Source organism: Odontesthes bonariensis, chromosome 4 (genome assembly GCF_027942865.1).
Source record: "Odontesthes bonariensis isolate fOdoBon6 chromosome 4, fOdoBon6.hap1, whole genome shotgun sequence".
NCBI classification, from domain to species: Eukaryota; Metazoa; Chordata; class Actinopteri; order Atheriniformes; family Atherinopsidae; genus Odontesthes; species Odontesthes bonariensis.
In genome coordinates, this window is record NC_134509.1 from 37,184,275 (window position 1) to 37,472,632 (window position 288,358).

Here is a 288,358-nt window from a genome sequence, read left to right on the forward strand (position 1 = left end):
GCCCTCAGTCCTCCCATTAAAAAAACATGTCGTCATTCTGCTAACATTTCGCCTAACATTAGCCTACTTCTTACCGGGCTGGCTATTCTGACATCCTCAATCTGTCCCTGGGTCACGTCTGTCTCCTCCTCCTCCTCCACCTCTGAATCCACCTCGATAGCTTCTTCCTCTTTGTTTGGCCTACACTGTTCTTCGGAGACACTCGTGCACTGGGGGCTGCTGATGATGTTGATGGCCCTGGCCCTGCACTTGATGGCCCTGCACCCGGTGCTGTGATCGAGGTGGAAGCACTTGCAAACATGTCAGAAAGCTTCGAACATTTTGCTGCTTGTAGGCTTTTTAGCCTTCTAACTCGCAGCTTCTGTTCACCACCCTTTCGTTTCTGTTGTTTATCCATTTCGGTTTTTGACTGTTCTCTCCTAGTCCGTTCAGCTCAAATGGTACGCTTGATGACCTAGGTAAACAGTGAGGGGAGGGGCGGGCCAAAGAGGTGCTGAGAGATTTCATTGGACTAATCCATTGTCCTTCGAGAAATTCTACCAATGGCCGCATTTTGTGTTGCAATTACCGTCACGGCCGATAAAATAATAATAATATATTTTTCAAAATAAAATTAGGACGGCCCCAGCTCAAAAATATGCATCGGCCCATGCCTGCCATGGAGTCCTTCAGACCAAATCTCTGTCACACCCTTCACACTCCAAAGCGAGAGAGGAGGGGCCCACAGTGACACCCATCCCGTGCTTCACTGGGAGTAAAGACAGAACATTTCGCCTCCAGAAGAACGAGAGCCGCGGAAAGCATGCATATGCTCCAAAAAGCTGATGGAGCATCTGGATGCCTCTGGAACAGCTGGATGCTTCTCCAGTTTGCCCGCATGTGGTGGTTGTAGGCCGTTGTGAGTGTGTGCGTGTGCGTGTGTGCGTGTGTGTGTGTGTGTGTGTGCACGCGTGTGTGTGCACGCGTGTGTAAGCTGTAACGACCCAGAATAAAATCAAAAACACACAATTGGCTTGTTTCCTCCTCTCTCTGTTAATCACTGGACCGCATGTCATGTCACTCAGGTGTGGGCTGGTGGTTGGTGGACCAGAGTGGGCGTGGGCCAGTCTGTGTACAGATTTGGTGCTCTCTACGGGTTGGTTGCAGAGCAGCGCTGAGAGTCACTCGTGTTCCTTGTTCAGCAATGATTGTACTGTACTGTAGTGTTGTGTGGTGTACAGCTTAATAAAAAAGCAATTCGGGGGCGTAGTGGGTTAAGCAGCCGCCCCATGTACAGAGGCTACAGTCCTCGCTGCAGCTGGCCCCGGTTCGACTCCCGCACCGAGCGGCCCTGTGCTGCGTGTCTTTCCCCTCTCTCTGCCCCCTGCTTCCTGTCTCTCTCCAACTGTCCTCTCATTAAAGGCATAAAAAGCCCAAGTGGACGTGTTTACGTGCACGTTAATGTGTGCTACAAATACCGCACCATTGATATTTACCAGCTCCTCAACAGACAAAAGCGGAAATAAAGAATGTTCCACATATTTCTACATCTCAGCTCAGATATTAATCTGAGCTTCAAACATCTCAGAGTGCGCAAAAGGCAATTAGCGTGTCTTTAGTAAGAATACACCCTCTTCTATGTCACACGTGCATTATTCTATGATGTGGATGAGAGAGCTGCAGAGATCTTTATTCCTGCCAAGGAGTTAACATTATTCTAGTTATTTCCAAGACTCAGCAGGTTAACTTAATACTTAAACCCGATCTCAGTTTTTCCCCTTTAAAACTAGCAGGTCCCACTAGTGAAGTGGAGGGCTCCTGTCCACAACACAAGCATGACTTGCGAGTGCGGAGCAGACGCTTCCAGCCATAGACTGTACGCATGGAAAGAGCCTGACTGCTGTCCTTGCAGCCGAGACTCAACGCCCATCTGCCATCAGCCTCTCAACCTGGTCCCTGAGGGAAGGGAGCCACAACCTCCCAACACAGAGCTGTTGATATCTGGGTCCTATTTACAAACTTTCGCCTCTGACGTTTAATGACGTGTTATGACGTATAAAACACTTGTTATGCACGTGTTATACATTGACGTATGTCGTTGAGGCATTATCATCACATATGTTGTGAGCTCTTTGTGTCGTATTAGAACCGAGGTTACCATGGAGTCCTTCAGACCAAATCTCTGTCACACCCTTCACACTCCAAAGTGAGAGAGGAGGGGCCCACAGTGACACCCATCCCGTGCTTCACTGGGAGTAAAGACAGAACATTTCTCCTCCCGGAGAACGAGAGCCGCGGAAAGCATGCAGATGCTTCAAAAAGCTGATGGTGCATCTGGATGCCTCTGGAACAGCTGTGTAACCAGCATGAAAAATCAGGTTACTAATCCTATATTTGTCATTTAGGCAGTTCTAGTAAATCCCCAGTAGAGGGAAGTTTTCCCCTGCTAGTGTTTACTTTCCTTTTGACCCCGAGGTCAGATATCGAGTGATGTCTGCACTTAGAGAAAACGCCATTTTTCCTCTCAGACTCGAGGTGGACAGCAGCAGAGCAGGCAGTGAGTCGGTAGCCAAAAAGTAAAGAAAACACGGAGAAAACCATTAGAAACAGCCGCGGATGAGACACAGAAGTCTGCAGGTAGATTCCGGTAGTCACAGGCGAGTCCAGGTTTCGTCCCGATAAGCTGTGAGCTGAGGAGAAAAAAAACCCTTCTGGGAGAGTAAAAGCACTGAGCCTCCGGTTGTTTTTTTTGTTCCTGCTAGTCTGATCTACTGTCCAAGAATAAAGATTGATTGAGATGGCGAGCCCAGCCCAGCGATTCTGAGAGAACGAGAGTTGGAGATGTGTGGCCAGCTGCATAACCTACCTTGATGACTCTGGATCATCTGAACGGATCATCTGAATCTCACACGCTGAGTACAGATAAGAAACACACACACACACACTTCTCACCTACTCTGGAGTAGTAGTGAAAGGAGTCAAAGAAGAAGAAACTGAAACATTGATACACTGAATACACACGCACCCCTTGGATCCTTCTTTTTTAACTAAACTCATCAGGACATCGAGCAGGAGAGCCCGGTTTCCCATTGGACTTTTCCTTTGAACTTTGTTTGTTATTTTATTTTATTATTTTCTTTAATTCTACGGCGCTGTATTTAAAAAATTAAGTGACAGCCCAGCTGTAAATGTTCATTATTTCTATTGCATTGATATTAAAATGTCACATGTTCAAACGCCAACACCTACTCATTCTTCTGAGTCCTTCTCTGGTGCAACTCCTACCGGACCTAGAGCGATGTGAGTATCTCTCCAAATCTCAAGTCGAGACTAAAGGTGCTACAGCTGGATGCTTCCCGAGTTTGCCCGCATGTGGTGGTTGTAGGCCGTTGTCAGTGTGTGTGCGTGTGTAAGTTGTAACGAGTCGTTCCACTGCAGAGGTCACAAGGAATATTTCCTGGTTTGTTGCTTTGAGCTGCTGCTTTTGTGCGTCCATTCTAACTGAGCTACCATATCCCTGATAGTTGATGTCTACCTCGGCTGTTATCCTGTATGCCTTTTTTACATGTGGGATACTTACTTCTGTTGTTACAATTCCAGTTTTCAATTATACAGTTTTCACTAAGGGTAATGACGATATAAGTTTAAGTTTAAAGACATATTTTACATTTTTCATTACTTTCTCTGCAGACCTTGTTACAATTTGTGAGAGTTACTGTGAAAAGAAAGAAAATATTAAAGGGAGAAGGAAAACAATCTCATTCTTAGTCCTCTTCATCTGTCCATAGTTCATCTTAGGCTCTAACTTCTCTAACTTCTTGCCCTTTGAATTGCTTTGTGTACGAATTGAGCTATATAAATAAACTTGCCTTGCCTTCTCAGAGTAAATTGTGAATTTGCATTGTTTTTTTCAAAAACCTCTCCCCTGATGTCTGTGCTTGTGTTGACCTCTGCTGGAAAGAAAGAGACACTTTTAATGTTCCAGTTTTAAAATAAAGGCTGTGACCAATGTAGGCTACACAAAGAATATAAACTCACTTATTACAGATGAATCTGCTAAGTCTGCTTTGAAAATGTCCCTCTTATATGTTTAACAGTGTCAGTACTAAGTGTATTAATCTTACAAACATTTGTAACAAAACACAAGAATTCTGTGTTGAATCTGCATTTGTTCCCTTTACATTTCTGGGTAATCACCGGGAACTCCAGCCACCTCCCACTGTCTAAATGACCACAGAAGAAAATGTGAGGATGTATGCTTATTTGCTTCTGTGTTGGCCCTGTGATGGAGTGGAGACTTGTCCAGGGTGTACCCCGCCTCTCGCCCAGCAGGAGCCTATCCCAGCAGCCATTGGGCAATAGGCAGGGTACACCATAGACATAATATACGTAGACGCCTCATAGATTGACGCTGCCTATTGGAGCTGATGTATCAGCACGGCCGCCATCTTGGATGAGTCTCCAATGCCCCCACATTGCATTTATTTCGACTGAGGACGGTGTATACATCCCCAACTACAATGATCATAACTCCCCAAATATTTACCTGATTTTCACACGGTTTGCTTTGCTACAAACGACAGATTTAGTTATGATACAGGATGCTGTCACACATTAAAAATATGTGCTTTCATGCTGAAAGACTTTGTATTACGCTCTTTAACAAAGACATATGGTAGGCTATGGCCAGGGCCGTTTCTAGCTTGTGGGGGCCCTAAGCAAGATACCTTTTGGGGGCCCCTAGTTTGTCAAACTACAATGAAGAGATTCCTAACCATTTAGATGGAACACTAAGATCTATTACACTTTATGAGCAAAACAGGCTAGAGTTTAAATTAAACATCTTAAGTTGAACCACTCAGGCAAGTTAAACTAATAAGAATATATAATACAAAGAAAACAATAAATAAAAGATTTTGAGTTTTTTTTTAAATATTAAACTGTAATGTAAAGCGTCCCTTTAAAGATTGTACCCAATTACAAAGTAGATAGATACTTTATTGATCCCGAAGGAAATTCAAACATCCAGTAGCAAGACATAAAGCAATAAAAAATGTTTATACAATTATAAACACTTTAAAAACAATCTAAGAATTTAAAAAACTATTTAAAAAAACAGTTTAAAAATCTAAAGTGACCAGTGAAATACAGAAGCGCCATCACTTAAAGCTGTTGTACATCCTGATGGCCAGAGGAACAAAAGAGTTTTTGAAGTTGTCACTTTTAAGAAGTTTCTGCATTTATCTACACATTGTACTAGTTAAAGTAATAAAACTAAGAATAATGATCCAACGCCACAATATTCTAAAATAATCAACAGGATGCCTAATATTTGTATATCACTTAAAAAACTAACAGTAGAACACTTCTAATTAGAGGCCTATAAATAACACACCAAACTTAGTAAATTAATCGTAAGTAATGCCAAAATCGTGTCAAATACCTGAGAGACAACTTCCACTGAGCAATGACAGAGCAGGACAACAACATGCCTCCCTCCCTGCTAGAATCTGAATAAACGGGTCTGGAGTCAGTCAGTCATTCCCGTGGCAGGACTGACTGTTCATTCACGTGTGACATACTCATCTTATATAAGCAAACTTTCATGAGGCAAACACTGAAGCCGAGTTTATAACGAACAAATCCCAGCCAGCTACATAACATTTATCCGAGGCTAGCTCGCAGGACAAATAAACACAAAAAACGTCCCACCTCCAGCTATCCAGCCCACATCACCCAACACATGCCTTACCTTTATTCTCGGGCCGTTTTTCTTCCTCCGTTTTTCCGCGCCACTAATATAACTTCTTTATGATGCCATTACGGCGTTTGTCTTGTTAACTTTTCTCGCTTTTTAGGGGAATGATAGGTAGATGTCAATCATTCCCGTCACACCTGTTGGCGGCCTGCTACGCCACTCAACGTGTGACAGTGCTGTACTTTACACAAACTCTACACACGGTCGCCAGCATTTAGATTTTGTTCATAACTACAAACTTTTCGTCAAATCCAATCGCTAACCAAGCCTAGGTTGCTGACGTTAGCTGGCAGCAATATCACTGAACGTTAGGTTAGCAAAACAATTACACCAAAAACACGAACTTACCAGCAAGGGATGCACGAGCGTCATCTCTCCGTTTTCTTTTCTTTATTTTGTCAGCGCCAGAATCATGTGGCCCTTTACTTGACATTCTAAATCTTCTTCACTGTTAACGGGCATAACTCGGAAAACGTCAGGTAGGAGGATGCTCCACCACCTCCGATGCGGTAAATTTGAAGACTGTACCATTCAGGAACCATTGTACCATTTCAGGAAGGGGGGGGTATAGATAAGGTAAACACATCTAATTTGCCCGAATCGAGTAATAGGGCACACAGTTAAGAAAAACGCTGGGCCTGTTCATGACTAATTTATATAATTTCTTTAATGTAATAATATAATAACTATCATGAAAATTTTTTAACAACCTTAATTTTGGGGGCCCCTGCCAGGTACTTGGGGCCCTACGCGCTCTGCGTACTCTGCTTATGCGGAGCGGCGGGCCTGGCTATGGCATATTGATAGATGTATGAATGAATTTAAATGTAAATTTGATATTTTAATAAAGAAACAAGTTTGATTGTTCATTTGAATTTATTTCTCTCTCTCACACACGACCCTTCTGTAAGACATATACATACAAGCTACCATATAGGATTCAAGGATTTTTTTAATTTATATTCCTACAGCAAAATTTTGTTGGTACTGTTAGATTCGGTTCTTTTAGCTGGAAGCTCAAGAACAGACCGGAGTAATTCAAGTGAAAATGAAGTCTTTATTTCTAGTCACACGTCAAAGCATATCAGCGCTGGGCTCAGTGGGAAAGAGCTCCCGCAGGAAGTCTGTCAGACTGTGCCTCGATTTCCGGGTATCATTTGTATTTATAGCCTCATAGGTTGGACTCACACTCGACCGAGTATGATTGGACATGAGTAGGTTCAACATGCTTCGTCATATTCTCTGGATCAGCCCAAAACAATGTGTGTGTGTGAATCTGCCCTTGCTTTCCCAGGCTTTCCTAATTGTTTTGTCTTTCTACTCCTGGATCACTTTAGGTCATAATGGAAAAGTACTGAGACTTATTTCATTCATAATGTCTAAGAACAAAGCCAATTTTAACAGTACCCAAGAACAACAGACAAAACAACAACAATGAAGAAAATAAAGTGTTGTGAATGAAAAAAAAAGTGTTGAGTATTAAAAACAGTTATAAATATATTAGAAAAAGATATATACAGTTCTAAAAATGGTGGAATTATAAATATGGTGGAAGTAAACATTGAATAAAATAGAATAGAATAGAAAAATACTTTATTCATCATTCATCTACATGACTTATTACTCATTTATTGACGCAGAATATGTAATATAATATTGCACATGTATACTGTACCAGCTCAGTACATTTTTTTTGTATGCTGCCAGTCTGTAACTCCAGGGTAGTTAATTTTTCTATTTGGTGCAGCCTTACTTTGTCAAATAGACACCACAAATGACACAAGCATCATCTCCAAGCCTGACAATCTCACCCGTCCTGTCAAAATCACCAGACTTAAAGTGCTCACTACAGAGCTTTGAAGACTCAGTCGCAACAAAACCCTCCCGTCTTATAAGCAACTTCCCATTGCCTCCTCAAGCCCGTACCACTGGGAAACCTTCAAAATATGAAGAAGAAACAAAAAACAGCAAGAGACTTTGAGAGAGTACCAGTCCCCGCTGTAATAGCGTTACACGTAAGTAACGTTAGTTAGGAGGACATAATATTATATATGGTAAAATAACCAAAGTTATTCTAATCCAATCCAATTTTATTTATAAAGCACTTTACAACAACCTCAGTTGACCAAAGTGCTGTAAAGAAAAATAAAAACAAAGAAATTAAAAGAATAAAATTCAAGAATAAATTAAAAGACATAAAACAGCTATATAATTTAAAACAATAATAATACTAAAATACATAAAAAAAATAGTAATTATTGTTCAATTGTACTTGTGAAAGGTAATCCCACGCGATTTGATATCAATACTGGGCCGGTTATTGCAACCGTTAACTGCACAAAATACGGGCATAGCTAGTTGCTCAATCTCCGTTGACTCCAGTTGATTCTGGTGCTAGCCTGGAGTGAGGAGACCCACACAATATGGCGGCGACGACGACGCTGTTACGTTCCAGCACGCCATGAGGCGTCTACGTATTTTATGTCTATGGGTACACCGGCTGCCAGCTTTTCCCACAACAGTTTCCTGTGAGGCGATAGTGCTAGCCACCACACTACCGCGCAGCCCTCACATGCTATAATGTCATTTTAAATACTTTTACATTATGACACGCAACAAAACACACCCGTCATAAGAAACTATACAATCACAAATAAAAGCAGTTTGACTGTGGTGTGAAATGATCACAAAAAGCCGAAAACACAACGAGGAGATGCAAAATAAACCAAAATATTATGACAATCGACATTAGTCTAAATTTAACAAGGAATTGAATATAAAATGTTAAAATTTACAGCAAGTGTCAAAAAACGATGAAATGCAAGCTTTTATGTGTCTGGTTTTGTGTGGGAGCCATGTGATTTTAGCGTTTTGACCACACTACTGCAGATGAGGCTACGCATCTTATTTTGAAATTTTAAACGGAAGAAAAACAGATTTCTGCTTTGTTAACTCGATATTGAATTGGTGGTGGGGATACACTTAGCTTTAAGTGTATCCTTTTTTTGTCGCTGACTTCATGTCTGTTTGGGAAGTTGGAAGTTAAAACACCCATGTGAGGGTTGTCGGACACGGGGCTGCTTCCTTCACCGACCTGCTCGTTTTATAACCACTGTTAGCATGCGGATGCTAATTTCAGCCAGCCTGGAGCTATAGTAAGCTAGCCACTAACTCTCCTCACAGACATACCAGACTGAAGTTTGGTAGCCCGTGTTTGTTTTCATTTTCCCATTGGTGCATCTTAAGCACAGTGAGTGATGTGGAAAGTAACTCTGCAAGCGTTCGGTGTTTTGCTGTTGGCCTGTTTCCTCGGGAACTTTGTTCTGGGTTGGTTTCAGCACAACAACGTAAGACCTCAAACGCAGCACAACGAGCACCCGAGCAGAGCCTCTGCCAGCCAGGACCAAAGCTGCCTCTGCCATGTAAGTAAGCACCACAGAGTATCCTGTTGTCACCTTGAACTTCTTGAACGATTCTATTCCGTTTTGTATTTAATAACAGTCTTTAACGTGGCAAAGTAATGGAAGAAGTTGTGATTGGGGAAGTCTTCTAGCACTTTCCACTGTCAGTGTTACTTTGACGTCACCGTGTCAGTGTGGCGCTAACCTGCAGCTCATCGTTGCTTACTATAGTATTTTACTTATTTTCTGCCAAACATGAACTGCCTATATATTTGTCTGTTTATTGAACTAAAATTTACCAACATAATCGGCATGATTAAATGCGAAGTCTGTCTTGCACTTTGTAGCTTACAGGTGACAGCCATTTAAAGTTTTCTAGCGGAACTAATCTATTGTACATATCACATTATTTGCACCATTAAATGAGTATTTATTTTTTTATAAGGTTACTCTCTATGGCTTTGTATTGTCTTTTCTCGATGTAAACATTTTCTTTTTTGTGGCTTCACATAAAAACGTGTGATTGCAACGAAGGGTGATTTAAAAGACGAGATTTCATCAAATAAATCTTCACGTTGAATTCAAAAAGGGACTTTCTGACAAACTGGTTTTACTGCCAGTAAGTTGAAAAGCGTGGTGTTTTCTAATTGGCTCCTGCATAGGTCCCACCGCATGTCATCTCATGGGATTTGTAGTTTATTGCGCCACATTTAAGTTACTCAACTGATGGCTTTTGTTCAAGCACAGAACTACAAACTGGGAGGTTCTGGTACTAGGCAGAGCTTAGTTTGACAGCTGTTTGTTTGGAGGAGGAGTCTGGGGCGGGTATGGGACTGGAGCTCAGCTTTGACAGCTCAGCCTACAGAAAGACAGAGCTGCTACTGTGACATATGGGAATCAAGTTTTGATAAGAGGGGAGTTAGAACAGAAAAAAGAAAAAACACCTAAAGCTGGAGCGAAGATGTTGAGGGAAGTGGGCCTTTTATTGTTTTTTCTGGTCTTCAGTGATCTCCTGTGCTTGGAGGTCAGCTGTGGTAACGTTTTAGTTATTTTATACCATATTCAGATTTACAGGTGTTTCTGAATGCTTGTGAGGAGCTGGAGTTATAAACATGTTTACTGTTAGAGTGAGAAATAGTTTTAAGGTTTTTGAAAATACCATATCAGTGTTTTGTAGGTTTAGTTCCTGTTCCTGTTCAGAAAAGCACTGGCTCAAGCACTAATTTCTGGCTCCATATGCTTGGTCCTATCCTGGTCTGATAATTTGACTTTTACATTTTTTGACTACTTAGTGAAACATATATTGAAACAGTGTGTTTGTCTATTAACCATCTTACATTTTTCTTTTTCTTTTTGTTCTGAATTGACCTGCTATCAACCGATAAGTGGGGAAAAGCATTGAAAAAAAAAAAGAAGAAAAGTGCTGCATATCAAATCCTATTTTTATTTTTTGGGGTACTTCTATGCAAATAGAGAATGAGGGGCCAGTGGGGGTGACGATGGTGTAGCAGAGTTCAGATACTGAAAAGCACCTAATGCATAAACTAGCGAACAGCCTTTGAGTTAATGCACTGTACACATGTTGGGGTCATGCATTTTTGGTGATACAGTTTCTGTGGTTTTTGCCTCTGTTTACTAAAGTATTAATACGTTTGTCGATCCTCATACAGTATGTTAGCTTTCCCAGTAACTTTTTAGCATCTGGAAATAGAGATGTGTATGATATGAATGTGTTGTGAGCTCTTAATTTTTAATCTGTGGTCAAAGTGTGCAAATGCCCACTTTAAAACAATTAAATGTACTGTCCAAATAAAATTGTATTCTACTTAAATAATATTTGTTGTTTATAGGCAGATTTTAGCATGCAAATCAAATTCAGTAAAAAAAACTTTGAGAAACTCTAGTTTCAATGTTTTCAGAACAATATTTTCAGATATCCCAGATGTGTTGTGAATTATTCACTAAAAATGTCAGGATACATTAATGGCATTGTTAAAACGATGAAAGATGTTTGAGAATACAATCATCAGTTAGTTAATCAGTGTTCACAGCTGATGGGCTAGCTCTGTTTTCCACTTCATTTAACCAGTTGTTTACAGAGTATCAAGACAACAGGTGATGATTAGTTACCCGGTGCTGTGACTGCAGGTGCGGTTACCTGTGAAAACAATCCAAAGCCGCAACTCTGGTGGTGTTTTACTGAACTAATTAGCGTTATCAAGTTTCCATATGTTTTGTGTCGTTGCTTCGTACAACATTTGAGCTGGTTAAACATGTCAGCTGCTGATAGCTGATCAGTTTGGTCCGTGCGGGTTCAGATGGCACACTGTGTGTCCTCTCTCAGCTGTGGTGGATGAATTGTGTATGAACATGATGGTAGGTGGTCATTTGCCGAACTGCTTACTTCCTGCTATGAAAGCAGGGCAACTGGAAAAGGTATAATCATGAATCAACATGTTCCTAACACAATAAACTGATAGATAGATATTGTATTCAACAATTCAAATTGTTCAGAAGGTCACAAATGTACATATTTACAAATATGCATATTGAACACTGTCCAAAAAAAAAAGGTAAAAGGAGGTATTACACGCCGCCCATTATGTGGATTTGCCTACAGTGTGTTGCAGATCAAAAGTTGCACAATATTGGTTATTCAGTGGCCAGGCTAGATTATTTAAAGACTGGGACAGCTCTATGTCAGATATATATTACTAGTGCTTCTTAATCTGGTTAAAATTGAGTAATTTATTGAGAGCTGCTGAATATAAATACAACTTTTGCAAAATTGTATCTGTATTGTCTCTGTTTGGTTAAGTATTTGTTGTCTCCACCTTTCCATTGTGCATTATTTTTAGCTGAAAAACTGTTTTTATTTATTTATTTATTTTTTAACGTATGATCAAAAACAATGTCCCACAGGAGTACCAGGGCTTCCTAAAATAAAATAAATCGCATAATAAGAATGTATTATTTTAATTTATGTATAAAAACAAAAGCTCATGAATTCAAATTGTTTAATGACTCTGGAACTCTGGGTTCTTTCTGCTCTGTTTCAGCTCACAGGAGTCCTGGATGATTGTTTTTGTGACGTCGAAAGCATTGACATCTTCAACAACATCAAGATTTACCCTCTTTTTAAGAAACTGACTGAAAGAGACTACTTCAGATACTACAGGGTAAGAGCTGCTGCTTTAAGGCAAATGCAACATGACTCAATGATAATTACATTTAGACCTCTGTACAATAAGATCTGGTGAAAACGAAAAAACAAGTTTGAATTTTAAATTTCCAAGTACATAATTGGACCAGAGTTTCCGGCCATTTGTTTCTAATAGGTGAACGCGGTATTCTTCATAAAGGGACATAGGAATGCAGGAACATGTCTTCAAACACAGAAAAATAGCATCTTGAACTTTAGAGCTGTCAAGTGACCAAACAAAAGTGACGTGAATTGCTTCAACATGGTCCAGAAAAGGGGGGGAAAAGCCTCAATGTTCTGACTGAGGGCTCACTGTTGCTGGAATTCATAATTACACCACGTACCTACTCTTAAAACCATTTTGTAAAATGACATCCTGTAAATCTCCTGCGAAGCAGCTGTAATTCAGTTCACCTTGACACGTGCTCCATAGTTCCGTTTACAGTGGCTGCTTTGGAAATAACTCTCCAGATTTTCAGGTTCATGATGATGTTAAACAACCCACTTTTGCTGGGGTTTTTATATGGCTGCTGTGTTTAGAGAGAGCAGACTTAATGTAGGTTTAGTATGAAAGCTCCTCGGTATGCAACAACTGCTTAAGACGAAAAATTCCGAACAAGCTATGATAGCATACTGCAACATTAAAGTTTCCCTTTGGGATTAATCAAGTATTTGTTCTAGGGCTGGGCGAGTTAACTCGTTATTATCGTGTTAACACGCTAGTTATTTAACGCCGATAAACATATATATATATATATATATATTATTTTAATATATTATTTTTTGGGGCTTTTGTGACTTTAATGGATAGGAAAGTTCAGAGAGACAGGAAGCAGGGGGCAGAGAGAGAGGGAACGACACGCAGCACAGGGCTGTCCGATGCGGGACTCAAACCGGGGCCAGCTGCAGCGAGGACTATAGCCTCTTGTACATGGGGCGCCTGCTCAACCCACTACGCCACGGACCACCCCTGTTTTATTACATATTTTATCATTTTAAAAGTCTGTTGCTCACAGGCTTTAATTTTGTAAAATTCTGTTGCTGACTGCTGCGGAACCGGAAAAGAATGTAATCAGCGGATCCACCAAACATGGAGAAGGGTACGGAACTTTTACTGGGCCATTTTCATTTTAAAGTTCTTCCAGACGGCGGAGTCGACAGAACCAAAGTCATCTCTAAACACTGCCAAGTTGAATTGTCTTATCACCGTTGTAGTTCCAGTCTAAAATATCACTTAAAGGCAAAACACAACTGATACTAGCAAGTCATTCAAGGAAACAGACAGTGGAGCGAGGCTTCTACATAAAAATGCTGATGTTAAAAGTGTCTTTGCACAACAAATGTTATGGCACTTTAATTCATACGGCAGTACATTTAAAATAAAACCAAATGCTAAAAGCTATATACTACTTTTGAATTTATTTTTGGATTTTGCGTACAAATGCGATTAATCGCGATTAATCAGGGAAATCATGTGATTAATCAGATTAAAAATTTAAATTGTTGCCCAGCCCTAATTTGTTCCTTTTTAATTTTTATATTTAAGTTTAGGGCACTAATACCTCCAGAGATTGCTTGGAGTAATATACCAGCTGGAAATGCACGAAAGTGTTGGTCTGAGATATTCACTGCTTTAGGGAAATGCAAGTCGTGGTTTTTAATTTTAATTCCTAACAGCTGAACTGTGAGGAGCTTGTTAAAATGCAAACCTGCCAAGATTAGATTATGTTTTGGTAATTGTCACATTGGCACAATGTGGCTTTTTAGCTTCATAGCTTTACAACACAGCATTCTCGAGGTTCACATTCAAGATTTTTGAGGTGATGAGCAAACAAATTTAAGAGCGAGAATCTGACAGCTAGCTTTCCTCTGTACACAGCTACTGCAGAGCTACCAGTCTGAAAAACCTGCTTCTCTGTTAGACTTTATCAATGATTGAAACGCACTAACTTTGTTACGTCAAAATGAAAAATAATAGCGTGAGGCGTTTCTGGTTGAGTGAATTGAGTTTTCATACAGCTAATTAATCAGCTAATCGTCTCTTATTTTTGGTTATAGAGATGTGGTCCCAATCAAGGTGCTTTTTGATTGATCAGTATCAGTGAGTCTGTTGTATGACATAAAAAATGGAAACACTTGGCTGAACACAAACTGAGCTAATTCTTTTTTTTTTTTTTTAAAGTTTGAAGCAGCAAGGAAATTTTATAGAGGTGAGATCAGTTTACAGAGAGGTGACTGATTTCAGCGCACCCCAATTAGATTAAGACTTTTTATGGTCATGTAGATACAGGACATACACGAAATTTTTCCTCTGCATTTAACCCATCCAGGTTGGCACCTGTTTAGCACGCACATGCACAGGGTCACACACTCATGGAGACAGATGCCATATACACAGCCATTCACAGCTCCCGGGGAGCAAGAGGGTACGGTGCCTTGCTCGAGGGCCACCTCGGCCGTGGCAAGGAGATGGACTGCCACCCCCTGCAGCTGTCAGTTCATCAATCTTTGAGTGGGAATCGAACCGCCAACCTTCTGGTTATTGGACGACCCACTGAGCCACGACTGCCCATTTAGTTGCTGTTTGAGACTTTTGGTGCCACAGTATGCTTTAAGGCTCTAACATGATTGCCACGTCTGCTAGCGCGAGCGGTGTTGATGACGTCACGATTTTGTGCCGGCTATATACGGTGGCACAAGTCGATGCGCCAGTAGTTGCAATTTTCTCCGTCACAGAGGTGTCGCTGCTACGTGAAGGTTACCGCTACTCTACAACCACGAAAGTTGAGAAGAAAACAATGCCCACTGTCAAGAGCAGGAACACTGCCATCAATGATACTGCTGCAGTATCTGGATAATTTTAATTTTTTAATTCGGTTAAAAGAGGTCTGAAGCCACTTCGAGTCTCTGCCCTATTCTTTGCCTTCATGCATCTGTCCCGTAGCTTCTTGCACACATTCTTACAGAACTCTCCCTCTTTCCCCAAAGTTCTGCCAATCTCTGTCCACGAGTTTTGGGAGTTTACGTGGTCCCTGTGCTGTTTCACTTCAGTTTCGTACAGGTGCCTGTACAAACGCACCTCCTGACTGAGCCTGGTCTCAAATTGGTCCATCCAGTTTCTCGTTCTCGGTGCAGCCAAGTTATAAAAATCGACTGGTGCACAACAAAGCGCTGCGCCGTCTTTTATAGGCAAGCGCCAGGCCTGAAAAGTCATTTTGACGTCACGGGCCGTCAGCGCCATGAGCGACGCGTCAACTGTAAATCCGCCTTTACTCTCTCAACACTACATATTTGACAGTGCTTCAAAAGCTGTAGAAAAGCTGTTCAGCACTCCAGAGGTTCACAGCTTGGGATGCTTTGCATATGGTTTAACAAGTTTGGTACGAGGGACTTTTCTCCCAGCACAGCATTATAAATACAGAGGCCAACACAAAGAAGATAGTTGGTTATTTGAAGCATTCACCACAAATTTATGCATGTTAGTTAAATATCCAGATTGAAGTTTGAATGTCTGCAGTTGTCAATATCTTTGCATTGCAGAACCACTGAGGTGTCAAGTGTATACAAAGCATTGATTTTAATAACTCTGCTGTACTTATTTTGTGCAGTTTGCCTCAGCGTGCTTTAGGAAAATGCAAGTGACAGATTGAAACTTGGCAGATATTCGATCTAATATGACTCTCATTGGTGCTGTTTCTTTCCCACTTGAACATAGCATGATTAGAACTAATTAGAACAGTTTGTGGTTTCTGCTTTGTCCAAAATCTGTCATTTGAGCTCTTACTCCGTCAGAGAAGTATGGTGTTAATTTTGTGTGCTTATTTGTGCATGCCATGAGGTTGTCGCACACTTCATTTTGTTCAGCTAAATACAACAAAAAAGCTACTCCTACTGCTGAGGTGTCAAACGTGTCCACTTATGCATATACTGCATTATACTTAGAAGTATTGTGTGTATAGAAATGGGATGTGAATTTGTGTCCAGTGACAGTTTATTTGGCATAGATAGTAAAATCAATAGTTCCCACCTTAACTTTAATTGATGGTCTGCATGACTAACAAATCCACAGCTCCTGCAAGTTAAAGTTCACTCTCCCAGTATGTGAAATGGAAATAAAAATGACTCCATCGCAGCCTAAAGATCGAAGTCTTAACCAGTTAAATGCTCTGCAATAAAATGTTATTCTATGTTTTTTGGGGATGCCACAAGGTCTACTGTCCCATCTTTTCACTGGCGTAACTAAGTACCTCTGAAACAATCCCTTCAATTGTATGTTCTGTTTATAGCTAACATGCTAACAATCACATGCTTAATCATCAGCATGTAAAATGTTGTCTGCTAGTTTGTAATACATGGTACTGTAATATTTACAATGCTGATTACGTTGCACGTGTCTTGATTTCACACATACTTTCACAAGTTTTGTGTTTGTTTATTACATTTATCCTAGTTTATAAAAGTCTTATTGTTGTCAGGTCCTGTAACATTGCCGTATATTGTTGCTTGACTTTTTTGGTTGCCTCTATTGGTGTCTTTGTCAGCCTCTTTTGCATGACAACAAATTCCCATGTTTGGCTGTTTCTCTGCTGCGCAGACAACGACTTGTTTTGATGACAGTGATGTTCAGTCATGGCATTAATGTCCTCTCCATGTGGCTTACAAAGAGAAATCCAATCGGTTGCATCAAAACAACCCTGTAAGGCTTCTTCAGCTTCATGTGACCACTTTCTAACAGTCCTTTTTGTGACAGGTAGTCTCTGGACAAGGGGTTTATATGCTGAACAGAGAAAAACAAGGTTGTGATCTGATTTACCCAGGGAAGGTCTTGATTTGGAAATGTATGAATCCTTGACATTTGTGTAAAACAAATCCAATGTCTTGTTTTCTCTGGTAGAGCAGCTGACAAACTGTTGAAAAGTTGGCAGTGTAGCAGAGAGTGAGGCATGATTAAAATCACCAGATATTGCCACAAAAGAATTGGGGTGTTGTGTCTGTATCTTAGCAACAACGGAACTGATGACATCACATGCAGTGTCGGCAACAGCTGAGGGTGGAATGTAAACAGCCACCAAAACAACACTGGTGAACTCTCTTGGCAAATAATATGGACGAAAATTTACTGCCAATAGTTCAATGTCAGGACTGCAGAGACGACTCTTCACAGTAACATGTCCTGGGTGACACCATCTGTTGTTGACAAGCACTGCCAATCCACCCCCTTTCCTTTTCCTGCTACTCTTTAAATCTCGATCTGCTCGTACAGTCAGGAAGCCCGGCAGAGAGACGCTGGAGTCGGGGATATGATCCTGTAGCCATGTCTCAGTAAAACACATAATGCTACATTCCAGATACTCTTGCTGAGTCCTTGTCAAGGCTAGAAGTTCAGCCAACTTGTTAGCTAATGATCTTACATTGCCCATGATGACGGATGGCAGAGATGGTTTGAACTTCTTCTTTCTTTCTCTCCTCTTTGCTCCTGCTCTGCATCCACAACGCCTCCTTTTCAATTCCAGTGGGATTTCTGGCTTCAGTTGTCGAATTATTTCTGCTTTTCCAATGTTAATCAGCTGCTCCCTGTTGTAAACCACCTTGTTGCTATGGTTATGCATCATAACAAAAGAGTAAAATATACAAAAGTATTGGGAAAAATTAATCCAGCTGCACAGCATCCAAGGCAGGAAGGAACAGTTGTCCAAAAAATGCAATTTCTTCCAAGAAATAACAGGAATGAAATTTAGAAAAAAGAAAAATCTCAATGTGAGGTGCAGAGCTACTCCAACGTGCTGCCACCCTCAGCAGTGCATTCTAGAACAAAGAAGAACAAAACAACAAAAGAAGACAAAGAACATTTTAACGTCTTTCACTTTTCACTCACCGTGTCTCATCAGAGCTCTTATGTGAGATATGGACCTGCTTTACTTGCCTTCTCGCTTTCTGCACCTGTACAAGCAGTTCTTGACATGACCTTGAATATAAGCTGAATGTGGCGATTTTTTATTTATTTTTATTTTTTTTTTTTATTATTTTTTTTTTTTTAAACACATTTAAAAAATGTCCTGTCAGTTTTTGTATGGAAGTACCTCCCACATCCATTGAGTGTAGTATAAACAAGAGCTAACCAAGATTTGAAAAATGTCTTACATCTCTTCTGAAATTATTGAATTGAATAGATTGTTCAGATTAAAATGAATATTTATGTGAACTTGGCTGGAGACACTGAAAGCTGTAGCAAACGTTTTTTAAAGGGTTAGTTCGCCATTTTGCACATTAAGCCCTGTTTTTAGGTAGTCTGGGGTGAATTATAGATGTTCTGATCACAATTTGGACATTTGGTGCTGAACGGAGCATTTAGGTATCCACTGCTGCAGCCCCCCCACCTTTGCATTGAGTCAATGACCACTCAAGCAAACAATCATAAAACGGCATTAAACTTTCGTTTGAAAAGACATGGAACTCACCGTGTGGTCAGTGGTGGACAGCGATAAATTGACCCGAAAATCGCAGCGAAATGTGCCTTGTAACAGTTGTTTTAGCATTTGGTGGACCTATTTTTCCGGACACCGTTGAATAGCAGCAGCAAGACATCCAGCGACATACAGCGCGCGGAGTAATACTAGTCAAACCAATACAAATCAATGAAGACGGACAATAATGGTAATATAACTTCTCTGGAAGCGTATTTTGCGGTGATTTTCGAGCCAACGTATCGCTGTCCACCACAGACCACACGGTGAGTTTCATGTCTCTGCAAACGAAAGTTTAATGCCGTTTTATGATTGTTTGCTTGAGTGGTCATTGACTCAATGCAAAGGTGGGGGGGCTGCAGCAGTGGATACCTAAATGCTCCGTTCAGCACCAAATGTCCAAATTGTGATCAGAACATCTCTAACTCATCCCAGAATACCCCCAAACAGGGCTTAATGTGCAAAATGGCGAACTAACACTTTAAGCTTTGCATTTTACAACCAACGGAGCCCTGGCCTACCTACTGCTTTTGGACACTCTTCACTACCTTGGGTAGTTTACAATCAAGATCTTTGTTCCTCCTATTTGATAATAGCGATTTATTAATGACCTATGGCTCCATATTTCTCTGTTTAATACAGTAGCGGCCTGGTCTGGAAAATAGGCGGGGGCAGATGATCTGCGTTATCAAAATGCAAGCTTTTATGGAGCATACGCAATAGGCCAATAGTCTATGCAACCATACGCAGGGGGAGATGTGCGCACTCGCATAAAAGTCTGCCATACAACAAACACAAAAGCCCCATGAAAATGAGCGAAGAGAAAGTTTGTGAAAGGAATTAATATTGCCTACATTTCAATTAGAGGGAAACTTGTCGCAAAGCATTACCTAGCATGGCTAATTTCATGGCACAATTCAGATGCGCCTTGCTGGACTCGTGTTTTTTTGCCTTTTCCGAAAAATGCTTCATGTCACACACACCGACAGTGCTCCACATATCCCCTTGTCCCCCCGTGCCAGGTGATTGGAAGAGCAAGCATGGGAAAACAGAACATTTTATTCCTATTGGAACAACCAGAGAGCCAGGGCTTTTTGTCATACCACGCACGGGAAAACGTCCGATTGAAAGACCTACCCTTATCCATTGTTTGCTGAACTATATTAATATCAGGTTTATGGGGGCCGAGGTTTTTAATAGCCAATTTTGTTCCCAAATCTAGTCTTTCAAATGAGTTCTCCAAGAGAAACTCAACGCCATTGAGTACAGGTTCGATGCTAGCAGCCATGGTTAAAACTTCACTCACTGTAGCCTACTATCAGACTGACTCGCTCCTGAGCTTAATTGTGCAGAGTAATATAGCAGTAGGCGGAACAGTGTGTAGCAACGTTTTTAGCTAGTCTTGGGGAAACCTAAGCTAGCAGACAAGTAACCTACTGTACATGTACGAAGCTGTCAACACATTGTTTACTGTCTCAACATTGCTTTGCTCATCAAGCTAAGATATTTCATTAAATCACTCCCAGTTTCCCATTTTGCAAAGACTTCGTTCACAATCACTTAAACTTTGTAAGATAGCAACTATAAAGTAAAATCTTTACCTACCACAAACGTGAATCCGGATTAAACAGCCAATATCCATCATCAAATTCGACATAGTTATCCGTTTTATCCAACAAGTTTGTAGGGGAATTTGGCAGCACTGAAGTTCCCACTGGCTAGATGGGCGGAGTAATATATTTCTTAAACCCTTTGAGTCCTTTCCATGTCCAGGGCAGATCATACACCTGCCCCAATAGCATCTATACAGGCGCGCTAAATGTAACATGATATTATGCTACGTAGGGGCCTACAGTGATTCTGATTGGTAGAATGTGCTCGAGAGTTTGGCGGGGCCGGGCTTAGCTGAGGGCAGACCAGGCATCTGCCCTGGCCAATGGCCATAGATCTAACGTTAAGCAGCCACAGTGGAGGTAGGCTATATTTCAGCGAAAATAAAAACAGATTCCACTCGCAAAGTCCGTCACAAGCCACAATATGGTGTAATACGATTACCACTGTGATTGAAGTTGAAATAAATATTTTATCTATAATTTATAATTATCTATATTTTATCTATAAAAGAAAGGTTGGGGGTGTGGAAGGCGGGGCTCTGCCCATCCTGCCCAAATACAGCGGCCGCGGCTGGTTTAATACATATTTTGTAAAATAGCTCTTTGTAACTGATTTCTCATTGGCGTTTAGTGTTCTTATGGCCTAGTTGGTTTGTGTGGGTTTTTAATGAAGTTTCAACATATTTTTTCCCCTTTCTTGTCCTGCTACAATTCAACAGTTACTTCAGTATGAACTCTATATTATTTCCCATTACAGTAACCAGAGTAAAGAGGCATTTGCTGATAAAGAAGATTATGGTTCAAACCTGCTTAGACATGGATAATTATGAAGGACAAAGCAGTTTTAACTTTGTTTAGGTGAAGGAATTAATTTTATAGCAAAAATCCGTATTTCTTCATATCTCCTCAACAGAAGCTTATTGCTGTAGCACAAGTGTGGATTTTCATATTTATCCATGTCTAAAGCAGACGTGGATTTTTTACGTGTTGACACCACCGAAGCTCTGACTTTGTTGAACCTAAGTCTAAATTCTACGCTCGGCTGCAGTGACAATATGGAAAAAAAAATGTTTTTCTCCAGGTGAACTTAAAACGACCGTGTCCTTTCTGGCCTGACGATGGACACTGCTCCATCAAAGACTGTCATGTGGAGCCCTGCCCAGAGGTCAGAGGTTGCCCACACTCACACTTACAGCCCAACATCTGGCTCTTCTCATTATGAGTTTTACTGTGTTTATCTTGAATCTAGGTTTTGCATGTCATTGAGTAATTTATTAAATAAAATGTTGTCTACTGTTTGTTTGTTTTTTACTGTATTTATGCTGTTATGTTGAAAATGTCCATCTGGTGTTTGTTGATCTTTGTGTCTTACAGAGTAAGGTCCCTGTGGGCATTAAGTCTGGGAACTACAACAAGGTAAGATGAGCAGACAAAGTTCAAATTAATTTAGGATCTGATGCGGTTTATTAAATTGTAGGGTTTAGCGGAAGGCCATCGCATGTACAAAAGAGAGACTACATCTTGTAATTCTAACTTTCTATAACAGTTTCTTTCTAACCAGTTACATAGTTACAATCTTATAACTGGTTTTGTCAGAAAACAAAAATATTTGAATACATTTTTTTTTTTTATTCAGGCTACCTGTATTATAAATGTTGGCTGTTCTCTCAGTGGAAGTATTTATGGTGAGGTCACGTATGACAGATTTGTACAGAAACCAAGTATAATACTTTTAGTTTTAAACTTTTCGTGGCCATATTTGTTTATGTTTTGGAGAAATGCACAAATTGAGTAATCTATTTAGAGCTTCTACATTGCTCTACTACTGGATGTTTTTATAATTTTATACGAAAGAAATCTTAAAAAAAAGCTTGTAAATTCTATGTTTCAATTCCTGCTTAATCCATCCCCACAAACCTGTGACTGGGTGGGAGCAAGGGTTACCATTATGAGGTTTAGTCCCCGTGGTCAAACCACCTTCTTGGTTCTCCCTACCCACCAGTGGACCCTGCGACCCCAAATAATTTCCAGTCCAAATTGAAAACTCCACGCAACATGTTCTGATGGTTCAACAATTATGATGTTGGTTTGCATGCTGAGCCATGTTAGGGGTCCCATTCCAATGCAGCCGGAACTTGTTGAGTGGCATATGCCATAAATTTTTTTTTTTTTTTTAAGGCACAGTGGTTTCATTATCTGGTTCTGTTTGAGTCTGGATCCTAATATCACAAACTAAACTACACCCACCGATCGAGATTCTCTCTAAGCAATCAGTTCTCTGCGATATTTTCACGTCACATTTTAAAATCAGTTAAGCTTGTTTGGAGCCTCTGCTGAGGTAGAAGAAAAAGTAGAGTTGAGCCAAACTATATGATGTGCTGAAAAAGGGACACAAGCTCCGCATTTCATGTTTCTATGATCGTTTCTCAGAATTCTGAGTAAGTAAGTTTTGATAGGATATATTTCTAGAATGTTTTTTATTTGAGTTGTTTTACTTAATTAATGTAAATTAAGTTTGCATCTGCGGACACCTCCACATGTTTTCATTCTCTCTAAAAGAGCCGCAGGGTTTTGTGAGATGATGTGCCACAGTCCAAATTCCCAGTAAGGCCGTTATCTTTTTGAAAAGGGCTTAATTTCCGAGGTCATGTTTTTACAACTTTACCTGGTTGAACTTTTTTTTTATAACTCGTGCTCATATGATACTAAAAATTCAAAGCTGAAAGGGCTGCTTAGCACAGTTTTTATCTAACAGACAGGTGTTAATAGTGATTGTGCTGCACTGTTTTCAGCAGGATGCTTAACGAGAATTTGCGGCAGCATGCATCTCATTCTTTAGATGTCATACCCACGGAATGACTTTAATGCAGCTGAAGACCAGCTGCATTTGTTCCAATGCTTCCCATTTCTATAGCTGATTCAGCACAGTCCACACACACACACACACACACACACACACACACACACGCACACACACACACACACACACACACACACAGAGGGTAAGCTGTCACACCACTCAGCTTATCTCCTTTGACAATTTCCAGATAAAGGTCATGGACTGAGTGCTTGCCAGCTCTTGTATTGGAACTTGATGTTTGTCTTTCATGATCCAGAAGGGATGCGTTTCACTGACCATCTGCTGGAAACACCCAACAGTTACCGTTAGAGTGAGATTTTAGTTATTGAGGCACTATGTAAGGAAAATATCTGATTACAAATATTCACAAATCCCAATCAATTTATCTAAAAACTGACAAGCTGAATGTGACAAAAAGTTGTGCATTTTAAAATTGTGACATGATAGTGACAAATGAGTGGACCTGTGTCTCAGATCTAAAGATGTTACAGTGAGGCTCTACTTGAAATCCACAAAAGCCGCTTTCGGACAGACAGTTCTAAGAAAGTAGTTATCAGAACTACCCTCCTCGAATTTCGTTCTGATAACTATCCTTCCCCAGCGGAACTGTTTCAGAACTGAGTCGGGACCTGATAGGGACTGATGCGCCGCGCGCAGCCGTCTGCTTCAGTGACGTGTTAGCCGTTAGCCATTTAGCGCTACATTCAAACACAAAACAAAACGGTAAAAGTAAGGAGAGTAGAAAAAACACCACCAAGGAGCAAATATGGAGAGCGGGGAGGCCACTGTGTTTATGGTCTGCATGATGGTGATATTAATCATGGACAATCACATCAGGCGTCTAATATCGAGGCTGGAAGAGCTCACAGAGAGAGTCAGGAGACGATACTTTTTTATTTCATGAAGGAAGAAAGGAGAGCAGAGCGCTGCAGACAAATGAGACCAGTGTAAGTTGACTTATTAAACACCCGCTGGTTGTGTCTGTGTCATATGAGGAGACATTTCAGCCGTGATAGAATTACATGGGGCGTAGCTACCGACCACCACACACCTCCCTTAGATTAGTTCTATAGAACCATGAAAAGACCCGACCTCGGAGAAGGAGCTAAATAGTTATAGGAACTGAGGGAGAAAGCCCTGAGTTGCTGTATGTCCGAACACGGGAGAAAACGGCCCCGCGGATTAAAAGGTTATTAGAACTGCCAAAGGTTCCTACAGTCCGAAAGCGGCTAAAGAGTCTGCTTGTGTGACCTTGTTCACTGACTGGAAAAGTTGATAATTTCCCCAATGATGGAGGCTTCAGTCAATTGAAATCACGGTTTTCATAATTTAATTCCAAATATTCCAAGAGGAGAAGAAAAAATGTTCTTTAAAAAAAAAAAAAATTCTTAAACCAGTCCTGCTACTTCGTCCATTCAAGTCACAGATGCTGTTTGGAAGAAATAAAACATATTAACACCTAAAACCTGAGGGTTTTTCTAGAAAACGTAACTGTCCAGTGGAATGTTTTATTTCTTAGACTCCAAAGAAAGGATAAATGTGAAATAAAAACTGTTTGAGAGCTTAAACTCACAGATTTTATAGGAATCGGAATCATTTGTGTCTCCTGAAAATGATTGTGCAATACTGTTCAGAGAGCTTTTCAGTTGGTCAGAGCTGCTTAGGACACTCATGTTAACTTGTCAGCTGTTGGCTAATATTCCTATTTTATTCCTTCTGTTATATTTGGTCAGACTTTGCCAGACCACACTAAACCATTTTAATGCTAAAAACTGATTTTAGTGGCTGCTGCCTGAGGTTTTACTGCTTGACTCATCAGAACTAACTTTTGCTTCGTTTGCTCCCTGCAACAGCAGCAAACTCAATGAAGCCTAGTTTTCATTTGTCGTGGACTGTAAAATTTTTCATGTTTCACACTGTTTGGCTTCTGCGATCAAACACTTCTCTTTCATCAAAATACCATTGTGAATCGATTTGAAGTGAGCATAAAGTGAACATTGGCTGAGTGTTAGACCTCAGCCATTTTTCTGTGCCGACTCCAACTGTGTTGGAGGTAGTGTGTAAAAGATGAAAGTGCAATAGATATTTTCTCTTATATTTTCTCTGCGTCTTATTTCTGACCTGGGCCTCTTCAAATCTAGGCTAAAAACCTGCTTATTTAGGATTGCTTTTAATACCCAGTAGTATGATGACACTTTTATCTTATTTTATCTTATTCGATTTTGTTGTATTTTATTGCTTTCACTGTTCTTTTATTGTTTTTATTTGTTTTTACTTATTCTTCTCTTTATTTATTACCTGCTGTAAAGCACTTTGGTACATCGTAATGATTGTTTGTAAAGGGCTGTATAAATAAAATACATTTACATATGCTCAAGTAAAGGGGAAGAATGAAGCTGAGTTACATATTCACAAGTAAGTGCAGTGTTGTTTTCATGTTTTTTTTCATTTGTTTAACATCAGAAGTGCATTTTAAAAGTTTTCCTTGTTAAGTAACCAGTACTCTTCAAAAGGAGGATTTGTATGGAAGAAAGCCTGTTTCGAGAAACGGCAGCTCTGTAGAGGCTGACAGAGTTAAAAATAGATTATTTACCTAACATAGTAACACTACAAACCTCCCTTTGTGTGTGTGTACAGTACTCCCAGGCAGCCAATACAATGTCAGACATGTCAGAGTGTCAGCAGGCCAAAGAGCTGGGCGCCATCAACGATACCCTGAGGTGAGACCACGATCCACCTTCTTTCCGTCTCCTGCAGATAAGTTTCTTTCTGTCAGCTGTGGAAGCCATATTGATAATTGCAAAGTGGTGTTGAAGGCAGGTAAAAGTAATTGGCTCAAACATTTACCAGCATGACACAGTCAGAACTTAAAGCTGCAGACTCACCATAACTGATCCTGTTCTTGCAAACACGGCGGTCGTCATCAAATGAGAGGAGATTGAAGCTGTGGTTCAGTCATATGATAAAAAGCTATTAAAACATGTTCATAGACTCCAGACACTTACTTTAGTGCTCTATATCTTGGCTAACATGAAATGCACAACATCAGCAGCATGTCCATCCATAACAGGTTATTTTATTAGCCATTGAAATCTAAGGGATAGCCTTGTTGTGTTTGTTTATTACATACAGTACATCATAGTATATCAGGTCCTGTAACATTAGCCTACATTGTTACATCTTCCAACTGTAGGGGGTGCCAGAGAGAACAATATTGCCAAATTCTCTGAAGTCTTTTAAAAAAAACCTGTTTATCTTGTTCAACTTGAAAATGTAAAGGTGAGCTCATTTATAACAACAACAAAAAAGAGGACAAAGAACATTTTGATGTTTTTCACTTTTCACTCACTGTGTCTCATCAAAACTCTTATGTGAAACATGGACCTGCTTCTTCTGTATGATTCTGTATGATGTATGAACTCTGTTTTATTCCCTATTACAGTAACCAGAGTAAGGAGGCATTTGCTGATTGGGCGAGACATGATGACGCTCAGGATCACTTCTGTGAGATCGACGGTGAGGATATTTTTATTTTGACTACATATCTGCCTTTAGTGGTGTTGCACCATATAACTATGTTGTCATTCTGGAAGGACTTGTGCTTGTAACTTTGGCAGTTTCTTACATCTGTTATGGTGCATTACTATGGCAATGGGAAATGAGTTAACTTGCTGGAGCAGCTAACTGAGCTTTCCAAAGCACAAGCAATGCCTGAAATAAGGCCCAAAATCAAAATGAGCTTGGACCTCTGATGAGGACACAGTAGGAATATCGGAAGGCAATCATTTTTTTTCCTTGAGACATGGCTGAAGGAACAACTCTCTGTATCACATCTCTGCTCAGCTTTAAGACTGTACGGCCAGAAGGGGTTCAGGCTTATGCAGAACAGCAGTGAGGACAGAGCATCTTGATGCAGTTGGCTTGGAATTTACCTCCAGGGTTGTCTTCCACTGTTTCATTGAGTTCCTGGTGAAGGCTCTTCGTGTCCTATTGATGTTGTAGAGTTCCAAGTATTCCAGTATCAGTAGCCCCTTTCACACTGAGGAAGAACCCACGTTTAATTCGTGAATTTAGTGTGTCCGCTGTTCCTTTCACACTGACGATCCGGGCTGGGGTGTCAACTCGATTCGCCATTCGACCCACGTCGGACCCTAGTCTTTTTGCCGAGCCGAATTTGATGTGAAAGCAATTGACGCGGGATGGACGTGGGCGTGGCGTGACGTGAGGAGTTTAAAAGACAGGATGGACAGCTGATCAGAACAACAGCGACAGGAGAGGACAAGTTTCATCAAGTTCTACTCTGCAAGTTCGAGACATTTTGCAAGATGGCCAACTGGGGAGACAAGGAGGTCCGCAAGCTCCTCAGCCTCCGAGCAGAGGATGTTATTTACCGCCACATGTCGGGGACGGTGAAAGATGGACCTCTGCTGGAAGGGCTGGCGAGAAAGATGACAGAGCGCGGTTTCCCACGCAGCAAGGCGTGTATTTAGGTGTATTTAGGCCTACCGCCGACGCATGGGTTGTGCCTACGTCATTGTACACGCCCAGCATTTTATGTGTTTCGTGTGACGCTCTGCCACTAGGCAACGTCCCCGGAACTCGGCTTCAGGCGGCACGGATCACCTAATACGCCAAGCTTTCACATTGCTCGACGCGGGATGAAGTGGCAATTTGGACCTGCGATGGTAGCGGATCTCAGTGTGAAACCAACTTATGTGTGCAGCACTGAGTCGTAGGCAGTCAATCCAGGCGGTGCACAGATTCGTATGTAGATAGTAAATGGACTGTACCTGTATAGCACTTTTCTTGTCCAGTTGACCACTCAAAGCACTATTACACTACTTACTACATTCATCCGTTCACACTCATACAGTCTATATAGGTTTTTTTAAAGGCTACTCAATGCTACACAGGGCTACACACTCATTCACTGATGGACACATAGGTGTTCGTGGGGTTCAGTGTCTTGCCCAAGGACCTTGGTCTTCCTTCTGAGCTACAGCCGCTCCACTGTGTCTGATCTTACAGTCTTGAGTGACAGTACTGTCCATCGATAGCTCGTGTTTAGCTCCTCAGGTGTTACCTAATTCCCCTCTGTGCCCTGTTCATGTATTGAGCCGTGTGCCCACTCATCTTATCCACTTTAATACCTGACAGAAGCAGGTTATGGGTTGGTAGTTGGATGGGATCTTTCATGATCAGGACTGTCCAACCTTGGGTTAACCAGTTCATTTGTGCTACTAGGCGTTCGTAGAGTCCTGTTAGTTTCTTTAGCCAGTAAATGTGTATCATGTCAGGGCCTTTTGCAGTCCAGCTCTTCATACTTGAGACTCTTTCTTGGACGTCTCCCACCATGATGACCAGTGATTCCTGTTCTGGGAGATTTCTGTGGTCATCTCTCAGATCCACTAGCTATGGATCCTTGGTAATATGTGATTCTTCTCTATCCCATATACTCTTCCAATATTGTATTGTATTGGGTCTATTCTCATCTCATTCCCCTGACACTGCACGTACACTTTGGATGGTTCAGTGGAGAACATCCTATTTATTCTCCTGGTTTCAGCTTCTCTAATGTACCCAATCAGGCAGGTAGCCAGTCGTTGTTTGGCAGTCTCCACTCCTCCATGTATGGAGAGTTTGTTGTGTTTCTTTGGAAGTTCTCTTTTCATTGTATCTTTGCTTTTTTTCTTGTAAATCGTCAACTGTTAATTTTCTGTGTGTTTGTTTGTATACTTCAGATGAGACTTCTCCAGATGCAGAGTATGTGGACCTGCTGCTGAATCCGGAACGATACACCGGTTATAAAGGTCCATCTGCCTGGAGAGTGTGGAACAGCATCTATGAGGAAAACTGCTTCAAGTGAGTGGCAATCACACGCGCACATACACATTAAGTGGTGCCGACCGGCAGCATTTAGTCTGAACTCTGGTTAGCTATGCATCTTTTGACTGAGAAGAACTATTCTGTAAAAAGTGCATTGTTACAAAATGATATTGACAATAAGTTTTCTTTAAAATGATTTCCATTAAGCCCTTCATGCTGGGAATCAAACTGAATCAAAGCTCACCTAATTAAGTTTGTATCTACGGTGGCTCTGAGTAGTCAGATGATTCTCAAGACATTTGAATGACACAAAAAAATGCATAGTTTTTACATCTGCTCTGAAAAGTTTTGTCAGATAAAAGTTTCAGAGACAGTATGTGGTCAGTATCTGTCAGACAGAGGCCTTTTTTTATAATACAAAAAAGTCGGGCAAAGGCTAACATAGGGCTGGACAAGTATTATCAGTGTTGGCACTTTGAGAGTGATGTCGGACATCTCCTCAGTAACAGTTATGCCAGGCAAATACATTTGAATACTAGCAGTAGCTGAAATGTTCTGTGTTTGTCCAAATATATCACATCACTTAAACCTAGATTTTAATGGTCAGATTTTATTGGTCATATCTGCCAGCCCTACTCTGAGAGCAAACCAAAAGCTGCTCGTGTTTTTCTGTCTATTACAATTTTGACTTTTTATTCTTTATATTGATGCAAACTACAGAAGAGTCAGTATTATTTTTCAGAAGTAATAGGAAAATAATCAACTGTGAACGTAAACCTGTGCTAATAACTGTGCTCGGTGCAAATATGTTTGCTTTTGCATTGGCAGGCCCAGATCAGTGTACCGACCTCTGAACCCTCTGGCTCCCAGCAGAGGTGAGTCTGAAGCATCAGCAACTGCAGAGTTTGTTTAAATTTCATAGCAATGTAAGACAAGAGGGAGGAGGGTGCGTAGATTCAGTTCTGGGAAGTTTACAAGTAATGAGGGTTGATGGAAAAGCAAACAAACAGGACAGCGCCTCCAGATGTAACAGAATAGTGTTGAGGTTGAAATAAATGTAATGGATGAACAGCTAAACGTATAAACTGTTTAATAGCTAGGTATTGAAAATGTAAAGAAATAACATAAGTTGATACTGTAATAAGTATATAAGGAAATATTCATGAAAAAGCTGCTTCTCAGGTTCATATCTTCATTCTGTATTCAAATGAACACCTATACATCCTGACTTCATTGCTCTAGTCTACTGCTGTTTAGAAAATTAGAATTTAAATGTACAGCATCACAAACTTTGATAAAATGCTTCAATCAAATATGTTCACGTTCTTATATGATTTGTGTTTGTTTCCTGATGGCAAAGACGCCAAGGCATATTAAGAATGGCTTCATTTTAAAATTAAACTTTCCCCTGCCTCTTGCCATATTTATGTCGACTTGTTCTGTCATCTTGCATTTTTTTCCATCGTTGTGCGTCTTTTAACAGAACAAAGATAACTTTTTCCTTTTTTCTCCTCTGTTGCTCTATATTCAGGTGATGATGATGGTGAGTAAGAAGCTGGCTTCACGTGAATTTATTGGAAGTTGTATCGAAAAATAACCGGCAAACTTCCTTTGTTTCATATTCATGTCCCTCACGTTGCAGGAGAGGGTTTCTACAACTGGCTTGAAGGTGAGTTCCAACTTATGTGGAAACTTATTCCTTCAACTTGTGCAAAAAGCTGCTGCCCGTCTTTCAACCAACACTAACAGAATAGTGAAAAAAAATATAATTTTTAAATTTTTTTTAATTTATTTAGTCATTTATTATTATTATTAGTTAGTAGTAGTATTTTTTTATTAGAATTGGTATTATTGTTGTTGTTGTTAATATACAATCATTGTAAATATTAATAATTTTTTGAGCTACTTGACTAATTTGAATTTCCCCCATTGGGGGATTTTTCTATTCTAATCTAACAGGTGTGTGTACATCACTCCTGTTCTTAACTCCCTCCATTGGCTTCCTGTCCTTTACCGAATTGATTTTAAACTTTTAATGTTTGTTTTTAAAGCTCTTAACGGCCTCGCCTCATCATATTTATCTGAGCTTTTAACAGTCCGCAATCTGAGCTTTGTCTAGACCTCAGGGCTGGAAGTGCCCAGGTCAAAATACAAACACTGGGGTGACCGAGCCTTTTCCGTCGCTGCCCCCAGGCTCTGGAATAAGCTCCCCGTCGAGCTGCGTCTTATTTCTGACCTGGGCCTCTTCAAATCTAGGCTAAAAACCTATTTATTTAGGATTGCTTTTAATACCCAGTAGCATGATGACACTTTTATCTTATTTTATTTTATTCGATTTTGTTATATTTTATTGCTTTCACTGTTCTTTTATTGTTTTTATTTGTTTTTACTTATTCTTCTCCTTATTTATTGCCTGCTGTAAAGCACTTTGGTACATCGTAATGATTGCCTATAAAGGGCTGTATAAATAAAGTACATTTACATTTAGTTTCTGATACATCTGTAAAACTTTGTATTCAATGTTACCTTAAAACCTGAAGAATTAACTTGAAGCAGAATAGAATGATTGTAAGAAACCAACAGCAGCTTTGACTCCCATCTCTGACCTTATTCCTTGTGTAAACCGAACTGTTGCATGGAAAACTGTGACCCCACTTTAACCATGGCTATCTGTCAACTTTCCTGCTGTCCTCAGCAGCCTCATTCTAGAGTTGAGCTGATTCAGGTCAAAAATAACTCCAAGGTTCCTCACTGTAGAACTAGAAGCCAAGGAAATACCATCTAGAGTAACTATATAGCTAGACAATTTCTCCCTGAAACGCTCGTCCAAAGATAACGACTTCAGTTTTGTCTGAATTTAGAAGCAGACAGTTCTGAGTCATCCAGGTCTTTATGTCTTTAAGACATGCTTGTAGTCTGACCAACCTATTGGGTTCATCTGGTTTTATAGATAAGTACAGCTGAGTATCATCAGCATAGCAATGGAAATTTATGCCATGCTGTCTAATAATGTTACCTAATGGAAGCATGTATAAAGTAAAAAGAATCGGTCCAAGCACAGAACCCTGGGGAACTCCATGACTTACTCTGGTGTGTGAGGAAGATTCTTCATTTACAAGAACAAACTGAAATCTATCAGATAAATATGACTTAAACCAGCCTAATGCAGTTCCTTTAATCCCAATAACATGTTCAAGTCTGTGTAATAAGATACTGTGATCGACCGTATCAAATGCAGCACTGAGATCCAACAGGACAAGCACAGACACAAGTCCGCTATCAGAGGCTAAGAGGAGATCATTGGTAACTTTCAGCAGTGCAGTTTCTGTGCTATGATGCACTCTGAATCCTGACTGAAACTCTTCAAACAGATTATTTCTGTGTAAGTGATCACAAAGCTGAGCTGCAACTATTTTTTCAAGAACTTTAGACATAAAAGGGAGATTGGATATAGGTCTATAATGAGCCAACACTTCTGAATCAAGAGTAGGTTTTTTAAGTAAAGGTTTAATTACAGCAACCTTAAAAGTCTGAGGTACATATCCTGTCAACAAAGACAGATTGATCAAATCCAATATGGAAGTGTCAATTAATGGGAAAACCTCCTTGAACAGTCTGGTTGGGATTGGGTCTAAAACACAAGTTGATGGTTTAGAAGAGACTATTGCTGTTGTTAGTTCAGAGAGATCAACTGGACAGAAGCCGTCTAAATACAAATCAGGTTCTAAAGATACTTCTAAAGCTGCTGTACTTGATGATACATCACTGATAATAGTGGGAAGGACTCCATCAATCTTCTCTCTGATAGAAACAATTTTATTAATAAAAAAGCTCATGAAATCATCACTGCTCAGAGTTAAAGGAATAACTGGCTCAGCAGAGCTCGGACTCTTAGTCAGAGTGGCTACAGTGCTGAAAAGAAACCTGGGATTATTCTTATTCTCTTCTATCAATGATGAATAATAAGCAGTTCTATCTTTACGAAGGGCTTTTTTATACATTGTTAAACTATCTTTCCAGACTAACTGAGACTCTTCTAAATTAGAGGAACGCCACTGTCTCTCCAGATTTCTTGCAGTCTGCTTTAAAGCACGCAGCTGTGAATTATACCAAGGAGCCAACCTCTTCTGACTGATTACCTTCCTTTTCAGAGGGGCAACATTGTCCAGTGCTGTACGCATTGAAACTATAGTATAGAGTCAAGTGCTGCTGGAGTAAAGTTTAGGTAGTCGTCCTCTGTCATATCTGCACATGGCAGTGAAGAAAAGGATGATGGAATTAATTCTTTAAATCTGGTTACAGCATCCTCTAATAGACACCTTCTATACGTAAATTTCTTCTCAGAAACTGTATAGTCAAGTAATGTAAACTCAAAGGTTATCAGAAAATGGTCAGATAAGACAGGGTTCTGAGGGAACACTGTTAACTGTTCACTCTCAATGCCATAAGTCAGCACAAGATCAAGGGTGTGATTAAGGCAGTGAGTCGGTCTGTGAACACTGAGAAAATCCAATAGAGTCCAATATAGAATTAAAGTTCATATTCAGGCTGTCATTTTCAACATCTACATGAATATTAAAGTCACCCACTACAATGACTTTATCTGTACTCAGCACTAACTGGGATAAAAACTCTGAGAATTCAGACAGAAACTCAGAATAATGGCCAGGTGGACGATACACAACAACAAACACAAGAGGTTTCTGGGATTTCCACTTTGTGTGGGAAAAACTGAGAATCAGAGATTCAAAAGAGCTCAAACTAATCTTGGGTCTGGGACTGATGAGTAACCCTGATCTGAAAATAGCTGCCACTCCTCCTCCTCTGCCTGTGGTTCGAGGAACGTGAACATTTAAACAGTCAGAGGGAGTTGCTTCATTAATGCTAACATGATCCTCCTGCTGCAGCCAGGTTTCTGTAAGACAAAATATATCAATATGATGATCACAAATCAACTCATTCACTAAGAGAGACTTCGAAAGGAGAGATCTGATATTCAGCAGACCACATTTAATAGTTTGATGTTTTTGTTCAGTTAAAGTTTTTGTTTTAATAATTTCTTTTTGCACAAGAGGATTTGCTCCTTTTGTGTTAATTGATTGGGTGGGTAGCAGCAGGTGGGAAGCTGCAGAGAAGTGTGTAAGACTACAACTCTGCATCCTGGTCTGAACCCTGGGTTGTCATGTTTTAGGGTGGCAAATAAATTCATTCATATTTCTAGAAATGAGAGCTGCTCCTTCCAAAGTGGGATGGATGCCGTCTCTCCTCATCAGACCAGGTTTTCTCCAGAAAGATTGCCAATTATCTATGTAGCCCACGTTGTTTGCTGGACACCATCTAGACAACCAGCGATTGTAGGACGACATGCGGCTAAACATGTCATCACTGGTCAGATTTGGCAGGGGTCCAGAGAAAACTACGGAGTCCGACATTGTTTTGGCAAAATTACACACCGATGCAACATTAATTTTAGTGACCTCCGATTGGCGTAACCGGGTGTCATTAACGCCGACGTGAATAACTATTTTACCATATTTACGTTTATCCTTAGCCAGCAGTTTTAAATAGGATTCTATGTCGCCCGCTCTGGCCCCTGGAATGCATTTGACTATGGCCGCTGGTGTCTCTAATGCCACGTTTCTGACTATGGAGCTGCCAATTACCAGGGTTTTGTCCTCAGCGGGTGTGTCGCTGAGTGGGGAAAATCTGTTTGAAGCGTGGACAGGTCGATGGTGAACAACGGGCTTGACTTTAGAGCTATGCCTCTTCCTGACAGTCACCCAGCCACGTTGTAATCCTGGCTGCTCAGGTTCTGCTAGGGGGAGGCTAATTGAGCTAGCTACGCTAGGTGGCTCCACACTGGCAAAAGGGACCTGGCTCGCTATCGGTTGATTTTCAACAGTGCAGAGCCGAGCTTCCAATTCAGATAACCTCGCCTCCAAAACTACAAAAAGACTACATTTGTTACATGTACCATTATCGCTAAAGGAGGCAGAGGAGTAACTAAACATCTGACACACGGAGCAGGTGAAAGCAGGAGAAGGAGGAAGAGAACCGGTAGCCATGCTACGCTAGAGAACCAGACACACCGTTAAAAAGTGAGAATAAAGATCTGTAGGAGTGTGTTAGAACAGAACGGTAAGCTATAGAGTTTAACTATGCAAAATTGTGTAAGTTATAGATCGAAATAAAGTGATTATCAGTACTCCAAGTGGAGCAAGAAATTCCACAGTGCACAAGCAAGGTAACAGGAAGTGATGCAACACGTCTTACCGCAAAGCGTCACAGCAGAACCTATAACTCTTGAAGTTTAGCAAAAGTTAACGCCAAACGTTTTTAGTGCATACACGGAGGGAATACAGAAGCATCGATAATCCATTTCTATCTGGCAGGCTTAGACTAATGATTAAGTTAGGACATTTTTTATTAATTTTCTTCCATATTGCTATAAAAATTTAGCCTAGAAATCTAGACGCCCCTAGCGGCCGCAAATGGAATTTGCTCCGGGGCTAGTCTAGTCACTTGTGGTCGTTTTGCGAGGTTCCAAATCAAAACTTAATCGAGCCAATCAAATCGTGAGGAGCGGGGTCAGAGGCCGGGCTACCTAGTGACGACAGAGGTGCGACGTTTCAGTGTGTAGTTCCAGAGAGAGGTAAAAAAAAAGTCCCAGAGAGAGGTAAACAATGGCTGCGCCCGGCGAACAGGCTTATATAACAGCTATATTGCCTTCCATTAGCTAGCTCTCTTTAGATTTATAGGGAAACGAAGTAAACTTACATCTGAGAGCAATCCTCAGTCAATTGCGAGCATGATGCACCGAAGACGGCGGGCCGAACGGCAAAACCGGAAGTGCATTGCTCACTGCGGCTAGCTTTAGTAGCGACAAATTTGTGGGAACAAAATTGTAAATAGCTGGTATTTTGTCAGATTTTCAACACCTTGGGGGTCTAAATGACTACTTTCTCGCCTGAAAATGTTTCAAATGTTGCTAAAGTTATATATTTACAGAGTTTATAGCTTAAGAGTAATCAGCTTTTCAGGCCATAGACTACAAACCACGATGTACATTCCGTCGCGTTGACTACATAAAACTTCTTCATCGCTCTGATTGGTTGTTGCACCATCCTATTGCGTGGCGTTAAACTTGACAGACAGCCGTTTATCCCGCCCACACTGCTATCCAGCGTCACTAGACCCCTGTACAGCTTTTTGCTGTACGGGTCTGGCTTGCTAGGCTAATAAAAATTCTCATTGCTTTAACTAACCTGGCATCTTCTTGTCTGTTCCACCTGTTCTCTTTCCATAAGTACAGTATTGAATTTGCGTGTATCATTTCAAAATTTATTTCAAATTCGGCATCATTTAATGGAAATGAATAATCAGATCAACATATATCAATGGGCAAAAGCATTGAATTGTAATTGGCTTGAATGGGACTGTATCTTTGAAGTACCTTGAAATGACATTTGTTCTGATTTGGCGTAATATGAATCAAACTTATCTGAATTGAACTTGATGACTGCAACAAAGATAGAACCGAGAGGTTTGACAGGTAGGCTACTGCATAGAATAGTAAGTGAGATTGTGTGGATACATTTATGGATGCATCCTTCTGTCAATTTTGGTTTTAGTTTGTAGTTACTGCTGCAAGACCAATATGTAATAATTTGAGTAATTGGAGTGAACTTTTGTAGATCTTGTGGCATCATTTCAGTGTCTATAGTTTGATGAGACGTGTTGAAATTCATTCTCTTTTCATGGCTCTCTCCGGCAAGGTTTGTGTTTGGAAAAAAGAGTTTTCTATCGACTCATCTCAGGCCTCCACAGCAGCATCAACATCCACCTGTGTGCAGAGTACCTGTTGGATGGTAAGAACGTAATGATTACAACTGTAACAACAGATTTAGTCTCAGTTGAAAGAAAGAATGCCGATTGTCAGCTTGAGCTATTGACCTTTTTTTCATATTAGTTCTGATTTGATCCATGAGCTACAGCACAGAGCCAGACTCAGGTTTTTCATGTTTGTAAATTAAGTTACATTTGTGTGTGCATCAGAAATAAATTTGTGAATCTTGTCCTGCGCATTTGTAAATCTTGTCCTGCGCATTTGTAAATCGACCTGCGCATTTGTGAATCGACCTGCGCATCTCTGAATCTTATCCTGCTCATTTGTAAATCATCTTGCGCATTTGTAAATCGTCCTGCGCATTTGTAAATCTTGACCTGCGCATTTGTAAATCGTCCTGCCCATTTGTAAATCGACCTGCGCATTTGTAAATTGTCCTGCGCATTTGTATATCGACCTGCGCATTTGTTAATCGACCTGCGCATTTGTGAATCTTATCCTGCGCATTTGTAAATTGTCCTGCGCATTTGTAAATTGTCCTGCGCATTTGTATATCGACCTGCGCATTTGTGAATCGACCTGCGCATCTGTGAATCTTGTCCTGCACATTTGTAAATCGACCTGCGCATTTGTAAATCGTCCTGCGCATTTGTAAATCGACCTGCGCATTTGTGAATCGCCCTACGAATCTGTGAATCTTATCCTGCGCATTTGTAAATCGTCCTGCGCATTTGTAAATCGTCCTGCCCATTTGTAAATCTTGTCCTGCGCATTTGTGACTCGTCCTGCGCATTTGTAAATCGACCTGCACATTTGTAAATCGTCCTGATTTGTGAATCGACCTGTGCATTTGTGAATCGACCTGCGCATCTGTGAATCTTATCCTGCGCGTTTGTAAATCGTTCTATGCATTTGTAAATCGACCTGCGCATTTGTGAATCGACCTGCGCATTTGTGAATCGACCTGCGCATCTCTGAATCTTATCCTGTGCATTTGTAAATCATCTTGCGCATTTGTAAATCTTGTCCTGCGCATTTGTAAATCGTCCTGCGCATTTGTAAATCTTGTCCTGCGCATTTGTAAATCGACCTGCGCATTTGTAAATCGACCTGCGCATTTGTAAATCGTCCTGCCCATTTGTAAATCGACCTGCGCGTTTGTAAATTGTCCTGCGCATTTGTATTGACCTGCGCATTTGTTAATCGACCTGCGCATTTGTGAATCTTATCCTGCGCATTTGTAAATCGTCCTGCGCATTTGTAAATTGTCCTGCGCATTTGTATATCGACCTGCGCATTTGTAAATTGTCCTGCGCATTTGTATATCGACCTGCGCATTTGTGAATCGACCTGCGCATCTGTGAATCTTGTCCTGCGCATCTGTGAATCTTGTCCTGCACATTTGTAAATCTTGTCATGCGCATTTGTAAATCGTCCTGCGCATTTGTAAATCGTCCTGTGCATTTGTAAATCGACCTGCGCATTTGTGAATCGCCCTACGCATCTCTGAATCTTATGCTGCGCATTTGTAAATCATCTTGCGCATTTGTAAATCGTCCTGCGCATTTGTAAATCGACCTGCGCATTTGTGAGTCGCCCTACGCATCTGTGAATCTTATCCTGCGCATTTGTAAATCGTCCTGCGCATTTCTAAATCGTTCTGCACATTTGTAAATCTTGTCCTGCGCATTTGTAAATCGTCCTGCGCATTTGTAAATCAACCTGCGCATTTGTAAATCAACCTGCGCATTTGTAAATCGTCCTGCGCATTTGTGAATCGTCCTGCGCATTTGTAAATCGACCTGCGCATTTGTAAATCGTCCTGCGCATTTGTGAATCTTGTCCTGCACATTTGTAAATTTTGTCCTGCGCATTTGTGAATCGTCCTGCGCATTTGTAAATCGACCTGCGCATTTGTGAATCGACCTGCGCATTTTTAAATCGTCCTGCGCATTTGTGAATCTTGTCCTGCGCATTTGTAAATAGTCCTGCGCATTTGTGAATATTGAAACTGATTTAGCTCCATAGAATTGTGGTTCTTGTGGTGAAGTGTTGTTGCTACCATTGGTAGAGGGCTGGAGCCAGTCAGTGTGGGGTCCAAACATCCAGGAGTTCCGGCAGCGCTTTGACACAGTGGAGACGAAGGGTGAGGGCACCCGACGGCTGAAGAACCTCTACTTCCTGTACCTGATAGAGCTGCGAGCTCTCTACAAGGTGGCGCCGTACTTTGAACGAGCCTTTGTCAACCTGTACACTGGAAACACTCAGGAGGACGGAGATACCAAGGACTTGTTGCTGCAGACCTTCAATGAGATCAAGTAAATGCTTCTAAGTCCTCAAAATTCAAATACAATGATGATGATCATTTTATCTTTTGCTGGAGAAAAACTATAATGTAGAGCAACATGAGATAATACCTGCAGATCTTTGTGGTTCACTGAAATATCTCAAACCTCTTGAAAATAGATGATTTGTTAGTTTTCTGTAGACTTCATCAATCATTTGACGATTTTGTCTGTCCTTTCTTCTCCTCAGAGCAGAAATATACTCTGCTTCTCAGCCTCACTTCAGGTGTCTTGTTGTTACGGCAACACACATGTAGCTGGAAGCAAGTGGTGAATCAGCCTGTGTCTGTTAGTACAGTAATTCTAAGACTCAACAGCTTTTCCTGTCTTTCAGAGCTTTCCCAATGCATTTTGATGAGAAGTCCATGTTTGCTGGTGACAAGATTGAAGCGAAAACATTAAAGGTAAAATCTACAGCTTGTTAGCAATGGCTTCTTATCATATACATTCTTACTTACATTGATGTACATCTTACATATACTGTGTATTTTCAGCACCAACAACCCTGATCCAAGAACTTTGGGACATGGTTTAGAATGTAGCGAATGTAGTTTAAGATCAGTGCTGACAGAAATTTCTCAGGTCTTTTTATTTTATTTTACTCAGTTATTTTAATCATGTGATATATGTGTACTTTTTTCTGTTTACTGTGTTTGTTTTCACCCCCCCTCCATGGTTTTGTGATTCGGAAGAATTGGATAAATGTAAATAGACTTGGCTGGTAAAATGATCAGTCAGTGCTCAGTTTGTTTGTTGAAGAGTCAAGCTTCCTGTACAACTGTTTTCACTCAGTGTTTATGAAACTGGCATCTTCCAAACTGTAGACAGCAGTGAGTTGTTTGTTTTTAGTTGTGATTCTGAGTGTGTAAACCTGGTCTTTGGTCTTTGATTCAGGAGGAATTCCGCCTCCATTTTAAGAACATCTCCCGGATCATGGACTGCGTTGGCTGCAGTAAATGTCGGCTGTGGGGAAAGCTACAGGTGAGTTTCTCCGTTCAGATGTTTGGAGAGCATTCTCATTCAGCTTTGTTTTATCCAGCCAGCTTGTATCAGGTGCTGATGTTTTTGCCTGTTAAGAGTTGCTTTAACTAAGGAACTGAACTAAAAACCAGGAGCTGCATTATCACTCCATCATACTATCTGTTCACCCTAGTATGGGGATTTCCTTTGAGTTAAAGCTCATAAAGTTTTACTCTGAACTTCAGCAGGTGATCACAGAGCAGGGAGGTAAACCGTGTTGTTTTTTTTAGTTTTCCATTCCAAGATTCTGTTCTGTAGAGATGTAGTGAACAGGTTTAAGATTGGGCACTGTCTCCAAGCCAGTAGTACAACTGCCTCTGAAAAAGTGAAGTCGAGCATAACTTTTCTAAAGGTATGCAGTGATGTTACACATCATACAAAAATATGTAGCAAAGGCAAAGAAGAAAAAATGTTCACGCTAGTAAATGTGGCTGTAGCATAAATACATAATTTATGATACTTAAAAAACTGTCTTTACAAGTTTTAAAGAGACAGAAAATGCACCTAGATGTTCTTTAAAGCTCATGTCGGACATTTTGCACGTTTCTGTTTTTTTTCTAGTTTTGTTTTCTAACAATAAATGGAAAAATAAGTTGATGAGAAAGACTTAATTAATAACTATTAACACCGATTAAAATCTAATGTCTGTAGGCACAGCTAGCAGAGGTCAAGCAGAGGGCTGCCATCTGTGTTTAAACTGATATGAATGTTTCCAACGCTGCTGAGTTCCAGCTCCAACATGTGCACTCACATTCAAATCTAACATAAGCTGTGACACTCTGGGAGTACCGCCATAAAAAAAAACAATGAAGAAGTGGAGTTTGCATTAAAGTTTTAGTTTGGTTTAGATTTCTTTCTCATTTTACTTTCCACCAGGCAAGCAGTCTGTCCCTCTCACCGCAGTGGCCAGACACTGTTGACAAGCTGTGGTAGCTGTGGTGGAGGCGGTTCAATCTGAGACAATTGAGAGCTCTCCAAAGTTTCATGCCAATACTCTGTGTTACGGGTGTTTAACTTTCTTTGTTGTTGAGAGTTCCCATCTCCTCAACCGCAACATCTTCTGTGAAAAGCAGAGTCTGGATAAGAACCTCACTGGCTTTTAAAGATGGGAGGCAATCTAGTTAAAATGATTCTAGAATGGCACCACATATATTGAAACATATTGCGTCACACTGTCTGTGACATTTGACATTTTCTCAATCAGCATTACTTATTTAACGCTGATAAATATTTTATCGCGCATTAATGCATGTTTTTTTTGTTGTTTTTAAATTAAAAAAATAAAATAAATTTTTTTTTTTTTTTTTTCTTTAGGGCTTTTGTGCCTTTTAATGGATAGGAAAGTTAAGAGAGACAGGAAGCAGGAGGCCTGCAGTGAGGACTATAGCCTCTTGTGTACATGGGGCGCCTGCTCAACCCACTATGCCACAAACCGCCCCTGTTTTATTATTTTTTTATTATTGTAAAAGTCTGTTGCTCACAGGCTTTTATTTTGTAAAAGTCTGTTGCTGTCTGCTGCGGAACCGGAAAAGAAAGTAATTGGGGGATCCACCAAACATGGAGAAGGGTACGGAACTTTTGCTCGGCCATTTTCATTTTAAAGTTCTTCCAGACGGCGGAGTAAAAAGCTTTGGAGAACCAAAGTCATCTGTAAACACTGCCAAGTTCAATTGTCTTATCACCGTAGTAGTTCCAGTCTAAAATATCACTTAAAGGGATAGTTCGCCTCTTTTGACATGAAGCTGTATGACATCCCATATTAGCAATATCATTTATGAACATTGACTTACCCCCCGCTGCGTCCTGTGAGCCGAGTTCTGGCCTTGTTTTGGTGTTGACGAAGGTAGTCCGGCTAGTTGGCTGGGGCTAAAAAAATAAAGCGTCTTGCTTCTCAAAACAATTTGCGTTCAAAAGGGTAATACATTTGTATCACAAAATCGTCGATACAGAAAAAGTCAGATCTCACGTCGCTTGGCGCTATTTCTATCTACCTTTGTATCACTACGGGCTATGTAAACTGTGCAAACCGAAGAGCAGACCGAGCACTCCCCTGCTTCCGAGCAGTAAACACCGTAACAGGTGCGGCTATCGCTAGGTGGCTGAACGCATTGATATCAAGGGAGGCAAAAATAGCGCCAAGCGATGTGATGTCTGACTTTTTCTGTATGGACGATTTTTAGATGCAAATGTATTACTCTTTTGAACGCATATTGTTTTGAGAAGCAAGACGCTTTATTTTTTTAAGCCCCAGCCAACTAGCCAGACTACTTACGTCAACGCCAAAACGAGGCTGGAACTCGGCTCACAGGACGCAGAAGTCAATGTTCATAAATGATATTGCTAATATGGGATGTCATACAGCTTCATGTCAAAAGAGGCGAACTATCCCTTTGATAAACTATTTTTCAGTTCAACTCAATAGAATTTTCACACTTCAAATCTTATTAAAAACACTAAATGCATTGAAAGGCATTCACACTACAGGCCCTTTTTAAAAGACGGATGACTTATTTCAGTTTTTAATGCTAATAGCTGTTTCCTTCATGATTACCTCAGAGGATCGAGTAGGACCATTTTAAAGGCCTGAACAGTGTCTTGGCATCCATTGGATTAAAACTAATGATTGAAACTGACTTTCAAACAAAGCTTTCTTTGGTTTTTTATCACAAATCTGTGTTTTTTTTGTTGTGTGCAGACCCAGGGATTGGGTACAGCTCTGAAGATCCTCTTCTCCGAGAAGGAGATCCAAAATCTGCCTGAACACAGCCCGTCCAAAGGCTTCCAGCTCACCCGACATGAAATCGTGGCCTTGATAAACGGCTTCGGCAGGTACAGTTTCACAGCTGCATGGAGAGCATCTCTAAAATAATCTGTGCACATAAAACCTGATAGCTGTGTGGAGGAAAGCTAAGCAGAACATAAAGCACAGTATGTTAATCAAACATTTTTTTTGTGCTGACTGATTCCGGAAAGACACTATCAATAGGCTGAATGCACTTACTCATCTAGTTCCAAAAAATGCAACACTCTAACAGGATTTTGTGTGATTATGTATGTCTCTTACCCTATCTACAATTGAATACTGTTTAAATCAAGTCAATCTCTTCTAGGTTGTCCACCAGTATACAACAGCTCCATAATTTCCGTCTAATGTTGAAGGAAAAGAGGTAACCGGAGGACACGCACCACGAGGCAGCACGGCCCCCAGAGAACTGCAACAGTCCAATTCTTGCCCAAAAGATGCAGTCGTCTATGGATATCAGGCTCAGCAGTAAACCTGACGGAATCCATTTCTCCCATTTTGATCCCATGAATCTCTTGTTTTTACCCTTTCTGCAGCATCCTCCTCCTGATGGATCATGAATGTTAATTCTTCCGCCTCCAACTGCCTTTGTCAAACTTTTGTCAGAAATTCCTTGAGGTTCTGAAAACTTAACCTGATGGGTTTTTCTCTGCTGTCAGAAATTCCTTGAGGTTCTGAAAACTTAACCTGATGGGTTTTTCTCTGCTGTCAAACCTTTTTGACAGTTACAAACTTTGGCCTTTTTCCAGTGTTTTTGTTCTCTTTTAAAGAAGTTAACCCTAAAAAAAAAAAGAGAAGCCAGTTGTGAAATTGATCACGCTGAAGGAAACGATGTAACAAACAGACCTAACCGTAAAAGACGAGTTGGACTTTTGATGCCTGGATGCAGATTTAGCTCAATCGGGGAGAAGTTTAACTTCTTTTTTTTTACAGGCTCCCCCACACTCTGTTAACCTCACATCTTGTAGAATTTTATACACTGAATCAGATTCACATTTTGGTGGTTCTGCTGTAAGCATATAAAACAAGCCTTGTTCTAATGAAGGACTCGTTCAGGGCCGTAGGTTAATCAGATGAAAGTGCATCCCAGCTGTCAGGACTGCGCTGACTGTTTTTCTTTTTCTTTTCCTTTTCCACTCTCATTACTTCTAGTTCTTTTAAAGCTTTGGATCAGTTTGCTCAAGTTTATTTTCTCTGGGCTTATTTATGTCACCTACTTGTGAAGTAGTGTCTACTTGTGTACGCATGCATGTAGGCAGACATAAAGTAGAAGTTACCACTAGCCAAATGGGTGATCTGTTGTCACAGCTGATGAGAACTTTCGCAGTCACTGTAACATGTAGCCAGACATTACATTACAGCTTAGCTAGCGTCCATTGCAGCCCTGTCATGTTCTGTGAGTGTAGACCTCAGTCACCATATAGTTATCCCTGCAGGGATCCACTCAGGCCCTCCACATGTGAAAGGTAGAACGAGTCACTTCTGCCTGGACAGTCATTAATGCATTGACATTCCATTTCGTCTTTTGACTTTTCACAGTTATTGATTATCAAATTGATTCGAGTTTGATGTGAAAGTGTTTGGGCTAAGCCAAACATCTGTCCATACAGCTTAAAGAGGACTTACCATGCTCCTTTCTCAGTCTGTATTTTTTTTGGCCTGGATTCCAGAGACGCGTCTTTCCACCGATGCTCCTTAAGTTTAGCTGCCGTCGGACAGCGAGCAGTTTGGCCCGGCTGTCTTTTGGACAGCCTTGTCCGTGAGCCTTCTGTGTTCTTATTGGCCAGTTTGCCAAAAACAGACAGATTCAAAACAGACATTTCCCTGTTCCTTACTCAAAATGCAAACAAATGAGGTTAAAACCTGTCGAAAACCTTAGCAACAGCTCTAACAACAAATGTTGTCAACAAATGTGCATTTGTTAGCTTCTCGAAACAATCTGAAAGTAGAGGTAAGACTGTTAGTGCGGCATTTTTAAGGTAGGACAAAGCCTTTTTTAGCAAAGGGAACTTCATGTTGTCTGACTGTGTCTAATGCTTTTGTACATAATGTCAGAAAATCCATTTTTTACTTCATTGATGTTCATTTATACCAAGTCTAATATTGTCATTTTCAAAAAGAATCATGTCTTCTGACATCTGGACTTTTTATGATTGAGATGTTGTCATGAAATATATGAGAGGTGCACATCCCTCTAAAATGACTGGAGGTGAAAAACAGGGCAGCAAAGAAATGGTGACTGCTGAAAGTTTGTCATCAGAGTGACAGAGACGCTTGTTACATCTCGCTTGGAGGTCAGCATATTGATAACGGGTCAGGTGGTGTAAAAGGCTGCGGATTGTCGGCAATAATATGTCTGTGATGTGCTGAAGCTACTGCACGTCACACGTTCTGAACATTTTGGATATTCAGATTCAGAATATTTGATTTCTTTAGACAATCTGATCTTTGGAATAATGTCTGGTTTGTTTGAATGTTTTCTGATTTTTTTTTTTTTTTTTTTTTTTTTTTTTTTTTTTTTTTTTTTTTTTTTTTTTTTGCCATGCCTGCAGCACGTAGTGTTTGTGGGAGAGATGGAAATACTGAAATAAATAGATAATTAGCAACTCTGTTTAAAGATAGAAAATGGCATAAAATGGGCACCACTATGGAAATACTGCCATATGGAGAAAAATAGGTACAATCTGACATACAATAAGTACACGAGGAGCCTATAGTTCATGTTTATCGTAGGAACCAAACACAGCACATGTATTTAAGGTCTGTATGTGCAGAGTAAGAATTGCAGCTATACAATTATGGACTGTAACTTGATTCTCTAGTGAATAACCATAAATTTGATAGTAGTAGCAGATTTTTGCTGTTTTGTGATAGAACAGTACCTCTTTTTGTGTTTGGACGAATGAGCTGTGTTGGTCTACTTGCTGCCGTGGATTCTACCGTGTAGTTTTTTTTTTGTTTTTTTTTTCATCTGCCTTAACTTAAAGCTCACCAAGAAAGATTTATTTAAACAGGAAAACAACAGTTTTCGGTTGAATTAGTGCTTCAGTATTTAATTGTCTGTAAATGTTTCCTCCAGAGTGAGATATCTTATAATGAGATTTAGTTTGTTCTAAAGTGAAACTGATGTGGTCGTCACATATCAGTTGAAGCTGCCTGCTCAATGCTGACTACTCTACACTGCTTAGGAAGGAAAATGTGGAGATATTACTTTTTTTTCTATTTGTTGACAAGTATATAGAATATCATCCCACTTGTACTTGAACAAGACTTAATTCTGATATTTCATGTCAATATAAATAATTTAATGTGCACATTATGTGTAGGCAACATCTGACAAGCAAATCCCACGGTGTGTTTTATTGTTAAATTCCCAGAGTTTTGATGCAGCTGAAGAGGAGCGCTTTGCTCTGTTGAACCGACTGAGTGGTAGGTTGAGACACCTGTCAGTCAAAGGAAAGAATAACTGCCCAGGATGGGACAATAATTTCCAAAATAATGGCAAGAGTGAAGTGAAATTAGCTTTTTACACCCTTGATGCTTTGTAATAGGATTATGGCCATTTTATTTAAGGGAAAATGTTGGAACTTGATATTTGGCATGCTTTACTCCTCAACTATGATGACTGAAGCTTTGTTGCATCAGGAAAAAATGAACAAACAACAAGCATACTGGTCTTTGCGGTTGTTTTACTGGTAAAGGCCCCTTCAGATAGGATTACTGGGGGTTCGCAACAAGATATTCTCTGTGGTTCTGGTTATTTTACTCATTTTTCTGGACATGTTCTGTCTGACACACCAGAGCAGAAAACAAGTGAAACTTTGGGATGTGGGAAGTTGCCACCTCAATTTCTCCCTAAGTTTCACTCACTATTAAACCCTGGGTGAATGGGATTGTGTGATTTTAGGTTTCAGCTGTCATTCCACTTATTAGTAATTTGTTTGTTTTACTTAGCAGTGCAACTACAAAGTGGGCCAAAGAATTTTAAGTTGCCTTTATTGTCATTTTGTGATGTGTTTTATTGTTTGTTTAATTGATTTTTTTTTTTTTTTTTTTTTGATCACCTCAGCTGTGTACTGCTTGGAGACGTAATGTTACCATTGGCTGTTACACATATAAGCAATTTTAAGTAAAAGGTTTAGGAATTGTAAAATAAATTATTTGATTAAATAACTGCATATGAAGTACAACTGCAGCGCCTGTAACACAGTACCCCTTGCTATCTTACTGATGATGCTGTGTCTCTGGCTTTTTGTTGAAAATAAAGTAAGTTAAAGTAAAGATGGATCTATAAAGTCCTGCAGCAGCTTTAATCAAGAATGATGTGCGTGTTCCCTCAGAAACTCACCTCTGTCTTCAGATCCTCCTTCATGGCTTCTGCCAAATCATAATCCTGATATAAAGGTTATGATCAGAAGACATTGTTTACACCCTGACAGTCTATACAGAGGGAAAAAGACTATCGTGTCAGAAGGAATTCAGGTGTAAAAAACTAAAAACACAACAAATCTAAATGTAATAGCACTAAATACCTTTTAAACAGGTATATGTTCATGTCTGTGTGTTAACCTGTTTCTGACTGCTGGTCTGTGGAAGGAATAAAGAAAACACAGTGTAGGATATAATGATGAGGAAAGTACTGGTCGTACAACCGCTGGCCTAATTCTTCGGTCAGAAAGAATGCAGCTGTTCTAGAGGTTGCGTCTTGTCATTTATTAATTGAACAGTTGTGAAGTAGGGAAGTTGTGACATTGTGGTTTTCTAAAACAAAGACAGAAATAAAAGGAAAAACAGGACAATGCCAAGTTATTCACATTACAAACGTCCTATCTACAGAATCTCTTCGAGGATAATAATTACTGGGAATGTACTGAACACACAGTAGTAATAATATGGTGATAAACAGTACACAAATGTCATACATAAAACATTAAAACAGCACAGGAAATCGTACTGCCTTATCTCTAATAAGTGCTAACACGATATTGCTGAGTCACGGAACATTCTAGACATTTCCAAATACACAGAAAGATTGTCTAGCTTAAATACAAACTTGCAAAGGACTGTAGAAACGAAATAAATGGCTGTACAAACCATATAACACCTAACAAGGAAAATAAGAGCACTTACATTTGCAATCACGCACAACAGCACCAAGAGACTTCCAAACGAGGTATCAGAGTCCGGTAATGCAACTGCATGAGAGAGAATGTCCGAGCATGTTTCATATCACGCAGCTAAACATGCATTCAAAGCGTCAGCGCCGCATTTCTTAAAGGCAAAATATTTTGCATAGGCAAGAAGGAAATATGCACTTAAAGAAGCAAAGGCATTTTAGATATATGAAGGCAGGGAATTTACACGCATGAAAGCAGGGAATTTTGTACACACAGTCTGTGCTGTCAAAGCAGCAATTACAGAATGAGCAAAAGGGTCAAACAAGTAGTGGGAAGGGAAGTGGCTGCTGATTCGCCCCAATGTTTCAGAGAGCAGTACACTGAATGGAAGGCTGGGTAATACTAAGAGAGAATAATCCAATCACAACCCTTTTCTGGTTAAATGATGCAGATATTTTTTCTGCAGCTTGTCTTTTGGCTTTTAGAAGGGTTTTTTTTATCTCATTCAATTTTCTTTACATTTAATTCTTAAAACTCAGTTTTTTACCTTTTTATTTGAATTATTTGTATTACTTTTGAAAACCACAGTAGAATATTGTACAATTATTCCAACACTGAATCGATTTGTAATTTGTAAGATTTGCAAATTTAAAAAACCTTTGGAAAAAAATATTTAACACACTTTATCCACTTTAAAGTGGTAATATGATCTCTAACAATTAATGTCCACAATGAGAAATGTCTTTTAATGTTGCACATGAATTCAAGTATACAGTAGAAAACGGATTATTAACTGCTCAACATCCTAAAAGGCTTTCCTGCTTTCAGTAATGATTAATTGGGGCAATTACTTCACCCTGTGTGTGTGTGTGTGTGTGTGTGTGTGTGTGTGTGTGTGTGTGTGTGTGTGTGTGTGTGTGTGAGCCGTGCATGCCGCCCCAACAGCTGCTAATCTTCTATGATGCACTCGCCAGCCTTTAAACTGAATTGGTAAAACAAACTTCTGATCATCACGCTCTTCTTGAACCCAGACCCGTAGTTTGTAGAAGAGAGCATTTGTTAAAGTTTTCTTTGTTTTGCTTTATGATCTCTATGGATACCTGTATACATATATAGTTGCCCCATGTTTATTTGTGCACCTGCTGAGTATATTTATTAGAAAAGACAAATAAATATTGAAATATTTCTTGATATTATGATCATCTCTGTTTACTTATAATCTGAGAGAAAAACTTTAAGTGAGACACCACTGGGGGGAAATAAAACTAGTCTGATTTTTATCCTTAGAAATATTAGAAACTGATTTATTGTTCCCGCCCCAAAAAATCAGATGCTCCCTTATTGGCAGTCTGTAACTTAACTGTTTTTATTGTTTGCATACTGTCAACACATCACAAAAACACAAACATGAGAAGCTCATCAACAAAATACATCACTGTACATTACAAAACCTGTTAGAAATATAGAGTCTAAGCTTTTTTTCAGAAGCATCATTACAGACATATCAAAACAAAACCTTAATGATGAGTCATCTGGATTTTTCTGCTGAATTAACACATTTGTGAGTTTAACAATTCTAACAAATGATTTCAAATGAATTGACATTTACACAAGATTTTATGTTTTCTCACCATGAATTGAGGTGAAGACTCACCTGTCATTGGAAATACCGCACAGGAAGTGATCAGCTCTCTGGTTGTTGATATTTACAGGTTACTCATAATTTTCTTTCAAGTCTCGGTGCTCTTGTGGGACTTTTTAAGGGTTGACAAAGAATGTCTGAATAGAAATGACCTGAGGAGGTTTCCAGGGATTATTAAGTGCAATTAATGACACAGTTTATGATACAAATGGATTTTATGACCCGTCATGATTTTTTTCTTGAAGCATAGCAATGTTCAGCAGCACATCTGGATATATGAATATCTCCTATAACAAATGATCACTGTCTCCAAAAACACTTTGATTTATTTATACGTAAGACTATCAGTAAATATTCCTCCGAGTATCAACATTTTAGCACAGATGCTAAAGCACCTTTTATTATGTTGATCATGCTAAGTTGATGTGCACATTTTTGCTAAGTGTCACGTGGGCCAAATCACTGATCCAGATCTCTGGAAAAGTTCAGATTTAGACCAGTTTTAAATGTGATTCAGGTGAAAGTTGGTTTAATGTCCATTGAATATGACGCATTTGGTGGCATACAGGGAAAGGAAAACTCCAGCAGATCCTGTCATCTGCCTCGACCACTTTGGTTGACTTACGTTCCACTCATACTCATTATCGCAGAGAAGACTAAAAGGAAACATAATCTCAAAACAAAGAAATACTTGAAAGTGCCTGAACTATCTCCCTAATAGAAATGGAACTGATGTAAGCGCAATGGCACAAAAGATGGAAATTCAGTAATCCTTATTGAAATTCTCCAAAAATGATTAAGAAATATTCTCTAAAACATCCATCACAACATCAGCTACATACAGAGTTAAAAAGTAGTGGCATTCTCTGAAGTAGGGTTTCCACAGTCTTTTGACTCTGCAGTTGTCGGGTGTATCAGAGATGGACAAGAAGCTGAGTACAGAGAGCTGGTGGACCGCTTTGTGGCATGGTGTGGGAACAATCATCTCATCTTGAATGTTAACAAAACAAAGGAGATGATTGTAGATTTCAGGAGAAACAGGGTCAGATCAAACCCTGTTTCCATCATGGGAGAAGAAGTGGAGGTGGTTGAGGAATATAAATACCTTGGTGTTCATCTGGACAACAGACTGGACTGGAGACACAACAGTGAAGCAATCTACAAGAAAGGACAGAGCAGACTGTACTTCTTGAGGAAGCTAAGGTCCTTCAAGGTTTGCAGCAAGATGTTGCAGATCTTCTACAAGTCTGTTGTTGAGAGCGTCATTTCCTCTGGCGTCATCTCTTGGGGCAGCAGCATCAGAACCAGGGACCTAAAAAGACTCAACAACCGATAAGGAAGGCTGGTTCTGTTCTGGGGACGACTGTGGAACCTCTGGAGACAATAATGCAAAGAAGGATTTTGCATAAAATCAAGAGAATTATGGACAACCCTGTACATCCTCTCCATGAGACTGTTATCGGAAAACAGAGTCTCTTCAGTCAAAGGCTTCTTGAGTTTGGATGCAAAACGGACCGCTACAGGAAATCTTTCCTGCCCACAGCCATCAGCATCTATAATAACTCCTTGATTTAATTGAATTACATCAACATTTAATTTCCCTCTGGGATAAATAAAGTATTTTTGAATTTGAATTTGAATTTGAATTTTAGTCTGTCCAATGGTTCGGTTTTGGGTTCACATTTTTGTCATCAGAAAACGGGGATTACAAGCATTTTATAAATCTTCTGTAAAACACCTCCAACATCATTGTATCATTAAGAGGAAAACATTTTGAATTAATGGGCAGACTGAGGTAACCGGTAGGTTGTCGGTAGGTTGTCAGCAGGATGATCAGCACTAATGTTGGTGGTCCTCTGATCTTTGATTGAACACCGTCATGGGGGGATTTCTTTGCTTTATGGCCCAAATTGAATAAGTAAGGAAAAATGCATTGGGTGTTTTCTTGATATTTGAAAACACCCAATGTTACATTTTTTTCATTCTTGGTGCCAAAAATGACATTTTGGCGATGCTATGTTGAATTTAAATGATTTAAAAAAAATCTGTTCCTGGAATTTCGTAAAAATGTGGGGCTGCATCTTTTCGTGTTGCTCTCTTCTAAATTCCAGAGGAACTCTTAGAATTTTTCAATAAACATGCCGGAACACTTTTAAACAATCAAGTCTCTATTTTAACTATTGCACTGTGATTCTACAAAGCTCTACATCAGTGACGTCCAAACACAATAACTGATGAGTGTCAAAGTGCAGAGTGGTGCTGTACAGTGAACAGGGAGTCACGGATAAGGGTGCAGCTCTCCGGCACTGGTTGTCAGCTGCTGCTCGTCGCTGTTGGTGTGCACAGTGAAGCTGCTGTGGCGGCTGCCCCAGTCGGAGGAAAGGCTGCCAGAGAGACAGAAGTGTCAAATACCCCCTGGTCCGATGAATCAGCTTCACCTCTTATATGAATCAATAAGAATCAGACTCTATTTTTCATAAAGTGGAAGAGTCTGTCGAAGTGTAATAGTTAGATTTAAGTTTTGTATGTCATATGCATTTCATGAGTACCAAATGTATCAACATTACGGTGATGCTTTATGGATACAGCGTTTACTGTAGCTAATCTAGCACTTTGTCTATTACTCTTAGATATTCGTTTAAATGTTTTAAGAAGCTGAGTCCAGCTTTTCCTGATGAGAAAACATCAGACCTACAGTTAGTTATTTGATTTGTAATTCATATCATGAATAGATGATCCAGAGATCATTAGGGCTGTTTGTTGAAATTACTAATGTTGCTACCTTGCTGATGCATTCTGGGGAGGAATGCTCCACGCCAGGTCATCATCGCTGTCATAGCGACGGGGGTTGTCAAAGAAATATCCTCTGGAGGAGAGAACATGGTTTGGTAACCCAGTGGTGCTCTGTGGATGAAGATAAAACAATCCATTATCTGCCTCACCTTAAAATACAGTGATGGTAGTGCCATCGTGACCTATCAGAGAATTCTGCTAATTCAATCGTAACACAACACTGTGACAGTTAGTCACTAACTACATAATCACAACTGAAGATAGAATAATCACTTTGATTATGATCACTGCTGTAGACATTTTTCCACAGCTACTGTTAATGGATTTCATTTAGAATTTATTGTTTTTTATATAAAAAGCTCTCTCGTAGGGGGACTGACCCTGTCCTGAGACGGCCGCCTAACCCTGAAGAAGAAGACAACCAGGGAAGTGGGCAGCAGCTCCCAGACAAAGAGAATCACCCCAAACACGATGTAACCGGCGTCTCCCAGTGATGACCGCAAGTCTGCCTGGAAATGCACAAAGAATCAGAATCAGTTTAATTGTCAAGTAGATTTTCACTAAGGACTTTGTTTTGGTGGTAGGTGCAAAGAGTTGTAGAGAAGAAAAAAAAAACAGACTCTTTCGAAAATAAATGGAGGAATAAGTTTCAAATTAAAATAAAGGTAAGTATAAGTAAAGTAAAACAAATATTTACAGTAAGTCAGATTTACAGGGATTATATAAAATAATGAGTAATAATTGTAATAATGATAATAACAATAATAATAATAATGAATCGGGTTGGATCACAGAATCAGAGTTTCACCTGTCTCTGGTGACGCTTTGTGGTAAGATGTATTGCATCACTTCCTGTTACCTTGTTTGTGTACTGTGGAATTTCTTGCTTCTCTTGGACTACTAATCAGTCCCTCCACGATTTCGCGATTTTTTTTTTGTGATTTTTTTTTTTGCAATCAAAATCACTGATTTTCACTACTTTAGAAATATTTGTAAGGAATTTTGCAATTTTTTTCCTCATTAAACCGCTTCCAAAATCTACATATAGAAGAAAAAAAATGAGAGAAAAAAACAAAACAAAACAAGCAGATAGACACACAAACATTTTTATTCTTCAAAGAACTTCTGTCTTCTCTTGCTGGTTGAGGCGGATGGCCAGCCTTCCTGAGTCTGGTTCTGCCAGAGGTTTCTTCCTGTTAAAAGGGAGTCGTTCCTTTCCACAGTCGCCTCAGGCACACTCAGGATGGGAGATTGGACAGAAGACAAGTTTCGGTGCAATCTGTTGTTTTCCTTAGCTAGGAAGTTGTTTTTGAATTGGCTCTATATCAATTAATTGGATTATTTTTAAATTAAGTATGATTACAATGAATTGAGCTCCAATTGGCTTGAATTGGACTACATTATTTGAGTGCCTTGAGATGACATTTGTTGTAATTTGGATGCGGATGATACACTGCAGCCTCGGGGGAGCTCCAAGATGGCGCTGTAATCGGTCGCAGCCACGAGAACAGCTATCGGACAATTTTAATTTAATATGTAAGAACCTGTCTTATTGACTGAATTCCGGCCTATCTGACTAACACAGAGACCATCTTCAATTGAAACAAACTTTTTGACGTTATTAAGGGAAGTTTACGTTTGTTATGGCGAATTCCAGTGTCAAGAGAAAGCCTCCGCGCAAAATGGACACTGGAGCTAACATTCTCCTTGATGTTGAAGACTTTCACAACTATGCTAACGGCAAAGGCGCGATTGAACTGATGAGTGAGGACTTTCCCTCTGAGCCTATAATGCCGGAGAAACCTCCAGTTAAAAGGGGAAAAAATGAAATGGCTGCTGAAGATATAATTGGCACTTTGTCACAGTTGATAAACTCGAGATCGGACAAATTGAAGAGAATAGTGGAAGATAACACTGCTCACATAACTAGCCTGAGGGGAGATGTGGAAGCGATTTGCCAGCAAATGGGTGAAGTGAAGAACAAAGTAGACCAACTAGATGCTGCTTTTGAGGGGGAAAAGGAACGTGTTGGCAAGCTGGAGTCACGTATCACAGAGCTGGAAAGGTACTCAAGACGGTGGAATCTGAAGCTACACGGGGTAACCGAACAACTGGTAGACAAAAATGTGCGTCAAGAAGTCATCCGTATCTGCCAGAAGGTGGCACCAGACGAAGGCGAACGTCTCCCTCATACCATTGATTCCGTGCATCGCCTTGGACAGAAGAAGGAGAATGGCCGCAGAAGCATCATCCTGCAATTCTGCTCACGAGTGGCGAGAGATGCTGTGTGGGTAGCAGCAAAGGGGTGTGCCTTCCTTCAAGAAAACAACCTGCGCTTCGCGGAGGATCTCTGCAAAGCTGACAGGGAGTCGAGGAAAGCGTTGTGGCCGTTCGTGGAAAAAGCCAGGAAGAAGGGGAAAAAAGCCTACTTTGTAGGCGGCCGTGCCTTCATTGAAAAAAAGGAAATTACTCTGCAGGGAGGTATCATGCCATAATGCTGTCTCCAACAGGTGATTGTTCACTGACTGAACGTTAACTGTTTACACAAAGTTTTGCGGGCCTATATGTTGGCGCCTTTATGGTTCTTACTTTAAAAAAAAAAAAAAAGAAGGGTTGATACGATGCTGTTCTCAGGGCATCTCACCAAGTTACTAGTTCCAACTTTGAAGCTGTACTTACCAGTTTATTTTTTTGTTCTGCATTTACTATTTCTCTTTCTATAGTCTCTCTCAACGCCAGGGGTTTAAGAGACAATTTGAAGCGCAAAGCGTTATTTTTATTTGCAAAACAATGCAACACGGATTTTTGTTTTTTTCAGGAAACACATTCTGTAGGTGATGACGTGCCTTTTTGGAAATCACAGTGGGGCAATGAAGCATACTTTTCACATGCATCCACACGTTCTGCAGGTGTCTGCACCCTCAAAAATAAATTCATGCAAAGTGTACTGCATACAGATACAGATAAAAATGGTCACTATGTATGCACAGTCATTAACATTCATAACGTTTTTCTCATAATAATTAACATATATGGTTACAACACAGTAAATGGTAACAACAATCTTCTTACTGAGGTAGAAAGTAGGATACTTCACTGGCTGTCTAAATTTCCTAATGCTCATCTACTTTTAGGCGGTGACTTTAATATTACTATGGACAACACAGTTGACAGATGGCTACCAGGTTCCCAGACCAATTCCAGTGCAGCATTAAGATCTCTAATGCAAAAGTTTGATTTAATAGATATATGGCGAGAACATTTTCCTACTGACATATTGTTTACATGGAGTAATGCATCCAAATCTAGACAATCACGAATTGATTTTTGGTTAATATCTAGTATTCTCAAAAGCAGCACAAAAACAGAGATTCTCCCGTCCCCTCTCACTGATCATAAGGGCATTAAGATTCACATTTCTCTTCTCCCAAGTTCAAACAGCCCAAGAAGCTCATATTGGAAAATGAATAGCTCTGTTCTGAGTCACATATGTGTTAAGGCAAGGGTTAAGGAACTTATCCATATCTTTTGGAATGAGGCTGTAGTAGAAGGAAGGTATGGAATGAAATGGGAACTGTTTAAATTTGAGGTTGGGCAGTTTTTCAGAAGTTACTGTAGTTCTCTAGCTAAAACAAAAAGAATTGAAGAAGAAAATATAATAGGAAAAATTACCACCTTATCCTCTATATGCCCTGATAAACTTACTCCTGAAGACAAAGAGACTTTGTTTGAATACCAAGGTAAAATTGATAATCTATATAAAACTAAAGCTGAAGGGGCTTTTGTAAGATCTAGAAGGCACTGGTTGGAGGAAGGGGAGCAAAATTCAGCATATTTTTTCAGGTTAGAAAAATCTCAGTCTGTTTACAACACTATACATCAACTTAGAATAAGGGATACAGTCTGCGATGATGCGAAACAGATAGCAAACTTTTGCTCTAACTTCTATAAAAATTTATACAGTTCTCAATATTGTGAAGAAAGTGCCAACTCATTCCTGAATTCATTAGATGTTAACCCAAAAAGCAAGACTTACAAAGAACTTTGTGATTGTCCTATTACTATTAAGGAAATTATTGATTCAATAAAAAGCCTAAGAATTAACAAATCACCTGGTGTAGACGGTGTCACCTCTGAGTTTTATAAAGCCTTTTGTAAAGAATTAGCCCCCTTTCTATTACAAGTGTTTAAAGAAAGTATCTCTGAGGGCACTCTCCCACCAACCTTAACACAAGGCTTAATTACTCTATTACCAAAACCAAAAAAAGACCATTTAATGATAGAAAATTGGCGCCCTATTAGCCTACTGAACACTGATTACAAAATCCTAGCCATTATGTTAGCCAAAAGGATAAAATTCACATTGCTTGACATTATAGACGAAACTCAATCAGGTTTTATGGAAAGTAGGCACATCTCTAATAATATTCGATTAGTACTTGATATACTCGATTATCCAGATTATATTCAAAATGACAGTTTTATACTATTTTTGGATTTTTACAAGGCCTTTGACTCAGTTGAACACAAATTTATTTTTAAAACACTTCAGAAATTTGGTTTTGGTGACTTTTTTTGTAACGCAATAAGAACCTTATATTGTAATGGTAATAGTTCAATTAAATTAAAGAATGGCTCATCCCCCAGGTTTGAACAAAAATGTGGCATTCGGCAGGGGTGCCCGATTTCCCCTTACTTATTTTTGCTATGTACCCAATTATTGGCTAATCATATAAAGAACAGTGGTCTAAAGGGAATGTCTGTGCTAGATAGAGAGATCATTATAAGTCAACTGGCTGATGACACTACACTGTTTTTAAATGACTCATCACAGGTCTCTGTTGCATTAGACATTATTCAGGTTTTTTCTTTAGCATCAGGTCTACATTTGAATGTGAACAAATGTGAACTGATGGCAGTCAAAGGTTGTAATATTGCTTCTATTTCCAATATACCAGTAAAAGAGCAAGTTACCTACTTGGCCGTGATCGTATAGTGGTTAGTACTCTGCGTTGTGGCCGCAGCAACCCCGGTTTGAATCCGGGTCACGGCACCATTTATTAGATACGGTTCTTTTACTAGGAGGCTCAAGAACGGACCGAAGTAATTCAAGTGAAAATGAAGTGTTTATTTGTAGTCACACATCAAAGAATATCAGCGCTGGGCTCAGTGGAACAGAGCTCCCGCAGGAAGTCTGTCAGACTGGCCCTGATTTCATATCATCTGTACTTATTGCATAGGTTGGACTCACATTCGACCGAGTATGATTGGACATGTGTAGGTTCAACATGCTTCGTCATATTCTCTGGATCAGCCCAAAACAATGTGTGTAACCCTGGATCACTTTAGGTCATATGGAAAAGTACTGAGCCCTATTTCATTCATAATGTCTAAGAACAAAGCCAATTTTAACAATATAGTTATAACTAAGGATCAGAATCTCAGGTGTTGCCTCAACTTTAACCCTGTAATTGATAAAACAAAAAAAAAGTTTAATATGTGGCTCCAAAGAGATTTGTCAGTGAAGGGTAGGACTCTACTTTCAAAAGCTGAAGGCATATCCAGATTGACATATGCTGCAATAGCATTGGGTGTGGATACAAAAATGTGTAAAAGCATTGACCAGTTACTATTGAATTTTATTTGGAAAAACAGAACACATTATGTTAAAAAATCTGTTATGATGAATGACTACAACAAGGGTGGGCTCAAATTTATTGACTTCAGTACGCTAAATAACACTTTTAAAGTTAACTGGATTAAAAACCATTTAAAAGAACCTGCTTCAATATGGAATTGTATCTCTAGTCATGTGTTTTCTCAGTTGGGTGGTTTAAAGTTTATTCTGCTTTGTAATTATAATATTGACAGGCTTCCTGTTTCTCTTTCAAACTTTCATAAGCAAGCTCTTTTGTCTTGGTCTCTTCTTTACAAGCACAATTTTTCTCCAAATACTTACTTTATCTGGAATAAATGGGATATATGTTACAAAACGAAATCTATATTTTTTGATAACTGGTTTAGGAATGGTATTGTTTCAGTAATTCAACTTCTTAATGAACAGGGTAACCTTTTCAGTTACCAAGAATTTCTTCAGCGTGTAAAAATACCTGTTACTCCTAAGCAATTTGCCATTGTTTTTGATGCAATTCCACTGGGAGTGATCATGCTCCTGAAAGGTTGTTCTGATGATACTCCTCAGCTTGATCCTCTTCTGACACATGTTGGTAGAACATGCTTGATGTCCACTACCCGTAATAATAACCGGACTGTGCGCAATCTATTTCTAAAGGACATTATTTCTGTACCTTGTGCAATCTCAGCTTGGAGTGGATATGCCAACGATATATGCTGGACCAAGGCTTGGACACTACCCAACAGATTCTTACTGGTCAATAAAGTAAAAGAAGTGTCCTTTAAAATCATTCACCGTTTTTACCCAGTTAAATCCTTTTTAGCTAAATTCAGTAAAGGTATTGATACTAATTGTACTCTTTGTAATACACATCCAGAATCACTTATTCATCATTTTTGGTTTTGTGAGTTTTCAAGAGACTTGTGGCGGAAGATTTGTCGTTTTATAATTGACCTTATTTGTGAAACTTTTGAGTTACGTTTGCAAGATGTTTTATTTGGTTTTACCAATTTTAGTAAGGAGCTGGATGAGGAATATTTTCTTTGTAATTTAATTGTTCTTGTGGCAAAATTCCATATACATAAGTGTAAAGTACTTAAAATGAGGCCTTCTTTTGTTTATTTTCGTAGGGACGTGAACATTTATCTCAAAAACATTTATGCCGCAAAGAACAAAAAAGCAATGAAAACTGTGAATTTATGTACAAAATTTAATATTGTTTTATAGATGTGTGTCTGCTTTGTTTGTGTCTGCATTATCTAACCCCTGGCGTATAGTTATTGTATCTGTCTTTGTTTCTGTACTTGTCTGTTTTATATTTAATAAAAAAAAAAATACACTGCAGCCTACCCAGTACGGTGGCCGACACGTGCAAACGCGCTGCAAACGGCGAAACAAATCCAACAATAAAACGCTGCAAGAGAAAAATGCGGCAATCACAAAAACGATCGGAGCACACGCGCTGCAAACCCCAAAACACATGCAAGAAAAAAACGCGCAGCAAACATCAAAACACGTGCAAGAGAGAAACGCGCTGCATACTTCAAAACACAACGGAAGTTCGCCAGGCCACTAGGCGGTCTCGACCTGTGGGATAGGGGATTGACTATGGATCTACCATATTAATGAAAAAGAAGAAAGTCAAAAGGTATGTTGTCATTTATGTCTTTTTTAAACACTTGGCCGTAATCTTTTACCTTATTATAGCGACATAACTCCGCTCCTCTTCTAAGAGGGACTTTCATGCCGTGGCTGGACTGCCAATCATAATTGGAGCACGAGACACACATACGCATCAAAGCCCCCGTGCCTTTGTGCAGCGCACTGAGCTGAAGGCCAGGTGGGTGTGTCTCGATACAGCGGGGGCAAACTGCTTTATAGCCCAGAGAAGGCATGTCAGATTTGCCCAATATTGCCATGAACAAGGGTCTCCTACAACCTGAACCAGCCCAGGCAGACCAGAAGGTGTGGTGCCAGAAGACCCCCTCATGGACCACCCCATCAAAGTGCCATCATGATGAGGCAACAACTGATTGCATGGCTTTACGGTAGCCGTCCACTATTCCGGCACGTCAATTTAACTCGCCGGATTGGATGCCTAGTCTCGCCGTGTTGCTACTGCAGTGGGCGTGTACAGAGGGGCTTTTTATACGAAGTTGTAGATAGAACATACGGGCTCCGGGGGAAAGTAAATAACTTGGGATTTTAACCAACCGAAGTTTCTCCCTCTAAAAATTTGAGTTTTGGAGGGAAATGAATGTGTATAAATCGTCAGCAATGGAACATTATTTCGTATTTCACCATGGTTGTGCAGGGCTGGACTGGCTATCTGGCCGTTCGGGCATATCCCGAACGGCCCTCCCGGGATTTGGGCCCTCTGGGCCCTCCGAGGGCCGTAAATAAAATATACATATATATATTATATTTTTTATTGACTGCGACGTTAAAAAATGACACGTCGGGGCCCATTGGATGTTTCTCCTGACGCACAGAGCTCTAGTCCAATGAGAATGCCTAACGTTGTCAAAGGCCCGCCCCTCCCTACAGGCCCACTTGACCCAAGTCATCATCATCATTATAACCCCAAGTTTAGCTGACTTCACCTGGCTATATTCGGCTAAAGCTCTGGTGGAAAGAGGACGCGAAATGGAGAAACAAAAGAGTGGCCATGACAAACGTAAAGAAAAGAGAAAAGAAAAACTAAGAGACGACGCAGTAAAATGCGTTAAAATCACCGATAAGTTTTTTAAAAGCACAAGCTCGAGCTCAGGTTCGGTTAGTGGGGCCGTGGGAGATGCAGAACCTGGCTGCTCGACCTCAGGTTGGGGCAGCAGTGGGGCCGCCGCCGGTACATCATCATCGAGCGCACAGGTGGTGGAGAATGAACAGGAGGAGGCGGAGGAGATGGTTCCAGCTGGGGAACCAGAGGAGGAGGAGACGGAGATAGGAGACGTGACCCAGCAGGGAGAGATTGAGGTTAGAATTCATCTCAACACACCCGCTACCCAATGCAGTGTAGCTATTGGGCGCTTCAGCGTTTCGTTTCCCATTGCCTGAAAGTTTGAAACCGAGACCAAGTTGTCATCCTGACTTCATCAAATCAGTCACAAAAATACCCATTTGGTATAATTTTTTGGTTTTGCTGTAGTGAAAAAAATGACATGTCCGAGAAAAAATACACAGACATAAGCACTATCTTAGGCTCTTTTGATCAGTCTCAAGCTGCATCACAGTTTATGCCTGGGGGGCGGGGGTTAACATTCCATTCAGTAAGCTCACTGACAGTATCTGTGGACTGGAGCAATTTTGAGCAATAAATAAAATAATTGAACCCAGGAAATTATTACTACATGTTTAATTTGATTCAGTAAGACTTAGAACATACAATAGTGTGTGTGTGTTGCTGGTGCTCCTTTTCTATGCAGTGTTGTGTGTGCTGGTGAAATATTGCTTTGCTTATCCCTGGCTTGGGTCTGTGGGACCCATTTTCAGGTTTTGCTGAAGGAAAATGGTATGAATACTTTTTTCACAATGAGATTCACTGGCCAGGGCTCATCATCTGGAAAATAAAGTTAGTTATCCTCCTCTCTCTATCTCTTATCCTCAAAAACAAAGATACTCAGAACTTCACAAGCAGGATGAAGGGAACATGAGGGTGCACAGCAGCTTTTTTCCCCTCCTTTAGTCCCAGGTCCACTGGGCCAGAATATCTTCTATGTAACAAAAACATGAACACCTTACAAGGATTAAATGGAGGATTAATGATAATTAGACAGAAGTGTGTGTATATATAAATATACATATATGCGCGCTGGGCCTTCAGTGATCAAAAAGTGCCCGGGCCCTTTTCAGATGCCAGTCCAGCCCTGTGGTTGTGGATCTGCGAGCGAGGAGAGCTGCTGTGCTGCTGCTGCTGCTGCTGCTGCTGCGACACAGGAGATCACATGATCTACTTTCATTGGATAACGCACTCAGTCTGCCGTGGCAAATTTGCATAAAGTTCGGCCGAGCCCAACTTTTTGACGTGCCGCAGGTCCGCCGCTCGCCGTGCCGGAATCCCAGCATGCTTTGCGAGCACGGCGACAACGATCGGCCGGATTTCATTGAAAATGAATTGAATGCGTTGGATACGGCTTGACGTGCCGGAATAGTGGACGCCTACCGTTAGTTGCAGTCATCCAGGGCCTGGCCATGGTGGTGAGACAGGTTTTTTTTTAAGCCATTTTCATATCAAACCATTTATTTTTTTTATTTATTTCGGTAACATTACGAACTACAGGTGACATGGAATTAACAGCACTCGTAATTGCTTCCCATTTCTTCGCTTTAGCAGGTCCCGTAATTCCACTGCTGACACTACTAAAAATGACAGATTTTCATTTTTGGATCTCTGAAAGCAGAACTTCAATCTCAGAGCCCCTAAAGTTGTTCTTTTTGCGCCTTGATGCCATTCTCATGACTCAACACTCAACACTTCCTGGCACAGGAGAGAGGAAGTACAGCTCCTTATAAGGTATAATTTTAGGCGTGAAGTATGCAAATTTACTATCCTCATGCACGTGCCCCTTAAATACACACGAGTGGTTTTCATCATTTACGCAGGTCGTTTACACACTTTTTCCGAAGTTAAGAGCGTTTGTTGAATCTGACGTGGTGTGTTTGTACGAGACCTTCTTACGAAAAAAGTGAGAGAAATTTAGAATAAAAATACGAAAATGTTCTTGCATGAGGTCCATTGTCCTTGGCAGGTTGAACTTCTTCAGGTTTTTCAGGAAGTACATCCTCTGCTCGACTTTCTTGATGAGGAAGCTGATGTTCAGCTCACACTGGAGGTCCTGTGTAGTTGACATTCACAGGAAGCAAAAGTTCTCCACAGTGTCCAAGAGGGAGTCCCACAGGGTGATGGGGTGGGTGGTGCTGCACTCTTTCTGAGGTCCACTGTCATCTCCACTTTCTTTAGAGAGTTGAGCTCTTGGTTGTTCTGCCTGCACCAGGTCACCAGATGGTCGATCTCCCACCTGTAGGCAGACACTTCCCCGTCAGAGATGAGTTCAATGAAGGTGGTGTCATCTGCAAACCTCAGGAGCTTAACAGACTCATGGCTGGAGGTGCAGGAGTTTGTATACAGGGAGAACAGGATAGGGGAAAGAACACAGCCTTGAGGGGATCCAGTGCTGATAGTCCAGGAGTCAGAGACCTGCTTTCCTATCTTCACATGCTGCCTCCTGTCAGACAGGAAGTCAGTGATCCACCTGCAAGTGGAGTCAGCTGGGAGAGCTTGTCCTGCATAAGAGATGACAGGATCCTGGTGTAGGTCCCTGAGGAGGGAAGAGGGAAGAGCCATGTTGACGGTGTCATCTACAGACCGGTTAGCTCTGTAGGCAAACTGCAGGGGTCTAGGAGTTGGTCAGTGATGGATTTGAGGTGAGACGGCACAAGGCGCTCAAATGACCTAATTACCCAGAGGTCAGGGTGAACAGGTCTGTAGTCATTATATCCTGTGAGCCTTTGTTTTTTGGGAATAGGGATGATGGTGAAGGATTTCGGGCGGCCGTGGCTCAGTGGTTAGAGTCGGTCATCCAATAACCGTAAGGTTGGCAGTTCAATTCCCACTCTCACCATTCAAAGATTGGTGGAACTGATAGCTGGAGGGGTGTCAGTCCACCTCCTTGTCACAGCTGAGGTGCCCTTGAGCAAGGCACCACACCCCCCATGCTCCCCGGGTGCTTCATGGCTGCCCACCGCTCCAGGTTGGCATCTGTCTCTGGGTGTGTGACCCTGTGCATGTGCATGTGTGTGTCAACAGGTACCAACCTGGATGGGTTAAAAGCGGAGGACAAATTTCGTATGTATGCATGACCAATAAATCAGATCTTAATCTTAATCTTAATTTGAAGCAGGCTGGCACATAGCATGTCTCCAGTGAGGTGTTGAATATGTTTGTGAACACGGGACAGCTTGTCAGCATAGTTCTTCAGGGCAGATGGAGAGATGGAGTCAGGTCCTGCTGCTCTGCGTGGGTTTTGTTTTTTTAAAAGGCCTGTTCACATCTCTCTCCGGGATAGAGAGTGCCATTCTTTTGATGAGGAGGGAGATTCTGATGTGGACAGATGTGGAAGTGCCAGAGCCCCTGCTGAGGTGGAGAGGAGAAGTTGGTGGTCTGGAGATGGTGGCTGTACTCACAGGGGATGGTGTCAGGAGTTTCCCATTGTCTTTCAAAGCAGTAGTAGAACTCGTTCAGTTCGTTGGCCAGGCATAAGTCGTGAATGGAGTGGGCGGCTTTAGGTCTGTAGTGTGTAATCTGTCTTTCAATTCAATTTCAATTAATTTTTATTTATATAGCGCCAAATACAACAAATGTCATCTCAAGGCACTTAGATAATAAAGTCCAATTCAAGCCAATTGGAATTCAATTAATTGTAATCATAATTATTCATAAAATAATCCAATTCGTTCATATAGAGCCAATTCAAAAACAATTTCCTAGCTAAGGAAACCAACAGATTGCACTGAAACTTTTTTTTTTTTTTTTTTTTTTCTTTTTCTACACATAAGCGGAGTCGTTGGTTGAGAACTGGTGTTGGATTTTATTTTTAAATACAGTCACTTTGGTTCTCTCCCTGCCTTGCTAAACCTGTACTTGAAAAAACAGAGAAAAGTCTCTGAAGTTTGTCCAGTTTGTTGGGCAGTATGTAGACGTTAGAGAAAAATAGGCACAGGCGCGCCCGCACGTTTTCCTCACCTTCAACACTTCACTATAGCCGCATTTGGACAGAGCAGTTCTAGGAACGCAGTTCTAAGAACGGTCCACCTCGAATTTCGTTCTGTTTCATTTTGCATTAGCACATAGTCGGGACCTTGATAGGGACTGATGTGACGCAACCGTCTGCGACAGTGATGTGTTACTTTAGCGCCACACTCAACAACAAAACAAAACAAAACCCACGAAAAGTAAGGAGAGAAGAAAAAAACACCACCAAGAAGTTAATATGGAGAGCGGGGAGGCCACCGTGTTCATGGTCTGCATGATGGTAATCTTAATCATGGACGATCACGTCGGGCGTCTAACATCAAGGCTGGAAGAGCACACAGAGAGTCAGGATCGAGGGCAGGCGATACTTTTTCGTTTCATGAAGGAAGGAAGGAGAGCAGATCGGCGCAAACAAAGGAGACGACATGTAAGTTTAACTTATTAAACACGTGCCGGTTGTATCCGTGTCGTATGAGTAAACATTTCAGTCGTTATTCTACTGTTTACGTTGAGCAGATTAGGAACATGAAGAAGCGGAAATCTGACATGGGGCGTAGCTACCGACCACCAAACACCTACGTCATATGTGTTCCTATAGAACCCAGAAAAGACCCAGCCTCGGAGAAGGAGCTAAAATGGTTATAGGAACTGAGGGCTGTGGTCCCTAGTTCCTGTATGTCCGAATACAGGAAAAAACGGCCCCGTTCCTGAAAAGGTTATAGGAACTGCAAAAGGTTCCTACAGTGGGAATGTGCCTTATATGAGCAAAGGTTGGGGGAACCTTTGACCAGGTTGTCCAATAATTCCACAGATGAGGCAAGAAAGTTAGGAAATAAATGCTTTGGAGATGTTGCCCTGATGTTAATGAACTCTTCTCTGGTGAAAGAGCTCCGGGAACCAAGGCAGAAAACTGAATGTTAACTTCGCTGTTTGTCGCACTGTATTACTTGCATATTTATTAGATAGGTGATTAAATGCAGGTCACCTTTTAAACGAACTTCCGGGTTATACATGACTAAATGTCACGTTTCCCTGGTGGAGGTGAGGAAAGAGGACCCAAGTGCAGACTCGTAACAGGCAGGAGTTAAAGGAAAACTAAACTCTGTTTATTCAGAAAATGTAACAAAAAGCACAGCCAAGCCAGAACACCACAAACTTAAACTTGTGTAAAACCTAAGACAAAACAAAACCTGACTGTAACACTTCGCATGAACAGGAACAGGAACAAGAACAAGAACAAGAACTAACAGGGAAAACCATGAGTTGACAACGGCGAGGGTCAGATCCTCGCCAGGTAAACTAAACAGGTAGACTAAATACTGTGGGGAGGATGATTGGTGAGTGAGTGCAGCTGAGGATGAGTGAAACAAGGTGAAGGGAATGGAGCTGAAGACTGGCAGGAGGGAACTGGGGAAAAAAGTGAGGAAATGACAGATCTGAGCCCAGACGAAAAAAACACAGAAGACACAGATCAAGACACTAAACAAGTTGGGAATGGTTTTTGTGAGTATGTGCCTGGTCCATCCTTGAATTGGTCTTTCTTTTTTTTTTTTTTGATATGCCAGCATGGATGTTAAACCAAAGATAAAAAATGGCCTGTTGTATGAAAAATGTCTCAATCAAATCAACTTGTCAATGAATGAATAAATAAAGCCAAGATGCAGTTTACAGGCTGAATACCAGGTCCACAACCATCCTCACCTGGTCTGAGACGTTGTACCAGTCATAGTCAAAAGAGTTAATACTCTCAATGTTGGTGAGCGCAAGTACCACCAAATTGTAACAGGCTCGAGACGAGTACAGCAGCACCACCATGATACCGATCAGAGTCACCTGGCACACTGACGTTCCCTGCGCACAAAGATGCATTTATTTATTGTTTGTCTTTGGTTTATTTACAGTATTTTTTTTAGTTGTCTGTTTGTTTGTTTTTTAATCCACAATGTAAGCAGTGTCCTTATCATCTGGACCTCACCTTTGACTCCAAGTAGATGCTGGCCAGTGACATCTTGGCGACTTTGTAAAGGCAGACAGACAGTGAGACAGCACAGAGGACGAACAGGCTGTCGTTGATGGTCACCCTCACCAGGACGACTGTCTTGACGTCAGCAGTGGTCATCTTGATCAGCAGGGCACACACCAGATTAACCAGCAGGAAGATAAGACTAACACCCAGGAAGACCAGGTACAGAGGCAGTCTGTAGGAGGGAAGACACAAGATATCAGATCTGCATTCTGAATGATCTCTAAATGTGCTATCTACAGTCACTACATTTGAATCACAGACAAAAGTTTACTTTCAAGTTTGGTCACATTTATGGAAAAATAGTTGAGCTGAAGTTACCTGTACTTCAGCAGAGCAGGTGTGTACTTGGACTTTGCCTTAAAGTAAACCTGTAAGAAAAAGACAGACTTAGATGTAGTCAATTTGATCATACTCTTCAGACTCTCCTGCAGAATTTATTAATGGCTTCCTTCATGGCATGATTTTTCAACTACTGACAATGTTACTTGTAGTAGAAAATCATCGTATTTTTATTTTCGGACACTTTTTTCTAACTACAAATAGAACTTAGACTTAAGTAAACTCTGAGGACTTGAGGGAAGACTAGCCCATCACCTTGACAGAGGTTGCCGAGGTAGTTTAAAGCTTCCTGGCGGTAGGATGGTGGGGATGGACGAGATTCGCCCTGAGATACTAAAGACTCTGAACATTGTGGGGCTGTCGTGGCTGACATGCCTTTTTAATGTCACATGGTGGTCAGGGACAACACCTGTGGACGATGGCGGTGGTGGCCATCTTTAAGAAAAGGGACCTCCCTTGAAAAGTTTACTTCAGGGTGTTGGAAAGGAGGCTCTGACCATACTGTTGAACCTCAGATACAGGAGGAGCAGGGATTTATTGAGGGGTCATGGGAGTTTGACCATCCAGTCTACAGTCTACTGTTTTGTTAATTAAGAGAAGGCTTACGACCATGTACCCCGAGGGATTCTGTGGGGGTCGCTGTGGAAGTACATGGTACCAGAGTCACTTTTGGAGGCTACTCCTTCCCTGTATAACCAAAGCGAGAGCTGTGTTCACATTCTTGACACAAAGGTCTATGCCAATGTCTGTTCCTTGTCAGTGATCCTGTTCATGGTTTTAATGGACAAGATCTCTAGGCGTAGTTGGAAAGAGGAGGGTGTTTAGTTTGGTTACACCTCTGCTTTTTACAGATGATGTAGTTCTGTTGGCAGACTAGTCTAAACAACAGATGTGCTAGTATTTATATCAGGATAATATTTCACTGAGTCCTGTGAACAATAACTGGAACTGATGTTTCTTATCATATCCTCTAATTCAACATATAGACAATGTACATTAAAAGATAATTAACATGGAAAACCTATATAGTTATGATGAAAATGATTTCTGCACTTAGTGCCTTTATGGTTAAACCTGTTAGTTTGTTTGAATCTGTATTTAATAAACACAAGGACAAAGGAACATTGTCAGTGAAGACATTACTTTCAATGTCTTCACTGACCAAATTCATTATCTTTAGAAAATGTGATCAAATCCATAAATAAATGCAGCAAAGAAAGAAAAGAAGTTGGGAGAGGCAAAGAGAAACAGAAATGTTAAGAGAATATAAAGTAACAGTGTTCTGGATAATTCTACAATCTTCCACATCAATGCTCTTGGGACGTAAAAGACAGAGCATGAAACTACTGTTGGATAATCATGGCCTCTGAGCCCTCTGGCAACACTGCATCAGATACTGTTACCACCTTGATTAATAAATCCACATGGGCCCTGGAGTACCTTGAAAAAAAACCTGTGTAAATTCTCAATAATCCATGTCACGGTAATCCTAAATGCTTGTAGAGGATACTATTCTTTTGCTCTAAAAGATGTTTCATCTCTCATCTGAAATGCTTCTAAAGTTTTAACTGACTGGAGGGACTTGCAGGCTTATGCCTTGTGTACACCAAGAGCGACCTACGCTAACTGAGCGCCGGAAATCATTATTTCTCTATGGAGGGTGAGCGAACTGGGCGACCAGAGCGAATTCGCCAGGGGCGAAGCGAATTGAGCGAACAGAGCAAATTCCAGTGATTAAACTCAAGCTAATATTATGGTAATGAGCTATGACGCGGTTCGGTGAAAACCAATGACAATCCACAGACTGTAGGGGTCCGACAATCCGCGGGGTTCGCGGAAACAGACGTGTAAACTTTGGTTCCTTGTTCCTACGTCCTTTAAACATGGCTACTGAAAAATTAATCGCTGCAGTGTCCCCCCACCAGATATTGTACAACCCCACAACATTTGCATATCGGGATAATAACAAAAAACACGACGCATGGTTGAGAGTTAGTGAGGTGGTTGGAGAGTGGAGTGGTGAGTTTGTTGCTATTGCCGTGTCGAGTGCTTCAATACAATAGTGTAGTAACCCCACGCATACCTTTCTCACTGCAATTAAGTTTTATTTATTTTATTTTATATTTTTCACAGCTGCCTCTGCTATTCCTGCTCTTCTCAGGCGTACCTAATGTAGTTTTACGTAATTTGTAACGTGATGTATATCTTGTATAACAAATTGTAAATAACAACACCTTTATTCGTGTCCCTGCCCTCTCTTTCCTCCTTTGTTCTTTTTCACGGGGGTGCTGCACAGCCGCGGGGCCTTTAAAAATTGAACATTCTAAATGTGACGTCACGAGCGAACAAAGCTACCAAAGCGAATTCTCAAGTGAAGCTTCTCCAGCTACCTCCGCTACCAGGCAGCGTAGGTCGCCCTTGGTGTACACGCAGCATTATAAGCTGTTGCTGGGACATTCACACTTTGAGAGCATGCCAGTTCTATCTGTCATATTCACCTGTGAGTTTTTTACCTGCCTGACCAACATGATTGGACATTGTAATGTCACTTGCACAGTGACCAATGTGTGTGAGTATAACTGCAACTTAGGCCAGAGGGAAAAGAAAATGAATTGTAATACATCAAGAAATCCTTTAAAAACTGTGGTTATCTAAACTGAGCCTCTGTCAAATCTGCTAAGAGAGCTGAAAAAAGCAACACAGAATTAAACGGAGAAAAAGAAGAACGGGCACAACAATATTCTTGTTCTTTATGTGGCAGGAGTGTCTGAAAACTTCGAAGGATCTTCTCCAAACAAAGCATGTGTCCTCAATGACTCAAAGTATGAATGTCCCAGCAACAGCTTCTAAGCCTGAAACTCCCACTAGTCACTTTGAAAAAGCCTTTTGGATGGCTTTTTAAATGCCTTAAAAAACTAAATTTTCCTTCTATTTGTGGTCTTTGGATCAGCTTTGAAAATGTTCTTTTTTTACCTAATCCAGTCTGCTGTTGCATCTAGAGATGTAACCTGAAACTGTATTACACAAGGTGGAAGCCATAGATCAACTGAAGAAATACGGCTGACTTCGCTGAACACAAGCTCATCTCAGATGGACACAAAGACAGTGGACACGTATTCTGTGGTCACATGAGTCCACATTTCAGCTGCTTTTGGGAGAAACTGATGTCTGCTTCTACATGTGAAAATGAGTAAAAAAAAAAGTTATTTGAGAAAGATGCAAAAAACAGCTTGTGTGATGTTATGTGGGTGCATCAGTGACCATGGCATGGATGACTTCACGTGTGAAGGTACCATTGATGCAGAGGTGGATGTTGGAATTTTTTTTTTTTTGTAATTTACTTTTTATTGGGTTTTTTTCACAAATACATGAAACAAAGACAAACATTGAACATCCACAAGTGAACGGGGAGGACTACAGGCAGATACTGACTAACAAAGCTATACACTGTACTGTGTGTATGTATATATATATATATATATATATATATATATATATATATATATATATATACATATATAAATGAGTGTAGCTATACACATTTGTACACCACTGAATGCTACATAAAAAGAGAAAAGGAAAGAAAGAAAACAGAAAAAAGTAAGACCACTTGTTTACTGTAGAATGTCCATATAAGGCCCCCAAATTTTCACATAGACATCCTCCTTATCTATCATTCTATAGCACAACCTCTCATAAGAGGCAATCTTGGACATCTCATTAAACCATTCCACCATGGATATAGCTACTTGTGTTTTCCAATGGCGTAATATTATCCTGCATCCAGTTATTAGAGCTGTTCGGCACCATGAGGATTGGTGGGCATTTAACCCGCTCCCCTGTGGTACCATACCCAAGAGACAGAGTAAAGGTTGGCGTACCAGAGCAGTGGTCAGTAAGTTGTTGATAAAAGATACTATCTCCGACCATAAGGGATCTATTATGGGACACGAGTATAACATATGTAAGAGAGTGCCACACTCAGTGTTGCATCTCCAACACACATCTGAGTTTCTAAGCCCCAACCGTGCCATTTTTGATGGGGTCCAATAAATCCTATTGATAATTTTGTAGCACATCAATCGTGTCTGCATTTCTCTTGAAACTTTGTACCATGACTTGATTATTTTTCCCCATGTTTCATCTGATATACTTTCTCCCATATCCCTCTCCCAGCATCTTTTTAAGCCCCCGGATGTTGGAATTTTGAAGAGACTCATACTACCCTATTCAGGTATACAGGTGACGTCTTCCCAGGAGGTCTGTGGTTATTTCGGAAGGACGATGCCAGACCTCCTTCTGCACGACTTCCAACAGTGTGGTTTCATACACACAGAATGTGTGTGTTTGACTGGCCTACCTGCAGTACACATCTGTCTACTAGGGCTGGGCGGTATACCGTTAAAAAACCGTGATCTCGGTTCACACCTACACAAGGTTCGCTTTTTGATGAGAGACGGTTTTGTTCTCTTTTTTTTTTTTTTTTTTTTCATAACGAGCCGCGTAACACTTCAATTTGTGATGCTCCCACAAAGTCCACTGTTGTTGCTTTCCCTTTCAACCAATCATAAATGCACACCTAATCATGTGATTGCACGTGGCAACAGCCTTTCTCCCTAAAACCAATGAATGAATGGACCTGCACGTCACGTGATTCAGCGGCAAGCGAGGCAAAAGGAGATCCTTGTATTTTCGAAACACACCAGCATGAGTGAGTGAAGAGATAGCCTATGTGAAGGGAAATGGAGAACGATGAAACCCCAGGTGTTAGTGAAGAGAGCCAGGCAAGTCGTACAACACAGTTTGTTCCTAAGAAAGGTTTGCATTCTATAGTGTGGCAATACTTCGAGTTTAAACCAGACGACGACGAGCAATGTCATGATGTACACTGCTGCATATGCTCTGCCCCAGTATCAGCAAAGCTTGGCAATACGTCCAATCTGTTTAGCCACCTCAAACGCCACCACAAAGTGCAGTATGAAGAAAGTGTACGGAATAAGACCCCTGAAAATGCATGTCCAAAACAGACCTCTATAACGGACTTGTTGGTAATAATTCAGTCAATGGGTCTTCTCTGTTTTTATTACAGTGTTCTGGATAACACAGTGTGTGTAAATGCCTGTTGTAGGTGAACTTCATATAGTTCATTGCAGTTCATTTTAGAAGTAAATGGGTCTTCTGTGCTTTTTTATTTTTTATTTTATAGGTGTTCTGGCTAACAGAATGTGTGAATATCTGTTCTAGGTAAACTTCATGGAGGTTATAGCCATGGACATTGTGCACATTGCACATTACCAAAACAGCCTTGGCCGTATTAGTCATGCTGTATTTTATGTTAAATAATATTTAACAATATTATTAATATAATATTAATATTTAAAATATTTAATAAATATTTTTGTTAAGCAAACTGAATAATAGCAGAAATTGACTTTGGATTTGAGTTAAATAAAGATTTAAATTTGTTTAAAAAAAAACGTGCAGAAAACCGTGATATAATTTTTTATCAAAAAAAACGTGATACTCATTTTTTCCAGAACCGCCCAGCCCTACTGTCTACTATTGAAAATGTCTTTGTGGAGCATCATGAAGAGGATAATCAGACAACAACAACAACCACGGACTGTTTAGCAGCTGAAATATTGTATTCAGCAAGAATGGACAGATTCTGCTGAAAAACTGCGACAGTTAGTATCATCGGTTCCCACGATATTAAAAAGGAAATGGACTGTACTTGTATGGCGCTTTTCTAATCTAGCTGACCACTCAAAGTGCTTTTAACACTACATGCCACATTCACTCACACAAGGCACATCTTAGTCTATACAGTTATGTGCTTCCTACCACATTCACTCATATTCATTCACCGAATGAATGTGGATGCTTTGACAAGTGACCCGGGGAAGCAGGAGTCGAACCACTGCTCTTCCGATTGGTGGGCGACTGCTCTTCCTCCTGAGCTACAGTTGCCCAGTATCGATAAAAGGAAGCTGATGGAACACAGTGTTAATATTGACTCTACAACAACTTTTACCGAGTGTGTTGCTGCATCGAATTCTCATTTATTCTCTCCCACAAGTGAAGACACTGAAAATAATTTCCTTTGTTCTTGTCTATGTTAAGGGTTCAAACAAGTTACATGTTTCTGTTAAATAAATGTGCTATATATACAGTATTTTAAAATATAATTGAATAAATTAAAGACACAGTCACTGGGCAGCATTCAGAAAGTAACAAATACAATTAGCCAATATCGATCAAGCTGCATATTTTTCTTATGTGTCAATTTGAAATTGCTTCAGAGACCTCTGTCATTAAATGATTTCTGCTGTTACTGTCTGTGACCACAGATGGCACTAAATGACAAATGCCAAACAAATGAGAATCAGAATTTTTGTGAATTAATACATGTCTGGCTTTGTAGGTGTAGGACTGTCAGAGTCACAACTCTGTCAGCTATCCCCAGGGTCACCTGTCTCTACTCCATCAATAAAGATGGCAGCTTCCCCCTTACCTGTGCACAGTAGAGGTTCATGAGACTCAATGTGAAGAACTGGAGGCAGACAGGGAAGCAATACAGCAGCCAAAACGTAAAGGGTCCAAGTGTGTTGGCAGTCACGCAGTCTCTGAAGTAGAAGGAGAAGAGGAGGGCGCGCAGGGCAGCCCATAACAGACACAGGAACAGAAATGCTGTCTGGTAGCTGAAACGCTTATGTCGATACCTTAGAACCAGCCAAAGCTGAGCATACACAAAGGCAAAGAGCAGTGAGTAAAATATGGTGTAGACTATAGTCAAACCCAGCTTCACAGAAGGTGGGATGGCTGGAGTGATGGTGGGAGGAGGAGGAGGAAGGTAGGAGCTGTTGCCGGCATGCTGCTGCTGCTCGCGAGCAGCATTCCCCTCCATCACCTCCCCATTCATTCCTTCCAAGTTCCCTAGAAGGGTGGGAGGATGGAAGGAGATGGCGTTAAGAAGTAGCAGCAGGATCCCCGCTCAGGTTGAAGAAGAAGGGAAGATTTATTATTTGATGGATCGTCTCTCTCTCTCTCAGACACGTTGTCTGACTCATGAAGAAAAGAAGGATGAGGAGAAGAGACAACTCCCCTCTTTTTGCCGGTGCCTGGTGTAGAACTATTGGTGGCAGGTGGTCACATGATGCTACTCTCCAGCAAGCAATTGGCCACTTACGAGGGGAGATGCTGCAGAAGAGGAGAGGAAAGAGGAACGATGGATCTGGAAGGAGGGAGGGGTAGTCTGGGATATGTGGTTCTACCACACACACATACATACACACGTACTATGTCACAGCAGCATCATCACCCTTTGACTGACAATGGTTTTCAGTGTCACACAGTGGTGGATTCAGTTTATTACATTTGCTCTTTCACAGCACACAGAACATTTGTCTAAAAGATGACTTTAAATGTGGACAAATAACACTTTGGAATGAAAAGTCAATAGGGATTTACAAACCAATAAATTAGTATATGAATAAATTGATGAACAAACAAATTAATACATGAGTAAAGGTGAATAGCTGGATGACTAAAGAATTAACTTATAAACGAAGTTCACAAGTAAGTTGCTTTGGATAAAAGCATCTGCCAAATGCATTAAAAAAAGATTCACAATAGGGACAAATTAAACAATAAAATAACAATAGAATGAAAATACATTTCTGTTAAAATTTATAAATTTTTTATTTTATATGTTCTTGCAAATTTTAGACCTATCTCTAAATTGCCTTTTATTGCAAAAATCCTCGAGAAGATAGTTTGCAACCGATTAATGTTTTTTCTGGAAGAGCAGAAAATTCTTGAGGTCTTCCAATCTGGTTTTAAAACCTTGCACAGCACAGAATCAGCTCTTTTAAGAGTTTTTAATGATATCTTTTTAGCTACTGACTCCGGTGACTGTGTTATTCTGGTGCTTTTAAATTTAACTGCTGCATTTGACACAGTGGACCATGAACTTTTAGTTTCCCGTTTGAAACAGTGGGTGGGCATCAGTGGTGTAGCATTGGAGTGGTTCAGGTCATACTTGGCCGATCGAACATTCTGTGTCAGCATTGGAGACACTGGCCCTCATTTATCAAACTTGCGTAAGACGAAAAACGTGCGTAGGTCGTGTGTACGTTCTTTTCTGCGCAAAGGTTGGCATTTATCAAATCCATCGTGAACGCAGGAAAGATGAAATCGCCACGACAGGTCTGAGGCCGTGTACGCACTTTTCCATTTTGACTTGCGGTGACTGCAATACAGCAGCGTCACTAGTGCGTGCTCAGGAGTCGCAACAAATCTCTAGGTTAAAATTACAGACTTATCACTTTAAAGAAGGCCCATGTTTTATTTGACTTCAACATAAATATAAACATAAACGCAAATTAAATAAATTAAACAAGTACAACTCCGTAATTGGAAGAGTGATGGCTCATTATTCAACCGTGCACCCTCACACCGAACAGGAGAGGCGCTTTAACACTGCGCATACGCGCACGCGTGCCACTGTGGAGAGGTGTATAGGGCTCCTAAAGCTGGATCTGTCTCTCGGCTGCGGGGGGAACCCTATACGCCCGAAAAGGTATGCAATATTATTATTGCATGCAGGGATCTCCATAACATTGCCCAAAAAAATGGAGTGCCATTTCCAGATGTACATCCAGAGGACCCCGTACCCAGAGATCCCTTCCACCAGCCTGCACAGCCAAGAGCGCTCAGGAGGAGAGAGGAACTGATTCAGCGATTCTGACTTTTGGTAAGCATTCTGTTATTCAAGGAAAAAAGAAAGGAGAACAACGATTTCTTTCAGCATTTATTCTGTGACTTCAGTGTTTCATTTATGTCTTTCAATGTACTGTCGATAGATTGCATGGTGTGTGTTAAAGCCATCATCCACTTCACGATCTCTGTTTGTCTTTCTAGGACCTCTGTGGTCAACACGGCTGGCCGGTGTGACGCTGCAGACCGGGGGGGCAGAGGCAGAGGCTTCGATGTTGACGGGCCGCGTATTCGTTGCGCGGGTCAGGTTGCCCGGATGCCACTTCGGATTCATCTGTGAATGAAAAATATTAGTTTGATTAGGAACCTCATTTGTGTTGAAAATTAAAGCAACTGTTTTATTTAAACGTCTTGGGTGTGCAGTCATTCTTACCATTCTCGAGCTCTAGCATGGGCGCATCAGTGTCAAGTTTCCCTGGCACGCCCGATGAGGACGTAGCTCCGATCAGGCCAGCCATCCTCTCCTCCAAGGCACTCAAATCCAAACCTGGATTCCCCCCCCCCCCCCCCCCCAGTTTGTGACATGCTGCGTCGGAGAGCTGCGACCTTCTTTTTTGGCCAATTTCATATCGGACCACTTCTTCCTGATCTTACTGGAGAAAAAGTAAAACATCGTTCAATTTTAGATTTAATTTAATCTGGAGTTTATCACATTTTATTGACCATCACAAAAAAATACATAACTCGTCCGGTCTGCGATTTACATCGCCAACGCTGTTGACAGCCGTCCCAGCTGTCAACAGCATTAGCCGCTTTCGGACAGACCGTTCTAAGAAAGTAGTTATCAGAACTACCCTCCTCGAATTTCGTTCTGATAACTATCCTTCCCCAGCGGAACTGTTTCAGTCTGCATTCGCATATGAGTCGGGACCTGATAGGGACTGATGCGCCGCGCGCAGCCGTCTGCTTCAGTGACGTGTTAGCCGTTAGCCGTTTAGCGCTACATTCAAACACAAAACAAAACGGTAAAAGTAAGGAGAGTAGAAAAAACATCACCAAGAAGCTAATATGGAGAGCGGGGAGGCCACCGTGTTCATGGTCTGCATGATGGTGATATTAATCATGGACAATCACATCAGGCGTCTAATATCGAGGCTGGAAAAGCTCACAGAGAGTTTTTCATTTCATGAAGGAAGAAAGGAGAGCAGAGCACTGCAGACAAATGAGACCAGTGTAAGTTTAACTTATTAAACACGCACCGGTTGTGTCTGTGTCATATGAGGAGACATTTCAGCCGTGATGGAATTACATGGGGCTACCGACCACCACACACCTCCCTTAGATTAGTTCTATAGAACCATGAAAAGACCCGACCTCGGAGAAGGAGCTAAATAGTTATAGGAACTAAGGGAGAAAGCCCCGAGTTCCTGTATGTCCGAACACGGGAGAAAACGGCCCCGCGGATTAAAAGGTTATTAGAACTGCCAAAGGTTCCTACAGTCCGAAAGCGGCTATTGACAGCGTTTCTTTGCCGCCTTTCGTCTATCCATGTCGCAAATTCTAGAGGTGCGGCCTCTCAGCCCCCTTTTGTAGAAGGCGTGGTTAGGATCATTACATGGATTTCAGCCACCGGATTTATCAACAGCCGCTCGGTTTTACGATGGGATTGGTGTGGTACGCATGTTCTGTAAATCTCACTTGAGCCTCTGCGTACGACGAGTTCTCCGCTCATATCTACGATGCTTTCTACCACGGCTTGATAAATAAGGGCCTCTGTGTCCTCCTCTGCTCATCTCTCATGTGGGGTCCCCCAGGGCTCAGTTTTAGGCCCTCTTCTCTTCTCTCTTTACCTGCTACCACTTGGTTCCATTCTAAGAAAGCATGGTATGTCCTTCCACTGTTATGCGGATGACAGCCAGATTTATGTCCCACTGAAAAAGAAAGACGCTTATTCTGTCAAACCACTACTCAGGTGTCTGGACGACATAAAGGCCTGGATGAGTATAAACTTTTTAAATTTTAATGAGAAGAAGACAGAGGTGATGGTTTTTGGTGGCACTACTGGGGCCCCCTTTGTAGATCTGGGCTCCTTGTCCCAGTTCATTAAGCCAACTGTCACTAACCTTGGGGTGAAAGTTGATACCGATCTCAAGCTCGACTGTCAGGTAAAGTCGTTAAATCAAGTTTCTTCCACTTGAGGCAGCTTGCCAAAATAAAACCCATTCTTTCTAAGCAACACTTTGAAACAGTAATCCACTAGGCTAGATTACTGTGATGCTCTTTATGTGGGGGTTAGTGGGTCCTCCATCGCCCATCTTCAGATGGTGCAAAATGCTGCCGCACGTCTTTTAACTGGCACACGTAAATATGAGCATATTTCCCCCATTTTAGCTTCACTTCACTGGCTGCCCATACATTTTAGGATCAGTTTTAAAATACTTTTATTTACTTTTAAATCCCTCAATGGACTCGCACCAGCCTACCTCTCTGAGCTGCTACAGCCCTATAAACCCTCCCGCTCTGTCAGGTCAGCTGATCAGCTGCTCCTGAGTATACCAAAAACCAAGCGGAAGCTCAGAGGTGACCGTGCCTTTGCTGTGGCGGCTCCTAAACTGTGGAACAATCTGCCTCTCCACGTCAGACAGGCTTCCTCTCTGTCTGTTTTTAAATCTCATCTTAAAACACATCTCTTCTCCCTGGCTTTTGACACGATGTGAGATGTTGAAATGTGAAATTGATATTTTTAGTATTATTATTGTTTTAAATTATATAGCTGTTTTGTGCCTTTTAATTTATTCTTGTATTTTATTCTTTTAAATTTCTTTGTTTTTATTTTTTCTACAGCACTTTGGTCAACTGAGGTTATTGTAAAGTGCTTTATAAATAAAACTGGATTGGATTGGATTGGATTTTTAATTTATTCACGGAATATAATCCTACTACCTGTAACAGAGATTAAATCTGAAGTGTGGGCAATTATGATTTTAGTATGGAAATTTACCTAAAATGAGATGTAACCAAACTCCTGAATGCTTCAATGACAGTCTGAGACTGAAACCTTTTTCTTGCAATGTGTCTATGTGTTATTAATCACAGGCTCAGTAGGGTCTTTTAAAAGATTTCATCAACACCCGCTTTCACAAAAATCAGCATTTGAAACAACGTTTAGGCCACTGCTCATGAAATTAACATGAATCGTTCATTCAGTGATAAAGTCCAGTATCAAATCCCTCTTACCAGGTGCCCATGTGGTAGGTATTGGCTCTGGTATCATTCTAGCCTTAATAGATACGTCCTCCACCTCCTCTGCAGTTTTTCTTCTTTGTTCTTACATAACAGGCAGGCTGTGAAGCTCATTTCACCTCACCACATTGACAAATAAAGATTATCCTGCAGCTTTTATCTTCTGTTGTGAGATGTCAAGATGTAAAACTATCTATCTATCTATCTATCTATCTATCTATCTATCTATCTATCTATCTATCTATCTATCTATCTATCTATACAACCTTTGATGAACAACCACATCAAAAGAGCAGTTTTTAATTTCTTTGAACAGGTTGCAAATGCTTTGGTACATCCATGCAAATGATTATGTACAAGTCTATGCTGTTTCCTACATTATCAATTGCTTATGTCATGTTGATCAAAATGTTTTATAATGGGTCTCTGTTGAATAGTTTCACCCCCACAGCATAAGTCTTTACACAGTGTTGTCATGATATCTCAAGCATATATCCATACATTTCCATTAGAGTTTTTTTCTAAATCTGTCCTGAATTCCTGTCCCAACAGACAGGAGCGTCAGGAGGAGTAGGAAGACTGCACTGTAATTCCTACAGCACTGCATCTACAGTTTTCCCTAAGGAGATGGTCCTATGTTCACATTTCTACTTTTCTTTCTTTCTTTGTGCTATGCAGTGCTGTCTTTTCCTTTCTGTATTGCAATGATATGGTCTGTCAACAAATGACAGTACAAACAGTAAATGTGAATCTTGTCCAGTCTCTTGCAATCAATCTCCCACAATTACAATTTGCAATAATTGTCATCAAAACTTTAGTCATAGTTTACATCAGAACATCCCTCCAGAGTACACTGTTATATTGACAACATGACTAAGCAATTTGACAGTCTTATCCATACACAATGTCACAAGGACATGTTCATTGATACAACTATTTACTTTTGAGAGATGAACTAAGGATTTTGAGCAAGAGACTGGCTTTTTCAGGCAATCCATGATGTTTTGCTATTTGTACGAATTGTTTTGAGAAAGGCACTTGCTGTTTTGCAAATGTCGAGGATGATTCGAGAGATGTACCAAAGCGACTGAAAAACCTGTAAGGTCCCACCACAGCATTTCAATCAGGTCGAGATCAGGACTTTGACTGGACCATCGCAACACCTTGATTCGTTTCTTTTTCAGACATTCTGTTGTAGATCTGCTGCTGTGTTTGGGATCATTGTCCTGTTGATGAACCAGTTTCAGCCAAGCTTCAGCTGTCGGACAGATGGCCTCACATTTGACTCTAGAATGTGTTTGTGCTGATATGCTGTGTTTGGTTTTCTCCAAATGTGCTGCTGTGCATTACGATCAAACATCTCTAGTTTTGTCTAATCGTTTTTTTTTGTGTGTTTTTTTACAATTTCTCTGAGCATTGCCATCCCAACATCCATTCCTGGGAAGATTGGTAACTGTTTTGAATATTTTCCACTTGTGAATGATCTTTCTCACTGCAGAATGATGGTCTCAACTTAGTTTTCAAATACTCTTATAACCCTTCTCATATTGATGGGTAGCAACAATTGCTTCTCTAAGATCTTTTCTAATGTCTTTCCTTCTTTGCATCGTGCTAACACACACCTGAATGCTCCAGACCAGCAAACTGACATAAGTTATGTTTTTATACATAACTTTTATACATAAGAGTTTGAAAGAAGGGTTGCTTTATTTTTTTCACGACTGCACTTACATACACAAATCTAATATTACCAGCAACAAAAATATGTGAAATCCTGAAAAGTATATGAAGTGATCATGCATAATCCCCTTTATGACTGACCTCAGGTCAGCAGAAGACTTGTTTCAGACAACTGGACCACAGAAAGTTGAAAGCTACCTCAGTGGGCTTCTAGATCTAATGCTGGTAACAGCTAAAAGGCCTGTGTCTGATTAGGTTAAAGAACCATATAGGCTAAATATTTGACACCCAAGATCATTAATTTGTCCTGTTGTGGCAATGGTAGTATGCATGACTGAATACAGATGATTTAGAACTTTATATCAATCTTAACATCAATTACAATTGATATTTCCATATATTGGCAAGTATATATATCAAGAAAGATTATGAAAATTAGTAGTTTAACTTAAGTCCACAGGAAATTGAATATTCTTAAAGATTAAAAATCCTGTTCACACAAGCACCATTCAAAAGAAAATACCTGTCCATGGAAGCAAGCTCATGCCCATACAGTAGGCGGTTTCTTCATTTCCTTTTGAAAAAGTCAATACACTGAAATATAAATACCCAAGAATATGTGAACAAGCCAATCGTCTCTGAAAGTCGTGTTTTTTTTTTTTTTACATATTCATGTGTTATGTCTCAGAAAACTAATATAAACATGACTGTGCAATTATTCAAACCATGACGAAGCATTCCATGTTGGGGCAGATGTTCATCAGTTAGTCTTCAAATCACAGAATCAAATAGTAAATCTTGATATGTATAAAACCTATGAAACCAGTTCTGAGCTAGTTTGAAAAAAGTTTAAAGGATAAAAGAGGCCAGAAAAGAGGTTTTATGCAGCTTATTAGAAAAGTGGATGGAAACAGGACTCAATGAGTAGAGGTAAGACACAGCTATGTATTTACTGACTGTGGCCAGGAGATGGTGATGATGTTCTAATGTTGGAAAGACTCGGTTATCATGTTGCAATCAGATGAAGTTAAAGATGAAATACAACATAAAACCTTGATATCTACTTTGCATTTAAACAAATCTATCATAAATCAGTAGAACTTTAGTCATTCCCACAGGTTCATTGTTTTCAAGAATGAAATTCAGCAGAAAAAGTGAACATATAACTTGATGGTTACATGTACAAAGGAGCTACATGTGAAGCCTTTAGTTTTACAATCTCTGGTTACTCATGAATCTCTAACAAAGCAGAACACTTTGTCATGCGTAGGAGATGTTGGCCATGGTGAGGAGTTTAGGTTACATCTTCCTCAGGGCCGGTTCTAGCCCATTGGCTGCCCTAGGCGAGATTGAGATGTTGCGCCCCCCCCCCCCTACATTTTGCAATTTTTCTTTTGAGCAGCAATCCCACCCCCCACCCTTAAAGGGATAAGCCAACAAAACACACAAACGTAAAAGTACAATTATGAAAATGAAAAAGGGAAAGAGCAAAAGAGAAAATACATGTAATCATTCTGATATAGGTACACTATGTTATATGTATTATGCTGTACATTTATATTTGATACATGAACTACAAGCAAGGTAATAGTCTCAGAACATTTTTATTTTTAGAAACTTTGGAACTTTTACAACCAACTGCTCACAATGAAACACGCCTAGCCTTCCTAATCGCAAATTCATCAATGGTGTCATCGAATGATATCTGGCTTGACACGTCTTGGTTTACACTTATAAGAGCAAGCCCATTGAGACGTTCTTGGCTCATTGTTGACCTCAGAAATGTTTTTATCAACTTTAACTTGGAAAAGCTTCTCTCTGCAGAAGCTACTGTTACTGGAAGGGTAGCAGCAACTCTGAGGGCGACCCACATGTTTGGAAAGATTTCTCCTAATTTCTTCTCGTATAAGAAAGTTAGAAGATCCATAGTGGTCATGCCAGCTTTTGACAAATCAGGGAATTAGTTTTACAATGACTGGAAGTGTGAGTTCATATTTTGACTGTATTAACATTAGCCTGGGCGAAAGCCGACTGTGTTGACTCTGTCAAACAGTCTGGGAAAACCCAAGAGGAATCCGTTTCCATGGAGGGCGGGACCTTACCCAGCAACTTAAATTCATTGGAGTAACGGAGTTCCCTTAACCAATCATAATGTTTAGAAATGACGTTGGTTATGCGCCGAGGTTCATGCTTACTCTCGCGAGGCTCTAGCTCGCGAATCACGCTTCCCACATCCGCTTTCATTATACCGGTACCATTTGATAAATCAAACTGTTCCCAAAGCCAGTTGGAAGGAGAGCTTCGACATCCTTGCCACTAACAATATTGAAGAGGCATTTCTCTTGCTCTTGTTTTAATTGTGTAATGCTCTCCAGAGTTGAGACAACTTCATGGATAGCTTCTAGCGTTCTTCCGTCGCCATGTTTATTTCCGCTGCGGTTGAACTACAATTATATGGACTACAATGGACTCCGCGCGTGAGTTCTGCGTCACCACTCGCAACTGTTTGCTGATTGGCAAAACACTGAGCGAACCGAGGTAGGGGGATTTGGCCAGACTATGTGCGGAGCCAAAATCTTTGGGCGGAAGTACGTAGGATGGCGTCGCCAGGCTATATTAACATACTCCTATAATAGATGATTATAGCTTTATTATGTATAGCCCACTACTACTAAAACGAATGCTATTATTACCAAAAACTATAATAAATAAACTTACAAGATTCAGAGAGAGGTGAACCTGGGAGATCAGCTGAGCTTTCTTCAGGTGAGGGTCTCTGCAAAAATCTCTGGAGTGCACCTAGACATTTTAAAATATAAAATAATATGAGCATAACACACCACTCACCAACACAATCACATTTATTACAATTGTGTATTCACATGTATCTACTATTTACATGACCGTAGCAGATTCTACATAAGCCATTTTTTCCATAAGATTTCCAAGCAAATTAAATCATTTCTCTGATTACTTTGAATGTTTACCTAGCTGGAAGGCTCGACAAATGTTAAATGATAAAACAAAAGAAAACTAGCTAGGGTATTTCTTAAAGTAGTTTGGCTTACAAGACTAACTCTAGGTTTTTAGTTTCCTTTAAAAAAACGATTTTGTTGCCTGTGAAATACAGCTTGTGGATTAAGCTAGCAGGCTAAACGATAGCCCACAAGCTTTCTAGAAATAGCTAATGCTAGCGGAGTAACGTTATGCAGTGATAGCTAGCTTCTACAATGAAACGTCAACCATGAACAGTGACAGAAAACACAATTTTGATTAAACTTTAGAACTAATGTCTGAGATGAAAATACATACCTCTATACTGGGCTTTCTTCTCCTCCTCATCTTTTTTTCGTTTTCGCCCCTCTGCACCAGACAGTTTGGTCCTTTTCATGTCGCTAGTTGACCTTCTACGACCGTTAGCGTGATCCAGTTCTAGTGTGGCTGTGACTTGCAACTGCATCGTCATGACGACACCCATGCACATATTTTATGTAATATAATATTACATTTTCATTCGAAATATGGGTTGAGGCATGTTAATTTAATTCAATGAGGGTTTTATTGCCCATACTTTTTAAAAAATGTTTCGTTAATGAATGTTGTTAAAACAAAGATGTATGGGGCGGTCGGTGGCGTAGTGGGTTAAGCAGCCGCCCCATGTACAGAGGCTACAGTCCTCGCTGCAGCTGGCCCCGGTTCGACAGCCGCACCGAGCGACCCTGTGCTGTCTTCCACCCCCCCCACCAAAAAAAAAAAGGGGTGCCCCCTGCCAATTTGGCGCCCTAGGCAGCCGTCTTGGTGGCCTGTAGGAAGAACCGGCCCTGATCTTCCTCTCCGTTACATTTTGTGGATTTTCCAGATCCACCACTGCAGTCCACCCTGCCTCAGCAGACCCCAGAATTGGAATAAAATTAATATATAGATAATTGCAGCATGGTGTCAGAGATGTTTTAGGAATATAGTCTCAGCAGGGAAGGAGCCAACTCTGGCCCATCCTTTGCGTCCAGCATCAAGGTGTCCAAGATGTACCTGATATCCAAAGTCAACAACAAAAACAAAGATGTTGAAGCCATAGCTTTAAGGCCCTGTCACACTGTTGCGTATGAGAGAAGCGTATGAGTTGCGTATGAAAATTAGGCCTAATAATATAATTTTCATACGCACGAAAAGTCCTTGAAAATAAAGAATGACTAGCGTATGAGTAGCATATGAACTGCGCATGCCCAGCGTACGTTTCAACGCGCCTATATCAGCAGCCTTTCCACATTGCTCCATTATTGCAGTAGACGACGCGCTATCAACATCTCTCGAGACATTCATCTCGATCATGCCTCCCAAGAAGCAATCGTCGTTTGCCCGGGCCCTGGGCCGAGGAAAAGGCAAAAAAAACACAAGAATCATTCTCACCCAAACCTGCTGAAATGCCTGATGCACCTGCGGCTGATGAGTTACATGCTTCTGAGCGATCAAGATCCCCAACTCCTCCTCCTGACCGCTCCCGTGAATCGTCGGTTGCCTGCCGCCTCCATCTCCGCCCGTCTGGCGGAGATGGAGGCGGCAGACGGGCGGAGGCTATAAATACGCTAGCTGTACGGTACACCTTCATGCCAACATATGGCAATTTATGTCCAGCGTTCTCGACCTATCAGTAACGTACCTATATCGTACCTCTAGCGTATTCAGCGTATGCTTAGCGTATGCTTAGCGTATTAACCATACGCACAAAAGTTTTGAGCATGTTCAAAAATTTATTTCTGCCTCAGCGTATGTCAACGTATGCCAACGTATGCCAGCGTGCTTGAAACGTATACAACCTATGCCTAACGTTCCCCTGGCGTATGTCAGCGTATACCAGCGTATGAGTGATAATTTTCATACGCAACTCATATGCTTCTCTCATACGCAACAGTGTGACAGGGCCTTTAACAAGCTTTTAGAAATGTGTGAGTTTATGTTGTCAAAGTTAGTTTGTTATATTCATGGTTTAAAGTCAACTTTTTTTTAGTCATATTAACTTGAACTGTCATGGGATTCTGAAAGGAGAATATTAAGTAGGCTGTTTAGGAAAAATCCCGAATTCTGTACTAGCTCCCTCTGAAGCCTGTAATCGTGCTTGCAAAAATCGAGCGCTCCCGGCTGTTTTTAACCAAGGTTAGGTTTATTGATCTATTATCTGAGCAGAACAGTCACCAACCACGTCTTCCATGCTGAGCGTGAGTCTGCCCCCAGCTTGTGTGCGCGCACACTGGTGTGAACTCAGGTGGACATGAAAGTTGTATCAGTTCGAATTTTCCGACTTTAGACTCTGAATTTTGAAAACCTGCCGACGGCAGCTTTAAAGTGTGGTTACTGTTGGTGACATCTTGTCTTGGCCAACTGAAGAAGATGGATTTTTGTTTTATGACAGAATCAAACACATCAACCTCTGGATCTCAAACTGTGTGGTAAGATTGAACAAACAATCAATCAACAAGATGCATTGTGCTCGTGCGACTTATGTGTGAAGGCGGAAGTTAATACTTGTATCTGTTCCTTGTTTTATATGCAATAAAGCTCTTTACCTTTACTTTGAAAGCAGCTACCGGAAGTTAACAGGTTGTTAACCCACGCGGTTCTTCCATTCATTCATTCATACATCCCCGCGACCTCTCCAATCCCATCCATCCGCTGCTCTTCGCCGCTGCATCGGGTATCCGTGTTGCTGCTTCTCTCCCCGGCTTGCTTCACCGGGGATCACCGCTGGTCTGACTCAGTCTGTGGAGCTTCAGGGTTAATCATGGGTCCTGGGTTCCGGAGCTGTTCGTGGTTCTGGCCGTACTTGCTGAGCCTGACTGTTCTGACCCGGGCTCTGGAGCTAGATGAGCTGTTTGAGTTTGGAGAAGAAGCTGGAGACCAGCTGCTGCTGCCCGGCTCCGACTCCTCCGCCGCGCTGCCTCTGAAACGGTCCATGTTGTTCTTCAAGGGAACTTACGACAAAGTTTATGTGAGTTATCATTGTTTTACGACTGAGGAGAACTTTTTAAATGTGAAGTTCATTCATGAAAGTCGTACAGAAAATGGGTTTAAATCGAACATAAATGAAGAAGTTTAAAATAATGTGGGTCTGGAAGCTAAAAAAAATCCTGTAACAAATCGCACCAAAATGACTGAAATTCAAATGACATTCCGACTGTCTGCATGTTTTCTGCACAGCTGATGTGATAAAGTTATACTGGATAACATCTAGACTTTTCAAATCTCATTTTTAATCATAACACAACAAATGAATAAAATAGGAATTTAAAGGATTAAAAAAAATCTTTTATATTCAACATGATGAAACTCATAACTTACAGAAATATAATTTCTATGTTTTAACCCTTCAATTGCCACTAAACTGTGCAAGAGATAACAAGTTATAGTTTATATCAGCTGTGGCTCATTATTTTCAGAACGCTTGTGTTAGGGGAAAATCAATTTGCTTAACAGATTTTGGCATTGATATATCACAGATATAAGGGCTTACTTAACAGAAGAGGAAAACAGAAGGACAGCACAGGGAAGAAGAAGAACAACAACAAATATGATAAAAGGAGCTTCTAAAGAGGACAGGGAGATGGTGGAGGCAGGGAACATCTAGTTACATTAGCCTGGAATATATCAAAATCAGCTCTGTTATGGGGAGCTAATCCAGGCTTGTGCTTAAAACGCCCCAAATCAATCACAAATGATTCAGATGGAAGTAATTGAGTGATTTATGTGATTGTTTTCAGTCTAATCTGTGAGTGTTTGGGCTTGATCAAGTTCACTATTCACCCTGTGTAATCTCTCGTTATCCCTTCACGAGTTCTCATTCTCTGATCAGTTCCACACTTTAAAAAAAAAATAAGAATCTTTTCATTGGGCTTTGGTCAGCAGCCGTAGCTTCCATTCCCGCTGGTGTCTGAATGGCTGATTTTGTGATGACTGTGTTTGATGTTCAGTATTCACCAAGGATGATGAGGTGTGAACGGACAGGTGAGGGATGTGTGTGTCAAATCAAAGAGAGACAGACAGAGGTGTTGAATTCTCTGTAAACATGTGAACAGAGGCTGGAATGTGAGTCAATTAAGAGTCAACACAGATAATGCTTTCATCAGTCGAACACACACACATCCACACAGAGTGGATGCATTCCTCAGATCATGCAACACATCAGCTGTTCTTTCTAACTTGTTAATGCCTCTGACTGCCATGGTTTGACTGCAACTACAACAAATCCACTCAAAGTCACTGGAGTCCATTTTCATTTTGGTTAAAACCACAATGTGCCCACAGCGGCGCCGCAGTGTTTGGGTTTTGAAAACTTTGAAACTGAATGACTGTCATCGAAAAGCTGTGGTCAAATATTAGTAGTTAATCATGTCAAGGTAAACAGTTGGTTCTACTTATTCCCCACTTATATGACTAAACCACTCCAGACAATAAGGACGCAAGAAGATGACATGATTTAAAGAGGAAGAAGTTAAACTGTGGAGAACAACGTGTAGCTATATTGTGGAGGAATTATGGCATAACTTTTAGATTCATTTATCTGTTTTTCTATACATGAAAAGAGATGACTTTGAGGACTGTGCAAAATATTCAACAGTCGGAATAATCATTGTTTTTATTAGATAAACCCTCTGCTCCCAGGAGCAAACTTCCCCACCCACAAGGTGAAAGGATTGGTTAGTTACATGTGAAACCGTGGCTGTTTGAATCATGTTTGGAAAACTGACTGGTGAACTGGAGTTCTGTGGTGCCGGCAGAGTTTTTACTTATATTGTGTTTTTTAACACCTCATGAACATGTTAGAAAGGATAAAAATCTTGTCTCCGTGTGGCCCTGTGATGGACTGGCAACCTGTCCAGGGTGTACCACGCCTCTCACCCAATGACAGCCGGGATAGGCTCCAGCCGCCCCCCCCCCCCGCAACCCTTTTATTTTTTTTGTTGATATGTACACAGTTAATTTTCTCTTTCTCTCTCTCTTTATTGATCGGTTTAGTCAGTGCTCAGGTTATAACTAGAGCTCCTACAAGAATTAAGACCAATTTCTTCCTCCCTTTTGTCTTGTTTGCTCATAATTTGCACAAGCTGCTGATGCTTCTTGACAGCTTGATGCATGCTTGTCACAAGTGGTTTTTTTTCTTTAATTTTCCCTGCTTCAGCCGCTTCACCATTTGTTTTCATCCCCCTGTTAAAACAAAAGTCATCAGCCCACACAGATGTCTCCCTCACTCTACAGGAAGTTGACAGGACACTGTGAGGGTCCCACCCCCATCGCCTTTGTGTTTCACTTTATTTCAGACACCGAGGGCCAGACTTGTTTAGTTTTGAGCAGAATGTAATCAAGATTGTTTTGGGTGGTAGAATCAGTTAAAAGTAGTGATCATGGGTTTAATTTACATACAGAACCGAACATGTATGGATATTGGGTGTTCTGTAGGTTGTCTATTGGTATTGTTAGACATTTTCTTGCCATTGCTGATATAGGTTTGAGCACCATTATAGAAACGATTGCAAAATTAGATCACAATGAAATTTACGTTCGGTGATCAGCATGCGCCATTTTTAGTTGATCCATCTACAGAGCCAGTTGCATACCCGTCAGAACACTCCAGTCCACTAACTGGCAGTAATGTGCCTATAAGCTGAAAGCCTATAAAATTTCACACCTTCATTTGGTTTGGTTCACTTTCACACTGCACTTCTGAAAGCAGAACAAAACGTCATGCAGTTGGAGGAGCTGCTGACCAGGAAAGAAAACAGCATCACAGCGAAGAAAACCCCACTCATCTATTGGCCAGGGTCAAAAACGGAAAAACCATCCGCTTTAAGGCTGATTGAGACGCTCTCCGTTGCTTGCATTCGTCGGTCAAAATTCCTATCTATCCGTCGAGGCGACGGAGACCGCAAGGGTTGTGATTGGTCGGCTAACAACATAATTTCCGGAATAACTTTTCCGGTTTAGCTCCTTCCTCTCAGAACAACAACACCGCCATTTTTGAAAAAGTTTACTGTGTGACGGTCAACATTTGGTCAAAATTATTTGCATTTCAATACCTTTTCCAGTCCATTCCTTTATATGTTCCAGCCTCCTTTTTCTCCTCTTCGGATAAAACCTTCACTAGATTTATATGGAATAATAAGCGCCCCAGACTACGCCTCTCTCTCCTTTATCTACCCTATGATCGAGGGGGGGTTAGAATGCCGAATATTAAACTCTACTACTGGGCAGCTCAGCTTTGTTCTGCTACCGGTTATTTTTCTACTAATAACACACCATCTTGGATACAAATAGAGAATAACTCATTATCATTACCTCTAAAATTCTACCTTTACTCAGCTGAACCTAGATAATTATTAAAAAAAACAAAAAACCCTCTTCTTAAGAATACGATATCAGTCTGGCATCATTCTCATAAAGTTTTAAATGAGGTGTTTAAGATCTCACGCCTGTCACCGATTTGGAGAAATGATAGATTCAAACCAGGAAGAGCAGACAGAGGATTCAAATTATGGATGGATAAAGTTTTAATATCCTTTGAACAATTGGCAAGTAAATATAGTCTGTCCCAAAAGCACTTTTTTAAGTACTTACAGATTAGAAATTTTGTGAATACCTTGCAGATATCTACTGCCGAACCACCACTCTCTACCATAGAGTATATAGTCATCCACCATAATCAGAGTAGAGGCCTACTCTCCAAATTTTATAATATCTTACTCTTATCTTTGAAAGATAGTAGTCTCTCCTATTTACAAACATGGAGAACTGACCTACAAGCAGAAATTTCTGAGGACGAATGGAGTAACTCATGCCTACTGGCACAAACACAAACTATCAACACAAGGTTTAGATTATTACAATATAAATGGTTATTACCTCCGCCAAGGAGGTTATGTGATCGCCCGAGTTTGTCTGGATGTTCGTCTGGATGTTCGTCTGTTCGTCTGTTCGTGCTGCAATCTTGCGACCTGCCACAAGGTGGCGCGACCTCAAGGTGCCAAAGCCAAACAGAGCCAAAGCCAGACAGAATGCATAGTGCGCGGATTGAATGCATATTGCGCGGATTTGCTGTAATTAGCACAACAAAAGATTGCAACGGCAAGCCAGTGTGCATAACTGCATATAGCGTAATAATAACGGCGAACACTGCTTCCCTACGTGGATTTGCTTGCACGGCAACCCAGTGTGCACGGCGAACACTGCTGTTCAATAATGAATAGGGAGAAGGGAATGCCTCTTCTGCTGACAGCGCCAAAGAACAAGTAGCCCACATCAGGAACGTATGTCCATACATGACTCGCTATCCACAGGTAGGCCACACCTTCGCAGCCATCTGTGATTGTTTCAGACCATTCACTACAATATATGGGTGGATAAAAAAAATGCGCTTATAAAACAAAGCTTCCTTGGCGGAGGTCTGCACTCTCTGAGTGCATTTCTAGTTTAGAACATATATCACTCCTGTAAAATTGAACCGTTTCATTCCAAATACCCCTGATACTTGTGTTAAATGCAATACAGATAGAGGTACTCTGTTCCATTGTATGTGGCAATGTACAGAACTTCAAATTTTTTGGAAAGAGGTCACTGGGCTTATCTCTCGCTTGATTGAACAAGACGTACCAATGGACAGTGGACTCTGCTTGCTGCATATTTTTCCAGATGACTTAAAGGGTTCAACAAAGAGGAAATTAGTGAGTTTTTGCCTTTTACAAGCTAAACATCTGATTGCGCTGAAGTGGAAGAACATAGAAAGACCAAAGATAAATGAGTGGATTAAAGCACTGAGCAACAACCTGGTAATGGAAAAACTGACGTACATAGTGAAAGGGAAGCTTGAAGACTTTAAAGATATGTGGTCACCCTTCCTATATTTTGTCAATAATAACATGTAAACATAAATTTTTATTTTTATTTTATTCTTTGTTTGTCTGATCTGACAGAGTGAGCTCTAGGTGTTCGGGGTGGGGGAAGGGTTATAAGATGTTTATGTTTTCTGTTTAATTTCTTTATTTTATTTTTGTTGTTTGTTTATATAATTGGAAAATTTCAATAAAAATATTTTGAAAAAAATAAAAATAATTTGCATTTCAAAATCAATAAACTCCAACTCCAACAACAGTCTTTCTCTCTCGGTCGCCATTGTTCACTGTGAGGAGTGGAACGGAGCCAGAAGGTAAACAATCAATCAACGACTTTCACGATAGACGTAGCGAAATTGGGTCGTTTAACGTAGCGATGCCTACTGTTTGGGAGGTGAATTGCCTTGCGTATCTGACAGCCCGATGGAGAACTTCGAAAAAACGGAGAACCTCTCCATGACTACGAAGATGGATTGACGGATAGCGACAGAGAAGCATACTTTAGGCCTTTTCATAACACTAAAACAAAACAATGGAGCAACACCAAATTTATGCAGTCTTGGGTTTTCTGTTTTTACTTTGGTGTCTAAATCTAATTGCTTTTTCACAAGAAGCTGCCCAGTATGAGCAGCAGGCGAGCTATCCAGCATGTTTTGCCCATGGGACAAATGCAGCACTACCGAAAAAGAGCGGAGAGGGAGTGACTTATTTAATTTGTGAGTAGGCGGAGTGAGTAGACACTCTCTACCGAAGTCTGCCCAAAAGCTCGTAAAACGCGGTGTAAACCTGACTATATGATCACTAGCACGAATAGTTCCTTCAAAGACAACAGACACAACAGTTACAACAGAGTGCCGAACCAGATGGGAGCGAAAAGAGGGTTGGAAACGTCCAGGCTCACATTGGAGACTGCTAATGAGGCTAATGCTACCACCGGCAACGTGTTTTTCGATAACTGCCACAACTACGCTGCTGCTCCTTTAACACTGGCATTGAATGAAGAGGAAATTGACTTGGAACTTTCCTGCCAAACCTGTTACACCTATGAAATTGCCAGCTCCGTAGAAGGTGATGTGTGAACGTAGCGACCTTGACACATTTGCCACAAATGAGATAATATCCAGCCTGTCTGCACTAATAAACTCCAGATCTGATAACCTCGAGAGCATGGTAAAAGAGAATACGCTAAAGATTGAAGATCTCAAAAAGACTATTGACTTTATATGCGCTGAAATGAAAGAAGTGAAGGGGAAAGTGAGTGACCTGGGAAAAAAATTTAACAAGAGAGGAAGGTCGGGTGAACAACTACCAGCAGAGGTTGGCTGAGTTGGAAAGATACTCCAGGAGGTAGAATCTCAGACTACAAGGTGCCGAGGAGACAGAGAAAGAATAAAATAAACACAAGCTGCCTGATGCCATCGATATCGTGCACCGACTTGGAACCAAACATCCAGGAAGCACCAAACCTAGAGGGATCATCATTTAGTTCACCTCCAGAGTCCTAGAGATGCTACATAGAAAGCAGCCAAGACATCATACCTGAGGGACAACCGACAAAGATTCACTGAGGATTTGTCCAAGGAAGACAGAGAATGACGCAATAAACTGTGGCCCATGATAGACAAAGCCCGCAAGGAGGGTAAGCATCTTACTTCGTTGGAGGCCGTGGATTTATCAGCGGAATAGAAGTCTTCCCTCCTTTATAAACACCCACCTAAACTTTAAAAATGATCATTTATGAATTAATTTACATGATGAACCTGGTCTATACTTTGACTACGCTTTTAGTTCCCTTTTAACAATTTATATTCACCCCTTGTTAAAGGCATGGTTGGTAATCCTGTTCAGAAACACATTTTGTAATACTGGGTGAAATGGTCCGTCTGTCCTGAGAGAAATCTATACAAGATGTATTTAGAAAAAGGGACGAAAATAATCAGACCTCTGTGGCAGCTGCAGGACTGAGAAAAAGCTGACCAATCCGAGATCAGCGTCCGCTGATCTCGGATTGGAGCGCCTACAAAAACCAATCAGATGCCTCTGCTTTCTGCCTACGCCCCCCTCTGTCGGCTCCCTGCTCCGTGTGCGCATGCGGTTCTACCGGCTTTGGATGACGCACTGACGGAATGGGGAGGGGGGGGTGGAGCTTAGAGGAGGGGACACTTTCGAATCTTGCTAGCTCTCTTGCTAGCTCTCTAGGATTACCTACCATAGCTTTAATATATTATTTTGGTATGAAAACTTACCTTGTTCTTTTTGTAAGTTTAAAATACTATTGTTAAACCAAAACAGATAGCTAAGTGATATATTTTTGGTTGTTATTTAGTGAGGTTACTTACTGCTCTACTACTAAAAGCGGGCAGCACTCGGTCCCCTTTCTTTGTGAACACACTCTTAGCTTTAAAGGTTTATAACTTGTTCTCTTTTTTAATCTTTTCCAGTAACTTTGTCTTTTTCATTAGTTTCTCAACACCAGGAGTTTAAGACAAGCCTGTAAATGCAAAGCGTTATTCTTATTTGCCAAACAACTTAAAACTGATTTTTCTTTCTTTCAAGAGAGTCATTCCACATCTGCTGACACTAATTTCTAGAAATCCCAATGGGGAAATGAAATCTGGTTATCTCACAAATCTGAGCAATTCACTGGTGTTGCCACACTTAAAAATAATTTCTCTGGAACTATATTGCACTTTGACTGCGACACCTTAGGTCACTACATCTGCTCAGTAATTGGATGCCATAACAATACCTTTATTACAGTTACAGTTACGGTTACAATAATAAAACTGAAAATGACAAACTATTTGAGTCTTTAGAAGAAAGAATTACTTTATGGTTTTCTAAATACCCAGACTCATTCCTCTTAATTGGTGAGCACTTTAACATTGCCTTAGATAATACGATCGATAGATGGCCTCCAGGGCGGCAGACCTCATACAGTGGCAACTTAAAAATTGTTATGGAGAAATTTAATAAATTTTAGAAAAATTTCCAGATTACAAAATCTTTTACATGGCGCAATAAAACCAGCGAGCGTGGAGAAGTGTGCAGGTGTGTGTGTGTATGTGTGGGGGGGGGGTTATGCGGTCCAATCACCTATGGCAATCTCTTCTAATAATAATAATAATAATAATAATAATAAATCAAATTTGTAACGCACTTTTCATTAGCAAAAATCTCAGTGCTACAAAGTTCAACTAAAATCAATCACTTCTGTGTGGTGTTGAAACTGGACGCCTTATATAAACACAAGGCTGAAGGCGCCTTCATCAGATCCAGGAAACGATGGCTGGAAGAGGGAGAGGCTTTTTCAGGCTTGAAAAATATAGATCAAAAACAAACTCTATCAACTAAACATCAATGACCCTATCTCCAACAATCCTAGACAAATTGCAACATTTTGTGCCATATTTTACTCTAATTTATACAGCTCAAAATATAATGAAGAGATTTCAGTATCATTTCTCAACAATATTCAAAATTCAAAAACTATTGACGTAGAAGATAGAAACTACTGTGACAGCCTATTTACAGTGGAGTAAATTTCTAAATACATTAATGCACAGAAGACCAATAAATCTCCCGGCACAGACGGTTTATCTGCTGAGTTTTATCAATCATTCTCTAATCATATAACTCCATTTCTCTTACAGGTATTTCTAGAAAGTTTAGAGAATAACACTCTTCCTCCTACCCTAACTCAAGGTCTAATAACACTCATTTCGAAACCAAACAAAGACCCACTTTTTATTGATAATTGGAGACCTATATGTCTACTCAATAATGATTATAAGATTATGGCTTTAATACTTGCTAACAGAATTAAAGAGGTCTTGGACACAATTATTGATGAGACACAGTCAGGCTTTATGATTAACAGACACATCTCTAACAACATTAGACTAGTTCTAATGCTCTAGATGCTCCTCTAATTTCACACCAATTATACAGAAAACAAAAAAATAAACTAAACCAGTGGCTGCAGAGGGACTTATCTCTAAAAGGTAGAATATGAATTACTAAAGCTGAAGGATTATTCCGACTGACATATGCTGGTTTCCCCTTACATTTAGACAACAAAATTAGTGAAGATATTGACCATCCATCCATCCATTTTCTATACCGCTGAATCCGTCGGTCGGGTCGCGGGGGGGCTGGAGCCTATCCCAGCGGTCAATGGGCGAGAGGCAGGGTACACCCTGGACAGCCTGCCAGTGATATTGACCATATGCTTCTTAATTTTGTATGGAAAAATCGTACACACTATATTAGAAAAACTTTTATTATGAATAATTATGAATCAGGTGGACTTAACTTTTTGGATTTCTCTACCCTAAATAACACATTCAAAATTAATTGGGCTAAACACTTTATTAAGAATCCAACTTCTATCTGGAACCTTATACCTTATCAGGTTTTCTTGCGCTTTGGCGGCTTTAACTTCATGTTAAACTGTAATTACAATGTTGAGAAACTTCCTGTAAAACGCTCATCTTTCCATAAGCAGGTGCTCTTAGCGTGGATGCTCATTTATAAACATAACTTCTCACCTCACAAATACCTTATCTGGAACAACAGGGATATTTTATTTAAAATAGGTCACTCTTCCTTGAGACTTGGGTTCAAAATGGTGTCCTACTGGTGGCTCAGCTGGTTAATAAAGCCTCGATTCCACTGTCAGTACTGTTCGGGTCACTTCGTATCGGTACGGTACAGGTTGGGTCGCTTTGGGGTCAGCTTTGCATTCCCACTGTACAAAGGGGACCCTCAGGGGTGGGCGGAGTGTGTTCCTGCATATATATATATATATATATATATATATATATATATATACACACGTATAAATACATACGCAAGACAGATCTTATACAAGAATTTATCAATTTTATTCTAATTTGAACCTAATTCAAAATAAAATTTATTTAGACTAACTTTAAATATGATTTCCAGTGAACTTTTTGTTACTGTACAAATGAAAATAATCATCATTATAAAAAAAAATAAAACATTTAAATTACTGTTCTGACTTATTTTGACTGTTCTGTTTCTCAAAGCCACTAATTATTTGCTTTAAAGGGGCACTAGGTAGCATTTTCACCTAAAATTATAGCCTTCAGGAGTTTACCAAAGGTTAAACAAGTCAATGGTAAGCGAATGAAGCCTGTCTCGCTCCCAACAGGGGTCTGTATGCTGAAAATCCCATATGTAACTTCGGCAGGAGCGACCCGCTTCTGAAGTGTCGTGATGCGCGAGAAGAGTCGTTTGTGTTTACGGCACTTAGCTAGGTACTGTATGCTAGTTGTAGTTGTAGGCTATGTGTTCGCTTGCGTTGAAGAGCCAACACCAAGCGTTTCATATTCTGCCTTTCACAGACTGAATATGAAACGTTCGATGTTGGCACTTCCCATCTTTGTGAAATTTCTCCAAGCGTGATCTTGTTCATCTACCATAGTGATCTGCGTTTTAGATCGTAAAGAGACAGGTGATGATGGTGCTCTAATTCCTCCTGAGTTCGAGACGTAGCCTAGCTTCAGAAATACACGGACTGACCTGATTAGAATAAGAATAGCGTTTTGATCCGAACAAGAATTGTTATCTACACATGAAAATGGATTCATTTGTTCGGATTATGATTGTAATCGGAATAGTGTAGAGCTAGTCTGCGTTTATTGCGGCGTGTATGTTGGTAGTGCCTGCGCGCATCTTTCTAAGATGTAACTTTTGTAAGTGTCTGCTAATACAAAGGAATCACTCCACGAATACACCATGATGAGGGAAGAATCCCATTCAAGATCAGCAACAGTCCATCCATACATCCATTATCTGCCGCTTGTCCGGGGGTCGGGTCGCGGGGACAGCAGCCTGAGCAGAGAAACCCAGACGTCCCCGGCCACTTCCTCCAGCAACAGTATTATAGCATATTATCTTGAGTTCTCTCTTCAGAAAATCTCTGATTATAGTATCTTACGTGGGCAGTCTACACTTGTGAATCAGATGACCTAACTGCACTGACTAAATAACACAACGGCAGCATTCGCCACGATGTTTAGTTAGTGGATGTGTATAATACAAAGGTGGGCATTTTTACGACAGTGTAGAATTTCAGGTTGACCAATAGAGATCGCTATTCTGCCGCTAAACTACCTTGTATCCCTTTAAGTCCAGCTCTAAATTCTAAAATATAGGTACCTAAGCTTTACCATACTTCCTTTCCACTCTTTACCTTACTTCATTTACCTGCCTGCATTAAAAAAGATATAAGAAATGTACGGAGCTAATGAAATATTTTTCAGTGGTGTGTTTACTATTAAATCCTAAAAGTTGAAAAAAATGTTTTTCCTTTCATGGGGTGAAAACTTTTTGTGTGAGTGTTCATATGTTGTTAGAGGGAGAGACTACGACGTGCTGCTGTGGTTACGCAGACACCCAGCAGGGTACGTCACTTCCTCTTTTGGGTCTTTGGGTCGGATAGTCAGTTTGCATCTCCCAATGTAACTTAACTTTCTCACCTGCCCAAACAAGCAAACTATCCAAGGAAATGAACTCTCGTCCATTTAAAGAGGACCAAACAGCTCCGGTGTGAAAGCGCCCTTCGGAGAGAATGAGTATAGCCGAAGAGTAGCCTACCATGAAAGTGGGGGGGGGTGAGACTGAATCTGAACTCACGTTAACTTCCCCGCCGACTGAAAAGATCCCACTACGTCAGTGTAGCGTTATTGGGCATTTATATATGCATCAAATTTAAGGATTTATAAGACGTTCTCACTGTCTCAAATAAACCTTAAACCTCGAATTTAGGGCACCACCTTCCTTTATTTTAACTTGTTTTAAGTTACAGTCAGGGAGGAAAACTGTTAAAATCTTACGATCCTGGTATGTTAAATTAATAATCAATTTAATAATCAATTAATAATCAGTCTCATATCTCGCTACTTTTGTGAAAGTTCTCGTTTGGTTGGACAGACATTACGTAAAGAAAGCATACGACACAATCTGTGATTATAACATATATATAGATATATGAACTGTTTATTAAAATGATATGATCTTAGACATGAACCTTTAAACAAACAGGAGATGCATTGAATATGGGTGATTATATAAAACACTTAGTGAATGGAAAATAAAATATGGGAATGGAGGGATACTGGATTGAAATAGGTTGGCTGACTATTTGACGCTAAATACTGACATTTCGGATTAATTTATCATTCTGTGAAAGCCTCGAGACATCCATCAAACCCACTTTAAGGTGAAAACGGGTCAGTCTTACTGTGCTGAAGTTCTGCTTAGTTAGCTCGGAACACGGCAGCGGCCACGCGGGGTCCGAGGGGATTTCTCTTCCGCTCTCTGGGCCTTCCTGGTTGTGGTGGCTGACTTAAGCGGACTTCTCAGTTGCTTCTTTTCACCGGGAAACGGGAACGATGGTGCCGAGGGCTGTGGTTAGATGATCAAATCCTCCGAGTGTCAGAGTTGGTCCGTTGCTTCTCTGATGAAGTGAACTTAAGTTCACAGAAGATTAATAAAAGGTTGCTTGAGTTGGCTTTCTTGGTAGGAAAACTTAATTCTGTTCTTATCTTTGTTCGGGTCTTTCTTTCTCGTCTCCGGGGCCTCCCTTGGTTATGGAGGGCTTCATCCTCTCGATTTTCCGCTCTCTCCTGAGATTATGGGAAACTCCCAAAACTCTGGTGAGCTCTTCTTTTCTTCTCAAGTCATCTCCAACTCTCTCTTCTCTTCCTTCTTCTTTTTTCTGATCTCCGTTCTTCTTGATCTTCTCTGAGTCTGGTTTCGCGGGTTCCGTGGTTTGACTCTGAGGCGGGGCATGTCGTAAGCTTACACTACTCTTTCAGCCAATGATATGCCTGAACTGTGGTGAACGTCTGCCTGGGTGTCTGTGTAAGATGATCTACTCAGCCTTTTATGTGGGGATTTCGGGCTGAAACAAAGAAACTCTTATTTCTCCATTACTCTGTCTCATAGAACATTTGTTTTGGTGATTCTGAAAACACCACATCTTGTTAAGATATGCAGATTAAAGATATAACATAGACTTGCAATATAAAGACATCAAATAACACAACATGAAACAGACGATTAGTCTCAAAATTCAGATGAGTATCTATAAAGTCGTGACATATGGATAGCGAACCACACAATGTTAATTTTCTGTGTTAACAATGGGGATACCAAACAAATACCAAATAGATACTGAAGGGACATCGTTAAAAGTAAAATTGTTGCATATATCTTGTCCATTTTACTGAGTCCTCTGGGATTTAAATGTTCAACTAATCAACACTGCAGACCACTAGGGGGCAATGTGGTTCCATCAGGCAGGTTGGGCATTTTCCACCAAGATCAGTTCTTTGTCAATATTTAAGCCAGAATCGTACAAATTGTCTCTATATGCGTCTTGTGATCAAGCTGGAAACCTGAAAGAAATTGTATACGGTTATCAAACACATTTAATATAGTTTTAAGGTTCGACTAAAAGTGAGTCTTAGTGAAGTCTTCTCAGTTCGTGTGTAGCCATCTGGTCGGTTCTCTGGTGGGAAAGGGTGTTAAAGTGTCAACTTCGATTTATGGTGAAGATAAGATATTGAGGTCTCCCACTTTTCCAACAGAAAGATCCTTTGTACATTTTAGTTTATCCCAATCTTATGGCAAGCATCTGTTGAAAAACTTTCAAAGGGCCGAAGGTTGTTGTAAATTAGGCAGTTTCTGTCTCTTTTTCCTTTGTGGAAAGAAAATGGAGATCTGTTTTTTATCCACATACGTAAACATCCCCCACAGGAATGTTGGTTTTATCAAAGTTTGAAAAACTCTTAATCCACACGGCACTGTGACTGCTACATCAGTGACATGGAAATGTTTTGGGTTAAGTAAAAATGATTACTGAATGATGAAGAACAGGTTGATAAAACATGCAATCTTTGTTGTTGGCATGGGCGGCGGGTAATGAAGGCTATAGTAGGCTGTGCCTTTCTAGATGTTATACTGGGAATTTTGCAAATTATATATAATGCACAAGCTATATAGGCTATTATATTGTGTGTGGGTGTTGCGCAGCCCCCTGGTGAAAATCAGGTCAGGTTATAATACATCAATGTCGTCACCGACCTGGCCCAAGGTGGTATGGGTAATGGGCTGGCATTGTAAACATTGGCTTTTTTCGAACCGCGCTGCCACGCTATTTTGGAAAAAGCATAAAACGGATATACAAACTTTTTTCAAGGCAAAGGAAAAACAAAGAAGTAATTCAGAAGCTGTCAGCAGCATCAGTGACACCACACCTGCTGCTGCAGCGTCAGCAACAACGAGCCCCGGGCACGCTAAAACCTCTAGCATGGTTGCCGCATTGGCGAGCGCGAGTGGTGTTGGTGACGTCACGATTTTGTGCCGGCCATTTATAGTGGCGCAAGTCGATGCGCCAGTAGTTGCAATCTTCTCCGTCACAGAGGTGTCACTGCTACGTGAAGGTTACCGCTACTCTACAACGACGAAAGTCGAGAAGAAAACAATGCCACTGTCAAGAGCAGGAACACTGTCATCAATGATGCTGCTGCAGTATCTGGAAGATGGAATGCTTAGTGTGTTTCTGTGTTTCACAAAGTTCGTGAGCAAAGACAATTCAGTCAATAGAGGTGAAGGTCTGAAGCCCCCGGCATCACCACTTCGAGTCTCTGCCCTCTTCTTTGCCTTCACGTATCTGTCCCGTAGCTTCTTCCACAGATTCTTACAGAACTTTCCCTCCTTCCCCAAAGTTCTGCCAAACTCTGTCCACGAGTTTTGGGAGTTTACGTGGTCCCTGTGCTGTTTCACTGCAGTTTCGTACAGGTGTCTGTACAAACGCACCTCCTGACTGAGCCTGGTCCCAAATTAGTCCATCCGGTTTGTCGTTCTCGGCGCAGCCAAGTTCCAAAAATCGACTGGTGCACAACAAGGCGCTGCACCGTCTTTTCAAGGCAAGCACCAGGCCTGAAACCTCATTTTGACGTCACGGGCCGCCAGTGCCGTGAGCGACGCGTCAACTGTAAACTACGTGTCAACTGTAAATCCAGCTTTACGCTGGATGCACCAGTCGTGCACCAGTCGATTTTTGGAACTTGGCTGCGCTACAGAAAGTGTGCTGTGGAAATCACTCAGTGGAGTTACATGGCACTGAAAGGATCAGATAATTAGCTAAATTACAATAAGATTGAGTTATTAAGTGCATATAGACACCTTAATCTGACAAGAGATTGGATCGAATCGAGTTACTCGCGATCGGATTAAGACCCCGAGATAACTCGGTTGAAAGTCACACTAAACGTGCATGTAGACGGTGAAGCACGTGGTGAATTAGACTTTGCGTTCTGCCCATGCGAGCGAGATTAGTGATTTTTTTCCCGGGGTCGGGAACCGGAAGTCGGAAGAGATAATATTACTGTTTTAGTCGCCGTCGGAAAGAAAAACACTGCGATTGAGAGTGCGCCGTTGTGCATCGCATTTGTGCAATAAGCAGCTCATCAGAAACAAAATATAGAGGGACGTACCTTTATCTTGCTCTTCATTCGCCATTTTCTCGAATGCCTGAGTTTTGTGTTGAAGGGGTCAACCGGAAGTGGCTCTATTAGCAATAGTTGAAATGGGTACAGCGCCACCTATCGTATCGGAGTATGACATGCTTTGTGCCTCTGATCAGATTCATTCGCCGCCATATATCCAAGGATAATTACCCTTGCTCAACTCATTCTTGTTGTAATTTAGCCAATTATCTGATCCTTTCAGTGCCATGTAACCGCACTGACTGTGCTTTTGTTTTGACCTCAATATGTTTGGAATATTGCAGTATTGTTAAGTGAAGCAACATGCACCACAAATTAGTATGAAATGGCAACAGCATGCTCATGCATTCACAGTAAATACTCCAGAGGACTATTCACAAATGGCTTCCTTCAATCCTTCTCCAGACTTCTTACAAATTAGCTGGCTAAGCAATCTCTGGAAGAAGTCAGAAGCTAATATTGCATTCATATGTGTTTCCACACACAACACTTCTGGAACATGCAACTAAAGTTTCAAGGTCCTAGTTCATGTGTGAAACAGCTATAAATGCCTTTAGCTTCTTACCAGGGGAAGACTGTCATGTTCATCAGTTTCTAGGAGCATCTTAACTTCTGCTCTGGTGCTTCTGTGGAATTAAACCCTGAGCACATTTGGCTGATATTCTCTAACCTAACCAGCACATTATGTTGAAACTTTATGGATTTATTGCCATTCTGGTTGGATAATGACGTCGTACAACTTAATGTGTTTCTAATTTCCATTGTGTGTGTATCCAAAGCCTGATTTGTGGTATGTTTTTTCTATAATCTTATAAGTTTAGATGAATAAAACTACTTGGACTAAAGGAAGGAGCATTTTCATGTCAGCCAAAGTAAGAAACCTTTTATTCCGTTCGATAGGTATCAGTTTACTTTTCCTATTTTCATAGATAGGTTCGTTATACTATCCCTTCTGAGGAGAGCTATTTTTGTGCTTTGTCCTGCATGCCTCATTGTGTGTGATAAAGGTAAGACTTGAACTTAAAGGCGACTTTTGGCTGGTAGTCGTAGGTTTAATAGCTTCACTGTTACTGATATATTTAATATCTAATGTATCATTGTATACTTGTACTGTTCAGCCTAAAATACTTTGTACTTTTGTTGACTTTCTGACATGCTCAAATATTTAAAGTAATGTTGTTCTTATTAATGCTCTTTTTAACCAGTATGAAGTTGGATATATGTAGTATCGGAGTTACAGCTGCCAGTTGTTACTGCTCAGCTTCTTCTGCTGTATTTTCCCACAGTGTCAAGTCTTAATTGGTTACTGTGGGTCTACGGTCCATACATGACCCATCCCTCTTTTAAGTGTGCCCAAATAACCCTCATAATAAGTGACATCTTGTTGCTCTGTACTTCCTTTGTAATGATCAGGCCTACAGTGACACTTTTCAAGAGTCATACATATTACATATATATGTAAATTACATATACACTCTCCTGGCTCAGCTCCAGGTTTTGTTGCGCTGGATGTTTTCCAGTCGTAGGCTTGGTCCCACACAGGAAGCGGTGCCTCTGTGTAGAGTGGGCACATCTGGAATGAGTAGACACTAGACATCTGTCCTCCAAAACCAGATGGCAGACTTTCAAGTGTTTCCTCCCTCACACTGATAATGATGATCTCAGTGGTCGGACATGAGTGATGTCAGGGACGTCCTGGCAAGTTTCCCTGAAGGACTACATGTGGTCCCACTGCTGCAAGTCCACAAACAGTACAGGCATTATTACATGTTGAGTCGGGCCATTAACAGCTGGAAGTGTCAAAAATATGCAGCAAAAAAGCTTCACACGGTGCAGTCCAACAACAAGCTAAGCTAGATTTCCCATAGTTCTTCCCACAACACCAACTTTACACTCTTCTCCAAAAGTATTGGAACCGTGAGGCCTGTTCCTTTATATTTGCTGTTGCCCAAAAAACATTTGGGTTTGACATCAAAAGATGAATATGAGACAAGAGATCAACATTCTAGCTTTTATTTCCAGGTATTTACATCTGGATCTCATACACAATTTAGAAGATAGCACCTCTTGTTTGAACGTACCCATTTTTCATGTAAGCAAAAGTATTGGAAATGTGACTGACAGGTGTGTCTTATTTCATTGATTATTCAAACAATAAATAGCGCTGATTGTCTAACCTCAGGTTCAGAATTGGGCATCGCTTGTGCAGACTGCGTTTATAGTTAGAGGTGCAACCAACATTAAAACCAGGTCCACTGTCTATGGGTGAAAAACAAGCAATTGTGAAGCTGAGAGAAGATAGAAAATCCATCAGAGCCATTGCACAAATATTGGCCACGGCCAGTACAACCATTTGGAATTTGGAAGGAGAAGGAAACCACTGGTGTGCTGACTAACAGATGTCAAATGGGTAGACTACGGTGGCCCTGAAGTGCAAATCACAACGGCAACAGAGAAATGACAACGGCAAAAAAGAAAACACAACGGCAAATAAAAAAACACAACAGCAAAAGAGAAAACACAACGGCAAATCAAAAAACACAACAGCAAAAGAGAAAACACAACGGCAAATAAAAAAACACAACAGCAAAAAAGAAAACACAACGGCAAATAAAAAAACACAACAGCAAAAGAGAAAACACAACGGCAAATCAAGAAACACAACGGCAAAAGAGAAAACACAACGACATTAACCAAAACGGAAAAGGTAGGTAACCTCGGGCAAAATGAATCGTCGCTGATTGGACTGGTGGTGATTGAACTTCATACTAAATGTTATTTTCTCTTAATTAGAAAGCCTAAATTTCTTTTTACTTTGTAATTCAAATGTTGATAAAATCCCCTCAAAACTATCCTTCTTTCATAAACAGCTTCTTTCCCCACATAGATACTACATATGGAACAATATTGGAATGAAGTTCCAAATTGAAGATGGGTTCTTGATACATTGTTTAAACCAATTTATTTTTAAAGTATTATTTAAAGTGTAAAAGTAAAAAATGTTAAGGCCACGATTAACATATGAGTTCATTATTACAGATTTTTTAATATAGTGGTTTTTGTCCCACCATATAAAGTTTAATAACATCTTGTCAATATCTTTTGAGATCTTTTTGTTAACATCGAGAGATAAAGCAGCATGTAAGACGGGATATTTACATCAAAATATTCTTTACAGTTTTTCTCGATTGCTTAAACACAATTTTGAGCGTTGTGTTTTTTTTTGCAAAACCTACCCACAATTATCACAACCACAAACCCAATTCGCAAAACACCTTGGATCCTTTGCAAAATGAAACACTCTTGTAAAAACTATACGCTCATTTATCAAAACCATATTTTGTTTGTTGCATATGTATTTGTAACAGTTACACACTGCTGTTGAAAACCTTAAACACTTTTGGCTAATTCTGCTTCTGAGTGAATAGAGTAGGATAGGTGAAGTACACAGTGAATTTGCAAAACCTCGCCCAGATTTGCACAACGATAAACACAATGTCGGCTCACACTTTTTGCAAAACAATACACACAGTGAACACTAAACACACTTGTATGCATTAGACACGACACAAGAACAATGCTGCAGACTGATGAAAATGTAATTTATTTCTCCATATACTGAATTTAGTCAACAGAGACATAAAAAACAAAACAAAAAACATGCCCCATTTTCCATGCTTCTGACAAACATAAAATTGTATCCTGTACAAAAAAAATAACCAAACACAGTACAGAAATCACTACTGGTCATCTCTTCGCCTCGCTGGATCCAGCCAGAGAATTTCATCAACATCACATGCAATATTATCATTTCGAAGACAGCGTGGAAAGAATCGTCTTGAATGCCGAATCCATCCCTGTATGGCTGTGGCGTCAATCAGGTCACAGGCCTCCTCCATGGCCTGAATGAGGGGTATGCGAGCCTGGGGGTGCAGATCATAAACCCTCCACCGCCATGCCGAGAAAAACTCCTCAATTGGGTTCAAAAAAGGAGAATACGGTGGCAGGAATAGGACCGTGAACTGTTGATGTTGCTGAAACCAGTTCTGAACCAGAGCAGAGCGGTGGAATGAAACATTGTCCCAGGTGACAATGTAATGCATCTGTTGCAGTTGTGCGGCTATGAGGTTGTGTAATATGTCCAGAAATGTGAGGATGTGGGGTGTTTTGTAGGGACCCATGTTGGCATAACGGTGGAAGACCCCATTCTGGGTAATTGCAGCACACAGGGTGATGTTACCCCCTCGTTGCCCCGGCACACTGATAATTGCCCTCTGGCCAATTATATTTCTTCCTCTCCTTCTCACCTTTGAGAGGTTGAACCCTGCCTCGTCAATATAGATGAACTCATGTGGAATTGGCTCAACATCCATTTGTAAAACTCTCTAAAATACAGTGAAAGACAAGATTGTGTAGTTCAGCATAGATTTAGTGTACGGTACATTTACATGTAAAAAGGTTATGTGTGCAGTATGTAACATCAGAGTGCTAAAGTGAACAATACATACCTCCACATACTCATGCCAAAGTTGTTTAACCCTCTCCGAGTTCCTTTCAAAAGGCACTCGATAGATCTGCTTCATTTGAACCTGATGTGTCTTATGTAAGGATGCGTGCTATAGTGGACAGAGAGACCTGATTCACGTTCTGAAAGATGGTTTGGTCTCCAAGAATGTTGGCCTGGATTTCACGAAGCCTGATGGCATTATTTGCCAAAACCATGCTCACAATCTCTCTCTCCTGCAGTGGTGTAAAAATGGGAGCCCTTCTTCCTTGTTGCACTTGCCCCTCAATCCTATGTAGAGCAAAATACATGTAACCTACTGTAAAATGTCACACCAAACATATCAAAAGTGCTGATATGGTGCATACAATAACAGCTGTAAACCGGTTATTTCTTACCTGTTTTCTTGTCTGAAAGCCCTTATGACAGATGCCACGGTGTATCTACTGAGATTTGGCTGGACTCTCAGTCCAGCCTCCCTCATCGTCAAACCATGATTTACAACATGGTCCACAAGAGTTGCGCGAATTTCATTGGTTAAATTTCGTCCTCTTCTTCTTTCCGCTTCACCTCCCCCTCCTCTTCCTCTTCCACGACCTCCACCTCCGCCTCTACCTCTACCTCTGGCACGGCCTCTGCCTCCTTCTCCTACTGCGATTCCTCCTCTCACCCTCACTCTTCCTCTTCCTTCCATTCTGGTTAAAGATAGGTGAACTCACTTGCTGCATATTTATAGTGCTTAAACCTGATTGGTGTGACTACAATTAAGCAATCTTGTGTTTGCACACCTGATGGCTGTGTTTAACCAATTGGCACATAGGTGTGGTCATTTGACAGTCAGTGCTTTAGAATTGCAAGGAAGTGACATCTTGATATACTTCTGTGTCTAAATGCATACAAGTGTGTTTAGTGTTTTGCAAATCATTGTGTGTATTGTTTTGCAAAAAGTGTCAACTGACTTTGTGCTTATAGTGGTGCAAATCTGGGCCGAGTTTTGCTCGTTGAGTGTAAGCTTTTGATAATTGTGTAATACTTTTGATTCTAGTGTTTATTCAATCGTAAAAAACTGTAATAGCAGTATACGTTGTCACTAGCAGCACTTTTATTTTGAAAAAAATGTAAACCATAGTCTTTCCAGTTTAAAGCACAGACCACCACCAGTCCAATCAGCAACGACTCATGTCGCCGAAGGTACCTACCTTTTCCGTTTTGGTTAATATCGTTGTGTTTTCTCTTTTGCCGTTGTGTTTTCTCTTTTGCTGTTGTGTTTTCTCTTTTGCCGTTGTGTTTTCTCTTTTGCTGTTGTGTTCTCTCTTTTGCCGTTGTGATTTGCACTTCAGGGCCACCGTAGTAGACCAAGGAAAACATCAGCAGGTGATGACAGAAACATTGTAAAAGCTGTTAAGAAAGACCCTAAAACAACTGTTAGTGATATCAGCAACAACCTCCAGAGGGCAGGAGGGAAGGTATCACAGTGTACTATTTGCAGTAGACTTCAAGAACAAAAGTACAGAAGCTACACCAGAAGATGCAAACCATTCATTAGCAAGAGAAATAGGAAGGTCAGGCTGGAAATTGGGACAATCTAGGACAAAGTTTTATTGACTGATGAGACAAAGACGAACTTTTATCAAAGTGATGGCAAGGCTAATGTTTGGAGAAAGATAGAATCTGCTCATGATCCCAAACATACAAGCTCATCTATGAAGCATAGTGGAGGTAATGCCATGGCTTGGGCTTGCATGGCTTTTTCTGTGCTCGTTAATCTTCATTGATGATGTAACACATGATGACAGCATCAAAATTAACTCTGAAATGGACAGAAACATTTTGTCTGAAAGATGCAACCAAACTGATTGGGAAATCCTTCATTGTGCAGGAAGATAATGACCCAAAGCACATTGCCAAAACAACAAAGGAGTTCATCAGGGGCAAAAAGTGGAAGGTTTTACATTGGCCAAGTTAATCTCCAGACTTAATCCCTGTATAGAGCATGCATTTTAGCTGCTAAAGAGGAGACTGAAAGGAGTCCCCAAAACAAACAAGGGCTGAAAGAGGCTGCGGTGAAAGCCTGAAAGCCACAAAAGAAGAATGCAAAAGTTTGGTGATGTCAATGGGTCTCAGACTTGATGCAGTCATTGTAAGCAAATGATTTGCAAATAAATATTAAGTCTTATATACTTTACTCCATTCTAAGTCTGTCTGTTCCAAAACCTTTGCTCGCCTAAAAATCTGGTATTCCATTACTAATGATGCTATCTTGTGTATCAGATGCAGATGTAAGTACCTGGAAATAAAAGCTGAAATGTCGATCTCTTGTCTCATATTCATCTTTTGATGTAAAACCCAAATGTTCTCAGTCCATAGCAAAAATAAAGTAACTGGTGTTTTTAGACAGATCCTTATCTCTCTAGCCATCATTAGCCATCTTTTCATCCAGATGTAGCAGAAGCTTTTATCACATTGCAAAAGGTTTTCATCCACCAACATCATGCAAATATTAATTAAGTGCAGGTACTAAATAAACAGTTTTGTTGTCAAAATCCACTTCCAGAGACATTAAGACTTTCAGCGTCTTTTGAGTGTTTTACATTCTTTTTTTTATTTATACGAAACAAAAAGCCAAAGTCTCTAAAACCTCTGGCCTCTTTAAAAATGTGCCTGACTGCAGTCAGAGAGATACTATTTTTCACCTTACATCGAGTCAAAGCTCCTACTTGAACATGTCATTATGCTCTGTCCTTTGGCTCAGCCTGACAGCTTATGAAATGTTTGAGAATGAGTTAAGCTGCTAGCCTTTTCTGCACAGACAAAAGATCTGCCGTGTGCTCAGTGATGAAGATCAAGCTTCTTCATCTTAGCAGGTCTCTTCTTCAAAGTCAGATACTGCCTGGGAGAGCCCAGCCTTTCATCTACGTGCTCCTGTCATTCATGCGTTTATTCATTTATTCACTTGAGGAAGTCTGTGGGAGGTGAAAGGGTTGAGGTGGGGGAGGGATGATGGGGGTGAAAAGTTCCCCCTGAAGACATGTCTCTGCTGAGACACTCCAAGCTTTACAGAGGCATTCGAGCAGGGCTGCTTTCCTCTTTGTCTCAGATTTCCTGTTCTCTCACATCTTCCAGCATCGTCTCCGGAACAGATACTTTTCTCTTTCTTGTCTTCAGAATCTCTGAACTTTGAACATTTTGCTGCTGGCTGCTTGATTTATGATGTAGCTGCTCCTCTGCTGCTCTGATGGAGACATCCGAGCCACATCATTGTGTATTTTGTCTGCCAGGTAGCAGCGCTGTGAGGCAGGTTTCTCAGATATTTTCCATCATCGTGCACGACAGGTGTCATTCAAATCAAGTTTGTATTTTCTTATAATCACAAGTTTGGCTGTGAGAGCACACAAAGAAAATCACAAAGTGACAATGCAAATGAACGTTTTTAGTATTTCACTATGTTTTGATGTTGTTCTAGATCAGACATTTGATATAAGGGATGACCCTTTTTTGATTGTAATCAGCAAAAAAAAAAGAAGCTGGCCAAAATCTGATCCTTGCTTCACTGAACTGCAGTGTGTGTTATAACAAATGTTGGCATTTTAATTTTCTGTAAACCACCATCGAATCTCAGTGTTTGCTAAATGAGGCCTGCCTCACTCGTCACATTCTGACCTATGTGCTGAAGTTTGAAAGACTCTATTTTAGGATGGACCGTGATATTTTATGTACCTAAAGCAAGTTGTTTTGGTGTCTAAACCAAACTACAACAAACCAAGATGTCCTAGCAGCTTTGCAACAGGTTAAAATTAAACTTGGCTGCTGTGTGGTTATACTGCACTCTGCATTCTGTGCCTCTCTGCAAAAGATAGTTTATTTTTAAGATCAGTTTTGGATAGTTTGTCTTCATTAAAGAAACAACAGAGGTCAAAGAAGAAGCCGGCTGATGCCGGCTTTTTTAAAAAGGTTGACACTGTGTAAAATGTAAAAAAAAAAAAAGAAAAGAAAAAAAAGAAAGCAATGACTTGCAGATCTCACAAACCTACACTTTATTCACATAAAAACATGCCCAGAACATTAAAAACATCAGACTTACAACATTAAGATTGGGACTTGGTGCTGTACTGAACTTTATTGCACTTTTATTACATGTTCATTTCCCTTTTTACAACTCCCTGCTAAGACATTTTTGCACACATCACCATCACTTTATTATTTGTACATATTTACAGTGTGTTCATAATATGTCTTTTGATATATATATATATATATATATATTTTTTTTTAATTCAAATATTTATTAGTGTTTTAGTTGGTACAAGACAAATACAGTATCACAGACCACATGTTTACATTCTGAAGATGAAAAGCAAAAGTCAGTTGGAACCGGGGCTGCCACATGAAAAACCAAGTGCATGCATGTTCCAAAAAACAAAAAACCATCAAAAAACAAAAAAAAACAAAAAAAGCATACATCATTAGATGCACCTCTCAGGTACCAGTAACAAAATATTCAACACATATTTAACATTTTGTTAGGCTTATTTTCCAATCTAATAACTATTTATTGTGATATATGACCAGAAATGATCCCACACTGATTTTTCAGATCCATAGGTAAATAATCTAAGAAGGGAGTCCAAACTTTTAAAAATAATTCGTCCTTACCCTTCACAACAGCTTGTAACCTTTCATGAGGGAGGATATTAAAGATCTCCCTGTACCAAAGGGTAACACTAGGTGGAAGAGTTTTGATCCAGTTTTGCAGTATACACTTTCGAGCAGCTAAAAGTAGTTTTTCAAGTAGCTTATAATGTAATGTGGAGAGATGTAAGTCTCTAGAGGGAAGGCCTAGGAGGAAAACCCCAGGGTCTTTCTCAATTTTTATTCTAAATATTGCACTAATCACTTTTGAAATAAGCGACCAAAATCTGGAAATATGTTTACATTCCCGAAAATAATGGAAATATGTCCCTCTTTCTAAGTTGCATTTGGTACACAGAGGGGAAATTGAGTGATCGATCTTATTTAGAATAACAGGAGTAATATGCAGCCTATGAAGTATCTTGTACTGAGTTTCTCTCAATCGGTTACATGTAGATGCAGATCTGATCAAACGTATAGATGCCTGCCAATCATCCTCAATATATTCGTTATTCAAATCTTTTTCCCATCTATGAGAAATGTCTGGTAAATAATATGTGGTAGAAGAGCCAAGAAGTGAGTAGAATGCCGCAATAAAATGTTTTCTGTTTTTGCGCTTTAGAAGAAAATTTTCAACCTCACTGTAAGAGGTATTAGCAGAGAGAGAGGTGGTGTGTGAGGACACAAAATGCCTAACCTGTAAATACCCAAAAAAGTGGTTGGGAATATTAAATGCTTCCTGTAGCTGCTGAAAGGATAGCAAGACATTATCTCTAACAAAATCGCCAAATATATGAATGCCCATGTCCCTCCAAGAGAGGAAAGTGTGTGAGCTGACACCTGCAGGAAAATCAGGATTTTGGGTTATGGGAGACAGTAGAGACTTCACATTTCTTCTTCCCACGTATTTGGATATATCATGCCATATCATGATGCTGTTGTAGATGAGAAGATTGCACTTTACTTCTGGATTTATCTTCTTTGCCTCACACATGATTAAGCTCCATGGGGAATAAGGGTGACAGGCCCAAGAGTCAATACAGGTCTCTCTGCTAAGATATGAATGTAACCAAAGCCAGAGATGGCGTGCATGACAGGCCCAGTTGTAAAACAATATATAGGCATAGAAAGACCGCCAGCGTCCATAGGTAATTGTAATGTCTTAAGCCTCTGCCTAGGTTTTCTGCCTTGCCAAATAAATCTGGAAAATGCCTTCTCTAAGTCTAGGATGGTTTTCTTTGTTAGATATAAAGGGAGCATTTGCAGAGGGTATAAAAGTCGAGGGAGCACATTCATCTTAATTAGACTAATTCGGCCAAACAAGGAAAGGGGCAAGTTTTGCCATCGCTCCAGGTCTCTCTTAACTGAAGCACAGATTGGGGCAAAATTTAATTTTCGCAGATCTCTCAAGTCTGAGGACACTTTTATCCCTAAATAAGTAAAGCCAGATCTCGACCATCTAAAAGGAAAACTCTCCCGAACATCCGTAGAATTTAGGGTTCCCAGTGGCATAGCTTCAGACTTATCAAAATTTATTTTATAGCCCGATATGTTACTAAACTTATTAAAAATATCCATAATTGCAGCAATTGATAACTGAGGGGAGGACAGAAAGATAAGGATATCGTCCGCATACAGGGCAATTTTATGTTCCTTATGTCCTATTATTATTCCCTTTACATCGGTATGCAGTCTAACAGTTTCAGCCAACGGCTCCAATGCTAAAGCAAAGAGAAGCGGACTAAGGGGGCATCCCTGGCGGACACCTCTTGCTATTGGGAAGGGTTCAGAACGTCGTCCATTAGTTATAACAACAGCTATAGGTGAATTATACATGGTTTGGATCCATTTAAGGAAATCCCCCCCAAACCAAATCTCCCCAGAACATCAAATAAATAGCCCCATTCAACCCTATCGAAGGCCTTCTCCGCATCTAGAGAGACGGCCAGTGCTTTCTGTTTGCATTGTGAAGTAAACTGTATAATATTCAAGAGCCTTCTCACATTGCTGGTTGAATAGCGTCCATAAACAAAGCCAGTTTGATCTGAATTTATAAGTGTGGGGAGTAATTTCCCCAGGCGCCCAGCCAGGAGTTTCGATAGCAGTTTGCTATCCACAGAAATGAGTCTATAGGAACCACACATATCAGGAGGTTTGTCCCTCTTCAAAATGACCGAGATATTAGCAGTGCATAAAGTATGGGGGAGAGAACCCCTATTAAAGGAGTCTAAATACATATCTGTGAGAGGACCGACTAGTTCATGACTGAAAATTTTATAAAATTCAGGGCCAAAACCGTCCGGTCCTGGGGCCCTACCCCCCTTAAGAGTGCGTATGACTTGTAAGACTTCTTCGTTGCTAATTGGCTTACATAAATCTGCTTTCTGTGAATCTGAAAGAGCCGGTAGTTTCACCTTGTCAAGAAATTTTGCTCTGGTCTCGGGAAGAGCCTGTGCATTCAGAGCTATAGAGGTCCATATAAAACAGTTTCATTACCTTGTTTATATCAGATGAAGTGAGGCACATCAATCCATCTCTGTCTATGAGAGAAGGGATCACATTGGATTCAGTTCTACCACGAGCGAGGCGAGCTAGTAACCGTCCTGGTTTATTGCCCGATTCAAATAGTCTATGCTTAGCAAAAAAAAGCTGTCTCCCTGCTTTCCTGGTTAGGAGCTGATTTAAAGCTGAGCGAGCTGCATCCAGCTGTTTTGCTAAAGATCTGCTGTGAGACTTCTTGAATTGAGCTTCTAGATTATTTATTGTCTTCTCTAAATCCAATTGTCTTTTAAGAGCCTCTTTCCTCTGTGCTGACGTATAGGATATAATAGCCCCACGTAAATACGCTTTACCAGTTTCCCACAGTAAAGAAGGACTAACATCTGGGCTTTTATTTACAGAAATAAATTGCTGCCACTCAGATTTAATATATTCAGTAAATGAATGGTTACTTAACACATTGACTCCCAAGTCACGTAAAACTACGTTTTTACTGCCCATGCGTTGGTTCCCAAATGGTAAAAATACGTTTTTACGTTTTTTTTATGGATTCTGAATGCTAATGCACATTCTGTGTGATTTTTGTAATTATGTGATGAACAGAACTGACATAGATGGCAGTCAAAAACTGGTGTCATCATCTGGACATTTTGATCATTACACCAATGGCTTTGCGTCAACTCAAGAACAATTTTGATAACGCTGCATTGATTGTTGTGCATTTCCGCATTTTGTCCAATCGCAAGTGTCGGTTTCCATTGGGTGACGGTAAAGTAACATAAACAAACAACAAGAAGGAGAAGAAGACACGCGACAAGTCTAAGGAGGCGGTCTTATGAACAGGTTAGCTTTGCCACATGCGACACGACGCAAATCCTCTGACCCGGATATGTATCTAAAGTGCCACAGGCTGAAAGAGCGCACCTTTCACAAAAGCCCCGATCTCAGTTTGTTGTTGATTTTGGTGGATACCCGCCTTGGTTTAGCTAAGGATAGCTCGCTAATGGCGGCACCTAGAGACACGCAGTTTTGACCCACAAAGAGTTTAAAGTCTCAGCTTTCAAACGAGCCATAACATGTTTCAGTGGCCCTATCACATAATATGCTGTGACTGTACAAAAAACGTCAAAAAAATGGTTTAGAACGCTGGGAGTCTACGACATAATTCTGTAAAAACCGCTGGTAGTCAATGTGTTAATAGAGTAGGATCAAACCTCCAATGCCTGCAGTCTGGATCTCTGTAAGGGGGAGAGACAGTTACACTGATAGGGGAATGATCAGAAAGAAACTTGGTACCAATTGTACAATTCAATATCCTGCCCAAAACTGTCCTCGAGGACAAGAAGTAGTCTATTCTGGAAAACACCTGGTGAGGAATTGAGAAGAACGTGTAGTCTTTATCCAGGGGATGTAGTACCCTCCATGCATCATATAAGTCTAAGTCTTTACAAAATTCACCCATTTTTGCACCTTTCTTGGAGAGAGTAGACTGGGGCGGGGGGTGTATATCAATATTTGGGTCAGATATACAATTAAAGTCACCTCCTAGAAGTAAGAATGGAGAAGAGAATACTGCCAAATCTGAAATAAGCTGTGGGACACAAGAGGCTTCATATACTGTTGGGGCATATATACAACCAACAACGACATGTTCTCCATAAAGATAGCCAGACAGAAGTACATAACGTCCCTCCTTATCTGATATTGTTTTATTGAAGGTGAAAGGCAGGGAGCGGTGTAGGAGAATTGCAACGCCTCTACTTTTTGTTGAATTATAAGTAAAATACCTGGCCCACCCAGCTTCTTCTCAATTTTATATGTTCTAGGTCTAAAAGGTGAGTTTCTTGAAGAAAGGCAATTTGGCATCTCTCTTTTTTAAGGAAGGACAGGATTTTCTGGCGTTTGATGACATGGTTAATGCCCTTCACATTGAGTGAAACAACCTTAATGTCACCCATGTCTGATAATCAATAAAGGACTGGAGCCAAACATACACCATATAAACAGAAATAACAACATAAGTAAGGCTGTCTGTGAAATCCCCTCCCCAAACGGCGGCTCTAACCCCTGAACAAAATAGAGCCCCCCAAACGAGAAATCAAGAACAGCCTTATAAAGGCGTTAAAAGTTTTAGGGTAGGCGATGCAGAGAGGTATCCTCCCACCTATGAGAGAAAGAACCACACCAGCCGCAGGAATAATCTGCATCCAGCCGCCGATGTTCGCTCTCCGCAGACCCCCCGCCCCCCAGCCAAACAATTGACGTGGCAAACAATAGATTCAAAGTAATTAAACATCATCGAGAAAACAAAACATAGGCACATTACCTGAGAGTGTGTCTATCACAGAAACAAGTGAGCAAGTAATAAAATAAAATAAAATAAAAATGTTTTAAAAAATTTAAAAAAAGAAAAAACCTGTTGTAGGTGCTAAACAGAGTACCAGAATATTAATAAACCTGAAATCTGAATCTGAAAAAGAAATAAGATTAGGAGAAAAACTAAACATGTAAACGTGAGTAATTGACAGGTACCTGTGCTCTGTGTCACACAGCTCTGAACGTAAACTTCCAACAGGTGAGGCTTGAATGATCCATATAAATGGTCAGGAGTATCAAACCAGTTATATTATGAAACATATTCGTCCAGTGCGTATCTCCCGCGATGAAGTCCTCGTTTCAGACACAGACTGCAGTTATCTATTAACCATCTTCCATTCGGCAAAAGTCCAGTCATCGTCTGCTGTGAAAACCGTGCAGGTAAACAAGACAAAAGTTATCCTTATTCCGCGCTCAAGATTAATCATTCTTGTCCAGAAAGTCCTCCGCTTCTTTTGGGCTCTTAAAGGAGCGTTCCTCCCCGTTGAAGGTGAAGCTTAGGCTGGCCGGGTAGCGCATCTGGAATCGTAATCCTCTCTGGATGAGACGCTCACACACCCCGTTGAACTGACGCCGTGCATTCCTCCTGGGCTGACAGGTCCTGTCGGATGTAAATCTTGTCGCCTTGGTAGGTGACCTCGCCTTTCTCTCGGACAGCGGCGAGGATCCGTTGTTTGTCACCGAAGTTGTGCAGCTTAATAATAACAGGTCGATTATAATTTTTCTTCGGCGGCCCTAAAGGCTGAGTTATACTTCTTTTAACTGCCCTTGCGCTTGTGTTAATGGCTCAAAACGTTTATGCTTCATTTTGCTTTGTCGGCGGTTGCGTGTGCTGCGTGGCGATTCACCGCCAGGACAGTAGGTGGAGTAGCGGGTTTTTTCAATGACAAGCCTACTACGATGAAAGGAAATTCACCGCCAGGACCTCTTCGGCAAGTCTCTCTTCGACTGGATTCATGCTTCTTCTTCTTCTTGTAAATAGCCGGTATTTTGTCAGATTTTCAACACCTTGGGGGTCTAAACGACTACTTTCTCGCCTGAAAATGTTTCTAATGTTGCTAAAGTTATATATTTACAGAGTTTATAGCTTAAGGGAAATCAGCTTTTCAGGCCGGCTGATTTCGGCTCGGGCAGGAGTGAAGTGCACTGTGTGTAAACGCTCTGCATACTGTCAGATCGATGAGTATGCCGTTTTCAAGTAGTAGGTTTCGAACACAGCCAGTGGCTTGCGTTGCGTCTTGCGTGAAGTTTAGAAAATTGAGGTGACACAAGCAAACACGCAAGGGGGGGCTTGCGTTGCGTCTGATGGCCTGATTCCCCTCTGCACCTTCCTTGAGGCCGATGATTCGTATGTTGTCTCTGCGGCTCCTGTTCTCGCCGTCCTCGGCCCGGTCGGTTAAGATCTTCACTCTCTGTTCAAGTTCAGCTTGCTTGTTTTCCAAGGTAGTAATGCGGTCCTCGCCATCAGAGATGCGGTTCTCGGCCTCAGTAATCTGCTTTGTGTTGTCTTCAATGCGGCTGCTTAGTTTGTCTAATGCAGAGTGTAGCTTGGTGAACTTCAGCTCCATGAGAGCGCCGATCTTTTCAGTAACAGTTTTGGAAACCGTGTTAGCCACACTCTCCTCAAACGCCATGCTATCATCGTCTTCCATGTTAGCCGCGAATGATTTTTTTGTTTCGGGACGAGCTCTACGCGTTGTCTCTCGAGGATTAGTATTCCCTTTAGTGCCGGACATGTTCATCAGCAAGGATAGCCAAAATAATTGAGGTTTAGTCCGTCAAAAATATGATTTATTGGCTGAGGAAGCGGGAGGTCGGCAAAAGCGATCCTCTCGACCCGAATGCATCACGTGACCCCTTTTTTCCAGGTTTCTTAAGTTTGTTATGAAGGAAACCCTGGTGTCTGTTTTTAAGACTGTTTGCAGACTGCTTGCAGACTGCACCTGCAAGATGAGATCCTCACTATCTAAAGAATGAGATTTAAGAATGTGAGCTCCACAGGAGGGGGTCTTTAAAGGAAACATTGTCTTTTAGGATGGTTATGTTTTGGAAAAGCAGGACTTATTAGTAAATAAATTAAGTTTTAAGAGTGTAAAGGTAAACTGTTTATAGAGCAGCCATTTTGTCTTCTTTCAGGCTAAAAGGATAATATACATAGATAATATAGAAGATAGAGGGAATACTCAGACATACAGGTCATGTTTGTGGCATATGACGCATCCATGGTCTCAGTCAAACATCAGCTCACACTGGGTGGAGAATAACCTCCCATCAGCCACAGCTGTTCCTGCTCACTACTCTGAAAACAACTTCCATTATAACCAATATATATATATAAAATAAAACAATCTTTATTAAATGTATCTGCCAAAGTACCCTCTTCAAAATACCAAGACTAAGACCATTCCATCTAAAATATAGGATATATAAATAACCTAATAAGATTGATTAGTTGATGCACATTTCCCCTTGTTGACCTGTTTAATAAATTCTATGTAATGAAATAAACATTATTCACTTCATCTGTGAGTATTGAGATAAAGAAAGCTTTTAATCCCGTCGATGTTTCCTCAGGGTCGCCTCATCAACGTCTGCCAGCATAGCATGATGGCTGATGGCAAGACAAAAATAAAAAAATCTGCTGATGGCCGGGGTGATTCATATAGCTCGGAGGTTTGTCCTCTGTTTGTTGGCTTGTTTGAAGTGACAAGCTCCCTAATCTACAGTAACACAATATTATTATGTGGACATTTTAGGAAACAGTTCTATAATCCTGAAGTAAATACTTTCAGGAGTCTGGACAATGTCATCTGTTCAGAGTAAATAAGTTGACTGACTGATCAACAGTCAGTCAGAACATTAATGGCTCTTATGTTTTGTTCCACTATAGAGGTTTGTTAAAACTAGGGCTGGGCGACTTAACTCGTTATTATCGCGTTAACGCATTAATGATTTAACGCCGATAGATATTTTATCGTGCATTAACGCATGTTTTTTTTGTTTTTTTAAATGAAAAAAATAAAAAATTTCGCAGCACAGGGCCGTCCGATGCAGAACTCGAACCTGGGCCAGTTGCAGCGAGAACTATAGCCTCTTGTACATGGGGCGCCTGCTCAACCCACTATGCCACAAACCACCCCTGTTTTATTATTTATTTTATTATTGTAAAAGTCTGTTGCTCACAGGCTTTTATTTTGTAAAAGTCTGTTGCTGTCTGCTGTGTAACGGGAAAAGAAAGTAATCGGCAGATCCACCAAACATGGAGAAGGGTACGGAACTTTTACGCTGCCATTTTCATTTTAAAGTTCTTCCAGACGGTCGACAGTCGACAGAACCAAAGTCATCTGTAAACACAGCCAAGTTGAATTGTCTTCTCGCCGTAGTAGTTCCAGTCTAAAATATCACTTAAAGGCAAAACACACAATTGATACCAGCAAGTCATTCAAGGAAACAGACAGTGGAGCGAGGCTTCTACATAAAAACTACATAAAAATGCTGACGTTAAAAGTGTGTTTGCACAACAAATGTTATGGCACTTTCATTTATATGGCAGCACATTTGAAATAAAACTAAATGCTAAAAGCTATACACTACTTTTGAATTCATTTTTGGATTTTGCGTACAAATGCGATTGATCGTGATTAATCAGGGAAATCATGTGATTAATTAGATAAAAAATTTTAATCGTTGCCCAGCCCTAGTTAAAACAGAAATCTGATCAGTCATTGTGTGAGATGACATATGTGGTGTATCTACAGCCATTTTAAAGGTATTTAAAGATACAAGGCGGTGTAAATGGGGAGGTTTGGCAGCTTTTTAGCTTGAGCTCATAAATAGGAATGATTATTATTAAAATCATTGCACAATTTTAAAGAAAATCTGTCGAAATTTGTATATAGATATTGTGTTAAGTTTACTTGTTCAAGCACTTGATGAACAACTGGCCTACATTACGGACTGGCAGAACTACTCAACATTGGATGCGGATGCCAGGATTACAACCCTGAAGCCTGCATTCTATTCCCCTGAATATTCTGTGTCCTCGACAGCCCAGCAGAACAATAGCACCGATCATCCTGCTCGTGTGGCCCGGAGGCAGTACAGGGAAAGCAGTGCGAGGCTAAAGGCTAACTTCCACAAACTATCTCTACTGAGTCTCTTCCTCACCAACTCCCAGTCTCCTTGAGGTTCAGATAAGGGAATATCTGGCTCTAACATGGATCTCTGCTTTTTGTGGAAGATGTGGTTCTGTTGGCTTCTTCAAGCCAATAACAAACAACTTTAGGAACAGCATAAACAAAGGTTGCTTTCCTTGGTGTCAAACATACAAGAAGCAATGATTTTAATAACTTTAAGTTTACAATGTGTAGTTTTGCACTGTGTGGTTCATTAGCAGATGCTCAACCCAACATTTATATCCAAAATGAATAACTTATTTAACACCTTATAAAACTTGTTCATCCCAATTACATGATAATTATCCAAAACTTTGATGTAGTTTGAAACATAGATAGCATTTAGTCATGAATATAGAATTCTGCCTTATTGTTTTAGGACTTCTTGTAATTATGGAGTACTAACTCATAAATATGAGAAAAGTACATGCTAAATCATGAAATTAAATCTTGTAGAAATGATTTTGTTAGAAACTTGTTGGTGAAGTTTGAGAAATGTCAAACTGTTACATACTTTCTCAACCTGAAAAAATAATGAAAAAAAATACAGTAGTTGTTGTAGATGGCATCAATGACCTACAAGCAGATGACTTGCTGTCGACAGTGATCCTGTTTGACAAATGCACCTAATTCTTCTTCTGTTCCAGATCAACACCAATGGGTTTGTGGCTGTTGAGAACCCTCCAGCTGAGAAGGAGTACCTGGGGAAGATGCCTGGCAGTTTCAAAATGATAGCAGCTCTGCTGGGAGACCTGGACAACAGTGATGGACAGGGGCAAGTCTACTTCAGGGAGGACGACAGCCTGGAAGTACTAAGTCGAGCTGCTGAGCACTTCAGGAAAGCTTTCCCTCGAGACAAGGGATTGGAGCTCACCCACACCCTCATTGTCACCTGGGAAAACATGGCTGCCCAAGGGACATCTTTACGAGGTGATGGACTGGATGCTAAGGTGAGATATTGTATTTAATTTGTACCATTATTGTCTATTGTTTTTAGTTGAACCTAATTATAAGCCTATTGGACAGCCAGTAAAAGGGTTGTCACACCTGTTTTAGGCTGACTACCCTGATTCTGCGTTCGCTTTAACTCTGATGAAGTCATAGCAAAAAGAATCAGTGAGCTCCAGCTTTGGAGGTTTGTTGCCCCTCAGCTGAGAGGCACCAGATTCAGACACATACTGCTGGAAGATGTGCAGAGATTTGTTTTAAAAGAGGTTTCTTTACCCCAAAACGTCAGTGATGTTGTTGAACTGTGGTTATCTGAGATGTGCGTAGAGGTGGCAACAATTCTAGTTTTTCAAACTAGTAAGGAATCCCTCCCTGTATGTAAGGCCCTCTGATAGGCTGAAGGAATATAAGATGTATACTAGGCTCTCTGATGAAAACTTTCTTTCATGTCAGCAGCTTTGAGCTTAAAATTTATAACATCACTGCAGTTTTTGTGTGGTCTTAAGAAATGACCGATAGGAAGATTCCAAATGAGCTGTTTTGGATGGTTACTATCAGCTCTTAAGAGTGTGTTTCTGATAAGATTTATAGTAGATAGTAGTGTGAAATGGTATTACCATTTCTCTTGTGGAGTGTAAGGTCTAAAAAATGGACAAATGTTTCATGTTGTTCCATTTTAAAAGAGAGCTAACTTTTTGTAGAATTTATGTCAGACAATTCTTCTTTGTTGTGCCCCCATATACAGAAAAATGATTAATGTATCTTATAAGGACCGCTTTCAAATATGCACATTATTCTTGAAACAATTTTGATTGTATGTATGAACAAATTACAAACGAGACAAACAAAAAACAAACAGGCCCCGCTAGAACAGGAATAGTTCTATGGTAAAAGGCTGAATAAACTGCTTGCATATAGTATCTTTTTAGTTTTGGTACTATAGGGCTGCTGTAGCTCAGGAGGAAGAGCTGTTTGCCAGAGTGAAGGTGTGGGGTTCGATGGACCACATGTCAAAGTGTCCTTGGGCAAGACACTGAACCCCATGTTGCCTATCGATGTGTCCATCGGCACTGTAGTCTGTGACATTGTGTAGACTAAGTCATATTGTATGAGTGTGTGTGTGAATGGGTGAATGTGGTGTAAAATGGATTTTGAGTGGTAAACTAGACTAGAAAAGCGCTATATAAGTACAGTCGATTTACCATTTTGTTGACTGCTCAAAGTGCTTTCTCTTTTATTAATATTTATGCAGTGCTTTCTCTCTGTTATACACACCTCACACACAGATGACCGCATTGAGCGCAATGTGAGGTTCAGTGTTCATATGAATTGGGGAAGCATGGAATGGATTCACCAGCCTTCTGATTGGAAGATGATTGCTCTACTTCTTGAGCAACAGCAACCCTATTTAAAGTTACACTAGAAAATTACCGGTAGCTTTTTGGCTCCCCATACGGTTGTTTTGTCATGTTGAAGAGGCCAACAAGACGCTTTGGAAAGCCCACAAAATTCTCAAGCAACTGTAAATGGTGTGGTGTGGGTCTGACAAATAAAGTCATGAACTGTGGTATCTCAGCCCCCTGCTGCTCTAGGGCAGTTTCAGGCTCGGGAATGTGCATTGCAAAATAAGTCATAGTTCGCCTCTTTTGACATGAAGCTGTATGACATCCCATATTAGCAATATCATTTATGAACATTGACTTACCCCCCGCTGCGTCCTGTGAGCCGAGTTCCAGCCTCGTTTTGGCGTTGACGAAGGTAGTCCGGCTAGTTGCCTGGGGTTTAAAAAATAAAGTGTTTTGCTTCTCAAAACAATCTGCGTTCAGAAGGGTAATACATTTGCATCACAAAATCGTCCATCCAGAAAAAGTCAGACCTCACATCACTTGGCGCTATTTCTCTCTACCTTTGTATCACTACGGGCTGTGTAAACTGTGCAGACCGAAGAGCAGACCGAGCAGTCCCCTGCTTCCGAGCAGTAAACACCGTAACAGGTGCGGCTATCGCTAGGTGGCTGAACGCATTGATATGAAGGGAGGCAAAAATAGCGCCAAGCGACTGTGAGGTCTGACTTTTTCTGGATGGACGATTTTGTGATGTAAATGTATTACTCTTTTGAGAACGCATATTGTTTTGAGAAGCAAGACGCTTTATTTTTTAAGCCCCAGCCAACTAGCCGGACTACTTACGTCAACGCCAAAACTCGGCTGGAACTCGGCTCACAGGACGCAGCGGGGGGTAAGTCAATGTTCATAAATGATATTGCTAATATGGGATGTCATACAGCTTCATGTCAAAAGAGGCAAACTATCCCTTTAAGGTTCACAAACTTGCTTTGAATAATCTCAAAATAAAAAAAAGAATACTACACAACTTGTATTTCTTAAAAGACTTAAAGGTATAGTAAGGTTACATTTTTGATTAGTATTTTCAAACTCACTGAGTCACATTTCAACTCAGTTATTTCTTCCCTCAATAAGCGCAAGAGAGGAGCAACAGCAACGTTGTTCAAATGAAGTTTAAAATAACTGAATGTAAATGGAAGGCTGTGCTATTTGCATGACAAAGCAGGGAAAGTAAACTTTATGAACCAATTGTTTCACAATTTTTACATTTTGATGTACAGATAAAGATGCCCACACCGCTGTACAGTTCTATGGGGAGGTGTCACATTATTTATCTTATGAAATTGCTGAAATCGCCAACTTTTTTCCAGTTGGTTTGAAGGGTTGACTGTTTGGTGTGCCAGGTTACCTCCCAGCTGGATTCCATGTGAGAACTCCCTGTTGTGTTGACTCAGTGTATATGTAAGTGGTTCACTGCTCACCCACCCCTGATCGGAAACACTGACCTACAGCTCTCTTGCTCACTCTGTGGGGCTTTGCCCTGTCACATGCTATGTTGAGAGGATTTGCAGTTGGTCACTAGACTACTCCAAACGATTTATGCAAAATGTGTTTATTTATTTTTCAAATGTATCTTTTAAAAATGCTGATTTTGGCGACCTCATAGCGTGGATGCGTGGTCAGCTAAAATAAAGCTGAAGACATAATTTAACCATTCCCATTTACAAATATCTCATTTGTTTTTAGAGAAACACCTTCCAGTTGGTTATAGCCTTCACTGAGTCGCTGTCCGTCGCCATCCTGTTGTACCCCAGAAATGGCCTGCAGTTCTTCTCCACGTTAGTAGGGGAAGAGAGTAAGCTGATCGAGGCTGGCTTCAATGAAGGCACAGTGTCTGGCTGGCTCTGGAACACTAAACAGGGGACATACTTCCGCATCACTGCTAATGAAGAGACCTCCATCAGGGAACTGACAACGTATGAAACTGTCACTCATTAACTGAATATGTTTTTTTTGTACTGAAATTGAAAATATCAGATACTTAATGTATGCTAAATTGAAGTCTTATTAGTCCTTAGAAGTATTTATTTTTCTTAAATGCATTTTTTAGAGGTTACAATGCTACAAACATTAAATATGAGATCGTACCTCATGAATATGTGTTGGATCAGTTGGAAAGAACATCAAATTAGCATTTTTGGGCTATGTCTCTTTTTCCATAGGTTTTTTTATTGTAAAGACTGTAGTTGCGGGTGGAATTGAGTCTCGACTGACCACTTTGAAAAGATATGAAAGTGACTAGTTGTTCTTTCAATGACACAGATTTTGATTTCTTCCTATATCCAACCAGAAAGACAAACTCAGCAAGAAATGGAGTTTGGGTGTACAAGATTGGCCCTTCATCAACATTTGTTGACATCACTCCAGGGAGGGCCACTAGTTCCCCCGAGGATGCCACCGATCCTCCCGTGACCATGTTGCCAAGGCAAATTGATGAAACACGAGATTTGGATTTCACAACCTATGCATCCCAGATTACAAAGTATCCAACTGAGATCCCCAGACCTTATGGAGCACCTGACGAGTTTGACCAAGAATACCCAGATTCAGAGACTGTTACAGCAACATCCATCACCACTGACAATGTTCAACAACAGTACCCAGATGAATCTGGGTCGAGACACCATGGTCCTGAGACTTTGCAACCAAGATACACGATTCCTGAATCCACCAACCCACGATATGCCAACCGTGAACCTGTACAACCTGCGCCACCTCATTCACGTCCCCAACTTCCTCAGATCGTTGTGGTGGATGAAGATGAAGATCTGAATGTGGATGGTAAATAACCTAAACTAAAATGATCTGTCTTTTTTTCTTTCATTTGTCTTTTTGTCTGCTTGTCAAGAGATTCATTCAGTTTTACTACTGCTGACGGATGTTTTTTACTTCTATTCTCAGTATTTGCGTACAATTTGGAGACATGTGCCCACAACAGGCACAAATGCTCTGCTTACGCTGACTGTCGAGATCACAGCAATGGATACTGCTGCCACTGTAAGCCCGGTTTCTATGGAAACGGATATGACTGTGTTGCAGAAGGTAAGAAACACTTTTGATGTTACTTCAGTAGTTTAAAGAATTTTAGCTTATCAATCTATTTTTATTTTATGAGTTACTAATTGAAAATGTTATTATCTACAATGGCGAAGCAAGTTGAGTCATGTTATCCCATTATGGATTCCACTAACTCATCAGACGCTTTCTTTTTAAAACAAGCTGAAGCTTGCCTTAGTCCACTGTGGAACTATAGCACTTATGATCAACTTGTTTTTGTCGTTATCCAGGCAAACCCCAGAGAATGAACGGAAAGGTAAATGGTCGAGTGTTTGTGGGGAACTCACCGTCACCAGTTGAGCTTGACAGCAAAGATTTGCACTCCTACATGGTAGCTAATGATGGGCGAGCGTACGTCGCCATCAGCAGCATCCCAGACAGTGTGGGCCCCTCCCTGCAACCACTGTCCTCCCTCGGGGGAATCATTGGATGGGCCTTTGCACTGCAGCAGCCTGGATATCAGAATGGCTTCAGTCTCATTGGTGATGTGATAAGTTGTTGTTTATTATGGTGTAAAGTGCAGTTTTGTGCTTCATGATAGATAATTGATTATTATTTTGAATGCACAGCCCTACATACATTGATGAACATCAATATTGTGTGCACCTCTGTCTGATATACTGTTGGTCTTTAATGAGATGCCAAAACATCTCTGAATTGCTGATGCTTAGAACCAGTAAACCTCTAAAGATATCATGACTTCTTGTTGTATACATTTCCAAATCAAGACCTCCCCTGGGTAAATCAGATCACAACCTTGTTTTTCTCTGTTCAGCATATAAACCCCTTGTCCAGAGACTACCTGTCACAAAAAGGACTGTTAGAAAGTGGTCACAGGAAGCTGAAGAAGCCTTACAGGGTTGTTTTGATGCAACTGATTGGATTTCTCTTTGTAAGCCACATGGAGAGGACATTAATGCCATGACTGAGTGTGTTACTGACTATATAAACTTCTGTGTGGACAACACCATCTCCACCAGAACAGTGAGATGCTTCCCTAATAACAAACCCTGGATCACCAGTGAGCTAAAGGAACTATTGAACAAGAAAAAAAGAGCCTTTAGGGAGCGAGACAGGGAGTTACTGAGGAGTATACAGAAGCAACTCAAAGTCAAGATCAGAGAGAGCAAGGAGGTGTATAGAAAGAAGCTTGAGAGTAAACTGCAGAGGAACAATATCAGAGATGTGTGGTCAGGAATGAAGAAGATCACAGGCCTCAAGCAGAGGGAGGATCGGATGGATGGAAGTCTGGACAGAGCAAATGAGCTGAACACATTCTTCAACAGGTTCAGTTCAGGAACAAGCTCACCATCCTCCCCTCCTGTTCCCAGCCAAAGAGACATCCCACCCTCCTCTGACCCACAGCTTTCCTGTAACATCTCCACCTCCACCTCAGTCATGGATTCTTCTGCTTCCACTAGTTTGTCTTCAACCAAATCAGGAGATGCTGCTGTCCCCTTTGCCTCCCCCTCCCACTTTTCTGTTTCTAGAAGTCAGGTGAAGAGGCAGTTGGAGAGACTGAACCGGAACAAGGCTGCAGGTCCAGATGGTGTCAGCCCCCGAGTCCTGAAGGCCTGTGCAGAGCAGCTCTGTGGGATTCTGCAACACCTTTTCAACCTTAGCTTGACCCAAGAAAAGGTACCACTGTTGTGGAAGACATCCTGTCTGGTTCCGGTACCAAAGAAAACCCACTCTTCAGTCATCAATGACTACAGACCTGTTGCCCTGAAATCCCACATCACGAAGGTCCTGGAGAGACTCCTGTTGACCCACCTGTGTAAGCAAACCAGCACATATCAGGACCCCCTGCAGTTTGCTTATCGCCATGGAGTTGGAGTTGAAGACGCTATCATACACCTGCTTCAACAAACCCACTGTCATCTGGACAAAGCAGGCAGCACTGTGAGGATCATGTTCTTTGATTTCTCCAGTGCATTTAACACAATTCAGCCTGATCTGCTTCGTCTGAAACTCCAGAAGACTCAGGTGGAGGCCTCAACAATCACCTGGATTAATGACTACCTGACAAACAGACCACAGTTTGTCAGACTGAAGAATTGTGTGTCTAACCAGGTGATCAGCAGCACTGGAGCACCACAGGGGACTGTACTCTCACCATTCCTTTTCACTCTGTACACTTCAGACTTCCAGTACAAGTCAGACTCTTGTCATCTACAGAAATATTCAGATGACTCTGCAGTTGTCGGGTGTATCAGAGATGGACAAGAAGCTGAGTACAGAGAGCTGGTGGACCGCTTTGTGGCATGGTGTGGGAACAATCATCTCATCTTGAATGTTAACAAAACAAAGGAGATGATTGTAGATTTCAGGAGAAACAGGGTCAGATCAAACCCTGTTTCCATCATGGGAGAGGAAGTGGAGGTGGTTGAGGAATATAAATACCTTGGTGTTCATCTGGACAACAGACTGGACTGGAGACACAACAGTGAAGCCATCTACAAGAAAAGACAGAGCAGACTGTACTTCTTGAGGAAGCTAAGGTCCTTCAAGGTTTGCAGCAAGATGTTGCAGATCTTCAACAAGTCTGTTGTTGAGAGCGTCATTTCCTCTTGCGTCATCTGTTGGGGCAGCAGCCTCAGAACCAGGGACCTAAAAAGACTCAACAACCTGATAAGGAAGGCTGGTTCTGTTCTGGGGACGACTGTGGAACCTTTGGAGACAATAATGCAAAGAAGGATTTTGCATAAAATCAAGAGAATTATGGACAACCCTGAACATCCTCTCCATGAGACTGTTATCGGAAAACAGAGTCTCTTCAGTCAAAAGCCTCTTTCACACTGCGACCCGCTACCTTAGCGGGTCCAAATTGCACCTTCGACCCGCGTCGATTAATGTGAACGCTTGGCGTGTCAGGGTGACCCGTGTCGCCTGAAGCCGAGTTCAGGGGGAGTTGCCTAGTGGCAGAGCGTCACACGAAACACATAAAATGCTGGGCGTGTACAATGACGTAGTCACAAGCCATGCGCCGGAGGTAGGGTTAAATACACCTGTCTGCATCAAATTTTTCGAACAAACGATGGCAGGACACCTTGAGAACTCGTTTTTGCAATGCAGTTCATGGAGATGTTACTTTACGGTGCGTCTTGCTGCGTGGGAAACCGAGCTCTCCCATCTTTCTCGCCAGCCCTTCCAGCAGATGTCCATCCTTCACCGTCCCCGACATGTGGCGGTAAATAACGTCCTCTGCTCGGGGGCTGAGGAGCTCGCGGACCTCCTTGTCTCCCCAGTTGGCCATATTAAAAAATGTCTCGAACTTGATGTAGGCTAAAACAGAGTAAAACTTGTCCTCACCTGTCGCTGTTGTTCTCAATCAGCTGTCCATTCTGTCTTTTAAACTCCTCACGTCACGCCCACGTCCGACCCGCGTCGATTGTGTTCACATCAAACTCGGCTCGGCAAAAAGACTAGGGTCCGACGCGGGTCGAAAGGCGAGTCGAGTTGACGCGGCAGCCCGGGTCGGCAGTGTGAACACAACAGCGGACACGCTAAATTCGCGAATTAAACGCGGGTTATTCGGCAGTGTGAAAGGGGCTAAAGGCTTCTTCAGTTTGGATGTAAAACGGACCGCTACAGGAAATCTTTCTTGCCCACAGCCATCAGCATCTATAATAACTCCTTGATTTAATTGAGTTACATCAACATTTAATTTCCCTCTGGGATAAATAAAGTATTTTTGAATTGAATTGAATTGAATTGAATTGAATTGAATGTTTACATGCTGTGGTTATTTGAGCTACAGTCAGAGTCCGACTTGGCTATTTCATTAAGCCACTGTCCTGGTCACAGTATACATGAATGTGAGGGGAATTTAGTTATTGACTGAAGTATGCCTTACAGCTAGAATGGGATAGGCCCACACTGGCTTGTTAGACCTGGGCTTCTTCCAGTCACTTGACCGCATACATGCGGGAGTCATTCAATTTCAAACTGTTTCAGTTTGACTTTGAAAACTTAGATTTTCTACAATCTCAGTTGGACAAACATCTTTGTTTGTATTTTATAACCCTGGTTCTGATCTGACTAATACAATTCTAAGTATTATTTTGTTTTGTTTTGTTTTTTCAAGAGTCATATAAACATGCTGACTGTAATGTTAGCATTAGGTTAAATGAGGTCATCCGAAGACTGTTGGTAGGTTCTGAGCCTGTTGACAGGGAAGCACCCCTTATGGCCATAGAGATTTGTTTCATGTCAAAGTGCCTTCTTTCTCTTGTCTGTAATCTTGCTATATTTGTCCTTCATTCCTGATATCAGGTTTCTCCATGTGTGTATAGTTTAAGAATATTTCAAATTGTATAAGAACCATACATATGCATAGCTTTCTAAAGCTAGCAGAAATAATGTGTATGCAGACTTTTGTGCACACACATAGTTTTGGTCATAAAACCACACAGAGTTTTATTAATTTGGCCGGTGGACTTGCAGTGATTGGAGTTGGAGTTATACATTGTTATACATACAATGTAAATTAATGTCTTTTACCTAAAGCTCCTTCTCAGTTTTGTACAACAAAACTTGACAGATGTTTACTCAATGATTGGGTGACCATAATTATTAGTACTTCTCATGTCCATGCATTTTCCTAAACTGGACTTAACTGTTTATGTTTTCTTCCACATCAATTCAGGTGGAGTGTTTTTTCGGCAGGCTGAAGTGATCTTTCAGCCTGGTAATGAACGACTTACTATCAAGCAGCAGTTCAAAGGAATCAACGACCACGAACACCTTTTGGTGAGCACAGAGCTCGAAGGACATTTGCCTGCCATCCCACTGGGGTACTCTGTCCAGATCAACCCGTACAAGGAGATCTACCAGTTTGACAGAAACTGTAAGAATAACTACTTATACACTTTCAAAGCACAATGTAAGCTGTGTCTGAAGCTAAGGCCATTGACATTACCAGGCTAGAGTTAGCATGAACTTGTTAATGTCTGTATAATGGACAGTTTGCAAGCAATGCTTCACATTTGCAATATCATTTTGCTAATGTCGACATTTCTAGAAGAATACAGGTGACATTTGCAGCAGTATAATTAAAAAGATAACATTTAATTACAAACTAAATTGAGTCTCTTTAACCCTCATACCTGATTTAAAACACAACTTAATTTCTGAAAGGGGACATTTTTGTCCCCTTTTAAAACAACTTAAAAACATCATATGTTAATATTTTTTTCCGCTTTTTTTTCATAGATCTTTTATTCCACTTCAGTTCTGATCATAACTACCAAGTTTTCAATTATTTTCAAAAATGTAACCCTTTAAATACTGATTTATATGATGTAAATGCCAATTTCTGTAAAAAAAAATACCCCACAAAAACTGCCATATTTTCAATATATAGAATACAAAGTGGAATTGTTGAGCGGGGATAATTATGGTCTGGGAAATATCAATGATCAGCAACAACATTGATTTTTAGGGATTTTTAATTTTTTTGCTATGTCTGATTTAAAAAAAAAAAAAAAAATCCTTAATTTCTGAAAAGGGACATTTTTTTCCCCTTTTAAAACGACCTAAAAACATCACATATTAATATTATTTTCCAGAAATCTTTTATTCCACTTGAGTTCTGATCATAACTACCAAGTTTTCAATTATTTTCAAAAAATTAACCCTTTAGTTGCCAATTTGAACTTTTTAGCCCGGTGCCAGTATTTTCAAAATATGGAATGCAAAGTGGAATTATTGAGTAGGGATAATTATGGTCTAGGGTTAGCCACTTGTACATTCTGAAACTGTTTCTTCTCCCAGTGATCACTTCCTCCTCCAGTCGGGACTATACCATCATCGCCCCTGATGGCAAAATTCAGACCAGAAGCTACCAGTGGCGTCAGACCATCACCTTTCAGAGCTGCCCACATGATGAGACAACGAGTGCGGCACAATCCACCCAGCAGCTCAGTGTTGACCAGATATTTGTAATGTTTGATCCTCAAAACCATCTGATCCGCTACGCCATGAGCAACAAGATCGGCTCGGTCCACAGTGAGTTCCAACACCTCCACAAACACCCAGAAAAGCTTTAGATACATCAAATATAACCCTAATGGCTTTTATAGATGTAAATGTAAATGTGCTTTATTTATACAGCCCTTTACAGACAATCCTTTCGGTCCAATAAAAGAACAGTGAAAGCAATGAAATACAACAAAATCGAACAAGATAAAATAAGATAAAAGTGTCATCATACTGCTGGGTATTAAAAGCAATCCTAAATAAGTAGGTTTTTAGCCTAGATTTGAAGAGTCCCAGGTCAGAAATAAGACGCAGATGTACTCAGTAGATGTACCACTACAGGTCATGTCTTATTTTTGATTGTCTTAAAATTCCATTTCTTTTGTTACATTTTATAGATTGTAAGTTGATTTTTTTCTACTCAATGATATTTTTGAGGGTTGAAAGCTAGAACTGGAAAGAAAAGCTACCCTTCTACAGATGATTCCTGTACTTGTCTTTAAACTCTTCACACAGACCCCAGTGCCCAATAATAGAAGCAACTATGGAGGTTTGTGTGTTGCTTAAAAGGAAAGAGAGTATAAAAAACAGAATGTCTGTAGACCTAAGCAATTATTTGTCTTTTTCTCTTCAATATAACAATTTGTTGCAATCTGTCAAAAAGTTGTTTTTTTCTCATGTCAAACTAAATATCTTTGTATTTCATACTGTTGGATAAAACTACACTTTTAAGGAGTATTTTTTATCATGCTATTCCTGACACTTAATAGAGCGTGCATGTAAACAAAGGACTTTACAATTTTTATCCAGAATTGAACATTTCTGATCAGTCTTTAACCTTAAAGGGACATGTTTGCATAGTACAAACAGGAATAATGAGGCTTACTGCAATAAATGTTAGCAACAGATGAGATCAACTTTTCTAATGTGACAAGACAGAAGAGTTTTTGTTTAGTTACAGATAAATGTTGTGTAGGCTGATAATGTGGACAGACTCCAGATGAAAGTTGTCACATTGTTCAGGTCCCGGCCTCCGAGACGCCTGTTAGGGACAGTCAGAGTTGAGTGTGGTGTTATTACCCAGAGGAATGCTCTGAAATGCATCTCCAGCAGTTAGGAGTCTCTCTGGTGTTTGCAGTGGAACATCAGAGGAAGATAAACAGTAATCTGAGCCTGGCTGTATTTCCTCAGCTGCAATCTGAGAGATCGTGAAAGCATTGCTAAAGGTCAGCTGCTGTGGTCAATGAGATACCAACCACATATTTTTTTCTTTCTAAATTAAAGAAGGGTTAAAGGTAAAAGACCAGGTGGTGCTTGTTGATGGGGCTTTAGAGGGTCTTCCTGTTACACAAGCAAACACTAGCCCACTCAGCTGGGGTTTGCTGGCAGAAAGTGGAACATCTGGATCATGTTTCCTGTGAGAAAGAAATTTCAAATATGGAGCCTCAATGTTCAGCTGCATGATGGGAACAAGAAGATTTAGTAGGGTTTTTTTTTTAACTTATTTTTCCCTTCTGCAGGTGCTGCACATAAACAAGGGAAACAAGGGAAACAAGGGACACAACTAATGTTGGAAAATTGTTTTTAAAAAAAAGGATAAGATGTTGAAGCTGGGCACTTTTGGTGGATTTTACTGCTCTCAAACCTGTCTATACTTCTTTGCATTCAGTGTGCTTTAATGCACTCCTTTACAAACTGATGCTGCTTTTTAAACTGATAGTAAGCAGAGGCATTATTTTTAACCTTACCCACTTAGTAGGCTGATTACATGCCAATGCATGTCACGATGAGTGGTAAAATGAAGACCCAAATGTGGACACGTATGAAGACAGGAGGTTGTAGAAGAACAAAAACTCGATTTATTTTGAGACGGTAACAAAAGTGCTGACAAGTCAGATCACCAAAAACCTAAACTGGTAAAACAAAGCTTATTGGTGAGCGAAAGCAGCTGAGGATAATAGACGGGTGACAGGTGAGACAGTGGAGCTAATGACCAGAACAGAAGGAAATTGAGGAAATAGTGATTTAAAAGGGAGAAACAAGAACAAAACAGAACAGAGACAAGACCAGGCTGGTATTCCACGAAGCTGGCTTAGCGGAAAGCCTGGCTTTTCTCGCTACTTCTGGCTAAACTTAGAGAGAGTTCCATTCCACGAACGTGGCTTATTTGAATGCCCGCTGAGTAACCATGGTAACTTATGGCGCTGAACTAGCCTGGTCCCGGGCAGACTAAAGTTGAAGCTTAGCTTAGCTGCATCTCAAAGAATGTCCGACCGGCTGAAACAGACTCCCGAAAGAAATGTTCACCTAGAATTCTGCGCTCCTAACTCATGTCTTGTCTAAAAAACTAAACAAAAACTGTGGTTATCATATCACCACCTTCACTATCTCAAAAAATCAGTCGGTGCCAGTGCAACTAAAGAAACGCAACTATACACACGTATTGAACATGAAATTAAATGAGAGAGAACATGGTATTCATTAAAGCTGCCGTCGGCAGGTTTTCAAAATTCCGAGTCTAAAGTCGGAAAATTCGAACTGATACAACTTTCAGGTCCATCCCCAAACCCCTCCCCCTCTGTGGACGAGGTTGTGCACGTGAGTTCACACCAGTGTGCGCGCACACAAGCTGGGGGCAGACTCACGCTCAGCATGGAATACGTGGTTGGTGACTGTTCTGCTCAGATAATAGATAAATAATAAACCTAACGTGATTGGTTAAAACAGAGGGAGAGTGTCAGTATTGCAAATGTCGGGGGGGCAAGACCTCTGTCCTTTCAGGCTGCTGCTCCACATTTACAGTAGCCGATAATGTAAAACAACCTACTGTCTGAAGTATTTGCATTAAAGGATAAGACCGTTTTTTTGACATTGGGCCCTTGATTTCACATTATAGCATGATGTTCTACTCACCCCTGCTTGTTGTTGAACATTTGGAGCTGTTCCGAAGATATTCGAGAGGCGTCTGGCTGCTCTCTTGAGATATTCGGCCATGAAACGGTTTCCTATGGGCAAGCTTATACAGGCACAAACTATGCTGTTTATAATTTATTAATTACTGTACATTAGCACTGATAACGTGGAGGTGCGTCGCTTACTTAAAAAAATCCGGGTTATTGTAATTTTGATTTTTTTGTCGTAAAGTGGGTGTTACTGACGTCCTCGTCGTGCTACTGCCACAGACAGCCCACAGACCTGCTGCCTATTCATTCATTCGGCTAAAATTCAAAATTAGTAACCCGGATTTTTTTAAGTAAGCGACGCACCTCCACGTTATCAGTGCTAGTGTAGAGTAATTAATGAATTATAAACAGCATAGTTTGTGCCTGTATAAGCTTGCCCATAGGAAACCGTTTCATGGCCGAATATCTCATGAGAGCAGCCAGACGCCTCGCGAATATCTTCGGAACAGCTCCAAATGACCAACAACAAGCAGGGGTGAGTAGAACATCATGTTATAATGTGAAATCAAGGGCCCAATGTCAAAAAACCGGTCTTATCCTTTAAAGTGATACTCCGGAGTAGATTCAACCTGGGGTCATTTGAACCGTGACATCCAGCCAAGTAGCCCACCCGCAGTTTTTTCGATATTGGCTGAACATCAGCTGAGTTACTGAGTTATCCCGAATAGCTTCATACAAGGGTTAATGGATCCTGGCAGTATCTCCAAAATTACCACACTAAAATCACATGCCATGACACCAAACTTCTACAGTAGTACAAATATGGTCTGTACTCACAAAACGATGCATTTGGAAGTTTGAAAATAGTCCAGGAGTTTATTATTATCAACACAAGCCTGATAGCTTCTCTGCTGCTTAGGCTGCGTCGACGTCACTTCTGGGAGCTGGGAGCTTCAAAGTAAGATGAGGGTTGATCTACTACTGTAGACAACAAAGCAAGGCTGCTCAATTTCTCCATTGATAAAATAATTTCACAACTCTACAACATAAAAATTCATAAAAAAACATGTAGAATATAGCATATACTTTGTTGTCTACAGTAGTAGATCAACCCTCATCTTACTTTGAAGCTCCCAGCTCCCAGAAGTGACGTCGACGCAGCTTTAGCAGCAGAAAAGCTATCAGGCTTGTGTTGATAATAATACACTCCTGGACTATTTTCAAACTTCCAAATGCATCGTTTTGTGAGTACAGACCATATTTGTACTACTGTAGAAGTTTGGTGTCATGGCATGTGATTTTAGTGTGGTAATTTTGGAGATACTGCCAGGATCCATTAACCCTTGTACGAAGCTATTCGGGATAACTCAGTAACTCAGCTGATGTTCAGCCAATATCGAAAAAACTGCGGGTGGGCTACTTGGCTGGATATCACGGTTCAAATGACCCCAGGTTGAATCTACTCCGGAGTATCGCTTTAAGTTCATCATCTCCCTCAGGCTTCCCCAATGTTATCGGTGCACTACACTGTACCCATGTACGCATCCAAGGCAAGGCAATTTGTAGAGCACAATTCGTACACAAGGCAATTCAAAGTGCTTTACAGCTACATAAAATCACAAGAAGGCAATAAAATCATTCCAAAAAACAAAAAAAATCATTAATTAATTAATTTAAAAGTGAAGATTGCAGATAAAATACTTTCAGGTGTCATATGCACATCTAAATAGAACTGTTTTCAGTCTGGATTTAAACATTGTCACATTGTCCAGGCCCCTGCTGGACCCGTGGAGGCTGACTATGTAAACCGAAAATTTTTCCATATCCTAAATGTACAGGTACACTTGAGGATAATTGTCCATAGACTCTGAACTGGATTTCTCATTTTGAAAAATACCACATCAACCCCTTTGAGTAATGCTGAGCAATGTTACATTTATGCCCTGTGAAACCTCATCATTGACTCCTATCCTCCGTGCATACAGATGATCTGTGATGGAGGTCATTTCATTTCCAACATTGAGGCTAAATGGCCGGGATCAGTTCATGATTCTAGGATCTTCCGAGCATCCTCACTGGCACAGAGGGATACAGGTCGTTTAGGCCATTGGCGTTTAGGCCGCAGTCGTTTAGGCCCCCCTGCAGTCGTTTAGGCCGACAGAGGAGTCGTTTAGGCCACAGGGAGCAGTCGTTTAGGCCAGGCTACCTGAGCAGCTGAAATCTTTATTATTGTACATTCGTTATTATAAGATATGTCAGCTCTACTGGTCTGTCTGGGTAGCCTACATATCTATGGTAAATTATTTAATAACCAACTTTAGTGTGGAAACGTTTTTTTTATTTAATAAATGGTGATTCATAAAATTGTGGAAATAATCATCCGCATTGCCACATTCGTTGGACAATAATGCTGTAATTATTTAGAAACCTGTTAGATTCGCGCGGTTTGTGAGAATTAAAATAGTGATTTATAAGATAAGCATGCATTGTCATCGAAAGGGTGACTGATATGAAACACCACATTCGTTGGACAATAATTATTAATACCTAATAATTTGTTATTCAGAAGCCAGTTTGATTCGTGGTTTGTGAGAATATTTTTGGAATCCTGATCACATAATTTCCGCAGTAACTGGGGCGTGTACAATTGCTTCCCTGGTTTATCTATTTTTAGAGAGAGCGCGCGAAAATATACAGATGGCTGGTTGGCATGTGTTTCATTGATCTGCGCGGATAGTAATCGCTCTGCATACAGAGCTGCAAGTGGCTTTGATGGGTTAACATTCCATACCCTCGCCTCGTTCACAGCTGGCACATTTAATTGGTCTACGCCAGCACTAATCGCCCGGCATACCAACACCTACCTCTAGTCAGGTGAGAGTGGTTTCGATGGCTTGGATGGCTAGACTATATAGATATGTAGGCTACCCAGACAGACCAGTAGAGCTGACTTATATCTTATAATAACGAATGTACAATAATAAAGATTTCAGCTGCTCAGGTAGCCTGGCCTAAACGACTGCAGGGGGGCCTAAACGACTGCTCCCTGTGGCCTAAACGACTCCTCTGTTGGCCTAAACGACTGCAGGGGGGCCTAAACGACTGCGGCCTAAACGCCAATGGCCTAAATGACCTGCTCCCGCACAGAGGTTTGCACAAGGCGCAAGAATTTTACTTACTTAGGAGTGTACTTTTGAAGTAAGGCATAGGCAGAAATTTGGTAATCTAATGAGAGGTCAGGTGTAGAGGTCATCTTAAGGAATTTAAAGTGCTCGTCATACTTTATTATAGATAGCCATATAAGGCACATATTGCATCAAATTGCCAAGTCTTAACACATGTATATCCATCCAACATTTCTCTTATTCTGCAGGAGAGTTCAATGGTGTCCTGCTTGGGGACAGAGGCTATGCATGCTGGCCGTACCTCCTCACGCCATATCCTGATCCAGGAACAAGGGCATGCACATGCACATGCACATGCTGAAACAAGGGCACGGATAGAAATGACCTTTTGCCAAATTAAATACAGGTTCATTGCTTAAAGTTCTCAGGCACCATGGCTGACTTCTGACAGAGCCATCTTAAATTAATAGCATACTTCATATTTTATACATTTTGTCTTGTGGACAACTTTTCAGGCTCAAGTCTTTTCTTCGTTGAGTCCCTGCAGGTTCTAGTGCCTGAAAGGACTCAGTTTCTCCTGACACAGTGAGGGACCTATACAGGGACACATATTTCCTTTGATCCTTATTGTTGTGACCTTTGAGTTAGAACTTCTTTTCATAATTTAGCATTGACATAGTAGCAGTTTAAGTTGGAGCAAGTTTAAAAAGGCTAAATGGACAGAGATGATTTATAACTTTCCACACGTTTAGGTCATGGCACCCCACTGTGAATATAAATGTAAAAAACACAATTCTAACACGTTGCATGAACCGTACAATAATGACAAGTTTGAGTTCAAGTTGTGTTGAATTGTTTAATTATTATTACATGTTTCTCAAGCTGTGAGAAGAATGAAATACAGTTCACAACACGAAATTCTCCTTTATCTGAATTTATACTAACATCCCTCTCCAGTTTCATAATCTCTAGCTTGATCTTTTTTATTTTTAGTTTCTTGTGTTCCATATCTAGTTTGGTGCTCTCTTTATTGGACAAACACATTTCTTCAAAGGCTACTTACCACTCTGAAATATTTTCCTGTACTTTACCTTCACCTGCTGCCAGGTACGCTTTTGGCTGTTAAGATTGCTCCTGTTGAGATGTAACAGTGAAATATTAATATGTGGGTCACACACTCACGATAATTTAGTCACAAAGTATGATGATGCGTGTTGATTATTGGGTTATTAATAAAGTGAGCAGGGCCAGTATATTTGTGCAGTACATCTCATACAGAGACAAATCAGCATGCTTTATGTAAACAAATAATAACACAAAGAGGAGAGCATAAATACATGAGGACAGTAAAATAAATGTCTAACAATTGACAATGGTATGAAACTTTCATAACTTACGTGTTTAGTCTGTCTGCAGTTGTTAGCCATGCCGTTTTCTTCGCGTTTTTGATCGCAGCATTTCTGGTAATGACACTTTTTAAGGCCTACAGAAAGCTGACACTACACCCAATACATAATGATAATACATACACAGAGGAACAATAATGATCATTGGACCCTACACCAAAACATTTCATAAACGCATGAAATTTGCGATTTTGAATTTGCCGCTTGGAAATCCTTCCTGGAATTCCAGACTGGGGGCGGGGCTTCCGTGTGACGTCACAAGTGCCATGGTTTTTCCTGGCTGCCGCTATTGTAGTATGCTTGTTGAGTGGTGAAGGCAATAAAACGTTGGGTTCAGTGCAGTTTTTATTGCGAGTAGATGTACGAAGTGCTGTGGGTGCGTGTGTTGCCCTCAGCACCAGCAGCTCACACCACCGGGGACAGAGGAAGCAGAGAGACCTGCGGTCGGAACTTGTGTCTGTGTCTCCCTGTTCGCCTGCCTCCTCTCTGGTGAAATCAGCCGGAGCGCATCCCGCCGTGTTCAGCTCCCTGCGGTGCGGACACTCAGGGGGAATCCACCTGGCGGAGAGCGGACACACCTCGGGATGGATGCCCTGAAATCAGCCGGAGCGCATCCCGCCGTGTTCAGCTCCCTGCGGTGCAGACACTCAGGGGGAATCCACCTGGCGGAGAGCGGACACACCTCGGGATGGATGCCCTGAAATCAGCTGGCAGAGCGATCATCAAGAGTTCCCCATGCGTCCCGCGGCACACATGGGGAACTTCCAAGCACGAAAGTGAGTGGGAGTATACTTGTGTTTGGACAAGGTTTTAGTGCCGCAAATGTAGCAACAGTGGTGTTATCTATCAGAGATGGAGAGGAGGGCGTTATTGGATTCTGTCTCTTTGTTGCAGCCTAATGGACTGTTATGTTTTATTATCGGTGACCTTTTTTTGTTCCTCCTGCTTTGGTGCCAAACAGTCCAGCTGTGTATACAGCGGTGGAAATAGCTGCACAATTACACGCTGCTTTTGTGACTCGTGGCCTAGACCAAACACAGTGTATGCTCACCAATCGGCATTCTGAAGACGACCAAAATCACCATCATCACCAATATCGTCCCCACTGCTCTCGGACTCGGACTCCGACCCACTGTCACTGGCAATGGCGGGCTGGAACCTGTATGGTTCTAGCCCCAATCCCTCCTCGGTTTCTTCTTCAGGCTCTTCATTGTCTTCTTCATTGTCATCAACAATATTCGGATCGAAATTTGCCGTGAAGAAGCAAACTGCTGGCTTCGCTACTAGAACTACTAGTATCAGACATGTTGATTGTTGGGGGTTGTTGCAGCAGCTGGCACTCGTGACGTCACGCACCTGTCGTCTGCTACTTTCGGTTTGCCAAATGGCGGGCTATTCGAGTCAAATGTGGTGATAGTTTATTGGGCCTAATCAGGACTATCCAGGGGCCTAAAATTATTTTAAAATCATAAAAAAATTCCATGGTATATAAGGAATCGATCTGCTATTTCAGTTTTGTGCAAAAAAATCACCTTTCTGTAGGCCTTTAAAATCCTCATACAGCTCCATAAGCATTATTTGTTCAGCTGCCGAAAAAATAACAGCTCTTGTCTTGCTCTCCTTTTCTGCCATCTCCGTTTTTCCACCATCCACTCGTCAGGGCTTCTTACATTCCTCGTGCACTCGCACTTAGCCAGGCTATGTAAGCCTCGCTTGGATTAGCCTCACCGAGATGCAGCTAAAATGTCTTTGTGGAACGACTTGAGGCTTAATTGGGAGATGGCGCTAGTTCAAGCGACGCTTTCCGGCTGTAGCCTGCTTTCTTTAGCTACTTTCATGGAATAACCCCCTGAATAATCTGACTCAAAGTAAAAAAACAAAACAGCAAAGACAAAACAGTGGAGTAACTACAAACAACTAAAGACTAGACTAATACAAGAACAGAGAGGGACCAAGGAGAAAATGAAAGATATACAAACAGAATAATTCCTAGTGACAACATGACAGACAAGAAAACTAAATAGAAACAAAACACAGAAAAACTAAGACATGAAAAACAAAAACAAACTCCACAAATCATGATAATACACTAGTGATGGGATTTTCGGCTCTTTTTCGAGATGCAGCTCTAATGGCTCTTCTTACTGTGGAGAGCCGGGTCTTTCGGCTCCCAAATATATATATTTTTTACATTATTAATGAATTAATAGCTTAAACCTAATTTTATAACATTTTGTTTCATTATTGACATTGTTAAGCACTTATGATGAGTAAAAATGCTGCATAACAATGCTTTATAAATAAAAATTTTATTATAACCAATTAAATTATCACAAAATAGCACCACTTCCACAAAAATAACTTAAAATAAATTAAACAATTATAAATACAAACACCCACCACATTACGAAAAAGTATCAAAGCAGCTTCATAACAAAAAAGATGCCACAATACAAATATCAAATACAGTGCTATTAAATTAAAGTATAAAACTATGAAGGATAAAAAACATGTGGACGACACAAGTTTTGAACCACTAGAGATGAAGAACTCACTGTATTAAATCACTCAAAGACTTAAGCCTGATTTAAGCCTGGTTTATAGTCGGTAACGCAAGACGCAACACAAGCCCTTGCGCGGTTGCAAGCCCCCCCTTGCGTGCTTGCGTGTGTCACCTCAATTTTCTAAACTTCACGCAAGACGCAAGACCCGAGCAGAGCTATAGAGTAGCCACTCTGGACGCGAGCAGAAGCCACTATCTAGTCCAGCCGGCTAGCTGCTAGCATGGCCCTATTCCAGCCACGTGATTGGTTCAACTCTCATTCTCATTGGCTGTTCGTGTTGTCTGTCAAAAGATGGACGAATGGAATCTATGGAAAAGTATATCGACCATGTTTCATATCTCTATCGAGGAAAAGTTATTTATCGATAGCTATCGTTATCGTTTTATCTCCCAGCCCTATCTGCACATGTACAGATATACAGTTATTCATTCTATGAAAATACTATCTGTAATAAACGTTCAAAAAAAAAAAAAAAAAAAAAGCCACTATCTACATCACATCCGGCGGCGTGTTGATCTTCCGGTTTCATCCCCTAATAAAAGACCGCTGTTTTCAAACGCCAAGGTAGAAAGCGAAGAAGAAGAAGAAGAAGCATGAATCCCATAGACATAATATATTATATATATTATGTCTATGATGAATCCACTCGAAGAGAGACTTGCCGAAGAGGTCCTGGCGGTGAATTTCCTTTCATTGTAGTAAGCTTGTCATTGAAAAAACCCGCTACTCCACCTACTGTCCTGGCGGTGAATCGCCACACAGCACACGCAAGCGCCGGCAAAGCTAAATGAAGCATAAACGTCTCGAGCCATTAACACAAGCGTAAGACGCAAGCGCAAGGGCAGTTAAAAGAAGTATAACTCAGCCTTTGCAAGACGCAACGCAAGCCCTTGCGCAGTTGCAAGCCCCCCCTTGCGTGCTTGCGAGTGTCACCTCAATTTTCTAAACTTCACGCAAGACGCAAGCGCAAGCCACTGGCTGTGTTCGAAACCGCCTACTACTACATACTTGAAAACGGCATACTCATCGATCAGACAGTATGCAGAGCGTTTACACACAGTGCACTTCACTCCTGCCCGAGCCGAAATCAGCCGGCCTGAAAAGCTGATTTCGCTTAAGCTATAAACTCTGTAAATATATAACTTTAGCAACATTTGAAACATTTTCAGGCGAGAAAGTAGTCGTTTAGACCCCCAAGGTGTTGAAAGTCTGACAAAATACCGGCTATTTACAAGAAGAAGAAGAAGCATGAATCCAGTCGAAGAGAGACTTGCCGAAGAGGTCCTGGCGGTGAATTTCCTTTCATCGTAGTAGGCTGTAGCAGTCACAGTGCCGTGTGGATTAAGAGTTTTTCAAACTTTGACAAAACCAACATTCCTGTGGGGGATGTTTACGTATGTGGATATAAACCAGATCTTCATTTTCTTTCCACAAAGGAAAAAGAGACAGAAACTGCCTAATTTACGTTAACCTTCTACCCTCTTAAGAGCTTTTGGGAGTGAAAAATAAGCAACAGACACTTGCCATAAAAATTGGAAAACTCGATGAACAAAGGACCTTTCTGTTGGAGATGTTGGAGACCTTACTATCTTATCTTCACCATGAATCGAATTGACATGTTAACACCCTCTTCCCCCAGAGAAAGAGACCAGATGGCTACACACGAACTGAGAAGACTTCACTAAGATTCACTTTTAGTCGAATCTTAAAACTATATTAAATGTGTTTGATAACCGTATACAATTTCTTTCAGGTTTCCAGCTTGATCACAAGACGCATATAGAGACAATTTGTACGATTCTGGCTTAAATATTGACAAAGAACTGATCTTGGTTGAAAATGCCCAACCTGCCTGATGGAACCACATTGCCCCCTAGTGGTCTGCAGTGTTGATTAGTTGAACATTTAAATCCCAGAGGACAAATGGACAAGATATATGCAACTATTGACCTCTAACGATGTCCCTTCGGTATCTATTTGGTATTTGTTTGGTATCCCCATTGTTAACACAGAAAATTAACATTGTGTGGTTCACTATTCATATGTCACGATTTCATAGATATTCATCTGAATTTTGAAAGTCATAATCATCAATTACGTTGTGTGTTATTTTGATGTCTTTATATTGCAAGTCTATGTTATATCTTTAATCTGCATATCTTAACAAGATGTGGTGTTTTCAGAATCACCGAGACAAATGTTCTATGAGACGGAGTAATGGAGAAATAAGAGTTTTCTTTGTTCTATCCAGAAATCCCCATATAGCACAGATCACCTTACACAGACACCCAGGCAGACATGCACACAGTTCAAGCATATCATTGGCTGAAAGAGTAGTGTAAGCTTACGTCATGCCCCGCCTCCGAGAGTCAAAACCCGGAGCCCGCGAAAAACACGGCCCTCTTGCTCTCTCTCTCGCTCTCGTTTTCTGGCTCTCGCTTCAGGCGTCTTGTTTCTGGCTTCATGCCACTTGTTCCAGAAGAGTTCCAACCCAGAGTTTCAGAAGGAGATTTGAGCAGAGAACAGCTGCTCAGAGAGTTTTGGAGATGGTTTGAGCAGAAGAGAAGAGCTCACCAGAGTTTGGGAGTTTTCCCATAATCTCAGGAGAGAGCGGAAGGACGTGAGGATAAGGACGTGAGGATAACGATGCAGCGGACGACCGGAGGAAACCCTCCAGAACCCAGTGAGACCCCGGAGACGAGAAAGAAAGACCCGAACAAAGACAAGAACAGAGTTAAGTTTTCCTACCCAGAAAGCCAACTCCAAGCAACCTTTTATTAATCTTCTGTGAACTTAAGTTCACTTCATCAGAGAAGCAACGGACCCACTGACACTCAGAAGATTCGATCATCTAACCACAGCCCTCGGCACCATCGTTCCCGTTTCCCAGTGAAAGAAGCAACTGAGAAGTCCGCTAAAGTCAGCCACCACAACCAGGAAGGCCCAGAGAGCGGAAGAGAAATCCCCTTGGACCCTGCGTGGCCGCTGCCGTGTTCCGAGCTGACTAAGCAGAACTTCAGCACAGTAAGACCGACCCGTTTTCACCTTAAAGTGGGTTTGATGGATGTCTCGAGGCTTTCACAGAATGATACATTAATCCGAAATGTCAGTATTTAGCGTCAAATAGTCAGCCAACCTCAACTATTTGAATACATCCAGTATCTCCCCATTCCCCATATTTTATTTTCCATTCACTAAGTGTTTTATATAATCACCCATATTCAATGCATCTCCTGTTTGTTTTAAAGGTTCATGTTTTGGTCATATCATTTTAATAAACAGTTCATATATCTATATATATATATATGTTATAATCACAGATTGTGTCATATGCTTTCTTTACGTAATGTCTGTCCAACCAAACGAGAACTTCACGAAAGTAGCGAGATATGAGACTGATTATTAATTGATTATTAACTGATTATTAATTTAACATACCAGGATCGTAAGATTTTAACAGTTTCCTACCTGACTGTAACGTAAAGTTAAAATATAGGTAGGTGGTGCCCTAAATTCGAGGTTTAAGATAAATCCTTATATTTGATAACCAATAACGCTACAAGGCTTGTCATTGAAAAAACCCGCTACTCCACCTACTGTCCTGGCGGTGAATCGCCACGCAGCACACGCAACCGCCGACAAAGCAAAGTGATAGAGCCGGATCGTTCGCGACCGACACATCACTATAATGCACGGGAAGCTTCGGCACAACTGACCCAAAAGTTATTGTGTATAGGACCGCATACATATCAGTTGGATTGCATTCTTTTGCTAACTTTGTAAACTTTTTTTGAAGAACATGTAGCGGGGGTTAAATAAAAATGAGCATATGTCTTTTTGAAAAACTTGCTCATGCTACATCTTGTCTGACAGACAAACTCTTAATACAAAATTTTTAGAGCGCTTTACATAAAGACATCAGCCCTCAATTTCATACCTTAGAAGATGAAAGCATTGATTAAAACAAAATGAGAATAGATATCTGAGATTGGGTATTTTTATAAACCAGTGGAGTGATCTTTTCTATGAACAACAAATTAAATTAAGATTTAATTGTGTATGTAATATTTTATCATTTCCAACCCATAACAGTTCTTATCAGTGATGTGTGAAAAATATGTTCTTTTTATATGGCCAGCTGAGAAGATGTGACTTTTAACGCCCAATCTGTCACTTTCTGATGCAACCGTATGTTATCCACATCAGTGAGTCTGCCAGATCAAGTGGCTCCGACTATTCCTTTAAATCTGTAGGATGCTTGTCTTCTTTTTTTCTGACAGATGATCTTCCAGAGCAAAATCCATGTTTCACTGGCCAACATGGCTGTGACATCAACGCTGTGTGCCGGCCCAGTGATGGCCTCCAGTTCAGCTGTGTATGTACAACTGGTTTCACTGGAGATGGACGTTATTGCGTCGGTAAGACAACCTCAATGTGATGGTTTTTAAATGAAGACCTAATTACGCACCTTTCAGGGAAAAGTCACCAAGTACTTAAGAAGAACAGACAGAAGATAGGAAACTGCTGTATTCCCCTCTGGATAGATTATAATACCTTTGTTAGTTTTCTGACTTCAAATGTATAGCCATCTTTAAGTGTAGTTGTATGAAATTACCTGCGCCTGTATAGCACCTTCTCATCCATTGCCAAGTTCTACAAACCACTTTACAGGTTATTACTTATTCAGCCATTGAGACAGGCACCCAAACAGCCCTTCTTACTTTGTTCATTAAACACTTTTTCTCTATCTTACACACCAATGAGCTAATCAGGAAGTGCTAAAACTCTGCATATGAAACATAGCTTACAGCACAGTGTCTTGGGGCTGTTATTTTTATTGATACAGTTTTTTTTTACAGTTTTAACTGTACTGTAGGAGCACCCAATTATAGTTTTTAGGTTATATTGTCTCCATATTGAATAATCTTTTGGTGTGTTCTCTGCAGATATTGATGAGTGTCAGGAAACTCCTCAGGTGTGTGGACTCAATGCTGTCTGCAGTAATCAGCCTGGAACTTTCCGCTGTGAGTGCTCCGCTGGCTTTGTGCTCGCCAGCGATGGAAAGACCTGCACTGGTATGTTTGAACTGTTTTTGTTTGTACTGACAGCTGTGTGGGTATGCGGACAGTGTGTCATTTCTATGTTTGTGTGGCTATGTTTGAGGAGTCCTATGTTTCATGTACATATGTTCCAGAAGCTGCAAACATACATAAACAACAGAGGTTTTTTCTGCCTGTTAAGCCGTGTTTCCACTGTGCACTCCGGTACGGGTCGGGTCGGAACGGTTCGCTTATTTCAGTGTTTCCATTACCACGAAAGCGTACCTGTCCCATGGTTCCCGTTACCATTTTTGTAACCCTTCTGCTTGGGGTACCGAGCACACAGGACCGGTTCCAGGCTCTGCTCTCCGTTGTTGGTGAGGAGGCTGTGCAGCGGGAGCTCGATGGCACTGTGCGAAACAAAAAAGTTTTCCAGCTGATTGCCGCAAAAATGGCAGAGAGTGGTTTCAACTGGACCGCGAGCCAGTGTGGCATTAAGCTGAAGAAGCTTGGAGGTGGTTCGAAATTATGGATGTTATTTGTTATCTGCTGTTATTTGCTATTTACGCTTCGGCACGCACTCCGCCCACCCCTGAGGGTCCCCTTTGTACAGTGAGAACGCAAGCTGACCCCAAAGCGACCCGACACATACCGTACCGTTCTGAACCGACCCGTACCGGACTACATAGTTTATGGCTTTAATGGGACTCATTCTAGCACCCACTTTAGGCACATTCCCACCATTTTTTCCTGCATTCGGACATACAGGAACTCGGGACCACGGCCCTCAGTTCCTAGAACCATTTTAGCTCCTTCCCCGAGGCTGGGTCTTTTCTGGGTTCTATAGGAACACATATGACGTAGGTGTTTGGTGGTTGGTAGCTACGCCCCATTCTCAGATTTCCGCCTCTTCATTTCCGCTTCAGTTCCGGCTAGATATAGTCGGACTCACCTCGACGCATGGCTTGGGCTCCGGAACCAGCCTCCTCGAGAGGGGTTGGACTCTCTTCCACTCTGGAGTTGCCCGCGGTGAGAGGCGTAAAGCAGGTGTGGGCATACTTATCGCCCCCCAGCTGTGCGCCTGTACATTGGGGTTTACCCCGGTAGACGAGAGGGTAGCCTCCCTCCGCCTTAGGGTGGGGGGACGGGTCCTGACTGTTGTTTGTGCTTATGCACCGAACGGCAGTTCAGAGTACCCACCCTTTTTGGAGTCCCTGGAGGAGGCACTAGAGAGTGCTCCTCCGGGAGACTCCCTCGTCCTGCTGGGGGACTTCAATGCTCACGTGGGCAATGACAGTGAGACCTGGAGGGGCGTGATTGGGAGGAACGGCCCCCCCGATCTGAATCAGAGTGGTGTTTTGTTGTTGGACTTCTGTGCTCGTCACGGATTGTCCATAACGAACACCATGTTCAGGCATAAGGGTGTCCATATGTGCACTTGGCACCAGGACACCCTAGGCCGCAGCTCGATGATCGACTTTGTAGTCGTATCATCGGACTTGCGGCCGTATGTCCTGGACACTCGGGTGAAGAGAGGGGCGGAGCTGTCAACTGATCACCACCTGGTGGTGAGTTGGCTCCGCTGGTGGGGGAGGAAGCCGGTCAGACCTGGCAGGCCCAAACGTATTGTGAGGGTCTGCTGGGAACGGCTGGCGGAATCCCCTGTAAGGAGGAGTTTCAACTCCCACCTCCGGCAGAGCTTCAACCATGTCCCGGGGGAGGTGGGGGACATTGAGCCCGAATGGGCCATGTTCCGTGCCTCCATTGTTGAGGCGGCCGACCGGAGCTGTGGCCACAAGGTGGTCGGTGCCTGTCGTGGCGGCAATCCCCGAACCCGCTGGTGGACCCCAGTGGTGAGGGAGGCCGTCAAGCTGAAGAAGGAGTCCTATCGGGCCTTTTTGGCCAGTGGGACTCTGGAAGCAGCTGATGGGTACCGACAGGCCAAGCGGAACGCAGCCTCGGCGGTTGCTGAGGCAAAAACTCGGGCTTGGGAGGAGTTCGGGGAGGCCATTGAGAACGATTTCCGGACGGCCTCGAGGAGATTCTGGTCCACCATCCGGCGGCTCAGGGGGGGGAAGCGGTGCATCGTCAACACCGTGTATGGTGAGGGCGGGGCTCTGCTGACTTCAACTAGGGACGTCGTGAGTCGGTGGGGGGAGTACTTCGAGGGCCTCCTCAATCCTACCGACACGCCTTCCGATGAGGAAGCAGAGTTGGGGAGCTCGGACGTGGGACCTCCCATTTCTGGGGCTGAGGTTGCCGAGGTGGTCAAAAAACTCCTCGGTGGCAAGGCCCCGGGGGTGGATGAGGTCCGTCCTGAGTTCCTCAAGGCTCTGGATGTTGTGGGGCTGTCTTGGTTGACACGCCTCTGCAGCATCGCGTGGACATCGGGGGCAGTGCCTCTGGACTGGCAGATCGGGGTGGTGGTCCCCCTCTTTAAAAAGGGGGACCGGAGGGTGTGTTCCAACTATAAGGGGATCACACTCCTCAGCCTCCCTGGTAAGGTCTTTTCGGGGGTACTGGAGAGGAGGATCCGCCGGATAGTCGAATCTCGGATTCAGGAGGTGCAGTGTGGTTTTCGTCCTGGCCGTGGAACAGTGGACCAGCTCTATACCCTCCGCAGGATCCTGGAGGGTGCATCGGAGTTCGCCCAACCGGTCTACATGTGTTTTGTGGACTTGGAGAAGGCGTTCGACCGTGTCCCTCGGGGACTCTTGTGGGGGGTGCTCCGGGAGTATGGAGTGCCGGACTCCTTGATATGGGCTGTTCGGTCTCTGTATGACCGGTGTCAGAGTTTGGTCCGCATTGCCGGCAGTAAGTCGGACATGTTTCCTGTGAGGGTTGGACTCCGTCAGGGCTGCCCTTTGTCACCGATTCTGTTCATAATTTTTATGGACAGAATTTCTAGGCGCAGCCAGGGCGTTGAGGGGGTCCGGTTTGGCGACCTCAGAATCGGGTCTCTGCTTTTTGCGGACGATTTGGTTCTGTTGGCGTCGTCAGGCCGTGACCTTCAGCTCTCACTGGAGCGGTTCGCAGCCGAGTGTGAAGCGGCTGGGATGACCATCAGCACCTCCAAATCTGAGACCATGGTCTTCAGCCGGAAAAGGGTGGAATGCTCTCTTCGGGTCGGGAATGAGATCCTTCCCCAAGTGGAGGAGTTCAAGTATCTCGGGGTCTTGTTCACGAGTGAGGGACGAATGGAACAGGAGATTGACAGACGGATTGGTGCGGCGTCTGCAGTGATGCGGGCTCTGCACCGGCCCGTCGTGGTGAAGAAGGAGCTGAGCCAGAAGGCGAAGCTCTCGATTTACCGGTCAATCTATGTTCCTACCCTCACCTATGGTCACGAGCTGTGGGTAGTGACCGAAAGAACGAGATCGCGAATACAAGCGGCCGAAATGAGTTTCCTCCGCAGGGTGTCTGGGCTCTCCCTTAGAGATAGGGTGAGAAGCTCGGTCATCCGGGAGGGGCTCGGAGTAGAACCGCTGCTCCTCCGCATCGAGAGGAGTCAGATGAGGTGGCTCGGGCATCTGGTGAGAATGCCTCCTGGACGCCTCCCCGGTGAGGTGTTCCGGGCCCGTCCCACTGGGAGGAGGCCCCGGGGAAGACCCAGGACACGTTGGAGAGACTATGTCTCTCGGCTGGCCTGGGAACGCCTCGGGGTCCCCCCAGAAGAGCTGGAGGAAGTGGCCGGGGACAGGGACGTCTGGGTCTCTTTGCTCAAGCTGCTGCCCCCGCGACCCGATCCCCGGACCAGCGGAAGATAATGGATGGATGGATGGATGGATATTCTGCAGGGAGAAATATGCAAATCGCTTCCCACTTTTTTTAGGGACATTTTTTTAAACAGTTCAATGATTTTCTCACACATTTGTTGACAATCTAGAAATCATCTCCCCATCTTTGCCTCTCAAAAACTTTTCAGGGATGCTTCCTTTGGACCTAATCAAGATTACAATCACCTGTTTAAAACAACAACATTATCTTTTGTGACTCATTTACTAATTCTAAACTGCTCCATTCCAACTTTTTTGGAATGGTTTGCACACTTGGAATGCAAAAATAGTTATATATTAACAAACGAAAGAAATGTTGAGAGATTTTCTATTCTGCCTCCACATTTTTCTGATTTTGCCTTGTACTGCTTAGCTGCTCAAAACAGCTGATTCTAAGAACGTTCATGGGACAACTTTGTCTTGTCATCTACCAATGATTCAGTCTGGCTCTGTAGCTGCTCTGACATGTTGTCTCCCTGGTTTTACAGAGGAGAACCGCCCAGTTGATCACTGCCAGAGAGGAAGTCATAACTGTGATGTTCCAGAGAGAGCGCGATGCAGCTACAATGGAGGCTCAGCCTACATATGTTCCTGCCTGCTTGGGTATGAGGGTGATGGCCGTGTGTGTCGTGGTGAGTTCACAGCTGTGCGTTAGCTGAGTTCACAGCTGATCCTCAGTATTTTAACTTGTACCAGCACCAGCTTTAAAATAATCAATGATACAGTCTGTGTTGAAGGTCACAGATTAGCAAGGGCTACATCTGAGCTCTAAATTTATATTTACCCTTGTATTAATTAAAACCTATGTCTAACGTATAAATCCTAATCAAATGACAGGAGAAGAGGAAATAGAATAAATCTAGGTTTAGTATTTCATATCAGCATGTGTACACAAACACACAGAAATGCACTCAACCCAGCACCCTTCAAACTACAACCAGTCGAAGGGAATAACACAGTCGTGTTACAATACAGTATCTTTCTGTCAAAACTTGTGTCTTTGCATTTCTGTGGGTGTCACTTTGCCACATATCTCCCACTTTAACATTGTTTCAGTACAGTACGTTCTGCCACAACACCATCAGTAATGGATGAATCCGTGTTTGCTGCTCAAGTGCACATGTTTATGGCAGCTGATGGTATGTGTGGGACTATATGGCTATCAAATGCAGTTCCTTTGCCTGCTCCAAAAAGGCACAAGGAACACAACAGTGTCAATATCAATTTTATACTTTTTGAGAATCTGGTCATCTTTTATCAGCTTATCTTTTATCTTTTATCAACAGGGAAGTATAAAAAAGTAAAACAAGAAATTGAGCTAAAAATGAACAATATTGCTGTGACTGATTCAGATCTACTGACAAATGAATTTAATAATTATTTTCTCAATTCTGTGAGGGAAATAAGTGAGTTATTTCCATCTCCTGATCTCAAACCAAGGTCCATTGATCTCACACAGCCTGTTTTTAATTTACGTGAAATAACAGGGCTGGAAGTGTCCAAAATTATTGGTTCACTAAAAAATTCGAAAGCTACAGACATTCATGGACTAGACACTCATCTCCTAAAATTATGCAAAGAGTCCCTTATTGCACCAATAACACACATGGTTAATTTATCACTTAAACAGAGAGTTGTCCCATCGTCCTGGAAGTTGGCCACAGTCACCCCAATCTTTAAATCTGGTGAAAGGTCAAATATATCCAATTATCGACCAATCTGTATACTTCCAGTCGTTTCCAAGGTTGTTGAGAGATGGGTAGCAAATATTATAAATGAACATTTAAATAATAGTTCCTTTAGTTTACATGCAATGCAATTTGGTTTTAGAGCAAATCACTCCACTGAATCAGCAAACAGCTTCTTTATAGAAAAGGTGAAAAGTAAATTGGATATATATCACTGTGTTGATGCAGTGTTCCTTGACCTTAAAAAGGCTTTCGACACTGTTAACCATGAAATTCTCCTCACAAAATTAACAGACTTCAATTTCTCGCCAGAGGCAGTTCAGTGGCTTAAATCATACTTATCCTCAAGAAAACAATGTGTACAAATTGACAGTGTAAAATCATCGGTCTTGGATGTCTCTGTCGGTGTGCCGCAAGGATCAATACTAGGTCCTCTGTTATTCTCCCTGTACATAAATGATCTTCCCAAAACATGTAATAATGTGAATTTCCAAATGTATGCAGATGATGCTGTAATTTATACTCATGCAAGGAGCGTTAAAGAGGCAGCTTTTATTCTGACCTCAGCCATGGAGCAAGTAAATGACTGCCTTTTCAAATCATGTTTGCTTCTCAATTCCAAAAAAACAGTCTGTTTGATGTTCTCAAAGCAATCAAAAGAAATACAAAGTTCCGGAGTATTCTTGAGAGGAGAAGAATTACAACTTGTCACAGAATTCAAGTACCTCGGCGTGATACTTGATTCCACTTTGACCTTCAAAAATCATATTAAAAAACTGGCCAATACTGTCAAATTTAACCTTGAAAATTTTAAACAAATCAGGTCTTTTTTAACACTTGGTGCTGCCAGAATGTTTCTCCATTCAATGATTTTAACTCACATTGAATACTGCATCACAAGTTGGTCTCTCACCACAGCTAGCAATTTGAAATTAATTGAATCACTGTACAAAAAATCTCTTAAAGTTTTTGACTGAAAACCCAATTCTTTTCATGTATGTAATGTTTTAAACAAGTACAATCTTTTAAATTTTGAAAATTTTATTAATTTTAAGTATGCATGCTTCATTTATAAAGCGCTACATGGACTAGCCCCACCTCCAGTGTTTACCTTGTTCAAACCTAGAAATTCAAGTGGCCCGAGAACAAGGGCCTCCTCCAGAGGAGACTATGAGGTCCCCCACAGGAAAACAACTTTTGGACAGAACACTCTCTCTGTGAGGGCCACGAACATCTGGAACATACGGGAGAGCCCCACACTGATCAGCTTTAGAGCTCAGCTCAAACTATGGCTGAAAGCAAACCAGTCATGTGACCATTAGACGCTAAACATTCCCTGTGATGCTTCTATTGTATATTATATATTTTTTATTTATTTTATATTTTTTTAATGTATTTTCTTTCTTGTGTATTTGCCTGCCTAGGGACTATGGATGAAAACTAGCCTTGTAGCTATAATCCGGCATATTTACATTTGTTTTTATACTGATGTTCATTAATGTGCATTGCATTCAAATAAATAAATTAAATTAAACAGAAAGATATGAAGGAAACACCAATGTGAGCAGCAGATGAAGAATTTCTCCTCTGAGATGGCCAGATCGTAGATGTTGTATGTACAGGGTAGACAATGATGTGTAGATTTAAGCTGTGTCAGACCTTCTGTGATTTTCATAGCAAGACTTTTCATGCCATCTGTTGCCGGACTCCTTGTTCTGACGGAAATTATTTATGACTCGATGCGGAGGCTCACTCTTGTGCTGCACAGTGGATTTGCAAATGGTCTCACTCCTGCATTGTTCTTTTGGCTGTCCTTGGCTCACTTCAGTGAGCTGTAAACTGAGGAATATTTCTAGATCTTAAATGTATCAAGAGTGGGTGTGAACAGAGAACAGCAATAATGGAGGATGAAATGAAATGCACGGCATCTGAATATTATGACGTACCTCATAGCTTTTTTCTCAGACATTTAGCAGAGGTTTCAATAAAGGAGAAGACATCAAGCGCGGTACTTGTCTGTGATTCTCAATCAGTGATTTTCTGTTTATCGAGGCCTAGTGAAGACCCTGAAATTTTTTTCCTGTTGGGCAACTTGTGATGCTAAGACTGCTCATGTTGATGGCAGCATCCACTCACATATTTTGAACCTGGCTTGTGAGAAATTGGCTGCTTAAGCAAAAATAACCAAGTAAAAGAAAATGATTTGAGGATGAGCCATTAGTGTCCACGAATGGGAATACAAGCCTAGAAAGTCCACGATTTGTCCCTTTATTGTCTACTAAATCTTTTGACCCTTGAGGGTCCCATCCTTAAGTGGGGGACTCTTGACATGGAAAACGGATCATTTCTGCTAGTGTAATCCATCTTAAATGGTTGGTTCTGATGCCCTCATTATTTCCAGATGTTTTAACCAGTCTGCTGACAAAAGCCCTTTTTGAATCAAAGTGTTGTTGTGGCAGAAGTGAGTTTTGATGATCCTCAAGGTGATGTTGTAAAATATGAAATAAAATATAGACAAACACAGTCTGTTAAATCTCAATGGATGATGGTTGTGTGATTTATTCTTTTTCCTCAGGTGAATCAGTAGCCGGTTTTTCATCCTTTTTTAAACATTTATTCCACCTGTACAGATGTGGACGAGTGTCAGCAAGATCGATGCCACAGTGATGCCCTCTGCACCAACACACAGGGCTCCTTCCGTTGCCAGTGCCGTCCAGGGTTCCAGGGAGACGGCTTCCAGTGCAGCCCGGAAACCTCTGGTAGGTAACAGCCACGTCTGACAACTACCTGAGGAAGGTTGTTGGTTTAAATCTCCAGTCTAGTTACAAATTTCAGTGATGAATTTGCAAGACTGCACAGACAAAGAATAATTCTTAAAAAGAATAGTAATAATGAGAAAAAACACAGTATTATTATTCATTATGGTTAGAGATTATTATTGTCATTACATGAACTGTCCAACATGTACCTTTCTCACTGGCAGGGGGACGACTGCGTCAGTTTAATTCAAAAATATTATTTTTATTTTATTTTTAATTATTTTTGTTATTTTTTTGCATCCCTCTTTACATTTCTGTTATGTTTTATGTGAGTCAGCTTGAGCAAGGGTAATGTAAACCTTCCTTGTTATGGTTCAGTTGTGTAAGTGCTGCACAGACTGAATGGGGGTTTACAGACAGACAAAGAGAAGCTGTCTAAACTCTATGGAGACATTTGTCTCGAAAAAAACATTCTTGCCATGGTTGTGTAGGAGTAGGTACACAGAGACAGGGTGGCATGGGGGTGAAAGATGTTAGTGAAGTGAACATAATGTTAATACGCTTAATGTTAGACTCAAACACTGGATGACGTGCTCCTGATGTTGCCAATAGAACAACGAATGTACTGTATAGAAAAAATGTGTCAATGGCCCTGGTCTGTCTTCGTCCTCAATGCCAAAGATCTCAATTGTTCTCAAAACTCTAAAAAATCCTTCAGTGAGCCACAAGGAACTGCATTTGATAGCAACATAGTCCCACACATACCAGTTAGCTGCCATAAACATGTACGTATGCACTTGAGCACCAAACATGGATTCATCCATTACTGAATACATCCAACTGATGTAGACTGCCCCCACATACAGATAAAAACCAAGCATACGCCTTTTCCTGCTCTATAAACTGGTATTTATAAAGGAAAAATGCCTAGTAAGAGTAAATGCACAAGTTCATAGACCTAAAACGCTGTTATAGAGCTTAATTTCTGCCACAAGAACTTTCCAAGGATCATGGTTCTTTTGGAAATTGTTTATCTCTAATTGTATGACAGTAATGATGTTTTAAGGCACAAATAAAAACAACCACAACCCCTCAGCAACATGCAACATAATATGTGGATGTGGCATGATAATTTCCAGTCATCTCACTTGTTATCTACGGTACATCTGGATTAGCTTTGCTCACTTCCTAATTTGAAAGTTTGTGATTAGTAAAGCAAAAGGAAGAGCTTTGTCTTTGGGGCAAGTCTCATTAAAATTAGAGGATCTGGCTTAAAGGCTCTAGCATGGTTGCTGCGTCTGCTCGCGCGAGCGGTGTTGATGACGTCACGAGTTCGTGCCCGCCATATATAGTGGCGCAAGTCGTTGCGCCAGTAGTTGCAATTTTCTCCGTCACAGAGGTGGCGCTGCTACGTGAAGGTTACCGCTACAACCACGAAAGTGGAGAAGAAAACAATGAAGAGCAGGAACACTGTCATTAATGATACTGCTGCAGTATTCGGATAATTTTATTTTTTTAATTCAGTTAAAAGAGGTGATGGTCTGAAGCCCCCGGCATCACCACTTTTTGAGTCTCTGCCCTCTTCTTTCCTTCACGTATCTGTCCCGTAGCTTCTTCCACACATTCTTACAGAACTCTCCCTCTTTCCCCAAAGTTCTGCCCATCTCTGTGCACCAGTTTTGGGAGTTTATGTGTTCCCTGTGCTGTTTCATTGCAGTTTCGTACAGGTGCCTGTACAAATGCACCTCCTCACTGAGACTGGTCTCACAACCGTCCATCCGGTTTTTCGTTGGTGGTGCCGCCAAGTTACAAAAATCGACTGGTGCACGACACCGCGCTGCGCCGTCTTTTCAAGGGAAGCGCCAGGCCTGATACGTCATTTTGACGTCACGGTCCGCCACCGCCGTGACAGACGCGTCAACCAAGCTAGCGTCTGGAGAGGTAGACTGTAAGAATGTGTGGAAGAAGCTACGGGACAGATACGTGAAGGCAAAGAAGAGGGCAGAGACTCAAAAAGTGGTGATGCCGGGGGCTTCAGACCATCACCTCTTTTAACTGAATTAAAAAATTAAAATTATCCGAATACTGCAGCAGTATAATTAATGACAGTATTCCTGCTCTTCATTGTTTTCTTCTCCACTTTCGTGGTTGTAGAGTAGCGGTAACCTTCACGTAGCAGCGCCACCTCTGTGACGGAGAAAATTGCAGCTACTGGCGCAACGACTTGCGCCACTATATATGGCGGGCACGAACTAGTGACGTCATCAACACCGCTCGCGCGAGCAGACGCAGCAACCATGCTAGAGCCTTAAGACTGCTGGGCCTTTGAGGAAAACACATTTCCTTGAAAATATCTCTGTGCTCCAAACACAACCAGTCAGCTTCAACAGAAGCCACTTTAAAAGAAAACTTTTACAAAATTAAAAGGTTTGACTTCTGGAGTGTAACAAGAGCTGTAATCTTTACTTTTAGAACAGCTGCTTTAGTCATGAAGGATGAACAAATGTATCTAAAATGTTGCAGTTTGCGAACAAAAAAACCTGTTGAAAGACTTTGATAGATTAATACCTGTTGATAGATTATTTCCTTTTTTTGCTTAAAATTTTAAAAACTTCTTTCTCTCCTCCATTTGATTTAATTAGCTTTTTTTTGGTGGGTGTGTTACCTCTTCCCTTCTTCTTCTTTTTAACTTTGTATTTCATTCCCTGGTTTTGCACTCAGTTTGCTTGTCAGTTCCTTGCCTGTCTCTAATCCTGTACTTTTGTCATTCTTCCTAATCTAGGGCTATCTATGCATGGCTGATCTGAAGGGATGCAGGTCACTGTTGATCATGACAAACAGTAAAATCCTAAATATGTGTTCCAGTCAGCAAAGTTATAAAACTCTGTGAGTCTACGGCAGTGATATATATATGAATTTTTTCCTTGTGGATTAGATGAGTCATATTTAGCTTGCAGACAGCTGATTGTCTGACAGCAGGTCTGGTTGTCAGTTTTTCTCTTCCTGGTTTGTTGTTATTGTCTCTTGGAGGTTTGTTCTTGACCCAAAGTTGCAAACTCGTTCAGTGATTCCAGGTGTCAGATGCTGCAAGCTAATTATAGCTTTACTCCTCTGTACCAAAGTTTTCTCATATTTTCATCCACTTTATGACATTCTTGGCTGCTGAGAGGCATCATTTAGTGTCCCCTGTCAAAACTTGTCACCACATATCTTACTGTAAGCAGCACACAACAGTTGGTCTTTGATCTTCACCCTGTTAGGGGTCCTCTCTCTTGTGTGATTGTCTGGGAGCAGACAAGGCACTGTGAGTACACCCTGCTGTCTGTCGGGTGGGACTGTTTGGGCTGGCGTATGGTTTGTCTTGCAGATAAAAAACCTTTGAGGATCTGAGTGTGAAGAGACTAGAGGCTCTCCCAGATGTCAGTGTGGCCTTTGGTTTTGACCGCAGAGATAAAGAGCTCCTGCTTGTCTTTAATCTTCAGTTCTTTCCATATCTCACACACATTCGTCTGCTGCTGCCACGTACCAAAACGTTTCAGTTCAGGAGCAGATATGTCCCAAACAAACCTTTAACCAAAGCTAAGTTCAGTTTTCAGTGTTGTCGGATTGTTGATATTGCGCTTGCTACATGACATGCTTTTCTTGTGATCAATAGTGTTAAACACGTAATGTCAAGCCTTATTATCAAGCTTTATTTAATTATTTGAATGGGTGAGTGAATACTTTTGGCAATATTGTGTATATATATCATTGGACTGCACAGTGGTGTGGTGGATAGCACTGTTGCCTCACAGCAAGAGGGTTACTGGTTCAAATCCCAACCTTTCTGTGTGGAGTTTGCATGTTCTCCCTGTTTATGCAAGAGTTCTCTACGGGTACTCTGGTTTCTTCCCATCATCCCAAAACATGCATGTTAGGTTAATTGGTATTTCTAAACTGACCCAAGGTGCATGTAGTGTCTCTATGTGACCCTGTGATTGACAGGAGTACCCTGCCTCTCGCCCAATGACAGTTGGGACAGTTGCGACTCTGAATTGGATTAAGCGGGTATAGAAAATGGATGTGTATATATATTACAGTATATATAAATATTAGGGCTGGACGCGTTAACTCTTTAGTATCGCGTTAACTCACTAATTATTTAACGCGGATAAATATTTTATCGCGCATTAACGCAGTTTTTTTTGGGGGGAGGCTTTTGTGCCTTAAATGGATAGGAAAGTTCAGAAAGACAGGAAGCAGGGGGCAGAGAGAGGGGGAACAACACGCAGCACTGAGCCATCCGATATGGGACTCGAACCGGGGCCAGCTGCAGCAAGGACTATAGCCTCTTGTACACGGGGCGCCTGCTCAACCCACTATGCCACGGACCACCCCTGTTTTATTACTTATTTTATTATTCTAAAAGTCTGTTGCTCACAGGCTTTTATTTTGTAAAAGTATGTTGCTGTCTCCTGCGGAACTGGAAAAGAAAGTAATTGGCAGATCCACCAAACATGGAAAAGGGTACAGAACTTTTACTCGGCCATTTTCAATTTAAAGTTCTTCCAGAAGGCGGAGCCGACAGAACCAAAGTCATCTGTAAACACTGCCAAGTTTAAATGTCTCATCACTGCAGTAGTTCCAGTCTAAAATATCACTTAAAGGCAAAACACACAACTGATACCAGCAAGTCATTCAAGGAAACAGACAGTGGAGAGAGGCTTCTACATAAAAACTACATAAAAATGCTGATGTTAAAAGTGTGTTTGCACAACAAATGTTATGCCACTTTCATTCATATGGCAGCACATTTAAAATAAAACTAAATGTATATATATATATATACTCCTGTTTCAGGGTATCTGGTTGCTTGAAAGAAAGCGGCGATGAAAACGCCTAGAAAAAAAAGGGTGGACACCAGTCCTCAGGTGTTTTTTGCAGAAGTTGGATCTGGCTCAAACATATTTGTCACCAGCATTCTTTGTTTTTTGTGATAAGTCTGTAATGTCCCATATTTTGTCTCTTTTCATGTTCGAGACAAAAAAAACAAGATTTCACCCGATGGGAGTTTTTGACACCTCTCAAAGTGTTTGTCTGCCCTAAATGACAGCATTGTAGACATGTGTTTGCAAAGCCACATCACAGAGAGCCTGCAGAAGTATATTTGGGCCACAATAGATAGACACATGTCTCATTCAATGCTTGAGCATGGAGGAGCCCTCACAAGTGGCAATGGGTACTGATTACATTCAAATAACTGATTAATTATTTGGTTAAAAAAATGTTTGAAACTACAGCATATCTTAACCTGATTTATATAAGGTTAATGTCAATTGTTAATAACCTGTTGAATGCATTATATTACACATGTATAATTTCCTCAGAGGACAGGCGACTTAAGATTTAAGTATCAAGAGAATTTTTAAACCTCTTAAACTGCTTGGATTTTAAACAGCATGTCACACAGCAGAGGACACACCCTGGACCTGGCCTGTCCGTGGGTGTGTCCTCTGTTGTGGACCTGGCTGTGTCTGACCACTACTGTGTGTTTTTTAACGTCACCAGTTGTAATCAGCGGGAGGCCCCGGTGAGAACGGTGAGGAAATGCAACCTAACTTCTGAAGTGGCTGCAAATTTTGTCCAGATTTTACAGAGCACTCCTGCAGAGATTTTACCAGCACCTTGTGATTTTATCGTTGACAATTTTAACATCACTCTTAAGTCAATGCTGGACTCAGTGGCTCCTCTTTTAACCAAAACAGTTGAGACAAAACCTACACCCCGTAGAGAAATGATTAAATGAAGAAATGAAGAAACTGCAGGAGTGCTGAAAGGAGATGGAGAAAATCAAAACTAACAGTTCACTACCAAATTTTACGCCAACAACTCAAAACCTACAATAATGCAATCAAAATGGCAAGAATTTCCCATTTCAAAAAACTAATCTCTGACCATAAAAACAATCCCAAATTCCTCTTCTCCACCATTAACTAACAGAAGTTTTAGCAGATCCCACAAAATAACATCAGATACTCTCTGTGAGGACTTTGCCGACCACTTCAGAAGTAAAATTGATGACATCAGATCCAGTCTTTGATCTCAACAGTTTTTAGCTGTCACCACACCTGGATCATTGCTTTTACCTGAGGAAACACTGGAGAATTTTGCCCTGGTTCATGCGAGGACACTTGGTTGAGTTTTCTCCCAGGTGAACCCTACAACCTGCCTTATAGACCCAATTCCTGCACCGTTTTTTAAAACATTTTATGTATTCTTTGAGGAGCAGCTTTAAAACATTGTGAATTGCTCTCTCAGACACTTTTCTTCTCCACCTCCATTAAAACAGCGGTGGTGAAGCCCCTTCTGAAAAAGAGCAATTTAGACCCAAACATTCTTAAGAATTTTTAAGTAAAATATTAGAAAAACTGTTTTTTAACCAAGTAAATGATTTTAGAAAGATGAACAACATTTTAGAGAAGTATCAGTCTGGTTTTATGTCGAACCACAGTACTGAGAAAGCCCTTTTAAAGATTTTAAATGATACCAGGTGCAACTTAGATAACCATAAACTCACAGTCCTGGTACTACTAGATCTTACCGCCGCCTTCGATACAGTAGACCATCACATTTTATTAAACAGACTGAGGAACCTATGAGACCAAGTGTGGGGTTCCCCAGGGGTCCTATTCTTTTTAATCTTTACATGCTTCCCCTCTGGGATGTTGTCGTGTCTCCCGATGAAACAGGGTCACTCGATGCCCTTTTTAACTGCATTTTAGATATTGAGTCATGGATGGCAGCAGATTTCCTACAGCTCAACCAGGACTAAACTGATGTTTTAGTCATTGGTCCTGAAGGCCAGAGAGAGAAACTTTTAACAAATTTACAAGATCTTAAACCATCAAAAACTGTAAAAAAGAATCTGGGCATGATTTTTGACTCTGAGCTTAGTTTTATTCCACATATCAAAAACATGACAAAGATAGGTTTTTACCATCTTAAGAATATAGCCAGAGTCCGCCCGTTTCTCTCTCAGGCCAGCACGGAGGTGCTGATGCATGCTTTGATCTCTTGTTGTTTAGATTACTGTAATGCCCTGCTCTCTGGTCTTCCAAAAAAGAGTATCTCTAATCTTCTGCATTTTATGACAGAGATCGTCACATTTATGTCATGTCTTTTGTTGATGTCTCACTCTGACTGTTTTTCTGTATCCTCAGAGCGTGAGATGACACCGTGTGAGTTACACCGAGAGAGAGTTCAGGCCACCAGTTCCCCCAGGTCTGGTTTCTTCTCCTTTTTTCTTTCACGGCCCACCAATGTACAGTACATCCCCCAATGTGACGAACACGGAGCCTACGAGCCAACGCAGTGCCACACGAACATTGGGCAGTGTTGGTGCGTGGATGCCAATGGCCAGGAGATCCCCAACACTCGCACTGGGCCTGGCACTACCCCTCTATGTGAGTCCTCTGCTTAAAACGGTATTTCTCAATAGAGTGGTACCAGCAGCAGAGCTGGACAGTGATGAAAAGTATGCATTTATCTTTTCTCAGGCCAAATAGAAGCAGTTGATATCGTTTATATTCTGTTTCATGAATGTTAAATGATACACTAAATATGATAGAATGTGTTTTGAAGTATTGTATATCCAAGACATGATACATATACCTTTGGACACTTTTTTTTTTCTTTTTTAGCTGTAACAAATGTCTGGACTTTCCAGACGTTGTCTATTAATCATGTCTTTGCGAAAATAAATGTCATCTCCATGACTTGATTGCAAGCATCCAAATCTAGAATCTGTACACATCCACTTAAAACTCTTCCCATGTACAGGTATCAACCAGGCTGTGACTCCCACTGCGGTGGGTCCTACCCCACGGCCCGATGTTCACCCCATCGCTTCTGGAACACATCTGCTGTTTGCTCAAAGCGGAAAGATCGAACACATTCCACTGGACGGATTCAGGATGAAGAAAGAGGAAGCCAAACCGCTGCTTCACATCCCTGTAAGAACAAACTTCACTGCTTACAGTCTTCTACAAAAATCACTGGAATTCTCCCCCGGTCTCTGGGTTTATGGAAACAGTTTGTCACCTTTATAGCAGGAAACAGAGCAGAAAAATCAAATATTAAAAAAAAGAGAAAAAAGGAGAAGAAATTTGTTAACTATGGCATCTAATTAAAGGAGTTTGACAGTAATTTTTTTTTCATCACAAGATGTAGTCAGATCTATTACCACTCTGAAAGAAACAGCTGCCACAGTAAACAAAATACATTATCACAGGTGAAATGATTACATGAATATTCATAAAAAAAGTTCAGTTAGTGTGAAAAATTAAAATATGAAAAAGAAATGAGATTCAGTCTATTAACGTGTGCCTTTAGCTATCTTTAAACTGTTACCAGAAAATTGTGAGTCAAAAAAGGTTGAAAATGGAAATTACATTAAAAAAACATGCAGTACTTTTTATATTTATTTTGACTTTCCATACTGTCTGCTTTGCTATGAGACTGTGATGACATAACTCTAAAGAGTTTTGGTCTATGAATTGTGAATCAATTAACACCTAAAACTTGTGAAAAATTTTTCGCTGTTAGGAATGATGAACAAAACCAGAAAAACACAACCAGAATCTTTCTTAAAAAAAGGAGTAGATAAAAAAAAAAAACGAAGCTTGAGCACAAATCTTCATTAGATCCCTGTAAATGGTGGCAAGTAGCCAAATTATCTTTTTAAAGGGTTTTTTTTGGTGACATTTGGTCCTCGAGTGTTAAATTGCTCAGAGATGCTTTTTGTTAAGAATTTAGTTTGACCACTTGTCACCATTCCTATTTCTGCTGAAAAACTTCTCTAATTGTCTCCTCTCTTTCATGAAGTCTGCATGTTATCTGTTGCAAAACAGCCTCTATGTGCTGCAAATGAACACAAGACTGCCTGCGCGTCTTCCAGCCAGTTGCCTCAGACAAAAGACTCTTTGAAAAAATGTCTCCAGATGAATTAAACTGTGTTTTCTCTCAGGACCGAGTGGTAATCGGCGTGGCCTATGACTGTGTGGACAGGATGATCTACTGGACAGACATAACTGGACCAGCAATCAGCAAGGCCAGTCTGGATGGAGGTGACATTATTCCAGTCATCAGTAAAGGTACAGCATCCACATCAGCCTCCAGTTTAATACCAGTGCATGAACATAACCAATAAGGAGGAGGGCTAACATATAATCTTTGCATCTCACAAACCTGTAAATATGTTTTACCTATTTTTTTTCAGGACTAATTTAGCTAAGTAGTCAAAGGTGAACCTCTTCTTTATTTTGCCTTCTTGAGGGACCAAGACAGTCCCTTAAATTTTTTAATGTTAAATTTAATGTTTCACATCTGTATCAAAAATGGCTGTGTTCCACAAAATAAGTCAAATCCTGTCTGCTGTCCGGTGCTTTTTGAGGTCTTCAATTCAAATGTTGAATTCACACTTTGTCTTATTCACAATAACAAGTCCTAAAGACATTTTAGCATGTGAACAACTCCTCTATTGTCTCTTGAAATGTGAAAACATTCTAAATCTTTACTGAACTACCAGGTGTGTTATTGCAGAAAGCACTACGTCCAATGGTAGGATTCAGGTTATCATGACCTTTACATCTTGTCAAACATTTCAGTTTAGATCAGCTTAATTTATTTAAGTTGAGATTAAATTAGTTTTATTGATATAGCACCAAATCCCAACAAATGTCCTCTCTAGGCACTTCAAAGATAGAGCCAAATTCAAGCCAATTACAATCCAGTCCATTGTAATACAATCAAATCCAATTAATTCAATTCTAAATTAGTCCAATTTATACAAAACCAATTTTTAAAAATGGCCGAGTAAATCAAGTTCTCATTAATCACAATCCCCCAAGTGCGCACGAAAAAAATGCTGCTGTGAGCCATTTGGATGGCTCCCTTATTGTGACGTCACAATAAGGGAATTTGCATATACCTGTCGTGTCCCCACCCACTCCCCACCCTCTACATTAGTTGAAGATCCGCCATCTTGTATCGAGCATACGAGCGCAATGCCTACGAAAGGAAAATCACACATGAAGTGTTGTGTTGTTGGCTGCACCTGTGGTGTGTTTCTGGAGACACAGGTGTCCAGCAGCAGATTCTGAACGTGAAAGGACGCGGGAATAAATACAGATGGCGACAGCGATACAAATAACAACCCCAGACTCTTTTGACTTTTCAAGCCCAGAAGAGTGGCTGCGGTGGATCCGCAGATTTGAGAGATTTCGCATTGCAACGGAGCTTGATGAAAAGCCAGAAGAATACCAGGGGCCTCATGTACAAATGGTGCGTACGCACAAAATAGTGGCGTACGCACCTTTTCACGTCAACGATCAGATGTATCAAGAACGAAAAGACCGTGGAAATGTGCGGTGCCTCACGGCAGCTTCAGGGCTGGCGTACGCACGTTTCTACAGCTGTTGATTCTTTGGCGACACCTAAGGTGATGTTGGGAAACTGTTCTAATAAATAAATGTGAAAACAATTAGTCCTCAGACAGTGATGTGCACATTTGAGATAGATGAACAATCAATACTGATAAACAATTAATACACCCATGTGTCTCCATTTACACGAGTGGATATAAAAGCAGCGCAAAGTGGTGCAATGCACACCATTAAAAACAATGGCTGCTTTAGCAGTATTAGAAGACTTTGCAAATGGTGCAATTCGAAGAGAGCGTGTGTTCACTACAACAGAGAGGATTTGCTGGCATATGATGGCGACTGACTCATTAGCCATTTTGAGGGAAATCCTCCTAGAACTGTGCGCAGAGCTGCGGCCGGCGTTGGAGCGCAACACAGCGAGGAGCCATCCGCTGCCTGTGCTCACAGGTGATGTGCACACTGGGGTTCCTATAGCAACCGGGGCATCCCAGAGGGAGCTGGCCAACCGATAGGGACTGTGCCAGTCTACCCTGAGCCGAGCCATGCCAGCCGCGTGGGGCAGAATTATCCGCATCTCAGCCATGTATATCAAATTCCCACAATGCAGTTGAACAGGCCAACATTAAAGCTCAATTTGAAGCGAGAGCCGGTTTTGTAATCGGAGCTATCGACTGCGCACACATTGCTATAAAAGCGCCATCACGATGAATTTGTATGTTAACAGGGAACATTTTCATTCGATCGATGTAAGATCATGATGCGTAAATGCAATTAACCAACATTGTGGCGAGGTGCCCTGGTTCAACACACGATTCATACATTCTGAGTAACAGCATCGTTGGGAACAGACATACAGGGTGGCACTGTGCTCGATCGGTGGCTTCTTGGTGAGTAACTTCATTCTTGTAATTGTCCTAATATTATTCCCCGTGACGCGCATTGAGTATGTGCGCCCCCAGTTTCTATCCCGTCTTCATAGCATCATAGTCGGTGGTTAACGTTAGTTTCTTGCTGTTTTTTGCTGGTTAAACTTCAGTTTAAGATCTTTCTAACAAGCCCCTGATCGTCTTTGTGGGCAAATGTTAATAGCCCCGTGCGTAAAGTGTGAAATGTCTCAATCAGCCTCACCTTTTCCCCGGCGCACTTCTGCACGTTACTGTATGAACACGTTGTTGTGAGTTACACAAAAATATCGGTATTTAGGTTGGGGGTAATCAGAGTCACCCACATGAGCTCCCACCACCCCAGAGAGAGCAGTGTCATCCATTGTTGCGCCGACTCTCTGTTCAAACAGTCGGTCACCCCCCCACCCGCCTGTTTTGGCCACACTGTGGCGGTGGGCAGCCAGTCTCCGCTTCACATCCACAGCACTTCGTACATCTACTCGCAATAAAAAAAATCACCATGATCACCATCATCGTCCCCACTGCTCTCGGACTCGGACTCCGACCCACTTTCACTGGCAATGGCTGGCTCGAACCTGTATGGTTCTAGCCCCAATCCCTCCTCGGTTTCTTCCTCAGGCTCTTCATTGTCTTCTTCATTGTCATCAACAATATTAGGCTCGAAATTTGCCGTGAAGAAGCTGTCCAGGTCTGGCAAACTGCTGGCTTCGCTACTAGAACTACTAGTATCAGACATGGTGATTGTTCCAGCAGTTGGCACGCGTGACGTCACGCACCTGTCGTCGGTTTGCCAAAATTCGAGTCAAATGTGGTGATAGTTTATTGGGCCTAATCAGGACTATCCAGGGGCCTAAAATTATTTTAAAATCATAAAAAAATTCCATGGTATATAAGGAATCGATCTGCTATTTCAGTTTTGTGCAAAAAATCACCTTTCTGTAGGCCTTTAAGAACAGATGTGCTACAGCGACTGCATGAAGGACATCAGGGGATCTCAAAATGCAGAGCCAGAGCAAGAGAATCAGTCTGGTGGCCTGGCATTTCCACCCAGATAGGTCAAATGGTGGAAAGGTGTGAACAGTGTCAAAAACACAGAACACAGCTCAAAGAACCACTGCTGTCCACTCCACTTCCAGACCGCCCGTGGCAGAAAGTGGGTATGGATCTATTTGAGTGGTCCAAGAGAGATTATCTGTTGATTATAGAGACCATTTCTCAAGATACATTGAGATAGCAGAGCTCAAAAGCACTTCGGCTGAGGTGACGGTTAAAGCTATTAAAGAGGTCTTCGCCAGGCATGGGACTGCAGAGTTTGTCATATCAGACAACGGGCCGCAGTTTTCATCAGCGGTGTTCAGGGAATTCGCAAAAGAGAACAATTTCATACATAACACAAGCAGCACCCGCTACCTTCAAGCGAATCACAGCAGAGCACTGCTGGCTTACAGGTCCACCCCACTAGTGCACAGACTCACCAGCTGAACTGCTGATGGGGAGAAATCTGCGCACATCTCTGCCCCAATCAACAACCAAGCTGTATCCTAAGTGGCCAGACCTGCAGGCTTTTCGCAAGGAGGAAGAGAAGGGAAGGTGTAGGCAGGTCACAAACTACAACCTGAGACATCGCTCAAGACCTCTCCCAGAACTGTCTGCTGGTCAAAAGGTCTGGGTCACCACGGAGAGAACTACAGGAGCAGTTGTCAGATCAGCCAACACTCCAAGGTCATATATGGTGACTGATAGAGGTCTCCTGAGGAGAAACAGAAGTCACCTCCGACCTATAGGGACTGTTACGAGAGTTGGTCGGGTGACAAAGCCGCCTGATAGGCTACGCCTGTGAATAAAATGGAAGGTTATGTTCACAGAAAGAGAAAAGTGATTTGGGATGTTATAATCCATAAGTCTATGTTACAGTTCTGGAGTTAAACACAAAAGTATGCTAAAGTTAAATGTGATAAAAGGATACTGTGTTACAGTTTTGTTTCATTGTTAGTTCACAAAGAAAGCACAGAGAAGATGCACAACAGGTTATTTGAATGTGGGAAGACTTAGCTATAAGGGGGAGGTGTAGTAGTAGTAGGACTACAGGTCCCAGCATGCCTTGCTCGCAGGATGTTATATGTGTGTAATGTGCGCTACAGGTTAGATAGTAAACGGACTGTTGAAAGATACACCAGTGTCCTGCGTGATTACTATACAGTTTTCACAGCCACGAACAGGTCAGCCTGTGTGAGCTGCTCCACCGGCCGAGGGGGAGCGCTCCTCCGCGCCAGGCCGCTCACCGCTCTCCTCTCCCGGGCCAGCCACCTGAAATAAGTTGAGAAAACACTTCTTTTCTGGCCATGAGCGAAGTGGTGAACCCATCCACGCAGTGAACATGTGGAAGCCTGCCGGGGGACTGAGGCTCGCCTTCAACTCAGCGGGACCTCGCGCTGCTGTCGCCGCGATCACCTGTCTGCTGGTGGCCGGGATGCTCGTGCTCACTGGCGGACACCAGAAGGAGCTGCCGGCTGCAGGGGGCGCGGATGTTTTCTCAACTTATTTCAGGCGGCTGGCCCGGTAGAGGAGAGCGTTGAGCGGCCCGCCACGGAGGAGCGCTCCCCCTCGGCCGGTGGAGCAGCTCACACAGGCTGACCTGTTCGTGGCTGTGAAAACCACCGGGAGGTATCACCGGCAGAGACTGGAGCTGCTGCTGGACACCTGGGTCTCCAGAAACGCACCACAGGTGAGTCTGGCTGGAGACTGCAGAAGCTCTGCACTGAAAACAAATGAACCCTTAATTCATAGGGATAGATAGATAGATAGATAGACAGATAGATAGATACTTTATTGATCCCGGAGACCTTGGCGGTCTGATCCTCGGCTACTGAAGCTGGCTCTTAGGACGTGGAACTTCACCTCTCTGCTGGGGAAGGAGCCTGAGCTGGTGCGCGAGGCTGAGCGGTTCTGGCTAGATATAGTCGGACTAACCTCGACGCATGGCTTGGGCTCCGGAACCAGCCTCCTCGAGAGGGGTTGGACTCTCTTCCACTCTGGAGTTGCCCGCGGTGAGAGGCGTAGAGCAGATGTGGGCATACTTATTGCCCCCCGGCTGTGCGCCTGTACATCGGGGTTTACCCCGGTGAGCGAGAGGGTAGCCTCCCTCCGCCTTAGGGTGGGGAGATGGGTCCTGACTGTTGTTTGTGCTTATGCACCGAACGGCAGTTCAGAGTACCCACCCTTTTTTGAGTCCCTGGAGGAGGCACTGGAGAGTGCTCCTCCGGGAGACTCCCTCGCCCTGCTGGGGGACTTCAACGCTCACGTGGGCAATGACAGTGAGACCTGGAGGGGCGTGATTGGGAGGAACGGCCCCCCCGATCTGAATCAGAGTGGTGTTTTGTTGTTGTACTTCTGTGCTCGTCACGGACTGTCCATAACGAACACCATGTTCAGGCATAAGGGTGTCTATATGTGCACTTGGCACCAGGACACCCTGGCAAGGCCCCAGGGGTGGATGAGGTCCGTCCTGAGTTCCTCAAGGCTCTGGATGTTGTGGGGCTGTCTTGGTTGACACGCCTCTGCAGCATCGCATGGACATCGGGGGCAGTGCCTCTGGACTGGCAGATCGGGGTGGTGGTCCCCCTCTTTAAAAAGGGGGACCGGAGGGTACATCAGGAACATCCCGTCTCAGAGTGATGCAGAAAAACTAGTCCATGCATTTGTTACTTCAAGATTGGACTACTGTAATTCTTTATTTATGGGCTGTCCCACATATTCTCTGAAAAGCCTCCAGTTGATCCAAAATGCTGCAGCCAGAGTTTTGATGAGAACTAACAGGAGAGATCATATTTCTCCAGTTTTAGCTTCTCTTCATTGGCTCCCTGTTAAATTCAGAATAGAATTTAAGATTCTTCTCCTAACATATAAAGCTAGTAAGTAATTTTTATTTATAGAGCACGTTTAAAACAGTTTCCACTGACCAAAGTGCTGTACATATGATATGGCTAAAAAAAAAAAAAAAAAAAAAAAAAAAAAAAAGCAAATCAGAACAAGCAAAATATAAAAGCAAACACAAAGAGAGTAAGAAAGACAAATACAGAAATGCAATTGACAAATAGACAGCACTAACAAATAAATAGCAACAGAACAGAAGACACTTGAATATAAAGAGAGGAGAGAGATGGAAAGCTAGGAAGCAGGGAAGGCCAGGGAGTATAGGTGGGTCTTGAGCCTTGATTTAAAGGTGGTCACAGAGGGAGACAGTCTAACATCTGGGGGAAGACAATTCCACAGACGTGGGGCTGCTACTGCAAAAGCTCTATCGCCTTTTTGCTTGAGGCGGGTGCGGGCCACAGAGAGAAGACCCTTGTCGGCAGATCTAAGGGACCTAGATGCTGAGAGGGGATGGAGGAGGCCTGAGATATATGAGGGAGCCAACCCATGCAGTGCCTTATATACAATCAGCAGGACTTTAAAGTGGATCCTAAAGCTAATGGGGAGCCAGTGTAAGGAGGCCAATACAGGGGTGATGTGTTGATATTTTTTGGTGCCAGTTAGCAGCCTTGCAGCTGTATTCTGTACCAATTGCAGACGAGAAAGTTGGGACTGGGGGAGACCAAGATAGAGGGAGTTGCAATAATCTAACCGGGATGTAACAAATGCATGAATTACTGTTTCTAAGTCCTTGGGAGACAGGGAGGGTTTGAGATGGGAAATAATTCTCAGCTGATGGAAGCTACTCTTGATAACAGAGCTAATCTGCCTTTTAAAACAGAGCTCTGAGTCAATGGTGACACCTAGATTTTTGGCATGTGGCTTGACAAAAGGGGAGAGGTGGGCTAATTGTCCTTCGATCAGGGGCCTAGCTTTAGGAGGGCCAAAAATGATGACCTCTGTCTTACCATCATTTAGCTGAAGGAAGTTACTACTCATCCAGCGCTTAATATCCTGGAGACAATCCAGAAGAGGCTGAATGGAGTTATCAGATTTTAGGGGCAGGTATAGCTGGGTGTCATCGGCATAAAAGTGAAAAGAGATGTCATAACGCCGGATGATGTCGCCAAGGGGGAGCATGTATAAACAAAACAGCAAAGGGCCCAAAATGGAGCCTTGCGGGACCCCATAAGAAACAGGAGCTGAGGAGGAAGAGGAGCAACCAAGGGATACAGAGAAGGTTCTGTGTCTGAGGTAGGAGCTGAACCAGAGTAATGCTGTCCCCTTTATGCCTACCCAGTCCTCAAGACGGGATAGGAGGGTGTTGTGGTCCACAGTATCAAACGCTGCACTGAGGTCCAAAAGAACCAGGATCGCATTTTGACCTGAATCTAAAGTGAGAAGCAGATCATTGGTGACTTTTAGCAGAGCCGATTCAGTACTGTGGAGTGTTCTAAAACCTGACTGGAAGGGCTCAAGGATGTTATGCTCAGTCAGGAAGGGAAGCAACTGGGCCAGCACTACTTTCTCCAGTACCTTGGAAAGGAAAGGAAGTTTAGAGATGGGACGGTAATTATTTAAAGAATTTGCATCCAGGTTGGGCTTTTTAAGCAGGGGTTGGACCACTGCATGCTTAAAGCAGGCAGGGACAGCGCCAGATGTCAGACAGGAGTTGACAACTAACTGTATGGAAGGGCCCAGCACATCAAAAGCATCTTTAAAAATAAAAGAGGGGACAACATCACCAGGGGAAGATGTGGGTTTCATACAGAGGACTATGTCCTTGAGATCTGCCAGCGATACATCAGCAAAGTGACTAAAAGTAAATAAAGGGCCTGAAGACACCTTAACTGCGGGGGAAGGCAGAGGAGGGGGAGAGAACAGTGCTCTGATGTTTTCAATTTTATCAATGAAAAATGTCTTAAATTTCTCACAAGCATCAGCATTTGTGAAGGGAGCCGGTGAGAGTGGAGGGTTGGTGATTTGATTAATAGTGTGAAACAGGATTTTGGGTCTGTTAGCATGTTGATTGATAATATCAGAGAAGTATTTAGCTCTGGCTGCTTTGGCAGCTGCCTGGAAGGATGCTAAAGTAAATTTAAAAATGTCATGGGAGATTGTAAGACGGTCTTTTAGCCATTTCCTTTCAGCTCTCCGGCAGGCCTGCCTGAGTGAGCGGGAGGCATCATCTAACCAGACTTGAGATCTAAATTTTGGGCGCTTGTGACAAAGAGGAGCTACCATATCCAGAATGGCTAGGCAGGAGGAGTGGAAGAGAGCAACAATATCATCTGGGCTGGATGAGACAGAAGAGGCTGAGGACATGGTAGTAGCAATGGACTCTTTGACAAAAAAGTCAGAGAACTGAGCTATTGACTGAGAATTTATACAGCGAGAGTAGCGGCCAGTAGCTTTAGCAGCCTGCACAGGGTTAGAGATGACAAAGTTAAATAAAACAGGTAGATGGTCAGAGAAGGACGTTTCCTCAACCATAATATTGTCTACAGAAAAACCATAAGATAAAACAAGATCAAGGGTATGACCTAATATGTGGGTGGCTTGATCAATATGTTGACTGAGACCAAATGCATTCATAGCATCACAGAACTCTTTTACCATTGGCTTATCTGGGCAGCATACATGAATATTAAAATCACCCAGTACTAGTAACCGGTCATGCAATGACACAAAATGAGAGAGGAAACCTGAAAATTCAGCAATAAAATCTTTATCTGGTTTAGGAGGTCTATAAATCAACACACACACCAGCGAGTTCGTTTTAGATTCCACTGTCATGCATTGAAGTTCGAAGGTACTGTAAATCTCTGTTGGAAGCGACCGGATTTTCACGGCATTTTTGTATACAAGAGCTACGCCACCACCTCTTCCAACACGTCTCGGGGTACTAACAAATGAATAGTTTGTGGGACACAGTTCACCGAAGGCAGCAGACTCACCAACTCCGGCAACAATCCAGGTCTCCGTTAGAAACAATAAGTCCAGGTCATGACGGCAGAGAAAGTCGTTCAATATGAAAGTCTTATTTAGCACCGACCTGCAGTTGACAAGAGCTGCATTAGCCACAAAGTGAGCTGCGGCTTGATGACATGGCGAGTAGTCCAATGAACGAATGTTTCGGGGGAAGCTCTTAATGACCGAGCTCCATCATATCTTAAAGATCTCATTGTAAGATATTTTCCTAACAGAGCACTTCGTTCCCAAACTGCAGGTTTACTTGAGGTTCCCAGAGTTTCTAAAAGTAGAATGGGAGGCAGAGCCTTCAGTTATCAGGCCCCTCTCTTGTGGAATAAGCTGCCAGTAAATGTCCGGGAAGCAGACACCCTTTCCACTTTTAAGACCAGGCTTAAAACTTTCCTTTTTTATAAAGCTTATAGTTAGGGATGGCTCAGGTGATCCTGAAACATCCCATAGTTAAGCTGCTATAGGCCTAGACTGCTCCAAGGTTCCCCACTGTAGTACGAGAAGCCAAGGAAAATCCTGTTCAAGGTCCCAGGGGAACTATAATCTTCCCCAGCTGTTACAGGGCAGGAGGTGGGATCAGACTGGACAGGTCCTCTGTGGGCTAATACAGACACAAACAAGACTATCATACACACTTACACTTACACTCACATCTTTGGTCATCAATTGCACCCAATTTTCAGTTAAATTCAGCCCACTGTTAGATTAGATTAGATTGTACTTTATTTATCCCACAACGGGGAAATTCACTTGTCACAGCAGCAACAACAGACATGAAACAAGAAATTAAAAAAAGATATTTAAAAAAACAAACGATATTTTCGTTAAAAAAGACATTTTTTTTAAAGAGAAAAAGCAAGTACTAAAAAGTAGAAAAAAAAAACAAAAAACATGCCCTAATATACTACTCAAAGTTATAGATTAACATTTGTGATCTTTCAAAAACTTTTTTGACACATATGACCATCTGTCTTCATCCATGGAATCTATGAATTTCCTGAGCTTTTCATAATTAGACTTTTGAGAAGAATCCAGTAGGATTTAACTCTTTAACACCTGCTGTACCATATGGGTATTACTTTGGCCAAGTCAAATCTGGAGGACAAAACGCATAGAAAGGCCAGGACATTATGTCATCTTGGAGGCCTCTGCTGGCCAGCCATTAGCCAAGCAGTGGCAATGAGCCAAATGTTGCAGACATTGTAATCCCCGGCGTTCAAGGCAGATGGCCACCTTTCCTGGTTCTGGTTATGATGGAGGTCTCTTCCTGTTAAAATTGAATCACCTCATGGACGCTTAGGATGGAAAATTGAATTGAAGAGAACTCAATGTAGTCTGTTGGTCTCCTTAGCGAGGCAATTATTTTTAATTGGCATTGTATGAATTGGACTAATTTGGAATTTAATGAATTGGATTTGATTGGATTATAATGAATTGACTGTATTTTTACTTCCATGACTACAGCTTTGGCAATGTGTAGCAAAGCCAGGTGTCAATGCAGGCGACAGATAATGGTTCAGTTATGTCAGGGATTGTGAGGATGGAGGACACGGATGTGGACTTAAAAAGCAAAACTGGGTTTATTTACAAAAAAAATAACAAAGGACAAACAAAAAGCGCTGCTAAGCCGGATTCAAAAAACCAAACTGTGACGAAATAAACAAAGGACTTGGCATGGCATAGATAAATAAATACTTAACTTGGAACAACGGGAAGCAAGGCAGGCAGGTCAGGTCAGGTAGGTAAGGTAAGGAAACATGAATGGCAGGGTAAGCAAACAAAGGCAAAGATCCGACCAACTGAGAGGGGAGACTGGAAACTAAATAGGAACTGGGAGTGATTGGGGACAAGGTGCAGCTGGTGGGGAATGACAGACAGGTGAGGGGAATGAACTAATGGCAGGACCAAAAACCCAAAATCAAGACATGAAACCAAAAACACAAGTCCATGGGCGTGACAAGTTACAGTCTTTGTTTTCTTCCTGCTGTTCCTGTGTTAGCTGAGACACTGGTCTGTGCTCCTCTCGTTCTTCAGGCTGTTTGAAGAGCAACACTATCAGCACCAGCATACATTTGCCGATCCACAGTCCCTCCTCAATTGATATTTCCAGCATCTGACTTTAGTTTGTATATTTTCTTCCTCGTCAGAGTTACAGAGTCCTGAAGGTATTGCCATTGACCATGTGGCCCGTCTTGTCTTCTGGACCGACTCCATGCGAGACACCATAGAGGTCTCCAAGCTTGATGGTAGCCATCGCCGAGTCCTCTTTGACACCGACCTGATCAACCCTCGACCCATTGTCACCAACCCAGCATATGGGTGAGAAATGGAAGATTATTTGTGTAAAGGGAGATGTCAGTATTACTGATAACTTTCTAATGTGACGTTTGTTTTAACAATGCTTTATTAACCCAATAAGAACATGAACTTTTGTTCAATGTGAATGGAGCTAAATGGGTATCGGTAAATAAGTGACAGGGCATGCATGCTAGTTTTTCTAACGTTTGTCAAAAGAGTAATATTACAGATAGTAGTAGTAGTTGTAATTATCGTAATAATCTTATGAGATGCAGCTGTTGTACTGCGAGTGCAGGAACAGCTTTCTGTAAATGTTTGGTACTGTTGGTCTTAGGCGGATCTACTGGGCAGACTGGAACAGAGACGGGCCTAAAATCGAGATGGCTAACATGGATGGGACAGGGCGGACTGTCCTCGTCAAAGACGACCTGGGTCTTCCCAATGGTCTGACCTTTGACTTTGACAGCCAGCAGCTCTGCTGGGCAGATGCAGGTGAGTGACACTTTGTGGGAAGGGTTTTTGCTAAGACCCATGAACATATTTCAGAGCTGTTGTTTTGCGCAATGCACTCAAAGTCACATAGTCCTGAAGGATTGAAATTATTTAATCTGCAGGGACCCGGAGGCTGGAGTGTATGGATCCTCACCGCCAGCTGAGGAGGAACATAGTTGAAGGGATCCAGTATCCCTTTGCTCTGGTCTCCTTAGGAGGGAGCCTTTATTACACTGACTGGAGGAGGTAAACGGGGACAAACACACATCAGCAAAACACCAACTTCTTCAGATTTCTTTCAAATGAAACTAAATCATGTCACAGTAAATAGGCCTAATTTTACAGGTCCTATCGTCTTGAAAAAGAGTTGTCATAATTTCATGATTAGCTATAAATGTAGCTATAAATTACAAGGAATTTACCCACTAATGTGGTGTTTAGTTCATGTACAATACAGTAGTACTGTTGCTAAAAAATAAAGAACCTGTTAAAGATACTTGAAAAAAAGTACATCATCTCATTTAAACCAAAGACTATCAAAACTTCTTCATTTGTGTAATTTACACAGAAAATAACAGATGTAGGTTTTTTTGTTTCACCTTAATGTGAGGCTCTTTATCAAAATCAACACACACTGATGTTATAATACAGATTAATGACAGAATTAATGTTAATTTGCAACCGCTCAATTGATCTGCAACTTCATTTCTCTGCTGTTTTTTGTTTCTTCCCCTCAGACTGCAACAGTCAAATCATTATAGGATTTTAATTAAACAGAATAATGATGCTGTGTTTATTGATGATGTAATGTGGTCTGTGTGAAATGTTTACATGATTTGTTGTTGTAAATGTTTTACAGGGAGGCGGTAGTGGCTGTGGACCGTCACTCAGAGAAAGAGACAGAAGAGTTTCTGCCACAGAAACGCTCCCGGTTGTACGGCATCACCACGACTCCGTCACAGTGTCCACAAGGTACAGCTTATTTACTGGATCAGCCTATTAAAGAACAATGGGCCTCATGCAAGAACATTTTTGTATTTTTATTCAAAATTTCTGTCACTTTTTTCGTACGAAGGTCTCGTACGAACACGCCACGTCCGATTCAACAAACGCTCTTAACTTCGGAAAAAGTGTGTAAACGACCTGCGTAAATGATGAATGCCACCCGTATCAAAAAGAAAGAAAAAAAATGTCTCGCCATGGCCAGGCGCTCAATGACTGCAACTAAAGCTGTGCAATCAGACGTTGCCTCATCATGATGGCTCTTCGATGGGGCGGTTAATGAGGGGGGTCTTCTGGCACCACCCTTTCTGGTCTGCCTCGGCTGGTTCAGGTGGAGACCCTCGTTCATGGCAATATTGTGCCATGCCTTCTCTGGGCTATAGAGAGGTTTTTCCCACCTGGCCTTCAGCTCAGTGCACTCCACAACGGCACGGGTGCTTTGATGCGTATATGTGTGCAGTCTAGTGCTCTGATTATGATTGGCAGTCCAGCCACGGCATGAAAGTCCCTCTTAATTTGTACTGGTTGGACAGCGGTGTATGGGAATTAGATGTAGCATGGGTGATAAACTGATGCGAGCTTTGATGACCAAGGGGAGCGCACGACTCACAGAGGACTGGGACACCCCATATCTGTCTCCAATCTCCCTCTGAAAGGTTCCAGTGGCCAAAAATCCAAGGGTGGTGAGGACCTGGACGTGTGGTGGAATTGGGTTTGATCGGCGTGTTTCTCTCTGGAGTTGTGGCACTCTCTGGCGCACCCTAGGTAGCAGCCTGTTGCAGCAGCTCCCGGTGATTTTTTTTTTTCTCACCTTTTTCGTCCTTTCTATCACTTTTTCTTAGTTGTGTTTTTCTTTCTTTTTAATATTTATTTATAAACATCCCCTACAATGGCCACTTTTTGTTTCGGGAGATTTTTGGTTTGTTTTCTCCTCTTTTCATCACTTTTTGTCACGGTGAGCCACGCACAGATGAGCCACGGCATTGTTTACACCCGCGACCAGCTGATAGCCCTGTGTAAACCTGCGCCACTGCCCAGAGCGAGGCAGGACATCCCGAAGGAGCTGCAGAGGAGACGGCGGGGCTGCAGAGCTGGAGTCTGGCGGAGAACCAGGAAGAGGAGATTTAAGCCTGCAGTTCCAGCAACAATAATTGGCAACGTGAGGTCACTGGGGAATAAAATGGACGAGCTCGGCGCGCTGATAAAGACCCAGCAGGAATACCGGGAGTGCGGTATTATGTGCTTTACGGAGACATGGCTGCACGCACACGTCCCGGACCACAGCGCAGCTCTCCCCGGCTTCGCGACCGTACGGGCGGGACGTTTTACTGAGCGGTAAGAAGAAGGGAGGACGGATTGCACTGTACGTGAATGAGAGGTGGTGTAATCCCAGACATGTTACTTTGAAGGAACGTCTCTGCACCCCGGACATTGAACTGTTAGCTGTGGGATTACGTCCGTTCTATTTGCCCCGTGAGTTCTCCTACGCAATTATTGTCACTGTTTACATCCCTCCATCAGCTGATGCCGAGGCTGCTAGTGACGTCATCCTCTCCACTGTTTCCAAACTCCAAACATAACATACAAATGCGTTTGTGAGTATAAATGGTGACTTTAATCATGCAAATCTGGACTCAACTCTGCCAACATTCTTTCAATACGTTGATTGCCTTACAAGAGACAATAAAACCCTGGATCTCCTGTATGCAAATACAAAGGATCCATACAGGGTCACCGCCCTCCCCCCCCTCGGTAGATCTGACCATAACCTGGTCCTCCTGGCACCAACGTATGTCCCCCTGGTTCAGAGGCAGCCTGTATTCACAAGGACTGTGAGGAAGTGGACTCATGAGGCTAATGATGCCCTACAGGACTGCTTCGAAACGACTGACTGGGACGTGCTTTGTGTGCCACATGGAGAGGACATCAATGGCATGACAGACTGCATCACGGACTACATTAAGTTCTGTGAACATAACACACTACTGGAACGGACTGTACGTTGTTTCCCGAACAACAAACCCTGGATCACCAGTGACCTGAAAGCCCTCCTGAACAGGAAGAAGGAGGCCTTCAGGGCAGGAGACAAGGCCCAGATGGGGAGCATCCAGCACTACCTGAGGGACAAACTGTGGCAGTGCAAGGACTCCTACAGGAGGAAGCTGGAGGTCAAGCTCCAGCAGAACAACACCAGAGATGTGTGGTCGGGGATGAAAGACATAACCGGCTTCAAGGTGGAAGGCAGACAGACTGTGGGCACCCTGGAGAGGGCCAACGAGCTGAACACCTTCTTCAATAGGTTCAGCTCCCCACCCTCAGCTGTCTCCTCCACTTCAAACCTCACCCCCCCCACCACACATCCTGTGAACATCAACCCCCGACTGCTCTCAACGCCTTTGTCCTCCACTCCTCAACCCCCCCTGCTGAGTGCATTGGACTTTATTACCTCACCTCCGGACTGCTTTTACCCCACTGAGGCATCAACCCCCCTCCCCCGCCTGACTGTGAGTACTGGCCAGGTGAAGAGACAGCTGGAAAGACTCTACCAAGGCAAGGCTGCAGGACCTGATGGCATCAGCCCCAGAGTTCTGAGGACCTGTGCCAGCCAGCTGTCTGTGGTATTCCAGCACCTGTTTAACCTGAGCCTGTACCTAGAGAGGATCCCAGCACTGTGGAAGACGTCCTGCGTGGTTCCTGTCCCGAAGAAGACGACTCCTTCTGGACTCAGTGATTACCGACCAGTAACCCTCACATCTCATGTGATGAAGGTGCTGGAGAGACTGGTCTTGACGCATCTCAGACCGCAGGTGGCTTCTTCCCTTGACCCTCTACAGTTTGCCTACCAGCCTCACCTGGGCGTGGATGATACTGTTGTTTACCTGCTGCAGCGTGCTCACTCGTACCTGGATGGATCGGGTTGCACTTTGAGAATCACATTTTTCGATTTTTGGAGTGCATTCAACACGATCCAGCCAGGTCCAGTGACAAACAGCAGGTCATGGGGGTCGACACATCCATCATCTCCTGGATTGCCAGCTACCTGACAGACAGACCACAGTATGTCCGGCTGGGCAGTGTTCTGTCTGATGTGGTGGTTGGTAGTACAGGAGCTCCTCAGGGGACTGTGCTGTCTCCCTTCCTGTTTACCTTGTACACCACAGACTTTAAATACAACTCAGAGTCATGCCATTTGCAGAGGTTTTCGGATGACTCTGCAGTTGTTGGTTGTATAAGGGATGGACAGGAGGGGGAGTACAGAGCGCTGGTAGAGGATTTTGTGGATTGGTCTGGAAGAAATCACCTGCTTCTGAATGTGGCAAAGACCAGAGAGATGGTCATTGACTTCAGAAGGAGGAGGACGGCTCCAAAGCCTCTGTGCGTTCTGGGAGAGGATGTTGCAGTGGTGGAGGACTACAAGTACCTGGGAGTGCACCTGGACAACGGACTGAACTGGATGCAACACCGATGCTGTCTACAAGAAGGGGATGAGCCGACTCTATTTTCTGAGGAAGCTGAGATCCTTCAACGTGTGCAGCAAGATGTTGGAGATGTTCTATCAGTCTGTTGTTGCCAGTGCACTCTTCTTCGCTATTGTCTGCTGGGGGAACAGCATCAGAGCCGGTGACACCAGCAGGCTTAATAAACTTATTAAGGCTGCGGCTACACGAAAACGTTTTTCACTGTAAACGATACTTTTTCTTATCGTTTCGCTGTCGCGGCCACACGGAGCCGGCGTTCCCACTACCCCAAAACGATAGTTTTTGAAAACGGGTTCCAGAGTGGGAAAGTTTGAAAACGGCCTCGTTTCGTTTCCATTGTTACAGCTAAAACGTTTTTGCGTCAGTCAAACGTTGACGCTGTGAGCCAATTTTAACACTTCTCTATTGTCTCACAGCGTGGCGTGACACAGTGGCGTGTGTACTGCATCGTTTCATCGTTTTCGTCTGGACCTGATTCTTTACAGCAGCACGTTGCCGTGTGGTCGCAAGAATTTTCGTACCCGTTTTCAAAAAAAACCTCGTTTCGTTTTCGTGTAGCCGTAGCCTAAGAAGGCTGGTTCTGTCATCGGCTGCAAACTGGACTCATTTGAATCTGTGGTGGAGAGGAGGACACTGAACAAACAACAAACAACAATCCATCATGGATAACCACACCCATCCTCTCCACCAGCTGCTGGTTGGACAGCGGAGCACCTTTTCCAACAGGCTCATCCAGCTCCGCTGTCACAAGGACCGATTCAAGAAATCCTTCCTACCAGCAGCCATCACCATCTATAACACCTCCCCTCTGGCTGGAAGAGAACTTCAAGCTCAATAGGCTTGAAGTCTCTCCTAAAAAACAACAACAAAGGAAAAAAAAATAATAATAAATAAAAATACTGTAGATTTGTATATAGCGAATGCTTATTCACTATTTTCATTTTATTTATTTTATTTATTTTATTTATTTTATTTATTTTATATTTATTTTATATTTATTTTTATTCTATTCTATTTGCTTGTTTTTACTTTAATTGTTTTCATATATTTTAGTGTATGCTGCTGCAACAAAACAATTTCCCAAATTGGGATGAATAAAGTATTTATCTATCTATCTATCTAGCAAGTTGCATATTTGCAGCAGCACAGTCCTTGGCAATCTGGTCAGCCATTTGTCTGTCTACACGGTCTCGGAGCACACATGCGCTAAGGCATCCAAAAGTAGCAAGTCAGCCGCTGGTTACACTTCCCATTGACCTTGTTATGTACAGAGTCAAATTAACCTTCAATTAGTGCATAATTTAAGTCAAACAGTAATATCAGCATCATTATGGGGTATAATGTATATATTTATTTAGGTTTGCTTCAAAGTAATTAAATATACAATCCATTAGTCAAGCAAACTTGATTGGAATAACAGCGGCCTATTTTAGGAAACTCCTATGACAGGTCTGTAGCACTCGTAAATTCTGTTCGTACCTGAAAGAAAACGTAAAATACGAAGAGATTGGTGAATGCGCAAATTCTCTTAAATCACTCTTACGCACGACTTAAGAACAAATCTGTGCGTACGAACGGTTGTTGCATGAGGCCCAATGTCTGCTAAGGGAAAGGAAGCAAGAGAGTGAGAAGAGAGGATCAGAGAAAATGCAAAGCTATAGTCAGGTAGTTAACCTCGCTCAGCATAAAGACTGTAAGCAACATGAACAGTTGACCTGTTTAAAGCAGTCATTTCTTCTGCTGAGCAGTCTGTCAGAGTGCTTGGATGTCTCACTTCTCTGCAAGCAGAAATGTTTTGGACAAACACAAAGCTTCTGTTTATATAAACCTTTCATCTCGTAAAACATTTTGACAAATCAATCGCAGGAATATTAATGATTACTGCAGCAGGGAGGTCCAACTATTGTTCCTGTGGCCTCAGTCGGACACTTTATTAAGGATCCAAGCCTTTGTTCGTGTGATTTGTGTCTCCTGACAAACCAAAATATCTGCTTTGAGGACAGTTTATGAGGGCCTTTTGTACTTCACCTGCATGGCTCTGCGTTATGTGTGTTTGCATGGGATGATTCTTCTGTTCTGCCTTGCGTCTTCAGTAACATGTCATGCCCCATGAACTATGCTTGTGAAGATCACGACCACGACATTATCTGAAGCTCACGTGACAGTGATTGGCTTTGCTGCCACACTCCTGTGGCTCACCAGGATTCACTTAGCTGCCTCACCAAGCTTTTAGCTTTACACAGATTAACTTCATGATGTGTTGGGAATAAGCCTTGAATATATAAGCGGGCATTTGTGGGGGTTAGCTTAAGTCCCTACGGAACAAGACAAGCTGTTTTCTTCTGCATCCAATTTTTATGCTAAATCAAAAATCATTGTTGATGATGATCAACCAGATGGTGACGCATTCAGCCCCAAACTGTGTAACCGCACAGACTAATCACGCTAACAATAGATTCACTTGGATCAATCTCAGATTTAAGGACACTCGAACAGGAAGTGGATAATAACAACATGGACTGTTGTGTTGAGGGGAGCGTCTGCAGGAGAATCATAATCATCTATACCTCCACAACGATTCATTAAAAAAAGGAAGGACTGTCAGCTGATTAAATGTACAGAAAGTTTGGGGCGTACCTGACCCAAAGCATCATGAGGTGTATACATCCACAGACTCCTGATCGGTTGGTTCATATTGATGCAGCTGCCATGGATTCAGCTTAAGTCTACCGTGTCTTGACTTTGGGGGAAGTTCGTTTTTTTTTTGTTTTTAAACCTGGACCATAAAATCCATTCATCTACTCACCGATAACAGTTTGGTGAAAGTCGGACACCATTTAGATTACTCGAGATCCACGTACATCCATATAACGGGAGTGAACAGGGCATCGACAATACAGCCTTTAAATAAAGGCTCTAGCATGTTTGCCGCGTCTGCTAGCGTGAGCGGTGTTGATGACGTCACGATTTTGTGCCGGCTATATATAGTGGCTCAAGTCGATGCGCCAGTAGTTGCAATTTTCTCCGTCACAGAGGTGTCGCTGCTACGTGAAGGTTACCGCTACTCTACAACCATGAAAGTCGAGAAGAAAACAATGCCACTGTCAAGAGCAGGAACACTGTCATCAATGATACTGCTGCAGTATCTGGATAATTAAATTTTTTTTAATTCAGTTAAAAGAGGTGAAGGTCTGAAGCCCCCGGCATCACCACTTGGAGTCTCTGCCCTCTTCTTTGCCTTCACGTATCTGTCCCGTAGCTTCTTCCACACATTCTTCCAGAACTCTCTTTCTTTCCCCAAAGTTCTGCCAATCTCTGTCCGCGAGTTTTGGGAGTTTACGTGGTCCCTGTGCTGTTTCACTGCAGTTTCGTACAGGTGCCTGTACAAACGCACCTCCTGACTGAGCCTGGTCTCAAATTGGTCCATCCGGTTTGTCGTTCTCGGCGCAGCCAAGTTACAAAAATCGACTGGTGCACGACAAAGCGCTGCGCCGTCTTTTCAAGGCAAGCGCCCAGGCCTGAAACCTCATTTTGACGTCACGGGCCGCCACTGCCGTGAGCGACGCGTCAACTGTAAATCCGCATTAAGGCATTATCTGTCTTTATTTCACCAATACTTTAAGGCGAATGAATGAATGAACGCGTACTTATTGCACTGTTAGCTCATAGCTGCCATGTTGTTGTTATTGGGGGCTATCGGGGGTGTTATGTATGGATCTTACTTTATTTAGTGATTGATCGCCACCTAGTGGCTTCCATATACCTTGTCAGTATGTTCAGTTCAGCTCGGAGTTACTCAGTAAACAGTCAAACTTATCACTGTCTCCGTCTCCGTTATTATAAAGATCACGGATATCACAGTGGCGACGAGGATGGGATTAATGCAAGGGAAATAATCAAAGAAAGACACCGAAAGGATAAAGGACAAGTACAGAAGGGAAAGTTACGGTCTGAGGATAACAACTGACTGTTGAAACGGAACTTGTGCTAGCACCATGGCGTTCCAAATAGGTAGCATTGGGCAGTATAAGGAATCGGAAGAAGATTTTGAATCCTATCTCGAACGTTTCGAACAGTGGATAATTGCGAATGCGGTGCATGCCGACAAAAAGGTCAGTGCTTTCTTATCTACGATTGGGCCAGACGCATATCGCCTACTGAAGAACTTAACTGCTCCAACAAAACCTAGCACTATGGGCTACAAAGCACTTATCAAGGAGCTCACTGATCATTACAAACCACAAAAGAATGTGATTGGGGAAAGATTCCGGTTTCAACGGAGAAGCCAGCAAGAAACCGAAAGTGTAACCAGTTTTCTGGTAGCTCTGAAACAGCTCTCCATACACTGTGAATTTGCTGGACATTTGGATGAAGCGCTCCGGGACAGATTTGTCTGTGGACTGTGGTCAGAAGCTATGCAAAAACGACTTCTGACAGAACGGGAGTTGACTTTCAAAACTGCTTGCGACATTGCCTGCACGATGGAAATGGCATCTAAAAACACAACGGAATTATCAGACAAGGCAATGGCGACATCATCAGAGGTGTGCACCGTATCCAGCCAGAAGGTGAAACGTGAGCAAATGAGGCGTGCCAATGCGAGTGGTAACCAACGCGACGGATCGGCAGACGTGAGTACACAGCAGTGTTATCGCTGTGGAGGCAAACATGCAGCCAGCAGTTGTAAATTTAAGACTGAAAAATGTCACAGTTGTTTGAAAATGGGGCACATTGCTCGAGCATGCAGAAATAGGAACAAAGCTATGCCAACCCAGTATGTTGAACAAGAGGATGCAGTTAATGAAAGTGAAAATGAGCTTTTTGGAATTTTGTCAGTGTACACAGCTACAGATGGGAATCGAGGCATTGACGTGCAGATGCACATTGAAGACAGTCCAGTGCAAATGCAGTTAGACACTTGAGCTGTAGTGACACTAGTGTCTGAGAAAGTGTACCAGCAGGCCCTAGCACATTTACCCCTCCAGCAATGCAATTTGACATTGACAACTTTCACTGGAGATGTCATTCCCTTGAAGGGTCAAGTAAACGTGGCTGTCAGATACGACACGCAGAGGCAGACACTGCTACTTGTAGTCGTTAAAGGGGACCGGCCTGCGCTACTAGGGCGAAATTGGTTGAAGAAGATAAGACTCAACTGGACGAGCATATTTGCTGTTGAACACAAAATTGATCAGCAACCAGAGGTGGCGGCGTTGCTCCAGCAATATGAGTCGGTGTTTCAGGAGGGGCCTGGCGCCATCCAGGGGTTCAAAGCACAAATCAAAATCAAACCAGAGGCCAAGCCCATTTTCAAGAAAGCCAGACCACTACCCTATGCCTTAAAGGAGGCTGTGGAGAAAGAACTGGACAGGCTGGAAGCCATGGACGTCGTCTCTAAGGTGGATCGCAGTGAGTGGGCCTCACCTGTAGTGGTAGTCCCAAAGGCAGACAAAAGCATCCGATTATGTGGCGATTACAAAGGCACCATTAACCACAGTGTGGAGGAGGAAACATACCCACTGCCAAATACAGAAGATCTGTTTGCAACCTTGGCAGGGGGTAAGTGGTTTTCAAAGCTGGACCTGTCGCACGCATACCAACAACTAGAACTGAGCCCAGAATCTGAGAAGTATTTGACAGTAAATACTCATCGCGGCCTGTATAGGTACCATCTCCAGTGCACCCTCAATTTTTCAGGGAGTTATGGATCAGGTGCTGCAGGGATTGGAGGGAGTCACCTATTTTTTGGATGACATACTTGTCACAGCAGACACAAAGCAAGCCCACTTACTGAGATTGGCAGAGGTCTTGTGCAGACTAGAGAAATTTGGAATCAGGGCAAAGTCTACAAAATGTCAGTTCATGAAGACCCAAGTGGAATATCTGGGGCACCTCATTGATGGAGAGGGCCTGCACCCCACAGAGGAAAAAGTGACAGCCATAGTGAATGCTCCTAGGCCTACAAATGTGTCAGAGTTGCGGTCGTACTTAGGCCTCTTAAATTAGTATGGACGTTTTTTGAAAGATTTAGCCACTCTGCTACAGCCACTTCATGCTTTGCTAAAGAAAGATGCGCCTTGGGAGTGGACATCTGCCTGCGATGCTGCTTTCCAGCAGGGTAAGGAGCAGCTCTTGGGAAGCACAGCGCTAGAGCATTATGACACAAGAAAACAAGTGCGGCTGGCCTGTGATGCTTCTCCGTATGGGGTGGGGGCAGTGATTTCACATGTGTTGGAGAATGGTGAAGAAAAGCCGATTGCATTCGCATCCCGCACCCTGACAGGGGCAGAAAAGAAGTATGCACAAATCGAGAAGGAGGCACTTGCAATTGTCTTCGGAGTCAGAAAGTTTCACAAATACCTTTATGGGCGGAAATTCATACTGACTACTGACCACAAGCCACTGTTAGCCATTCTGGGACCTAAGTCAGCTATTCCAACTCTGGCAGCACTAAGAATGCAGCGCTGGGCACTAATTCTCATGGCGTACACATATGACATTGAGTACCGCAGATCAGAGGATCATGGAAATGCAGATGCATTGTCCAGATTACCAAGAACACAGAACGATGACACGGCAGCGGAGCAGGGGATCTTCTACTTCTCCTATGTAAATGAACTGCCAGTGCAAGCTGTTGGGATAGCGGAAGGCACCAATAAAGATCCTGTTCTCAGCAAAGTGCTGAACTACATTCTGGAGGGCTGGCCTGATGAACTGCAGGATAGCCTGCTGAAACCCTTTTTCAGTAAAAGGTCTGAGCTCTCAGCAGATCATGGCTGCATCTTATGGGGGCTTAGAGTGGTCATTCCTCCAATGCACAGAGAACGACTGCTGAATGACTTACATGAGGGACACCAGGGCAGATGCTTTAGCCAGGAGTTGCATGTGGTGGCCTAAAATAGACAATGACATTGAAGTCAAAGCACAAAGTTGCCAAGCTTGTCAGGCTATGAGGAACATGCCTGGGGTGGCACCACTGCACTGCTGGAAGTGGCCAACTCGAGCATGGCAAAGGATCCACATTGATTTTGCTGAAAAAGACAAGCAACATTTCCTGGTGGTGGTGGATAGCCACTCAAAATGGCTTGAGGTGGTCCACATGACCTCCACAACCGCATCAAAAACCATTGATGTTCTTCGGGGTCTATTTGCAGCTTATGGATTGCCAGAAGAATGTGTGAGCGACAATGGGCCGCAGTTCGTCTCTGCTGAATTCCAGGGGTTCCTGAAGAATAATGGAATCAAGCAGACTTTGGTCCCAGCGTACCACCCTGCCTCAAATGGGGCTGCAGAGAGATCAGTGCAGACACTGAAAGCGTCTTTGCTGAGGCAGGTGCTTAGTGATGGCCCTGCAGCCACCAAAACCCCTCTTCAGCATCAGCTTGCGAACTTCCTCCTAATGTACCGCAGTACACCCCATTCGGTGACAGGCTGCACACCAGCAGAATTGTTCTTAAAGCGGCAGTTGCGAACCAGATTCAGTCTTCTCAGACCTGACCGTGCAAAGTTCATGGAGGCCCAACAGGCCAAACAAAAAGCATACCATGACCGGCCCTCGTCTGTTCTGCGGGAATTCAATGCAGGAGATCTGGTCCAGGTCAGAAACTTCCGCGAGGGGAAGGAGAAATGGAAAAAGGCAACAGTGGCAAAGCAGCTAGGGCCAGTGACTTACCTGATTCATGATGGATTACGAGAGCGCATGGTTCATATTGATCACATGCTGGCCTCAAAAGAATCTGGAGAAGTGGCCAGGGGCAAGGCCACGAACACTGCAAGTGACCATGACATAGCGCTACCAGCCTGGGAGAGAAATCCACCTGCAACACCAGGGCCTACTGGGGCCAACGATGAGGATCAAAATGTAGCACCTCATCAGCCCCAAGTTTATATACACACCTCAGCTTGGCCACCGGTAACTTCACACACCCCAGCTCCGGTGCAGGTCGCCTCACCTTCAACAGCACAAATGCCACCAACTATGGCTCCCACCATTGCGCCAGAACCACAAAGGTACCCTCAAAGATGCCACACTGCTCCAAAGAGACTGGATTTGTGATTGGGTGGGGTTTTTAGGTAAAGGGAATTAAGTTTTGGTAACCTTATTGTTGGATCTCTTAGTTTCAGAGAGTACAGTAGTATTGCTTAGAACAGGCACCAGCTAAGTCATATTAGGAATAATCTCTTGCTTATTTTTATGTGTTGTAGCAAGTAAAAAAAAGAAAAAAAAGGTTTTCTATACTTAAAAGGGAGGAGTGTTATGTATGGATCTTACTTTATTTAGTGATTGATCGCCACCTAGTGGCTTCCATATACCTTGTCAGTTAGGTGACTGTATGTTCAGTTCAGCTCGGAGTTACTCAGTAAACAGTCAAACTTATCACTGTCTCCGTCTCCGTTATTATAAAGATCACGGATATCACAGGGGGCTTATAGACATTACATTACATTACATTACGGTCATTTTGCAGACGCTTTTAACCAAAGCGACTTACAAATAAGTGCGTACAACATCGGTAGGCAAAAGAACTTCAGATCACAAGAAATCATAAGTGCATTTCCTTCCAATACCAAACAGCTAAGAGCAAAACTAGTGCTAGAGTAAGTGCGATAAGTCAGGTACCTCAGCCTCTCACCAACTGCACACCAGTCACAGCGGGGTGGGGATGCAAACCCTGGTTCGGGTAGGGGAAGAAATAAAAGAGGTAAGAAAAGCAGGAATGGGATGCAAAACCTGGTTCGGGTAGGGGAAGAAATAAAAGAGGTAAGAAAAGCAGGAATGGGATTCAAACCCTGGTTCGGGTAGGGGGTAATGAAAATATAGAGGGTGCCAGTGGTGGAGGAAACAATAAGTGCGTAAGGAACTAGGACGGAGCAGGGTAGTTTTTCCTGAAGAGGTGGGTTTTCAGCCTGCGGCGAAAGATGGGCAGCGACTCAGCTGTCCTGATATCAGTCGGGAGATCGTTCCACCATCGGGGTGCCAGAACAGAGAAAAGCCGTGACCGTGTCGATCGTGCGCAGGGACCCCTGAGTGACGGGGCAGCCAGGCGCCTGGTGGCCGCAGAGCGAAGTGGTCGGGCGGGGGTGTAGGGCTTGACCATAGCCTGGAGGTATGAAGGAGCTGTTCCTTCCACTGCCCTGTAGGCCAGCACCAGAGTCTTAAACTGGATGCGAGCAGCTACAGGGAGCCAGTGTAGAGAGCGGAGAAGGGGAGTGGTGTGGGAGAACTTGGGGAGGTTGAACACCAGACGAGCAGCAGCTTTCTGAACCAGCTCCAGAGGTCTGATGGCAGAAGCCGGGGCGCCAGCAAGGAGGGAGTTGCAGTAGTCCAGGCGGGAGATGACAAGAGCCTGGATGAGCACCTGTGCTGCCTTGTCGGTGAGGAAGGGGCGAATCCTCCGGATGTTGTAGAGGAGGAATCGGCAGGAAAGGGTCACTGATGCGATGTTTGGCGAGAACGACAGTTCGTCGTCCAGGGTCACACCTGGAGCTTTCTACACACACGTCTGGTGGGATGACGTCATTGACGCGCGCCGCTGCAGCACAGCTCATTAACTCCATGCTCTGTGACGGTCGGCTAACTTCACATGGAGTTTACTACTGCTAGTTTTGTGCAACATGGCAGCATATTTATCAGATTTTGACGACGTGGACGGCGACTTTGAGTACGGTGGACAAAGGGTTTAGGTCCAGCAGGTCCACCATAAAGAGAAGACTTCACGCGGGCAGACACAGACAGTTCATCACAAGCTGCAAACAAGCCATAAATCTCGAGCATACAAGGCCAGATTAAACTTTGACAAGATGTCTTAAAAGCAAAGGAATTATGGGATAGCACTTTTTAAACAGAGGAAACTAAAATCAACCTGCACCAAAATGAAAGGAAGAAGAAGGGAAAAGGAGGTCCTGACCTGCACAGGGATTTTATTGTTGTGGCCCCTCACTGTATGATGTCATGTTTGTTTCCAACAGACTGCAGTTTAATGCAGTGGGAGTACAGATGTGCACAGTGAGTGTAGTACTGCAGGCTCATATAGCACATGGATGGATATATGCGTGGGAAATGCAGGCTGATGCATCCTCAGAGAGGCCAGCTGTGGATCTGTGGTCTCACAGCTGAGCCCGGAACTATACAGCAAGCGGCAATGAGAGACGGCTTCACGTGCTGGTTTCTCCGGAACACCAGTGGGTCAGCGAGTTTCAGCAGGCACTGACAAATATTCATCAAGTCCCTAAAGCTGCAGTCATGTTTTTTTACACGCTGCACCAGCAGCTGGTTGATCTGTCAACAAAGACGTAATAAATCCAACAGTGCATTAGGATGTTTTCACTCTTGCTGTTGGGCCTTTTGGAGAGTTTTATCCCGAATTAAATTATTTTGTTTTTGTGAGTTTGGTGAAGGAAGTTTCCTCCTTGTAGGCAGTTTCTTGTTTCTCACTGCCAGAGGGAGGTATAATAAAAGAGTCTAAGTTAGAGCAGCTTTCGGCTACCTGATTTGATTGATGTTTAAAGTAACAGCCCTGGTGTCATTGACTTCCTAAGCTTGTATCCCTCCTTTCTTCCCATTGTTTAGTTTATAACTACTGTTCCAACAACGGTGGCTGTTCTCACCTCTGTCTTCCACGGCTGGGAGGGTTCAGTTGTCGCTGCCCGGACACCGCTGATGGCCCATGTGTGGAGAGGAACCTGTAAGTCTGCAGAGCGACAATACCGCTGCTGCTGCTGCTGCAAGGGGAAAAAAATATATTGTTTTTCTTTCTTTTCGAGTATCCTACTTTTCTGAATTAAACAGAACTTTTCTTGGATCATTTAAGAGTTCATGTGTCTTTTCAGCCATTGAAAGCTGTTCAAACCTTCGATCGCAGTATTTATGATGTCATACTTCAGGTGAGACAAGTCACTTTCTGCCTGTTACTGTTAAGTTCAGATGATTTGTGACCAGGACTCATGCTTTGAGAGTTTCAGTCCAACATGTGAAATAACTGACATAAATAAAAGATGGTTTGTCTTTTCAAAGACAGCAGATGACTGACCGGGCAATATATATTTGAAACTTAGATGAACAATACACTTCATGTTATGTTTGTAATGTTTTTGGATCTTTTCTAACCTGCTTGTTTGCTTTGTTACAGATGTGCTCTTAAAGTTATATGCAAGGATCAATCTGATGTTAAGCTAGCAATGCAAAGTTACTGGGGGGGGTTAGCTTTTTGAACTTTTCTTAATAATTCAGCTGCAGTCAGATGATGACAAACAATGCATAGTCGTGAAAAGATGTGATATTATCGGAGTAATTTCTTTTGGTTTGATTTGTGATGATATAAATAACCACAATAAAGGTAAAAAAAATATAGATATTATCTTACTTCATCAATCTTTTGTGGATAAAGTAGCAAAATGCTTTAAAAAAAGTTTCTTTCCATGATTTGTTTCTGTCACATGACTGATGATCTCAGTTCATTTTGATGTGAACATTTAAGGTGGACCACTAACAGAATCCAGATCCAGTGGTGATGTTACACTTATCCTTTGGTTCATTTTAAAACTCACATTGTGTTTTTTTGTGAACTTGTAAATAATTATCTTACATGCAGATGACAATGTTGTTGTTTTTTTTAATAGTGGTGATGTGAGCCTGAGTTTTATATGATTGAGGATGGCTATTATTACTGTGAAGGTGTTTGCAGGAAAAAGACAGTACATGTCATTTTCTTTAGAAATCAAATTTAATTAGGATATAATTAAACTTCAAAAGCAGTATATTTCCAAGTTTATTACACTGAATGTTGTACAAAGAATTTTTTTTAATATTAGATTTAAATTGGATTTTAGAATGCCACATTGAAAGTCGTAGAGCCCTTTTTCTTGTTAGTAATGGCAGATACAGAGCAGTCTTACTAGAAAAGCTTTAATAACCTGTAACAAAAAATGATTTGTGGTAAGTATGCCTTTTTCTGGATTTTCTTCAATAGAAAAATAGTGATCCCAGCCTCAATTTAAAGTGAAGACCATGTAAAGCTTTGAAAAATGAGAAAATCAGTTTGTTGTTTTTGCTTGTGAACTCAACAACATATTTCTTTATCAGTTTAATAATGAAACTGGAAAGATGTTGAATTATCACTATATCAGGCAAAAGTTGTGTGGTAAATGTCCATATAAATTCTTTTTCTCAGCATTGTTGCAGTGCAGAGAATAATTGAGACTGTGTCTGCAGTCAGTGTTGTTGCAGTCCTGCTGGCTGCTCAGATGTCTGTTAACAGGAAATGCTTTGCCTGTACTGACCATCAACCAAAGATATTACATTAAAAGCCTATAAGCCTTAATAAAACATTTTTCATTTCACCAGTCAGTCACCTGTTTCAAGTCATCCTTCCTGTCCTGTTCTGTTCGTTAGGAGGTTCAGAGGTTAAAATCTCAAGGCTCAGCCTCTTCTCCTGGCCTGCTCCATGATAAAGGACAGTAGCTGTAGTCATCTTCAAAGAGGATTCCAACAGACTCAAAATAAGGAAAAATTCTTCCTAAAGCCATCCAGAAAAATGTTCCAAACCTTCTCTGCAGTTTGAGTAAAATGTAGCTATTTTCGTTGTGGGTGAATGTGTAGAAGAAAACCCTGTGTAGCTTAAGGCATGCTGTATGAGTGAATGGGTGAATGTGGCATGTTGTGCAACAGCACTTTGAGTGGTCGGCAAGTCTAGGAAAGCACTGTACAAATACAGTCCATTTACAATTTCACAAAGGCTTAAATGTTCTTTTTTTGTAGAATAATCATTTCTACTTATTAAATGATAAATACGGTTTATTCTTTCTTCAGCCAATTGTCATTTGCTGATTCAAACTACCGTGCGTCCGTCTGTTTCTGAACACAGCTTGACTTGTGTTCTCTGTTGGTTTCTACTTACTGAAAATATGCTGGGCAAAATATTCAGCTAATTAATGACATGGCATCACAAAAAGAATAATCATAAACAGTTTAGTAGTACTGAAGCCTGTGTTGTCTCATGGGAAAGACGTATTAATTTTTTTTCATTCCAAAGCGCTTTGGTGCTCACTGCCACTGTAAGGCACAGCTCAAAATGCATCACATCTGTCAGGAACAAATGTCAACCACTGAAAGTAGTTACCACTCCTGCAGACCTTTGTTTGAGAGCATTATTGCACAATAGCTCACACACATATGCTTGTCTCCGTTTGTGAGGACAGTCAGTGACATGTATTCTAAGGCTCTTTACTACGACTCTGACTTGAATCTAACATGAACCCCCAATAGGCCCTTTGAAGATCTCTGCTGAGGTGGAAAAAGACATCCCTGCACAAATGTTCTAAAAAAGACAGAACTATATGCACATCAGCCATAACATCATGATCACTCACCTAATATTAGACAGGTCCACCTTTTTCTGCTAAAACAGGCCTTACCCTTCAAGTCATGGACTCAGTTAGAGCTCTGAAGGTGTGCTGTGATATCTGGCACCAAGCTGTCAGTAGCAGTTCCTGTAAATTGTGAGGTGGGGCCTCCAAGGATCAGACTTGTTTGTCCTGCCCCATGCCACATGTTGTATTCAGTGATTTTAACTTCCTAGATACTTGCCATAATCTGAAACCAAGTCTTAATTATTTGCCATATAAACCTTTTTTTTTTTTTTAAAGGGGAAAAAAATACATGTCCTGTGCTTGTATGGAGTGGTAACTGTTCACTGCTCGTTACGTACAAAGTCTATGATAGGAATAATGTGAGTTATATGTACTACTATTTGTAAAAGGAAAACGGTTATATTCATCCATCCATCCATTTTCTATACCCGCTGAATCCGTCGGTCGGGTCGCGGGGGGGCTGGAGCCTATCCCAGCGGTCAATGGGCCCTGTTACGGTCATATTCTCTATTTCAAATGTTACATGGTTAAATTTCAAAAAGCTCCATCCTCTGCAGAAGGATTTGCTCCAGTGAGGGTTGGTTAGGGTGGCTCCACCCAAGTGTTTACTATTATTTATTTCATAATGGTTGTAATTAGATTTTTTTCCTTTCCTGCTCTAGATAACATCCCTTGAAAAAGTATTCATGCCTTTGGCATTTTTCGTATCTACAACCTGGACTTGAAATGGATTTTGATCAACACAATATGCCACACTGACAGTTTGAAGGTGTACTTTTTTTTTGTTTATTGTAAAACTTGTAATGGATGTCTGAATTTTCATCTCCCCAGTCCCTTTAGTAAAACCTCCAAATGCAGCTATATTACAGCTGCAAGTCTCTTGGGGATCCCTATAATTTTGTCACCTTTAGTCCCTGGGATTTTTACTATTCCTCATGACAAAAATGCTCATATCTTTCAGGCTGGATGGATTCTGTTTATATACAGCAACCTTTAGGTCATACCAAAGTTCTCTATGAGGTCTGGGCTTTCACATGGCCTTTCAAAATATGTCTTTCCCCATAAACATTCAACTAGCGCTTGGTATGATGGTTCTATGCCCCATGTGGTGTTACTTAATGCCCCAAAAATTCAGTTTCAGGCTTATCTGACCAGAGCACCTACTTCATGTTTGGAGAGACTAATAGATGCACTTTGGTGAAGTCAAAAAAGCTTTTCATGCAATTTTTTCTTCTTCTTCAATCAATGTTTTATTTATTCATTTATTTATTTCTTGACCACTCTTATATACCATATTTATGGAGTATACATTTGGTCGTGGTCCTATGTACAGACACTGTAATCTCTGAGTGTCTGTACACTGAGTTTTAAAGCTCCTTCAGGGTTACCTTGGCTTCTGGTCTTTGAGTTTTGGTGGCACCACTTTCTATTTTTAATATCTGATGGATGCTCAGTTTTCTTTTTTTAATCTTTTAAAATAATTTGGGTTTATTTGTGTGGGGGCATTTATTGGAATCCTGAAATATGTCCATCTAAATTACCACCCTAGCACACAGTAATCTCCAAGGGACCTTAAAGCTGCGGTCGGCAACTTTTTTTTAGTCATATTAGCTTGAACTGTCATGGGATTCTGGAAGTAGAATATTAAATAGGCTGTTTAGAAAAAATAACGAAATCTGTTGCTCCCTCTGAAGCCTGTAATCATGCTTGCAAAAACTGAGCGCTCCCAGCTGTTTTTAACCAATCAAGTTAGGGTGGAGGAATCCTACCTGTCAATCACAGCTTGTGCACACGCTGCTGAGCGTGAGTGCCCCAGCTTGTGTGCGCTCACACTGGTGTGAACTCACGTGCACAACCTCGTCCACAGAGGGGGAGGGGTTTGGGGGGGCGATTCGGAGCTTGTTAGAGGTTGGGGGAGGGACCTGAAAGTTGTATCAGTTCGAATTTTCCGACTTTAGACTCGCAATTTTGAAAACCTGCCAACTGCAGCTTTAAAGGGACACTATGTAATAGGGGTGGGCGGTATGCACGGTATCATACCTTATGCGGTATTTTTCACCAACGGTAGAGATTTTTTTGGCATACCTTATACCGCAATAGCTCATGAGTCCAGCAGTAATGCAAAGTTTTGAACATCCGCTTGGATATGCCGGGCAACAGTAATCGCAAGACAAGGTAACACGAGTTATTTGTTTTACCACCTGCGGGCTAACCATGCTGATTTGAAACGAGTCAAAGCCGGTGTTCTGTCGATTTCTGCTACTTGTCGAGATTTTCTACTTTGTGGTTTTGCGCATGCGCCGAGCCGATTTTCTAAGTTTCATTTTCACGCCCATAATGTTTTGCGACCCTGTGTCTCAGCTGGTGTGTAACGGTAACATCCTCAAAATCCTGATTATTTTCTCTTTTGGAAGATATGCAAAGTAATAAAAAACTTATCGTATTAACAAGCAGTTAGCTTAACATGCACAAATGGGGTGTCTGAAACATGACGCATATTTGAGCATGTTGAATAAGTGGAAGGCGCCTATGAAAGTTACGTTATCCAAGAGGCAGCGGCTTTTCTCTCACAGAGTTTATTCGAGGAAATTGACCTTTTCTTATTTTTTAAATATAAATATAACATATATATTTTTTATATTTCCTGTGTTTACTGTTTGGCAGAATACATTTAATTTAATATTGCTGCAAACATCCTGATTGAAAGTGTTTATTTGGTGCTATGGTAACCACTGAGAAACTGTTCTGTTGTAATTTATATACAAAAGTACCATACCGCGATATATACCGTATACCGTCAGTGGCTAAAATTTTACCGGGGTATACATTTTAGGCCATACCGCCCAGCCCTACTATGTAATATATTAAGTCATTAATCAACATATTCATTCATAAATTAGTCCTCATTGGTGTAAAATTATCTCTGTCAAAAATCTCAATTATCCTCCTGAGTGAAGAATAACTTGTCTGAATCTACATAGAGCGGGCAAGCTCTATGGAGGCTGCCATGTCTATGAAAAACGACGAAGTGCCGAGAGGGACATAAAGCACTTTGAATCGCGTTTTCCCCAACGCCAGGCCTCCAAGCGGAAATTACGTCAATTTGACGTCACGTCCGGCGAATGGCTTATTACTGGCGCTAATGGTAAATAGATTTTATCTCGTAAATTATCCCACTAATAATGCATTGATTGTTACCAAACTTCTACCGTAGTACACATAGGCTCTTAACTCACAAAACGAGGCATTAGAAAGTTTGTAAGTTTACCGGGAGTTTATTTAAAAGAACACTTTCCAGATAGCAACACACTGCTGCTAACGCTACCGCTGCGTCGACGTCACTTCAGGTAACCCGGAGTATGACTAATTGCATTGCTTGCACACCAAAGGCTATGTCAACTTATGTTATCTGACATGTTATCTGTCATCTGTATTTATAGTGTTATTGTATGTGTGTTATGTAATCCTTTGTACTCTGTGCCTTGATGTCTTTTTGTTTGTATGGACCTTGAGTCTGAATATATCGCTTCTTGAATCTTGACACATACCGCCTGCCGTAGTTCAAGAAGTTGCAACGCACATTTGAAAACGCGAGGCACTAGAGAGCAAATTCATTCGACTTTGCAAAATAAAATTGCACCACTAGATGGGGGAAGAAATTACATAGTGTCCCTTTAAAGGAATGTTTGCAAATGACTTTCCTGGACATTCCTGAAAAGGTTCCCTGAAGAATACATTATGATAACACCAAGTGACTGAAAGGAAATGTTCCCAAAATATTTCCTTATCTACTAGGGTACACACCTTTACAGCATATGCCGTAATTCATACATCATGCACCATGAAAAGCCTCTGTTCACTTGTTTAGCGTTTATAACTTTATTCACTTTGTTCTGTTTTCCATTTCCAGCCCTATGCATCCTGTCTCATAAGTGTTTTGCAATAGAAAAAAAAATGCAATTGCTCAGGAAAGTCCTGAAGAGCAAACCTTGAATATTGGAGGTTAAATTAATCTTAACAGGAAAGTTAATGTACAAACACAGCGATATCAAGGCTGCCCACAAAGACTGAAAGGAATGGAAAGACTAAATCATAACAGCTATGTGGGATTTCACGGCTTTTCAATCTTAGCCTGAGTCTAGAGAAAGTTCCTGTGCCTAAAAATCGAATGCATCTGCCCCTCAGCGACTACAGACCAGTTGCCTTAACATCCCATATCATGAAAGTTCTGGAGAGACTGTTATTGGCTCACCTAAATAAGCTAATGAACACCTTTCAGGACCCACTACAGTTTACTTATCGCCCCGGGGGTTGGTGTTGAACATGCCGTCATCTACCTGCTTCAGCAAGCCCTCTCTTAACTGGACAAAGCAGGCAGCAATGTGAGGATCATGTTCTTTGATTTTTGCAGGGCGGTTATGCAAGAAGCTGCAGAAGACACAGGTTGATAGATCCACAACCACCTGGATTATTGTCTACCTGGCAAAGAGACCACAGTTTGTGAGATTGAAGGGTTGTGTATCTGAGAAGGTGGTCAGCAGCATAGGAGCATCACAGGAGACTTAACTGGCATGGTTTCTCTTCAGTCTGTACACCTCGGACTTCCATCACAACTCAGAGTCCTGTCATCTCCAGAAATACTCCGATAACTGCAGATGTTGGGTGTATCAGTGATGGACAAGAGGCTGAATACAGGGAACTGGTCAATCACTTTGTAGCATGGTGTAAGAACAATCATCTAATTTAGAATAAAAACAAGAGATGATCATGGAATTTTAAGAGGACCAGGAGTAAACATCCAAGTCTTCATCCAAGATAAACAGATGGATGTGAGGAATACAGATACCTGGAAGTTTACCTGGACAGCAGACTGAACTGAAAATGCTAAATTGAGTTAAAAGACGTAACAGGCAGTGCTTCTTGCGGAGGCAAGAACCAAAATGTTGCATATCTTCTACACGTCTGTTAGTACAATCTGCTTTGCAGCCATCTGTTGGGGCAGTGACATCAGAGCCAGAGACGCAAAGAAACTGAACAAACTGATGAAGAAGGCTGGCTCTGTGCTTGGAACTGCTCAGGAGCCCCAGGAGTTCATCGTTAAACAAAGAATGCTGCACATGTTGGTGGATTTAAGGAGCAACACTGACCATCCTCTTCATGACATTATGTTGAAACAACAGAGTGTGATCAGTTTAAGGCTGCAAAAAAGAAAGATAGAGGAGTTCTTTCCCACCAACAGCAATATCTGTTTATAATTTTAGCTTGTAATTATTGCTTTACAAAACAGAAAATAAATAAATTACTGCAACAATATAATTTCCCTTTGGGATAATTGAAGTATTTTTTCTATTTCATAATCAAATACCAACTAGAATGGAAGACAAACTGTCGTGGAAAAAAATCTTCCCTTGTTTTCTAATACCTCTGATGAGAAATGAAATATAGAGATCTCTGTCGTTTTTGCCGGCCACGTGTTTATTTTCTTCTGCAAAAGGGTCAGTCAGCACCAGTCAGCGTTCATGGTGAAGAAAGACCCAGGACAAAGGAAATCAGAAGCATTTATACAGGAGGAAGGGGTTTTGCTCTTTCAGGTGTGTATTCTTGTCTCCTTGCCACCCCCCCGGGGACGGTCTCGCACTTTGGGGAGATGCAGAATCTGGTAACAATGGTCATTCGAATGATTATTGTCTCTGTGTTAATCAACAGACACATGGTCTGCAGACATTGGGTCTACAACAAGGTGTCATTTAAAAGACAAGTGGTTAGCAGACATCGAATTTACCATAACACACATAACTCCACCACAAGAAACTGGAAAAATTTTAATTCATTCCTCAGTCAGAAAAGATATACCTGTATGCTCTTATGGAATTTCAATCCTCAGTAGAACAACATTGAATCTTTGATCTTCAATTGAGTCTTTTTATTTTTCTTGCATTCTAATGTAATAATTGCATGTGAAAGAGGAGGAAGTAGAAACTTTAATTTTTATGAAAATGTGAACACCAACAAATAAACCTGTTTTGGAATTATGATGGAATTAATTATAAGTTGTCATAAGAGTTGCATCCTTTCAGCTCATTATTGCGCTGGTGTGATATCAGTTACATGTACTTGTTGAGTCTTTGCAGCCTGGATTTACTATTTATTTGTAATAGGGCTGGGCGAGTTAACTCGTTATTATCGCGTTAACGCATTAATTATTTAACGCCGATAAATATTTTATCGCGCATTAACACGTGTTTTATTTATTTTCTATAAATAACAATAATAATAATAATAATAATTAAAAAAAATTGGGGGGCTTTTGTGCCTTTAATGGATAGGAAAGTTCAGAGAGACAGGAAGCAGGGGGCAGAGAGGGGGAACGACATGCAGCACAGGGCCGTCCGATACGGGACTCGAACCGGGGCCAGCTGCAGCGAGGACTATAGCCTCTTGTACATGGGGCGCCTGCTCAACCCACTACACCACAAACCACCCGTTTTATTATTTATTTTATTATTGTAAAAGTCTGTTGCAGTCTGCTGCGGAACCGGAAAAGAAAGTAATTGGCGGATCCACCAAACATGGAGAAGGGTACGGAACTTTTACTCAGCCATTTTCATTTTAAAGTTCTTCCAGACGGCGGAGTCGACAGAACCAAAGTCATCTGTAAACACTGCCAAGTTGAATTGTCTTATCACCGTAGTAGTTCCAGTCTAAAATATCACTTAAGAGGCAAAACACACAACTGATACCAGCAAGTCATTCAAGGAAACAGACAGTAGAGCGAGGCTTCTACAGAAAAACTACAGAAAAATGCTGATGTTAAAAGTGTGTTTGCACAACAAATGTTATGGCACTTTCATTCATATGGCAGTATATTTAAAATAAAACTAAATGCTAAAAGCTATACACTACTTTTGAATTAATTTTTGGATTGTGCGTACAAATGCGATTAATCGTGATTAATCAGGGAAATTATGTGAATAATTAGATTAAAAATCGTTGCCCAGCCCTAATTTGTAACTTAAATCCTGTCTGAAAACGTTTAGACACCAAGGACCAGATGCGTAAAACAATGTGTACACGTAAAGGCAGAAATGTGTACATTTCAACACATTCTCTTCACTGTATTTATTAATCATGCATGGTGTACATATGATTCTCTTAAAAAACATTTACAAACCTGACATTCACTTCCATTTTTAGCCATGAATGATGCGGACACTCCTTGAAATAGGCATGTAAAAAGCACAGCTACATAGACATGGCAGTGGACCAGCGGACCAGCACCTGGTCTCCATCCTCTATGGAGTAAAACTGCAGCGTCTTCAGGTCACCGTCGATCTCAAATTCTGTCCCCTCCATCTATCACGAGGAGAACATTCAACATCAGTGCACACAATGGACATTCTCTAAATTGCTCAATTCTCGGCAAATTAGAAACTTTTTTTTCTGTTAATAACTGAAGATCAAATTATGGACTGTAAAACTGTCCCGCTTCGATGTTTCAAATTAAAGAAATATTGGTTCATATTTTAATCTCTACTTATTATCTGAGGAAAGGTTAAAGAAATAGAACAGCAATATTTTTCCTTTACACTTCACTGACATGCAAAAGAGAACAATACTGATTTTGTCCCAGGTTAAGCAGGCCCCAAAGATGCAAGTTCCCTTTCAGAAGTGAGGTCCCTTTCAAGACCTTCCTCTCCCCTGCCACCTACGTCAGCTCTTCTAGAAGAAAGCATAGATATATTCTCTCTAGAAAGTCCTCCTCCAGGTGTGACATGTCCGAAACACCTCCCCTGTAAGGCATCCTGAACAGATGCCCAAACCACCCCAAAATGACTCCTTTGGTTTCCTTTTGGTCGCAGACACTCTTTGGATGAAGGTAATTTCTGATGCTTGTAATTTGAGATCTCATTCTTTCAATCACTACCTACAGCTCATGAACATAGTTGAGGGTTGGAAAACGGATCGACTAGTAAATTGACAGTTTGTCCTTTTGGCTCAGCATTCTTCACCATGATACACTGACACGGTGTCCACGTCACTGCAGACATTGCGCCAATCCACTTGCCGGTACCCCCCCCCTCAATTCCCATTTGACCATTTGTAAAAACTGTGTTGTCCAGGGTTATAAAAAATTCACAAAATAAATTTTTCACGCAGCTCAAACTAAATTTTAAGTGTTGATTTAACTACAAGAAACAGAGCCACCAATACTGGTTTAATAAAAAAAAAAAAAAAAATAATAAAAAAAAAAAAGAGGTCATTGGAATGAACTTGTGTCATTCAATGAATAAGCGTCTGCAATTCAGGCTGTTGCAGTGAAGGAATAAAAAGGATAGTATGTATTTGTTAAAAAAACAACGCCACAAAACAACGAAAGGCACTTGGTGTGGCAACAATAATTAGAATTTATTTTATCTATTTTTTCTTAAATGATGAATAATGTCTAAAATATCTGGAAATGGGTTGTCATGTAAAACCAACATGGACACAGAGCAGCATAATTCTCGGTGACACTAAAATCTCCCTATTGGTGTGCTTGTTGCATTTGTGCGTGACCTCAACAAACTTAAAACACTTTGGCATAGTAGTTCCTCCCGACTTCCTCCTACCACATGGCCCTTTCCTTGCATTTTTCATAGGGAGCAGAGAGGCAACAGGTCTCGTCTCCAACTGCTGAGACACCGGTCCCTTGATCCCTCCCTCCTTGAATCCGAGGGCATATTTTCTGTCTTGCGTTATAAGCGTAGGTCTATCTATATCTATGATCCAACAAGTAAGCCTCGATTTTCAATATAAAAATGCTGTTTTTATTAAGCATTTGTGTTAAACTAATTACACGCACATTTGAGTCCAGGATTCTATTGTAAGCAGTGCTGTGCTGTATGGGAGCATGCTTTACCTTGGGGGTGGTGTATGTAAGCCTCAAATCTGCTGCTGGGATCTTCAGCAGTCTGTACAGCAGTCCCTTCACCTTCTGAACAACCATGGAAGCTGTAGAAGCAAAACAGGAAACAAGCCACTGTTTTAAACAGACAGCTTTGGAAGCTCAACCACCAAAGCAGAGGAGAGACTTTGTGTTTCTACCTGGAAGTTTCTTCTCAAACGATTTCCGTCCAGTATCATCAGGAAACACAAATGAAATCTCTGGTGAGGAGACGAGGAAAACAAATAGTTCAGAAATGATATATTATCATTTTTGTGATGCTTATTCAGGAAGCCATCTGGAAAGGAGAAAATAGAAAGAGGCGGGACTGACTTAACAGCTGATTCTTTAGAGCAAAAGGTTCCGGCTTCTTCAGCTCGCCTTCCTCTGGAGCTCCATATTCTGAAAAACAAACATTCCCATTAACATCATCATAAGATGAGACATCTACAGGTTCTTAAATGTAGCAGTGACTCAGGTATTTCGTATGAACACAATAATAGCACAGAAGCTTTTTGCTTTGTGTATTTACTCTTCCTGTTCTGCTTAAGTTTGAACAACTACACAGGTAGCCAGTGTTGACTGTCATCACACATGACAAACCCAACAGTAGCTGCCAGTACAGGATGCTGCTCGTTCTGAACTGCTTTGCCTTGGCCACAAGCCCATAGCCCTGAAGTCTGGAAAGATGGACTCTCTTATGATCATATCAGAATTCAGAAGCCTTGAAAGTTAAAAGAGAACGGAACACATCTGCACTGAACACAAAAAGACAAAAGGCGATATACATAGCATTTCTTCACCATGTTTCTGCAGCCACTTGGAAGCATTTTAAGGTTTTTACAAAGGTGCTCGTGTCCTCACAGTCCAACTTTTCAGAGTTGTAGTGTATCTGCAGAAATGGTCCCCTGTAAACTAACAAAATGGAGGGAAGGAATGTCTGGCAAACGGGGTTTCAAGGTTAAAAACAATAGTGACTGAAATTTTCGGAGACTCTGAAAAGTCTGGAAACATTTGCAGCCTGTGTATTTTGTAATAATGTAAGATATATATCTAATCCAATTTGATGTTGCAATTAAACTGTTCTATTCATATGTCCTTATATTATTATTCGCTCCTTTTATTGCCAAAATCATTTTGCTATAATTGATTAAGACACCCATAGAGAGAGTCCACAAACTAAACCATTTGATCGTTTTGTTTTTCACACTGTCAACTGTATCTGGAACGACTAATTGGTGTGCAGACCAGATGGATGTGTCACCTTGTTTTATTTACAATTGTCAAACTATTTGTGTTCATGTGTCAGATCACTAGATTATGTGTACACGCTACAAACCAAAGAGCACCCCCACACAAGTCATCTTAAACTAACCCTTGACATGCAACAATGCACCTAATGTTTAAATGTGGGGATATCTGTAGTTTCATTGTTGGAAACATTCATGTTAAAAAAAAAAAAAAAAGAAGTGCACAAGTCAAATAATAACTTTGATATCTTAACACGACCTGCACAAATAAAGGGACTTACTGTCGATGAGTTTCTGGTAGCGTGGGTGCTGGCTGGCAAACTGCGTGCATGGCTGAGTTGGGCCCCCTGCCTTCAGCCACTCCTCTCCAAACATCTTGATGTAGTCGAGCTCTGCCCCCCTTCTTTCCTCAGGTTTAATCTAAAGGAAAGATTGAAGATCGTAGATCAGCTTACAGTCAACTTTGATCTCTTCTTCATTATCCCCTTTTCAAACTGATGGAACACATTGACACAATCTAAGGTATCATAAAATGACTTGAAAACAGAACTGCTCATATTTGACTTGCCCATCTGCAACCCTTTTTTCAGGTTCTCTGTGCTTGTTACATGGAGCATGCACTTTTGAAAACAAATCCATTTGTTGCCCAAATTCCCGTCAAGTACCATTTTATGAAATGAAAGACATTTCTAATTTCTCTCAACAATAGCTGGATTAGACTTATCTACTTTATGCATACAGGATGCAAAATGATCATAGAAGGCTCGAGGATAATATATATATATTTTTTTTTTCCAGGATTGTATTACTCTTTCAGAGTAAAACTGCAGAGTATCGAAGAGCAAATACCTGGCAAAACAATTATTTTCACATCTTCTTTGAGGATGTGTTGTATTTCTTGTTAGACAAATTAACAAGTAGAACACACTCTAATTTCCTAAACAACCTAACACACACGGCCACAAGAACCTCGATGTCCTGCAAAAGAAAACCAACTGTTTTTTATTTTTCTCTGGTCTGTTTCTCTGAACTGTTCCTCTTTGAGTCATCATCACCCCCCCCTTCTGTCATCATAATTTATCTTTCTCTTGTGAACTAATCATGTCTGCTGCTTATTTTGTGTGTGTGTGTGTGTGTGTGTGTGTGTGTGTCTCACTGCCATGTAAACAGCATTCTCTGATCACCTTAACTTGAACAAGGACATATTCTAAATAATTAATAACTAAATGAAGCTATGTGAAATATGCCGATTCAATTCAATTCAATTCAGTTTTATTTATATAGCGCCAAATACAACAAATGTCATCTCAAGGCACATAAATAGTATAGTCCAGTGGTTCCCAACCTTTTTTGGCCTGAGTACCCCCTGAGCCTTCTTGTCACACCACGAGTACCCCCTCACACATACAACGCGTGCGATGATTCTCCAAAAGTAGAGCAACACAGTGGTTATTACATGAAAATCATTTTATTTAATATCATTAACTTGAACATAAAATTCTCAGGCTTTCTCTCTCTTTTTTTTAACCTCAGTTGAATTCAACATAAGAATAAAAAACATTTTCTTGAAATATAAATAATTAACCAAAATAGCATAAATACTAAATCAAAATAATCTTCCTTTGTTATCTAACTTAAACAAGTAACATTTCTCTTTTTTTTAAGAATACATGAATATAACTCATTTGTCTCTCTTTTTAAGAATACATTAACAGGCCTAACTCATGTAACATTCATCACAAAACTGGAGTCTCCTTCATAAACAGTCCTCCATAAAATTGTGACGCCTTAAGAAATAAAATTTAAAAAAAAATTTAAAAAATCCCTGTGCGCCGCGTACCCCCTGCAGTACCTCCGCATACCACTAGGGGTACGCGTACCACAGTTTGGGAACCACTGGTATAGTCCAATTCAAGCCAATTGGAATTCAATTCATTGTAATCATAATTATTTACAAAATAATCCAATTTATTCATATAGAGCCAATTCAAAAACAATTTCCTAGCTAAGGAAACCAACAGATTGCACCGAAATTTCTCTTCAGTCCAATCTCTGATGATATGACTAGTGTTACACAGACATGTATCCACCTTATTCATACACTTATGACCTAAAGAGGTTTAGTACACAAACTGCTGCTTTATGACATCTGGTTGTGGGAGAAACTTGAATAATGCTTCACGTTTTGAAGGATGTGAATAAAATGCTTTTATTTAGAATGAGATCAAAGGCTGAGACATTTCTGTGCATGTAAGCATTGCCATTGGCAAAAAAACCCCTAGTAACCCATTGGCCTGATAAACATGAACTCTGAACGTTATTTGTAAAAAAAAAAAAAAAAAAAAAAAAAAAAGGATAAAAGAAAAAGAAAATATTCTGAATGGACTAACAAGTAAAGTCCATCCTTAATTACATTTTTATGTAACAGAGGAATTACAACATCATTCACTCATATACCTACCAACCAGCTGTCTCTCAGTGGTAAGAATGGAAGCACAAAAAAGTCTTCAAATGTATTAACTTTGGGTATATTTTAGGGATGTTGGGGGGGAGTCAAATGACTCCCCCCCGAGTCCGAGTCCGAGTCATTTGATTTTGAGTATCTGCTGATACTGAGTCCCGATCCGATACTTCTACAGTACATCAAAAAAATGAAGAACAGCGAAGAAACAGATCCAGGATGTCCCTGATTTTTTTATTTTATTCACCTTATTTTATCATTTAACACTTATAAACAGAGCGCTTCTGTGAGGTAGCTTGAACAAAAAAAGTAATCAAGTAATAAACAAATTCTTCACATTGTAGTTTAGTGCAACAATGTCTAATATAAAAACGAGCAGCAGCTCAACTTGAAATACCTGGCAGGCATGTAAACAAATAAAAGTGCCACAGTGTTATAAAGTAAGGCCAGTAATGTGCTTTCAGGAACTGCACTACTAATTCTTACTCTCCTCCTCTGGCTTCACAGAAGGAAATGTAAGTTTTTCTTGATAAAAACCAACATCTCTACCTTGTCAGGTTTGAGCCTGTTCCTGTTCTCATCAAGCATGTTAGCGATGTCCTTGTCACCTTTTGAAATCCAAAGTTTGCATAATCTCACAGTTTGCAATCGCAACATTTTTGTCATCCACTTTAAAATAGCTCCACACCGTGGACATTCGGCCCCCAGCTTCAAGCTGCTGCCGTGTTCTGCTTCACTTTACGGCAGCAAAGTAACGTCATGCCGCATGGGTTGATTCTGTGTATAGTTGAGACCATAGACATAAAAATTCAGGGAGTTATGATTGTTGTAGTTGGGGATATACACCGTCCTCAGTGAAAATAACTGCAATGTGGAGGCATTGGAGACTCATCCAAGATGGCGGCCACGCTGATACGTCAGCTCCAATCGGCAGCGTAAGTCTATGAGGTGTCTACCTATATTATGTCTATGGTTGAGTCGGTCTGACTCTGTACCACCACATAACAGTAAATACTAAGCTGTTATTTTTTCCCATTTGTTTTGAAATATTATTGTTCTGATAAAAAAATAACGAGAAAAATATACATATATAGATAGGCTACATATCCGATCCCTGATCAGGACGTAACGTGCGATTCGGATCGAGTCTGAAACCACGTGATTGGCCCCAATTTCCGATCATGTGATCGGATCGGGACATCCCTAGTATCTTTCCCATAACCATCATTGGCATAATGCAAAGTCTTCAACCTTAACCATCACAACTGAATGCCTAAACCATCCGTTGCCCCTAACCTTAGAAAGTGGACTGGATGCAAGCTTCTCAGATGTTCAAAACAATCTTGTTCCAAAGCCAAATGCATCCTCATAACAGTAGCTTTAAAAGAGCATGCACATGCACACACACATACACACACCTCACCTGACAGTTGTCCAAGAAGACCAGTTGTCCAAGTTTGGCAATAAGCATTTGATTGGCTGTTTTTGGGTTTCCATCGCTGCTCAGCAGTCGGTTGCCACGACAAAAGAGCTTAACCAGACAGGGAAGTTTGGCGAGCTCATCCACTACACACCACTAAGATAGAAAGAGATGCAGAGAATATATAATCTCAGTTTGGTTGTTAAACTAAAAATGCTCCATAGTACTAATCCCAGCCCTGCCACACTCGTGTCATTTCATACACTCATAATTTAAGGATTACCTTGAAAACTGACCCCCAGTATCAACCAAATCTAAGCTTTGTTTGATTCTTTGTTTTTAATGCAGTTAAAGTGCGAATGCGTACCATGATAGCGTCACACTCTGTTGGTTCCATTTTCTATTCAATAATTTATGTTCATATTTAGTTATTATCCTTTGGGTATATTTAGTATTTGTGTATTACAGCATATTTATGTTGGCATTATATCTGCGTTACTATATAATTTGCCCTTAGTATAATCTGCATTCAGTTTAATACTTAGAATGTCTAGAATGTATATCCAATAGGAACTGACGCTGAGCAATGACGTTTTGGAGCTCGCGCATCTGTTGAATGTAAAAAACTCCTGTGTGTTTGTTATGTTTGAGATCTTCAGTAAAGACGGGGCGAACACATTGTTTTCTACCGTCGTTCAAACTTTAACACGAGTAGACTCGTTCATTCCGTCTGACTGAGTGGTTATTTGCATGAATCTCAAGAAATAAATGGTCAAGAATTCAAAACGGACATTTAGCCACTACATTAAGTAGAAAACAATCGCCGAGGGCGAGAGAAGAATCGTGGAAAACGGAGGAAAGCTTCGCATGCGTTGGTCACGCGTTCATGAAAAAAGGAGAAGCACTGAGCGCAGTGCACAGAGAAGGACTGAGCGCGGCTTGAGGAGGAGCCAAGCGTTGTGCATAATCGGATTTCAAGACGACTTCAATGATGATGGATGAGTACAAAAATGTCACACTTGAATGAACAAATAAGCAATGCTTCAGACTTGCAAGAAATGTCGAAAAACAGACGATTGTTTCACTGTAATGCTGACGCCAAGATAACGTGGCTGAGTCATCATATTTAAAGTTTCAAGAAGTGCTAAGCTGCTAGTTAAGAAGCCATTCATGACAGTTTGTGAAACGTGCTATTGTTAGCAGGTCATATCAGCTCAGAAGAAGCTCACGTTTGCCTCTGGAAATAAAGCCTTCAATCTTACTTTGGAAAACTGCATGTTTTAAGATTAAAGGAAACCTTATTTGGATTTCAGAAGTTCATAAGAGTTTGCTGAGACGTATCTAACATAAATAGCCATTCAAAATGTCTGAAGATGGAAAAAAGATAGACGGCAATGTCGAGCTAGACACTAAAAGAAGGATCAAGTTAACTCCAAAGGCCTTAGAAGAGAAACTTGATAAGCAAATGACTCTAAGAAAACGTGTTTTAGCACGCCTTGTCTCCAAAGCAGAGGAAATTGAGAATCTAATGAGTAATGATTCCAATGCACTTGCAGTAGAAAAGGATCATCTTCGAGAATACTCAAAATTACTGAATGAGTTTATTGAAGTGAATAGCACAGTAAATGACCTGTTGCCAGAAGAAGAAAGAAAAGCTGACCAGCAGTATTGTGGTGAGCCTAATCTCTCCAAGTATGAGAACTTTTTGACCATGTTGGAGCAGTGGATAATAGAAGTGAAACAGCAAGCCAAGGCCGCTCATGAACAGGCTGTGACTGAATATGATGCTCCAAAGGATGGCGCAATAACACAGCAGGGTGAGCCTGATGGTGAAGAGCCTGCTATTGAAGAGGTGCATCCGGATGACAGTGCGTCTATGGTGCACCAGAAGCATGCTTCAGTCCCAGCACGAAGTGTATCCAGTAGACACTCAAGGGTGTCCAATGCATCATCTCATGCATCGTCTGTGCGTAAGAAAGAGGAAGCTCACAGAGCAGCTTTACTGGCGCGTGCAGCCGCACTTGAGAAGAAAGAAGCACTGCAGTTGCAAGAGGCTCAAATGGAAGCACAGCTGAAGTTACAGAGAATTCAGATGAAAACTCAAATGGAGAAGCTTGAATTCGAGACTGCTCTCGCAGAGTCCTCAGCAAAGCTACAGGTTCTGGAAGAATACGAGAACATGGAAGATGGGATGAATTCATACCTCAACAAGAACATGCATGCAGCTACGACCATCCCACGTCATGGTCCAGATGTCAGGCCAAAATCGACTAGCTTTCCTCGAGTTATCCCAGATAACAGTGCGTATCATGTTCCAGCTAGGCACACGCCTCGTGTGCATGTGAAAAAAGAAAACGACGATGTTGCAGACACACGTCCTGGTGCAAGGCAAGTTGAACTCGGTGAAGTGATATTGAAACAGAAGGATATCACTGAGATGTTAGTTACACAACAAAGGCTAGCCAACTTACCTCAACGCAAAGTTCCTGAATTCAGTGGCGATCCCCTTGAGTTCCTGCCGTTCCTGAGGGCGTTCGAGCACATCATTCACAATAGAACAGACAACGATGCAGATCGTCTGTATTATTTAGAACAATTCACCATAGGTGAGCCGAGAGAATTGGTGAGAAGTTGCCAACACATGAACGCACAACAAGGCTACAAGGAGGCAAGAAAGCTCTTGACTTATCACTATGGCAACGAACAGAGAATAGCTGCGGCCTATGTCGACAAGGCTGTCAAATGGCCTCAAATCAAAGCAGAAGATGCAAAGTCACTACATAGCTTCTCTATCTTTCTTACTGGGTGCAACAATGTTATAAACGATTTGGAGTACCAAGAGGAAATGAACAGCCCGAGCAATCTTCGGCTCGTTGTCCATAAGTTGCCCTTCAGGCTTCGCAAAAGATGGAGAGTCGTAGCTTTCGACATCCAAGAGAAAGAACGAAGAAGAGTCGACTTCGCAGATCTTGTGGGGTACATCAACAGACAAGCTAAGATAGCTTCAGACCCACTGTTTGGTGATGTCAAAGACTCTTCTGATGTCAAAGAAAGGAGTAAGTTCAGCGCCAAACCTGCTATGGGCCGACTGAAAAGAACCACTGGCCTAGCTACAAGTGTAACGCCAGCTGACGAGTCCTCTGAATCAAGAAAGACCAAGCAGACTAGCAGTGCATTTCAAGAGCCATGTCTGTACTGCAACAAGGGACACACTCTGAGTGCATGCTACAAAATCAGAAGTCTGCCAAATAAAGAAAGAATCGAGTTCCTTAAAGGAAAAGGTCTTTGTTTCGGGTGTCTGACACAAGGGCACATGGGAAAAGATTGCAAAAAGAAAGCCACGTGTGACGTTTGCAGCAAGAAACACCCTACTCTGCTCCACATGAAAAGAGAGGAAGATGGCAACCAAGCAACTGCCAAGCCTGAGAAGCCAAGTGAAGGCTCCACCAGTGAACTCTCAGCAGTCACCGGGGCCGGAGGCAGCGACTGTATCCTTTCCATTGTGCCAGTGCGCATTAAATCCAAGAAGAGCAACAACACCATAGAAACGTATGCGTTCATGGACTCAGGCAGTTCAGCAACGTTTTGCTCCGAACGATTGATGAGGCGACTTGGTGTCAATGGTAAGAGGACTCAAGTGCTACTCCGTACCATGGGCCAGGAGAAACCTGTGTCCTGCTTCGTCCTCTCAGATCTGGAGGTGTGCGGTCTGACAGAGAGCAAGTACATCAGCCTGCCAGATGTTTACACCCACACGGACATACCTGTTACAAAGGAGAATGTTCCTGTAGAGAAAGACCTGGAAAGATTGCCGTATCTGCGGAAAGAAGTGCGGCTACCACAGATCGACGTAGATGTGGAGATGCTCATCGGAATGAATGCTCACTCTGCAATGGAGCCGTGGAAAATAATCCACAGTCAAAACGACGGGCCTTATGCCATAAAGACAATCCTTGGCTGGGTAGTAAATGGCCCTCTGAAGAAAAACAATGGCCACAAGCCAAGTCACTTCAGTCATGGTGCTTCAGTCAACAGAGTGTCTGTCAGCAGTGTGGACAGCATGCTGTTGCGGCAGTACAATCACGACTTTCCAGAGCAAGCCTGCGAAGAGAAGTCTGAAATGTCGCGAGAGGACATGCAATTCATGCAGTGTGTGACTGAGACCACTAAGAAAATTGATGGACACTACTGCATCGGTATGCCTCTTAGGAACAAAGACGTTGTGATGCCTAACAACAGGTGTGTTGCTGAGCAACGAGCATCGAGCCTGAAAAGGAAACTCGCTAAGAACCCCAGTTTCCACAATGACTACACAGCCTTCGTGGCAGACCTGCTGAGCAAAGGCTACGCAGTGGAAGTCCCTGCCAACGAGCACAACAGCAACGATGGTCGCATATGGTATATTCCCCATCATGGCGTGATCCATCCGCAGAAAGGGAAATTGCGGGTTGTTTTTGATTGTGCCTCTTCGTTCCAAGGGAGGTCGCTGAACGAGGAGTTGTTACAGGGGCCGGACCTCACAAATAGTCTGGTTGGAGTCCTGACAAGATTTCGCCACGACCACGTCGCACTCATCTAAGACATTGAGGCGATGTACCACCAGGTGAGAGTCCCTGAGGAAGATTCCGATCTTTTGCGATTCCTCTGGTGGTCAGAGGGAGATCTGAACCAGCCTCTGCGTGAGTACAAGATGGTTGTCCACTTGTTTGGGGCCAAGTCCAGCCCGAGCTGTGCCAACTACGCTTTGCGGCGGACTGCAGAGGATGGAAAAGATAGGTCATCACCTGAGGCAGTAACCACAGTTCTCAAGCACTTCTACGTAGACGACTGTCTTGTCTCAGTGTCCGACGAGAAGAAGGCTACTTCTTTGACCAAAGACCTCATTGCACTCTGTGCGAGTGGAGGATTTCATTTGGCAAAATGGTCTAGCAACAGCCGTGAAGTATTGTCATCACTTCCCGAACATGAGCGTGCGAAGGAGATCAAGAATCTAGATCTGGACAGGGATGAGTTACCCATGGAGAGGGCACTTGGAGTGGACTGGTGCATCGAATCAGATTCCTTCAAGTTCCGCATCCTTGTGAAGAACATGCCTGTCACCAGAAGGGGTATCCTATCAGTCGTAAGCTCAATTTACGACCCCCTTGGCTTCCTGTCGCCGTTCATTCTTCTCGCCAAGACCATTGTGCAGAATCTCTGCCGAATGAAACTTACCTGGGATGATGAGGTTCCTGAAGACTTAGCAAATGGATGGTTTGCCTGGCTGTCTGACTTGAGCCGGTTCACCAGCTTCTCTGTCAAGAGGTGCATCAAACCAGAGGGATTTGGTCCAGTAGCGTCAGCACAGCTGCACCATTTCTCTGACGCTAGCGAGAAGGGCTACGGTGTTGTCAGCTACATTCGCATCAAGAACAGCCACGGACAAGTCCATTGCTCGTTTCTTCTTGGAAAATCCAGAGTGACGCCGCTCAAGCCAGTCACCGTGCCACGTCTCGAGTTGACCGCGGCTACCATTGCGGTAAAAATGGACAAGCTCCTGAAGCAAGAGCTTCGGATGGACCTCAAAGAGTCCGTGCTATGGACAGATAGCACCACTGTCCTCCGATACATTGACAATGACGGCGCTCGTTTTAAAACCTTTGTGGCGAATAGAGTGTCGACAATCAGAGAGAACACAAGGCCAGCACAGTGGAGATATGTCAGCACGTCTTCTAATCCAGCCGACCATGCATCACGAGGAATGAAGGCAGAGCACTTCATGAAGTGTCAGAGTTGGATAGAAGGACCTGACTTCCTTTCCAAGGATGAGTCTCACTGGCCGGTCCTCTCAGAGTTCTCAAGAAATGTAAGTGAGGACGATGCAGAGGTGAAGCGCAAGACCACTGTGAACATCATCAATGCCGTCAACTCAAGCACAGACCCTCTCTTCAAGCTGATTCATCATTACTCCAACTGGCACAGTCTGAGGAAGGCCGTCGCCTGGATGTTGAGGCTGAAGGAGTTGCTTAAAAATCTGTGTGAAAGAAGGAATATTTTTGAGTCTCAAACCCAGTCTCAAGACAGTCAAGATGTGAAACTCAAGATCATTGAAGACCACATGCAGAAGTGGAGATCTGGTCTAAAAGGAACCCATCTGACTATCAAGGACATCAGGAGAGCAGAAACTGCTATCATCCAGTTCAGCCAAAGGCAAACCTTCCTTGAGGAGCTTTGTGCGCTGCAGAAGGGTGATACGATCAGGAGAAGCAGTTTTATCGTCAGATTGGATCCTTTCCTCCAAGATGGTGTCCTCCGGGTTGGTGGAAGACTGCACCAGGCAGCCTTGCCGGAACACACAAAGCATCCAGCTATTCTAGCCAAGAACCACCATGTCACAACTCTGATCATCAGGAACGCTCATGAGGAGACCGGACATGGAGGGAGGAACCACACCCTCACACGGCTGAGACAGAGAGTCTGGATATGCAAAGGGAATGCAGCTGGGAGAAGTGTGCTTTCAAGGTGTGTGAAATGCCGGAAGAGTCAAGCTGCTGTTGGTGAACAGAAGATGGCGAATCTACCACCAGATCGTCTTCAGCCAAACCACCCACCGTTCACCAACGTCGGCGTAGACTATTTTGGCCCCTTTGAAGCCAAGCGTGGACGAGCACGAGTCAAGCGCTACGAGTCTTGTTTACTTGCCTTACAGTCAGAGCCATCCACATTGAAATCGCACACTCACTACACACAGACTCTTGTATAAATGCGGTGAGACGTTTCATTGCAAGACGAGGACAAGTGGAAGTTATGAGATCTGATAACGGTACGAATCTGGTAGCTGCAGAGCATGAGCTCCGCAAGGCCATGAAGGAATGGAATCAGTCCCAGATCTCTGAAGCTCTGCTGCAAAGGGGAGTTACCTGGATCTTTAACCCGCCTGCTGGGTCGCACCACGGCGGGATCTGGGAGCGTCAAATAAGAACAGTGCGCAAAGTACTTACCAGTGTCCTGAAGCTCCAGTCTCTCGACGACGAATGTCTGCACACTGTGATGTGTGAAGTGGAAGCAGTGATTAACAGCAGACCCCTTACTAAGTCATCAGATGATGTCAACGATCTCGAACCACTGACGCCAAATCATCTTCTTCTGCTCAAGGGAAAGCCAGCACTCCCTCCGGGCAAGTTTCAGAAAGAAGATCTGTACTGCAAAAGAAGATGGAGGCAGGTGCAGTATATCTCTGACATCTTTTGGAAGCGTTGGTCAGGAGAATACTTGCCCCTCTTACAAGAACGGCAGAAGTGGCTGGAAAAGAAGAGAAACGTGAAAGAGGGTGACGTCGTACTCATAGTGGATGAAAGGGCTCCAAGAGGGTCCTGGTTGATGGGAAAAGTGGAGGAGACCATCCCCGATGCCCAAGGGTTTGTTCGTCGGGTCATCGTGAAAACGAAGACCAACACACTTGTGAGACCCATCGACAAGCTGTGTCTCTTGCTGGAGATGGAAGAATCTCATGGACAATGAAAGACATCTATTCAGTTAATTTACAGCCCTGCGTTCAAGTAATGGGGATTTGAGTATAGAAAAGGACTCTTTATTTAGTTTAGTGTAATTGTCATCCCCATGATGAGCAATTAGGGGCCGGAAATGTTGGTTCCATTTTCTATTCAATAATTTATGTTCATATTTAGTTATTATCCTTTGGGTATATTTAGTATTTGTGTATTACAGCATATTTATGTTGGCATTATATCTGCGTTACTATATAATTTGCCCTTAGTATAATCTGCATTCAGTTTAATACTTAGAATGTCTAGAATGTATATCCAATAGGAACTGACGCTGAGCAATGACGTTTTGGAGCTCGCGCATCTGTTGAATGTAAAAAACTCCTGTGTGTTTGTTATGTTTGAGATCTTCAGTAAAGACGGGGCGAACACATTGTTTTCTACCGTCGTTCAAACTTTAACACGAGTAGACTCGTTCATTCCGTCTGACTGAGTGGTTATTTGCATGAATCTCAAGAAATAAATGGTCAAGAATTCAAAACGGACATTTAGCCACTACACACTCCCCTGTGTGATTATCTCTGGCCTGTAGTGAAGAGGCCAAATAAGGCTGCAGCTAAGCCCAACCAAAGTGGTTATCTGGTAGACAATGGGCCTCATGCAAGAACATTTTCGTATTTTTATTCTAAATTTCTCTCACTTTTTTCGTACGAACACGCCACGTCAGATTCAACAAATGCTCTTAACTTTGGAAAAAGTGTGTAAACGACCTGCGTAAATGATGAATCCCACCCGTGCGTATTTTTTAGTGGCACGTGCACAAGGATAGTAAATTTGCATACTCCACGCCCAAAATTATACCATATAAGGCTGTGCTTCCTCTCTCCTGTGCCAGGAAAAGTTGAGTGTCGAGTCATGAGAATGGCATCAAGACGCATAAAGAACAACTTTAGGTGCTCTGAGATTGAAGTTCTGCTTTCAGAGATCCAAAAAGGAAAATTTTTAGCAGTGTCAGCAGTGGAATTACGGGACCTGCTGTGGTTCGTAATGTCACTGAAATAAAAAATAAAGAAATGTTTTAATATGAAAATTGCTTAAAAAAAAAAAAACGTCTCGCCATGGCCAGGCACTCGATGACTGCAACCAAAGCCGTGCAATCAGTTGTTGCCTCATCATGATGGCACTTTGATGGGGCGGTCCATGAGGTGGGTCTTCTGGCACCCCAACTTCTGGTCTGCCTGGGCTGGTTCAGGTGGAGACCCTCGTTCATGGCAATATCGTGCAAATCTCGCATGCCTTCTCTGGGCTATTGAGCAGTTTGCCCCCCGCTGTATCGAGACACACCCACCTGGCCTTCAGCTCACCAATGGTGCGCTCCACGACAGCACGGGTGCTTTGATGCGTATATGTGTCTAGTGCTCCAATTATGATTGGCAGTCCAGCCACGGAATGAAAGTCCCTCTTAATTTGTACTTGTGGGACAGCAGTGTATGGGAATTTGATGTACCATGGGTGATAAATTGATGAGAGCTTTGATGACCAAGGGGAGCGCACGATTCACAGAGGACTGTGACACCCCCGATCTGTCTCCAATCTCCCTCTGAAAGGTTCCAGTGGCCAAAAATCAAAGGGTGGTGAGGACCTGGACGTGTGGTGGAATTGGGTTTGATCGGCGTGTTTCTCTCTGGAGTTGTGGCTCCAGCAAGCTGCATATTTGCAGCAGCACAGTCCTTGGCAATCTTAATCGCGATGTCAGCCACGTCTGTCTCCACAGGACATCTACACGCTCTCTTCAAGAGCCTGACGCGCTAAGGCATCCAAAAGTAGCAAGTCAGCCGCTGGTTACACTTCCCATTGACCTTGTTATATACAGATCCAAATTAACCTTCAATTAGTGCATAATTTAAATCAAAAAGAATAATGTCAGCATAATTATGGGGTATAATGTATATATTTATTTATGTTTGCTTCAAAGTAATTAAATATACAATCCATTAGTCAAGCAAACTTGATTGGAATAACAGCGGACTATTTTACGAAACTCCTACGACAGGTCAGGATCACTCGTAAATTCTGTTCGTAATTGAAAGAAACGTAAAATACGAAAAGATTGGTGAATGCGCAAATTCTCTTAAACCACTCGTACGCGCGATTTAAGAACAAATCTGTGCGTACGAACGGTTCTTGCATGAGGCCCAATGTGTCACAGTATATGGACTAATCTTTCACTCCCCGCTGCAATGCTTTCATTTTATGTAAGATTTTGTACATGAATGTGCTATACAAATAAATTTGACTTTGACTTAAACATCAGATGTATTGTCAACATAACGCTAGAATCAGTCTGATGGTCTGACGACATCTTTTCTGGTTTTACCAATATACCCAAAAACGTCATAAAGATTTTAGCAGGAACCCACACCGACCTCAGTGATGTTGTTGTTTTTCAGGGTGAGTATCTTCAGAGCTGGAAACATGGCTGTTTGGCATCCTGCAGAGCAAAGATTCGAATCCTCAAAATATTTAGTAAAAACTCATATTTCATTTTCTTATGCAAGTTACATAACAGGTGAAGTGAGTGTTGAACACAGTAACTGTTGATGTTAATAAACTTGTTAATGTTTGGATCATTTTACCAGGAGCAGCGTCTTCAAATCGAATGACAGACAGTCCAGTATTGGAAAGGTTTAGATTCTCCAGACTGCAGCACGACAAGAAAAAATAAGCACATTCAGTTTAGCTGGTGTTAGTTTCAGACACAAGAGTTACATGCTGTAAATAACCCGCGTCTCGCTTTTTTTCTGTCAGCGAACTGATCAGAGAAGGCTTTAATTGCACCCTTTACTAATCTCTGATCAGATCAAGAGTTCTACTGTGCTGCCTGTCTGTATGGCATCACATTTCTATTGAAATAATCTAAATATTTACTGGTAAAAAAAAGTAGTGATTGAGAAAAAGTATCTTCATACTGACTGTACCTGGGCAGAGCTGATATACTCAGCAAACTCTCCTGCACTAAAGGGTTAGAGGACAGATCGAGACACTTCAGTGACTGCAGCACTCCTTCTGGCCTTAAAAAGATCAAACACAACAGAGATCCTGGTGTTCACAATCATATGAGAGAACAAGTAAACTGCATCACAGTATAAGTGAAGATGAAAGAGACAGGATGGATGATGGCAGCGTTACCTCAGCAGCTCTGTAATGTTGTTTTTTTCTAAAGACAAATCCTCGAGTTGAGGCCACATGGGGGTGCACTCCAGGATCTAACCAGAGAACAACAGTAACTCAAAAAACCAGTCATTACAACCAAGATGTGCAGAACAGCATCTCTGAGCACAACGAAAATGTTAACTTTTAACAGACACGAGTAGAAATAAGGAGTCTTCACTGACCCAACTTCATGGCATTTTATTATTCATTTTATTATTGTAAAAGTCTGTTGCTCACAGGCTTTTTTTTTGTAAAAGTCTGTTGCTGTCTGCTGCGGAACCGGAAAAAAAAGTAATTGTAATCCACCAAACATGGAGAAGGGTACGGAACTTTTACTTGGCCATTTTCATTTTAAAGTTCTTCCAGACGGCGGAGTCGACAGAACCAAAGTCATCTCTAAACACTGCCAAGTTGAATTGTCTTATCACCGTAGTAGTTCCAGTTTAAAATATCACTTAAAAGGCAAAAGGCAAAACACACAACTGATACCAGCAAGTCATTCAAGGAAACAGACAGTGGAGCGAGGCTTTTACATAAAAACTACATAAAAATGCTGATGTTAAAAGTGTGTTTGCACAACAAATGTTATGGCACTTTCATTTATATGGCAGCACATTTAAAATAAAACTAAATGCTAAAAGCTATACACTACTTTTGAATTCATTTTTGGATTTTGCGTACAAATGCGATTAATCGTGATTAATCAGGGAAATCATGTGATTAATTAGATTAAAAATCAGCCCTAATATGAAGACTCCAGTTTGCAGCGGTCAAAGAATTTTGTTATGTGTGGTGTTGTGTGTGGAGCTGTGTACCTGAGGCCAGGTAAGCTCACAGTCATTGAGGGCAAGGACTTTGAGGTTGTGGAAAGCTTGGCAGTGAGCTGAGGGTTCAGAGGGCAAACGAAGTCTGTTGAAGCTAAAAAAAAACAAATCAAACATTCAGTGGGAGGAAGGCTAATTGTGAAAAAATAGAGTTCCAGCACAAACAGTGGAAGACATACCTGAGCTGTAATCCTTCCAGTTTGTCCAACTGCTCACTGATGGCGGCCACATCTTCCCAACAAGCCAGCAGAGACGCACTCAGATCCAACCACTGAACATCTGATGACAGCTGTTATGGTTTCCAACATTCCCACTACAATCAGTTACAACCTCACAGAGATCACAGCTTTTATAGCATCTAAATCTACACCAAATTCTTCTACATATAGCCTTCAATTAAGAGTTCTTTTAATCACTAAAAAATCTTTTTTGTAAATGAATGACCATTGTATCCATTTTCCTGTCACTAAACCTTCACCCAATACACTTGATTAAGTGTATGGAAGATGGAGTATTTCAATTTGCTTTCTCACAAATGACAAGAAAAATCCATTCCATCCTCTGTTGTAGCTTAAGTAAAAGTTCTTGGCATGTGTGCTTGGAAAATCTAGCCCACATAGTTGCAAATTCATATTATTAAGTTAAGTGAGACGAAGATGTCAGCCAAGCAGCATCTACAGTCCTGATAAGGCTGTAAAAAGATACTGGGTGTTGTTTTCCTGATTTCTCCAACAGTCCCGGGTCCATTCACTTCATAACAGTTCAGCACCACTGATGGAAGGCTCTCAAAACTTTAGGGACAAAACAGAAAAATTGAAAGAAACTTTTCCTCACACCCTGAACTTTTTGGAAAAGTAACTTTTCACATCTGTCGAATCAGAAACAGAAGATGATCCACAGCGCCTACCTTCAAATCTCTGATAAATGACCACAACTCTCTACGTCTGTGTGCATGTCTTCTTTGTTTTTCTTGACACCCGTTCATCTTTAAACTTCATTTATACAGTAAGATGGACCTGGATATTTGGCTTTTTCCCTTTATTTTTGGGGTGGATAATTAGTCATTAATTTTAGTAACCAAACACTTGTGAAAATGTTTCCTTTCAGCTTGCATGCCTGACATCTGTCACTTACAGGAGGGTCTCAGTTCACCTCAACTAGCAGCTGTCGGTAGAGGAAGGAACTTTCTTTCCCCCCTTTAATGGCTTTTGTGTTAAATAAATAAAACAAAATTAATTAAAGAATAAAAAAATAAATAATTAAATAATTAAATACTCAGAAGGGAAAAGTGACAACTTTTCAGCGGTTGAATGAGCTGTTATCACATGAACAAACAGCGCACTCACCCCCCCATCCCACAAGTGCATTTCATTGCCCATATGTTACATTACCAGACTGTGGGGATACAAATATGTGGGTGCTCTCTGAAAAAGTGACCACTTTTCAGGTCAACTTAGATCTAAAAAGAAAAAAAAAAAAAAAAAACTACTTTTTGACCTAATGCTTTTTTCAAGAAGTAAAATGTAAGACTGCTGGATTCCAAATAAAGCTGCTCTCATTCACCAATTTTTCTTTTGACAGATATCAAAAACTGTGGCTGAAGATCAAACTTAAAACTACGTGTTAACATGTGATCACTTCCAGACCGTTGAAATAAAAATCCTGATTTTAGAAATGCAGTCTGGACGGTGGTCCAGTTAAATGGCATAATTAAGCTGTAACCATAGCTACACTTAACTGTGCATGTAACCATGCTGAGTGGGATTGATCAAATTAAGGACAAATGGTGCAAGGTACATTTCAGAGGAAGGGAAGTAATGGGCCTGTTCATGTTTATTACTTTTATCTGATGAGAATATTTGTGTTCATTTACTGGATCCTGGACTCTTGTTATTTTGCCAAACCAAGACAAAGCAAGATGACCAGCCTGGAGTAAAGCTCATTATGTTGTCTGTGTATCATTTAAAGTTCCAGGGGTATCTGTTGGCTGAAAATCCATCTAATTTTCAGAACTATGTTTTTTCAGTATGGTAAAATCTTACGACAAATTAGAACTGCTGCTTCTGAGTCAGCAAGCAATGACCTGTTTCTATAGTGCCCGTCACATTACAGTACCATGTTTTTATGGTTGCAGTGAAAGCAAAACGAGGCTTTTCTCTTTCCCGCCGTCATTGTAAGAGGAGTCTGAGAAGGGGGTGTTAGTGCCTGAAGTGAGCCGTAAGAGACTGGATTAAAATGCTGATCATCTTATTCATCGAACAGAACTACTAAACAGCCACAGCTCTGATCTATAAATAATATTTACTTATTTTTCAGCCTCTGTAAGCCTGCACTTGTGTAGATTTCTAGACCACCTGGTTGTTTGATAACAGTGTAATAAAACTTCGGTAAAAAAGAGGACACTCAGCTACTACAACAGCATTCCGTGACAAATAAAGTAAGCCTTACTCTGTAGGACAGACAGATGACATCCCACAGACATAGTTGTGGAAATAATGTTTTCGTTTAAAGGGATAGTTCGCCTCTTTTGACATGAAGCTGTATGACATCCCATATTAGCAATATCATTTATTAAATTTGACTTATCAAATCAAATCAAATTTATTTATATAGCACATTTCATGTACAAACAATTCAAAGTGCTTTACATAAAATAAAAGCATTGCAGCAGGGAGTGGAAGAAGCATTAAAATACATAAAAGAATATAAAGAGAAACAATTAAAAATAATTTAAATGAATTTAAAAACAAGCAACAGTCTAGATAAATTAAAAGATACAGTGCAGATTTCATGCATAGACACATGAGAAAAGAAATGTTTCTAACCTGGATTTAAAAATATCTACATTTGGTGAAAGTTTAATCTCCACTAGCAGTTTGTTCCACTTGTTTGCAGCATAACAGCTAAATGCTGCTTCTCCGTGTTTAGTCTGGACTCTGGACTGGACCAGCTGACCTGAGTCCTTGGATCTAAGAGCTCTGCTAGGTTTATATTCTCTGAACATATCACAGATGTATTTTGGGCCTAAACCATTCTGGGATTTGTAAACCATCAGCAGACTTTTAAAATCTATTCTGTGACTGACTGGAAGCCAGTGTAAAGATTTTAAAACTGGTGTGATGTGTTCAGATCTCTTAAAACTCTAGCAGCAGCGTTCTGGATGAGCTGCAGATGTTTAATGCTCTTTTTGGGAAGTCCAGTTAAAAGAGCATTACAGTAATCGAGTCTACTGGAGATGAATGCATGGATGAGTTTCTCCTGGTCTTTTTGGGAGAGGAAACCTTTAATTCTGTTGATGTTTCTGAGATGGTAAAAAGCTGCCTTGGTGACAGCTTTGATGTGGCTGCTGAAAGTCCGATCTGAGTCTATCAGATCTGAGTCTATTACCCCCCGCAGCAGGGAGTCTTACCCCTTGCTGCGTCCTGTGAGCCGAGTTCCAACCTTGTTTTGGTGTTGTGAGGTCTGACTTTTTCTGTTGAACGATTTTGTGATGCAAATGTATTACTCTTTTGAACGCATATTATTTTGAGAAGCAAAACACTTTATTTTTTTAAGCCCCAGCCAACTAGCTGGACTACCTTCGTCAACGCCAAAACGAGGCTGGAACTCGGCTCACAGGACGCAGCATGGGGTAAGTCAAATTTAATAAATGATATTGCTAATATGGGATGTCATACAGCTTCATGTCAAAAGAGGCGAACTATCCCTTTAAGTAATTCATTTTCATCTAAGTAGTTGTTGCAGGTGAGAAGGTAACTTCTATCTAGTTGTGAAATTACAGATTTGAATTAACCAAAAACCCACTGTGACTTCTGGATGTGAGTCACTTCTTCATGAGACGCGCCCTCTTAAGCATTGTGGGGTCAGATTTCAGGTGAAGTCTGAGATACTTGGAACACAGTTCTGCCCTCAAGCCTGTTTAACTTTTCTTTTCTTTTCTTTTAAATCACGTGTTCCTCTCTTTCCCCAACTGCCATTGAGCAGGTCACCTCCAGCTGTTCAGAACCCTCCTCAAATATAAAGAAGAGCAGCCACATAACTATCCAGACATTAAAAGAAACACAGCTGCTTCTTACCCACACCTCCCAATAACAACCACTATACCTGCGCTCCTTAAAATTCGCCCATTCGCACTTCCTGGAGGAAATGAAGATCTCCTCGCTCAACACCTCTTCTGTGTTGATCTGATAAGTCTGTTGCACAGCAGTCAGGTAGTCCACTCCAAAACTCACCTTCACTGGACGGACAAAGGAGCCTCCTTTTGGGTGTCTAAGATAGAGAAAAGAAAACCATCAGGGATAAAACATTTATTTCATGACTTATTCAAATTATCAACCCACAAAGCAACCAGAAAGGCACAAAACAGGCACCGTGGCAAGTATTTGGGGCTTTCCATCTTTAGTTATCCAGACAAAGGCCACCTCCTAGATGATCCTGAACAACTGACACTGAACTGCACAGGTGTGTCGGCACTCAACAGAAACTGCAAACAATTACCTGCATGTAAAATACCGCACTCCTTCATGGCTGCCGTCATGTTTGCCTCTCTCTGGGTTATCCCACTCCACGCCAAGCCACAGCCCTGGAAACACAAACAATGTGAGTTATACTATATGTTGGACACGTTTTCAGTACGACATTTAAACATTTGATTTCAATTTAATAAATGAACCCTTGCAGATGCTTCTGTATCCCAACTATCCCAAGAAAGATCAACATACTTTCACACTTTCTTTCTTTTTCTTCTTCAAAAATGTCCAAGCAACATTTCAGGTTTAGAAACAGAACACGACCTGGATCTTGGATTTTTGGTGCCAATACTGTGTCATGGTCTATAAGTTTTTGTGTTTTAGTTTTGGTTTTCCTCTGTTCTAGTTTTCTTTATGTCAGCCGTTTATTTCTTGCTCTTTAATTAATTAAGATTAAGATTAGATTTATTGTCATGCATACACACAAAATTTGTCCTTTGCTTTTAACCCATCCAGGTTAGCACCTGTTGAGACACACATGCACAGGGTCACACACTCATAGAGACAGATGCCAACCTGGAGCGGTGGGCAGCCATTCACAGCCCCCGGGGGGCATGGGGGTACGGTGCCTTGCTCGAGGGCACCTCGGCCGTGACAAGGAGGTGGGCTGACACCCCTCCAGCTGTCAGTTCCACCATTCTTTTTTGAGTGGCGAGAGTGGGAATCGATCAACCAACTTTCCGGTTATTGGACGACCGACTCTAAGTTTGCTTCAATAGTTGTGTTCTCTTGTTGATCCTTATCCTGTTCGCTGGTTTTCCTACCTTGGCAGCATCTTTAGTTAATTATATAAATAAAGTCGCTGTTTCTTCTGCCTGCGAGTTTGTCCTCTTTTGGCTCCAGCTGTGGATCATGACATGCAGATTTGTCAAGAGTGGAAAAGTTGTATTTCTTTTAAACTTTTATGTACTTAAAAGCTTATTGTGAAGATACTGTTTTTCTCTGGTGTGTTACGAGCTATTACATTGCCACAATACAGAGATTCGCAAACAGCACTCAGAGCCACTCTACAGGAAAAATGATCGGAGTGACAGTTTTTCAAATTTTCTAAATGATGTCACTGTAACCTAGTCTGATGAAAGGTCAATATCACCAACAAATACTACACACAAGTTGGACTTTAAATTGTTTTGAACCAGGACTTTCAGTATTTTGGTCTGGAAAATCAAAGTGTTGAAATCTACAGATGATACTTCAGAGTTTCACATACTTTTTTTTTTCTTCCTTGATTTATTGTCATGCGTACATATGTACACACGAACTTTGTCCTCCGCTTTTAACCCATCCAGGTTGGCACCTGTTTGACACACATGCACATGCACAGGATCACACAATTGGAGACAGATGCCAACTAGTGATGGGATTTCCGGCTCTATTTTGAGATTCGGCTCTTTCGGCTCTTCTTACTGTGGAGAGCCGGCTCTTTCGGCTCCCAAACGGCTCCCCATACACATTTTTTAAGTTATTAATTAATTAATAAATTTAACCTAATTTTACAATATTTTGTTTCATTATTGACATTTTTAAGCACTTATGATGAGTAAAATGCGGCATAACAATGCTTTATGAATAAAAGTTTTATTATAACCAATTAAATTATCACAAAATAGCACCACTTCCACAAAAATAACTTAAAATAAATTAAACAGTTATAAATACAAACACGCTTGACACGAGGACAGCAGAGGAAAGAAAAAAGTGGACAAACTTTTTTTCAGTGTTTCCAGTCACCTTATTAATTGAAAGCTGCTTGTGATTGGTCAGATGTGTGGAGCACACGCTTGACATGAGGGCAGTGGAGACATTAAAGGCTGAGTTATACTTCTTTTAACTGCCCTTGCGCTTTCTTCTTGCGCGTATGTTAATGGCTTGAGACGTTTATACTTCATTTAGCTTTGCCGGCGCTTGCGTGTGCTGCATGGCGATTCACTGCCAGGAGAGTAGGTGGAGTAGCGGGTTTTTTCAATGACAAGCCTACTGTGATGAAAGGAAATTCACCGCCAGGACCTCTTCGAGTGATTCATGCTTCTTCTTCTTGTAAATAGCCGGTATTTTGTCAGATTTTCAACACCTTGGGGGTCTAAACGACTACTTTCTCGCCTGAAAATGTTTCAAATGTTGCTAAAGTTATATATTTACAGAGTTTATAGCTTAAGCGAAATCAGCTTTTCAGGCCGGCTGATTTCGACTCTGGCAGGAGGGAAGTGCACTGTGTGTAAACGCTCTGCATGCTGTCTGATCGATCAGTATGTCGTTTTCAAGTAGTAGGCTTGCGTCTTTTCTTGCGTGAAGTTTAGAAAATTGAGGTGACACACGCAAGCTCGCAATGGGGGGCTTGCAACCGCGCAAGGGCTTGCGTTTCTTCTTGCGTCTTGCTTTGCGTCTTGCGTTACCGACTATAAACCAGGCTTAAGGCACCGACTGAGGAAAAAAAACTCCGTCTAGCACTGGCAGAAGCAGAGCAAAACGCGCAAGGAGGGGGAGGGGGAGGGAGAGGGAGAGGGGAGAGACAGCGGGGAGAGACAGAGAGGCACCGAAGGACAAAAAAAACTGGAAGAAAAAACTGACGGCTCTGTGGCACTTGCAGAGCACAAGCAACGACAGGGAGGAGGAGAGATACTGAAAGAAAAAAAACGGCTCCCAAATAGGATCCCAAAACGGCTCCCATTGTGGAGCCGGTTCCTGTCGTTCACTTCAAAGAGCCGGCTCTTAGAGCCGGATCGTTCGCGAACGACACATCACTAATGCCAACCTGGAGCGGTGGGCAGCCATGAAGCAGCCAGAAGGCGCCCGGGGAGCATGGGGGTACGGTGCCTTGCTCAAGGGCACCTCAGCCGTGACAAGGAGGTGGACTGACACCCCTCCAGCTATCAGTTCCACCAATCTTTTTTCCGAGTGGCGAGAGTGGGAATCGAACCACCAACCTTCCGGTTATGGACGACCGACTCTAACCACTGAGCCACAGCCGCCCTGTACTGTATATATTCAAGTCATCAGAAGTGCTGGATCAGACTCAGTTTCAGAAATGTTTTATGATGAGGAATTTACGGATGGATCAATTCCAAGTACATGTCTTTGATGTAGCATTTGGCAAGAAAAACTGTGGCGAGCTTCCTACACCTGTACTATTTAGCTATGTAGATTTAGCTGTACTATTTAGCACTTTGAGATTTTGTTGTAAATGTAAAGTGCGTTATAAATAAAATGTATTATTATTATTTATTATTATTATTTGTTCATACCAAGCTGATTTTCTCCTTTGTCCAGCGCATCGTTAGCTAGATTACTGCTAAAAGAGCTAAATAATAAAGTGACTTGACAGTTTCGTTCTCTCATCTGAGAATCCCACTGTCAAAACATGAGTAAAAATAGAATTTAATAACATTCAAAATACTAGCGAACTTACCTAGATGATACAACACGTCTAAATTAGATAGAAAACCTGTTTACGTGAGTTAGTGTCAAATGTGCATGTGACATTGGAGATATTACCAGCAGTCGGTGGCACCGGCCCCACATATCGAACCGTGGCCCGCTCCCCACCGCAGGACACCCGTCTGCCCACCACGCCCACCGGCACCTCCGGCACCTCCGGCTCCGTCTGGTCAACCCTCATGGAGCCTTCCTGCCGAGGACAAATACCCCAAACACACAAACGACGGTAACATTTCAGCACTTTGGGAACGGTCAGCGATAGCAATTTCATTCCCAAACGTTAAACTGACACGTTATCGTTGCATTATATTAATCTGAGACATCGATTTGGTGATAGTAGCTTTGAGCTTACCTGTTAAGTTTTACAAGTGCACTTTTTAATAATTGTAAGCTGCCAGGCTGGTTCTCACGAATAATGACGTTTGACGCCGGATTGCTTATCGGAAACGACACATTTCAACGTCGTACTTTCTTGGACCGGAAACCTTCCTAAATGAAAGCCATTGGGATATTTTCAACTTCGTGAATAAAATGTTTTTTTTTTCATGTAATGATTTATGTCATCATTTTGTTCACTTCTCCACATCCTTGCCTAACGAGTTTATTTGGGTTTTGTGTTGGTTATTTCTGAAAAACTTTAGGAACCGTTTTTCCGTCTCGACCGTGTTCCCTATGGGAAACAGTTCGAGGAGGGACATATATGATTTAGGTTAGAAAACGTGTGGACATTACATGTTTGGACATTATTGGAGATTGAGTCGTAGAAATTCGTTTTCATGTGAAAGTTTATCGCTTAGTTATATCCTTTAAAAAGAACAAAGCAGACATTCTTCCCGGAGTGAAATTGAAAAATCTGCAGTAAATCATGAAGAAGAAAGTTCAAAGGTTTGTTTACACGTTTTTATTTTCCTGATTAACGTGATAGAAGATGATCCGGGCGAAGTTTTTGTCATATTTTAATCGTTTTAAGCTAACTGTGGCGTGGGATATTTTTCAGTTTTTTCAGTTTTGATGCTGGGCCAGCACCATTTTCTATCTCCTGTGGCGAATAGATGCTGCTTTTGTACGTGTCTCTGAAAAAGTTTTGGCTTTGTTCTTTAAACGTAGAAATAAAAATGCTTTTTTTGTTAATGTGGCGCACTGATTGCACAGTAAATAAGCAATATAAACCATTTTTACCTCTGCACAGGGAGTAGTAACAAAGATCCATCAACCGAACAACATTTTGTGTTTTAATTCATGAGGGTTTCTTTTACTGCTACAAACAAGCAATAACGCCTCTCTTTTATCAAATTTACTTTTCCTTTGTAGAATGAAAAAAAATTCCACATTTTACAGCTTCTTTGCTTTATTCTACAGAAAACCAAATTCACACAGATATGCACGAGTAAGAGTGTTAGTGAGGTCTTTCATTTCGGGAGCCCGCAGTTTTAGCCTGCCCTCACAAAACAAAAGTAAACATGTTTAGTTTAAACTTGTAAACATCTTGCAAAAGAAAGTGAAACTACATTTCTTGCTACAGTAAAAAATATGACACTTCATTTAAGATAGTTCAAAAAGAAGTTGTATGTTGATACTAAAAACTTTTTGGTCTTTTGGATTTTGTGCCATTTTTCACCTCTGCGTTTCTGTCTTCAGTGGAGAGTCATCACCTGGGCAACAGTCAGCTGATTATGTAGTGGGTCAGGTGTCAGGAAGTTTGTTCCAGCAAAACACTGCAGCCGCTGGATCGCTGTCAGCTTTGTTCAGCGCTGCTTCTCCAGCTGCATCTACTCTGTTTCAGCCTGCACCCAAGGTAAAGTCACAGTTTTTTAGTTAATTCAAAAAGAAAAAACAGATGGTCACAGGTTACCTGACTCCCGCCCTCTGGTATTCGCATACCATCTGGGACGAGCCCACAACCGACATGATTTCAAATGGGGCTATTTTTTCTAAAACTTGTGCATGTGATTGGATGAAGAATCTGTCCGTCATCTTGACTGACACGCCACTTCAGCCACTCCCAATGACTCAACCCGTGACGTAGCTCAGAGCGACACCAGGACCACTATGCAACCAGCTAGCCTTTCATAACAAACACCATGGCGGCAGATAGTATGAAACGGAGCGAGGAGCGATCAGTGAACGATTATTGTCGTATGTGCAAAGAAAATCTCAGGATTAAAGGCAACATTTGCAACAGCCAGCGCATATTTGAGGGAGTTCCGCACGGAAAGAGGATAGACCAGCGTCTTGCAGCGTCCCACCCATCGATTAATGATTGGCTCTGATTATTTTCTAATCGGACGAAACATCAATGACTCCCAGGCTCCTCAGATGGCTGTGTGACGAAAGGGAACGCCCCCGCATGTAGTTGGTGAACGCAGCCAGATGACGTGAGTCAGGTTAGGTCACAGGTGCTTGGCTTAGAAATGTGAAAACTCTGTTTTCAAAGCTCCTCTTCCCTCATATACTCATACGAGTTTCATGGGTTGTGTTTACTGCAGAAGCCTATTCAAAAGAGCACAAAAACAGAGGAGCAGCAGAAAGACAGTCCAGAGGTCAAAGGTGAATCGCACCAGAAGAACAAGAAGCTCCACAAAGAGAAATCTGTATCTGACCAGAAGCTGGAGAACAGGTGAAAAGTTCAGATGATTCTGTTTTTGTCATTGTTATTTTCCATGTCTTATTTTCATCAGTGATTCTCTCCTAAAAAAGAAAAATAAGAAATAAAAGATGAAATGAAATTGCTAAATCTTTTCCTCAGACTAAAACCCCTTCATCGACCACCCACTCCATTGCCTCTTTTCTCATTTTTTTTTCTGTACATTGGTTGGTTTTAGGGAGAGCAGTTTACAGGAGGCAGATGATGAAGAGTGGGGACAGCAAACATCAGTGAAAAAGAAGAAGAGGAAGGCGTCAGAGTTGGGCAGAGAGAACGATGTAGAGCACTGGGTGCTGAAGCGACAGAGGCTGAAGGCCACCAGGCATGAGGAGGCCTTAAAGAGGAAGAAGACAGTGTTTGTTGGCAATCTACCCATCAGCTGCACTAAAAAGGTATTCTTTCTTTGTGTGTCTTTATTCAATTCAGTTTATTTATATAGCGCCAAATTACAACAAATGTCATCTCATGGCACTTAAGGGATACGCCACCCCCAGGCCAAATTAAGTGTATCCCCGCATTCCCGAGACATAAATAAGTGTGTGGGAGCGTTTTCCTGGCGACCCAGGCATTGTTCGAATCTCACAGCACTGACCACTGCTTGGTTTTGCATAATACCTCCATGCTAGCGTCGCCAATCGAAATATTTTGCCCAACGTGAATTAATTTACTATACAGTGGAAACCGCTTATAGTGATCACGTTGGTCCAGAGCCAATTTGAACACTATAAGCGGTTGATTACTAAAACCAAATTTGTATTACAGTACAGGTACTTCACTTATTTTTTATGGAGAATATCATCTAAATGCCATTTGTATCGTTTTTCAATGAGAAAAATGAAATGAAACGGATAGCTTCAGCATTTACTGAAATTTATTATCATGCAAGTTTAATTACAGTACTGCGCAGTGCGCAGACATACTGTAGGCTAACTCAAATACAGTACGTAACTTTTTCTCTGCTGTGGCGCCGGTGCATTTTTTTTTCTTACAAGTCTGAAAATAAAGTTTGAATTCAATCCGCCTTTCAGCACCCCTGCTCGGGTCTATGCTCCTCCGTGCCGGTGTTCTGTCGGACAAGTAGGAGAAATCGAATGAACACCGGCCTCCCATCTTACAAGAACCAGCCTGGAGCTTCCAGCGGTCACACGCGCATTCAATCCGCTCTCCAGCACCCATCCTCGGACACATGCTCCTCCATGACTTCCTTTTTCCAGCCATGATTCGCGCGCTTGCTGCCCGGTGTCAACTCGTTACGTTAGCTAGCGAGGCAGAAGCAGACGTCCAGAAAGGAATCAAGGAAGTAAAAAATAAAATAGCTACACGTAGTTTTAAAATTATTTTTGCACATGTTTACATTCATAAAATGGCCAAAAATGAACATTATAAGCGGATTTCTTGATTACTATAAAGGAATTATTTAAACAGCATTTGTATAGAAATGATTCCGTCCCAAGCCTTTTGATCTATATAAGCGGTTGATTACTATATCCGTGACCACTATAAGCAGTTTCCACTGTATTTACCTTCTAATTACTGTGTGAGTGGTGTACTTTCACATAGAGTGCAAATGACTGTGTAAATCAACACGGAAGGCTTGGTTTGCTCATGTTGGTTCAGGAACTAGTTTCCGGTGCGGACAACACAGCCGACACACACTCCCCGCTACGTCATTGGGAATCCCCACCCCCACTGTCCCATCTGTGTTGGAAACAGAGGTTGAGCGGAGTAATATTTCGATTGGCGACGCTAGCATGGAGGTATTATGCGAAACCAAGCAGTGGTCAGTGCTGTGAGATTCGGACAATGCCTGGGTCGCCAGGAAAACGCTCCCACACACTTATTTATGTCTCGGGAATGCGGGGATACACATAATTTGGCCTGGGGGTGGCGTGTCCCTTTAAATAGTATAATCAAATTCAAGCCAATTGGAGTTCAATTCATTGTAATCATAATTAATTTCAAAGTAATCCAATTCATTCATATATAGCCAATTTAAAAACAATTTCCTAGCTAAGGAAACCAACAGATTGCACCGGAACTTGTCTTCAGTCCAAAATCCCGTCCTGAGCATGCCTGAGGCGACTGTGGAGAGAAACGACTCCCTTTTAACAGGAAGAAACCTCTGGCAGAACCAGACTCAGGAAGGGTGGCCATCCGCCTCGAACAGCTGGGGTTTGAGAAGACAGAAAAGGGGGAAAAAAACCCATGAACACCATTTAAAGGATACCTGTTGGAACAGGGAAACACGAGTTAATGACCACAATAATGTCACATGTACAAAATATCCTTTGAGAAATTAAAAAGGGGGGGTTACAAAAGGTGTGACAGATGAGGCACCCCAGCAGTCTGGGCCTATAGCAGCTTAACTATGGGATGTTTCAGGATCACCTGAGCCATCCCTTACTATAAGCTTTATCAAAAAGGAAAGTTTTAAGCCTGGTCTTAAAAGTGGAAAGGGTGTCTGTTTCCCGAACATTTACTGGCAGCTTATTACCACAAGAGAGGGGCCTGATAACTGAAGGCTCTGCCTCCCATTCTACTTTTAGAAACTCTGGGAACCTCAAGTAGACCTGCAGTTTGGGAGCGAAGTGCTCTGTTAGGAAAATATCTTACAATGAGATCTTTAAGATGTGATGGAGCTCGATCATTAAGAGCTTTATATGTGAGGAGAAGAATCTTAAATTTTATTCTGAGCCAATGAAGAGAAGCTAAAACTGGAGAAATATGATCTCTGCTGTTAGTTCTCATCAGAACTCTGTTCACAGAGTGCTGTATCCAAGCATATTCATAGAAAGTTGAGGGGAAGGAAAAAGTGTGGTAGGAAGAGCTGCACCAGCAACAGGGATAACCACAGCCTTGAGAGGATTGTCAAGCAAAATCTATTCAAGAATTTGGGGGAGCTTCACAAGGAGTGGACTGAGGTCGGAGTCAGCGCATCAAGAGCCACTACGCACAAACGGATCCTGGACACGGGCTACAAATGTCGCATTCCTCATGTCAAGCCACTCCTGAACCAGAGACAACGTGAGAAGCATCTTACCTGGGCTAAGGAGAAAAAGAACTGGACAGTTGCTCAGTGGTCCAAAGTCCTCTTTTCAGATGATAACTGAAGGCTCTGCCTCCCATTCTACTTTTAGAAACTCTGGGAACCTCAAGTAAACCTGCAGTTTGGGAGCAAAGTGCTCTGTTAGGAAAATATCTTAAAATGACATCTATTCACATACAGCAACAAACACAGTGAAACTCAAACCTGCCAAAGAAGTGTCTTCTTAAAGTGCCTCTGTCGTTTGATTAGATGATTTCTGATTCAAATTCAGCAAAATGGGTCCAGGGTTGGTTTATCTGGTGTCTTTATTTCTGTCAGTTTTATTCAGAATTTCTATTACAACTTTGCTTCTTGTTTTTTGCAAGTTTAGATTGTACAGTCTGCAGACACACACACATTTTCTTCAGGGCCAAATTTAGTTAAGTAGCACATTTCAAAACATTGACCAAAGTGCTTTACAGGCAGGTTAAATTTACAACCAAACCCCAACATAGTTAGAGATGATAAGATATAAAAACTATAAGATTGTTCAGCTTCTCTGCTGGAAGGTTTGTGTTTCTCTTTCTTCTTGTGGTGTTTTGAGGCATCATTGACAAGAGTATGGTTTTAACATTTGTGTTATTTAGAAACTATTGTGTTATTTTTCTGTTATTATTATTGATTACCATGTGCTTTGAATCTTTATCTTGCTGGAATGCTCCTCCTCTGCTGAGCTGCAGCAGACTGGGAGTCATCAGCCAGTATTTTGGTATATTCATTGGCATTCATAGTGCAGTCTTTAAATGTCATCTCCCCAATGGTTGTGTCATTCAGGCAGTCATCACACTCCCAGCTCTGTGCCTCTGTTGAGCCTGTTCATTCATTGTGGTAGTCATGGCCAGTTTTACACCCAACATGCTGGACCGCAGCTAAGAAAAGCAGTTTATCTAGAAAAATGTGATCCCAGACTTCTTTTCCCGATCTATTCAAAGAACATTTATGTTCCTGGTCACTTCTGCTTGTGGTAAGGAGACAAATCAACTGAAGGCCAACTATTTTTTTTTCTTTTTTTTTTTTTGTTCCTCCTCAGACCTTGCGGAGTCTCTTCAGGGATAAAGGATCCATTGAATCTATACGGTTTCGCTCTGTGGTAACTACATAAAAAACACAAACATACCTGTAAACATAGTGGATAATAATCAGTGGAATTACAGTGTCATGTCTCCTCTCGGTTTCCTACTTTAATCACACAAGTTATTCAACACCGTTTCACACTTTTTTGTTTCAACACTACAGGTCAGAGAGGATCCCACCGTGTCTCGTAAATTAGCAGCCATCAAGTAAGTTTCTTCCCTCCAGAAATTAATATTTATATTTTGAGACCAAATTTATGTTTAAAAAAAAAAAGAAATCACACCAATGGGCTTCCATTAGTGTGACTCTTTTTACATAAATCCGCTCATCCGCTGATTTGAATCTCTTTATCTAAATGTAATATAGCAACAGTGCTGACAATAAATGTCAAACCAGCCAAAAAATATAAAAAGTCATAATGAGAAAATGCGCAGCTTGCTTCTGTTTCCTTCTGTCTCCATCCTGGTATTTTCAGTCTATTCTTCTTGAAATTGTTTCCTTTTAATATTCCTGCATATCAACAGATCTGAGAAATACTGAAATGTCTTACTGTGAACCTTTGATGAGGAATAACTTTCAGAAGCTCATTTGAAATTAAATGGAAAAAATACAGTATTTATCCCAAAGAGAAATTATACTATCAGTGTATTTGAACAAAAAAAAAAAAAATATATAAATAAATTGAAGCATTCATTCAGCAGTTCTTGCTGCTGGCAGGAAAGACCTCTGGTATCTTTTTTTTTTTATGCAGCAGAGCTGAAGAAGCCTTAACTGATCACACACCAATGTGGTGAAGAGGATGGTCAGTGTTGATCTGCAGCATTCTTCGGCTCCAGGGGCTCCAGGGGCTCCAGGGGCTCCAGGGCAGCCCCAGCACAGAGCCAGCCTCCTTTATCAGTTTGTACAGTTTCTTTGAGGGTTTGATCATCTGTAATGTTTGAATCCTGAGAAAATGTGTATTTAATGCCCCTGTTTTGAATGGCTCTCAGATCAGATCCCTGTAACTAGAAAGGAACCATACACGGCAAAGTATAGCAGGAACATTTCTTGTTGGCTTTTACCTCCATTTTTGCATCGCAGACCTACAATATTTGCCAAAAAAGTTGGGTCAGTAAAGCTTTTACCACTTGTTATGTTCCTCAAAGAGTGTTCCGACACAGAGGACACCAAGAGATGAAGAGTTTCAGCTGTTATTTTGTTCCACTCTTTCTTTAAACACATCCTGTGGAGTGCAACATCAGTGTTGTTTCAGAGTTCTCCAACATTCTCCATTGGGGACAGGTCAGGACTGCAGGCAGGCCAGTCCTGCACCCGTATCCTCTCCTTCCTCAGCCATGCCTTTGGAATGTGTGCAGAATGTGGTTTTACGTTGTCTTGTTGTAAAATGCATGGACGTCCCTGGAAAAGATGTGGTCGTGAAGGCAGCATATGTTGCTGTAATATCTCAGTGAACTTTTCTGCATTAAAGTGATAGTACGGAATAGATTCACCCTAGGGTCATTTGAACCGTGACATCCAGCCAAGTAGCCCACCCGAAGTTTTTTCGATCTTGGCTGAACATCATCTGAGTTACTGAGTTATCCCGATTAGCTTAGTACAAGCGCTAATGGAACCTGGCAGTATCTCCAAAATTACCACACTAAAATCACATTATTACTCAGAATGTTCAAACAACCAGCTTCTCAGTTAAGAAGAGGTACATTAATGAGAACACAAGTGCTCAGTTTAGGGAGGCCATAGCTATGTTACCAACAATGAGCACAGAGTCGGTTGAAGGAATGCTGGATCATTTCAACTTGAACATTTTTAATGTAATGGAAGCTGTTGCACTGATAAGAATCAAGAGCACCTTGATCAAACAGAAAACCCCATGGAGAAACACCACTACGGTCAAAAACCTGAAAAGAGAATGCAGGAAAGCTGAACTTAAATGGAGGAAAACAAAGCTTCAGATTCACTATGAGCTGTACAAAGAAAGCCTGCGTAGTTCTAACAATAAGCTGTGCAAGGCCAGACAGCTGCATTTATCTGAAATGATTAATAAGAATGTCAACAATTCTCGAACTCTGTTTGCTATGGTTGAAAAACTCACAAATCCTCCTAAACAGTCAAACCCAGACCTCCTCTCCACTGAGAAATGCAACGAATTTGCCAACTTTTTTAGCCAAAAAATCAAAACAATTAGACAAAACATTCACGCAACACAGAAAAACAAGAAAACTAATCTGTGTCTAAAACCTAGAAATAACTCTGACGTTATGTCACAATTTAATATTGTTGATTTAAAAATCCTAGAGGAAAGAGTTCGGCAGCTGAAATCAACAACTTGTTCTCTGGACATTATACCATCCGACTTTTTAAAAACTGTTTTTACCTCAGTAGAAAGTGATCTCCTACGAATAGTTAACAGCTCATTGGCATCAGGCATTTTTCCCAAGTCACTAAAGACAGCTGCCATTAAGCCACTCCTAAAGAAGAGAACGCTAGACGCCTCTATGATGAACAACTACAGACCTGTCTCTAATCTCTCTTTAATATCCAAGATTATTGAGAAAGTTGTATTTAACCAGCTCAACAACTTTCTGAATGAAAGTGGAAGTCTTGATAACTTTCAATCAGGCTTCAGACGTCATCACAGCACTGAAACAGCTCTGGTCAAAGTGTTAAACGACATTAGGTTGAATACTGATTCTGGTAATGTTTCAGTCCTGGTTCTGTTGGACCTCAGCGCTGCGTTTGATACTGTAGATCACAGAATCCTGTTGCACAGGCTGGAAAACTGGGTTGGACTTTCTGGAGCGGTCCTTAACTGGTTCAGGTCCTACTTAGAAGGCCGGAGTTATTTTGTTACAATTGGCAGCTATGAATCTGAGTGAGTGGCCATGACTTGTGGAGTTCCCCAGGGGTCAATTCTTGGACCTCTTCTGTTTAACTTGTATATGCTCCCTTTGGGTCAGATATTGCAGAATTTTAACATCAATTATCACAGTTATGAAGACAATACACAACTTTATGTGTCTCTGTCACCGGACGACTGCAGCCCAGCAGACGTACTGTGTCAGTGTCTGGAGGAAGTAAACACCTGGATGAGAGAGAATTTTCTACAATTAAATGAAGACAAAACTGAGATCATTCTGTTTGGTAGCAAAGAGAAGAGGGTCAGTGTTGGTAAATATCTTGAGACTCGGGACCTTACAATCACTGACCAAGTTCGTAACCTCGGAGTGTTGATAGACTCAGATCTGACTTTCAGCAGCCACATCAAAGCTGTCACCAAGGCAGCTTTTTACCACCTCAGAAACATCAACAGAATTAAAGGTTTCCTCTCCCAAAAAGACCAGGAGAAACTCATCCATGCATTCATCTCCAGTAGACTCGATTACTGTAATGCTCTTTTAACTGGACTTCCCAAAAAGAGCATTAAACATCTGCAGCTCATTCAGAACGCTGCTGCTAGAGTTTTAACCCGGACTAAGAGATCTGAACACATCACACCAGTTTTAAAATCTTTACACTGGCTTCCAGTCAGTCACAGAATAGATTTTAAAAGCCTGCTGATGGTTTAGGCCCAAAATACATCTGTGATATGTTCAGAGAATATAAACCCAGCAGAGCTCTTAGATCCAAGGACTCAGGTCAGCTGGTCCAGTCTAGAGTCCAGACTAAACATGGAGAAGCAGCATTTAGCTGTTATGCTGCCAACAAGTGGAACAAACTGCCAGTGGAGATTAAACTTTCACCAAATGTAGACATTTTTAAATCCAGGTTAAAGACATTTCTTTTCTCATGTGTCTATGCATGAAATATCTTTAAACTTATCTAGACTGTTGCCTGTTTTTAAATTCATTTAAATGATTTTATTTGTTTCTCTTTATATTCTTTTATGTATTTTTAATGCTTCTTGCACTCCCTGCTGCAATGCTTTTATTTTATGTAAACCACTTTGAACTGTTTGTACATGAAATGTGATATATAAATAAATTTGATTTGATTTGTAGACAGCAAAGTATATGCTATATTTTACATGATTTTTTAATGAATTTTTATGTTGTAGAGTTGTGAATTTATTTTATCAATGGAGAAATTGAGCAGCCTTGCTTTGTTGTCTACAGTAGTAGATCAACCCTCATCTTACATTGAAGCTCCCAGATCAAGGAAGTGATGTCGACGCAGCTTTAGCAGCAGAGAAGCTATTAGGCTTGTGTTGATAATAATAAACTCCTGGACTATGTACAAACTTCCAAATGCATCGTTTTGTGAGTACAGACCATATTTGTACTACTGTAGAAGTTTGGTGTCATGGCATGTGATTTGAATGTCACGATTCAAATGACCCTAGGGTGAATCTACTCCGAACTATCACTTTAATGCTGCCATCTCAGAAGTGGAAATGAGCTTTGCCGAGGGCACTGATACAACCCCATACCATCAGAGCCTGGCTGCAGGGACTGGTTGCTGACAACAGTCTGGATGCTCCTTTTGCTCTTTGCTCATGGCGCCCATTTCTTTCAACAAAGGTTTCCCAACAGCAATCCCTTGTCCATGTGGTTCTGTCAGCTATTGATGAAAGAGGGTTCTTGATGCAGCGTCGTCTGAGGGCTGCGAGATCACGGGTGTCCAGCTTAGGCTTGCTCCCTTGTTCTTTGCACACTGAAATTCCTCCAGATTCCTTGAATGGGTTTAAAGATTTTCTGCACTTTAGATAAGAAATCTGCAAAGTCCTCTAAATTTTTTCTTTGAGGAACATTGTTCTTAAAGAGTTCTCTTTTTTTTTCTCACAGATTTGTTGACAAACTGAAGATCCCCTGCCAACCTTGGCTCTTTCTTTTTTATTGATTCTGCATTTTCCCAGCTGTTACACCATTTTCTGACTTCCTGTCATAGATGTCTGATTGTGTTTGCTTGCATATCACACATTTATGTTGCTTTTGTTTTTCTACGCATGTATTTTGAATTGCTTATAAGTTATCGGTTGAATCGGGTCTTCTGTGTAAAAGAGGTTTTGAAGTTTAAAAAAAGGCACTTGGACTACATGCATATATGATGAAATTCTTTTCACTTCAGACGTAAAATTCATCCCCAGAGGCAAAGCGTGAATGCTTATGTCGTGTTTAAAGACGAGGATGGAGTCACCAAAGCTCTGGAGAGGTCCGACACTCCTAACATGAACTCAGAACATAAAGATGGTCTTCACACATTTGACTTAAGCATAAAAAAAAATCCACATGTTGATAAGTGTCTTTCACTCCATCCGTCCTAACAGGAATGGCATTGAGATAGAGAAAGACTTTCACATCCGAGTGGACAGAGTGACTGACAGCTCTTCAGTAAGTCAGCAAACATCACAGTTCACCTGTTCAGTCCACTAAGTTGTTGGCTTTAATTGAGAAATCGTATTGTCTTGCAGCATGATCACAAGCGTTCAGTTTTTGTGGGGAATCTGTCATTTGGTGAGTGGCCTTGCAGAGCTGAAGCTGATTAGTCATTGTATGCAGAACAAGTTCTGGTTCATAGGTTTCATTTAAGCTTATTTGTTGTTTCTTTCCAGAAATAAACGAGCTGGCGTTCCGAAGGCATTTCGAGGAGTGTGGAACAGTAGAGGCAGTCCGACTGGTACGAGACCAAAACTCTGGACTCGGTAAAGGATTTGGTTACGTCCTTTTTGAGGTAAGACCAATCAAACCCTGCTTTTATCGGGAGTGTCCTACACATCCTGCACATCTTCCAGGCCCAAAATAACTTAAATACTCATAAAAGTTTAATTGTTTTATTTTTCTTCGTCTTCCTGTTGCAGAGTGCTGACTCGGTGCAGCTGGCGCTAGAACTGGACAACTCAAAGCTGGAGGGTAGGTCAATCCGTGTGAAGAGGTCAATGAAGAAGGAAAAGCAGAAGAATAAAAGTGACAGCAAAGGAACGACAAAGAAACCCATGAAGGGTTCAGGACATGAGAGGGGACCAGGTCGAGGAGGTTTCAAGTCCTCAAAAAAGTTCACTGGAAACCAGCACAAGTCAGCCAAAACTTCCACATCTTTCAAAGGAGAGATGGTGGATCCAACCAAAAAGATTAAAAAGAAAGGACTGAAGAAGAAAATGAAATCTAAAAATACTGTTCACATTTAAATTCTGAGGAAATATTAGGTATTTCAAAGAAATAAAAGTGTCTTTCTTGTGCTGGGTGACCAGTTTAGAGAATTGCTTTCAAAGCCAAGAACTCTGGAAACATTACTTCTCCAGGAGAGCTCCAGACTGCTTGGCAAACTCAACTGGTTCAGCCACAGCATGTTGGTGAAACCATCGCATTTTTCCTATGCACCTCTTTTGAATTAGTTTTATTGTACGATGTTTCTGCTGTTAAATATAAATTTGTTTTTTTCTTCAAATTGGTAATGTGGATTTTGTTGAAAGGAAAGGTACAGAATGCACGACATTTGAAGCACCACATACTACAAGTACAGCTAAAGAAAATTAGAATATCGTGAAAAAAATTATTTTTTAGTCACTCATTAAAAGAAAGATAATGAAAACCCCAAATTCAGTGTGTCTGTAAATTAGAATATTGTGAAAAAGTTGAATATTGGAAACTCGTGGTGTCACACCCTAACCAGCTAATTAACTCGGAACACCTGCAAAGGTTTCCTGACCCTTTGAATGGTCTCTCAGTCTGGGTCAGTAGGCTACACAATCATTGGGAAGACTGCTGACGGGACAGATGTCCAGAAGACAGTCATTGACACCCTCAACAAGGAGGGTAAGCACAAAAGGTCATTGCTAAAAAAGCTGTTTGTTCAATTCAATTCAGTTTTATTTATATAGCACCAAGTACAACCAATGTGATCTCAAGACACATAAATAATAAAGTCCAATTCAAGCCAATTGGAATTCAATTAATTGTAATCATAATTATTTACAAAATAATCCAATTCATTCATATAGACCCAATTCAAAAACAATTTCCTTGCTAAGGAAATCAACAGATTGCACGGAAACATGTCTTCAGTCAAATCTCCCGTCCTGAGCGTGCCTGAGGTGACTGTGGAAAGGAACAACTCCCTTTTAACAGGAAGAAACCTCTGGCAGAACCAGACTCAGGAAGGGTGGCCATCCGTTGTAATATCTCATTGTAATATCTTACAATGAGATTTTTAAGATGTGATGGAGCTCGATCATTAAGAGCTTTATATGTGAGGAGAAGAATCTTAAATTCTATTCTGAATTTAACAGGAAGTCAATGAAGAGAAGCTAAAACTGGAGAAATATGATCTCTCCTGTTAGTTCTCATCAGAACTCTGTTCACAGAGTGCTGTATCCAAGCATATTCATAGAAAGTTGAGTGGAAGGAAAAAGTGTGGTAGGAAAAGCTGCACCAGCCAGGGATAACCACACCCTTGAGAGGATTGTCAAGCAAAATCCATTCAAGAATTTGGGGGAGCTTCACAAGGAGTGGACTGAGGTCGGAGTCAGCGCATCAAGAGCCACTACGCACAGACGGATCCTGGACACGGGCTACAAATGTCGCATTCCTCATGTCAAGCCACTCCTGAACCAGAGACAACGTGAGAAGCATCTTACCTGGGCTAAGGAGAAAAAGAACTGGACAGTTGCTCAGTGGTCCAAAGTCCTCTTTTCAGATGAAAGTAAATTTTGCATTTCATTTGGAAATCATGGAGGAAGAGTGGAGAGGCACAGAATCCACGTTGCTTTAAGTCCAGTGTGAAGTTTCCAGTCGGTGATGATTTGGGGACCATGTCATCTACTGGTGTTGGTCCACCGTGTTTTCTGAAGTCCACAGTCAACGTAGCCATCTACTAAGAAATTTTAGAGCACTTCATGCTTCCTTCTGCTGACGAGCTTTATGGAGCTTCTGATTTAATTTTCCAGCAGGACTTTGCACCTGTCCATCCTGCCAAAGGTACCAAAAGCTGGTTCAGTGACCATGGAGTTACTGTGCTTGATTTGTCAGCAAACTCGCCTGACCTGAACCCCATTGAGAATCTATGGGGTGTTGTCAAGTGGGAGACACCAGACCCAACAAGGCAGATGACCTGAAGGCTGCTATCAAAGCAACCTGAGCTTCCATTACAACTCAGCAGTGCCACAGGCTAATCGCCTCCATGCAACGCCGCATTGATGCAGTAATTCATGCAAAAGGAGGCCCAACCAAGTATTGAGTGCATAGAAATTATCATACTTTCAGAAGCCTGACATTTCCGTTTAAAATATCGTTGCTTTTTTTTTTTTTTTTTTTTAAATATAAAAATACACATGTAATATTCTAATTTTCTGAGACACTGAATTTTGGGTTTTCATTATCTGTAAGCCATAATCATCGAAATGACAAGAAATAAAGGCTTGAAATATTCAATTCAATTCAATTCAAATTCAATTCAAAAATACTTTATTTATCCCAGAGGGAAATTAAATGTTGATGTAGCTCAATTAAATCAAAGAGTTATTATAGATGCTGATGGCTGTGGGCAGGAAAGATTTCCTGTAGCGGTCCGTTTTGCATCCAAACTGAAGAAGCCTTTGACTGAAGAGACTCTGTTTTCTGATAACAGTCTCATGGAGAGGATGTTCAGGGTTGTCCATAATTCTCTTGATTTTATGCAAAATCCTTCTTTGCATTATTGTCTCCAGAGGTTCCACAGTCGTCCCCAGAACAGAACCAGCCTTCTTTATCAGGTTGTTGAGTCTTTTTAGGTCCCTGGTTCTGATGCTGCTGCCCCAACAGATGACGCAAGAGGAAATGACGCTCTCAACAACAGACTTGTAGAAGATCTGCAACATCTTGTTGCAAACCTTGAAGGACCTTAGCTTCCTCAAGAAGTACAGTCTGCTCTGTCCTTTCTTGTAGATGGCTTCACTGTTGTGTCTCCAGTCCAGTCTGTTGTCCAGATGAACACCAAGGTATTTATATTCCTCAACCACCTCCACTTCTTCTCCCATGATGGAAACAGGGTTTGATCTGACCTTGTTTCTCCTGAAATCTACAATCATCTCCTTTGTTTTGTTAACATTCAAGATGAGATGATTGTTCCCACACCATGCCACAAAGCGGTCCACCAGCTCTCTGTACTCAGCTTCTTGTCCATCTCTGATACACCCGACCACTGCAGAGTCATCTGAATATTTCTGTAGATGACAGGAGTCTGACTTGTACTGGAAGTCTGAAGTGTACAGAGTGAAAAGGAATGGTGAGAGTACAGTCCCCTGTGGTGCTCCTGTGCTGCTGATCACCTGGTTAGACACACAATTCTTCAGTCTGACAAACTGTGGTCTGTTTGTCAGGTAGTCATTAATCCAGGTGATTGTTGAGGCCTCCACCTGAGTCTTCTGGAGTTTCAGACTAAGCAGATCAGGCTGGATTGTGTTAAATGCACTGGAGAAATCAAAGAACATGTCCTCACAGTGCTGCCTGCTTTATCCAGATGACAGTGGGTTTGTTGAAGCAGGTGTATGATATGATGATATGTCCCATTGGAATAAATCTGAGTTTCACTTTCTGAAATGAGTGACAAAAAAGTAACTTCACAGTACTCTAAATGTTATTGAGCTGTGTGTGTGTGTGTCTGTCTGTAAAGATTAGACACTTGCAGATCGTTCAGCTTCCTCTCACTCACACCCCCCCACCCCCCACCCAAAGACCACAGTAAACTAGGTTGGTTTTTTTTCACTTTTTTGTTTTTATTTTTTCCCAGAGGGGTCATCCTCTTTAAACTGAATTGTCATTGTCACTTTTTAAAAAGTGTTTCCAAGTCTAGACAGAAAAGAGACAGTTGATAACAAAACAAAAAATCATCAAAAAGTATCCAAGCTGACAGATGACTTCTGTTTCTGCAACACTCTGCTACTGATATCACAATGAGGATGGATGGTGCAATCGTGTCAGACTGTGTAAACCTGGAACACGATGCTGTCAGGATGTGTGCTACACCACTCTGAAGTAAAGAACTAATGTCCAACAAACCAGCCCAGTTGACTAATACAACACATACTGAGGGAGAAATGGCAACACACTTGTTTGCCTTTTCAGCATTTTATGGTTAATTTAATCCAATACCCCAAAACGGGTAATATAAGTTAAAAAAAAAAACTGACATGAATAACTCCAGAATAAAAAAAACTGCATCCCTTTAGTACACCTTGATGGGAAGTGATGAACATCAGCCAAAGTAGTGGAGGCTGAGGCGTTGACAGGTCATAATGAAATGAGGAGGAGGATGAGTAAGATGGGGAGAACTTCCTGTCAGTCCGCTTCTTATTCTATATCGTCCTCACTCAGACTCTGTGCACTCACGATGCGCTGCAGGACAAAGCGGACAGAATTCTGTCAGTACCCTACCTGGCAGATAATGGATCGTTTCTGAGAGCGCATGTCCTTACCTGGCTGATGCTGGGCAGTTTGGTGAGCAGCATCTGGAAGACGGGTGGAGGCAGAGTCTGCTGCAACACCTGCAGCAGTTGCTGAGGCTGACCACACACGGCGATGGCGTTGGTTAGGTGGTCCACACCTTTTTCATAGTCTCCTGTGGATGTGAGCACAAAGACAGAGAGCGTCATTCAGTCAGTGTTTTACTGAAGTAGACGTTTGTGTGCTGAGCAAAACAGATTTCACATAAACATCTCAAAAAGAGCAGGACATTTCCATAATAAATCAATCTGTTGGAGCCATTAGCGTTGTGGTGCTGGCAGTTGGTGGTTACCCTGAGCCAGCAGCTCCTCCCCAAGCTGGATCTCTTCCAGGAAGAACTTCTGCACTGCCTCTGCATCCTTCAGGTCCGGAAGCTGCAGGACAACATTCAGCCAAGAGTCAGGTCTAATAACTCATTCATAACATTTTTCATCACCTCGCAGTAGTAAATGAAACAAGTACTTTAAATGAAACAACAAATTTGTGACTTTACGTCAGTTTAGAGGGAACATTTTAGGAGACAGAGCCCCCATTAGCAATCAATGCAGTTGGTTAAGGCAAGGCATCTTTATTTATATAGCGCATTTCATACCACAGGCAACTCAATGTGTTTTACATAAAGACAAGGCATTTAAAAGAACAGCATAAAGCAGCATAAAAAAGAAGCAATTTAAGGGGGTAAAAAAATAGAATAAAAATTAAAACACACAGTTAAAAGCAATCAAAGAAGAGGGGAAAAAGAAAAATATAAAGCAATTAAGAGGATTTATAGCATTATGCTTTAAAATTATTTAAAGGAACTCAACCATAAGCACACCGAAAGAGAAATATTTTTACCTGGATTTAAAAGAGCTTACAGTTGGGGCTGATTTCAGTTCTGCGGGTGGTTTGTTCCAGTTGTGTGCAGCATAACAGCTAAAAGCTGCTTCCACGTGTCTAGTTTGAACTCTGGGCTCCACTATCTGACCTGAGTCAGCAGATCTCAGAGCTCTACTGGGTTTATACTCTACTAGCATGTCATTCGTGTATTCTGGACCTAAACCCTTCTGTGATTTGTAGACGAGTAGCAGAACTTTGAAATCTATTCTGTATCTGACCGAGAGCCAATGTAAAGACTTGAGAACAGGGGTGATGTGATCTCGTCTCTTTGTTCTGGTTAAAACTCGGGCTGCAGCGTTCTGAATGAGCTGCAGCTGTTTGAGACTCTTTGGGGGGAGTCCAGTCAGAAGACCGTTACAGTAGTCAAGTCTGTTGGAGATGAAAGCATGAATCAGCTTCTCCTGATCTGTTCGCGGCCTGTCATGCTAGCCAAATACGTGATGGCCAAGGGGCAAATTCTAAACCTTCCACGTAAAACAACAACTTGCACACTGCAGAAACGTCACACCACTTTATAAACCATCCGACAATCATGTCACAAGCCTTACCATCAAAACCATATGCATGGTTCTTACATTACTGGCATGGTGACGTTACAAAACAACTTTATAAACAGCATGTCACTTACCTGTTGTTGGTATGCGCGCACATGTGAAAGCCCAAAAGAGTCAATGGACGATACTCCCATATACAAAGCAATTATCTTCTCTAGAACAGCCATGATAAACTATTTAAGACATTACAACAATATTACTGGGCATGAAACAACATGAAGTAATGCTAACCTAGCAGTATATGGTATTGTTGTTAAATACTTGAACGCACTTTTTCTAGAGAAGATAATTGTTTTGTATATGGGAGTATCGTCCATTGACTCTTTTGGGCTTTCACATGTGCGCGCATACCAACAACCGGTAAGTGACATGCTGTTTATAAAGTTGTTTTGTAACGTCCCCATGCCAGTAATGTGAGAACCATGCATATGGTTTTGATGGTAAGGCTTGTGACTTTATTGTCGGATGTTTTATAAAGTGGTGTGACGTTTCTGCAGTGTACAAGTTGTTGTTTTACGTGGAAGGTTTAGGAATTTGCCCCTTGGCCACCACGTATTTGGCTAGCATGACAGGCTGCGCAAACAGCGCAATCGCTGCACAGGGAGTGCCGATTTGCACCAGTCTGTGTCCTACTGTCAGTATTTGACAACCTCTAGCAATGGGATTGCGCTTCAAATGCCCCGGAGTTCTCCTTTAAGCTGCTTATCGGCTAGCCTGTAAAGTGTGCAATAATTAGCCATAACATTAAAACCACCAACAGGCGAACCTAAGAACATTGATCATGTTGGAGTTTAACTCAGGAAGAAGAGCAGTCATCTGCCAGTTGGAGGGTCCGTGGTTCAAAGCGTCCTTGGGCAAGACACCGAACCACAGGTTGCCTACATATGTGTCCATCAGTGTTTAAACGTGTATGATAGAGAAGAAAGCATGTGTATCCTGGAAAACCGTATGGGCTAAGACATGCTTTATGAGTATGTGTGACTGAATGTGGCATGTAGTGTAAAAGCATTTTGAGTGGTCAGCTAGACCAGAAAAGCGCCATCTAAGTACAGTCCATTTAACTGCCGGTTCACAGCTTATCTGGCCACACAGGAAGATCCAACACAATATTAGGCAGGTGGGTTTTAATTTTGTGGCTGTTTTGTATCCAGTGATGTGCTCACCTTTGCCATGCCTGCCCTCTCTTTGGCTGCTTTCTGCTTTCTTCTCCCTGTGACAAACACACAAAACAAAACCACATATAGAGATTAAAATTTCCCTGGTAAAGATATACCAGCACACAGCTGGTTTAGTCTGAACCACCCCTTAAAGTCAATGTTCACTTAGTTTCTAGAATTTAGTACACTCACTGCTTTTACAGAATATGTATGTTGCCAACATGCCTCCATCATCTGTTTACAGGTGATCCCATTTCTGACATCTTTTTTTTTCTTTTAAACTTACTTTGACTGAAAGAGGTTTAGTGTAGAAACTACTTTAAGGAAGCTGTTAATCTTTCACAAACTGGAGCCCTGAATAGATTAAGATTAGATTAAGATCAGATTTATTGTCATGCATACATGCATGCATACACACGAAATTTGTCCTCCGCTTTTAACCCATCCAGGTTGGCACCCGTTTGACACACACATGCACATGCACATGGTCACACACTCCAACACTCCAACACACAGATGCCAACCTGGAGCGGTGGGCAGCCATGAAGCGCCCGGGGAGCATGGGGGGTACAGTGCCTTGCTCAAGGGCACCTCAGCCGTGACAAGGAGGTGGACTGACACCCCTCCAGCTATCAGTTCCACCAATCTTTTTTGATGGCGAGAGTGGGAATCGAACCGCCAACCTTCCGGTTATTGGACGACCAACTCTAACCACTGAGCCTGCAGAGCATGTGCTGCATCTGTGCTGGGGCTGTTGATCCTCTGCCCAGCAGTAAAAGTTTCACTGATCCCTGAATGACATGATAATCTCCATTTGACTGGAAGCCCAACTAGCAGGAGGTGTGTGACTGCACTGTTGTGTAGAAGCTTTGTGAATGAGTCTGTGCTGCAGGTAACATCAGTGTAGAGTTTGGCAAACAGTTTCTCTCAGATTGCTGTGGTCATGAAGAGACACTGCACAGTCTCACGCACACTACAAGTGCAGGGTTAAACACTAAGGAATCAAATATTAACTGTAACTGGTCACAAGCTGGCACCTGTAGACTTGCACGGTCAGTCACCACACTGGAAGGATACAGCTGGGTGGAGGCGATTTTTTTCTGTTCACATTTCCAATCTGGGCCAGACTGTCAAAGATTTTTTAAATTGTTGAACTGTGTATTGTCACATTGAGTCACGCGATGTTTCTCAAGCACAACCTGAATTTTACACCAGGTTTCATCAAACACCATCATTGGGTTCTGAGTGATATCGGAAAATGAAAGACTTTCACAAATTAGAACCCCGAAATATGCTAAAAATGTGACATAATCCTTTATCCGATTTTGCTTGGTTATTTAATTTAACCAGTTTGATTCCACCACTCGTGTGTGATCTGAACAGCGTACTGCCAAGTATGTTATGTGGTCGTTAACTGAGAAGACGTTAAAATGTCTGACGTTTGAGTGAAGCACAACGTGGGATCTTCATCAGACAAGCTCAGACAGACCGCTACAACTGAGCTTTTGCCACAATCTCATAACTGGCAGGCCAGGCCAAGCCAAGCCAAGCCAAGCCAAACCAAACCTGAACCAACCACAACAGAGTAGACCTGTGCTCTAGGGCCTGATGAAGGTGAGGAAAGAGGAGGTCAAGACTCACGTTCCCGCAGCCTGTTCTTGAAGTTGGGGTCACTCCGTCTTTTCCTATCAAAATAGATGCAGTAACCGACGAAGAGAGCCCCACACACGCCCGCAGCTATCGCACTCGTCCTACCACCCATCATTACTCCAGGACAGGGTCGGCGATAGAAGGATTTCGATTTATTTTGGGATTTTTCTTCCGCAGTCGGTTTATGTCAGTGAGCTAGCGGAAGCTCAGAGCAGGAAGGACCCATAAAGCCCCCGCCGTTTGACAGATTAGAACTGACTGAGAACGCCTGACTAAAATGTTACATACAGTATTTTCACTGTTATTAATTGACGGTTGTAACACATGTTTGGGTTTTACTGTAAAGCTAGGTTTCAACAAAGGATAGACGGTCTGGATACGTGTGATGATCGAAGATGACGTTTTAAGTTTAATTGTGTGCAACACCTGGCACAGAGTGGTGTAAAAAGACTCTCTATAGCTCTGAGTAAGATATTACGAAAAACCTCAACTTCAACATTTATAGCATGCATCACACTTTTACAGCCTGACAAACTATTCTGTTAAAAGTGAACTTACCAACGTAAACGTATGATGGTAGAGAGACCCGACAAGAAATTAACTGAAGAAATTATTGAATATTCTGGTAAACTCTGAGAAACATCTAACAAAAGCGAGAGGAAAGTTTAAATAACAAAGGACTGTTGTGATTCTTTTTTTCTGAGAGGTTAAGCTGCTGTTCGAACATAAATATGGGTAGCAGTGATACTTATTTTCACTTATTTCATTGCAGACAATGAAATAAAATTAGATATTTCATACTTTGTCTCGTCCACGTCATATGTTAAAAATACATCAATTTGGGTAAGTAAAGAAAATATGATATTAAATAAAAAAGGCGACATTAATAATGATTGTAGTCATGATTAGGTTAAAACGAAAAGAAAGGCATAATTCACCAGATCCTGAGGAGCAAAGACGGGTATAGGACCTTCTGTTTCTCTAAGGAAAAAAATGAATGAGAAAAATCATAGAACTGTTTAAAAACAGTAACCAGCAAAGAAAGACTTGAGGGAATTTCTTGCTCTATAGTGGAAAATATCATCACAGGCTTCAAGGAATTATCTGGGCTCTGAGGCGGGGGGAGGGGGAGGGGGGGGGCATCACACAGTGGAAACGTGTGTTGTGGTCAGACCAATCAGTATTCCAGATCTTTGTTGGAACAAGTGGACGCTGTGTGTTCAAAGAACAAAATGAGCATCCAGAGCAAACCAGTCCAAAGCTAATTTCCACTTCTGTTACTTATGGCAGCATTAATGCAGAAAGGTTCACTGAGATTTTACAGCAACATATGCTTCCTTCAAGACCACATCTTTTCTAGAGACGTCCATAGATTTTTCAACAAGTGCACATTCTTCTGGGACCGTGACAGGATTGATCTGTGAGCATTTTGGTTTTGTTTGTTTGTGTTGATATTTCAGTTTAAAGGTAAAAATCGAAAAAAAATTAAATGATAAAAAAAAAGAACATGGGGCACAAGTAAAAAAAAGAGTACGATTGAATAATTATGTCACGCTCACCATCCTGTCTGCAAATTCATTATCATCTGTCTTTGTCAATGTGATAATATTAAACTATTGTACTGCTACAAAGAATTGTGGGACTCTATTCTCTACGACAGGAAGAGATGAATTCCAGAGACCTTGAAGTGAATAGGTACACATTTATTTAATATTATAGATTACATTCTTATTTACACGTATTACAATATAAACAGAAGGTTAAAAGAAAAACACAAGTAAATGTGTGGGTACTGTGCACTGTCAGTACTTAGCACGACTCCATTGGCAAGCATCACCTTTTCTAAAAGCTTTTTTTGCGGGCAGCTATGAGTTTTTCTGTCAATATTTCATGGATTGTCTACCATGCCTCCTACAAAAAGGCTTCTGGGAGATTTTCCACACATCTTGGATGCACTGCTTTCTTGAGGTCTGTTGATAGACTTTTAATGATTTTTCGGTTGGGAGTCTGATGATGTCGGCAAAAGTTGCAGTTTTTGTATGTGGAGTTGGTCCTGTGTAGCTTTTTGTTCAGGAGCATTGCCTTTTTGTAGAAGTCATTCTCTTCTTAAGCTTTTTGCCAGATTGTGTGATGTCTGGGTCTGAATTTGATGGTATTTAATTTAATAGATCCCTTTATTATGCAGTGAAATTAGCACAAATTGTGGTACATGTATGCGTATGTTTAACAGTTGATGACATTCTGAAACTCTGATGTCTTCCAATACATTCTTTAGACATTGAATTATTAATGATCAAAGGAGCCGTTGTCTGCTGGTGGTTAGGACAGTATCAGAAGAGACTGAGTATTGACAAAGCTTTACATTTTGTATCATCTAGTCTTTACTAGTGAATAAGCTATAACCCTTAAAAAGTTAATTTAAGAAATTGTTAAAGGTTATCAGAGGGCTCATGTTTCTTGGGGTGTCCAGACTAATGTGCCACATGCAAAATAATGTAGAAATTATGTTCAATATGATAAAATCTATTTTGGAGTACAACTGAACTCTTTCCTGTAAGAGGAGGTGCCCAAACTTTGGCATGTTATTGGACTACTATATTTATAGAGCCATTTGTACATATAAAATCAAACTCAGTATTAACTGAATAGTTTAAGTTTGTGTCCAGCACTATGCTGCAACTGTTGTTTACTGGCAATAATACTACCCTGTGGCATTATGTTGTACCAACAGGGGTAGCTGTTGCTCCAGCACAGCATCCACAACACTACACTAACAGTTTAGGGTCCAACACAAACTCACACATAATCGCACACACACGCTTTCTTCCGCTGTGTTTATGTGTGTAGAGTCTATTTCCTGTCAGTGTGCGATATCTTGATATTTTGGGGTCTGATGGTGTTCAAGATTGAAAAAAGACAGCAGCGTATACTCCAGCATGAATGAACAACACAAAACACTAAAGTGTGCATGCAGCAGATAATTGTATTGCAGAGAGCAGAACAACCAGATACAAAGTCAGACTGTAGTAACATTTGACACAGCTGATGACTGACAGACCAAGTGGTCTGATGTATGAAAGGCATCCAAGTGTAGTTCACAGAAAACATTTTACTTTCAATTACAGTTTCTCAGTCGCTTTGGTACAATTCTCGAATCATCCTCGCCATTTGCAAAATAGTACGCCATTTCTCAAAACTATTTGGACAAATAGCAAAACACCATGGATGACCTGCAAAAGCCATTCTCTTGCTCAAAATCCTTAGTTCATCTCTCAAAACTAAATATCTGTGTCAATGAACATGTCAGTGCCATCAGAATGTCAAGTCCTTGTGTCATTGTGTACGGATAAGACAGTCAAATTGCTTAGTCATGTTGTCAATATAACAGTGTACTCTGGAGGGATGTTCTGATGTAAACTATGGCTAAGTTTTGATGACAATTATTGTAATTTACACCTTAGTGTATGTGTGAGATTGATTACAAGAGACAAGATTCACAATTACCCTTTTACTGTTTGTAATTTGTACAAAAAAGAAAAGACAGCACTGCATAGCACAAAGAAAAAGTGGAAATGTGAACCTACAATCTAGTAAGGGAAAACTGTACATACAGTGCTGTAGGAATTACAGTGCAGACAGTCTTCCTAGACCTATTGACGTTCCTGTCTGTTGGGCCACATATTCTCATCCACGTCACATTGAATATTATCTCTTGCGATGCAGCGTGGAAAGAATCTTCTTGAGTGTCTTATCCAGCCTCTGCAGGTATCTGCTGTGATGTCCTCACACGCCGCATCCATGGCAGCCAGAAGGGTAATTTGTGTATGTGGCTGGCGATCATACACTTTCCAACGCCACGCAGAGAAAAACTCTTCAATGGGGTTAAGGAATGGGGAGTAGGGTGGGAGGAACTCCATCAGCATCCTATTGTGAGCTGCAAACCATTGCCTGACGATGTTTGAGCGATGGAAGCTGACATTGTCACAAATTACCACATGCTTTGGCAAGTCATCTCCAATCTGACCTCTCTCATGTTCAGGGATGAGATCCCTGTAAAGAGCGTCTAAAAGGTGACTAGACGCTCTGTGTTATATGAACCAATAAGGGGAATATGCGTTAGCACACCATTTTCTGAGATGGCAGCACCCATTGTTATGTTCCCGCCCCGTTGGCCTGGCACATCAACTGTCGTTCTGTGCCCGATGATATTTCGCCCACGCCTTCTGCGTTTTGTGAGGTTGAAGCCAGCCTCATCCATGTAGATGAAGCTGTGCGGTGGCTCGCTTGCTTCCAGTTCCATTATACGCTATATCCAGAATACACAAAATTAGTTTTATGAGTTACATGCATTTTCATTTTGATAAGGTTACATCAAATGTATACAGCACATATTGCATCTTCTTTTCTACAGCCATAGCAAATGTGTAAAGGTCACACTTACTGTACTGTATATCACTATGCAGTGTTGTACTGTTTACTGTGAAGTACGGCTACTGTATGCTCATACATGTTTTACCTGTACATAATGGTAGCGCAGCTCCTTCACTCTTTCAAAGGGAACAGTGTACAGCTGTTTCATATGCATTTGGTGTCTTTTCAGTACCCTGTCAATTATTGAGATGCTGACTGTTTGGATGTTTGCAAAGATGTTGTTGTCCTCTATAATGGCACTCTGTATCTCCCTAAGGCTGCGGCTACACGAAAACGTTTTTCACTGTAAACGATACTTTTTCTTATCGTTTCGCTGTCGCGGCCACACGGAGCCGGCGTTCCCACTACCCCAAAACGATAGTTTTTGAGAACGGGTTCCAGAGTGGGAAAGTTTGAAAACGAGGTCGTTTCGTTTCCATTATTACAGCGAAAACGTTTTTGCGTCAGTCAAACGTTGACGCTGTGAGACTTCTCTATTGTCTCACAGCGTGGCGTGACACAGTGGCGTGTGTACTGCATCGTTTCATCGTTTTCATCCGTTTTCGTCTGGACCTGAGTCTTTACAGCAGCGTTGCCGTGTGGTTGCAAGAATTTTCGTACCCGTTTTAAAAAAAAAAACTTGTTTCGTTTCTGTGTAGCCGTAGCCTAAGTCTTATGGCATTGTTCTCTATAACCATGGTGCAAATGGCCTCCTCCTGTTCAGGTGTGAAAAGGGGCCCTCTGCCACCCCTGTGAAGTTGTCTTGCAGTCCTATGTGGAAACAATATAGCAATGCAAAACACAAAATTGAGTAAGATAAAATGTCACTGTATGAAGTATACTTACTTATATTGTAATGTGGAATACTGTTACATTGTATGAAGCATTACAGAACAGTGCCTATTGTTGGATTACATACCTGTTCTCTCGACGAAAAGTCTGAACGATTGAGGACACAGTTGTTCTGCCAACATTTGGTTGCACCCTTCGACCAGCCTCTGCCATTGTAAGCCCATGATTGAGAACATGGTCCACAAGGGTGGCTCTGATCTCATCTGGAATGCGCATATGTCCTCGGCCTCTTCTGCCTCTTCCTCTGTTCTGTCTCCCAACTCCTCCGCCATGCAACCTCACTCCTCTTCCTCTTCCTCTTCCTCTTCCTCTTCCTCTTCTCTGTGGCTGTTGGCCTAATTCCTTCCATTGTCAGACATTGAAACATTGTGTTGTGCTCCAGCTATATATATATTTGTCAGTTGATTGGTCGTTAGAGAAAGTCAACATTCACCTGGGAGCAATTTACCAATTCAGGACAGATTTTGAACAAAAGTCTAATGGAAATGTATAGAAATATGCTTGACATATTATGACAACTTGTTCAACCATTTTGCATGTAAAGACCTATACGATGAACTAATGCCTTAATGTTGTGGGGGGTGAGACTATTCAACAGAGACCTGTACAATACATTTTGATCAACATGACAAAAGCAATTGATAATGTAGGAAACAGCAGAGAATTGTACATAATCATGTGCATGGATGTGCCAAAGCATTGGCAACTTGCTGAAAGAAATGAGAAACTGCTTATTTGATGTGCACAAGTGACACAATGATGTGACAATTGAACACGTAGTTTTGAGAATTGCAACTCTGATCTGAGAATTGTCCAAAAGCGACTGAGAAAAACTGTAACTGATCTCTTCTTTGCTTATAACCACATCCTTTCACAGCCTAGCATTCATATTTTCACTTAAATAAAGGTCATTATTATTATTATTATTATTAACTTTATTTGTTAATATGGATTTGGTTAATGGAGTTCGGGGAGGCCATGGAGAACGACTTCCGGACGGCCTCGAGGAGATTCTGGTCCACCATCCGGCGGCTCAGGGGGGGAAAGCGGTGCACCGTCAACACCGTGTATGGTGGGGGCGGGGCTCTGCTGACCTCAACTAGGAACGTCGTGAGTCGGTGGGGGGAGTACTTCGAGGGCCTCCTCAATCCTACCGACACGCCTTCCGATGAGGAAGCAGAGTTGGGGAGCTCGGACGTGGGACCTCCCATCTCTGGGGCTGAGGTCGCCGAGGTGGTCAAAAAACTCCTCGGTGGCAAGGCCCCGGGGGTGGATGAGGTCCGTCCTGAGTTCCTCAAGGCTCTGGATGTTGTGGGGCTGTCTTGGTTGACACGCCTCTGCAGCATCGCGTGGACATCGGGGGCAGTGCCTCTGGACTGGCAGATCGGGGTGGTGGTCCCCCTCTTTAAAAAGGGGGACCGGAGGGTGTGTTCCAACTATAGGGGGATCACACTCGTCAGCCTCCCTGGTAAGGTCTTTTCGGGGGTACTGGAGAGGAGGATCCGACGGATAGTCGAATCTCGGATTCAGGAGGTGCAGTGTGGTTTTCGTCCTGGCCGTGGAACAGTGGACCAGCTCTATACCCTTCGCAGGATCCTGGAGGGATCCTGTGTTTTGTGGACTTGGAGAAGGCGTTCGACCGTGTCCCTCGGGGACTCTTGTGGGGGGTGCTCCGGGAGTATGGAGTGCCGGACTCCTTGATATGGGCTGTTCGGTCTCTGTATGACCGGTGTCAGAGTTTGGTTCGCATTGCCGGCAGTAAGTCGGACATGTTTCCTGTGAGGGTTGGACTCCGTCAGGGCTGCCCTCTGTCACCGATTCTGTTCATAATTTTTATGGACAGAATTTCTAGGCGCAGCCAGGGCGTTGAGGGGGTCCGGTTTGGCGACCTCAGAATCGGGTCTCTGCTTTTTGCGGACGATTTGGTCCTGTTGGCGTCCTCAGGCCGTGACCTTCAGCTCTCACTGGAGCGGTTTGCAGCCGAGTGTGAAGCGGCTGGGATGAGAATCAGCACCTCCAAATCCGAGACCATGGTCTTCGGCCGGAAAAGGGTGGAATGCTCTCTCCGGGTCGGGAATGAGATCCTTCCCCAAGTGGAGGAGTTCAAGTATCTCGGGGTCTTGTTCACGAGTGAGGGACGAATGGAGCAGGAGATTGACAGATGGATCGGTGCGGCGTCTGCAGTGATGCGGGCTCTGCACCGGCCCGTCGTGGTGAAGAAGGAGCTGAGCCAGAAGGCGAAGCTCTCGATTTACCGGTCAATCTATGTTCCTATCCTCACCTATGGTCACGAGCTGTGGGTAGTGACCGAAAGAACGAGATCGCAAATACAAGCGGCCGAAATGAGTTTCCTCCGCAGGGTGTCTGGGCTCTCCCTTAGAGATAGGGTGAGAAGCTCGGTCATCCGGGAGGGGCTCGGAGTAGAACCGCTGCTCCTCCGCATCGAGAGGAGTCAGATGAGGTGGCTCGGGCATCTAGTGAGAATGTCTCCTGGACGCCTCCCCGGTGAGGTGTTCCGGGCCCGTCCCACTGGGAGGAGGCCCCGGGGAAGACCCAGGACATGTTGGAGAGACTATGTTTCTCGGCTGGCCTGGGAACGCCTCGGGGTCCCCCAGAAGAGCTGGAGGAAGTGGCCAGGGACAGGGACGTCTGGGTCTCTTTGCTCAAGCTGCTGCCCCCGCGACCCGATCCCCGGACCAGCGGAAGATGATGGATGGATGGATGGATGAACTTTATTTGTTATAGAGGGACAGTGTACACTAATTGACATTTTACAAAGAAAATGTAAATGCACCCAATTATAGCCAAAAGGCTAGTTTCCATTGGTAATCCCCCTTGCCAGAAGGAGCATGGCAAAATTACCTATTAATTAAAAGAATAAATTACAGCAAAAAAGCAGGCAAAACAAAAATAAAACAATTACAATACATATAAAAAAACAGATGTGTTACACATCTGTCTACAACCCACCCAAACCCAACACACACACATCCACAAAAGATCCCCCCCCCCCCCACACACACACACACCAGAGATCCACACGCGCCCACACACACACACACACACACACACACACACTCCAACAATCACACCCCTCTAATCTCATACACTAATGCTACAGACTTGGTTGTCTATCCGCCATTTCTTTAATTTTAATTTGAATGAACTATAAGAATTGGACTCTCTTATGTTTTGTGGGATTGTATTCCACTCACCAGCTGCTTTATAAGTGAAAACTGACTGACCAAAAGTTGATTTCTTGTAAGGCACTGCACAATCACCTCTAGCAGCCCCTCTAGTAACCAGTGTTACTAGAGGGGCTGAGTATGTATACCACCACTACTAAGGCCATCAATCTTGGACAATGAACAAAATTGTGAAAATAACCTCATATTTCCATCCATAAACACACGATGAGCCAACAGTATTCTTATACATCATGTTTTTTTTAATGAATATGACTGGTCAATGAAAAATATACAAAAGGTCATAGATCACAATAATTTTGTGTATTTATTAGTAGAACATGTAATTATAAAATCTGCATATCAGATAATTTCCATGCTCCTCCAACTGGCCACTTGCTGGCCATGTGTGTATTTTTCAGTCCTTTCTGATGTGTGTGAAGTATGTTTACCTTGGCAGTATCCTGTTCTCCACAGATGGCAGCTCTCTATGTGAAGTCCCTATGAGGACCATCAGCAGGGCCAACCATGCTCAGACAAAGCGTGCTGGAGCTGGATGATCCAACAAAATGGAGTCTGTCAATGAAAAAGAACCAGCAGGCCATAAGTGAACCCCCACCCCAATTGTTTTACTTTTTCTTATTCCCAGAACTACACCCTCACATGCAAGGAAATGTGAACAGGTGGTTACTTGTAACACTGTTCTTGCTTTGGTTTTTATTTCTACATTTCTGCTGTTGTGATAAAAATAAATAAATTAATATATAAAACTCATTCAGGTCATGCGCTATATTCCTAATGTGGCAAACAGGTCATATCATTATTTTGCAAGTTACTTGTAATTCACCTCGTTACTTGGTTTACCCAGTTGGCATACTATCATTATGTGCAGTGATAGAAGTATTTACTTCAGAATAAGTAGGTCAATTGTAAGTCAATTGAGGGCATCATAGGGCCTCATCAAGGTATGTGTTGGCACTTTCAAATGCACTTTTTTTTTTAAATTTACAGCTGTTAAAGAATACTACTGTTCAGGTGTCATGCTTAAATGTACTTGGGCAAGACACTGACCTCCCACATTGTCACAGATCTGCTCATTATGTGTGACTGTGAAGGAAAAAAGTGCTACATATATTAACTGCAAATTTATCATAAAAAAGTACGATATGAATTTTTGTGTAAATCGATGAGTAAGAGAGACATTGTGAAAACTTGAACCTAGACACTGTTAGAAAGCACTATATATGTGAGGACCAGTCACCAGTAATTTCCTGTGGATTTATTTTCTACAGGCAGAACATGTAGTTACTCTAGATTGCATTACTTTGGCCTCCAGTACAAATCTGAGGAACATTGCTTTCTTTCCCAGATTAATTCATTTAACTCAAACCCTCGAGGACCACTTTCACCTACGTAATATTGTTTAAATGTTACAAATATTTTGCTTTTAGATATTTATTTGTGGACAGTGTGACTAAAATGATGTTGATGAGGGTTGTGTTTTCTTTCTTCTAACTGACTTTTAGAAACAGAAAGTGTGAAATCCTGTTCTGATGCAGGCTACTGAGTTGGTTTCAAACCCTTAGAAAATGACACTGGAGTGTCACAGACAGATGAGCACACAGACAAGCTTTCATATAGTTCATGGAATGACCTTTCCATATCAGCAGAGAAACCAGTGAGGCCAGAACTGCCTCTGGGCTGTGGGATGGACAGAACACAGTTCCAGCAAATAAACTCTTCTCAGGCAGAAGAGGAAGCAATAAATCTTAATTAGAGGATTAAATCTGAAAACTGGCACATTACCATGTTATTGATACATGCCGTGGGGTGCATTAATGTGTGTAAATGTACACACTTGGTACATGACAGTACATGCTGTGCCCACACACTGACCGTGTCCCTGCCTTAAGAAGCAGAGTGATTTGGCTTCCAGCTCACATGCAACATGGGACGATTCTCTTTGCTGAAGATTTTGACTTACTGCAAAGCAGACATAATTGTCCAATCAGACATGCAGTACAGCTCACAGTGCTTTCTGCAGCACTGATGAACAAGCCATACTGCTATAATAGCAAAAACTCAGTCAACTAAAGCAATCCTGTAATAGTTTTATAGTCAACCAGTTACAAACACTGACTATAGAAATGCTGTTAATGTTCTCACAATATCTTAATAGCTTGTGTTTTAACAGTGTGGGAAACAACGGAGGAAAGCAGAATTTAATCATAGCTATAACTATTTTAGTGAGTACTTGGTACTTGCTGGATAGAGAATCGGAAAAACAAATCTGTCATTTTATCAAATATCAAATACTATCTATAAAACGTCACTCTGCAGCCACATGACATGGATTTTTCTTTATGTTTTCTTTTCTTTTATCTGTGATTGTGATATCTGGAACTGAAAAAAGTCATAAATAACTGTATAATTTGGAGATACGACTGCTCTGTATTTTTTTTGGTTTTCTTTACTTACAAGATATAAACTTTACAAGTAAGAACAGTGAACTATTTAAGTTGTGCTTCCTCTATAAAACTGCAATAACACATAGACAGTAATTCAAAATGTTTTTGGGTGTTTTTTTTAAAATCATTTTATTTTCTTGGATACACAACTGCATCATCTGCACCCTTTGTGTCATCTGGATACTTCATATTTTCTCATTGTTTAGCAAACGTTCTAAGATTTTTCATTTGCTGAAAACCAGCAGAAGTGGAGAGCTCAAGAAGGAAAGAGACTGTTCTGTGTCAAAGAACTGAACGTGTACCGTAAACACAATGCACCACTGAAATCTAGCAGCAACATTTTTTTTTCTTCAAATGAAATACACACTTTGGTTTTGATGAATGTTTTGTCGCAAATTATGTTGATACAGATGGTTTTTTCCAACAATATACATTTTATGTATAGAACAAAATTCTTTTGTGTACTGGACTCTTCTCTGAAAATAAACATATGCACCTTGGATTTGCATAACTTAATTTGGGATATATAGAATTTTACTGCACTCGATACTGCGCTCTCATTCTCTTCCAGTTTTGAGTGAAGTAGTGACATTTGGTTGCGGTGCTGTAGCCTGAGCCATTTGGGTGTGTTGAGGCTGTATCCTTCAAATCGTCTTTGTAAGACAATTTGTCTAGTCTTGGGACTGTTTGGCCTAGTAACCTCTGAACAAGATTTTAACCAGACAGTACTTGCAGGTCCACTAATAAGCTTTACTCTGAAGTCTGTTAACAGCAGCTTTGTGATAAGCTCTCACACTGTCAGACCTGATTAGCTCTCAAATCAGTCAGAGCACCAAATCAAGTGGTGATTTGTAAAACAATCATCACCTGGCCTCTAGAGTTAATATTTTAGTTCAGTTTTTGCCATTAGAATTTTTATTTACATCTTTGGTCCTGACTGAAACCATTTTACTGTTGACTGCTAATGTCACAAGCTTATTCCTGCTCAGTGGCGATTCTAGAGATTTATTCATGGGGAGGTAGAGGGGTGGCAGGCATATATTGTAGGGTGGCAATTTTTTTAGGAAGCCCATCGTACTTTGTACTTTATATGAGCCCATATACAACAGTTTTTTCAACACCCAAGTGTGATAAATTCAATATTTGGTCTACATACATGAGCATTCCACTTTTTAGTACATTAAAACAGTGTTTCCCTTGGGATTATTGTAGCAGCAGAAATGTTTTCCCCCCATTAACAATAACAAAATATGTATATCAACTGATTGCTATTCAGTATCAAATTTACAGAAGCTGTATGTGACGATTGCTGTGCAGCAAATCTCTTAACAAACTCATCCAAATCTAATTTTTTTGCACGTTTAGACTCAATCTCAAACTGAGAATTGCTAAACCTGTGAGTCTGTTCTCTGACGTAGTTGAACGCAGTTGATTTTTGATGAGTTTAAGAGCTGAAAAACTCCTGTATGGTTCCAAAAAACACGGAAATTCTGCTAGCATTAGCCACCACTAGCATATTAGCCAACGCCAACTAGCAGACTTTTTAAGAACGGTTCATAGAACAAAAATGATATGAAATGCCACAACTTCAATTGGTTTCAGCTCAATATGTCAAAGGCTAGCCAGTAGCTAGCTAGTTATCAACGTTTTTCAGTTAGGTAGCGCCAGCTTTGTAGTTACCGAACTGGCTTGAAAAGCTATCTTGTGGCTAACCGTGACATGAGGTAAAACGTAGCTAGTGGTTATCTGGAGATTTTCTTGTGCAAATCCGTTTCATGAATGAGACCCGAACTGGCTTGAAAATAGTAATAATAATACTGTAGTGACTCCACGGAGGCTCTGAGACCGGCGGTTGCCGAACTGCTCTTTATTAAGTTTTACACTAGCAGTACAATCACAGAACACGGGTGACTCTCAGTCCTGCTCCGCAACCAACCCCAGGAGAGCACCAGACCTGCCCACGCCCACTCCTCTCCCCCAATCACCAGCCCACACCTGAGTGACATGACCTGCGGTCCAGTGATTGACAGGGAGAGGAGGAAAAAAGCCAGTCCGTGTGCTTTTACCTTAATTCTGGGTCGTTACAATACTTTTATTTTGTACAGCGCCTTCTATCTATGAGGAATTATAAACGTTTCGAAACCATATTACACTTTGATGAATGTATCATGATTTTGTGTGAATGACAATTTATTTTCGCTGCGTTTGAACAACAGGATTACGATATACATTTGTGGTCAAATATGTACCGCATGTTTATGGGTGGGTGAAGTCACACTCTGAAGTAGACCTGCGCTGTGGGTTACAGGGGGCTGGTGACCGTGATCTGGACTTCACTTCAATGATTCACTCCAACTTTACTTAAACTATAGTTGTTACTTCTTCAAATGGGTTGAAGACATGGACAAGAGGCTCCTCACTGTCAAAATCACCACAACTTCAGAGTCCGGCTTACTTCAAACGTTCACTTCATGTGCTAGGTTTTGACATACAGCAGGATAAATTAGCTGCTAGCCTACTGCTGTCTGTATCCTACTCATGAAAGTACCCAACTTTCGAGAAACGTATGCTGCTCCTGTCCTGAACGGTTTCATATTCAATTTATCCTGTTAGCTACAACAAAAAAGAAACTGACTAACTGGTTTGCAGGCTGCGGTTTTAGCTAAAACGTGTGCCCTCCTCTAGTCTTGTGCCCTCGTCTTTTAGCTGTTCCTCTTACATAAAGTTTGCTGAATAAAGTTCCCCTGCACACTCAGAGCAAATTACGACATAAATCATTATATTACCATACCTTATTGTATGAATCCGATAAATCCAGTTAATGGATGCGGGCTCTCTGATCCTGTTTCGCGGGAGCTGCAGGTGACAGGCAGTGTTCATCTTGCGTTGGCTCTACTGAGCAGGGTTGCCAGATGTTGAACGATAAAATAAGCCATAGCCGCCCAGACCTAGCCTGGGCGAAAGCCGACTGTTGACTCTGTCAAACAGTCTGGGAAAACCCAAGAGGAATCCGTTTCCATGGAGGGCGGGACCTTACCCAGCAACTTAAATTCATTGGAGTAACGGAGTTCCCTTAACCAATCATAATGTTTAGAAATGACGTTGGTTATGCGCCGAGGTTCATGCTTACTCTCGCGAGGCTCTAGCTCGCGAATCACGCTTCCCACATCCGCTTTCATTATACCGGTACCATTTGATAAATCAAACTTTTCCCAAAGCCAGTTGGAAGGAGAGCTTCGACATCCTTGCCACTAACAATATTGAAGAGGCATTCCTCTTGCTCTCGTTTTAATTGTGTAATGCTCTCCAGAGTTGAGACAACTTCATGGATAGCTTCTAGCGTTCTTCCGTCGCCATGTTTATTTCCGCTGCGGTTGAACTACAATTATATGGACTACAATGGACTCCGCGCGTGAGTTCTGCGTCACCACTCGCAACTGTTTGCTGATTGGCAAAACACTGAGCGAACCGAGGTAGGGGGATTTGGCCAGACTATGTGCGGAGCCAAAATCTTTGGGCGGAAGTACGTAGGATGGCGTCGCCAGGCTAGCCCAGACCTGCATGGTCACTCGAAAAACTGATCAGAAATCAGCTCTCTGCAGCATCAGTCCGACCATTATTGTGTTAGTTCAAAATGTAAAACTGATCCGTCAGCCAGCCATCACCATTGACTGACAGCGTTTCTCTTGTTTGTTGTGTGGACGAACTTGATCAATTACCTATCAGATCTAGGGTGGCCATCGGGGTGACCAATGACATTTCAGTGGTGGCCCTGGCCACCCTTGGCCACTACCTAAAATCGCCATTGTTCCTGCTCCACCTGTCTTGATCCTAACCATATCCACCTGTGCCTTGCAATCACTCTCACCTGTCTCTCTGTATTTAAGCCTCCTCTTGTCATCCCTCCAGTGCCAGATTTTCTGTTGCTGTTTGCTCAGCTATCCAGCGGTTACCACAGAGTGTTTTGAACTTGTTTCTGCCTCGTGGATTTCTGCCTCAGCCTTGCCCCCCTCGGATATGTTTCGGATCTCTGCCTTCACGTTGACGAACCTTGCTTGTCCTTGGACGTTGCCTCCTTGCCTTCCCCAAACTGTAAGTTTGGATTTCAGTTATTTCTTAAAAGGAAATACTGACCACTGTTTTGGACTACCTGGTTGCCAGCCCTGGAGTCCATATCAGATTACAGATCCCGTCACTCTGCCTGTTGCTTATTTGTGATGTCATCAATAACCTCACTGTTTTCCTTCAGTGAAACCAACATAACCACAAGCCTTTCCAAGTTTGTCTATTCTTCTGATGTGCACCTCAAATCATTACCATGGGAGTCACATCCACAGCTGTGGTTTTACTAAGAAGCCAGAGGACTCAGGAAACCAGTTTGCAAATTATCCCTTGCTGGAAATTAAGACTTTTCTGTCATGATCATCTGTGGCTGTGTTTTGAGTTCTAGGCGGGGCTGGGCAGGTCTTCTGAAAGTCTGGGGCGGAGACCTGATTGTTCCTGCCACCACACCTGTTCCTCATCAACCATCACCAGGAGATGCTTATAGGAGCTGCAGGAACAAACAGTCTTCGCCAGATCGTTCCCCACTTTACTGTGGTAATTCGGCATTTCCAAGCTTTACTGTATATTGATATTTTCCCAGCGTTGCTTACCATGAACCTGTGTTTCCAGTACTCACCCATCTCGTCATCCTCCGTGTCTAAACAGCATCTCACATTCCAAGCATGGATCTCCAGCCTGTCTGTGCCTCAACATGACTGCTCACCCTGCTGTCCTCTCTCGCCTAGTAACACAGCCTGTACCATCCTCCAGCTGTCACCTCATCTGGATAAAGTAAGGACAAACTCCACTTACCTCAACCCCCCTGGAACCTGGAGACCTCACTTAACCCTCTTCCTGCAGCCTAACCCATGTCATGGGGCAACAGTCTAAGCAGAGATCCCCACTGAAAACTACCTCTCCTCAGTCACCACCTCTGAGCTCTTCTGGTTGACACTGAGTGGTTCCTAAGGCTCATTTATACTCCTGTTACATAATTCTTCTCGCATATAAAGCTCTTAATGACCAAGCTCCATATCTCAATAGAATAAAATAGAAAAATACTTTCTTCAATTTATTAAACTCATACAGCATTGTTTTCCAAGCAGAGCACTTCGCTCTCAGGCTGCAGGTCTACTTTTGGTTCCCTATAGTTTCTGAAAGTAGAATGGGAGGCAGAGTCTTCAGTTAACCGGCCCCTGTCTTATGGAAACAGCTGTCAGTATTTTCCAAATGCTTTCTTGCTTTGCTGTGAGCATATTCTCATCAACAGTAAAATAGATTTATTTAATGTGTCATATTGTTCCCCCTTAAACAATTTGACAAAATTCCCTGTCTTATTGAGATGTAGGAGACAGGCTTTGGTCAAAATACGTGTTGGTTTAAGCACAATGGCCCTTCTGTCAGCCCTGGTATAACACGTCTTTGCTAACAGTCAGTCTGTTTCCGGGGTGGAGACTTGGGCCCAATCCCAATTCACCCCTTGGCCCTACCCCTTACCCCTTCCCCTCCGTTTTGCGCGTTCACGTGTAGAGGTAGTGTTGTCCCAATACTCTTCCAAAGCCCTTCCCCTTAGCCCTACCCCTCCGTTGTAGCCCTTCAAACGGAGGGCTTCGGCCAGGCAGACTCCGTTTGAAGGGGTATGATATATTTCCCAGAATACAACGCGACTACCGGGAGATCGCGAGTCTTTTTAAAAATGGCAGAAGCAAAGAGAGCACCACACAAATGTAAGTTCTTCTATTTTTTTTGCCATAATTTAACTGTTTTAGGTTGTGATAACTGGTGTATTGTGTGAGTTTAAAGTGGTAGCAATGTGTAGTTGTTTTCTGCTATAAACGCACATGGGAAAAGTCGCTATTTTACATGGAGTAATCGGTCAATGCATGTGAAGGTGCTGCGAAAGTTGTCGTTTTTTAAATTGTAACACGAGTATTTACAAGCAATGTAGTTGGTTAACCATAGATAAGTTCCTTTTGAGTTACGTGAGCGTCATTTCGCTACCTATTATCACAAGTATTCATATACGTGACTGATTCACAGGGACTCAAGCACAAACAAAGAGCCTGATCAGGTTTAGCGCCGAAAACGAATATCTGTTTCTAAAGTCATCCCCATCCCCAAAAAGAAGTAGGAAGTCCAATCCCATAATGGATTACCTGATACAGGAGAGCCTGAAGGAGCAGAAGCGCCACGAGCAGAAAACGGAGCGCTTTTTAGCTCGGTTTGAGCGCATGATAGACAAACTTTACGGTGCACCATGCACCTATTGTACACACAGCCACCACTACCGCATTCTGAAACACCTTTTTTTAATTTTTTACAATGGATGAAAGTGCATGCTATAATGTCATATCGTGTCTTGTTCCCCCAGAACATCACTGAGCCCAGCACCTCCGATGTGCCATGCACCTTCGCTGTTCCTGCTCCGGTCATCTCGTTCTTGATGATTGCACTGTTGCCCGTTTATATTCATACTGTTTATTGTCCATATTTGCACCACACACTTTACAGCAGACACTTTAAGCTGTTATTTCTGAAAATAAGCTGCCTTACCAGTCTGTAATGTGAGCCTAATAAAATAAATTAAGGACAAAAGGTTTGTGAGCATGATTATCACATCAACATCATATGAACGACTGGAACGGATATTGGTATGAAGAGATTTATTATACAAGGGATAACAAAAAAAATTGGGGTACATGTTGTGGTCCAATGGGCAATAATTTGTAGGATGACCCGTCTGCTGGAAAGAAAAACATGGAAAGATCAGGCTTTTATCCTCCCAAACCAACACATTGATAGCACACACAATGCAGTGCATTTATTTATGTCATCAAATCTGAACCTGGTACAAAGAAAACCGCTTCAAAAACGCATGAGCTGCATGTTTATTCCAAACGGAACGAGGCGAGTAACAAAGGCTAAACGTTAGCTTATGCTTTCAGCTAGGTTAGCCAGGTTAGGATACTACTCCAGTCAATAAATCAGCAAATCCAACGAGACAAGCAAATTGTTTCTATATTACACGATATCACAAATGTACAGTTAGAAGCACTTTCAAACACACACACACACACAATCATTTTCACACGCCGGCTCTGGAAGCTACCAGCTGCTCACTCACAAGCGTTATTTGCATTAATTTCTTATTGTACATACCGTAACAAGATCCAGCAATGCTCCCAGATGTCGAAGACGCCTTCGCCTGATGGCACTCCGTCGATTCGACGCAGATATTTCTAAAAATATCCGAATAGCCCAGGACAGCGCGAACACCACAGCACCGGTCATGTTTGTTTACTTCTGGCTAAAGCTGTCGCTTTTGGTTACGTAACAACTGACGGCGCGGACTTATTACGTTCGTGAGTGTGAAGTGCTGTCCCAATTCGAAGGGGTGACATTCTTAGCCCTTCGCCTACCCCTACGTTTGAAGGGGCGAGGGGTAGGCGAAGGGGTAGAATATAGAATTGGGATTGGGCCTTAACAGTGCTTGAAGTGTCTTGAAGAAATGTTGATGTCTATTCAGTCATCCAGATCATGGTGAACCTAAGAGCTTAAATAAGAAGTCTAGTTGCTCTTATTCAAGCTTTTAGAATTGCCTTGAGGAAAGTCTCTGAACAGAAGGTGACTGTCTCTGACAGAACTGTGGAATTATCAGTTTGAACCAGAGTCAAGGAGTGTTTTAACCAACGAGGCTGCGACAAGACACCAGTGAAGGCTTAGTTTCTGTACGTCTGTACGTTGGCTAAGAACACTCTCATGCTGACTTTGACGAGTTTATATCATAATATGTGTTTACGTATGTTACCTGTCATCAAAAACTGGACATCCATTGTGTAATTTAATGCAGTAAACGCATACATATTGAAGCTATTCTTTTAGTCAGAACAGAAACACTCCACCTCTATATAGTGATACTCGAATGATCGAAGAGGGAAATAGTTTAGCAGTGTATCTGTAAGTTAGCAGCAGATGCCACTAAACAATAATTTCCAATATTCAATTCAAAAATACTTTATTTATCCCAGAGGGAAATTAAATGTTGATGTAACTCAATTAAATCAAGGAGTTATTATAGATGCTGATGGCTGTGGGCAGGAAAGATTTCCTGTAGCGGTCCGTTTTGCATCCAAACTGAAGAAGCCTTTGACTGAAGAGACTCTGTTTTCTGATAACAGTCTCATGGAGAGGATGTTCAGGGTTGTCCATAATTCTCTTGATTTTATGCAAAATCCTTCTTTGCATTATTGTCTCCAGAGGTTCCACAGTCGTCCCCAGAACAGAACCAGCCTTCTTTATCAGGTTGTTGAGTCTTTTTAGGTCCCTGGTTCTGATGCTGCTGCCCCAACAGATGACGCAAGAGGAAATGACGCTCTCAACAACAGACTTGTAGAAGATCTGCAACATCTTGTTGCAAACCTTGAAGGACCTTAGCTTCCTCAAGAAGTACAGTCTGCTCTGTCCTTTCTTGTAGATGGCTTCACTGTTGTGTCTCCAGTGCAGTCTGTTGTCCAGATGAACACCAAGGTATTTATATTCCTCAACCACCTCCACTTCTTCTCCCATGATGGAAACAGGGTTTGATCTTACCCTGTTTCTTCTGAAATCTACAATCATCTCCTTTGTTTTGTTAACATTCAAGATGAGATGATTGTTCCCACACCATGCCACAAAGCGGTCCACCAGCTCTCTGTACTCAGCTTCTTGTCCATCTGATACACCCGACAACTGCAGAGTCATCTGAATATTTCTGTAGATGACAGGAGTCTGACTTGTACTGGAAGTCTGAAGTGTACAGAGTGAAAAGGAATGGTGAGAGTACAGTCCCCTGTGGTGCTCCTGTGCTGCTGATCACCTGGTTAGACACACAATTCTTCAGTCTGACAAACTGTGGTCTGTTTGTCAGGTAGTCATTAATCCAGGTGATTGTTGAGGCCTCCACCTGAGTCTTCTGGAGTTTAAGACGAAGCAGATCAGGCTGAATTGTGTTAAATGCACTGGAGAAATCAAAGAACATGATCCTCACAGTGCTGCCTGGTTTGTCCAGATGACAGTGGGTTTGTTGAAGCAGGTATATGATAGCGTCTTCAACTCCAACTCCAACTCCATGGCGATAAGCAAACTGCAGGGGGTCCTGATATGTGCTGGTTTGCTTACACAGGTGGATCAACAGGAGTCTCTCCAGGACCTTCATGATGTGGGATGTCAGGGCAACAGGTCTGTAGTCATTGATGACTGAAGGGTGAGTTTTCTTTGGTACCGGAACCAGACAGGATGTCTTCCACAACAGTGGTACCTTCTCTTGGGTCAAGCTAAGGTTGAAAAGGTGTTGCAGAATCCCACAGAGCTGCTCTGCACAGGCCTTCAGGACTCGGGGGCTGACACCATCTGGACCTGCAGCCTTGTTCCGGTTCAGTCTCTCCAACTGCCTCTTCACCTGACTTCTAGAAACAGAAAAGTGGGAGGGGGAGGCAAAGGGAACAGCAGCATCTCCTGATTTGGTTGAAGACAAACTAGTGAAAGCAGAAGAATCCATGACTGAGGTGGAGGTGGAGATGTTACAGGAAAGCTGTGGGTCAGAGGAGGGTGGGATGTCTCTTTGGCTGGGAACAGGAGGGGAGGATGGTGAGCTTGTTCCTGAACTGAACCTGTTGAAGAATGTGTTCAGCTCATTTGCTCTGTCCAGACTTCCATCCATCCAATCCTCCCTCTGTTTGAGGCCTGTGATCTTCTTCATTCCTGACCACACATCTCTGATATTGTTCCTCTGCAGTTTACTCTCAAACTGTAATGGACTAAGCTGGAGATGTACACTGCGTAACTCATAGCAGTGCATGTGTACCACTGCGTTTAAACATTTTTACTGAATCAATGTCAGTAAACCATTGTACTTGCAGACCTACATCTTTTTAAGAAACATGCTGATAATGTAATGTTAACACACAGAGAGCGATACATGGCTGTAGCAACGAGTGAGGAGAGGACTGGTGTTGTGCTGAAAACAGACCTTTTTGACACAGCTGCAGGTTGTCGGAGTGACAGGACATGAACCTTCAACAAGGAAACATTCGGTTAACAAAGTAATGTTGTGACGTTAATATCCATCCATCCATTTTCTATACTCGCTTAATCCATCGGTCGGGTCGTGGGGGGGCTGGAGCCTATCCCAGCAGTCATCGGGCGAGAGGCGGGGTACACCCTGGACAGGTCGCCAGTCCATCACAGGACCACACAGATACAAACGAGACAAACAACCACACACATGCTCACACTCACTCCTAAGGACAATTTTTAGAGACACCAATTAACCCAACATGCATGTTTTTTTGGACAGTGGGAGGAGTAACCATGGACTCCCACCCACTCAACTCAACAACTGCCTGCAGCAAATCAAAGCTTGGTTGACCTCTAACCTCCTCAAACTCAACAGCAGCAAAACGGAGCTCATGGTGGTGGCCCCGGCACCCCTGCTGAAGAAGGTTGGTGATCTGGCCCTGGTCATAGATGGCTGTTCCATCACCAGAGGTACGGAACCTGGGTGTCATCCTGGACTCAACCCTTTCATTTCGGTCCCACATCAAGAGTATCACTAAATCTGCCTTTTTTCACCTCAGAAACATTTCAAGACTCCGGCCCTCATTATCCGACTCAGTAACAGAGACCCTCATCCACTCATTTATCTCCTTCCGTGTGGACTACTGCAATGGTGTTCTTCATTTGCATGGAAAATTATTTTTCTGTTGGTGTTTGATCCCTATTGAAAATTCAGCAACAACTGTTTACTTGCAAATTATCCTTAAGGTTTCAAGCTTGTTAAGTACATTACAAAACAATCCAGTCGAACAGCCAATCTTGACTTGGAAATCCCCAACATTCCGTGGAAGTCACAAATCGTTCATTTGTCAAGTTTCGTGACACTTGGAAAGTGTCACGAATGTTAATGACTGAGTCCCTTCAGACATCTGGGATCAGTCTGTGCACGGTCTTGTTTGCTTGTGGTTATTGAAAAATGGTTTTAAACCTTTGATATATTCCCACAGTGTGTGTTGATCAGTAATGTACATGCACATTAACTGTGGTCCCAGGAGCATTTGACTGTTTAAAGTACTTGACAACTGCAGCATTTTGTAATCAGACATTTCTTTTTAGAACCACCCATGTTTAAAGTATTTTTATACTACAACATTGATTGATTCACAGTCAGCATATGGTCATCAGCTGTGCAAACAACTGTAAACATTCATGCATTTAGAACTTCTTGGTAAAATATCAATTCAGTGTGCATCTGCAAATACTGTATAAATGCCACCTTCTTGTTCACTCATTCATCTCTACAGGAAACATAAGAATGGCTGTGTGTCAAGAGCCAGAGCAGTGTTCCACAAGCTGGAAGGGCATATATTTGATTCCCGCTTCTCCAGTCCTAGAGAAGTAAGAAGAGAGTGTGTAAGATAATAGAAAACTCTTGTGTTAGTGCAGAGATACTCATTGCACGGCTCGCGAGCCACATGCGGCTCCTAAAGCTTTAATCTGTGGCTCGCACTCGCATACTAGCTTATAACAATATGGTAACAATAACAATACATTTTTTTCAAATAACATGCAGCGAATACTGCACAGTATTAAGTATTTTTATTAAGTTTGCGTTTTTGTAGTATTAGGTATTTTTATTAAATATTAATTAAGGCTTAATGGTGTTTCCTAAAGGGGCACTGTTAAACCTGGCAACGCAGCCCCCTTAAACCACCGTCACACTTGACCGCAGTGCACGCTAGCTCCTTTAGCCAGTGCGAGATGTAGGCACATTGCATGGTTTTTAATTAAAAAAATGGCAAACCAGCACAAAAACCATGCTCATCTTGAATGTCTCACTATGATTACAACAACAAACTACAAATACAACATGAAGAAAGTCAAGGACATGCATGCCAGCTTCCGCTCATCCCAGTATTAAGGCAAATATGGTCTTAATTGAAAATGTATTGACTGTGTGTATTTTGTGGGATGTTTTATATGTAGAAATGCATATTTGCAAAAGGGGACTTAGTATGTTGTCGTAAAAGTGGCTCTGTGTGCACTGTGTTAGTGGGTGAATGTGGCTTACATTTAAGTGAATTACACTTAAATTATGATGTGGTGACGTCCAACATTTAAAAAATGCAACTCTTAGTTATTGTTTGTTTGTGTTAACACAATATTCATACCTTATTTTTTGATAATATTATTGTCAATATCGTTACATAGCAACACCACAATTCAATTTCAATTCATTTTTATTTATATAGCGCCAAATACAACAAATGTCATCTCAAGGCACTTAGATAATAAAGTCCAATTCAAGCCAATTGGAATTCAAATAATTGTAATCATAATTATTCATAAAATAATCCAATTCGTTCATATAGAGCCAATTCAAAAACAATTTCCTAGCTAAGGGAAACTGTAGCAGTCACAGTGCCGTGTGGATTAAGAGTTTTTCAAACTTTGACAAAACCAACATTCCTGTGGGGGATGTTTACGTATGTGGATAAAAACCAGATCTTCATTTTCTTTCCACAAAGGAAAAAGAGACAGAAACTGCCTAATTTACGTTAACCTTCTACCCTTTTGAGAGTTTTTGGGGAGTCGAACTCGCAACAGACGCTCTCCATAAATTGGGATAAACTCGAATGAACAAAGAACCTTTCTGTTGGAGATGTTGGAGACTTACTATCTTATCTTCACCATAAATCGAAATTGACATTTTAACACCCTTTCCCACCAGAGAAAGAGACCAGATGGCTACCCACGAACTGAGAAGACTTCACTAAGACTCACTTTTAGTCGAATCTTAAAACTATATTAAATGTGTTTGATAACCGTATACAATTTCTTTCAGGTTTCCAGCTTGATCACAAGACGCATATAGAGACAATTTGTACGATTCTGGCTTAAATATTGACAAAGAACTGATCTTGGTTGAAAATGCCCAACCTGCCTGATGGAACCACATTGCCCCCTAGTGGTCTGCAGTGTTGATTAGTTGAACATTTAAATCCCCGAGGACTCAGTAAAATGGACAAGATATATGCAACAATTAACTTCTAACGATGTCCCTTCGGTATCTATTTGGTATTTGTTTGGTATCCCCATTGTTAACACAGAAAATTAACATTGTGTGGTTCACTATTCATATGTCACGATTTCATAGATATTCATCTGAATTTTGAAAGTCATAATCATCAATTACGTTGTGTGTTATTTTGATGTCTTTATATTGCAAGTCTATGTTATATCTTTAATCTGCATATCTTAACAAGATGTAGTGTTTTCAGAATCACCGAGACAAATGTTCTATGAGACAGAGTAATGGAGAAATAAGAGTTTCTTTGTCTCATCCAGAAATCCCCACATAAAAACGGATCATCTTACACAGACACCCAGGCAGACATTCACCACAGTTCAAGCATATCATTGGCTGAAAGAGTAGTGTAAGCTTACGTCACGCCCCGCCTCCGAGAGTCAAAACCCGGAGCCCGCGAAAAACACACGCTTCTTGCTTCTTGCTTCTTGCCTCTTGCCTCTTGTTCCAGAAGAGTTTCAACCCAGAGTTTCAGAACAGAACAGAGAACAGTTGCTCAGAGAGATTTGGAGATGGTTTGAGAAGGAGAGAAGAGCTCACCAGAGTTTGGGAGTTTTCCCATAATCTCAGGAGAGAGCGGAAGGACGTGAGGATGAGCGATGCAGAGGACGACCGGAAGGAAGCCCTCCAGAACCCAGTGAGACCCCGGAGACGAGAAAGAAAGACCCGAACAAAGATAAGAACAGAATGAAGTTTTCCTACCCAGAAAGCCAACTCCAAGCAACCTTTTATTAATCTTCTGTGAACTTAAGTTCACTTCATCAGAGAAGCAACGGACCAACTGACACTCGGAAGATTCGATCATCTAACCACAGCCCTCGGCACCATCGTTCCCGTTTCCCGGTGAAAAGAAGCAACTGAGAAGTCCGCTAAAGTCAGCCACCACAACCAGGAAGGCCCAGAGAGCGGTAGAGAAATCCCCTCGGACCCCGCGTGGCCACTGCCGTGTTCCGAGCTGACTAAGCAGAACTTCAGCACAGTAAGACCGACCCGTTTTCACCTTAAAGTGGGTTTGATGGATGTCTCGAGGCTTTCACAGAATGATAAATTAATCCGAAATGTCAGTATTTAGCGTCAAATAGTCAGCCAACCTAAACTATTTGAATACATCCAGTATCTCCCCATTCCCCATATTTTATTTTCCATTCACTAAGTGTTTTATATAATCACCCATATTCAATGCATCTCCTGTTTGTTTTAAAGGTTCATGTTTTGGTCATATCATTTTAATAAATAGTTCATATATCTATATATATGTTATAATCACAGATTGTGTCGTATGTTTTCTTTACGTAATGTCTGTCCAACCAAACGAGAACTTCACGAAAGTAGCGAGATATGAGACTGATTATTAATTTATTATTAACTGATTATTAATTGATTATTAATTTAACATACCAGGATCGTAAGATTCTAACAGTTTTCCTCCCTGACTGTAACTTAAAGTTAAAATAACGGTAGGTGGTGCCCTTAATTCGAGGTTTAAGATAAATCCTTATATTTGATACATATATAATTGCCCAATAACGCTACAAAACCAACAGATTGCACTGAAACTTTTTTCTTTTTCGGTCCAATCTCCCGTCCTGAGCGTGCCCGAGGCGACTGTGGAGAGAAACGACTCCCTTTTAACAGGAAGAAACCTCTGGCAGAACCAGACTCAGGAAGGGTTGCCATCCGCTTCGACCAGCTGGGGTTTGAGAAGACAGAAAGAGAGGGGGGGGTTGGCGGCATTGTAACACCATTCAAAGGATATCTGTTGGAACAGGGAAACACGAGTTAATGACCACAATAATGTCACATATACATAAAGAGAGTAAAGTGAGGAAAGGTGTGACAGATGAGGCCCCCCAGCAGTCTAGGCCTATAGCAGCTTAACTATGGGATGTTTCAGGATCACCTGAGCCATCCCTAACTATAAGCTTTATCAAAAAGGAAAGTTTTAAGCCTGGTCTTAAAAGTGGAAAGGGTGTCTGCTTCCCGGACATTTACTGGCAGCTTATTCCACAAGAGAGGGGCCTGATAACTGAAGGCTCTGCCTCCCATTCTACTTTTAGAAACTCTGGGAACCTCAAGTAAACCTGCAATTTGGGAACGAAGTGCTCTGTTAGGAAAATATCTTACAATGAGATCTTTAAGATATGATGGAGCTCGGTCATTAAGAGCTTTATATGTAAGGAGAAGAATCTTAAATTCTATTCTGAATTTAACAGGGAGCCAATGAAGAGAAGCTAAAACTGGAGAAATATGATCTCTGCTGTTAGTTCTCATCAGAACTCTGGCTGCAGCATTTTGGATCAATTGAGGACAGATTTACGGTGGCCGACATGTGCAAACGTGCTGCAAACGGCGAAACAAATCCAACAGTAAAACGCTGCAAGAGAAAAATGCGGTTATCACAAAAACGACCGGAGCACACGCGCTGCAAACCCCAAAACACATGCAAGAGAGAAACGCTGCAAACATCAAAACACATGCAAGAGAGAAACGCTGCAAACTTCAAAACACATGCAAGAGAGAAACGCTGCAAACTTCAAAACACATGCAAGAGAGAAACGGTGCAAACATCAAAACATATGCAAGAGAGAAACACTTCAAACTTCAAAACACAACGGAAGTTCGCCAGGCCACTAGGGGGTCTCGACCAGTGGGATAGGGGATCGACTATGGGAGATCTACCATATTAATGAAAGAGAAGAAAGTCAAAAGTTACGTTGTCATTTATGTCTTTTTTTAAACACTTGGCCGTAATCTTTTACCTTATTATAGAAGAGCAGCGGAGTTATGTCGCTATAATAAGGTAAAAGATTACGGCCAAGTGTTTAAAAAAGACACAAATGACAACGTACCTTTTGATTTTCTTCTCTTTCATTAATATGGTAGGTCGAGACACCCCAGTGGCCTGGCGAACTTCCGTTGTGTTTTGATGTTTGCAGCGTTTCTCTCTTGCATGTGTTTTGATGTTTGCCGCGTTTCTCTCTTGCATGTGTTTTGATGTTTGCAGCGTTTTACTGTTGGATTTGTTTCACCGTTTGCAGCGCGTTTGCATGTGTCGGCCAACGTACAGATTACCCTCAAACTGAATACCCTCAACCTTGGCCTCCTCTTACAAGCTGTAAGATAATCTAGACAGACATAACACACAAACAAAAAGTATGTTTTGGCGCCAGCGTTTGTCTTTTCTTTCTAGTAGTAGTAACATAACATTGACATGACAACATTATGTAGGGTGAAGAATGTGACCGGCAATGTTTTGATATTAATTTTTCGTTCAAAGATTAAAAAAAAAAGAAGAGAGAAATAATTGTTATTTTCCAAACAGGTCTGCACTTTTAGGAATATCACCCTAAATGGAGCACCGCGTTAGTTCTGGTAGTCAACGCGCCCTTTGCCTATTGGCTGACGCCGACCCAACCCTTATGGCTTTCCGCAACCAGCTGAGCTCAATGGGTAATCAGCTGCTGCTCGCAATTGGATGCTGGTATTTGGGGCACTTCATTTAAACTTGGTTTGCTGTCACTGCTTTTTTTTGCTCTCTCTCTCTCGATTTAGCAATTCTCAGTATTGAGTCTAAACGTGCAAAAATTTGGATGAGTTGTTAGGAGATTTGCTGCACAGCAATCGTTGCATACAGCTTCTGTAATTTGATTCTGTATAGCAATCAATTGATATACATGTTTTGTATTGTATTGGTAATGGAGCCTAAGTGTACTTGGCTGTCTGAACTACCTTTGAATATTTATTCAACTGGTAAATGAGCTCTGGGAATTATAAATTTTAAACAGTGGATACATTTTTAGGTGGCTCGGTTTTATTAAAAAAAAAAGACATTGTGCAAGCGTGCCTCTGTTTAAATAAAACAAGAGCCACTGGTAGGGCTTAACTTGCATGAAAGATGCTGATTAAGATCGAAAATAATTTGGGATGAAGTCAAATCATTAAAACCGCTTCTGGAATTATTGGCATGAACAGCAATGACAGAGGTCATTTGTGTTATGCTTTATGGCTTGCTTAATTGTGTGGATAGCAAAAAATGCAAGCTCACGGTGATTTTAATTTCCTAGGTGGGTCAGGTGAAGTGTGCTAAAGGGGCTGCTTGCTTGGATGTTGCTCTGCTTGGCTTGGATGTTGCTCTGCTTGGCTTGGACGTTGCTCTGCTTTGCTTGGATCTCGTTTGCTGTCTTGGATCGGATCTTGCTCTGCTTTGCCCTGCCGCAAAGCACTGTTGCTGCTGTGGAGACTGACCATATTTTTTATGGTGTACCTAAGTGGTTGAGGTCAATGCTTGCCCCAATAAAAATTGGTAGCTAATAATTCGTCGGGGGGTAGGATACCCTCGGTCCAACTAATCAATTGGCTGGTCTGCGTTCCGGTATGGTCAGTTGGGGGGTTGTAGGACACCCTGGTCCAACAATCCAACTGGCTGGCTGCGTTCCGGTATGGTCTGTTGGGGGGTTTGTTGCCTTTACAGCAAATGGAAGGCACTCCACCTGAGGATGCTGCTGTTCCCTGTCTTGGCTTCCATGGAGCTCATGGAAAAGTCGGGAACTTCCTCCGAACAGAGCCATACCGCCAAACATAATTGTATGTATTCAGAATAAGCTTCTGAAATTCATCTCTGTTTCTCGTCTCGTTTTGACGAGAGTGGTTCTGACAGAAATGGAGCACCGCGTTAGTTCTGGCAGACCACGTAGTCAACGCACCCTTTGCCTATTGGCTGACGCCGACCCAACCCTTATGGCTTTCCGCAACCAGCTGAGCTCAATGGGTAATCAGCTGCTGCTCGCAATTGGATGCTGGCATTTGGGGCACTTCATTTAAACTTGGTTTGCTGTCACTGCTTTTTTTTGCTCTCTGCTTGCACCCACCACCTCCCCTGCTCCACCGACTTCTCATTGCCAAACAATGTCATACTGTTGTTCATTGTTGCTTGCTCTGTTCTAGGGGGTTTGTTGCCTTTACAGCAAATGGAAGGCACTCCACCTGAGGATGCTGCTGTTCCCTGTCTTGGCTTCCATGGAGCTCATGGAAAAGTCGGGAACTTCCTCCGAACAGAGCCATACCGCCAAACATAATTGTATGCATTCAGAATAAGCTTCTGAAATTCATCTGTTTCTCGTCTCGTTTTGACGAGAGTGGTTCTGACAGAAATGTCGATCTTGAGGAGAATTTTGAAAAAGTGCTTTTAACATGTCCACCTCAGCCAAACATAAATATATTTTTTAATACTGTTGAGATATATATTTTTTTCACATTTTCCCATTTAATGGGGAAAAAGGAATCACAGGTGAACAACACTTATTAAGTTTCATTGCCTTTGGCAGAATTAATTTGCCCCTCATTCTAATCAAACAGATTTCCACAAAGGTGTTCTCATTTTGTTATTTTCCTTTGTGACAAACTGTAACAGTATGTTCCATTTCTATTGCGCAGCTTGTAACCCAGGGATACCACATTCAGGTCAATGCATCATTAGTATGCTTGTGCAGAACTTAATCTTTTGAAGAGATCCATTTCATCTCAATCAGGAGTGTTGAGCAGAGAAACATCTAAAACCTGCAGGAGAAGCGGCCCTCAAGGACCTGATGTGGGTATCCCTGTTATAACGCCTAGCTGATCCTCCTACTTTTCAATCTCTTCTTTTTCAGTGTCCATGGATGGTCAGTGAAACATTTCATACCATTACAGGGAGTTGAGAGTGAGTTGAGAATAAAGGGGTGCCACACCTGGAGAGTTCATATAGTAGTGGATCACAGTGGATAAAGATAGCTAGGGAAAATGAATAAGGGGAAGGACACATAAATCCATCTTCCTGCAGCGAGGCCTGTGGTTTACATTTGAAACTTGCATTGCTCAAGGAGAAGAGCGGATGGAAGTAATTTTTGTCCTAGGAAGACATCACTTTGAACCCAGCTTTACCTTCTTACAAAAAAACACTGCAGTGCTCTGGATTGAATTCAGATGTGTGGAGCAGTTGGCACCTCTTGCTCTATTGTTCAATCCAGTTATGATGTTTAAGTGGTTTCAGAGTTTTATACCAAGCAGAGGATGTAGATTAATTTGCTCTTTGAAAGCTAATATCCTCTTACACAGCTGTTCACATTTCTTACAGCAGAGAGTGGAGACAGAAAAAGGACAACTTATACAAAAAGACATCAGATAATACCCAGAGTTATTTCACTTTCTTTATGCACATTGACATCAAACAGAGATCACATCTGGGACTTTTTTTTTAATATATATTTTTTTATCTATGCTTACATTCTTGGAACCTCTTTTCACTCATCACTTTCACACAGGTCTGTTCCCTCCTTCAACCAAATAATAATAATTTAAAAAAAGGACCTGGTTCTTTACGTTGTATTTGCTCTCAACACTAATCAGATTGAAATAAATGACTGGTGACTCCAGTTTGGATTCTGTTTCTGGTCATCAAAATTCCCAAATCTGTTAAACTCTTTTGTCAAAACTTTGACTTGTTATTGTCTATTTTCCATTTCATCTATGGAAAAAGCTGAAAAGAAGTTCAGAAACTTCTTCATACTTAAAGTTACCTCATCTGCTGTTCTGTACTGACTCCTCTTCAAGAAACAATCTTGTTGCGAGTCATGCAATGGACTGGTTCTGGTTGGAAATGCATTAAGATCACTAAAGTATTGTGATTGCCAGCCTAGCTGGTGAGTAATAGACAAGTAAAATCGTTGTAATTCTCTCTCACATATCATCTTAATAAAATGTTATTTCAATTCAATAACACTTTATTATATTATATATTTATTATTATAATCATTATAAAAAATATACAACAATTATTCAATTATATAAAGTATTATTGAACTGAATCGACCTGAAATGGAGCAATATTGAGGTCCAGGTCCATTTCTCTTTTTTTTTTTTTTCATTTCTTTTAAGCTAATTATCAATTTTATGGGAAATATTTAAAATTTTTATATGTTCCAGTGTTGGAATTTTCTTATATAAAAAAAGCTGGGACCAGGAGTCAGATATTCTATTCTTAGAAAGAATATATTAGGGTGTCAGATGTCACAGGCAAGTGTAAAACTGCCTAAAAGAAATGTCATCTCACGGCACTTAAATAATATAGTCCAAATCATGCCAATTGGAGTTTAATTCATTACAATCATAATCAAATCCAATTAATCAATTTCAAAATAATCCAATTCATTCATATAGAGCCAATTCAAAAACAATTTCCTAGCAAAGGAAACCAACAGATTGCACCGAAACTTGACTTCAGTCCAATCTCCCGTCCTGAGCGTGCCTGTGGAGAGAAACGACTCCCTTTTAACAGGAAGAAACCTCTAACAGAACCAGACTCAGGAAGGGTGGCCATCCGCCTCGACCAGCTGGGGTTTGAGAAGACAGAAAAGAGGGGGAAAAACATTGTAACACCATTCAAAGGATACCTGTTGGAAGAGGGAAACACGAGTTAATGACCACAATAATGTCACATGTACATAATGTAGCAGCATAGATGCATGACCACTTCCCTCACCTGCCTGTAGGCATGCTGTCAATTATTCAATCAGAGGAGTGGCAGTATAAAAGGTGCCCTCCCTCCTGCTTTCCCTGTCTGCTTCCATCGGATTGTCTGCTTCCGGGTTAGGTCATTTTCTCAACAAGGTATGTCTGCTGCTCTCGCGGCATGTTCACCTTTTGGTCTCTCCGGTGTGCTGATTATTTGTTGTTGCTGCAGTGGTGGCCGTTATGCATCCCTGGCTCCTGTGGCTCTCGGGGTGCTGTCTCCCCTCGCGGTGGTGAGTGTTTGATCTCTCTCTGTGTCTCTGTATATATGCTACATTTTAGGGCTAACGCTAGTATGCTCAGTTAACAGGTGGACTGCCGCCTGGGTCGTCCTCCTCTCTTCCTCCGGAGCGTGTGTCTGTGCGTGTCATCATAAGATGCCGTTGTAATTATGGTCGCACTGGAGGCTGGAGACACTGCTGCTCTGCACGGAGCTTGTTATCCTGCTGCTCTGCACGGAGCTTGTTATCCTGCTGCTCTGCACGGAGCTTTTTATTCTGCTTTACTGACAGTTTGTCCAACCTGCTCGGAGTTTTTATTCAATTCAATTCAAATTCAATTCAAAAATACTTTATTTATCCCAGAGGGAAATTAAATGTTGATGTAACATTTAATTTCTAATTTCTCAATTTCATCAGTTTGTAACTCAATTAAATCAAGGAGTTATTATAGATGCTGATGGCTGTGGGCAGGAAAGATCTCCTGTAGCGGTCCGTTTTGCATCCAAACTGAAGAAGCCTTTGACTGAAGAGACTCTGTTTTCCGATAACAGTCTCATGGAGAGGATGTTCAGGGTTGTCCATAATTCTCTTGATTTTATGCAAAATCCTTCTTTGCATTATTGTCTCCAGAGGTTCCACAGTCGTCCCCAGAACAGAACCAGCCTTCTTTATCAGGTTGTTGAGTCTTTTTAGGTCCCTGGTTCTGATGCTGCTGCCCCAACAGATGACGCAAGAGGAAATGACGCTCTCAACAACAGACTTGTAGAAGATCTGCAACATCTTGTTGCAAACCTTGAAGGACCTTAGCTTCCTCAAGAAGTACAGTCTGCTCTGTCCTTTCTTGTAGATGGCTTCACTGTTGTGTCTCCAGTCCAGTCTGTTGTCCAGATGAACACCAAGGTATTTATATTCCTCAACCACCTCCACTTCTTCTCCCATGATGGAAACAGGGTTTGATCTGACCTTGTTTCTCCTGAAATCTACAATCATCTCCTTTGTTTTGTTAACATTCAAGATGAGATGATTGTTCCCACACCATGCAACAAAGCGGTCCACCAGCTCTCTGTACTCAGCTTCCTGTCCATCTCTGATACAACTGCAGAGTCATCTGAATATTTCTGTAGATGACAGGAGTCTGACTTGTACTGGAAGTCTGAAGTGTACAGAGTGAAAAGGAATGGTGAGAGTACAGTCCCCTGTGGTGCTCCTGTGCTGCTGATCACCTGGTTAGACACACAATTCTTCAGTCTGACAAACTGTGGTCTGTTTGTCAGGTAGTCATTAATCCAGGTGATTGTTGAGGCCTCCACCTGAGTCTTCTGGAGTTTCAGACGAAGCAGATCAGGCTGGATTGTGTTAAATGCACTGGAGAAATCAAAGAACATGATCCTCACAGTGCTGCCTGCTTTGTCCAGATGACAGTGGGTTTGTTGAAGCAGGTGTATGATAGCGTCTTCAACTCCAACTCCATGACGATAAGCAAACTGCAGGGGGTCCTGATATGTGCTGGTTTGCTTACACAGGTGGGTCAACAGGAGTCTCTCCAGGACCTTCATGATGTGGGATGTCAGGGCAACAGGTCTGTAGTCATTGATGTCTGAAGGGTGAGTTTTCTTTGGTACCGGAACCAGACAGGATGTCTTCCACAACAGTGGTACCTTCTCTTGGGTCAAGCTAAGGTTGAAAAGGTGTTGCAGAATCCCACAGAGCTGCTCTGCACAGGCCTTCAGGACTCGGGGGCTGACACCATCTGGACCTGCAGCCTTGTTCCGGTTCAGTCTCTCCAACTGCCTCTTCACCTGACTTCTAGAAACAGAAAAGTGGGAGGGGGAGGCAAAGGGGACAGCAGCATCTCCTGAATGGGTTGAAGACAAACTAGTGGAAGCAGAAGAATCCATGACTGAGGTGGAGGTGGAGATGTTACAGGAAAGCTGTGGGTCAGAGGAGGGTGGGATGTCTCTTTGGCTGGGAACAGGAGGGGAGGATGGTGAGCTTGTTCCTGAACTGAACCTGTTGAAGAATGTGTTCAGCTCATTTGCTCTGTCCAGACTTCCATCCATCGGATAGTTCCTTTAGCTCACTGGTGATCCAGGGTTTGTTATTAGGGAAGCATCTCACTGTTCTGGTGGGGATGGTGTTGTCCACACAGAAGTTTATATAGTCAGTCACACACTCAGTCATGGCATTAATGTCCTCTCCATGTGGCTTACAAAGAGAAATCCAATCGGTTGCATCAAAACAACCCTGTAAGGCTTCTTCAGCTTCATGTGACCACTTTCTAACAGTCCTTTTTGTGACAGGTAGTCTCTGGACAAGGGGTTTATATGCTGAACAGAGAAAAACAAGGTTGTGATCTGATTTACCCAGGGGAGGTCTTGATTTGGAAATGTATGAATCCTTGACATTTGTGTAAAACAAATCCAATGTCTTGTTTTCTCTGGTAGAGCAGCTGACAAACTGTTGAAAAGTTGGCAGTGTAGCAGAGAGTGAGGCATGATTAAAATCACCAGATATTGCCACAAAAGAATTGGGGTGTTGAGTCTGTATCTTAGCAACAACGGAACTGATGACATCACATGCAGTGTCGGCAACCGCTGAGGGTGGAATGTAAACAGTCACCAAAACAACACTGGTGAACTCTCTTGGCAAATAATATGGACGAAAATTTACTGCCAATAGTTCAATGTCAGGACTGCAGAGACGACTCTTCACAGTAACATGTCCTGGGTGACACCATCTGTTGTTGACAAGCACTGCCAATCCACCCCCTTTCCTTTTCCTGCTACTCTTTAAATCTCGATCTGCTCGTACAGTCAGGAAGCCCGGCAGAGAGACGCTGGAGTCGGGGATATGATCCTGCAGCCATGTCTCAGTAAAACACATAATGCTACATTCCCGATATTCTTGCTGAGTCCTTGTCAAGGCTAGAAGTTCATCCAACTTGTTAGCTAACGATCTTACATTGCCCATGATGACGGATGGCAGAGATGGTTTGAACTTCTTCTTTTTTTCTCTCCTCTTTGCTCCTGCTCTGCATCCACGACGCCTCCTTTTCAATTCCAGTGGGATTTCTGGCTTCAGTTGTCGAATTATTTCGGCTTTTCCAATGTTAATCAGCTGCTCCCTGTTGTAAACCACCCTGTTGCTATGGTTATGCATCATAACAAAAGAGCAAAATATACAAAAGTATTGGGGAGGGAAAAAAAAAAAAAAAAATCAATCCAGCTGCACAGCATCCAAGGCAGGAAGGAACAGTTGTCCAAAAAAATTCAATTTCTTCCAAGAAAAAACAGGAATGAAATTTAGAAAAAAAAAGAATCTCAATGTGAGGTACAGAGCTACTCCAACAAGCTGCCACCCTCAGCGGCGCATTCTAGAATCTAAGTGTGTTATCCATTGCCGATAAGTATTGCCTGTGAAAGGCCTTGCTTGGGATTCCCTGTTTTATCGTTGTAATCGTTTAGTGCTTAACAGTGGTGTAGTCTACCTTTTTGAGGTGGGTATACTGTATAGTTGGCCAGTCATAGGCCCGTGGTACCAAACTAGGGGTCGGGACTCGGGACCCCTCGGGACCAATAGTAGTCCCTTAATGCACGCCGTACCTCCAGTGGCGCGCTGTAATAGTCATTGAAAAGTTAAGTACCATAGTACTACAATACTATGACATAACACAGGGCTTTTAATAATGCACTACGACTTGGTCATTGCCATTCTGGTAACAGCACATTTATAATGCTGTCTTAACGTGTTAAGGGACAAACATGTTTGTGGGGTCGCAGCTTTGCACTTACCTGCCCCTTGCATGCATGAGGGACAGCATAAACTCACTTTGATTGTGTGTGCTGTGTATCTCAGTGGCAATGGGACTCCCTGTGGCACTTAATCTTTGTACTCATCCCTCATAGAGCGAGGCCTAACAGAGTGATTGTTTTAAAGCAGCAGAACACCATCACATCTTGAGACAGGTTGTTTTATATATATATAGACAAGGGCTGTCAGAATTAATTAATTGTAATATAATATATGTGTATTACATTCGTTTATATATGTAATATACATTAAAAAAAAATATATATATATAAATATATATATATACACACATCCATTTTAGTTTTCCACCTTCCACTCCTATAGGGGGCGCTGTTGTGCGTTAGAGAATCACCGCATTCAACTAATACAACGAAGAAGAACTTCTATGGGACGTTATTGTCAAACAACTGATAATGAATCCCTGGGAGATTGACTGACTGCCGCAATTTCCGAATGAATGCTATTCTGAAGTGTTGTCGTTGTATTGTTAAATTAAAACAAGACTTCCATGAGAAGTGGTAGTTGATGAAACGTGGCTGTGCTATTCTAAATATTGAAAAACGAATTTTAGGTGGGTATACTGAGCATTTTAGGTGGGTATACGGAAATCCACCAAAAAAAGAGGTGGGTATACGCCGTATACCTGCGTTCAACGTAGACTACACCATTGGTGCTTAAGCCTTAACGGCTGCGCCCGGCGCCGACGGACGGCGGTCTGAGCGCTGTGCCTGACGCACAGAGGGTCTCTGGCAGTTTTAATTGATTTCGAGGTTACACTCCCTTAGTTTCTGTTTTGTTTTCTTTGTTAGTTTCCGTTTGCTACTTTAAGATAATTTGTATACTGTTTTCTTTTGGAGTACATTTGTATTTTGGTTTTGTTTATTTCTTTCTCAGTTGCTAAATTGACCCTTACTAATATTTGTTTTATTTCCTTCTCAGTGCTGGTGGCTGGGTGCTGGTGGTCCGGGTGGTGGTCTTCCCCCTTTTTGCTGTGTTTCTTTGGGATTTGAGTTCTCACATTTGGGTGCCTCTAAGTTGGTTTGTTGTTTCTTTATATAATTTAGTTAGGATTCTGCCCCCCTTCTCACTAGCCCCTGTTTCCCCAGTCACGCTCAGCACTGTTAAGGTCTTTTCTTTTTCTGTATGAATGTTTTAACTCATGTGATAAAAGCAACTATTGTAATAAAAGCTTTATCTTTTTATATAAACATTGAACTACTTCTCATTCATCGTATCTTAAACCTGCGTGTCCTTGAACCTAAACTTAATAATTCTCTGGGTGAAATTCCTGGAGTGGCGTTGTTGGATCACACCGAAAACCATTTTGAGCTAAACCTAGTCTGCTCGGCTGCCACAATAATATCATTCAGATAACCTCGACTCCAAAACTACAAAAAGGCTACATTTGTTGTATGTACCATTATTGCTAAAAGTAGGCAGAGGAGTAACTAAACATCTGACACAGCAACCCAGTCTCACAGAAAAACGTGTAATACCTACGTTGGTCCACAAGGGAAAACGTGGTATTGTCACAATTTGGCCCCCAAAATTGTGACCATACCACATTTTATTTGGCCTATTCATTTACACTGCTTCGCAACCAGGTCACGTGACTATCAAGTTTTCCTCAGCTAAAAAAGGAAAATGGCCGACTGTCAACCTTATTTCTGTGAAAAACATATTTTAAGAAAGCATCTGCATTTGTATGCATTTCTATGGAATTTCTAGCGAGAACTATGCATCATATTTTCAGAATCTTCGTTCAGAGAATGTAGACGATCTTTCGTTTATAAGTTTCGCCGAAGATTTTGGTATCTCCTTGAAAAAACGTAAGTCACGTTTTCTACCGTTAAGGTGGTTGCTATGGACGCTGCTATCTCTACGTCACCGGCCTTCGCCCGACATTCCCCGTAATTTCTGTTAAAAAATAAAAAATAGACTGGGTTTCTTAAGCAGGGGTTGCACCACAGCATGTTTTCAGAATAAGTAGCATAAGAAATGACAGAATCACCAACCACCCAAAAAAGAAACAATGCTGTTATTATTTTTTTTGCTGCTCCTCTGTCTTTTCTAACAGCTTGAATTTTTTAAAATTTTCATCAATGAAAAACAATTGCCTTCATCAATTAGGTTCCAACTTCCTTACAGCAGTTGATCAGGTTTTCAGGATGGAGCCTTGTTATGGACCTTTTAATTTTCATTTCCACCATAAATCTTAACACTCCTTTGTCTCTAGCAAAATGTATTATCATCCGGAAAAATGAGCTCAGCATCACCAAACCTTCTTTTGACTGATCGAATGAGAAAATTGTCCGCCCATGCATTTACTGTAAAGATAAAGATTGCCATCCTTCACTGATTTTCTTTGGGATCAATAAAGTTTTTACTATTTGTCTAACTCCCCTGGTCCTTTAATCCATCCCATATCATCAGTGCTCCTGTAGGAGCACCAAAATTTTAAGTTTGACTCTAATGCTTTTGGCAAAAGAATAATACTGGTTGAGAAGAAATTCACGAATTGAAATTAAAATATAATGTTTTTTGTCATCGTTAAAATATATATATATATATCAGTGACTAATTGTGTTTAAAGTGGCATACAAAAGTTCAGCCCCATGCAGAATTTCTGTTACTGTGAGTATTGTAAAGTAACTGGAAGATAACAGATCAGTTAGGGGCAGAAACAGGTGGTCCAGCTGTAAAACAGTATATTGCGCCCACCTTTTAAAAATGGCAGTAATTTACAAATACCATAACTTTTTCTTGGGAGTAATAAAATTGTGTGATAAATTTGCTTACCCTTCAAATTTGTATTTATGAAATGGGAATTAAATCTCTGTTTGTAGCTCTCTTCCTCATTGTCACTGACTCCAGGAGTCAAAGTAAACTGCAGCTAGGGCTGTTAACACTAATATAGAATCAATCAAATTATGATGGACCAGGTTTCCATCTGCTCCAGAACTCCAAGAGAAGGCTGAAGCAACCGAGGTTGCCAATTCAGTGCTCCCATAGTGACAGCACAAAATACTTATATTTTCCACCATTTAAGCTTGACCTGTTCAGGCCCAAAAGCTGAGGAACCACTTCCTGCTCTGTCAGTTATGTGCTGCCCAGATTTACAATTTTGATCACCAGTGGGAAAACCAGAGGACATCACACACCAAATGTCTCCGCTCATCCCACTGCTCCATTCCAGCCGTTAGATCAGCTTTCATAGGAGCACTTTTTCTAATCAGTTTTACTTGATTTAGGGTCCTGGAGATGCCCAGTAGAAGTCTATCTATCTAGACACTCACTCACAGTGCAGTTCTTCATTAAATCAAAGCCCCTGCAATAAAACACTGGTGACATTGAGGATTCAGTGCACTACAACTAGAAATAAACTAATCAGAAAAGTTAAGATTTTAAAAGTCAGTTTGTATCATGAACAGTGACAAAGTAAGCCCCATTTATCTATATAATATTAATGACAATTTCAATAGTGACTCCTATAAAAGCACCAAACAGCTTTATTGTGTCAAAAGAATTTCTATC

At 41.7% G+C, this 288,358-nt stretch overlaps 6 protein-coding genes and 1 non-coding gene across 9 annotated transcripts; 4 read left to right on the forward strand and 3 right to left on the reverse strand.

Annotated features, from left to right (window-relative positions):
- The first annotated feature begins 8,662 nt into the window (after positions 1–8,662).
- On the forward strand, positions 8,663–48,055 carry ero1b (endoplasmic reticulum oxidoreductase 1 beta). Its single transcript, XM_075464121.1, has 16 exons — positions 8,663–9,159; positions 12,198–12,317; positions 21,499–21,582; positions 21,792–21,833; positions 25,915–25,997; positions 26,720–26,793; positions 29,019–29,139; positions 29,932–29,978; positions 30,635–30,646; positions 30,746–30,772; positions 36,879–36,971; positions 39,021–39,267; positions 39,629–39,698; positions 40,189–40,275; positions 43,010–43,143; positions 43,425–48,055. The coding sequence occupies exons 1-16, from the start codon at positions 8,995–8,997 to the stop codon at positions 43,483–43,485; spliced, it is 1,467 nt and encodes a 488-aa protein (XP_075320236.1). The 5' UTR covers positions 8,663–8,994; the 3' UTR covers positions 43,486–48,055.
- Positions 48,056–49,584: 1,529 nt separating this feature from the next.
- Positions 49,585–74,503, reverse strand: gpr137bb (G protein-coupled receptor 137Bb). Of its 2 annotated transcripts, XR_012769643.1 has the most exons (8): positions 73,935–74,503; positions 67,400–67,449; positions 67,031–67,253; positions 66,757–66,906; positions 53,050–53,178; positions 52,659–52,780; positions 50,982–52,260; positions 49,585–50,866 (listed from the first exon to the last, which is right to left on the reverse strand). XR_012769643.1 is itself a non-coding variant. In XM_075464124.1 (7 exons), the coding sequence occupies exons 1-7, from the start codon at positions 74,340–74,342 to the stop codon at positions 52,155–52,157; spliced, it is 1,188 nt and encodes a 395-aa protein (XP_075320239.1). In that variant the 5' UTR covers positions 74,343–74,503; the 3' UTR covers positions 49,585–52,154. The 2 variants fall into 2 exon arrangements, 1 of the variants encoding a protein (XP_075320239.1); XM_075464124.1 differs by having other exon boundaries at positions 49,585–52,260.
- On the forward strand, positions 57,651–57,722 carry trnah-gug (transfer RNA histidin (anticodon GUG)). Its single transcript has one exon. It is a non-coding gene; the product is annotated as a tRNA-His (tRNA).
- A 12,186-nt stretch (positions 74,504–86,689) lies between the features above and the next one.
- LOC142379047 (nidogen-1-like) lies at positions 86,690–191,611 on the forward strand. Its single transcript, XM_075464125.1, has 20 exons — positions 86,690–87,044; positions 121,313–121,615; positions 124,706–124,935; positions 125,310–125,800; positions 125,921–126,061; positions 126,307–126,558; positions 130,725–130,925; positions 131,852–132,085; positions 146,334–146,471; positions 147,000–147,128; positions 151,357–151,500; positions 155,187–155,315; positions 162,515–162,757; positions 163,134–163,306; positions 164,320–164,446; positions 175,683–175,854; positions 176,168–176,325; positions 176,448–176,571; positions 177,185–177,297; positions 191,377–191,611. The coding sequence occupies exons 1-20, from the start codon at positions 86,838–86,840 to the stop codon at positions 191,493–191,495; spliced, it is 3,828 nt and encodes a 1,275-aa protein (XP_075320240.1). The 5' UTR covers positions 86,690–86,837; the 3' UTR covers positions 191,496–191,611.
- An 8,030-nt stretch (positions 191,612–199,641) lies between these two features.
- On the reverse strand, positions 199,642–228,159 carry tbce (tubulin folding cofactor E). 2 transcript variants are annotated; one of them, XR_012769644.1, is made up of 18 exons: positions 228,066–228,159; positions 227,771–227,903; positions 224,247–224,331; positions 223,854–224,018; positions 220,455–220,540; positions 219,929–220,028; positions 219,741–219,843; positions 218,902–218,978; positions 218,691–218,783; positions 218,349–218,413; positions 218,139–218,203; positions 208,232–208,384; positions 204,629–204,767; positions 203,431–203,499; positions 203,259–203,318; positions 203,074–203,165; positions 201,346–201,527; positions 199,642–199,830 (listed from the first exon to the last, which is right to left on the reverse strand). XR_012769644.1 is itself a non-coding variant. In XM_075464126.1 (17 exons), the coding sequence occupies exons 2-17, from the start codon at positions 227,892–227,894 to the stop codon at positions 201,417–201,419; spliced, it is 1,587 nt and encodes a 528-aa protein (XP_075320241.1). In that variant the 5' UTR covers positions 227,895–227,903; positions 228,066–228,159; the 3' UTR covers positions 201,279–201,416. The 2 variants fall into 2 exon arrangements, 1 of the variants encoding a protein (XP_075320241.1); XM_075464126.1 differs by lacking the exon at positions 199,642–199,830 and having other exon boundaries at positions 201,279–201,527.
- Positions 228,160–228,405: 246 nt separating this feature from the next.
- rbm34 (RNA binding motif protein 34) lies at positions 228,406–240,897 on the forward strand. Its single transcript, XM_075464127.1, has 11 exons — positions 228,406–228,598; positions 229,352–229,508; positions 230,200–230,330; positions 230,536–230,749; positions 234,473–234,532; positions 234,679–234,722; positions 239,581–239,664; positions 239,780–239,843; positions 239,924–239,966; positions 240,065–240,183; positions 240,311–240,897. The coding sequence occupies exons 1-11, from the start codon at positions 228,579–228,581 to the stop codon at positions 240,635–240,637; spliced, it is 1,263 nt and encodes a 420-aa protein (XP_075320242.1). The 5' UTR covers positions 228,406–228,578; the 3' UTR covers positions 240,638–240,897.
- Positions 240,898–244,176: 3,279 nt separating this feature from the next.
- On the reverse strand, positions 244,177–249,401 carry tomm20b (translocase of outer mitochondrial membrane 20b). The gene is made up of 5 exons (XM_075464128.1): positions 249,160–249,401; positions 247,525–247,571; positions 245,221–245,302; positions 244,901–245,043; positions 244,177–244,820 (listed from the first exon to the last, which is right to left on the reverse strand). The coding sequence occupies exons 1-5, from the start codon at positions 249,281–249,283 to the stop codon at positions 244,776–244,778; spliced, it is 441 nt and encodes a 146-aa protein (XP_075320243.1). The 5' UTR covers positions 249,284–249,401; the 3' UTR covers positions 244,177–244,775.
- Positions 249,402–288,358: the final 38,957 nt, after the last annotated feature.

Coding starts and splice junctions, on each gene's coding strand:
- tbce (XM_075464126.1), bottom strand. CDS start 227,894: ATGAGGGTTGACCAGACGGAGCCGGAGGTGCCGGAGGTGCCGGTGGGC. Junction 220,541..223,853: donor GCGAATTTTAAGGAGCGCAG/GTATAGTGGTTG, acceptor TTGTCCCTAAAG/TTTTGAGAGCCTTCCATCAG. Junction 208,385..218,138: donor AAAACAACAACATCACTGAG/GTCGGTGTGGGT, acceptor TTTCTATCTTAG/TGGTGTGTAGTGGATGAGCT.
- LOC142379047 (XM_075464125.1), top strand. CDS start 86,838: ATGGGTCCTGGGTTCCGGAGCTGTTCGTGGTTCTGGCCGTACTTGCTG. Junction 130,926..131,851: donor CTACCAGTTTGACAGAAACT/GTAAGAATAACT, acceptor TTCTTCTCCCAG/TGATCACTTCCTCCTCCAGT. Junction 176,326..176,447: donor GCTCTGCTGGGCAGATGCAG/GTGAGTGACACT, acceptor TTTAATCTGCAG/GGACCCGGAGGCTGGAGTGT.
- gpr137bb (XM_075464124.1), bottom strand. CDS start 74,342: ATGAATGGGGAGGTGATGGAGGGGAATGCTGCTCGCGAGCAGCAGCAG. Junction 67,254..67,399: donor CCTGCTCTGCTGAAGTACAG/GTAACTTCAGCT, acceptor TCCCTCCTACAG/ACTGCCTCTGTACCTGGTCT. Junction 52,781..53,049: donor GGCGGCCGTCTCAGGACAGG/GTCAGTCCCCCT, acceptor CTTCATCCACAG/AGCACCACTGGGTTACCAAA.
- rbm34 (XM_075464127.1), top strand. CDS start 228,579: ATGAAGAAGAAAGTTCAAAG. Junction 230,331..230,535: donor GACCAGAAGCTGGAGAACAG/GTGAAAAGTTCA, acceptor GGTTGGTTTTAG/GGAGAGCAGTTTACAGGAGG. Junction 230,750..234,472: donor CCATCAGCTGCACTAAAAAG/GTATTCTTTCTT, acceptor GTTCCTCCTCAG/ACCTTGCGGAGTCTCTTCAG.
- ero1b (XM_075464121.1), top strand. CDS start 8,995: ATGTGGAAAGTAACTCTGCAAGCGTTCGGTGTTTTGCTGTTGGCCTGT. Junction 25,998..26,719: donor GCCATCAACGATACCCTGAG/GTGAGACCACGA, acceptor TCCCTATTACAG/TAACCAGAGTAAGGAGGCAT. Junction 29,140..29,931: donor TATGAGGAAAACTGCTTCAA/GTGAGTGGCAAT, acceptor TTGCATTGGCAG/GCCCAGATCAGTGTACCGAC.
- tomm20b (XM_075464128.1), bottom strand. CDS start 249,283: ATGATGGGTGGTAGGACGAGTGCGATAGCTGCGGGCGTGTGTGGGGCT. Junction 245,303..247,524: donor AGAGGGCAGGCATGGCAAAG/GTGAGCACATCA, acceptor GTTGTCCTGCAG/CTTCCGGACCTGAAGGATGC. Junction 244,821..244,900: donor AACTGCCCAGCATCAGCCAG/GTAAGGACATGC, acceptor TTTGTCCTGCAG/CGCATCGTGAGTGCACAGAG.